At 41.2% G+C, this 287,640-nt stretch overlaps 1 protein-coding gene across 1 annotated transcript; it reads right to left on the reverse strand.

The window, feature by feature from the left end:
• Nucleotides 1–37,211: 37,211 nt before the first annotated feature.
• itgb8 (integrin, beta 8) lies at nt 37,212–137,406 on the reverse strand. Its single transcript, XM_060825306.1, has 15 exons — nt 137,118–137,406; nt 136,802–136,887; nt 134,968–135,136; nt 124,721–124,967; nt 124,469–124,634; nt 113,450–113,608; nt 97,115–97,210; nt 96,596–96,685; nt 70,235–70,369; nt 59,306–59,714; nt 43,620–43,842; nt 40,526–40,623; nt 38,816–38,935; nt 37,450–37,616; nt 37,212–37,322 (listed from the first exon to the last, which is right to left on the reverse strand). Exons 1-15 carry the CDS (start codon nt 137,239–137,241, stop codon nt 37,212–37,214), a joined length of 2,400 nt encoding a protein of 799 aa, XP_060681289.1. The 5' UTR covers nt 137,242–137,406.
• Between the last annotated feature and the right edge of the window lie 150,234 nt (nt 137,407–287,640).

Below are 287,640 nucleotides of genomic sequence, written 5' to 3' on the forward strand. Positions count from 1 at the left end.
ATTAATTAGGTTTAAGGGTGTATGTGTGCTTAGTAAGGAAAACCTTAAATTGTATGTGCTATTGTTAAAAATCTTAAAGTTGGCATTTCTTTGTCTCAAACACCATATTGAATCTTTAACAAAAAAAAGGAGTGAGCAAAGGTTGTAGCTGGGCCAGATTTTGCAATTGGAATTCACTGAAATATGGATATTTATTGCAGTAAGGAACAAAACTGTCTATAACCAACAACCACCCCGTTGTGTACAGTTGTCTGACCAAGGTGTAGTTTACTGAGGTGCATGGATCTGCTGAATACTCCAAGTGGGGTCTAACAATGATTTTGCATTACTGCATCACTGTTAGTTCAAAGTATTCTCATTTGTACCTTGGATTATTGGTTTCCCTGCTAGATGTGAGATTAAAGTCTTTTGGATGTTGTTGCTGTCTGGATATTACATTATTGCAGAAAGGAACAGAACTGTCTATAACCAACAACCAGCTCGTTGTGTATAGTTGTCTGATCAAGCTGTAGTTTACTGAAGTGTACACTAAAACCTGGACGTTATGAATAGTCACACAGAATAAACAAACCTGAGACACTGTTTGCAGAAGAACAACAGCCACGAAAAGAAATCATGGGTCCTTGTGTTTCTTTTATTTTTATACCCTTTATTGCACATTCCCTCTATGTCGTTCCACCTCCACCGCCACCATCATCCTCACCTTTAACCCTCCCTTTCACAGCTTTTGGAGACCCAGAATTAGGAATTATCATCATGGTGGGGTTAAAATGTTTTGTATAGATTTTGAAAAAAACATCTTGGCTTTTGTCCTCTGTGTGACTATTCATAAAGTCCAGGTTTAAGTGTACACTTCAGCAAACTACAGCTTGATCAGACAACTATACACAACGAGCTGGTTGTTGGTTATAGACAGTTCTGTTCCTTTCTGCAATAATGTAATATCCAGACAGCAACAAGATCCAAAAGACTTTAATCTCACATCTAGCAGGGAAACCAATAATCCAAGGTACAAATGAGAATACTTTGAACTCACAGTGATGCAGTAATGCAAAATCATTGTTAGATCCCACTTGGAGTATTCAGCAGATCCATGCCCCTCACTGTAGAAAGGATATATTGGCCTTGAAGGGAGTACATCATACGTTATAAAGAATAATACCTGGGTTTTGGTTGTTTAGTTGAGAGGAGAAATTACACAAATTAGAGCTATTTTCTCTGGAATTTAGCAGGTTAAAGTCTGATCTGATCAAAGTCTTCAAGATAGCAACAGGAAAAGATGGGGTATATGAACAATTTCCAGTTTGGAGCTGCTAGAACTGGAGAGCACAGTCTGAAAATTAGAGCCAGACCATTTAGATGGGACATCAGAAAACACTTCTACACACAGAGTGGTTGAGGTTTGGAATGCTCTTCCACAAATAGCAGAGGATGCAGGATTAGTTGTAAAGCTTTAAATCTGAGAAGGATTTTTTTTTTGTTTAGCAAAGGTATTAAGAGATATGGGCCAACGGCAGGCTACAGAGCAGCCATGATCTCATTAAATCGCAGAACTGACTCAAGGGTATGAGTGGCCTACCTCTGTAGTTTTTTTTGTGTACTCTATAGCTGTATTTCTTTTGGTTTCACCATCAAGTTTAAAAAAATGGTAAAAAGTCTACCAGAAAATTAGCATCATTCTATTCACCCTTAATAATGCATTATTTCTACTTCTGCAAATATAGCTTGACAACTGAAAAAAAAATGCACTTTGCAACTTAGTGATAAATAATTTCTTCTTATTTTAAGTGGGAACTAACCATAGTTATGAATGCTTAGCGTGGAACAAATAATAAAAAAGCAAAATACTGTGATCTGGGATAAGGTGGGGGGAGGGGAACTTAGGAAATGACACAAGCACTAAACATCCCCACTGTCCTGTGGCCGAACACTTCAACTCCCCCTCCCACTCCGCCAAGAACATAAAAGTCATGGGCCTCCTCTACCGCCACATCCTCGTCACCCGACACCAGGAGGAAGAACACCTCATCTTCTGCCTTGGGACCCTCCAACCACACAGGATCAATGTGGATTTCAACAGTTTCCTCATTTCCACTCCCCCCAACTTACTCCAGATCCAACTTCCAACTTGGCACCGCCCTCTTGAACTGTCCTACCTGTCCAACTTCCTTCCCACCTATCTGTTCACACTGCTGTCCGATCTATCACCTTCACCCACCCATCTTCATCTACCTATTGCATTCCTAGCTACCTTCCCCCCCCCCACAGCCCTCCCCCCTCCCATTTATCTCTCAGCCCCTTGGAGCACCCCTACATTCCTGATGGAAAGCTTATGCTTGAATCGTCGACTCTCCTGCTCCTCAGATGCTGCCTGACTAGCTGGGCTTTTCCAGTAACACACCGTTCGGCTCTGATTTTCAGCATCTGCATTTTCTCCTAGATGGACAGGTATGCAAATTGATTACCTTGGTCGTTTAGTTATATTGAATTGGTGTTAAAGAGAAGTGGAACTGAGATATTAAGCCAGGAAGCTTGTAGCGCTCACTGTCAGCTTGAATCAGGTGGCTATGTAAGCCATTCACCTTGATTGACTATTGACCCTTAGGTTTTGGATTAGTGGTGCTGGAAGAGCACAGCAGTTCAGGCAGCATCCAAGGAGCAGCGAAATTCCTGATGAAGGGCTTTTGCCTGAAACGCCGATTTCGCTGCTCATTGGATGCTGCCTGAACTGCTGTTCTCTTCCAGCACCACTAATCCAGAATGCATCCTCTTGCAAGGATGCCTGCCTTGTCAAAGTTTTCCTCCTCTCTCTACAAGAATCTCAGGGAGTCCCTCTCCCACTGCATCTCCCAGGTCATTTCCTCTGCCCTGAAGCTCTTCAACAATGTCGTGAAACAAACTCGCTACCACAGCCACATTTGCTTCCTCAATGCCTGCCTCTGTAACCAACTCATCCTACACAGATTCCTGACCACCTTTAAACCAGCAGATTTCGGACCCAAACAGAACAAACAGTACAGACTACAGATTCAAAAACACCAGCAACGGTTCTCCTTCAAGATCCTCCGCTCCACGTTCGCAGCAATGCGCTGGCACCTAACCTCTCTACAGTCAGCCCTGCCTCAGCTGAGGGCCATACTCTCTCAGAATTGCAAAGGAGCCACTCTGTACTACATCCTCAGGAGAATTCATACTCTCAACAAACAGTATTTCAGTTCCATCTCAAACATCAAAAACTGTAAGTATAACAAACTCTTATCTACCCACCTCCATAACCAGCGCTCCTCAAACATTCCAGAAGATTCCCCTGGCCTTGGAAATTACTGAGACGCCATTAGCCATGCAGCTGATGCAGCTGCCACCCCCACACTGATTGGTGATGTCACTTCCGCCCCCATTATGGCCAGTCCCACAACCACTTCCGCCCCTCACAATTCCTCATGCATCACACGTGACATCACTTCTGCCCCTCACATCATCACTGATGCCACATGCTCAGTGACTTCCGCCACCCCTACTGCCATGGTCACCAGCACTTCCGCCCCCACCAGGGCCATTCATCTGCATTCTGCGGACACGTCCCCCACAGACCTCACTGTCACTATCCCCACCCCCAGAACCCCGAGGGGAACACTACCCCTGCTCATGACTCCACCCCCCATTCCCCCCACCACCACACCCACTCCAGTTACAGGTTCCACCCCCACTCCCAGCTCAACACCCACACCAGATCCCAGCTCCCAGCACTGCCGAGTTTTCACCATCCCTCCAGACCTCCCCCTCACTGAGGGCGAACGATCAGTCTTCAGCAAAGGACTCACCTTCATCCCCTTCCGTCCACACATCAATGAATTTAATACACGCCGTGACGTCGAACAATTCTTCCGTCGCCTCCGCCTCCGATCTTACTTTCACAATCAGGATTCCCGCCCACCTTCCCAGGACCCCTTCGCCCACCTCCAACACACTGCATCCACCTGAACACGCCACATTGGCCCATTACCTGCCCTCGACCTCTTCATTTCCAACTGCCGCCGGGACATTAACCGACTCAACCTGTCTACCCCCCTCCCCCACTCCAACCTCTCACCCTCACAATGCGCAGCCCTCCACTCCCTCTGCTCCAAACCCAACCTCACCATCAAGCCAGCGGATAAAGGGCGCGCAGTGGTAGTCTGGCGCACTGATCTCTACACCGCTGAAGCCAAACGCCAACTCGAGGACACGTCTTCCTACTGTCCCCTCAACCATAACCCCACCCCCCCCATCACCGAACCATCATCTCCCAGACCATACAGAACCTCATCACCTCAGGAGATCTCCCATCCACAGCTTCCAACCTCATAATCCGGGAACCCCACACTGCCCGGTTCTACCTCTTTCCCAAGATCCACAAGCCGGACCACCCTGGCCGACCCATTGTCTCAGCATGCTCCTGCCTCACTGAACTCATCTCTACCTACCTCGACACTGTCCTATCCCTCCTAGTCCAGGAACTCCCCACATATGTTCGAGACACCACCCATGCCCTCCACCTCCTCCAAGACTTCCGTTTTCCCAGCCCCCACTCTACACCTCCATCCACCATGACCAGGGCCTCCAAGCCCTCCGTTTTTTCCTCTCCAGACATCCCCAACAGTATTCTTCCACCAACACTCATTCATTTGGCCGAACTGGTCTTCACCCTTAACAATTTCTACTTCGAATCCTCCCACTTCCTCCAGACCAGAGGGGTAGCCATGGGCACCTGTATGGGCCCCAGCTATGCCTTCTCTTTGTTGGCTATGTAGAACAGTTGATCTTCTGTAATTACACCGGCACCACTCCCCACCTCTTCCCCCGCTACATTGATGACTGCATTGGCGCCACCTCGTGCTCCCGCGAGGAGGTTGAGCAATTTATCAACTTCACCAACACATTCCACCCTGACCTTAAATTTACCTGGACCATCTCTGACACCTCCCTCCCCTTCCTGGACCTCTCCATCTCCATTATTGACAACCAACGTGACACTGATATTTTTTACAAACCCACCAACTCCCACAGCTACCTGGATTACACCTCTTCCCATCCTGCCTCTTGCAAAAATGCCATCCCGTATTCCCAATTCCTCCGCCTCCACTGTATCTGCTCCCAGGAGGACCAGTTCCACCACAAACACACCAGATGGCCTCCTTCTTTAGAGACCGCAATTTCCCTTCCCACATGTTTAAAGATGCCCTCTAATGCATCTCGTCCACATCCGGCACCTCCGCCCTCAGACCCCACCTCTCCAACCGTAACAAGGACAGAACGCCCCGGTGCTCACCTTCCACCCTACCAACCTTCTTTTAAACCAAATCATCCGCTGACATTTCCGTCACCTCCAACAAGACCCCACCACCAGGGATATATTTCACTCCCCACCCCTTTCCACCTTCCGCAAAGACTGTTCCCTCCATGACTATCTGGTCAGGTCCACGCCCCCGTACAACCCATCCTCCCATCCTGGCACCTTCCCCTGCCACCGCAGGAACTGCAAAACCTGCGCCCACACCTCCTCCCTCACCTCTGTCCAGCCCTAAAGGAGCCTTCCACATCCACCAAAGTTTTACCTGCACATCCACTAGTATCATTTATTGTATCTGTTGCTCCCGATGTGGTCTCCTCTACATTGGGGAGACTAAGCGCCTCCTAGCAGAGCGCTTTAGGGAACATCTCCGGGACACCCGCACCAATCAACCACACCGCCCCGTGGCCCAACATTTCAACTCCCCCTTCCACTCTGCCAAGGACATGGAGGACCTGGGCCTCCTTCACCGTCGCTCCCTCACCACCAGACACCTGGAGGAAGAACGCCTCATCTTCCGCCTCAGAACACTTCAACCCCAGGGTATCAGTGTGGACTTTAACAGTTTCCTCATTTCCCCTTCCCCCACCTCACCCTAGTTCCAAACTTCCAGCTCAGCACTGTCTCCATTACTTGTCCAGACTTGTCCTACCTGCCTATCTCCTTTTCCATCTATCCACTCCACCCTTTCCTCCCTGACCTATCACCTTCATCCCCTCCCCCACTCACCCATTGTACTCTGTGCTACTTTCTCCCACCCCCACCCTCCCCTAGCTTATCTCTCCACGCTTCAGGCTCACTGCCTTTATTCCTGATGAAGGGCTTTTGTCCGAAACGTCGATTTCGCTGCTCCTTGGATGCTGCCTGAACTGCTGTGCTCTTCCAGTACCACTAATCCAGAATCTGGTTTCCAGCATCTGCAGTCATTGTTTTTATCTTATTGACCCCTAGGATCAGCCCAATCATTAGGGGTAATTACAATTCCCAATACTGTATTTTGTAACAACCTTCCTGAAAGATAAGTGCAACTTAAATCATGCTAACTACATTGTTACATCAAACTACTGCTGAGCCACTGTACTTGGAAATAGTCTGGATAACCAGTAAAAAGAAGTTAAAAATCTCACAACACCAGGTTATAATCCAACATATATTTGGAAGTACTAGCTTTCGAAGCAGTAATGATAAAGGAGCAGTGCTCTAAAAGCTAATACTTCCAAATAAACCTATCGGAGTATAACCTGGTTTTGTGTGATTTTTAACTTTGTCCACCCCAGTCCAACATCGGTACCTCTTCATCTTCGTTAAAAGAAGCCACTCAAATCAAAGGGGTCTCTTACACACACTCCAGAGAATATCAGGACCAAGAAGCAAGAATTTTGGGAGCAGGAAGAACAGCCACAAATCCAGTTCGACCAAACATAATTGAGAGGTACACACTATCTAACACTCCCAAGTCATATTCTAAGCTAGTCTGTGGGCATAGACATTTAAGAACTGTTCAGGTTACTTGGGATATTAGAGAGAAAGACTAGTTTTGTAAAGTTGTATATAATATATTTAATATATTTTATATATAATGTATATATTAGAGATAACATTATGACTGCAATTGGGGAGTATATTTCTGGGAATAGCTTCAGGGAAGTTATTTGGGTGGAACCAAGCTTTAAGAAAGGGATGATCACCTGATTGGGATTGTATTATAGAACCCCTAATAGTCAGAGGAAAATTGAGAAAAGAAATTAAGGAGATCTCAGTTATCTGTAAGAATAATAAGGTGGTTATGGTAGGGGATTTTAACTTTCCAAACATAGACTGAGACTGCCATAGTGTTAAGGGTCTAGATGGAGAGGAATTTGTTATGTGTGTACAAGAAAATTTGCTAATTCATTGTGCGGATGGATATACCTACTAGAGAGGATGCAAAACTTGACCTAGTCTTGGGAAATAAGGCAGGGTAGGTGACTGAGGTGTCAGTGGAAGAGCATTTTGGGGCCAGTGACCATAATTCTCTTAGTTTTAAAATAGCAATGGAAAAGGATAGACCAGTTATAAAAGTTCTAAATTGGAGGAAGGCTAATTTTGATGGTATTACACAAGAACTTTCAAAAGTTGATTGGCAGCAGATGTTTGCAGGTAAACGGATGGCTGAAAAATGGGAAGCCTTAAAAAATGGGAATAACAAGAAGTCCAGGGACAGTATTTTTCTGTTAAGGTGAAGCACAAAGCTGGTAGGTGTAAGGAATGCTGGATGACCAGAGAAATTGAGGTTTTGGTTAAGAATAAGAATGTAGTATATGACAGGTAAAGACAGGAGAGAATGAGTGAATCCTTAGAGTATAAAGCAGTAAGAGTATACTCAAGAGGGAAATCAAGACGACAAAAAGAGAACATGAGATAGCTTTAGAAGATAGGGTTATGGCAAATCCAAAGGGATTTTATAAATACATTAAGGACAAAAGGACAACTAGGGACAGAATAGGGCCCCTTCAGAATCAGCATGTGTGGAACTGCAGGAGATGGGGAAGATATTAAACAAGTATTTTGCATCAGCGTTTACTGTGAAGAATGATATGGTGCATGGAGAATGTAGAGAAATAAACTTCGACATCTTGAAGAATGCCCATACTACAGAGGAGGAGGTGCCAGACGTCTTAAAAGATGCATAAAAGTGAATAAATCCCCAGGACCTGATCACGTGTACACAAGAACTCCGTGGGAAGCTAGGGAAGTGATTGCTGAGATATCTGATTTATCGATAGTCACAGGTGAGGTGCTGGAAGACTGGAGGTTGGCTAACTTGGTGCCATTATTTAAGAAAGGTAGTAAGGGCAAGCCAAGGAACTATAGACCAGTGAGCCTGATATCAGTGGTGGCCAAGTTGTTGGAGGGAAGCCTGAAAGACAGAATTTACATGTTTTTTGGAAAGTTACAATGAAAAGTGGATAATGTCGCCATGTTCCAGCGCCATCTTGCATTACAGAATAAATTGTATACATATTAAAATACTGAATAAATTAATATTAAATTGATACTGCCAAACCCAAAACAGCTTCAAAAATTGACCTTTCCTTTTCAGTAACCTTCATTGTCTCTGTTCCACCTGTCATCGCTGTCCAACATTGTCCTGAGGATCCTGGCATTGTGCTCCTTTCCTGCTGCCACCAGCGTTATTGGTTCTGGGTCCACCACCTCCGAACTGGAGACGGTCATGCTGTGGTGGTCTCGCACCTCCTCCGACACTGGACATTGACTGACTTGATGGTACAAGTGACAATATTAAATAAATTTAAATCTAAAATCTTTTCTTTCTTTCAGGCATACTATCCCCATTCCTTTGTCTGCCTAACTGCTTTTCTGTCTCTCTCGGCTCCATCTCTCCCCAAATGCTCACTACTCCTTCACCTCCCCCAACATCCCTGTCTTCAGCATAATCGTCCATACCCCACAAGGATGGCCTCCATACCTTCCGCTTCTTCCTCTCCAACAGACCCATCCACTCCCCCTCCACCAATACCATCCTCCGCCTCAATGAACTAGTCCTTACCCTCAATAACTTTTCCTTTAACTCCTCCCATTTCCACCAAATCAAGGGGGTGCCATGGCCACCTGGATGGACCCCAGCTGTACCCCAGCTATACCTGCCTCTTTGTTGGCTATATTGGACAGTCCCTCTTCATACCTACATAGGCACTGTACCCCAACTCTTCTGCCATTACTTCGATGACCGCATCAGTGCAGTGTCCTGCACCCAGGCTGAACCGGAGCAGTTCATTGATTTTGTCCACAACTTCCACCCTGCCCTCAAATTCACTAGGTCCATCTCTGACACCTACCTCCCCTTTCTTGACCTCTCTATTTCCATCTCTGGCGCTATTATCCAGATGGACATTTACCTCAAACCCACAGACTCCCATAACTATTTGGACAGCATCCAGGTCCAAAATACAATTGGTTGGTCGCACACCCACCATTATAAACACTCACTAGTTTGACCACTGATGTAGGATGCACCATTTACAAGATGTACTGCAGTAACTCATCAAGATTTCTCCTTTGGCACTTTTCATGCTCTTGATTCACTCACATGTAATAACAAGAGCAGCAGATCATGGGAACGACACTAGCCCCAAAATCCACACCAAACTACACTCCCTTGTGACCTAGAACTATTCCACTGTTTCTCCTTCTACAGGTAGTACCTGGCCTGCTGAGTATTTCCTAAATTTAATTTTTGAATATCAGTCTTGAAGAAGAAAAGGCAACCATTTGGTAAAAAAAGGGTTCCTTCATGAAATATGTGCAAATGATATGAACACATTGCCTCTGGAGGCTCAGCATCTCTTGTTAGGCAACAGCAGAGATTTGTAACAAGCAAAGCTGCTACTAAATGGACCTAATGATGATGCTTTATCAGTTGTCAGGTGTTTGGCTTCGACCGTTTTATATTTGGACCTTTCTAGTAATCTGCCAGTCACACTTGCAGGTTGTCCAAGCCGGCAGCCCAAAGATACCCAAGACAGGTGAGTAAAGCTTTGTCAGGGCCATCACTTGTGTCAGTTTTCAACAGACTCATAGAATCCCTACAGTGTGGAAACAGGTCATTCGGCCCAACAAGTCCATACCCACCCAGACCCATTCATTTTTTATTTCCCCTGACTAAAGCCCCCTACCTTACACATCCCTAAACACTATGGGTAATTTACAGGAGCCAATTCACCTAACCTGTGCATCTTTGGATTGTGGGAGGTAACCGGACCACCCAGAGGAAACTTACGCAAACACAGGAAGGATGTACAAACTCCAAACAGACAGGTGCCCGAGGCTGGAATTGAACTCCCATCCCCGGCACTGTGAGGCAGCAGTGCTAACCATTCAGCCACCATGCCACCCCATTTGTGGTGAGGCCAATCAGAAGCAGGCATTTGGATTTGGCTCTCTGGTTGACTTCCCACAGGGATAGGATGTCATTCACTGTAACCATGGCTCCTTCAGATCATCCAGGAACATTTGTGAATCACAAGGGCTCCTCTGGATGTGCAAATATTGATATCTATGGCGCGTCAAAATCAGGCTTTTTTATATCATGTTCATCAGCTCGTATTCCACCAATACTACTTCATTTTTGTCTTACACAAACCTTTTTGAACATGATACTTGTGAGCCAGCTCATTAAATGTCTTCTGAAAATTTGTACTTACATTATGCTCTTTGACCTACTCAGTAAATTACCTTTACATTTACCCCAATTTATATCTTTCACCTTATCAAATTGTGTTTTAGCATCACTCTTCCTTATTTATTTTGATTCCTCCGTCAAGCTTTCCAAAACAATGTTAAGAAGTATTACAAGTTTCATGCAGGAGTGGAGCAGAAATATTTTGAAAGGTTTTCAGAGGAATGTTCATCATTATATTTCAAACATAATCAGTAGCAAAAATTGCTTAGTCACGTTAGGTGGAACATTCTTTACTTGATGGCGGTCAGCTGGGAGGTGCACACAAAGTGTCGTAACTGAGGTGAGAGTGATGTAACCAGCCCAAACACCTTTCTACTTCCACCAGAAATAAGTTCTGGGTGAGAATACTCATGGTCGACAACTCCAGCCTTTGATCACTTGAGGCCATCAAGTTACCAATTAAAGACCAAGTAAAGGCCCCACTTCACTGCCACTCAGAATAACCCAGTTACAGATAAGCCTGTTAGCAACAGCTTTAAGGCATTGGCTTGAGCCTCTTGCTGGCTGTTGACTTATTTTTTGGTTTTTTATTGACTCATTTTCTTCTTGTTCACAATAAAGTTTGTGACTGCCACTTTGACAGCGGTTGTCATGGGGAAATGCTAAGCTACGTATTTTGTTCAGGTGCTGGGAGAGTAGGACGCCTACCAGCTGGGGATCGCATAGGGTGTCAGGTGGTAGGATGCCAGATAAGGTAGGGGTAAGAGGCCAGGTGCAAGGTGATAGGCTATATGATGTCATCTTTAGAGTAGATGGGGGTGGGCAGGAGGAATTGGGTCACCGAGTAGTGAGGTGGGTGGGTGTCGCCCCTGGGGGTTTGGGTCAGGTCTGGCAGTCGCATGGGTCATTACATCCAGTGGCAGTGGGGTCGAGGTGAGTAGATGCAGGAGGAGGGAGAGAGGTTCCTTTTGGATCTGGTGGATGAAGGCTTTGGCTGGGGGGAGGGGCATGGGGCTGGAATTTAGATTGGGTCAAGTGGATTGGAGGGGAGAAGTAGAGGTGATTGCATTCCAGGGGGTCATCAGGTCATGTTCTGGTAGGGAGAAAACTGGGGTTGAATTCTCAAGTGGAGGGCACGGTCTGAGGGGTACAGGAGAAGCGTAGATGGACGTGTGCGATATAAGACAGTGTTTGTTAAGTGGTTACTCAGGAGTTAATTTAAATTGCCCTGAGTGATTATTTTACTTAATTTCATTGGAAATTTCTGATTTAAATGGAGATGTTTGGAGAGTTCAAGGTCTAGAGAAATCACTCAGCAGAAAATTCAATTCCCTGGGCAATTCCTTCAGAGTGTACTCCGAAGGGGCCCTGAGCAAATCTCCAATCTACAATGGGATAATAATTGTCTGGCCAGTGGAAAATCTGCCCCAGTGTTTGTGGTTAAAGACCTTTCATCAGCTTGCGAGAGAGGGCAATCCAGGGGTAATTGTTGGGAGTGAAGCAGCGAAGTTTACTGGATTTAAGACAACCACTTCACCTCCTGGACTAAAACAGCACTCTGGTACTCACTTTACCCGCAGTAATACCCAGTCGAGAAAATGGAGGCATGTAGCCAACTCAAAAGCTGTTAGCAACTGAGCTGACTCTTCAAAGTGGATTGGCTCATTGAATCTCTGCAGTGTTGAAGCAGGCCATTCGGCCTATTGAGCCTATGCTGACTCTCCCACCCAGACCAACCACTCTACCCTATCCCTGTAACCCTGCATTTCCCATGGCTAACCCACCTAGCTTGCACATTCCTAGACACTATGGGGCAATTTAGCATGGCCAATCCACCTAATTTGTACTGGGACTGTGGCAGGAAACCAAATCTTTCAGTTGAAACGCATACAGACACTGAGAGAATGTGCAAATCCACACAGACTGTGTCCCTGGTGCTGTGAGACAGCAGTGGTAACCCACTGACCCACCAGGCCACCCTTGTCTAGTCCCAGCCTCACCTCTGCAAGCACGGCCAGTTTCAAGGCAAGTACAGGTTGGTTTTGAAATTATTTTCATGTTCACATCTTGCCTGACACAAATTCACACATTGTGGAGGCTTCAAGTTACTCCCTGTGTCTTTATTAATATAGTCGATGATCTCATTTTGAAAACAAAACAACTTTCTCAACATATTCTGCTATTTCCCAATTTTGCATAAATGCACATCCAGTTTTCTCTATCTGGATTGATGATAACAAGGGTGAAACACATATAATATGGGTTCCCTGATTGGGGCTGCTCCCCACTGTGCCCTGCACCCTGTGTCCACATCTCCCCTCCCACCTTCATCCAAGACCCCAAAGGATACCTTCCACATCCAGCAACCTTCCCATTCACCCTGACAGAAATATGCTTTCTCTGGATTCTTGCTATTTCATTTCTGAAGGCTTCCCATTTTCCAGCCGCCCCATTACCTGCGAACATCTGCCCCCAATCAGCTTTTGAAAGTTCTTGCCTAATATCGTCAAAATTGGCCTTTCTCCAATTTAGAACTTCACCTTTTAGATCTGGTCTATCCTTTTCCATCACTATTTTAAAACTAATAGAATTATGGTTGCTGGCCCCAAAGCGCTCCCCCATTGATACCTCAGTCACTTGCCTTGCCTTATTTTCCAAGAGTAGGTCAAGTTTTGCACCGTCTCTAGCAGGTACATCCACAAATTGAATCTGAAAATTTTCTTGTACACACATAACAAATTCCTCTCCGTCTAGACCCTTAACACTATGGCAGTCCCAGTCTATCTATGGAAAGTTAAAATCCCACTCCATAACCACCATATTATTCTTACTGGTAACTCCTTACAAATTTTTTTCTCAATTTGCCTCTGACTAATAGGGTGATAATCCCTTTCTTATTTCTCAGTTTAACCCAAATAACTTCCCTGGATGTATTTCCAGGAATATCCTCCCTCAATACATCTGTAATGCTATCCCTTATCAAAAATGCCACTCCCCCTCCTCTCTTGCCTCCCTTTCTGTCCTTCCTGTAGCATTTCTATACTGGAACATTAAGCTGCCAGTCCTGTCCATCCCTGAGCCACATTTCTGTAATTGCTATGATGTCCTAGTCTCATGTTCCTAACCATGCCCAGAGTTCATCTGCCTTCCCTATTGGGCCTCTTGCATTGAAATAAATGCAGTTTAAATTATCAGTCCTACCTTGTCCCTGCCTGCCCTCACTGTTTGATTCAATTCTTTTCTCAACTGTACCAGTCTCAGATTGATCTCTTTCCTCACTATCTCCCTAGTCCCACACCCCACCTTAATAGTTTAAATCCTCCTGTGCAGCTCCACCTAATCTCCATGGCAGTATATTAGCCAAACACCTCATCTGCTCTCGATGTGGCCTCCTCTACAATGGGAAGACAGGACACAAACTCACAGGATGTTTCAGGAAACATCTCTGGGACACATGCACCAAACAACCCCACCGCCCCATGTTTGACCACTTCAACCCCCCCTCCGCCTTGGGACCCTCCAACCATACGGCATCAACATCGATTTCACCAGCTTCCTCACCTCTCCTCCCTCCACCTCATCCCAGAGCCAACCCTCCAACTCGGCACCGCCCTCAAGACCTATCCTACCTGTCCATCTTCCTTTCCACCCTTCTGCTTCACTCACCCACCTGCATCTACCTATCGCCTTCCCAGCTACCTTTCCCCAGCCCCACCCTCTTATTTATCTCTCAGCCCTCTTCACCCAACCCTACATTCCTGATGAAGGACCAATGCCCGAAGAGTTGATTCTCCTGCTCCTCGGATGCTGCCTGACTGGCTTTGCTTTTCCAGCGCCACACTTTTTGACCCTGTGAATCTGGTCCAATCGGGAGTCCAGGAGTGTCAGAGATCCTGCTCACTCTGAGAGTTGCCTCTGAGGGAGCTGGATAAACATCAAAGACTCAAGAAGTGTCAATAAATGGTTGGTTGGTGCTGGGACACTGGCCTCTGTGGACCTTTGAACAATTGTATCATTTGTCTTGCCTCTTGCGTTCTTCCCACTGAAATGCATTTTTCTGAGTGAAGTTTCAAATGCCATGTCTCTACATTCCACCAGATCATGTATTCCTGAAGATTTCTTCCACGTTTTTTTACTGTTCCCTGTTTCACAACATTGGTGAGCATTGAATCCATGTCTTGTATGTCAAAGGGTAGGTCATGAATACCTACTGAAAATAAATTTGAGGGAGGGACAGAAGTAGAAAAACTGGATCAGAACTAGTTCTGCTACATGCTGTTAGCACTGATGTACAATTGAAAGTATTCTAGCCACTTCCCACAAAAACTGAAGCCACCACATCAGTTCCTATTCCTATGCAGCTAATTCTACTGATCATTTAAAAACCTCCGAAATAAGACCAGAACATCATGGTTATTTATTCAGCAAACTAGAGGGCCAATTCAAAATGCAGAGTGATTATGAGCAGCATCTCCCTGCTGTAAGAGGTATGGACAGTAGAGCAACCACAAGATGCAGGAAATGAGCTGGTTGTCCATTTCTGCAGTTTTGTGGCTCAATATTATTTTCCACAGCAAAGGCAGAACAGATTAGCATCTGTTTGGTGTTTATCCTGCCTGGGTCCAGTGGTCAAGTTGTTTAGTTGGTGCTGATGAGACAGTTTGTCTTTACTTGGCTTGGGAGGACTTAACCACTGAAAAAGCAGAGACCACAGGCTGACAAAGACAATAATCCATATTGTCATGATTTGGAGATGACGGTGTTGGACTGGGGTGTACAAAGTTAAAAATCACACAACACCAGGTTATAGTCCAACAGGTTTAATTGGAAGCACACTAGCTTTCGGAGTGACGCTCCTTCATCAGGTGATATCACCTGATGAAGGGGCGTCGCTCTGAAAACTAGTGCGCTTCCAATTAAACCTGTTGGACAATAACCTGGTGTTGTGTGATTTTAAACTAAATCCATATTGTCAGTTGTCTCCAAATTACAATGGAAGTAACCCAATTAGAGGGATTACTGCTTCTGATAGCTTTCCATGTTAAAGTTCCAAAAGTAAGAGTTCACCTCGAGACACAGGAGAAGTTCTAAATTTGACAGCTCCTAAAGACAGGAACAGGGATTGCAATGTACAATTAACCTGCAGCCATTGGCTGCAACAGGGTTAGTATTTGACTATGTGCTGCTTTTAGTTTTACATTTTTTCCAGTCTTCAGCCAATGCAAGCCATTTGACTTTACATCTGAATTGGGACCAATGTTATTAGCTACTAGCTCAAGCTAATGTTAGCTGTACTTCTGAAAGGGTTGGTGATTTCAGCCTGAGGAGGTCCTGGAAATATACATGAAGTGAATCCCAGCTTTGGAACAATGAAGAGTCGCACAACATGGCAGAGTGTGGGGCTCGATGCTTCAGAAGCAGCATTTTAGGCTTTGATGATGGGTTGTTACACAGGAAAAAGGATCCAAAAGTAGCAGGAAATCCTTCAGAGATTTGTCCAGAAGATATTGAGACCAAGTAAGCGTCAGGGTCAATGTCAGGAATTAAGTCCAAGGGACCTGATTGCAGTGTTACACAAACATCTGTACAAACTGAGAGTGGCCAAGATCGGTGAATGCACCTTCAAATATCATCGAGTCACAGAGATGTACAGCACGGAAACAGACCCTTCTGTTCACCTCATTCATGCCAACCAGCTATCCTAAATTAATCAAGTCCCATTTGCTAGCACTTGGCCCATATCCCTCTGAACCCTTCCTCTTCATGTATCCTTCTAGATCCATTGTACATATTGTAATTGTACCAATCTCCACCACTTCCTCTGGCAGCTCATTCCATACATGCACCACTCTCTGCGTGATAAAGTTACCCCTTAGGTCTCTTTTAAATATTTCCCCTCTCACCTTAACCCTGACTTGCCTTTCCAAAATGCAGTACCTCACATTTATCCATATTAAACTCCATCTGCCATTCCTCGGCCTATAGGCCCATTTGATCAAGGTCCTGTTGTACTCTGCAGTAATCTTCTTCACTGTTGATTGCACCAGCAATTTTGTTACGATCTGAAAACTTAATAACCATATTTCCTATGTTCACATCCAAATTATTTATATAAATGTTAAAAAGCAATGGACCCAGCACCGATCATTATGGCACACCACTGGTCACAGCCCTGCAGTCCAAAAAGCAACCCTTTTCCACCACCTTCTGTCTTCTACCTTTATGCCAATACTGTATCCAAATGGTTAGCTCTCCCAACAGTCCACGTGATCTAACCTTGCTCACCAGTCTACCATGTAAAAACAAGGACTGCAGATGCTGGAAACCAGAGTCTAGATTAGAGTGGTGCTGCCCATGCCATGTGCTAGTGAGGTGAGGAATAGGGAGAGAAAGGAGTTGAACACGTGGCTACAGGGATGGTGCAGGAGGGAGGGTTTTGGGCTTTTGGATAATTGGAGCTTTTTCTGGGGTAGGTGGGACCTCTACAACCAGGATGGTCTTCATCTAAACCAGAGGGGTACTAATATCCTAGGTGGGAAATTTGCTAAAGCTATTAAGTTGGATTTAAACAAATACAGCAGGGGGATGGGAACCAAAATTGTAGGACAGGTACAGAAGAGGATGAGAGTAGGGAGTTCCCAAATCAAGTATCTGACACTGGCAAGTGAGAACCTGGTTTGAAGTGTGTGTACTTCAACGTGGGGAGCATCCAAAATAAAGTGGGTGAACTGCCAGCGTGGGTTGGTACCTGGGACTTCGATGTTGTGGCCATTATTGAGACATGGATAGAGCAGGGACAGGAATGGCTGTTGTAGGTTCTGGGATTCAGATGTTTCAGTAAGAACAGAGAAGATGGTAAAAGAGGGGGAGGTGTGGCATTGTTGGTCAGGGACAATATTACAGTTGTAGAAAGGAAGTTTGGGGACTCATTAATTGACATAGTATGGGCTGAGGTTCAAAACAGAAAAGGAGAAGTCACCATGCTGGGAGTTTGCTATAGGCCTCCGAATAATCCCAGAGATATAGAGGAAAAGATAGCAAAGATGATTCTCGATAGGAGTGAGAGAGGCAGGGTAGTTGTCATGGGGAACTTCAACTATCCAAATATTGACTGGGATCACTATAATACGAGTACTATGGATGGGTCAGTTTTTGTCCAGTGTGTGCAGGAGGGCTTCCTGACACAGTATGTAGGCAGACCTACAAGGGATGAAGCTACTTTAGATTTAGTACTGGGCAATGAGCCTGGCCAGGTGTTAGATTTGGAAGTAGGTGAGCACTTTGGAGACAGCGATCACAATTCTGTAAGGTTTACTTTAGTGATGGAAAGGGATAGGTATACTCCACCGAGCAAGAGTTACAGTTGGGGGAAGGGAAATTACAATGCAATTAGGAAAGATTTAGGAAGCCTAGAATGGGGAAGGAAACTGCAGGGGATGAGCTCATTAAAAATGTGGAGCTTATTCAAGGAAAAACTCCTGTGTGTCCTAGATAAGTATGTACCTGTCAGGCAGGGACGAAGATATAGAACACGTGAGCCATGGTTTACGAAGGAAGTGGAATCCCTGGTCAAGAAGAAGGAGAAGGCTTATGTTAGGACAAAATGTGAAAACACAGTTAGGGCGCTTGAGGGTTACAAGGAAGTCAGGAAAGACCTAAAAAGAGAGCTCAGAAGAGCCAGGAGGATAGGATCAGGGTTAACCCTAAGGCTTTCCATAGGTATGTCAGGAATAAAAGAATGACGAGAGTCAAATTAGGGCCAATGAAGGATAATAGTGGGAAGTTGTGTGTGGAGCAGAGGAGATAGGAGAAGCACTAAATAAATATTTTTCGACAGTGTTCACCATAGAAAATGAAAATGTTGGCGAAGAAGATACAGAGATACTTGCATCTAGACTAGAAGAGATTGAGGTTCATAAGGCAGAGGTATTAGAAATACTGCAGAGGGGATCTATCCTAGGATCCTCTGGGAAGCAAAAGACGAGATCGCCAAGCCTTTGGCATTGATTTTCAAATCATCATTGTCTACAGGAATAGTGCCTGAGGACTGGAGGTTAGCAAATGTGGTTCCCTTGTTCAAAAAGGGTAGTAGAGACAACCCTGGTAATTATAGACCAGTGAGTCTCACTTCAGTTGTTGGTAAAGTGTTGGAAAAGGTTATAAGATATAGGATTTATAACCATCTAGAAAAGAATAATCTTATCAGGGACAGTCAGCACGGTTTTGTGAAGGGTAGGTCGTACCTAATGAATCTTATTGAGTTTTTGACAAAGTGACCAAACGGGTAGATGAGAGTAAACCGGTTGATGTGGTGTATATGGATTTCAGCAAGGCATCCCACAGTAGGCTATTATACAAAATGTGGAGGAATGGGATTGTGGGAGACAGCAGTTTGGATCAGTAATTGGCTTGCTGAAAGAAAACAGAGGGTGTAGTTGATGGAATATGTTCATCTTGGTGTCCAGTTACTAGCGGCGTACTGCAAGGGTCGGTGTTGGGTCCACTGCTGTTCGTCATTTTTATAAATGACCTGGATGAGGGCTTAGAAGGGTGGGTTAGTAAATTTGCAGATGACAGTAAGGTCGATGGAGTTGTGGACAGTGATGAAGGATGTAGTAGGCTGCAGAGAGACATAGATAGAATGCAGAGCTGGGCTGAGAGGTGGCAAATGGAGTTTAATGTGGACAAGTGTGAGGTGATACACTTTGGATGGAGTAATTGGAATGCAAAGTACTGGGCTAATGGTAAGATTCTTGGGAATGCAGATGAGCAGAGAGATCTTGGTGTCCATGTACACAGATCCCTGAAAGTTGCCACCCAGATTGACAGAGTTGTTAAGAAGGCATACAGTGTTTTGCCTTTATTAATAGAGGGATTGAGTTCCGGAACCAGGAGGTTATGCTGCAGCTGTACAAAGCTCTGTTACGGCCACACTTGGAGTATTGTGTATAGTTCTGGTCACCGCATTATAAGAAGGATGTGGAAGCTTTGGAAAGGGTGCAGAGGAGATTTACTAGGATGTTGCCTGGTATGGAAGGAATGTCTTACGAGGAAAGGCTGAGGGCCTTGACGCTGTTCTCATTAGAGAGAAGAAGGTTGAGAGGTGACTTAGTAGAGACATACAAGATAATCAGAGGGTTAGATAGGGTGGACAGGGAGTGCCTTTTTCCAAGTATGGGGACGGCAAACACAAGGGGACACAACTTTAATGTGAGGGGAGATAGGTATAAGACAGATGTCAGAGGTAGTTTCTTTACTCAGAGAGTAGTCAGTGTATGGAATGCTTTGCCTGCAACGGTAGTAGATTCGCCAAGTTTAAGTGCATTTAAGTCGTCATTGGACAGGCCTATGGACGTACATGGAATCGTGTAGATGGGATGGTCTTCAGATTAGTATGACAGGGCAGTGCAACATCGAGGGCCTGTACTGCGCTGTAATGTTCTATATTCTATGTTCTAAAAGCACAACAGGTCAGGCAGCATCTGAGGAACAGGAAAATTGACGTTTAGGTAAAAGCCCTTCATCAGGAATAGAGCCAGTCTACCGTGTGGAACCTTGTCATATACTATTAATTGTTCCAACAGCCTGACAAATTGCTCAAATTCCATCTACCTCAAGTAATCACTAACTTTATTTCATAAACATTACACATGTCTCACATTCACATACTTCACCGCACCTCACAGTGATACTGATGTGAACCTGACACATATACCTCACAGCTTGCACATATTGCAATTCATCAATCCTAACAGTTACATTCACCAAAAAATGTTATTAAGTGTCTGGCTTTTACCTCATTCTTTTAAGATAAGGTAACCTGGGGCAGCAGTGTTTTTAAGTCATCACCACACCTACTGCCATGCATGTGACACCAAACTATTAAGTAAAACAATCATTAAATGATTAAGTTAAAACACCACAGTCATTCTGAAATTTTCTGTTCTTTCTCACACAACAGCAGAAGCCCCTCCTTACCATCACAATCACAATTTTCAAAGAGCCCCAATATTCATAATGGGGGAAATATTCCAGCTGGACTGTTTCCGTCTCGCTTGTGGTGTTCATTTCATCTGCTAGGACCAGACACCAGAATGTCTTCCCATGAAGGAATCTCTATCACTATGTGACCAAGTTGTCAATCCCAGTGTTCAGACAACTATCATTGCTCTGGTGGGCTAAATTGGTTTCCACATTGATAGTGATGAGACTTATTAGCTGGCAGTACAAATTTGTAGTTTTTGAATTTTTTTTGTGTGCTTAGTGTAACATACATGTAAATCCTTATATTAGGATTTTACTGAAAACAGCATGTAAAAATATTGATCAACTGCATTTTCTTCGTTTCCAATTTGTTTCCTAATCATAGAATATGCTCCTATCAGACAGCCATGCCACTGGCGAGTGCAGTAGTAAATAATGCTGTGTAACTCAATTGTTTTGAACTTCATTTGCCACAGTGAGGCCTCATACCTGGATCACACACGTGCAGATAGACAAGGTACTTGTTACTTGGGACTGATTTTTTTTTCCCCCAATTGTCTCCTATCTTCCTCTTTTCCCTGATCTGAAGAGTTAATTACTTGCTCAGATACAGTTTTAAAAGTAGCAACAGTCTTCTAATACCTCGCCGACCAGTTCATTGGTAAATCTGTGAACATTAACTATGAATGCAATGTAGTTATTTGATTGCAGTTGCTTCACTGCTACCTGCATTCTCATCCTTTTTGAATACTCACATAGAATTTTAACAGGGTTCCCCAGACAGAAAAGAGCAGCAGTCAAATTAAATGAGAGGTTTCTCCATAACCCAGTGGTATGAAACTAGTTTCAACACCTTAGATTCTGTACCAACTAAGATTAATTCCTTCAACAAAGCTTGTGTTTGAATGCAGGGTCTTCACCACCACAAGAGATTATAAAATGCCGCATATTTCTCAATTTTTCATTTGATAATATATTCTTTCTTAATTGTTGTAGTTTCATTTATTTGTTAAAAGATGTTGAAACAAGACATTTCAGGATCTAATAAATCAGCACTAGAAGGATTCTCCTTCTCAAACTCTCCTCTTACCTCAGTTGGGCTACCCCTCAGGTTAAACCACCACCAGTCATCTCTCTCTAGTGAGAGAGCAGCCCTATGTAACAGCCCTGATAGAACTATCACAACTTGACCTTTAATATGAATAGAAATATTAGTAATATTAATATGTTACTAATTTGACCTCTCATTAATGTATTTTTTTAATGTCATTTTATGTTGGAATTTTCGATGTACTATCAACATGTAAGAGGGTCACCAGGCAGCACACTGACTATGCTTCACTAAAACAACGCTGGAATGAAGTCCACCAGAGCACAAGATGAGAAGATTAATGACATTATGGGTGGAATCTTATTGAGGCCAGAGTGATGTGGGTCATGGTGAGATCTGTTAGGACTGGGTGACAAGTGCAGCAAAGCCCTCCTGGCAATGAGGTCACCTCATTTCATTTTTTTATGCTTTTCACAAGCAATCTGGTGAGATTATCAATAATCCCCAATTTAACGGGGCTTAACTCTTGTTAGCTGCCCTGTTAATGGCACAACTTCCCTCATTAATATTCAGGCTCCCACCTTACCTCAGGAAACATCGACGAGGAAACCAGAGCTGGTACCTGGCAGATTCAGATCACTGCTTGCTCTGCAGCACCTTCATGTTGGTCACGTGGCAACAATATCCCAGGGCACAATCGTCAGGCATGAGCTGAACGCACTCCCCCTCCATGGACTCGCTTCTGTTATCTGAGAACCCCTCACAACTACTGCTTTGATGCACTGGCAGAGTGCACAGACACCACAACCTTGTTTTGCAGGACACACCAGCAATTAGCTTTAAAAGGCCACAGCAGGGAGGGCAGGAAGAGTCACCCAGCGTGCAATCTGCATCTCTGGGCTGTTCACTTGTTCTCTTAGTGCTCACTCGCTTAGCACCTACCTGCATGCCTACCTTCCTTATCTTGCTTGCCTTGCCTTGCTTTCCCATGCTGTGCCAAATAGTGCAGTCACAGAAACAGGCAATTTGCTTTGCTGGTCAGCAGTCCTCAGTCAATGGGGGTATATATCTTGCTACATGGCAGTACGCTATGTCAAGCCCTCAACTACTCCCTGTGCCAGCAGCATAAATGGCAAACACACTGCATGTGCAGCAAAAAGGCAGCCATGTCTCAAATCTCTGAGGGGAGTAGTCCCCATCGAAGCCCACAGGGGTTTTCTGACTTCAGTGAAATAAGGACATGATGGAAACTTTGATACTTCACTGTCGCTTGTTATTACAGTACAGCATGCTGGAAATCCCAGAAATTAATAATTAATTAATTAATAATGAAGGCGTAGAGACTTACCAAAATAACAGCAATAAAGCAAATACTGTCCCTAAAGAGTGACAAAGTAGCAGGACCAGATGATTCCCATTCCAAGGTTTTAAAAGAAATTGCTGAAAATGTTGCATGTACCTGAACCTAGAATCTTCTGTTGCTCCTGGGACATTGGTTTGGAGAGTTGTACATGACCATCTATTAATTGGAAAGTGAGACAGGGAAATCATAGAATCATAGAACAGTTGGCCTACCATCTTTTCTCAAGAAATAATCAAAGTCTATTGTTAATCTTCAGCTGATGAACAAGAACCACATTTTTAAAAAATATGAGCCATGCCTTACAAATCTATTCCAATTCCCCGAAGGCCCTAAACTAACGGACATAGTAAAATGTATTTTAATTATATGATGTTCTAGAAAGAATATGATTTCATCCCTCATGAAAGACTTGTTTAAATTTAAAGCAAATTGCTGCCCTGGTTAGGAAATTATTTGAGACAAAGATGGAAGTGGGGATAATGAGCAGGTCATTCAATTAGCGGGATGCTACTGATATTGTCCCACAAGGATTGGTGTTAGGGCCTCAAATATTTTCTATATTCATTAATGATTTAGATGGGGATTAAAAAGCCACATAACCAAAATTACTGATGATACAAAGATAGGTGGCATTTTAACTCATGTAGATGAAATGCAACATTACAAAGCAATATTGATTAAGTAAATGGGCAAAATGGATTTTAAAGTAGACAAATCTGTGCTCATTCACTTTAGATCTAAAAATATATTAAATAGGGTACTTTATAAAAGATGAGAAGCTTGAATAAGTGGTGTTCCAAACAGAATTGGAATCCAACAAACATGAACAGGTAATATAAAATAATTTTTACAATATAATGGTGATAGCAGTAGTAAAAAATGAGGTCTGCAGATGCTGGAGATCACAGCTGCAAATGTGTTGCTGGTCAAAGCACAGCAGGTTAGGCAGCATCTCAGGGATCCCAACCTCACCATCAAACCCGCAGACAAGGGAGGCGCGGTGGTAGTTTGGCGCACTGACCTGTACACCGCTGAAGCCAAACGCCAGCTCGCGGACGCCTCCTCTTATCGCCCCCTTGACCACGACCCCACCTCCCACCACCAAACCATCATCTCACAGACCATCCAGGACCTCATCACCTCAGGGGATCTCCCATCCACCGCCTCCAACCTCATAGTCCCACAACCCCGCACCGCCCGTTTCTACCTCCTGCCCAAAATCCACAAACCTGCCTGCCCCGGCCGACCCATTGTCTCAGCCTGCTCCTGCCCCACCGAACTCATCTCCCAATACCTCGACACGGTCCTGTCCCCTTTAGTCCAAGAACTCCCCACCTACGTTCGGGACACCACCCACGCCCTCCACCTCCTCCAGGATTTTCGCTTCCCCGGTCCCCAACGCCTTATTTTCACTATGGACATCCAGTCCCTGTACACCTCCATCCCCCATCACGAAGGACTCAAAGCCCTCCGCTTCTTCCTTTCCCGCCGCACTAACCAGTACCCTTCCACTGACACCCTCCTTCGACTGACTGAACTGGTCCTCACCCTGAATAACTTCTCTTTTCAATCCTCCCACTTCCTCCAAACTAAAGGAGTTGCCATGGGCACCCGCATGGGCCCCAGCTATGCCTGCCTCTTTGTAGGATATGTGGAACAGTCCATCTTCCGCAACTACACTGGCACCACCCCCCACCTTTTCCTCCGCTACATCGATGACTGTATCGGCGCTGCCTCGTGCTCCCACGAGGAGGTTGAACAGTTCATCAACTTTACTAACACCTTCCATCCCGACCTGAAATTCACCTGGACTGTCTCAGACTCCTCCCTCCCCTTCCTAGACCTTTCCATTTCTATCTCGGGCGACCGACTCAACACAGACATCTATTATAAACCGACTGACTCCCACAGCTACCTGGACTACACCTCCTCCCACCCTGCCCCCTGTAAAAACGCCATCCCATATTCCCAATTCCTTCGTCTCCGCCGCATCTGCTCCCAGGAGGACCAATTCCAACACCGCACAACCCAGATGGCCTCCTTCTTCAAGGACCGCAGATTCCCCCCAGACGTGATCGACGATGCCCTCCACCGCATCTCCTCCACTTCCCGCTCCTCCGCCCTTGAGCCCCGCTCCTCCAACCGCCACCAAGACAGAACCCCACTGGTTCTCACCTACCACCCCACCAACCTGCGCATACAACGTATTATCCGCCGCCATTTCCGCCACCTCCAAACGGACCCCACCACCAAGGATATATTTCCCTCCCCTCCCCTATCAGCGTTCCGCAAGGACCACTCCCTTCGTGACTCCCTTGTCAGATCCACACCCCCCACCAACCCAACCTCCACCCCCGGCACCTTCCCCTGCAACCGCAGGAAATGTAAAACTTGCGCCCACACCTCCACACTCACTTCCCTCCAAGGCCCCAAGGGATCCTTCCATATCCGCCACAAGTTCACCTGTACCTCCACACACATCATCTATTGCATCCGCTGCACCCGATGTGGCCTCCTCTATATTGGTGAGACAGGCCGCTTACTTGCGGAACGCTTCAGAGAACACCTCTGGGCCGCCCGAACCAACCAACCCAATCACCCCGTGGCTCAACACTTTAACTCCCCCTCCCACTCCACCGAGGACATGCAGGTCCTTGGACTCCTCCACCGGCAGAACACAACTACACGACGGCTGGAGGAGGAGCGCCTCATCTTCCGCCTGGGAACCCTCCAACCACAAGGTATGAATTCAGATTTCTCCAGCTTCCTCATTTCCCCTCCCCCCACCTTGTCTCAGTCGGTTCCCTCAACTCAGCACCGCCCTCCTAACCTGCAATCCTCTTCCTGACCTCTCCGCCCCCACCCCACTCCGGCCTATCACCCTCACCTTGACCTCCTTCCACCTATCCCACCTCCATCGCCCCTCCCCCTAGTCCCTCCTCCCTACCTTTTATCTCAGCCGGCTTGGCTCTCTCTCTCTTATTCCTGATGAAGGGCTTATGCTCGAAACGTCGAATTCTCTATTCCTGTGATAGCAGTAGGAGTAGGCCATTTGACCCATCAAGCCTGCTCCTCCATTCATTAAGATCATGGATGGTCTATCCATCACCTCAGCACCTCCTACCTGCATTATCCCCAAAACCCTTAATTCCCCTACCATGCAAAATCTTATCCAACCGTGTCTTAAATATATTTAATGAACCTGCCTTGACTGCTCCCTTGGGCAGAGAATTCCATAGATTCACTACACTCTGGGAAAAACCGTCTCTCATTTCTGTCCTAAATCTACTCCCCCTAATCTTGAGGCTACGTCCCCTAGTCCTAGTCTCACCCACCAGCAGAAATAACTTGCCTGCCTCTATTCTGTCTATCTCTTTTATAATTTTACATGTTTCTAGAAGATCCCCTCTCATTCTTCTCAGGGTAATGGAAGGCTGAATTTATATCTGCAGGACTAGATTCCATGAGAGTAGGAGTAATGCTTTAGCTAATGCAAAGCCCTGTTTAGACCACACCTGGGCTACTGTTAGCAGTACTGGGCACCACACATTTAGGTAGGAGAAACAGTAAGTTTCAATTTAAAGTTGACTCAGTTAACATTGTTTTACCTTAACGTTGTCAACAATATAATGACAATGTATTAATTCAATGTAGAAAGATTAAATTTAAAGTTGTTTTTTGTATGTCCTACCAGCTGTCAAAGCCTTTTCTTCATGCCTCAGCTACTTTAGTCAGAGCCCTGGCCTTCTACTTGTTTCAGCCCTGCCCTCGGTCCCTCTTCAGGTGCTGTTAAACAGCACTTTAACACACTGCGTCGCTGGAGTTAATCAGCAAAGATGGCAGCGGTGGGACTCGAACCCCCACCCCTGTCGACACTGGAGCCTTAATCCAGCGCCTCAGACCACTCGGCCACAAGGGCTTATGCCCAAAACGTCGAATCTCCTTTTCCTTGGATGCTGCCTCACCTGCTGAGCTTTTCCAGCAACACATTTTCAGCTCGGTCCCTCTTCACCCTGATGTAATCTAAAAGAGGATATTACCTGATACAGCAATGCTTATATTATCCTTTGCAATGCAAAACACTAAGTGCAGATATTCTGGTATTGATGAATCAAAAACATGTTTATTATTGCTGAATATCATGTTCAAACATTGCATTTTCAGATCCCATATGTCTGGGCTAGATTAGGGGGTTACAACAGAGTAACATTGAGCAATGTGTTTCCAGTAGTGCATTATGGTTCAAGTGATCTTGGTGTATGATGGAGAATGAGATATTCATACCTTCAGGTCACTTAATATTATAATAATGGTACCATGAACATGGGGAGCTTTGTGATGTAGTAATGTACTTACCTATGAACCAGTCAGCCTAAGTTCAAGCCCTGCCTAAACAAGAGGTGTGTAGTTACATGTCTGAAAAGTTTAACTGGAAAATACCTACAATGAGCACATATACTGACATAATGGTCGTGAGATACACAACATACTCACCTCCTAACCCTACCCCCCAACTCCTATTTCTGCCTTCCGTTGTTCCTTTTCTGAGCTGGTTCCTGTTGCAAACTTGGTCTGAATTACTGGGATCCATAAAGAGCCAGACATTAGTCAGTGTGGGTAATTCTTCCTGCACTGACTGACATCCACTACGAGCCAGAGCTTGGTTAATTAAAATTTCAGATGGCAATTACATTTATATCATATTCATTCTGTATTTTAAAATTTATTTTAATTTAAACGGTTATTTTCTTCCTGAATGAAGATATTTAGGAATGTAACATTTCCACTAATGTCTTAAAAGTTGTTTTCTGCTGGGAAGTGTCTTGAAGTAACTAATTTCTTCAATATTTCAAAATTAAAACCATTTCAGCAAGGAATATACAGTAATGTACATATATACCATAGTTCAAACCTGTTCCAAGCAATAATTGTCAGCCAGAATCTAACTCTGGCTTTAACGTTAATTCCTATCGAAAAGCATGCTTCACATAAAGTCACTTCATTTTGAGCCGTCAAAATTTTCAAGATTGAAGCACAAATTTAATTGAGGATTAAATGTATTTGGTATTGCAGGGAGCACGGTTCAGTTTTGCTAGAATGAGACCTAGACTCCAAAGATTAAAACACAGGAAAGGGTTACACAAGGTGGGGTTGGATCCCCTGGAATTTTAAATGTTAAGGAGTCATTTGATTATTGTTTCAAGATAATAATGGAACTGATGGAGTACATGGAGAGAAACTATTTCTGTTGATTGGTGAGTCTTGGGGCATGACCTAAAAACTGACTGGATATTTTATGAATTAATTTAGAAAACATACCTGCACACAAAGTGTGGTAGAGGTTTGGAACAACAACAGATACTAGGTCAATTGTTACTATTGAAACTGATACTAATTAGATTTTCGTTCACCGGAGAACTATCTTCTATGTACACCAGAAATTCTTCCTCAATGGTATTTAAATAATTTGATTTGTCTGATTTATATGCAGATTAAAGTTACCCACAATTGCAGATGTTTTCTTCACCACACGCAGCACTGATTTCCTGTTTAATAACAATTGGAACCTCTCCATTACAGTTTGGTGGTCTATACACCTTTCCCACTGTTTTTTGCCCCTTGGTATTTCTAAATTCTATTCAGACAAATCCAACATTGTCTGAGCTAATATCATTCCTCAATATGTCCTTTTTGACTCCACAATCTCTCCTTTTCTTCAGTCCTTCATAAATACTGAATAGCTTCAGGTGTTCGGTTCACAACCCTGCTCACCCTATAGCCATGTCACCATAATCCCAGCTATATCTATTTACATGATTCATTTCATTCACTTTATCTCAAATGCACCCAGAATTCAGAAATGAAAACTTAAGCCTTATCTTTTTAATGTTCGTTGTCCCTTTCCCACTATTTTTTTTACTGTGGCCTTGTTTGATTCTGGCCTCTAATTCCTCTGCCTGTCACTTGTCTTATTCCCCTTTCTGTTGTATTCTTGTCCTTCATTCCCTGTCCTCTGACTCCTGGCATAGGTTCCCACCCTGCTGCCAATTTAGTTTAAACCCTCCCCAACCATTCAAGCAAATACTTCCCCTTGGGCATCAGCCTTGATCCTGGCCAGGGACAACTCATCCAGTTTGTTCCCACCTCCCCGAAAACTATTTCCAATTGCTCAGCCATCTGAAACTCTTGCCCCCACACCAGCTCTTTGGCCACATTTTAATATGATATATCCTGCTATTTCTATGGACTAGCATGTGACATTTGTTAGTAATCCTGCAAACCCCATCTATAAGTCGTACTTTTTATCTTGCTTCCTAACTCTCCATATCCTGCTTTTAGGACTTTATCCCTTTTTAAACTTATATTGTGAGCACCAATGTGAATACCATGACCACTGGTTGCTCACTGTCTCCCCCCAAAGATGTCTTTTACCTGCTTCAAGATATCGTTAACCCTAGCATCAGAGAGGTGACATACCATCCTGGAGTATCTATGCCTATCTATTCCCCTTAGAACTGAATCTTTATGATTACTGTATTTCTACACTTTTTGCTCCTCTCCTTTGTAGCAGAGCCAAACGTGTTGCATGTTTTTTGAGGATATAGAACCGACTGTATCGGCGCTGCCTCGTGCTCCCACAAGGAGGTTGAACAGTTCATCCACTTTACCAATACCTTCCATCCCGACCTCAGATTTACCTGGAACATCTCAGACTCCTCCCTCCCCTTCCTAGACCTTTCCATTTCTATCTCGGGCGACCGAATCAACACGGACATCTACTATAAACCGACTGACTCCCACAGCTACCTAGACTACACCTCCTCCCACCCTGCCCGCTGTAAAAATGCCATCCCATATTCCCAATTCCTTCGTCTCCGCCGCATCTGCTCCCAGGAGGACCAGTTCCAATACCGTACAACCTAGATGGCCTCCTTCTTCAAAGACCGCAATTTCCCCCAGACGTGATCGCGATGCCCTCCACCTAATCTCCTCCACTTCCCGCTCCTCCGCCCTTGAGCTCCGCCCCTCCAATCGCCTCCAGGACAGAACCCCACTGGTCCTCACCTACCACCCCACCAACCTCCATATACATCGTATCATCCATCGTCATTTCCGCCACCTCCAAATGGACCCCACCACCAGAGATATATTTCCCTCCCCTCCCCATTCAGTGTTCCAAAAAGACCACTCCCTCCGTGACTCCCTCATCAGGTCCACACCCCCCACCAACCCAACCTCCACTCCCGGCACCTTCCCCTGCAACCGCAAGAAATGCAAAACTTGCGCCCACACCTCCCCCCCTTACTTCCCTCCAAGCCCCAAAGGATCCTTCCATATCCGCCACAAATTCACCTGCATCTCCACACACATCATTCACTGCATCCGCTGCACCCGATGTGGCCTCCTCTATATTGGGGAGACAGGCCGCCTACTTGTGGAACGTTTCAGAGAACACCTCTGGGACACCCGGACCAACCAACCCAACCGCCACGTGGCTCAACACTTCAACTCTCCCTACCACTCCACCAAGGACATGCATCGCCAGACCATAGCAACACAACGGCTGGAGGAAGAGCACCTCATCTTCCGCCTTGGAACCCTCCAACCACAAGGGATGAACTCAGATTTGTCCAGTTTCCTCATTTCCCCTCCCCCCACCTGGTCTCAGTCAAATCCCTCGAACTCAGCACCGCCTTCCTAACCTGCAATCTTCTTCCTGACCTCTCCGCCCCCACCCCCACTCCGGCCTATCACCCTCACCTTAACCTCCTTCCACCTATCGCATTTCCAATGCCCCTCCCCCAAGTCCCTCTTCCCTACCTTTTATCTTAGCCTGCTCGACACACTTTCCTCATTCCTGAAGAAGGGCTCATATCTGAAACATCGACTCTCCTGCTCCTTGGATGCTGCCTGACCTGCTGCACTTTTCCAGCAACACATTTTCAGCTTTAGACTTGACTATTGCAACATACACCTGGTTGACTTTCGACATTCCTGTCTGTGCATTGGAACTCATCCAAAACTCTGCTGACTTCATTTAAACCTGCAGATTGTCCAAATCACTCATCATGCCAGTACTTGCTAAGTGACATTGGCTCCCAGCCTTTGAAATCTGCCTGCTTGCTTTCAAATCTCTCCAATGATCTTACCCCTCCCTATGCCTATGATATAGTCCAGGCCTACATCCTCAGAAAAATGTGTTGCTCTTCATCTTCTTGCACATTCCCAATTCTAATTGCTTCACCATTCGGATGTATGCCTTCAATTACCTCAGCCTCAAGCCCTAGAGTTCCCTCCCTACACCTCTCTTCCTCTCTACCTCACCTTTCTTCTTTCAGATACTCCGCGACACTTCTTATTGACATCTGACCTAATACAGGTATATCCTTATTAGGTCTGGCTCTCCATGTCTTTTTATTTATTAACAACATAACAATTAAATATTTAAGTAACAGTATTGTGTAAACTTTATATCCATGCACACCATTCACACTTTTGGTGAGGTATCTACAAAACTGCTTGAAAAGAAAAACTGAGCCACACAATCTTAATTTTTTTATTCTAAAAGTAGGTTAAAACTGTGTCATATTATAACAATGCTACTCAAACAAATATAAAACCACAATGCTACAAAAATGTACATATTCAATGCTAGGTTCATTGTTTAAGCAACCAGACTGGTTTATTCAAAAGCCAATATATTGTAAGGATAGCCCAGCTCAGTAGCTACCCAGTAATAATTAATTAAAGAAATGCTTTATTAATCTAGTCTTCTCAGATTTGATATCTGACATGAATGTAGGCTGAATACATGCCACCCACACACAGACAGAAAAACTGTTAGGTGGCCTCACTAACGAAGGAGTTGTGTCCTTTGACAGTAGTCCAAGATTTATGGATTGTTGAACAGGCATCAGGTAGACCAACTATCTGTGGCTCAATTCATCCTGTCACTATTCCACTTAATGGGCAGCAAGAGAAAGACCTGCACTCATTGTTAGGCTGGTAGATTTAACCATGTGATGTTGTGGTCAACAAAATGTGGAGCTCCTCATTCCCAGGCACCCTGCATTCATCATAGCACAACCTCACATCCAACCCCCCCCCTCCCACCAATGGCTTCGCCCCCCCTCCCCCAACATCAACTCACTCTCTATCTCACTCAACCAGCCCTGGTTCACTTATTCTGCACATAGAATTGATTAGGGAATCTTGCAGGTTTTCTTTTAGATTAACTGTATGTGATGAGTCATTAGCAGCAACTGTGAAAGATATATCTATCTCCATGATGACAAACAGAAAGAATAAACCATTTAGTAAGATTTTGCTTAAACAACATCTTAAGATAAATGAACTATTAATATGTTTTATTAAACATTTGCAACGCATAACTTTTTACAAGATCAAAAGTAAACCTAAAAATATTATCTCTAATACAAAGAAATCCAATAAATTAACAGAATGACTCAAGATAAGACATTAAATGAGCATTTAAACTGCTATAACCATAACTCATAATAAATAAAAAATCTTTTTAATTGTTAGTGCAAGTTTGGATTCTTTTAGAAATTGGATTGACATCTAAAACTATTGGCCAATTTTTGTATTTAATGTGAAAATTTTTAACAGTTGTATTCAATTGCTAATTACATTGTTTTCTAAAGTGCACAGTGTTAACCAAATAACTTCATAGCAGAAAAATTACTGTAAAATAACTGAACATTAAATATTATTGTAAAACAAACTTCATCGATATTTATTCTCCAACTGTTGCCCTCAATCTATTTTCTGTTATTCCACATTTTGTGCCTTATTCAATTACATCAGTAGTATCAATGCATTTTTTAAAGGTATGAAAGATCATGATACAGGTAAGAAACAAGAAAACAGCATGTTGCTTTGCTAGGAAGAAACAGTCTTAATAAAGCAACTTGTAAACTGAAGAGATATCAATACATAATTTTGATGATATTAATGCTTTTCATTTCTTGTCAGGGAACATGAATTCTTGTTATTAATGCTAAGTGTTCCAGGCCCATTTGACTTAAGCTTTAGGGCTTTACTTTGTAAAATCACACTATTTCTCTCTCAACTGTCAGAAGGTACTGCATATAAGAGAACATATATCCAGATATTACTCTTTGCAGTAATAGTTAACAAACACTTAATGTATCATTTGACATTCATCTGGACAACATTCCAATAGCAAGAATAGTTTATTTTAAACAAGTGACTGCTTAAGCTAAAATGGCACAGGGAGAATAATAATGCAAGGGTTAAGTGCTTGGCTGTTGATTTGGGCAACCATTATTTTTATATTCAAACATAAAACATTGTCGAATATCAGTAATACATCACAGCATGTGCAATAAATGCTGGGAATGAACAACAACAGAATAATCCACTGCAGGAAGCATGTTGCCATATAATAATGAACACAAACATTTACTCAAAAACAGAGAATGCTGGACAAACTCAACATCTGTACAGAGTAAAAAGAAATTAACATCCTGTTAAGTCCTGCTGAGCTTCTCCAGCATATTCTGTTTTTTTCATATTTCCAGCATCCACAGATCCTTGATTTTATATTAGTATTGACTTTATCAATTCTTCAAAACTTCTCTTCATTTTTGATTCAGAAGAACATCTCCCTGTCTTGATGGATCATTCATTTAGATAAATTATACAGCTGAAGGTTGTGATAACATTATTTTAAGGCTAGACTGTCATCAGTGCATCATAGAATTACTCACAGTTCTACAGGAAAAGAAAAAATACATACATAAACATATACATATGTCGACAGAGAGATACTTGCGCATAAGGGAAGAGGTAAATGCTGCCAACTCATGTTTCCAAATTATTCTAATTAAATGCTTTTTAATAAGGTTCAAAATTGATCTAGCACACCCCCCTGTGATGAGAATTGCAAGTTTCTAAATATTTACTTAGATTACTTACAGTGTGGAAACAGGCCCTTCGGCCCAACAAGTCCACACCGAACCGCCGAAACACACCCACCCAGAACCATTCCCCTACATTTACCCCTGCACCTAACACTACGGACAATTTAGCGTGGCCAATTCACCTAACCTGCACATTTTTGGACTGTGGGAGGAAACCCACGCACACATAGGGAGAATGTGCAAACTCCATACAGTCAGTCGCCTGAGGCAGGAATTGAACCCGGGTCCCTGGTGCTGTTAGGAAGCAGTGCTAATCACTGTGCCACCATGCCACCCACTATTCCCTTAAAATTAAATCTGAGCATTCAGTAAAAGCAAAACAATAGCAGCTTGTAGGAAAGGAAAGTTGGGTGGGGTGCATATGCTGGCTGATTCATGACCAATTGTTAAAAGACACCACTGAAAGTTTAAATCTACTCTTTCTTTTAAAATAAACCGATGAGCACAGAATTGCAGAGCACTTTTAATGCTAGATTTAAAAAAAAATTAATTGGTGGTGCGCAAATGCAATTGCTTCCCATGTTCTTCTAGACAGAAGTTCAGAGTTTGTTAAGTGATGTTGATGGAATTGCAGTGTGTCTTTTCTATAAGAAACACTGCAGCCACAGTGTGCAGTTAGTGGAGGGACTGAATATTCAAAACAGTGATTGTAGTGTCAATCAATTGTGTTCCCTTGCTCTGGATGCTGTCAAAGTTTCTTAAATGTTATTGGAACTGTAATCCAAGCAAGCAGAGAGTATTCTATCACATGCTGATGATCCTTATCGAGAGTGGGCAGGTTTTGGGGTGTCAGAAAGTTACTTGCAGCAAGGTCTGCATATTCTGACCTGTTCTGCTTGCCAGTGTTTATTTGGTGATCCAGCTTTGTTTCTGATCAATAGTGATCCTCAAGGATTTAAAATTCAGCAATGGTAACATCGCTGAATCTCATGGGGGAAGATTGTTCAATTCTTTTTTGTTGGAGATGACCATTGTCTGGCACTTGTGTAGTATGAATAGATGTGTATAAATTAGAACAAGGACAGGAAGCATCAGTGAGGAACTATCTTACTTAAATGAGTAACAAGAATGGATTTGAAACTGCTGACAACAGCTTTCTTTGCATTCTATGCAGCTCTTATGTGGGAGAAAGCCTGAATTGCATTTTTTAAAGGGATTCCTACAAACAAAAGCATAAGCCTATAAATTAGACTTTAACATTACACGATCAATGTCAACATAAAAGCAGCAGAGGAGTTTTAAAAAATGCTAACTTCATAGAATAATATCATGTACTGAAATTCCTAGTTTATAGAAGTTGAAATACAACCATCTTTGATCATTTCATTGACTTCAACCAGCCAATGTTGGTGGTTTTTAAGGATAAAATTATACATTTTTCTGTGAAAATACATAGTATATTTTACAACTTAGATATTTCTAAAATTGGTGAATGGAAAGATATACAGAGGAACCTCTATTATTCAGCATTCAATTATCTGATTTTCAGATTATCTGAACATGACCACAAGGTCCCGATGTTTGGCTAAACTGTGTTATCTGGCATTCGACTATTCAAACATTCCATTATTCAAACAAAATACTTCCTGCCCGTGTCGTTCAGATAATCGAGGTTCCTCTGTAGATCATCGGCTGGATTTTTAATTGGGTCAACATGGCAGCCTTTAACCATGCTCACTGCAATGCTCCAACTAATTAAAGGCCAGGGGAGCGCTCCATCACTTTGGGGGTGGGGAATCATGTGTCATTTTGGGGCTTGCTTGTCTTACTTGATCTTTTGGCGACCACTACTTCTACACCTTAAGCCAATTACGATGGCTTGGTCCAGAAATGGACCAATCAATATGGGCTATCAATTCTACAAATTGTAAATTCCAGGGGTTCTGTAATGTTGGATTAATATGCCCTACCATTTCCAATAACTGGCTCAGTCACTTTCCAGCTGGCATCTGTCCTTGATATCCTCATTCAAAATGGCTCGGTGTTGGCATCACAGAAGTGACTTGGTGCTGAGGCTGGTGGCACCATCTGGTATCCCTACTTCTGATTTGATCCCTTTTAAAAATCCTGGGTTTACATTTAAAAGTGCAGAGATGAATATCCATAGATACTTTTCTACTTGTTTACTGTACCTTTGGCAAAAACCCAGGGAAATTCCAGAAAAAAAATATCAACAGCATCTGCACCATGATGTGGATGATTAAAGTGGCTAATTATACCAGCAGGAGTGGACCCCAGTTGAGAGTTTTGGTACTTGTATTTCAGAGATTCAGTACACACACTGAATTCCATTCATCAACATTTTATCAACTTCAAAATAAATAATCACAAAAATAGGAATCCAGAAGTATACACCTTACCAGTCTTAGATTTGTTCTTAACTTCAGTAAACAAAAGCTAAGCAGTCATTGGACCATCACAGTATTATCTTTCTTGGAGAAAATAATTTCACAGATTTCAGTACCTATGCAGTATTGTTGATGATTTTGAATTCGATTAAACTTAGTTCCCCAGTAGTGACAACTAAAATCAGAACAATAATGCAATTATTTCCAGTGGTTTGCTTACAAATATTATTATTGCACAGAGAGTCATCCATTGCTGGCCTATCTTACATCTATCTCTTCAGTTCCAAGATTGGTGGCTCTTGTAAGTACAAGACATAACGTACAAAATGCTCTGTTGAAATACTAAATATTAGCAGAACTCTCGGATAACTCTACAGAGTTCTGTTTTGGAAAACATTTTCAGTTAATTCATATTGAATTGCAATTAATTTGAGCCTGAAATGTTTTTAAACTGTTTGAGATTATTGCCGTAACAAAACAGTACTGTTGCTCAAGATGCTGTGTGCAATCTTGATCACTTCATGTTAACCTTGTACTGAGCTGCGTTCTTGCTAACATTTTGCACACACTTTTTGGAATTGTCATCAATTGGGAAACAGACAAGGAAACAGATCTATTTAATCTTCTCAATAAAATTCTCGGTACCACTGAATTATGTAGAAAGACTGGAGGAAGTTCATCTTTTCAGGCTCGGTAGAAAATGTTTGAGAGGGCTCCCTATGGATGTAGATAGTAGGAAATAGCACAAAAATATGAAAGCACAACTTGAAATTAGGTCATCCCAATAGGATACATGAATGTAAGACTGGCTTCAGAAACATTTGGGTAATATTAAAAAGAGTGGGAACTCCTGTCGTTTCTGGATGGGTGAGCTTGAATTGATTGAACATGCCCTTCTCATCATATCAGTCTTGGGAGCAGGTCATTTGGTCTGGAACCCATGACAGATGGGATCCTGTAATATTTTTCTGACATTTTTGTTACAAGTCAAGCTTCTGAAATTACTTGCATTTTGTTGATGTACACATGGAGCTCCTCTGGCTTGTCACGCCTGAATGCTGTAGTTTCTGAACTAACTATAGGTAATGAAGTTTTTCCCTTGAAAAAGAAAAGACATTTGTACCTTCAGTAGTTTTTCCCAGTATATTTCCCTCATGATGAATTAATAATCAAAATGGTTTTAAACTTTCTGACCATTTGCAAATCGATAACCTATTAGTTCTACCTTTTGAGGAGGAGATACTTTGCAATTGGTTCCAGGATGAGTTGTTTCATTTGAGTTCCAGTGCATCACTATTTGTCTGATTATCATCACAATGAATAATCCAGTAATAACTGTACCAACAGAGAAGACAAGAAACATTGCAACGATATTGTGGCTAGGGTAGTATTCTGCAAAATAACAATAAAAACAAAACATTAAAAACATTCTGTGATTAATATTTAAAATATCACTTTAATGCATGAATTAACATAACCTCCATTACTGTAATTAAATAAATACTCATCAAATCAGCACCATTTTGAAGCAGCCTCTTCTGCCATCTAAGTCATCCTGTTGTTGACCCTCCAACTGTGGTTTTCATCACTCCCACACTCACCTTTTTACCAAATGCTTTTCATCACTGAACCTCCCGTACACCAGTCCTGCTGCAGGTTGCTTGCTTCGCCTGAATTTGCTTATCTCAGGTCGAGATCCAGGTTTGATCCGAAGCTGGATATCTAGGCTTGTAAAAGAGAGGGTCCCAATCGTATGGGTGTGCTGAGCTGAGCCTAAAGGCCTCCTCATTGAAGCTTACACTACAGATACTTGAATCCTCCACTGTTTTTATTCTTTTACAGATGTAACAATGGTTGACATTAGGTCTGGCCTCTGAATTACTGTTCTAAACATGACCACAATGCCGCTATCTCACTTTATTTCACATTCTTATTATACAAGGAAGTTGGCAGGTGAAATCAGGGTTTAATCTGCATTGCAGCAACTCAGAGCAAGGGTTCAAACAATGGCATGTGATTTCTGAAGTCACCCAATAAGCATGCAAAAATGCTATCACTGCCACACATACTTGGTATTCTGACACATCAGCTGAGACTGCGGCTTGTGTCTGAAATGAGTTCCAAACAAATGTCTAGTTCTTAAATGCAATGACTGTATAACATTGTTAAAATCCTTTATGTTAGAAATTGCATAAAGAAATTCAGATTGATCCCCAAGTATAAAGAACAGTTAGCTTTTTGAAAAAAAAATACAGCTTGTAGACTAATATCTAGGCAAGGAAGTGTTAAAATGTCCCTTATTATCAAGATACAGGTGAGGTAAACCACAGGATTGTTTCAAAGCAGCCAAGAAAGCAGGAGCATATTAAAACTCATCACGAATTATTTGAGCATTGATATACAAAGCTTCCTTACTCAAAGAGTATGCAATATTTGAAATAATCTGTGAAGCAAGGCCACAAAAAAAAAGTGACAATGGCTTCATTATTTTTTAAAACTCATGTAATGGAAGGATAATCTTTGAGGAGCTAATAGAACTTTTCAGCCACAACGTTTCTTAATATTTTAATGTTATTATGTAAAATACTTACCTGGGTTTCTCAATATATAAAGATATTCTTTTTCAGTGTCAGTTGCTACCATCTTAAATTTATATAAGCAGTTGTTTTGTGCTTGAAAAATGCAATGTTGTGCTTTTTCTTCCTCCAATTCTGATAACAAAACACAAGTTAATGGCATGGTCAACAAAACTTTTCTCAGTGCTATTATGCCTTCAGAGAATTAAGTTAAACTGAAAATTAATTATATCGAAAACATAGCTCTCTCCTAATTACAACCTATATATAAATTCCACTGACATGTGTAAGTCTTGCAATAGGAACATGCACTCACATTTCCTGTGTATCTTATTTGCCTATGATTGACAGTAAAAATAAAGACACAATACAAGGTCAAATGCAGCATTATGAAAAGATGTAATGATTAATAAATGCTGTCTTTAGCAATTAACTTTGCTTTGAGTTTCTTGAGGAAAGGAGGTCTAAAAAGCTTTTGATGGATGGAAACTAACAGCATTTTACTTTTAGTTATGTTCAAAATGTCATCTAAAATTCCGATTCACAGCTCATGTTACAGCTATGCAAATATATTATCTATTTAAAGTAGGGTGGGACATAGAAATGAAGGGAGGGCTTTTGCCATAAGTAACTTAGAATCAGAGAAATGACTAAATATATTTGTTAGTATCAAACAAAATCAAATCAGTTTTGTGACAATTTCCTTGAGAACAACAGAACATACTGTCACTCATTTGCTATGGTTAAAGCAAAAATTTCAAGGAAATTCTAGGTCAATCAAAATATCTGAATAAAATCATCTTTGAATGTCAGACAGTAGCACTAATACACAAAATCAAACAGGTCTGTATTTTAATAGTCTCATTTACCTATATTATCTGTTGTGGCAATCAATGAAAATAATACAATTACATTTAAAAAAACAAACACTGATCACTGCTTTATTGTGAGAATTGCACTTTCACTTCACAAAGTTCAGTGTTAGGAATGTGCATCATTTCCTGAATAGAAAAAAAATCCTGGGAGCTATAAAAATGTACCAGTAATTGTCAGAACCTATTCAGACATTTTATCTATTTTAAAAGGAAAACATTCAATGTGACATATGAATGGTTGCGTGGCTTTTATGAATGTTATTTTCTTAAAAACAAAGAAATAATATATTTAAATATGTATCAGAATCCTCAACATGACCCATGGGGTAAACAGAATAATATTAGACCAGTAGAACAAAAGGGAGGAAAATAAATGGCAATTTGACAGGATGTCAGAGGGAGAGTATTGCACATACTTCACCACTGCTAAAAATAAGACTTTTATCTTTGTTGACAGCAAACATGCATAAAAAAAATTCTTCTAAAAGGAATGTTGTTTATACTATACAGGTTTATATATCTTGAATTGTCTGAATTGTTACGCCATAGTGATACTAATCACATTTTGTGAGAAGAAAATATTGCTCCTTTACAATGTCACATGCAAACAATGTTACTGTCGGGTCCAAATCTGCTTCTGGTGTAAACATTTTAGAGAGAGAACGCTGGCAGCCAGGGACATTAAGTATGATTAAATATGAAGCAGAGATCCCAAGCATGGTAATGCACTTGTAAAAAGACGTTGGAGCATTTTTTTTCCCATTCTAAACAACATTACATCAAGTACTAACTCTAAATGTGAAATATATAACACATAAAGTGAAACAGTGAAACTTTAAAAAAAAGGTACCTGAAAGCTGGTCCACCAACACCATTTGAGAACATGCTTTTGTGCAATTGGCAGGATACACTGCCCAATAGTTTAACACATGGCACTGCACACACTTCCTAGAAGGCATAAGTCAGATAAACTTTCACTAATATAGTTGTGGATATATACATTTCACTTCAGCACATTTGCAAATTCATGCCTGGGGAAATTTGTATATCATTTTGTTACTATAAGACCCTTAACCAATCTTCAACTAAAACTAAAGCTCACCATACATGCCAAATGCTTAAAGGGAATGGTGCAAAGATGTGTTTGTTTAATAATTTTTTTAACATTTTGAAATGGACATTTGGTCCTTATTTATAAGGGGAATTCCAGTTCAACTGCCGTGGACAACTCATTAAATGGGCTTGAGGCTGCTTGCATGTGTAAATGAGATGTCTATCATCTATTTTGTGACTCTTTGTAGAAAGTGGTTTGGATTGAAGCTATGATATTTGGGGCATCTTCAGTATTGTTGTGGCAGTTTAATTTAGAAATGAGGAAACACTTTTTTTCATGTAAAAGTAGTCAAAATCTGGAAATGGTCCCCCAAAAGGCTGTGGATGGTGGATCAATTGAAAATTGCAATATAGAACTTGATACTTTCTTTGCTAGTTTAGCGTAAGGATAAGAAGCTTATTTGCACCTCATTATTTAGACAACTCACAGCAGTAACACTGTACGTCCAACTTGCTTTTCGGCAATTGAGAAATGTGAGAACACAAAAATCTGGACAGTAAAACAGAGTGAGTACCTGCGCCAACCATCTAGCCTTTCTTCAATTGGAACTTTCTCCTCTGCAAAAAGTCCCCCTATGATTGATGGTTATGATTTGAAAAAGACCTGGATTGTTTGTTAAGTCTCTTACCTTTTAGAATGGCCATGTTGGTTTCAGTTCTTTCATATGTATGTCGCAAAACTTTTTAGAAGTTACAATCTTTTTCAATATATAATTTCAGTTACATCACACTGTAAACTTTTGCTATAAATTCTGTGCTATATACTCCACAACTGCATGATGAAGAAGCAGTACTCCAAAAGCTAGTGCTTCCAATTAAACCTGTTGGACTATAACCTGGTGTTGTGTGATTTTTAACTATGAACGATGGTAACACTCTTCCTGGACCCTTCATCCATTCAACTCAGCAACAACAAAGGAGGGAAAGCTAGGACTTGCACACCTGTACCTGGTTGGTTTGCACTGAGGATCAGCAGGCACCTTTTATATCTAGATAAGATTTCAAGTGCTCAGATAAACCCAGACATTTGTACTTTGGCTTGTGTTAGAATCACAGAGGGAGAGGTGATGATGTAGCAGTATTATCACAGGGTTGTTAACCCAGAGACCCTGGTAATGTTCTGAGGATACAGGTTTGAATCTACCAAGGCAGGTGGTGGAATTTGAATTCAATAAAAATTTGGAATTAAAAGTCTAATGAAGACCATGAATCCATTGCTGATTGTCAGAAAAAAAACCCTATCTAGTTCGCTAATGTCCTTTAGTAAAGGAAATCTGACATCCTTACCTGGTCTGGCCTACATGTGACACCAGACCCACAGCCAATGCCTTTGACTCTTAATTACTTCTAGACAATTAGGAATGAGCAATAAATGCTGGCCGAGCTAGTGATGCTCTCATCCTGTGAATTGATATAAAAATGTAGACACATACTGCTTATGTTGTGTCATAGGATCCTCTGTGTTGCCATCCTCATAATTATATAAGTAATTTTTATGGCAGTTATTGCACAGGGACTTGCAATAAAGGTAAACTTTAAAAACAAGTTTTAATGAAGACCATCTATGTTAATGTAAAAAGTAAGCTATAATTTTGATTCATTAGCAGCTTATTCTGCAAAAGGTTAAAGTAGTAATTTTCAGTTTTATAAATGCACTTTGTTTGAATTCTCTACATGCATTGATTATTCTAAAATATTTCCTTCAGTTCCACTGTTCAACACTACACACTTCATTGCTAAGCTTACTTTACCAAAATTATGTTTATTTCAACACAAAACTGTTGTATGTTTTAGAAAGGAAGTAGTTCTGTCGTCAAAGCAAACAAATAGGGCAACAAGATGGTGTAACCATCAAATGGTTTGTACAGTTGGATGGTATTTTACCATGAAGTGACTCCATAGGCAGTTTGAGCATTATTTATCATCATCATAAATTATTTGTTTTACTTAAACTTAACCACAGCCTTATTTTTTATCTACACACATATCACATGGTCAATAAGAGTTTGAGTTTCCATTATGTTGCATCTTTTTGTATACCTGTTCTGTTTTTGAACAGATTTTGTAAACCTCTATAAGGTCACCCCTCAGCCTCTAATGCTCCAGGGAAAGCAGCCCCAGTCTATTCAGTCTCTCCCTGTAACTCAAAACCTCCAGTCCTGGCAACATCCTTGTAAATCTTTTCTGTACCCTCTCAAGTTACCAACATCTTTCCAATAGAAAGGCAACCAGAATTGGATGCAGTATTCCAAAAATGGCCTCACCAATGATCTGTACAGCTGCAACATGATGTTTAACACTTACATTTAATGTTCTGACCAATGAAGGCAAGCGTGCCAAACACATGCACCCTATTTGCCAGCGATTCCACTTTCAAGGAACTATGCACCCAGAGGTCTCTTTGTTAGGCCACACTCCCCAGGGCCATACTGGATAGCGTGATTAGCCAAAGTCTTTTTTCTAAGGTGGGGAAGTCCAAAACTAGAGGGCATAGGTTTAAGGTGCGAGGTGAGAGATTTGTAAGGGACCTGAGAGGTAACTTTTTTCATGCAGAGGATGGTATACGTATAGAACAAGCTACCCGAGGAAGTGATAGAGGTGGGTACAATTATAACATTTAAAAATCAGCTGAATGGGTATATGAATAGGAAGGATTTAGAGTGATAAGGGCCAAATGCTGGCAAATGGGGCCAGTTCAGATTGGGATGTCTGGTTGGCATGGATACATTGCACCTAAGGGTCTGTTTCTATGCTGTATGAATCTATGATTCTATCTCAACAATGTGTAAAAACAGAAAAATTATGTGAACGTATGAATTGCAAAAACATACCAGCTGTTTTCACAGGAACTTTCACATGTTGGGCAAACCTCGCACAAATGACCAGAAGCTCTGGATTCAGTGCAATGACATCGACCACAGATACATGTCCCTCTTCCACTGCAGATTTGACCATGTCCTGTCCTGCAGGACATTAGGGAGGACGAACAGTTACAGCTTTCACCTTCCCAGCCGGCATAACATTGGCATTCACCTCTTTTACATTCTCCATTGCCTGAAACAAGAGACCATAAGACCACAAGACATGTTAGAGATCAGAACACTAATTAAATAGGCATGCAAGATTGCAGTTTCTTGGCTGAAGTCAAAAACTCCAATTCACCACAATTAACTTCTTCCATACATCATTTCACAAGACTTTTTCCTTTAATTTAATGAAAATGCCAAGTTTCAGAGGTTTCCCAGCTGTGTGAAAACTATGAAACCAAATTTTGCAAAACATCTACTTAGAAGCTTATTATTTTTTCTATCAGGCACTAATTTAAAAACTACTGTCATTTTATACTATCACCATGGATTTGTTTCAAATGTGATATTGTCAGATGACTTAGTTATAAAACATTAAGTCCTAGACTATGGAGTTGATCGACCACATTGGCAGAATTTAAATGCATCTCAGGTACAAATCAAAGATGGACATTGTATGTTGGGTCCAAAGACAATTTAGAGGCCTTTGAAAAGTAATAGCAACAGGTGACAAGAGATATTAGCAAGTACCAACTCCTGGTTACCCATCATCCCTGTACTCCCTGATATGCATTGTTTCCTAGTTAAGCATCATTTCCATTTTAACATTTTCATCCTCATTTTTAAATTCTTCTTTACGTCTGTCATCTCCCCCAGCATTAGCACCCTCTGAGATATCATTATTCAAAACTGAGAAATAAGTTACTGGCAAGAACACCTGATATTAAAATGTTTCCAGGTTTAGATGTTATATTTGTTGGAAATGATGCAATCACTAATAAAGTAACTCATGTTAGGCACTTAAGGGTAATCTGTGTGGCTTTACTATGGTGGCAGTACATTGTAATGATAAGAATAATGAGTGGATATTGAAATGATTCCTTCATATAAAAATTATTCATAACTGTATCCGGTTTATGTTCTCTGCATGGATTGATAATTGCGCAAGGAACATGTTTGTGGTGGGTGACACATTTTCTATACAAAAGGCAAATTTTTCCATGCAGTTCAGTTACGCACATACAAAAAAAAACAGGCTGTGATCTTAAATTTCCCAGAATGTACCTCGCCAGTGACAAGCCTTTACCTACTATCAGAATACAATGAAAATGACAGGAGCTAATGGTTGGTGAGAAACTGGGTTCCATGTCACTGATGTATGCTTAGAAACATTAAGTCAAAAGTAAGCCAACAGTCTTCCTGGAAGGAAATGCCAGGGCGGCATGGTGGCTCAGTGGTCAGCACTGCTGCCTCACAGCGCCAGGGACCTGGCTTCGATTCCAGCCTTGTGCGACTGTCTGCGTGGAGTTTGCATATTCTCCCTGTGTCTGCGTGAGTTTGCTCTGGTTTCCTCCCACAGTCCAAAGATGTGCAGGTCAGGTGAATTGGCCATGCTAAATTGCCCATAATGAGAGGTGCATTAGTAGGGGAATGGATCTGGGTGGGTTACTCTTCGGAGGGTTGGTGTGGACTGGTTGGGCTAAAGGGCCTGTTTCTAAACTGTAGGAATCTATTCTAATCTAAAACTTGCAAATGACACCTATTCGTTCAAGTTATCTTGTACATTTCAAAATGAAGTATGCCCAGCAAGTTCATTTTAAGCACTTTTACTCCCTCTAGGTTATGAACTACATATTATTAACACAAGATTTAACATTAATATTGAGACTAGCTGACAGACCAGCTGAGGTATTTAGCTTGGTGATGCAATTGAGTGTCAGAAACTTTCCTGCTGGTATGGAGGGTGGAAAACCAACTCAAAATTGTGAAGAACAGGAGGATGCCACAGGTGTAAAAGATAAGGGCAGCATGGCCTTCAATGCTTCTACCAAGGGTGTACAAGTAAGCAGGTCCACAATTCCTCCTGCATCAACTGTCAGACCTGGGTCAGCACAGCTCCAATTAATGACAATGTTATCAAGGGCCAAGCCTACACTGAGATAGCTTCATCACTGATGACACAGCCACTGTGCAAGTTTGCTCTCATCTATTACAATCTGATTTATCAACTTGAAGATACTGGTGCTAAGGTTCCTACCCTTGCATCTCCAAGTGGATGGAGGACCTGTTCTCTGTGGTTTCTCAATCAAAGGAAATGAGCAGGTAAAATGAAAAATATTTACACCAGTAGGGGAAAACAGAGTGAGTGAATAAAACATTCGTCAGGTCTAAGTACAAGCCTTAAAGATGTTGACAAAATAAATAACAATCTTGGTTTTTTAACTCTAGCAAAGCTAGCAAAGCTCAGCCAGTTTTTAATGACCTCTCAGTGGTCATTTACACCGAAATAAAAACATATATTCTTTAATATCTGAAAAGAACACCCTGCCTAACGGAATCAATAATTTTGTACTTGCATATTTAAAAGCCCCATTCTACTGTCTTTGCCATCATTAAAAATGAAAAAAAGCAGTATCTTCCCTGACCTCTGGCAATTATTAACGTTAAGGGCGTGAAACAAGGGAACAATATTGAAAAGGCTCTTTTCGGATAAAATCCTAGAAACAGCAGTTATTTATGGGAGTTGGTAGTCCATTTATTATCATGCTAAATCCATTGGTGGTGCTATGTGAATCCAGCTCAGTGTATTGTAGTCTATACTGGATGAATAAAGCAATATGATAAAGACCAGGCAAATGCCAAAATGCCTCATAAAATCACTCAACCAGCACTGAATGGAACTGTCATGTTAACATATAGTGGGCAAGATTCTCACCAATGATTGTTACATTAAGCAACAGGATTCCCATAAACCTTCTGGAATGTCGTTAACAACATCATTTACTGTAAGTTACACAATTTATGACACTGACTCAAATTTGGAACTAGCAGCTAAAAAAAAACAGAAGACACAATTATACTTGGGGATTGGAAATGCTGCTACAGGAAAGAATATTTTATATGTGAGCGAGTCTAATAACGGTGGGACTTGGGAGCCAAGGTGCAACTAAGTGTTTTAATATACCATATATCCACTATTGTGAGAATGGCTGGGTTTACTACATAAATTTTACAAGAAACTTAACTATCAATAAAACAACTAATTATCAGTGAATAATGGTACAAATGGCTGTATACCAATGGCAGATGTAAAGCTCCACACAGTTTTATATTTGCAGATGTTAGTTTTTGGGAATTGTTGCTTGGTTGGTTGGAGGGGTGGGTGGTGATTATCCTACTAATAAATTTGAGTCCCTTGAAAACAGCTAGAAATCTTGACTCTAGCAGAATTATAGATTGATGAAGGTTGCATTTTGAGGAGAATCTGAAATTACCAGATCTCTATTCCTCCATGTTGCCCAGCAAAGTTTACTTCAGAAGTGGCAGGTGATTCTGCTGCCTACCACCTTTCTGACATATTCCCAGGCTGTATTTTCAGAAATGACCCATGTTATCCCAGTCAAAGCTATATACCTACTGAAAAGTGGTGCACTTTAAGTTTGACCCACAACAGAGATGCCAAAAGGCAATCAATTTCAAAAGGATCAATTGCATAGGGAAGAGGGGTCCAAATCTTTAGTAGGTCTCTGGTCTTGGGCTCTTGCTCTCATTATTTTAGGATGTTGCTCCAAATTTTCAGAAAATATTAAGTGTTTCTGTATCCGTTTGGCTTTACAAATGGAAGGGCCTAAACTTTCATGACTTTGACTGCATTGGACAGAGGCAGGGGATTATTTAATAATGGAGGATGAGACTCAATTCTGGGATACTTGTACTCATTATGTGCCCTGGGATATGGCCCACAGCTATCGCACCCGGCCGAATCTATTGGGGGGGTTGGGAATTATAGACTCTCAACTATACTCGGAGTCAGACCTGCTTTGTTTGAAGACACTGTGGTAACTTAGGGAAGTGTTAAATCATGGGAGATCTTCAGCATCAAGTAGAGAAAGACAAGAAGTCATCTGGTTTTGGAATCTTATTTTGTATTTCAAGGTCCATCAAAAGGAAAACTTTTCAGTTTCAATAATTAGATACTGTATTGTAAGTGACTGATTATAGAGCGCTGTTCCGTAAAGATAAGTTGACTATTACAATGATCACCATTGTGTAAGTCTTCTCAAAATAGAAAAGGGCTGTAATGCATTATGCACTGAATAAACCATGGCTTGGCAATTCTAGTCATAGAGTCGTACAGCATGGAAACAGATCCTTCGGTCCAACCCGTCCATGCCGACCAGATACCCCAACCCAATCTAGTCCCACTTGCCAGCACCTGGCCCATATCCCTCCAAACCCTTCCTATTCATATCCAAATGCCTCTTAAATGTTGCAATTGTACCAGCCTCCACCACTAGTGTGATAAACTTAAGTGATTTAAATGCCCAAAGTCTTTTCAACTGCAAAGGAAACTTTCAAATGCTTTCAGAACTCCCACATGTTTCTGGACTGCTTTAATTGACAGGGCATCTGACAAAGCTGAGACAAAATAAAGTTATCTGACGTTTCAGTTTCAACAAGCTTCATTATTTATATTGCCCAAGGTTACTTTCTTATAGCCGAGTCCATTATAACTGCTTGGCTTTTCAAGAGTTTTAGTCCACTTATGTTAGTAGTGTGCTATCTTCACATTTTGATTCAGTTTTAAGAGGACCACCTGTATTTAATGTGTGGTAAGTAAAATCTTAACAGGACCTATACAATTAATGATAAGGTCCTAGAAAGTGTTTCTGAACAAAGAGACCTTGGAGTGCAGGTTCATAGCTACTTGAAAGTGGAGTCGCAGGTAGATAGGATAGTGAAGAAGGTATTTGACATGCTTTCCTTTATTGGTCAGAGTACTGAGCACAGAAGTTGGGAGGTCATGTTGCGACTGTACAGGACAGTGATTAGGCCACTGTTGGAACATTGCATGCAATTCTGGCCTCCTTCCTATCAGAAAGATGTTGTGAAACTTGAAAGGGTTCAGAAAAAATTTACAAGGATGTTGCCAGGGTTGGAGGATTTGAGCTATAGGGAGAGGCTGAACAGGCTGTGGCTATTTTCTCTGGAGCTTTGGAGGCTGAGGGGTGAAGTTATAGAGGTTACAAAATTATGAGGGACATGGATAGGATAAATAGACAAGGTCTTTTCCCTGGGGTGGGGAAGTCCAGAACTAGACAGCCTAGGTTTAGGGTGAGAGGGGAAAGATATAAAATAGACATAAGGGGCAGCTTTTTCATGCAGAGCGTGGTAAATGTATGGAATGAGCTGCCAGAGGAAGTAGTGTAGGCTAGTACAATTGCAAAATTTGAAAGGCATTTGGATGGGTATATGAATAGGAAGTGTTTGGAGGGATATGGGCTGGTGATGGCAGGTGGGACTAGATTGGGTTGGGATATCTGGTCGGCATGGATGGGTTGGACCGAAGGGTCTGTTTCCAAGCTGTACATCTTTATGACGCTAAGAGAGGATAGATATTTTAAATTAGTTTTATTAATGAAAGTTTATCACTCTAAAATGTGTTTGAATCAGTATTCTATGAAATTCTTAGACATTTATTGTTTTCATGTGCATTTTAAGAACATTGCTCCTGAGGCCTGTACATTGGGAGACTGGTTGAATGTTTATGGAGGATAAATGTGGCATTTGGAAGAAAATTGAAGGTACAGAAATGGCACAGAGGGGGCAAATGTGGTATGGAGATGTCACTGAACATGAGTGGCCATGGAAGAACAATGGGGAGTATGATGGATAATGGTATGTGGGGTGTGTTTTAGGGTGAGGATTTGAGGGCTGACATTCATCATTAAAACTGGGCCAATATCTTAGTAAGTAGAGGCATTCTAGTTTGCCTCTTGGCCATCCTCCTGTCCCTGGTCTGTTCCAAATACTTAAACATCTAATTGCAAGAATTTGGACAGGGTTATGGGAGCTCTCAGTGGTAATCAAATACCTCAGCTGCATTACCTCCTTTCTCCAAGGTTTTAAGCATTTTGTCTTATGTTTTAGCCAGAATATAATGTCTCCATTTTGCAGTTCAAAAACTGAAATGTTAACATGTCTAGATTGAAACCTTGTAAAACTTCATTTTTGGATGGTTTCCTTCAATCTGCTCCTTATGTTCTTGGATTCTGGATCTTGTGTACTCGAATTTCTCACTCACACTTGTGTTCTTACAGAGGTAGGTTTAAGGGCAGTGATTGTAGCAGCATGTTAATTTTAAGCTGCAAAGATGAAAATTACCATTTTATTTGTTAAAAGTGTATGTTGACAAGATTTTCTTCCCTTTATATTCTTTAGCACAGCTTGTAAAATGTAGGCATTAAACCCTGCTCATTATTAGTCAAATGTCAGCCATATAATTATTTACAAAACCAATTCTCTACCAAACTTTAGAAATCATGTGTTCCTGCCCTTAACAGACTTTACAACTTGTTCTAACCACCAGGGGAAGACACTTAATACATTATAGTACAAATGTAAACAGGAATTAATGTGACATTTTGGCATAGAAAAGACACATACAAATTATGAATTAGTATCTACCTTGTGGAACTCTGACTGGGAGTCAGGATGACCAGAGCTTTAGGTGTGTTTATTCATTAAAACCTTTCCTTTCCAAAGCTGCTTTTTTGAAGAAAATATTGGAAACTTTATGGTATAATGCAAAGTTTTAAACTGGCTACAATAATTTCATCCTTCTAAAACAAAAATTCAGCATTCAATGTGGGAACATAATGGTATAGTGTTCATGTCATTACACTAGGAGTCGAGGTCCAGGCTAATGTTCATCGGGACATAGAGTCAAGTTCCACAGTAACAGATGTTGAAATTTGAATGGTGAAATATCTAGATTTTAGAGCATGCCTCTTGATGACCATGTAACCAGTCATCAAAATTTATCTGGATCCCTCCAGTCTTTAGGAAAGCAAAATAAGACTCTTTCTGCCATTTTTTTATATAAAACGGTAGTACCACGATTGTTCTACACTGGCTCTTTACAAGGCATTTTGTAAAAGGCATGTAGCATTCTCTTGTCTAAGTCTACATTGTACTGCTCTCTCTTGCACACCATTTTGCATTAATTTCAAATCCTCCTTTACCTTTCATATCTCTGTATTACCTGAACAATATCAGGGCTCCAGCTCTACACTGCTTTATACAGAGTAATGTTCAAGAAAGCAGCCTTTTGGAGACTGAGGCAAGAGAATATATTACAAACAATTGACAAAATACCTTGTAAACAGCTTGTGCAGAGAAATTCTGGACTATACTTTTTAATGAAAATTCACAGCAAGAACTTTAATTTTTACAGATGTAGAATTTGGGACAGGCCACAATCCGATTTAGTCCATGTAAATTTTGGAAATTGCACTAAAAAAGTAGGTTTTGATAGTGTGGAAATAAAGGGAAATAAGATTGTGCATTTCCCTGTAATTCTATCTTAGTAACACTGAGGGTAGGGGACATCTGGGCTCCTGTGGTCCTAGTGGTTTTAATGACTGACTTGGTTATTGTAATTTATCATAATTTTCTGCTATGAGAGACAGTGGGCTAATTTTCACTCTTGCTATGGGCAAACAAAACACTAGTTTTGAATCAGCTGTCTCTCAAATATCAGCCTGAGTGATCTTAAGTTTGACTGACCCCAATGGCAGGGAAAGCCAAATGAAGTGTGAGACAAGTACTAATGAGGAATCATTTCCCACTTATGTCAAATGTGAAAATAACCATCACCATTTTGCCATGCCATTACACAACAACCAGGGAACGAATCTAAAGACTAATTTTGGTCTTGGAGAGCCATAGCTCACTTGCTGTTCACACATTTCCACACCTCATGTGAGTAAAGCACCACAGTTTTGAAAAAAAAATACAGAAAACTGCTCACTATGTTCAAAGAGAGATTTGAATCAATTTTGAGGACACATTCATAAGATAGGTACCCCTCTGCTTCATCTCAGAATTGCTCACAAAAGACCTCCAACACCATCTCAGTAACTCACCACTGAGCCTTTTTTTTTTAAAGACTGATTGACATATATCAGAACAAACAAGTCATTGAAATAGAGAGGGCAAGAAATTATCCTCTAAGAAAATTATAAATGTTAGCCCGGATTTTCATTAATTATTGGGCTGACTTGTGAGCTCTGTAAAAATTCAGGAATTCCTTCAGGGAACACTTGTGATGGTCCTGATTTTCAGCAATGTGCTTTAAGAATGTGAGTTGTTTCGTGTCATGAGTCTGCACCCTGCACTGACTCTCTTGCCAGTGTAGGCATGATCTTTTCTGCCACAGTTTTCAAATGGAGTCAGGTCAGCCTTTCAATGACATGTAGGTCATGCACCTCAGAACTGTGATGAATCACACTATACACGAGGAAATAGTTTGAAAAGCAAGTCCTAAAAGAGCCTCTCATGCCATCCCTGTGCCAAGCTACATCAAAACCCATATACTCAAGCCAGGCTATGTCCCATCCCCACCTTTATGGCCTACCATGTCCCCAGTGTCAGTTTATGCCACTCCATCCAGCCCTGATGGTCCATTAGGCTCCAATGTCAGGCAATGAGAGATTCTTACTCATTCATATACTTTACAATACACAGAAGCAATTAACCCACATTGAAATAGGATGGTAAAGAACTGCTTTAAAAAAATTCAGTGTTTTCCACTTCATTTAAAGCTAAATCTCCTTTTACTATAACCCAATACAAGGGCTAACTATACAGATACTTTAAAATTTCTATCGCAGAAGCTGCAAAACATTGAAATCTCTTAGCCTTGTGTGAATAAACATTGATATTTGCTGTCAATTGCACAGAATTCCAGAGGTCTCAAGCTTCTGCCCCATTAATTCCCTTTAGAATTGTACCTGTTTCATTAAGAACATCTCTTATTTTTCTCATCTTCAATAGATACAGACACAAGTTGTTCAACCATTCCTCATGGGACAACCACCACAGGATTTAGCCAAGGGAACTTTCTCTGAACTGCTTCTATTGCAATTACACTTTCTTATGTAAGGACTCAAGAACTGCATGCTTTGCTCTAAATGTGGTCCCACATTTATGGTACCATTAATCAAGAAGGGCACAAGGGGTAAACCAGGCTGGTTAGTCTGACTTTAATGGTAGGATACTATTGGAAGCAAATCTGAGGGCCAGAATTAGTCTGCTTTGGAGAGGCAGGGATTAATTGAGAACAGGTCGATAGCATAGTGAAGAAGGTCTTTGATATGCTTGCCTTCATTGGTTAATGCACTGGACATAGGGGTCAAGAGGTCATGTTGTGGCTGTACATTGGTTAGGCCACTTTTGGAATATTGCACGCTATTCTGGTACCTCTGCGATAGGAAGCATATTATAAAACTTGAAAGGGTTCAGAAAAGATTGAGAAGGATGTTGCCAGGGCTGGAGGGTTTGAGCTATAGGGAGAGACTGAATAGGCTGGAGTTATTTTCCCTGGAGCACCAGAGGCTCAGGATGACCTTGTAGAGGTTTATAAAATCATGAAGGGCGTGGACGGGGTAAATAGACAAGTTCTTTTCCCTGGAGTGGGGAAGTCCAAAACTGGAGAGCATAGGTTCAAGGTGAGGGGGGAAAATTTAAAAGGAATGTAAGGGGCAATGTTTTCATACAAAGGGTGTTGTGTGTACGGAATGAACTGCCAGAGGAAGAGGTAGAGGCTGGTGGTGTTACAATATTTAAATGGCATCTGGATGGGTATATGAATAAGAAGGGTTTACAGGAATAGGGGACAAATGTTGATAAGCAAAACTAGATTTATTTAGGATATCTGGTCGGCACGGCTGAGTTGCACCAAAGGGTCTGTTTCCGTGCTGTACTTCTGTCTAACAGTCAGCACAGTTTTGTTAAGGCAAGATCATGTCTGGTCAGCTTGACTAAATTTTCAAAAGGGTAACTAGGTGTGTGGATGAGGACAATATTTTTGATGTAGTCTACTTGTAATTCAGTAAAGCTTTCTCCCGCATGGAAGACTGACAACAAAGGTAAGAGCCAATGGGATCCAAGGAAATTCGGCAAATTGGATCCACAATTGGCTGAGTAGCAGGAAGCAGAGGATGATGGGTGAGGCATGTTTGTCCAATTGGAAGTCTGTGTCCAGCAGGATTCCACAGGACTCAGTGTTAGTGTCTTTGCTGTTTGTGATTTCTCTCAATTATTTAGACTTGAACATGGAAGGGTTGATCAGTAAGTTCACAAATTGAAAATTAATGGGGTGGTAAATAGTGATAAAGATAGCTGTAAATAACAGGAGATATAGATAGGTTGATCAGATGGGCTGGTCAGTAGCAAATGGAATTCAATCCAGGTAAGTGTGAGGCAATGCAGGACAAACAGGACATAATGAATGGTAGGATCCTGGGAAGTACCAAGAATGAGTGGATCTTGGTGTGAACGTTCAATGGGCCCTAAGGTATCAGGACAGGTGGATAAAGTAAGTAGAAGTCGTACGGTATACTTGCCTTTTTCATTCGAGGCAGAGAGTTTAGGAGCAGGGAGGTTACGCTAGAACTGCACGAAACTGTATTCTATACAGTTCTGGATCCACAATAAAAAAGGGATGTCATGGCACTCAAAAGGGTGTAGAGCAGATGTACCAGGATGCTGCTAGGACTGAAGAGTTTTAGTTATGAAGAGTGATCTGACAGGTTGGGATTGTTTTCTTTAGTGCAGAGGAGATTCAAAGGGGATATGATTGAGATGTATAAAATTATGACAGCCATAGGTAGGGTAAACAGGAAGAAAACATTTTTCCTTGATGAAGAGAGATCAATGATTGAGGCATAGATTTGAGGTAGGGGGCAGAAGTCTTAGAGGAAATGGAAGAAAATACTTCTTCACCTGGAAGGTAGTTGGAATCTTGGAGTCACTGCCTGTAAGGGAGTTCAGGTAGAAATCCTCATAAAATTTAAGAATGTATTGAGATGTGCACTTGCGATTCCAAGGCAGATAAGGCTAAGGAACAGGTGCTTAAAAGTGAAGTAAGAATAGTTAGGTGGTTGTTTTTCACTGACCTAGACATGATAGGCCGAAAGGCCTTTTTCTGAATTGTAGATGTTTATAACTCTGTGTGACTCCGACCAACATCATGTACAATCATAACAACATCCCTACTTTTTTTTTAATCCTATTTATTCCTTTGAAATAAATGCCATTGCCTTTCTAATCTCCTTTTTTTTCCTGCATTCTAACTTCGTGTGATTTAGCCACCAGGAAATCTAGTTCCCAATACATCACAAAAATTTCCAATCTTTCTCCATTTAAGTAATGTGGTACTTTTCTACTTTGCCTGCAAAAGTAATGAATTCATTCTTTTCCCACATTAGAGCCATCCTGCCATTATTTTTGCCCGCTCAGTTGAACTGTTTATGTCCTCTTCAAAATGTACTTTTCTAATCATCTTTGTGTCGTCAGGAAAAGTAACAACTATACACTCAACTCTTTCATCCAAATCATTTATGTAGATTGTAAGTAGATGAGTCGCAGCACTCTACTGGTTACAGCTTGTCAATGCGAAATAACCTACACAACCCCACTTTCTACTCCCATTGATTTTGTGGGAGTTCATTTCTTTTTTAGGTCACTGATCTTCATAGAAATTTTAGCAAATTAGGGGCTCAACCAGGATCTTAAAAGCCGAGACAGAACTTAAACAAACAAGATTTCACATTTACTTTTGTTGTATTCAGTAGAAGTTAATGTGGCTACCTTTCTGGAGAGAACACACTAATCTTCTGGTGCCTTGAAATAATTAACAAAGATTAATTCCAGTGTCATGAGTCACTGTTTTATTTGGGTCCTTATCTTTTGATAAGCTCACTTAAGAATTTTGCCAGCATTTGAAACAAAATTTTTATCTTAAGACATTCCACACTGGTTTTTGTAGATTGATTTCTACCTTTCCCACCAGTCCCCACTGTACAGCTACAATGCGTCTTGATTACATATACAATTGTATCTAATTGTTATCTTGCTTCACTTCCTTTTTTTTCCCTTTAACCAAATAATGAAGTAATGTAAGGAATTCTAGTTTGTCAATTATTGCAACTGTGGCATTCTTCTCCTTACTTGATGTTTTTGAAGTGAAGGGAATCATACTTAGATCAGTAATTTACTGTATCTGAATATAATAAACACCACAATTGGGAGCATATTATAATAATAGGTATACATGGACATTATAAATACAGGCATTGGAATTTACAATGGAAATACAAAAATACAAATTAATGAACAACTTTGAAATGGTCTTCTGGTCAGAAAGCAATATTCTAAAAATAAATGAGTAATATCACAGGCAAGCTATGACCTATTTATAACTGTTGTGGTTCTGTTCGCCGAGCTGGGAGTTTTTGTTGCAAACGTTTCGTCCCCTTTCTAGGTCACATCCTCAGTGCTTGGGAGCCTCCTGTGAAGCGCTTCTGTGCTGATTCCTCCGGCGTTTATAGTGGTTTGAATCTGCCGCTTCCGGTTGTCAGTTGCTGTCCGCTGCAGTGGCCGGTATATTGGGTCTAGGTCGATGTGTCTGTTGATAGAATTTGTGGATGAGTGCCATGCCTCTAGGAATTCCTTGGCTGTTCTCTGTTTGGCTTGCCCTATAATAGTGGTGTTGTCCCAATCGAATTCATGTTGTTTGTCATCTGAGTGTATGGCTACTAAGGATAGCTGGTCGTGTCATTTCATGGCTAGTTGGTGTTCATGGATGCGGGTTGTTAGCTGTCTTCCTGTTTGTCCTATGTAGTGTTTTGTGCAGTCCTTGCATGGAATTTTGTACACTACGTTGGTTTTGCTCATGCGGGGTATCGGGTCCTTTGTCCTGGTGAGTTGTTGTCTGAGCGTGGCTGTTGGTTTGTGTGCTGTTATGAGTCCTAGTGGTCGCAGCAGTCTGGCTATCAGTTCAGAAACACTCCTGATGTATGGTAGTGTGGCCAGTCCTTTGGGTTGTGGCATGTCCTCATTTTGTTGTCTTTCCCTTAGGCATCTGTTAATGAAGTTGCGCGGGTATCCAAAAACGGATAACAGATGCCTAAGGGAAAGACAACAAAATGAGGACATGCCACAACCCAAAGGACTGGCCACACTACCATACATCAGGAGTGTTTCTGAACTGACAGCCAGACTGCTGCGACCACTAGGACTCATAACAGCACACAAACCTACAGCCACTCTCAAACAACAACTCACCAGGACAAAGGACCCGATACCCTGCATGAGCAAAACCAACGTAGTGTACAAAATTCCATGCAAGGACTGCACAAAACACTACATAGGGCAAACAGGAAGACAGCTAACAACCCGCATCCATGAACACCAACTAGCCACGAAACGACACGACCAGCTATCCTTAGTAGCCATACACTCAGATGACAAACAACATGAATTCGATTGGGACAACACCACTATTATAGGGCAAGCCAAACAGAGAACAGCCAAGGAATTCCTAGAGGCATGGCACTCATCCACAAATTCTATCAACAAACACATCGAATTAGACCCAATATACCGGCCACTGCAGCGGACAGCAATTGACAATCGGAAGCGGCAGATTCAAACCACTATAAATGGCGGAGGAATCAGCACAGAAGCGCTTCACAGGAGGCTCCCAAGCACTGAGGATGTGACCTAGAAAGGGGACGAAACGTTTGCAACAAAAGCTCCCAGCTCGGCGAACAGAACCACAACAACAAGCACCCGAGCTACAAATCTTCTCACAAACTTTGAACCTATTTATAACTGTTGTCTACCAGCTGATTTCTCTGGTCCCCTAAACTACACTGGAATTTGCATACAATTTGTCTCCTTTCCTCACAGCATTATAAGCTTTCTGAAGTCCAACGTATAAGTCAAACGCAAAATAAAGCTGTAACTGGTGAAAATAATCGCAGCCTATGTTAATTATGCAGATGATTTTTTTTACACTCTGGTACTTACACACACACACCTCTATGTTAATATTTTGCCAAAACAAAATTTACCTGAATAAAATTTTGCAAATGTATCCTTTGCTTTTCTTTTACAAAAAAAGACACTGAAAATTAACCAAATATATTTGGCTGGAGGATTGTAACATCTGGATAGTTTCAATGCTACAAATGCATTCCAGGAAAATTGTGCATACTTCACAGGTTCAGGCTGCAGAACTTGGCTGAGGCAGAGCCACAGTTCAGGTCACATAATATCAAACCATTCTCTTTTTTTGAGAGAGGTTAAAGTCTTCATGTAAAAGCTTCCATGATCCAAAAAAGGGTCAAATTAAATTGACATATTAAAAGATATCATAGTAAAATAATTAAGTTGCGCAGTTATTCTAATTTCTTTTAAGAAAATCTAAGCAATTTCAATGACTTAATTTCTCTCCTCAATGTACTTTCAAGAAGCACACTAAGTGATTCAATTGATTTATTGACAAAGTTTGTCGCTGAAATTTGACATAAGGAGATTGTATGAAATATGAAGACACAGAAATTCACAATGAGAACATTTGACAGGGCAGTAACCAAATTATATGACAACAGGAAGCAAAATTAGTCATCAGGAATTACCTCAGATACCAGCTATTTTGTGTAATACTAGACATCAGCTCATGACTTAAGGAGAGATAAGAGCAAATGTCATCTTTATCTGAAATAGGCTAGAGGATGGAAGTTAATTATGCCAAGACATACAGATATACTTTAGTTCCCATCTAAAAATAGGAAGTGAAATATCTGTTCTCATTTAACTATGATTTTATATCGGTCTAAAATTTGCTGCAATGTCAAAAATACCAAAAATACTGTATACGTCAGATCATTGTACTTTCCAATTTTCCATTCGAAGAGTGATGCTGCAATTTCTTGAAGATTTGATGACAACATGCCTCAATGTGCACAGGGACAAAAGGCATGATCATTGAGTGGATCCTACTAGTATTTTTAATTTTCCTATTAATAGCATACTGAAATAATGAAATATTATCATGCATCATACTTTTTTTTAAAGAAATGGCAATTCACTAAAGATGGCAATCTAATCATTCAATTAATAAACTTTTAAAAATTAAAGATTTTTATTGAAGCATATGTTTGTGTCTGAGTTTAAGCATGGGAGAGTGAGCGCGAGAGGGAAAAAGAGAGCAAGAGTGAGAGCAAAAGTGAAAAAGAGTGTGAGAGAGAAAGCAAGAACGAAAAGAGAGGGACAGCACAAAAAGTGAGAGAATGAGAGTAAAGTAGGCACAGATGGAAAACTACTCTATTCCTTCTTTTTATCTTTTCATGAGTATTCAAAACACCGAAGTGCTCACATGGAAACTAGGAAAGACAATAAATCACAGTGGAGCAGTTATGTCCCATCTGTTCAGGACAGCACTAAATTCAATATTAGGGAAAAGAATCAAGCAAAGTCTGAAAGGTCTCCATAATCCTTTTAAGGGTCTGACATTTTAACGGCCAGTGCAACAAAATGCTTACCAGTAGTGTTGAATTTACTAGTAAGTAAAGAAAAGCATAACATACTAGCAGTTAAGTCTAGAGGAGTTAGTAATTTTGATGCGTCTTTTATCTTACCTGCGCAAAGACGCCCATGATGATAAGGACAAGAAAAGTCATCCAGCTCACAATATTTTCCAAACACTCGACCTAGATTGCTCTGGTAACATAAACATTTCCCACAGTTGCAAATCCCTCGATTACTGCACACAGGCTGATCTTTTTTCTGTCGACAATTTTCAATGAGGCATTGTTCTTTGCAGGAAGAATTAGTAACTTTGTCTTCACAGTGGCAAAGTCTACAGTCTGGGTCAAGCTCTTTATTGAAGCATTTACCAGCACTGTAACCTTTCTGTCCTTTGCACTGACAAGCACAAGTGCTACTTATGGAAATAACAGTCGTTTCATTATATCCAACAGGCTTTAAATTGATGTAGTTGTCTCCTTCAAAACAATCTGTCATTCCAACTGTTACATTAAATAAAACCTAAAGCAAAATAAAAGTGAAAGTTAGTAACCCATTGAAGAGAATTATTTTATAATAAATGCTTTTGCAAATTGTGTGAAAAGAATTTTTTTTTTGTTCTGTGCATGTAGCACAGTGTTTCACATGTCTGTTCAACTACATTATTTGGCTTGACATGTTTTTGGTGGGTGGGTAATATAGATGAAGTTGCATCCACCACTCCCAAACATACTCTCAGAATTTGGGGCGGGGGGGGGGAGGCGGAAAAGAGGTCTCTAAAATCAATAGCCTGCCCACTACAGATAAATAAATAATTAAAGTGTCAATTGAGCTTGTTAAAAGCTGAAATTATGCTGCCTGTGCCATAATCCATTTGCCGCGAGCAGCTAGATGGGAGTGGTTATTTTTGTTTAAACAGAAGTTATAAAATCATCAGAATGGAATCTCGTAATAGCTTTTCTTTGTGCTCTGGGGGAGCTTCTACTTTCTTTGCAAAATCCACTCCCTAAAATCCCTCCCTAACTGCCTAACAGCATTACGCACCCTCCCACTGATTTTCCCAACCTTCCCACCCAATACCGTGGACTGACTTTACGCCAGAATTCTGGTTTTCTTCAGAGAGAGAAACAGCGTCAATTCGCGTTCTGAAGTAGAGTCATACTGCACTCAAAACTTTACTTATTGTTTTTCTCTCTCTCCAGACACTGCCAGACCCACTAAGTTTTTCTGTGTTTCAGAATTCCGGCATCCACAGTATTTTGCTTTTGTTCTTTTTTATGTTTGGTCTTGCAGGCAGTACCAACATCCCCCACAACAGAGCCAGTGGTGTTACTGAGACTATTGGAACTGACAACCAATTGGGTTGGCACAATGCATGCCAGCTGGGGTTGGGGTGGCCATCTTTCTGGTTGGTTGTCTCACTGCAGGGAGAACAATCCGCCTCCAGCTAATATCCAGCCTTTTACATTCATAAAGTAACATTTAGCACCCATCGCCACATGACTAAAATAAATAATGGAGTCCGTGCAATTATCTGTAATTCAATCTTTGATTATTTCAAATTATTGGATGGTAAAAATGAACTAAAACATAATTAAAGTTAATTATAGCATTTAAAAAAAAAACGATGTGTTGGAGAGGCCTTGCTGTTACTTCATATAGGATTTATTTATGCCATCCAATTTTTAACAAAGAAATGAAATGAAATTACATATTGGCATTACACAGCACAGGAAGTTTAAATTTAGTCTAAATGGATGGTAAGTATTATGATGTTCCACATGAGCTACCATCCACACACTCTTCGCTGAATCTTTTGCTTTTGTAAAACCACCACTAAATCAACTATGTCACTGATTAAAAATAAACAAATTACACGTGCTGCCAAGCAGGGGGAATGCAACAGAAGGGAAAGAAGGAGAAAACTAAATTAAAATGGAACTGGAAGGAGAAATAATGCACCCCAATTCCTGAATTGCCCATCTCTCCCTAAAGGCTTCAAGGGTGTTGGTGAACACTATATGCTCCATAAGGATACCCAGGTGCAAAGTGTAGCCATGTAAGAGGGGCAAGAAGCCAGGTGCTGTGTGGGTGCAAGCGACTCCACAGAGAATTGGCATTGACAGAAAATCCTAATGTCAGCACTGCTGGACTCCCCACAGTCAAGGAAACAAAATGAACTGGTGGCCTCTCTGGAAGACAGTATCTCCCAGATGCATTTTAAGAGTTGATGCCTGTGAAATACCACAGAGTGCTTCCTGAAATAATCACTGGTAAAGGAAAGTTAAAGGCAGCTGGGGTACTGAGCTACTGGGATAAGAATGCCATTTGGTCCACGTGTCCTCATCCTGCAGACAGTGGCTCAGGACATCCTGAGGGGTCTTCTACACGGTCTCTCAGAGAAAATTACATCGAAGCCTGAAGATCCTGCTTCACACATGCTTTCTCCTTTAACATGATAACTGCTGCTGCTGCTGATCTTGTAACAGTCTTTGGCGGCAATTATTTTGGAGAAAAAGGAGGAAAAGAAAATAACAGCATGTATCTGTATTGTGATCCATTTGCTTTCAAGAAATCTGCGAAAACAGTAAGTGAAAGGACATAATGCTATCAAGGGTACATTTAACCCCTGCTACCTTTCCCCATGAAGCCGTAGTCAATCCCTCACAGACCTGGCCAGGTCACAGACCAGCATGCACTCGATGTGACCCTGTGGCTTCAGAGGACAGCTCCTTGCCATCAACAGCTCAGGCACTGCTCCTGCGCGAATATCTTCAAGCCTGACTGTACCTCATCCCCATTGACAATAATTATCCTAAACTCATTTGTGTTGCCCCAACAACTGATAATGGGCTTTGGTATGAAACAGCTTCCAGGATTGCCCCATGCTATCCATTCTAGACTTCTGCTAACCCTCATTCATCTTGGAAGGATATGGTAGCCATAATGTCATGGCCTGAAGTCTTAATAACAGTCTGCCATTGTTCAAGGAGATGAGGTTTTAAATAAATGTCACTTGTTCCATTGACTACTATAGACCTGAGAGATCACAAAATGTGATCAGATGACAATGCACTTTCACAACGTACTCAAATCTGATTCGGTCACAGTTGGATAGTACGAGTCAAAGTTGTTTTTATTCAACTTGTTTGACTATGTTATGCCATACCTCCATGGTCATTATATCCTGAGGTAGGACGTGAACCCAGATCTCCTAGCCCAGAACTAGAGACACTATCACAGTGCCAGACAATTCACTAAACAATGGCACCCAACATTAGGCTGGCCCTTTGACTTTGGCGTGAAGAATCTGATGTTCTTTGTTGTTTAAGTGCTGAAAACTGAATAACCTTTGGAGACTTGATTATGGATTTGAACCCAGGTTCTCAGAGCATTATCTGGATCTCTGGATTAACATTCCAGCAATAAAACCATTAAGCCATTGCTTCCCCCATGTGGTAGAACAGTGCATGATCTACAAGCACAGCAATTAACAATATAACACAACTAAATAATGGGAATGCTTAGTACGTGACCAGCACCATTATACCTGAGAAAATACTTAATGCAGGCCTGAAAGTTGCAACAATAACCAAATACAACATATCAAAATTCCAGAAAACAGTGGAGTTCTCAACGCAGCTTTGGCAATGTTGCACCAAATTGTTGTGTGTGACAAGATGTAGACAATTTTACATTGCTACCTCTTTAGCTGTTAAACATCTACTGACAATCAAGTTCACACATAATCAATTCAGTGTGCACTGGAAAATTTATATTGGGATTGTTTTCCATTATCTGTTTAAAGCTCAAAAGAAAGCCAAATACTGAGGATGTTGGCTATCTGAAATAAACTGGGGTGAGGGAAACTCAGCAGCACTGGTAGCATTTGTGGAGAGAGTAATAAAGGGTAAGTTTGAAATCTAACTCTATGCAGGAGCAGGATATTTAAACATTCCATGCTAATAACCACAACTATTCACAAACAATTGAATAAAAATCTTAGTTATTTTTTGTAATCACATCAATGGGCAGCACAGTGGCTCAGTTGTTAGCACTGCTGCCTCATAGTGCCAGGGACTGGGTTCAATTCCTGCCTTGGGCGACTGTCTGTGTGGAGTTTGCACATTCTCCCCATGTCTGTGTGGGTTTCCTCCCACAGTCCAAAATGTGTAGGCCAGGTGCATTGGCCATGTTAAATTGTCCCATTGCATTAGTAAGGGTAGGGGAATGGGTCTGGATGGGTTACTCTTCAGAGGGTCGATGTGGACATGTTGGTCCTAAGGACCTGTTTTCTTACTGTAGGTAGTCTAATCTAACTGCAGTCTGTGATTTAGAGGGTTGTACTAAATAATAGATGATGGCCAGAAAAAGAGCATCACCCCCGATGGAATGGTCAGGAGCCTGTAAATATTTTCATTTTTAGGTTTTCCTTGAATTGCATCCGTGAGAAGTATGTACATTTGCAGCAATCAGAAGGTAAAAGCCATTCTTTCTTGCTGAAGAACAATGTTCATAAAGAAGGCAATGATCCAACAAGTTCAAGAAAATAACACAGTGATCACTGAAGCAAACTAATCTACAACTCATTGGGAGGAAATGACAGATGTCCTCAGGGAACAGTGAGGCATAACAAATTGACAGCTGCAGCTATAGTCACCGTCTTATTCAACACACTGCCCAATGGAACTGTTCCAAATCTGGGTGAATATGTAGTGCAATGCAAGTACTGCTTTATGGCAGGACTGCAGGCTTCTCACACAGTCCAGGTAACTTAGGATCAGAGTCACTCAGGCAGTAAATACAGTTGTGCAGATCCCAGTTTGCATGTGCCTGATCAAATTGTGTCCATCGGAGTTCTTCTTCAGTCTCTTCTTAGAGTCGTACAGCATGGAAACAGACCCTTTGGGCTAACCAGTCAATCCTGAACATAATCCCAAACTAAACTAATCCCTCCTGCCTGCTCCTGGCCCATATCCCTCCAAACCTTTCCTATTCAGGTACTTATATAAATGCCTTTTAAACATTGTAATTGTACACACAATTCCAGTTCATTCCATATGCGAACCATCCTCTATGTAAAACAAATTGACCCTTGTGTCTTTTTTAAAATCTCTTCTTACCTTAAAAATACGCCCCCTAATCTTGAAATTCCCCATTCTTGGGAAAAGGCAATTACCATTAACTCTATCTACACCTCTCACTATTTTATAAACTTCTATAAAGTCGCCACTCAACCTCCTATGCTCCAGTGAAACATGTCCCAGCCTTTCTTTATAACTCACACCTTCCATACCGGCAAAACTCTTCTGAACCCTCTTGCGCTTGATAATATCCTCCGCCTTATCAGAACGAAAAGCAATTCCTTTAGGCTACAACATTAATAATTCCAAAGATTAAGACATCCAATTGGAAGAATAATAAGATTGGATTCAAGGCAAACCCCAAATAAATAGTTTGAAAGAAATGCATTGAGCCACAAAGTTGAAACAATGGCAATAACTTCAGGCTATAACTTTCTACTGGATTAGTGCTGTGTGATAATCAGCAATGCCTTTTCCTTTGCAGGTATAGGTAGAATACTTTGAGGTGGCCATAGGCATAATAGGAACAGAATTCAACATTGCATTCATGTTTGGTGATGATGTGCAATGTGTTTTCAGCAGTCAGTTCTGCAGAGGGCACTGTGGACTGCTCATATTCAGGATGGAAGCGATTCAGCTATCAAGAGAGTTCTCGACTGTCAGAGGGTCAGAGCTGGTTTTCCTGTCCTACTTACTTTTGCTTTCAAACTCACAAAATAACCAGGAAACAAGAGGGGGATCTAAACTTGGATCAAAAGGAGATGGGATTATATTCTCCTTTTAAACCTTCTCCCCCAAAACAATTACGTAGCCACTTTTAGCTGCAGAGCCAAGCATGTTTTCTCATTGTATCTCACCAAATCCACCACATGATTTGCCATTTAAACTCTCATAGCAAGAACCATATTGCTTTCCATTCCACCTTACCTTCCTTCACTCACTCTCATTACCCCCATCCTCCTCAAACAACACTGACCCTGTATGCTTTCCGTACTGCCTCCCGACTCCTTCAGAACATCTCAACAGCTTTCCCCCACATGCACTAGCCCTAACAGCCATGTCATTCACTCATGTCTTACTATTTAGCCCCTTTATGTCATTACAGAAACTGAGTGAAGCTTCTTAGGGGTTGGGGGGCTGGGGAGGAGGCAGTTGATGTTATCAGACATTTCTGCTTGTGTCTGCAGAGTTTACATCCGTAGGAGACCCCCGCAGTGACAATGAAGGGGAGCTGAAACTAAGACAATCAGTGCTGCAGGTTGGCCAGTGAGTAGTGACCTCGCAGACCCATGCTGCCAATGTTGCTCTCCTGTAAGCACCCATTGACTGACTGTAGATGCAGCCAAGTCCCTGACAAGCTAGCTCACTCACCCCACCCACTGTGAGCCCCTTTGCAGCTACTGTCTTCAGTACTTCATCCTCTCCACATGATTGGAATGACAGTAGGTGGTCCTCTGCCTCAGTGTTGACATGGCATCGAGACTGGCAACATCACACTCTCGGTGCCCAATGGCCAATCCGCATTTCCTCATTTCATCACTGAAGCCGTGTCCATGAGACTACAACTGCCGCCATGTCACACCCTTTCCCCAGAGCCCTCCTCTGTTCCTCCGGCCTTGCCTTGCCCCTTAACACAACCCCTCCCAGGTGATGTGACCGGCCAGTATTAGCCCAGCCAGGCTGTGACAATCCCCCACGGGCCTCATTGCAGACTACTCCCCTCACCCTGCTTGCTGCAGATGGCGTGTGTTCGGGCCAAACACTGCAGCCACGTGGTACAGGTGCTAAAGTGACGTCGCACGTCGAGGTAAGATAAAATGCAGATGCCCTCAATTGCCTGGTCATGCAGCTGTGCCAGTTGTCAATGCAAGGCAAGACACAGCAGGGCAAAGGGATGTGCGCTTGCTATGATCATATGGGTTGGTACTGGGTGAATGCATGCTTAGGGAGGAAGGGAGCAGTACTAAGGGGTAGCCTGGTCAAAGCTGTGTAGTATGTTCCTTCCCTTGTTTAGTATCATAGAATCCCTACAGTGTGGAAACAGGCCCTTCGGCCCAACAAGTCCACCGTGACCCTCTGAAATGTAACCCACCCAGATCCATTCCCCTACCCTATTACCCTACATTTACCCAGACTAATGCACCTCGCCCACATATTCCTGAACTCTATGGCCAATTCACCTAACCTGCACATCTTTGGATTGTGTGACGAAACCGGAGCACCTGGAGGAAATTCACATAGACATGAAGAGAATATACAAACGCAACACAGAGAGTCACCGGAGACTGAAATCGAACCCTGGTCCTGACCACTGAGCCACTGTGCCACCCCATACTTGTAGCCAATGCAGCTGTGCATTGCTGATGGACAGTGTGCCATGCTAGACCAGTCTGCTCTCGTAGGGCACACTTCCACAGCACTGGAGGATGCCAGGATGGGTGGCAATGTCCCCCCGAAAGTGGAACGAAAGTGTACATGCAGCTTGTGCTGGTGCATTGTGCCCTGCTCTGTTGCTAACATGAACCAGCAATGAGATGAAATCTCCAATATCCTGCTCTGGTTTCTATGTCGGGTTTTCCTGGTTTGGGTGGTGAGGCTGTTAAGATCACAACCTGTGATGGGGTGGGCTATTAATATGGCACTTGGCAAGTAATAATAATCAAATCTCGCCACACCACTTGAACAAGGCAAACAAGATGATCACAAAACTGAGATTGGCCTCGCTGAACATCTCTCCTGACTCTCGCATTTATCCCAGCCATAGGGCCACACCATTCAGAGCTCTGAGATTCTGCTCCATGTTTTCATACAATACTCTACCGGTGCAAGCAAAAAGCACCAAACTCTGAAGTCCACAGCAGTGATTATCATTGTGCAAAATCAAAACAAAAGGAAGATTAAACTTTTAGAAAGCATTGAAAAAATTAGAAGGGCCATTCATGGCCACTATTAGAATATTTCAACAACATCAGCTTCTCATACAGCAAACATCCCAAGGCAATCTGGCATCTTTTATTTGGTGACCCTGCTGCAATTAATCACATCTGGACATATTACAGCAGGAAGTAAAAGATTGGTCGAAGTGGTAGGTTTTAAAGAACACATGAAAGGAAGAAAGAAATACGAAGAGAATCAGATAAATTTAGGGTGTATTGGCTCTAGGCAGCTAATAATACTAGAGCAATCAAAATGCAGATTCACAACACAGGTTGGAAGAAGGACTTCAGGTATTTCAGAGGGTTTTATGGATGGAGGAGGCTGCAGAGAGTGCAAGGGATGAAGTCAGATATAGATACAAAAACAAAGAAGTGCATTTTAAAACAAAGTTAAGCTGGCAGCAATGTACCCCTCAGCAAGCAAGCACACTCTATATATTCAAGTCAGAAGTCAGGTTCAAATGACAAATTAAAATTCCAGTGACCTTAGCACATTACGTGGTTTACACTTTACTGAGGTAGTGTCTTTCAATACAATCATAAAACCCACCAACACACTAAAGCAGCAGCTAATGAACTTGAAAAACCCTATAAAGACAACAAACAAAACTAATGTCATTTACAAAATATCTTGCAAAAACTATAACAAATACTACATTGGACAACAGACAGAAAACTAGCCAGCAGGATACATGAATGTCAACTAGACATAAAAAGAAATGATCCACTCTCACAAGTATCCTTACATACAGATGAGGAAGGATACCACTTCGACTGGGACAACACATCCATCCTAGGACAAGCCAAACAGAGACACACATGAGAATCCCTAGAAGCACGGCATTCCAACCGGAACTCAATCAACAAACACATTGACTTAGATCCCATTTACCACCCCCTGAGAAAAATAACAGAAAATGACGTCACCATGGGAAAAGACGTCACCACAGGAAATGACACCACCAATCCAAGGAAACCTAATCACATAAATAGAAAGTGGGCCATACCACCATTGCATCATCCGGATGCTCACTAATGATGTTACCTAATATGGTGATGAAATGCCTGAAGACGAACCTTTCAGCTCAGCAAACAAACCTACAACATGAACCGCAACCTGAGCTACAAAGCTTCTCAAAACTTGCTAATGAAGTGTGTGCGTGTGTCAGCAAGCAGGAGAGCATGGGGAGCAAGAGAAAACCACCCAGACATGTTCCATGGGCCCTGGTGTAAGATTAAGCTAAAGAAAAGGTCCTCCCGCAAAATTTTACATTCTGGCCCAGTTATTGCCATAACATGAAATGCTGGAAAAATCTAAAACAGAGACCTACTGTACAGATAGTGGAAACAAAGCTGCAACAGACTCTTTCTGGCAATACCTGACGGAGAATATAATGACAAAAATTGAGGAAGAATTAAAATCAGATGGATGAATAAACATGGAAAACTGAAGCCAGCGAAGTAGTAAGACGCTTCCAAAAGCCCCACTAATTACCCTTAAAAGACACTAACTACCTTAACATTACTGATTAGATGTCACATTCTCACAAAAAATGACAACTACACTTTAGAATTGATTCATGAATTGTGAAATTGTGAAGTTGTGAAAGAGCTTTAAAGATGTTGATCCTTGATTTGTACATGAAAATATAATTTTGTAATCTTCCCTCAGAAAAGAGTTCATTGTTTGTGATCTTTCATTCACTAAAGTGGACTGGGAAAGATGAACACTAGCCACCAGCTCATGATTGTCTGAGTTGTAATTTCTACCAGTACCCACTCCACAGGGAATTGAAGTATTTCAAAATTATGTCTAATTTTTAATGCCACAAATTAACACTGGAACATCTTGGAACAAATTTAATTTGACTGATGTTCATAAGATGCTGAATGGCCTTAACAAGGTAGACAATGGGAAGAATTTTATTCTTGTGGGTGTGTCCAGACCTAGATGATATCATTTTCAAGTTAGGGGCTGCCCTTTTAAGATAAAACTGAGGGAATACTTTGTATTCTGAAGGTTGTGCAACTTTGGAACTCTTTGTCTCAGAAGCTGGTGGGGGAATAACATTCAGGCGGGGAAATATAATCTTGATGGGCAAGGGAATCAAAGGTGATCTCATTACAACTTTCAGGATTCTAAAGGGACTTGACAGGGAAAATGCTGAGAGGATGCTTCCCCACATGGGGGAATCTAGGAGCAGAGGACGCAGTCTCAGAATAAAGTGCTGCCCATTGAAGAATGAGATGAGAAAGAATTTCTTCTCTCAGCAGGTTGAGAGTCTTTAGAATGCCTTACCACAGAGAGCTGTGGGGACAGAGTCCTTGTGTATATTTAAGGCTGAGATAGATAGATTATTGATGAGTAAGGACATCAAGTATTACGGGGAAAGGATAGGAAAGTTGACATGAGGAATATTGGATCAAATATGATCTTACTGAATGGCGGTGAGGGTCTCGGGACCGAACGACCTACTCCTGTTCCTATTTATTTTGGGACTGACGGGAATGCAGAATTTGGAACACAAATAATTAGCCCAGGTCTTATTGAATAGCTGAGCAGATTTGGAGGGCTAAAGGTCCTGCTTCTATTCCTAATTCTTATGTTTGTAAGTGAATCCCTCACTCTATTCTACAAACAAATTAATACTTGTGCTAATAATGGGTGCATATAGAAGTGAGAAAATATTTAGCTCTTCCAGATGAAACCTTTTTTCGTAATTCAAGAACAGAAAAACCTATGACAGACAAGAAAAAAAATCCTATTGTTATGCAAACCAAAACCTACAATGAGCAGTATTAATAAATTTGCCTTAAACTTGCTAATAATTAAAGTTGCGCAATTTAAATTAGTTGCTGGAAATGAAAGATCAAGCTGTTAAGAAACATAATAGTACAATTAATATTAACCCACTCAATGACAAGACATGTCTGTGCAGTTATTATGGTGTGCATTGTGTAATCTGAGGGAGGGTAGACTAAAAAAAACCAGCAAAAGCATGTAGCACTGCATGGAGCTTACTGCATCATTCACTTTCACATTTCTGCACTTAATTTGGCCTTGATGTTTGGTGCCATCAGGACAGATTGCAGTGATGTTCACATAGACCCCATTGATTTGGTTGTCCACCTGCAGTTCTACTTCGGAAAGCAGTCTCTGTATGAAAACAAAACACACACAAAAAGAAAAATCAATTTCCCACGAACTGTGATGCAGTGGTTTTATAAACAGTAAAACAAGCTGAATGACTCAGCAAGGAAAAGCTTTGTGACATATATAAATCTTCCATCACATGCAACACTGTTTTACTTTCGAATGAGCCAGCACAAAATGACGAATGATCTACCAGTTTTGTATTAAATAGTCAGTTTTCTGGAATTATGTTTAAGTAGGAATCATCAATAATTCTTTGTATTTGAAAAATATATGGAATCAGTCTTCTGTTAAAGCTTTTTCAAAAACAGTTTGAATAATAACTCACCTCGTTATACCAGACCTGAAATGCTGTGAACAGTTTGGGGCCCTTTAGCTAAAAAGAGATAAACTGACATTGCAACCAGTCCAAGAGACGGTTTATTATGCTGATACCGGTGTAAAGGGACTGTCTTATAAGGAAAGGTTGAGTAGGTTGGACCTTTACTTATTAGAGTTTAGAAGAATGAGAGGCAATCTTATTGAAACATACAATATTCTTAGGGGGCTTGAGAGGAAGGGTGCAGAGAGGTTGCTTGCAATTTTAGAGAAAATTTGTTGTGGATCAAGTTGTAACTCACTGAGCTGGTAGATGTGTTCTCAGACAAATGTATAGGTGTTTTTCCTTGGTTTCTTGTAGTTCCTGGGTGCCGCAGTGCGTTGTGGCTCATTTAAATAATGACCTGATGCAGTGCAGTATGTGGTTGCTTGGGATGATTGCTCCTGTAGTTGAGCATCTGGTCAATTTGTGTGGATTTCCTGTAGATGCTGCTGTGCAGCTCTCCATTAGCTTTTTATTCTACTGTGACGTCTAGGAAGGGGAGTCTGTTGTTGTTCTCTTCCTCTTTGGTGAACTTTACACCGGTAAGGACATTGCTTATGTGTTTATGGGTTTCTTCTAATTTGACACATTTTGTGATGACAAAGGTGTCATCCACATAGCGGACCCAAAGTTTGGGCTGGATTGTGGGAAGGGCTGTTCGTTCTAATCTCTGCATAACTGCTTCTGCTAAGAGTCTTGATATTAGTGATCCCATAGGCATTCCATTGATTTGTTTGTAGGTCTTGTCGTTGAAGGTGAAGTGGGTTGTGAGGCACAAGTCTATAGTTTCAGGATGCTGTGCTTGCTGATGGAGTTGGCGCTGTTCGGTGTTTGTGTCCTTGGTTTGTCCAGCAGCGAGGCCAGTATTTCTTTGGCTCGGGTGATGTTTATCGATGTGAATAGGGCCGTCACATTGAAGGAAACCATGATCTCGTCGTCCTCTACCTTGGTGTCTTTGATGATAAGGAATTCCTGGGTGGAGTGGATGGAGTGTCTTGAGTCTTCTACTGGGTGTTTCAGTTTGCATTGCAGTTCCTTTGCTAGTCTGTATGTCAGTGAGACTATGGGTCTGGGGGGGAACCGTGTTTATGTACCTTTGGTAATCTGTAGAAATGGGGTTTATTGGATCCTTCAGGTTTTGTTCTTTGGAGGTCTGTCTTGTTAATTTCACCTGCCTTGTGTAGTTTCCTCAGCAATGCTGTAATACGGTTTTCTAGCTGTGTAGACAGGTCCATTGCCACCTGTTAGTTGGTGTCGGGGTGTCGGTATTTATGAGTAGTGTGTTTGCTTCTTCAATGTATTGGAGAGGTGCAGAGACCAGCATCTACAGGAAAGCCACGCACGCTGACCGGTTACTCAACTACAGGAGCAACCATCCCAACACACACAAATGGAGTTGCATTAGAACATTATTTAAATGAGCCACAACACACTGTGGCACCCAGAAACTACGAGAAGCTGAGGAAAAACATCTATACAATGTATTTAGGAACATCAAGTACCCAATAAGCACAGTCCGCCGATTCCGACACAACAGACCTCAGCAAGAAGACAACACATCCGGAAACTCTAGCCACCCTGCCATACTTTAATGGCATCTTGGAGATAATGACCAGACTAGTCTGGCCCCTAGGGATCTTGGTAGCCCACAATCCTACCACCACACTGAAATGGCTACTGATTAATTTAATTTAAAAGGATCCCGTATTTACAACCAGCAGAACACCATATACAAAACACCCTGCAAGGACTGCAACAAACATTATATTGGACCAGCAGGCAGGAAACTAGCACCAGAATACATGAGCACCAACTATCCACCAAAAGACATGACCAACTAGTATCCATACACACATAGATATTTCGATTAAGATATTACATCTATTCTGGGAGAAGCTAAACAAAGACACACACAAGAATTCCTAGAGGTCTGGCATTCAGACCAGGACTCCATTAACAAATGTATCAATTTGCACCCCATTTACCAACCTCTTAGAAAAAGAACCGGAAGTGACATTACCCATCACAACACACGGAGGCACATGGAGAAAGTGAGGACTGCAGATGCTGGAAATTAGAGTCGAGAGTGTGGTGCTGGAAAAGCACAGCAGGTCAGGCAGCATTCAAGACACATAAATAGCATGCAGAACAGAACACTAGCGCTTCTTCGGAGGCTCACTGATTATGTTACCTAGCATGTTGAGAAAATATCTGAGAACAAATCTACCAGCTCAGCGAGCAAACCTAGAATCAGAGAGATTGTTTCTTCTTGTGGGAAAGTCTAGGACCAAAGAGCATAACCTCCGAATAAAAGGGTTACCCATGTAAAACAGAATAGAGAAGGAATTTCTCCTCTCAGAGGGTCGTGAATTAGAGAAATTCTCTCCTGTAGAGGGCTGTAAAGGCTGGATCATTACGTTACATTCAAGGCTGAGACAGACGGTCCGAGGAGCAGGAAAATCGACGCTTCCATCAGGCTCCTGCCCGAAACCTTGATTCTCCTGCTCCTCGGATGCTGCCTGACCTGCTCTGCTTTTCCAGGAACACACTCTCAACACTGATCTCCAGCATCTGCAGACCTCACTGTCTCCTGAGACAGGCAGACAGTGAAGTGGAGCTGAGAATGATCAGAACAATCATGGTCTCATTGAATGGTGGACCAGACTCAATGGGCTGAATGGCCTACTTCTGCCCATCTGTCTCATTCAGTGCCCACTTAGGATTCAGGGATAAATTTTAGTTCTTCACCATAGATGGCACAGAACATCCGAGCAGATCAGAAATCAAGCAAAAACTCTCAGCATGTCTGGCCCATCCAGACACAAAAGCCCCAGGGGTCTCCCAACCAAACAGCCAGGACCAATGGGCTCCACTGTCAGGCAGGCTCCCTTCACAGCAGCTGCAGATCCAGTGATTATACTGACATACAGTGGGAGGGAGAGAATGAAGAAAATCAATGGAGGGCACTTGGGTGGCAGAACAATGTAAAGAATCTGCATTTGTAACAAGTACTGTTTTGCCCTTACATCTTGCTGAGGCCTCTATATTGTCCCAAATCTAATTGCACAAGCATGGGGCCTAACTTGCTCTTCATATAGGATGTACCATGTATTGATGTCTGGGTTCAGACCCTGCTGCGGCATACGGAAGCAAGATGAACAAAGTATACATTGCACAATGGCTCCTGCTGACACAACTGTCCCCTCTTCCAGGAACATACCTATTTTTTTCTCTGTAAGTTCGCTTCAATAGGCTGCTGGTATATGGTGCAAATGTGAGATGGATGCTGCAAACTAACAGGCAGTAAGCTTTCTGCTCCACACCCAACTGACTGAGGATTGCTGACCAGAAAGGCAAGCTGTCTGGTTGTGTGACTGCACTAATTGGCACAGCAAAGAAAGAAAAGGAAAGGCAATGTTTTGGTACTACAATGGTATGTGTTAAGTAGCCAAGCAGCAATACAGCAAGCACACTGCCCTGAGATGCAGCCTGGTCCAATCTGAGCTAGGTGCCTGTCCCTGTATGCCTGGTATCCTGGTAGCAGCATTTCAATACTAGTCGCTGGTGCACCCTACAATGCAAGTCTGTGCTTCCTCAGTGATCTCCAAGTGGACTGGAGAAGTACCATGATGGTTGTGAGGGTGTGCAAACTGATGGATACCAATATTGGTGGATGAGGGATGCACGAGGCTGGTGGCTGCAGTCATTGATGTGCTGAAGTCGCTGGTTACTCACTCTGATTTCATTGTTGAGGTTTCTTGAGGTCTAGCTTGTTTGGCGTGTGACAGTTAATAAAGCATTTAACATGTGGTAATCTGCAAAATTGGCATCTCGCCATTCAATACTGAGAAACTGGCTTCAGTGCTTGTGAAAATCATGAAAGATGGAGCAAGGATGCTCCCAATGTCAAGAAAGGCCTTTCTGGGCTTCTCATCTGATTCTGTCACAAATCCTGACCTCACCTACTTCTCTCAGACCCCTGTACGATTCTGCCTGATAACAATCTTCAATTGAGAACTGGATAAATACTTCAATAAGTAAAACATTCATCACTGCTCAGAATGAATTGAATTGCCCTTCCAGGCTGAAAGAATAGGGAATAACTAAAGAAGCACTTTACAAAGGAGCGGAGTAAGTGTTTTTTCTAAAATTCTACTGACTTTTCAACAGCTTGGATCAGGTTGTGGGGCCTCATTTGGCATTTTGCTAAAATAAATATTTCTCCAGTTTAACTAAATATCAGATTCATACTCATATAAAAGTATTCTTTCAAATATCAGATTCATACAAGTTTATCAAAATGTTCCTTTTCATCATCTCGGTTCTCAAAATGACATTGGCATGTAATGTCAATAAAAACTGTGTATACACACAAAAATTATAGATCAAAGTGATCATTTTCTGCCACAGTTTAATAAAATATTCTATTGGGATAGAAATTATTGCCAGTGTAGAGAGAATAAAAAAGAAATGCTGTTGCATTAGCTGCTGTGATAACATGACCTGTTCTATGCACACTTGAAGAAAGTGAGGACTACAGATGTTGGAGATCAGAGTCGAGAGTGTGGTGCTGGAAAAGCACAGCAGGTCAGGCAGCATCCGAGGAGCAGGAGAATCAATGTTTCAGCCATAAGTCCTACAATAGAGTCCAAGGACCATATATATCCTCAGGTCTCATCACATGGGGAGAATGAGCTGGCAGTTCAATCGTATTCTAAAAGGTTTGGAGCTGATGAGGGATACATTTTTGTCCAGAGACAGAAGACAATCAGGAGGGATGTGGTTGGGAAACTACAGCAGAAAAACTTGTGGGAGCACATTGAAAACAAGCTTTGATTATTTTGCAATAATGTGCATCAAACAAAAATCCTTCCTGATTTGAATACATGCAGTTCTGGAAGAGCTCTGATGAAGTGTCACTGGAATCGAAACGTTAATTCTGCAATCTTTCCACAGATGCTGCCTTACTTGCAGAGTTTCACTAGCAACTTCTGTTTGCATTTCAGAACTGGAACAGGTTGGCTCACTGGTAAAAGTGCCATCAGTGTCAATGTTTTACAGTTTGGGTGCAAATATGAATTTATACACTCATGTCTTGCCATTCAGAAAATGGTGTTTCTCTTGATCTCAAAATAAATATTAGGAATGCCACAGTTCTTTTAAAATTCTTGCATGCACTTCTACCAAATTAATCTTAGCATTGCTAAGGCTTAGTTGTTAACCCACTCAAAAGAACAGTATTAAGAGCTACAATATAATAATTTAGAGAATAGCTGTGGTTGTTGGACCACGGTTCCTCAGGGTAGTGTTCTAGGCTGAACCATCTTCAGTTACTTTATCAATAGCCTTCCCTCTATCATAAAATCAGAATGTGGACCTATGCCAATTCCGGCACAATGATCAGACATTGAAGCAGTCCATGTCTAAATGCAGCAAGTTTGGGTGAGAAGTGACAAGTAACATGCATGCAACAGAACTGCAAGGCAATGACCATTATGAACAAGAGAAAATCTAACACAGGTACTTGATATTCAATGGTATTACTGTCACTGAATCCCCCCACTATCAACATCCTGGGGGCGACTAGTGACCAAAAACTGAACTCACCACATAGGTGCTGTGGTTAGAAGAGCACGTCAGGTGCAAGGAAGCTTGCAGCGAGTGACTTATCTTTTGACTCCCCAAAGCCTGTCCACCATCTTCAAGGCACAAATCAGAAGGATTACTCCCCAGTTGCCTGGATGAGTGCAGATTCAACAACACTCAAGAAGCTTGACATCATCCAGGACAAAACAATCTGCTTGACTGGTACTGCATTCACCAACAATCACATCCACAACCGGCAATGCTCAGTCGCAGCAGTGTGTACCACATACAAGATGGAAGTTCACCAATGCTCCTTAAACAGAACCTTCCAAACCCACAACCACTACTACCTACAAAGATAGGAAGGAACACCACGACCTGCAAATTACCCTCTAAATCACTCATATCCTGACACAGAAAAATGTCACCATTCTTTCAGAATCATGGGATATAAATCCTGGAACTCGCTCTCAACCGGCCTTGTGGGTGAACCTACAGCATATGGGTTACAACAGGTCAAGAAGATAGCCCATTGCCACTTCTCATGGACAACTTGGGATGGGCAGTAAATGCTGGCCCAGCCACTGATACCCACATCCCATGAATAAATAAAAAGGATTTGTTACCAAAAGATAAGATTGTGCAAAATAGCAATACTTATTCTCCCCATTTCTTAGATTCTTTCAATTTAATATTTCTAGCTGAAATTTGTGCAATACTTTTCCCTGAAACAACTCCACATGGCTTAGTGAACAGGAAGCATACATGTTCGCAGTTACCCAATTAAAAAGAACCAATTGTATTAAAACCAATTGTTTTCCCAAAATCTCATTGAGTGCTTTGCAAACACTAAAATATGCTTCAGAAGAGATTGCTTGTCATTTATGAAAATTGGAAAACCATGTTCAAATGCACAAAAATCAATAATCAATCACTCTTCAAATAATTCTTAATGATTCACTGATTTTACATAGGGACCAAAAAGGTACAATTTTTATCCGGATCCACCTATCACCCAAAGTAGATTTTCGAAAGCTCAGTGATATAACATGGACGATGGGAAAAATTGTGGCTATAAATGCTGCTACTTTTTGAGGTATTTGCAGTGTTCGAGTTGTTTTCCTCAAATATTAAAAGCAGTAGATTAGATTAGATTACTTACAGTGTGGAAACAGGCCCTTCAGTCCAACAAGTCCACACCGACCTGTCGAAGCGCAACCCACCCAGACCCATTCCCCTACTTTCACCCAAAACTACAGGCGATTTAGCATGGCCAATTCACCTAACCTGCACATTTTTGGATTGTGGGAGGAAACCGGAGGAAACCCACGCAGACACGGGGAGAATGTGCAAACTCCACACAGTCAGTTGCCTGAGGCGGGAATGAACCCGGGTCTCTGGTGCTAACCACCGTGCCACCCACTTATAGTGGTTTTATAAGCTGTTGCATTGTTTTGGAACTTTGGGGGAAAAAATAAAGTTATCAAAATGGCACTTTAAAAAGGAAGAAGAGAGACAAAAGCAGTGACCAAATGGGAAGGAATCAAATGGAGAAATAAACCTACACTGCTGTCTGACCCAGCAGTAACCTGAACAACTGTGTTTGGTTGTGAATTCTTTTGAATCACATGGATCAACAGTTAGAGGCAATGAGGAATTTGCAGGAGCTAGGTGGTGTGATGGATGGCAGTTGCATGGAGGGAGATAAGTCAAAGGTACAGTTAGGTAGATGGGTTTCAGTCAAGAAAGGTAGGAGAGGGAGGCTAGTTGTGCAGAAGTCTCCTGTGGCCATCCACATCTCAAACAACGACACTGTTTTTGAAAATAAAAGGGGGTGATGGACTCTCAGGGGGATGTAGCACTGACAGCCAGGTTTGTGTACGGAGACTGTCTCTAACATGACGAGGGGTAAGCCAGGTTCCAAGTGATCGATTGTAATGGGGGACTCTCTAGTCAGAGGGACAGACAGGTGTTTCTGCAGCCAAGAGACATCAGAATGGTGCGTTACCCCCCGGACCAGGATCACAGATAGCTTGGAAAGGGTGCAGAATATTCTCAAAGAGGAGACAATCAGGCCCAAGGTCATTATACTCACTGTAACTAATGACGTGGGACGAGGAAAGGACGAGATTCTGAAGACAGAATCTAGGAAGTTAGACAGGAATTTAAAAAGTAAGTCCTTGGGGTAGCAATATATGGATTACTATCGACGCTATGAGCTAGAGAAGGTAGGAATAGGAGGATAGAGCGGATGAATGTGTGGCTGGGGAGCTGGTGCAGGAGAGAAGGACTCACATTTTTGGATAAATGGAATTTCTTCGGGGTAGAAGTGACCTGTATAAGGAGGATAGATTGCACCTGAAGTGGAAGTAGATTATTATATGAGCCAGGGCGATTTGAGAGCGCTGCTTGGAAGAATTTAAACTAGTAAGTAGGGGATGGGACTCAGGAACAAAGTGAGGAAAGAAATAGTCTGAGACTGGTAGAATGAGGAAAAGGGACAAGTCAGTCAGGACAAGCAGAACAAAGCAGAGGACGATGTAGGACTGATAAAGTGCATTTATTTCAATGCAACTGGTCTAACACTAAGGCAGACGAACTCAGTGCATGGTTAGAAACATGGGACTGAGATATCATAGCAATTACAGAGACATGGTTCAGGGATGAACAGGACTGGCAGTTTAATGTTCCAGGGTATAGATGCAATAGGAATAATAGAAATGGGGACAAGGAGGGGTGAATTTTGATAAGAGATAACATTACAGCAGTACTTAGGGAGGATATTCCTGGGAATACATCCAGGGAAATTATTTGGATGTAATTCTGAAATAGTAATAGGATGATCAACTTATTGGGATTTTACGATAGACCCCCAAACGGTCAGCAGGAAATTGAGGAAGAATTTTGTAAGGAGATCACAGTTATCTGGAAGAATAAATTGTAGCTTTCCAAACATATACTAGGACTGCCATAGTGTTAAGGGCTTGGATGGAGATTAATTTGTTATTTGTGTATTGAATTTTCTGATTCAATATGTGGATGTACCTACTATAGAAGGTGCAAAACATGACCTACTCCTGGAAAATAAGGCAGGGCAGCTGACTGAGGTGTCAGTGGGGGAACACTGGGGACAGTTAGGGCCAGTGACCACAATTCTATTAGTTTTAAAATCGTGATGGAAAAGGATAGACTAGATCTAAAAGTTGAAGTTCTAAATTAGAGCAAGGCCAATTTTGAAGTACAAAGCAAGAACTTTCAAAAGTTGATTGGAAGCAGATGTTTGCAGATGGCTGGAAAATGGGGAGCCTTAAAAGATGAGATAACGAGAGTCCAGAGACAGTATGTCCTTGTTAAGGTGAAGGGCAAGACTAATAGGTGTAGGGAATGCTGGATGACTAAAGAAATTGAGGTTTTGGTCAAGAAAAAGAAGGAATAGACAGGTATAGACAGCAGAGATTGACTGAGTATACTTAAGAGGGAAATCAGGAGAGCAAAAAGGGACAAGCGATAGCTTTGGCAAATAGAATTAAGGAGAATCCAAAAGGGATTACATTAAGTACATTAAGGGCAAAAGGGTAACTAGGGAGAGAAAGACCAGCAAAACAGCCTATATGTGAAACTGCAGGAGATGGGGGAGATACAAAGTGAGTATCTTGCATTAGTGTTTACTGTGGAGAAGGACATAGAGGGCAGAGAATGTGGGGAAATAAATAAACATCTTGAAAAATGCCCACATTACAAAGGAGGTGGTGCTGGACATCTTAAAACACATAAAGGTGGATAGATTCCCAGGGCCTGATCAAGTGTACCCTCAAACCCTGTGGGAAGCGATGGAAGTGATTGCAGGGCCCCTTGTTGAGATATTTGAATCATCAATAGCCATAGGTAAGGCACCAGAGGACTGGAGGTTGGAAAACGTGGTACTATTATTTAAGAAAGGTGGTAAGGACAAGTCAGGGAACTATAGACTAGTGTTCCTGAAATCAGTGATGGACCAGTTGTTGGAGGGAATCCTGAGAGACAGGATGTACATGTATTTGGAAAGGCAAGAATTGAATAGGATAGTCAACATGGCTTTGTGCGTGAGAAATTGTGTGCCACGAACTTGACTGACCTTTTTGAAGTCGTAACAAAGAGGATCGATGAGGGCAGAGTGGTAGACGTGATCTATTCGCACTTCCGTAAACCATTTGACAAAGTTCCCAGGATAGACTGGATAACAAAGTTAAATCACATGGAATACAGGGAGAACTAGTCATTTGGATACAGAACTGGTTCAAAGGTAGAAGACAGAGGGTGGTGGTGGAGGGTTGTTTTTCAGACTGGAGGCCTGTGATCAGTGGTGTGCCACAAGGATCGGTGCTGAGTCCACTGCTTTCTGTCAATTATATAAATGATTTGGATGTGAGCATAGGAGGTATAGTTCATAAGTTTGCAGATGACACCAAAATTGGAGGTGAAGTGGACTGCGAAGAAGGTTACTCAGATTACAATGTGATCTTTATCAAATGGGCCAATGGGCCAAGGAGTGGCAGTTGGAATTTAATTTAGATGAATGTGAGGCGCTGCATTTTGGAAAAGCAAATCTTAGCAGGACATATACACTTAATGGTAAGGTCCTGGGGAGTGCTGCTGAACAAAGAGACCTCCTGATGCAGGTTCATGAAAGTGGAGTTGCCAGTAGATAGAGTAGTGAAGAAGGCATTTTGTACACTTGCCTTTATTGGGCAGTGCATTGAGAATAGGAGTTGGGAGGTCATGGGGTGGCTGTACAGCACATCAGTTTGGCCACTTTTTGAATACGGCATGCAATTCTGGTTTTCCTCTTACAGAGAGAATGTTGTGAAACTTGAAAGGGTTCAGAAAAAATTTAAGGATGCTGCCAGGGTTGGAGGTTTTGAGCTATGGTGAGAGACTGAAAGGTTGGGGCTGTTTTCCCTGGAGCATCAGAGGCTGAGGGGTGACCGTGTGGATGTTTACAAAATCATGAGGGATATCGATAGGGTGAATAGCCAATGTCTTTTCCCTGGGGTGGAGGAGTCCAAAATTAGAGGACATAGGTTTAGGGTGAGAGGGGAAAGATTTAAAAGGGATCTTGGGAGCAACCTTTTCACGCAGAGGAAGGTGCATGTATGGATTGAGCTGGCAGAGGAAGTGGTGGAGGCTGGTGCAATTTATAACATTAAAAAGGCATCTGGTTAGGTTGAACAGGAAGAGTTGAGAGGGATATGGGCCAAATGCTGGCAAATGGGACTACATTAGGTTAGAATATCTGGTTGGCATGGACCAGTTGGATCGAAAAGTCTATTTCCGTGCTGTACAACTCTATGAATTATGCTAATATAATTACAATAGAGAATGTTAATAGAAGAACTGATGCATATGCTAAAAATAATGCAAAAAGATAACGAGAGAAGTTGAAAGATTATTATATTTATCTATCAGATGTAATGAACTATAAGGAACACTAGTGCAAAGAGAAACCATAAAATAGTTTGAAAATGCCAAATGAATAAATTAGCAAGATTCTGTTAAGCTGACAAGTTGGACAACCAGCGAAGATCCATCAAAATCAAACAGTGTTTGGGCACTTTATAGAATCCCAATAGTGTAGGAGCAGGTAATTTGGCCCATCAAGTTCACACTGACCCTCAGAAGAGCATCCCGTCATACCCATCCCCTACAACCCTGCGTATCCCATTGCTTATTCATCTAACCTACATATACCTGGACACTTTGGGCAATTCAGCATGGTTAATTCACCTAATCTGCACATCTTTGGACAATGGGGAGAAAAGCAGAGCACCTGGAGGAAACCCACGCAGACACGGGGAGAATGTGCAAACTTCACAGGGGCAATCACCCGAGGGTGGAAGCAAACCTGGGTCCCTGGTGCTGGGAGACAACAGTGCTAACCCCTGAGCCACCACGCTGCCCGAAGAAGGGAAGGATAGGAGTACCACGCACTGGCCGGGAATCAAACCCAGGCCTCCGGCATGGTAAGCAAAAAGTCTACCACTGAACCATTAATGGAATCGCTGCACACAAGTAGCACTTTATATATGATTTCCTGGCCGACTGCATCTCCACGAGGACATGTTCTAGGCAGAGCACCCATCCCACTCCTGGGTAATCTCCAGCTTAAGTGGTAATTTAAATCCATCTTGAAAATAGCGTTTCAACTCTCAACATTCGGTTAAAAACTGAGACTGCTGCCAAATAAGCCAAGCTGATATGGATGATTTCTATTTTTCTATTGAATTTCCTGCTTTTGCTGTTTTCTTTTCAATGGATGTTTTTGCCAATGTTTAGAAGATTTTCAGGACACCAGGTCGAGTGTAGATCCTACTGATAGATTAGACAAGAAACAGATTTCCAAAGTTTTAGAAGGCAATCGTTTAGTGCAGCTTTCCAGTAAACTTGCAAAAGAAATCTTCATGTACTGCCAATTGTTTCATTCCTGTGTAATTGGAAAGATCCCATCAGTATAAACACAAGCCATATTTGTTTACCTCATCTCTTCACTTGCTTCTATAAATTCAAAATCGTCCCTTAAATACATTCTGTTCTTGCTGTTCAATGTGCTTAATCAGCTAGATAACTAGCATTAGAGTGTTTTATTATGTACATGGTCAAATTTTGTAGATCTGAGGAGCGATAGACTTTTGAGGAGTTGAAATGTAGGTCTTTCCTCAGGGTACTCATGAGATAAAAGAAGACATTATTCACAAATTAGAAATCTATTGTTAACCCCACATACACTATTCTCAACCTTTTTTTTAACAACAAGGAGCAAGAGTACACCACTCAAGCCCTCAAGCCTGCTCTGCCATTGGATAAGATCGTGGTTAGTCTGACTGCAGTATCAATTCTACATTCCTGCTTACCTCTGATAACCTTTCACCCCTTTACTTTCCAAGAACCTATGTACTTCTGCTTTTAAAATGTTCAGACTCTCGTTTTGAAGCAGAGTTCAAAATATGCATGCACCTCAGAGAAAATACCTGATGAATGAGCCATGATTTTTAAACAATGATCCGGTTTTAATCAGTTTTAAATTCTCCCATAGGAGGAAAGATCCACATGGAATCATAGCATACAGAAGAGGTCTTCCACCTCATCGAGTCTGTACTGCCAAACACCTACACCAGTTCCACTGTCCAACACTAGGCCAAAGCTTTAAATGTTATTCAAAATTGGAGGTGTGGTGGACAGCGAAGGTGGTTAGCTCAGATTACAACAGGATTTTGATCAGATGAGCCAATTGGCTGAGAAGTGGCAGATGGAGTATAATTCAAATAAATGCGAGGTGCTGCATTTTGGGAAAGCAAATCTTAGCAGGATTTATACACTTAATGGTAAGGTTCTAGGGAGTGTTGCTGAACAAAGAAACCTTGGAGTGCAGGTTCATAGCTCCTTGAAAGTAGAGTTGCAGTTAGATGGAATGGTGAAGAAGGCATTTGGTATGCTTTCCTTTATTGGTCAGAGTATTGAGTACAGGAGTTGGGAGGTCTTCAGCAGAAACAAGCCCAGCCTATCCTAACCGTTCTCCTAAGACAACCTTCTCATTCCACTTATTAGTTTTGTAAGTCTTTCCTGAACTATTTCCAACACATTTTACCTAAATAAGGTGATCTAATACTGTGCATAGTACTCCGGATGTGGTTTCACCAGTGTCCCTTATAACTTAAGCATAGTCTCCCTACTTAGAATTCAATTCCCCTCACGATGAAGGATAACATTCTATTAGCTTCCCTACCTCCTTGTTTACCTGCATACTAACCTATTGTGATAAATGCACTAGGGAATTTGGATCCTTCTACATCTCAGAGCTTTTCAAATGGTCACCATTTAGATAATATACATCTTTGTTATTCTCTGCGCAAAAAAATACATTTTTGCATTTCCCACATTATGTTCCATTTAGAGTCATAGAGATATACAGTATGGAAACGGACCCTTTGGTCCAACTTGTCCAACCTAATCTATTTCCACCTGCCAGCACCTGGCTCATATCCTTCCAAACCTTTCCTATTCATATATTCATATAGATACCTTTTAAATGTTGCAACTGTACCAGCCTCCACCACTTTCTATGGCAGCTCATTCCATACATGCACCACCCTCTGCGCGAAAACATTGCCTCTTAGGTCTCTTTTATATCTTTCCCCTCTCACCCTATGCTTGCTAGTTCTGGACTCCTCCACCCTAGGGAAAAGACTTTGCCTATTTACCCTATCCATGCCCCTCATGATTTTATAAACTTCTATAAAGTCACCCCTCAGCCTCTGATGCTCCAGGGAAAACAGCCCCAGCCTATTCAACCTCTCCCTATAGCTCAAATCCTCCAACCTTCGCAACATCCTTGTAAATCTTTTCTGAACCCTTTCAAGTTTCACAATATCTTTCCAATAGGAAGTTGAGCAGAATTGCACGCAATATTCCAACAGTGACCTAACCAATGACCTGTACAGCCACAACATGACCTCCCAACTCCTGCACTCAATACTCTGACCAAGGAAAGCATACCAAACACCTTTTTCACTATCCTATCTACCTGTGACTCCACTTTCAAGGAGCTATGAACCTGCACTCCAATGTCTCTTTGTTCTGCAACACTCCCGAGGACCTTGCCTTTAAGTATATCAGTCCAGCTAAGATTTGCTTTTGCAAAATGCAGCACCTCATATTTATCTGAATTAAACTCCATATGCCACTTCTAAGCCCATTGGCCCATCTGATCAAGATCTCATTGTAATCTGAGGTAATCGTTGTCCAGTACACCTCCAATTTTGGTGTCATCTGCAAACTTACTAACTGTACCACTTATGCTCACATCCAAATCATTTATATAAATGATGAAAAATAGTGGATCCAGCACTGATTGCTGTGGCACTCTACTGGTCACAGGCCTCCAGTCTGAAAAACCGTCCATCACCACCCTCTGTCTTTACCTTTGAGCCAGTTCTCTATCCAAATGGCTAGTTCTCCTTGTATTCCATGATATCTAACCTTGCTAACGAGTCTTCCATGGGGAACCTTGTTGAATGCCTTATTAAAGTCCATGTAGATCCCACATCCTTTCCCAATCACAGTATATTTTATAGCCTCCTCTTTACACTTAATTTCTAACTTACCTTTATATCACCAGTATAAAAAGGTAATTATTTTCCATACTAATCTGTGGCGTAGCAATTCTGTGCCTTCTGGAAATCCAAGTACATCCACCAGATGTAAATATTGTCCAAAGTAAATATTAGCTCCTCAAGGAATCCAATAGATTGGCCATACACGACTTTCCTTTCATGAAACCATCTTGACTCAAATTTATTTAATTGCCTTGCTATAATTACTAATATATAGATATTTATTGCTTTCTGTCTCCCTCCCTTTTGAATAAAAAAGTTATTATTTGCTAACTCCAAACTAATAAGACGATCCAATAAATGAAGAAGCTTTGAAACATGAAAAGCAATACAGAAACTATCTCACCAGACAATTCTTTTAAGACCCTCGGATGAAGTCGATCAGAATCAAAGTACTTAACTCGTAGCTCCATCAATTTATTAATGATCACATCTCTCGTGATTGTAATGTTCTTGAGTTTGTCCTTCCCTTCTATTTCCTTATTTGTAGCTATTTCTGAGATATTACTTGCATCATCTACTGTGAAGGCCAATGCAAAAGTCCTGCCCATTCCATTTCCTCATTTTCTCATTGTTAATTCTCCAGTCTCACGTTTTATAAGATCAATGCTCACTTTGTTAACACTATTTCCTAAAAGTTTTAATAGAATCGCTTACCATCTGATTTTATTTTTCTGGCGAGCTTTCTTTCATACTGTCATAGAGATGTACAGCACGGAAATAGACCCTTTGGGCCAACCGTCCATGCCGATCAGATATCCAAACCCAATCTAGTCCCACCTGCCAGCACCTGGCCCATATCCCTCCAAACCCTTCCTATTCATATATCTATCCAAATGCCTCTTAAATGTTGCAATTGTACCAGCCTCCACCACATCCTCTGGCAGCTCATTCCATACCCATACCACCCTTTGCGTGAAAAAGTTGCCCCTTAGGTCTCTTTTATATCTTTCCCCTCTCACCCTAAACCTATGCCTTCTAGTTCTGGACTCCCCGACCCCAGGGAAAAGACTTTGTCTATTTATCCTATCCATGCCCCTTATAATTTTGTAAACCTCTATAAGGTCACCCCTCAGCTGGGAAAACAGTCCCAGCCTGTTCAGCCTCTCCAACCCTGGCAACATCCTTGTAAATCTTTTCTGAACCCTTTCAAGTTTCACAACATCTTTCCGATAGGAAGGAGACCAGAATTGCACGCAATATTCCAACAGTGGCCTAACCAATGTCCTGTACAGCCGCAACATGACCTCCCAACTCCTGTACTCAATACTCTGACCAGCAAAGGAAAGTATACCAAACGCCTTCTTCACCATCCTATTTACCTACGACTTCACTTTCAAGTAGCTATGAACCTGCACTTCAAGGTCTCCTTGTTCAGCAACACTCCCAAGGACCTTACCATTAAGTAAGGTCTTACTTTATCTGCTAAGATTTGCTTTCCTAAAATGCAACACCTCGCATTTATTTGAATTAAACACCATCTGCTACTTCTCAGCCCATTGGCCCATCTGGTCAAGATCCTGTTGTAATCTGAAGTAACCCCCTTCACTGTCCACTACACCTCCAATTCTGGTGTCATTTGCAAAATTACTGTCTGTACCTCTTATGCTCGCATCCGAATCATTTATGTAAATGACAAAAACTGGAGGACTCAGCACCGATCCTTGTGGCACTCCACTGGTCACAGGCCTCCAGTCTGAAAAACAACCCTCCACCACCACCCTCTGTCTTCTACCTTTAAGCTAGTTCTGTATCCAAATGGCTAGTTCTCACTGTATTCCATGAGATCTAACCTTGCTAATCAGTCTCCCATGGGGAATCTTGTCAAAAGCCTTACTGAAGTCCATTTAGATCACATCTACTGCTCTGCCCTCATCAATCCGCTTTGTTATGTCTTCAAAAAACTCAAGTTTGTGAGACATGATTTCCCACACACAAAGTCATGTTGACTATCCCTAATCAGTCCTTGCCTTTCCAAATACACGTACATCCTGTCCCTCAGGAATCTCTCCAACAACTTGCCCACCACGGAGGTCATTTATCTGTTTTTGTTTAGTGGTCATTCTTTGTGGGTTTTTTAATATCCTGCTTAATCTTCTGATCTACCAGTCTCCGCAATTATAGTTTTCTTCTTTAATTTGATATTTTTAACCTTTCTAGCTCCCCTTGGATGGTGGTCAATCACTTGGAATTTTTCTTATTCTTTCATATGTAACAATTTTGTGTATAGTGAAATATCCTTTAAATGTCTGCCACTGCACCTCTATTGACCCACTTTTTAACTAATTTACCAAGTGACCTTAGATTACTGTGCTTTCACTCCCTTATAACTGCCATACTCTTTAAAAAAAGTGTCATAACTACTTCTATTTCCCTCAAAATGAATGCAAGATTCAATCACTTTATGAAAACTGCTATGTAGGGGGCTTCATTATGAGATTGTTAATTAATTTTATCTTGGAGAATAGCATTGGGTTCAGGGTAGGCAGCACTCTCGTCAGCTCCAGATATTCTAAGAAGCTATCCCAAAGTATTCTATGAGCTCCTCATCACCTTTGTCCATCTGCATGTTCCAGTCAATGTATGAATTAAAATCTCCTATAGTTATTGTTGTATCTTTCTGGCAAGCTCCCATTGTTCATTCCTTATATGGTTAATTGGGGAGAACTAGTCACCACTCCAATTAGTCATTTTGTTCCTTTATCATTTCTCATCTCCACCCAAACCATTCAACATCCTGATTTCCTGGATTTATGGTAATCCCTCTTTATTATGCTCATATATATCATCATGAACGAGCACAGTCACCCCACTTATTTTTGTACCTTCCTAAAATCCTTGTATAATTCAAGATTCAGGTCCCAATTTATGTTATCCTGCAGCCACATGACTGGAATAGTGACTAGATCATTTTTATTCATTTGTATTCACATTTTTGGATCATCTGTTTCACACTGAACGCTATATGCATTCAGATACAGAAGCTTTAGTTATATTCTTTTCATAAATTCTTGTCTAAGCTGTTGGTTTACTTTTAAATTTATGCTATCTCTTCCTGTCAGTGCAGATCCAATATTCCCAAGTATTGGTGCCTGTACGGGGTTAAAAAAGGAAATTAAATAACTAACAGTACAAACAATTTTATCCATACTTTCATTTCTGATACTAACCAGATGCTTAATTTGTAATTCTTGAAATAAAAGTTCTTATTACAAAATAAAGTGCTACAGAAAACCCAAAATATTTTCAAGATTCTGGATTTCTGGCTTATTTTCTGTTCAGCAGTTCATGTTTAGTTATCCATTGCAAGTTCTGCCAGCACCATGTCAAATTTTATGAGGTCTTACTATCCCTTGCCAAAACTACTCATTGCACTGAACAGCAAAGATAATTCACAATATTTTTCTGCATTATCAATTATTTCCTAAATCTCCTTTTCACCATCAACAAGCACAAGGAATTCATAAGCTTCTTCACCAGCGGTGTGCTGTTTGCTGGCTTTAATCAGATTACAGCTCAACCAAAACCTCAGACTTTCCAATTTACAGAAAACTCCCACCTCTTGCTCGTGATTCCAGCCTCTTGTGCATCACCTTAATCCCACCAATGGGACCTTGCCTTCAGCTCACTGGGCCTCATTTACTAGAATTATTGTTCTAAGCCTGCTTGTATTTTCATTTTCCTTTACTCATTGGCCAGGGTTTGGCTGCTATTTAGGTAAAAAATGAGGTCTGCAGATGCTGGAGATCACAGCTGAAAATGTGTTGCTGGTTAAAGCACTGCAGGTTAGGCAGCATCCAAGGAATAGGAAATTCAACGTTTCGGGCATAAGCCCTTCATCAGGAATGATCATCATTCCTGATGAAGGGCTTATGCCCGAAACGTCGAATTTCCTATTCCTTGGATGCTGCCTAACCTGCTGTGCTTTAACCAGCAACACATTTTCAGCTTTGGCTGCTATTTACCTAATTTTCCTCTCTGACTTACCATCTATCTTTTCCATGTTTCTGAAGCACCTCTAAACACTATTGTACACATATGCTGCAAATTACTATTGTTAAGTAATTCAGCAACATTATTGAAAGAATACACAAGAAACCAGAGTGCTAAAAATAACAGCAAAATTTCAAAATCATTATCCTAACTGTACCAGAAATGTGCAGAATAATCTATTACGATGTGCAAACATTCCACTTACTAACTAACACATGTGGTTCATGACTACAGAGAAATTTTGGACATTGTGAAGCCAATTATATGAATTTGCAATTCTGGCATGGAGCGTCAGCTACAGGAAACAGTCATTAAGTAATTGAGTACGGTAAGTCCTTGTTTAAAATTTCCCCATTTAATACTGTTGCACTTTAATGTTTGTAAGTTAATGGGGCCCATTATCTTTATTTGAAAGATTCATTTTAATATTGCTTTCCACATTTTTTTATTGTTATTGAATGATCTCTCCTGTTCTCCAACTCACTAAATTGAGGCTGTTCTCTGTGCCTAGCCTTCTGACACTGTCCTTTCCTCATGCCTAATCCTCTGACTTGCAGCCTGAGATTGGAGCCTGAGGCATTGCTGTCCAAGGCATACACCATGGAGACTTATTTCATCAGGATCCAGAGTACTTGCTTGACCATAGACCACATGTTCTGGACCATGATATAGCTATTGCCTGACAGCAGCCTTGAGGCAGCCACTAGCAAGGGGCCACAATGTCCCTTCTTGCCGGTCACCACCATTTCCAGGATCTGGTCATAAACATGATAGAGCTGCTCCTCTTGATTGACTGCTGTGCCTTGGCCTTCCTCCTTTTCCACTTGGCCAATAAGTTGGTGACCCTGACTAAATCAGGCATCTGTCCCTGTCCCTGCCTTCTTCTCTGTGCAAGCCGCATTAGGAGTGTCGGGAGTGGAAGGATTTGCAGTTATCAGCATGAAGAACATACAATCAAGGTAGAGGAATATGCAACTCTGTCCTTCAAACCTGCTCCACCATTCAATCCGATCACAGCTGACCGAATTTTAACCTCAACTCTCTATTCCTGCATAAATCTTTTATTCTTCTGGTCATCAAAACTCTACCTCTGACTTACAAAATATGAAGATTCTGCATCCATAGCCTCTTGAGGAAGGAATTGCAAAGATGCAGCATAAAATGATTCCTCATCTCCACCTCAAATGGGCAACACCTTATTTTTAAACTATGATTCCCAGGGAGGTCAGGGAGGAGGATCAGCAGCAAGCAAGAGGTACAGTACTTCAAGTAAAAAATTACATTTTTCTTTAATATTTAACAAAATTGAAATGGTATTTCATTTACAAATGTAGGGATTTAACAATGTAATGAGTACCTCAATTTACAGGGTACAATATTTTGATTTTTTTTAAAAGGAAGACAGTACAGAATCAAATCAAAGTATAAGAAGCAAAGCTGAAAATGTGTTGCTGGAAAAGCGCAGCAGGTCAGGCAGCATCCAAGGAGCAGGAGAATCGATGTTTCGGGCACGAGCCCTTCTTCAGGATGCTGCCTGACCTGCTGCGCTTTTCCAGCAACACATTTTCAGCTCTGAGCTCCAGCATCTGCAGTCCTCACTTTCTCCCATAAGAAACAATGTATCACAGTTGCTTGAATTAAACTGACAATTTTCATGAATACAACCACAAGTTTAATACAGGACCTATTGAATGCACATTCCACCAAGAACTGATTATCAGCATTCCTAATAAGGTTTACTAGCAGAAATGCAATTCTGCAAAACTGAACTTTTTGATGTAATAACTAAAATGTAATTAGATTAATTTGATCACATTTTAGGGTACAAAATACAACTAACATAAGACAGTAGAGAACAAATGACTCAAAGCTAATGCCCAGAAATTCTTTATGCATCTCTGAACAGGCTTTAAGTCACTGATGGCTGCAATGATGAGGCTATTGCAGGTTTATTCTGGCTAAATAAACCATGTTTAGACAAATAGTCTTCTTCCTGTGGACATACTGATGAATTAGTGATTCCTGATGTAGAAAGTTGGAAATGTTGCACTGATTCTCTTCTAAGGCTAGGGCCGGGTAGATTAATGATTTTAATGAAGGCATTTGTTGTAGCCAAATAAAATTCACCTAAACATCAATAGCCCAACACTCTGCATTGCCCAGTTAATAATCAACAGTCTCCTGTGCATACTTGAGTCTAGTCCCAATTAATATTGGCCTCTGGCCAGTCCAGCTTCAGCATGCAACTCAGACTTGAGCCCATTTTGCTGCATCTGTTCAAATCAGCCCAGTTTTTCAGCTGTACTTAAAGTTACTAAACGTAATCAAGTTGTTACAAAGGCCTCAAACAGAAGTTGAGGATTAGTAAGCACACAATGTCGGAATTAGTCAGCATTAGGGAAATGTCAACAGAAAAGAGTACCAAGGCAACAAAAGGTAAGGGAGGAAAAGATTTGAGAGAAGCTCTCGAGAAACTCTCAACTAACAGTACTTTATTCTGCGGCTCAGGCACCCTTCCTCTCTGATCAACCAACTCTGACTGCTTTCCCCCAGCGTCTATCAATGATTTGGTCAAGTTACAGTTTGTCCACAAAATTCAGGACCACTACTCAATGAGTGAATTACATTTAGATTTTGGTTGTTGCTACAAACCCACCAAGCTTTATCCATTTTCTTTTTAAAATCACCAATCTGTCAATCTCACTCTGTCACACTCCCTGCTGGCATTAACGATCTTTACGTTGTCTTTTGTTTCGGTTGACAGGGTTTGGTTCGAGGAATGAGTTGTCACGTGCACAGGATGGAGGTTTAAAGGGGTCATGAGGCATAGGAATTCGAGAGTGAGCACATGATGAGGGCGAGATAGCATAACTGCATCTTCAAACAACTGGAATGAAAACCCAGAGAACTAAAGCTGGTCTTCCAACAAGACTCTGAACCCACATTCTTACACTCTTGCCAATCTGCTAATCTGACGCCATCCCAGGCTGGATATCTCCTGGATAGATCCATAGCTTCGTTTAGTTTTAATCAATGCCTACTTTGCCATGTCTACCTTGGCATTTGATTTCCCAAGACATTAAATAAATCATTCCTTTCTCCGAGTGCATTTGGCACCAGCTAATCTCAATAATATGTGCATCATTCAACATCTTTGAAACAAACAACATCAAAATTTTGCATTTCTGTCACATCCCAAAGTCCATTGCAGAGGGCTGAAAAGTACTGAATCTTATGGTCTGGAAGACTAGACTGAAGCACTTTAATAAAAGGGGCGGGCTGGCTAGGGTATATTAAAAGAGTTTTCAAAGATTGAGAGTGAAATGAAGAGATCGAAACATCAATGCAAACAAATTCTACGAGTTAAGGAAAGGGAGCTGAAGGCTGTTCCAGTACAGATGAAGTTCAGAAATAGTCTAATGACATGTACAGGATTGAAAATAAAGCTACAGAGGAAGGCCAAGGATATTTATGCACAAGTTGGGAAGGGTGAACTAATGTAGATCAGCAAAGATGGGTATAATGGCTCCTCAGGATTTTGTCCAGAACAAGATACAGACAACTAAGTGTTGGAATTTAGTGAGAGTTGAGGAATGAATGCAGATGAGCAAAAGCAACATTGTAGAAATAGGGAAAATTATAAATGTCTGGACATTTATTTCTGACATCAAAGTGGGCACTTGGCAATCAGGAGAATAACACAAAATCCCACTGATAACCTAAAGCATATCAAATACAACTCCCGGACAGATCTGTAAATGGGCAAGCAGCCACCTAGCTGAATGAACATTTGAACATTTCAGACATGAGTAGAATTCAATTCGACAGGCAGCATGGAGCCTAACAGGAATCCAGAGATTCCTTGCTGGTCTTGGTTAAGTAGGAATATACCAAAGAACACACAAAAATAATGCTATTATGTCCTGAATGTAACCTGGGATCAGTTCCTACTAATGGGTCACACTTAGATGGGTGCTCTTCATCACAGCGTAATTTTTTTTCCTAACTTATTTATATGTATTACCAAAATATGAGCGTCTGTAGAACTGTATGTAACTTTGTTGATAACTTCAAAGTACACAACAGACAGTAGGTAGGAATAACAGTGACTCTGATGAGATGTGACCATTAACATTCTCTGGGAATTTTACCATATACATTGACTTGGATGAAGGAGTTGAGAGCATTGTAGCTAAGTTTGCAGATAACATTATGAGGCAGAACAAGATGTGTGGGAGGAACTAGGAATTTACATGAGCTATAAGTGAGTTGGTAAAGTTGTAACATATGGCATTAGAGAGGCACAACAGCACAAGCCTCAAAAACACACTCTTCCTTCCTATAAATGTAACAAGCTTTTAAGAATGCTGCACACTGACTGCCCCTGCCAAACAGCTAGCTAGGAGGTCCTTGTGCTTGTGGAAAAAATGCAGTCAGCATATGTTGAATATGTAAATGACCCACCCCCGTGAAATCCAGAGAGTTTGGGATTGCACTCACCAGCAAAGCTGTAAGCAAAATTCTTCTCATGATCAGGGAACTGGTCTCAGATTTTGATATAGTCCGGTTTTTTACTCCTCTTCTCCTTCAGAATAAAAGGATGGCTACTCAGCTGCCAATGTTTCTAGCCACCATGACCTGACTATACACCAGAATTTATTACTGGTCAGAAATTCTGCCTGGTCAAAATTACAGCAATATAATTATGACAAGAACTCCAAGTATAAAGTAATCAAATTCAGGGCAAGTTTAACTCTAAAATGAAAAATGCCCATTTACCGAAGAAACAAAGAGAACTAGAGCCTGTGGATCTGCTGTACCCCAATCACAGTCACGTCTTTAGGTGATAAAGGGAAATAAATCAGTCTGTGCCAGTGGAGTACAGAAATCAGCAACAGTAAACCAGCAGCCCAGGTTAGGTTGTGCCTGATTTTAATTTCATTTGTGAGAATGGAAAATGGGGCTGTGAGTTAAATATCACCCAATTCCATGCTAGCTGGACAGACCAATTTCTCACTAAATAGAAATCCAGAAATAAATATGACTTACGAGAGAAACATTATTGGCTGAAATGTAAACAACACTCCCTTCCCTTCCTCTATCCTCACCAATGAGCTGCTTGTTAATTTGGTAAATATTTGAAGCCTGACCCTAACCTGTTGCAAACGCGTATGTATCTGGTTTAAATCCATCCGGGTTTGTGGCATTCGAGTGAGTCTGCCATTAATATATGTTAGTGGGACTCCATTTCTCCGATTTGAGCAATAATGTGAATTTACCATTGGCCAGCCGGGTCTCACATGTTTCAGGAAACTGGACACAGCAGTTAAGAGCTATTTTAAGCACAGTTTGGTGACCAAGAAGAGCAGGAGTGCCTCACCATGATTCCAAATCTACCAACAATCACCTTTGCCTTTATTAGCCGAAGCATGGCAGTGTAACTATGCTAGAACTGTGCAAAACACTGGTTCCGCCACAGATCGAGTATTGTGTGCAGCTCTGGAATCCACATTATAGGAGAGATTGAGAGCAGTGGAGAGGGTGGTGAAGAGAGTTACCAGAATGTTGCCTGTGCTGGAGGTTTTCAGTTAGGAAGAGAGATTGGACAAACTGGGGTTGTTTTCCTCAGGGCAGAGGAGATTTAGAGGTATCAAAACTGAAATGTATAAAATTATTAAGGACAGGAAGAAGCGTTTCCCTTGATGGAGGGATCAATGACTGGGGTGACAGATTTGAGGTAAGGAATAGAAGATTAAGAGGAGATGTGAGAAAAACTGTTTTCACCCAGAGGCTGATGGGAATCTGGAATTCACCATCTAGAAACTCTCATAACATTGAAGAAGCATTTAGATATATACTGACAATGCCAAGGCAATGCAAGACTATGAGTCAAGTGCTGGAAAATGTGATTAGAGTAGTTAGGTGGTTGCTTTTGACCAGTGCACTCAATGGACAGAAGGGCCCTTTTGTATGCTGCAGCTCTCTGTAACTCTATGACTGTACACCTACTATCTTTTTGCACTTTCCACTGATCCCCATTTCAATTTCCAATTTCCACCTTCCCAATCACCCATAACGCTTCCAACCTCTAAGGATCCCTGGCTACATAGCCACTCAATCTGGCCAGTCACTGGATCTAAGAAATGGACACTAATGAGCTACAATGTTTCTAGTTTTATCGAAACATGTCTGCCAAGCACAATTCAGCAATTTTCTCAGGTCCAACAATTCAGATTATGAATCAAAATACCTTACAAATTTATCCAGCCAATGGCAACATACTTTAGGAAATGCACCCAGGCTGGTAAAATGTATTTGCTTATCCTGAAAGTTGTTTCAGATAGTCATAAAAGTCAATGAGCTAATAATGCAACAGAAGAAGGTTGACTCCTTTGTACAATAACCAGTTTTGCCAACTTGAGGACGTACTTCAAAAAGGGCAAATAGATATCTTATATGTTCAGTGATAGTCTAAAATTAATTTAGATGGTGCAAAGAAAAAGCAGCAACAAATGCTGTTAATTCTCAATGCAATTTAAATTATAATCTGTCTTTTTATTGAGAATTCTATTATTCTTCAACTAATGAGAAATCAATTCACTCAAATTTTTATATCAGCATAGTAATAATTCTTAATTTTGATACAATGTTTATTTTCATCTGCTTGAAGTTAGCCAACACCAGGTACACCTGAACTTAGATACATGAAAACATTACCAATGTTCTTTTCCATTCAGGTTGTTTGTCACTGTGAGAGCATCAACATTGCAAAAATAGCATAGTTGTAGAGTCTAAACTAATCAGGATATTTGGAATTGTTTAGGGATACTAATGTTTGATTTTTACATCAAAATGGAAGTTTAAGAAATAATACAAACAAGTAGCCAATTAAAAGAAAACAAGTAATTTGCTGGAAGTGCTACCTTCACAGATTAAAAGTTTTTTTTCTCTGAAAGAAGTTACAGCGACCATCACATAAAATGATTCTTATGTATGAATCAGAAAACAGTAAATCACAAATGTTTCTTCAGCTACCCTAACTTCCATCTCCGGATGTGATATCTGAAGCATTTTATCATTGATTAAAATACTCAACTATTAACACAGAAATGCAATAAAAGGATAGCAAAGGTAGCACTATACCCGGTAGGCACTTTCCACTAGTTCAGAGAGATTAGATAATTCGGCATTTAGCTGCCTTGCAACTGCACCTGGCATCAATGGAAGAAGATCCTGTTAAATAAAGAAAAATTTTTTTACAAAAAGGCTTCTTAGAAAGACAATTATGATGAAAATAAATAACAATCTTGCAAAAGCTTTACAAACTATAAAGCTTCGAAGCACCAACTTTCTTTTGTTGCTATGCCTCACATTCAATCAATATAAGTGTTTGTTTAAGCCTGTGTAAACCACCATAGATACCTCAAAAGCAATTATAGTCACAAATTATCTGATTGTCAGAGCTTCACTGTCAATAATTTTGTCAAGTGGTGGAAATTATTTCCAATTAATGTTAGTGGAAAGCTCTAATATAATTCGATTCTAAACAACATTTTTACAGAAGTGATTAAATATAATTTTATCATGTGGACCCAAACTCACTTCTCCTTGGAAACCCAACACTGTACTGACTCAATTTGATTGTAACAACATAGGTCTTACCTTGTACCAGCTGATGCATGATCCCTGTACTGCAAAAATGACATGGATGCTGTTTTCCAGCAGCTTATCCACCAGCAAACCCACAGATGGATGTTCCTGTTACAAGCCAGGACACAAGGATACATACGTTACATGGCAAAGTAATGGATGTCATTCAGAACTATAGTGTATATATAAGAACAATAAAGTCTTGGAAAACTCAGTGAACAATAACATTGGGCTCAAGGGGTAGAGGAATAAAGGAGGAAGAGGGTTCTGATATGGATGACCAGTGATGGTCACACTGAATAGCAGAGCATGCTCAAAGGGCTGAACAACAAACTCCTGCTCCTACTTCCTATCTGTTCCATTTCACAAATAGACATTATTTAATTGATATGACTCTGGGAAGATTGAACACAACTGTGTGTGATCTTATTTTTGAGCTGCTGAAACTCAGACCTACATCACTGAAATCTAGAGATGAGTAAAATCCAGGGACCTACTGCCAGCTGGGTAAGTGCCCCCAACAAGCTGCTGCAGGAAAAAGACTGACAAAATAAAAGAAACTGCATGATTCCAGCCAACATCTTGAAACAGATAAATGCACACATGTATGTTAGTCCTGCTGTCGTAATACTGACATGGTATGATACAATACTTAAGTAATAGTTTAAGACTGATTCCCTGACTGGACACATCCAGGAAACAGCAATCTTAACAAAGTTAAGAAATTGCATCTACACAGTTCATTTTAACTCCAAGTATATTTTGGCCAGGTAAGTTCTGAGGTTTGAGGCCCTGAATCAGTTACCATTTTTCAAATAAATGTTGCCAGTAAGCATTGCTGACAACCCACAGGAAGAAAACAGCAGGATGTTCAGACAGAAGAGATATAAAGGCTGGCAAAAGGAAACAAAAACATATTACTCATCAAAGAATGTCAACAACAGCACAAAGCCTTTGGCACAATGTTAAAGTCAGATCAATGCAGCAAGTTTCCAAGTTTGATAGGAGTTCTGGTTATCTTTGGCAGCTAACAACTAGGATCTGTATGAAGTTATTTTAGAATTTAATTTAGCCTTAAGAAGGCTAGTAATTGGTAAGGACAGAAATTTTAAAAGTTCTCATGGCAAGGAAATGAGGTAGGGATCTCATGAGTGAGACTATGGCATGAGAGGTTGTGACTTTCATTGTAGCAGCCAGAGGAACATTGCTGCTTCTCCTGGTGCCATCAAGGAAAGTGCTATACTTAGTATAAGTTACCTTTTCTGCTCACAGCCCAGCTCTAGAACTGCTTCAGCCTGTAGGAAACCTGATTGTCTGGCAGTGGCTCAGTGGTTAGCACTACTACTTCACAGCACCAGGGACCTGGTTTGATTCTAGCATCGGGTGACTATCTGTGTGGAGTTTTCCACATTCTTCCTGTGTCTGTGTGGGTTTCCTCCCACAATCCAAAGATGTGCAGGTTATGTGAATTGGCCATGCTAAATTGCCCATAGTGTAGGTTAGGTGCATTAGGTAGTGGAATGGGTTACTCTTTGGAGGGTCAGTGTGGACTTGTTGGGCTGAAGTGTCTGTTTCCACGCTAAAGGGATTCTACTACTCAGGCCATAGTCAAATGCAAAGTCCTTTGGATGTAATAGCTCATTGAGTTTCACAGTTCTGCAAGTTCCTTGCCCTGAATAGCCCATGAAAGGTCAAAATATAAAGAAAAGAAACTCATTCTGTTTATAAATGCTCACCAACTCAGTGGTTGAAATCATTCCCTGTACTTTTTCATTAAATAATTTCAATGAACATGATAGCAGAGGTTCCAGAATTCCTAACTTGTATTCATTGCCTCACAAGTTATCTAATTAACAAATCAATCTTTATGAGCATGTCTGAAGCAGTAATAATATTTGATTTGGTGATGGTATAAGGAATATATTTTGCAAAATTTAATATCAGAAGGAAACAGACAGATTTATTCTTAGCTCAATCATCTGTCTTGTAAGGAAGAAACCTATGTTGCATTAAACCCATAACTTTAAAATCTGTGAACTTCCTTGGTAGCAATCTAACAAAGACACCACACGTGGTCCAGTCAAATGAACCAAAATTGATTACATTTGTTTCTACACTTTTTCACAACTCATAAGACATTTAGAAGCTCAGCTATCCCAACATCATCATAACACTATGACCCATTAAACCGCAAACACTAGAGGTTGTAGTTTAAGTTCTGGGACGAAGAACATCAGATGGACAATCTAAGGATAATGGAGGCTTAGAGAGCTTGGAAATTGTTGATCGATATAAACTCACATGTTAATTCAGTTTGAGAGAATATAAAAATACTAAATTGCTGTACAAACTAGAAATTTGACTTCAATGATTATTACATGTGCTCAAGAGCAAATCATTGCCAGGTGTTGTTTAAGTAAATTAACTTGCAACTTTATATGCTTGACTCCAATTTGTGAAGCCTTCATTTCTGGTCTATAGCCAAGAACTGCAGCCTCTAACGTTACAGATTATTTGACTGGTTGTGGGGTCTCGTGTATTTACAAGATTAAGGTTCTACAATCTGCACTGCAATTTATTTTTGTGTCTATTGTTTTATTTCTCTTTTACAATTTTCAACTTACTTTCCCTTAAGCCCTATTTCAAAAGCCAAAAGAGAGAAAATTTAAAAGAGAAGATTTAAAAAAACCCACAAGTGAAAGGAATGAAAGAAATAAGAAATAAAGGTCTGACTGATAATATTACATATGGCAGCTAAACCAGCAAGAAAAATTCGATTTTTTTTTCCAACAGTAAATAAAATCTTATCAGTGAAAGTTTAGAACAAAAAAAAGATGATAAAGAAAGATGCACCTTTACAAGGAGGATAGAATTACCAATAATGATTTATTTAACAGGTGGAAACATTTCAGAAATTAATCATAACATTGGAAGACAAAACGCAAGATCAGCTGTTCAGATATTGAAATGACTTTGCTTTTAAAAGACAATATTCAATTCTGATCACAAAAAGATCTTATTGCTACACCCTGGTTCATACCATCACACAGCTAGATGCTTGGAACTGTAACTATATTCCAAATGTAAGGTGGTCACCATGTCCATGACAGGAAACATCATTGCTATACCTTAGAGACTTAAAAAACAGACCATAGTGGCATAAAAACCTTTAAAATGTTTTTTTGTACTGTTATCTTGGTTTTATTCAGTTCTGGGTTATTATTTTTACAAACAAGTGTTGACTAATCCCAATAATAATTTAAAGCTGAGAAACATTTGAAACTGAATAGTTCTGCCGAGGTTACCAATAATTATTGAGCCACAACAGCGAGGAAGATTTGATCCTTGATGCCTACAAAACTACCAATGTAGCGACAGGAACTACAACTCACCTCTACATTCCTTGGTTAGGGAGGAACCAAAAGTTCCTAATCTCAATTTTGGGCTGGACAGCTGTTGTTTCAGCTTTGGACTGGATTCAATCATGATATCCCCATAGCTAAATCACCACTCACACTTATAAGTATTATCCCTTTGAACACAAAGACTTTACAGGACATAGAAGCCCCCTGGAATAACTGCAGCAAGAAATTAGCTAAGTCAGAATGGAAAAGATAATGGTCAAATTTTTCTACAAAGTCATATATTCTAAATACTTGTGTTAGCGAGGTGTTATAGTCAATGGAAAGACTAAATACTACAGGCCACTGTAGATAGCCAATTTAATTCTATGCTGAAGTTCAAGTCAAAAGCACATTCAGCTGATACTTATGAGAGAGATTAGTGAAGATTGTTATCACTAGATAGTTGTATAATCAAAAGGAAACAATATTACAATGGTTAGAAGTCATTGAAACAGTGTAGACTGTTGGGACCATGTGGAATCCCTTCAAGCAACAGACTCCATCGGAATTGAAACTCCCTGATAAAGTCCTTTAAATTTTGAGACTTTGGAAGGTTCCAACTCACTAAAGCCTAATACCTACCAAGGAAAAGTTTGAGGAATTGTGGTCAGCATGGGCGACTTGGACCAAAGTGCCTGTTTCTATGCTGTACAACTCTACAACCCTAAATAAAAGTTTCTCTAACCCCTGGGTAACAATCAAACAGACCCCCCTGATTTACTATTGAGCATCCTCACCACATACACCTCCAAATCATTCCCAGACTCCTGACACTGCCTGGCCTCAACTTCAACCTCCTCCCCTCCCCCACCTACCAGACTTGATTTCCCCATCCTCAAGATCCAACTGGTCCTGCAGGAATAGCTCCCCAGCTTACATTCCTCCCACAACACTGCCGGACTTGACAATGGTCTCCTTGTTTTCAAATATGCCAGACCTGGCATGCGCCTGCTAACACTCTCCACAGTACACCCCCAGTCCACACCAACCTATTCTAAGCACTCATCAAATGAGCCCACCTAGGTCATCTTTTATGTTCCCCTGCCATCCTAGCCCCTCACCACATTGTAGATGTATCTTTCCTCAGTTGCTGTCAAAGTATGGAAGCTCAAACTCCTGAAAAATACCAGCAAATGTTGGAAAAAATAAGGACTTCTTTTGGCATACAACAGCTTGATTGCATGTCTCTGTGATTTCCTCCAATGAATGCATTTTAGACAGACAGACTCAGAATCATGGCTAGGAAATTCATTGACAGGTAAGTGGGCAATTATGAGAAGGATTACCATCAGTCACTCTGTTTTGATGGTAATTGCAATATTTGGGTCATAATCGTGCTTTGCATATTCGGGTCTAGATAATACCATTACAACTTCTATGTAAAAGCTACTCAATAAACCATACATTTGCATACACTATATTTACTTCCTTGAAACAACAAATATAACTTAAGAATCCTGGAGAATGAAAATGGAATTTGAAATAGGAGAAATTACGATGAGCATAAGGAAATGATATTAAAGTTAACCCGATACTTTAAAACAAATCTTCCTGGTCTCATGAATCACTGAATTCCTACATCTTGGAAGTAGGCCATTCAGCCCATCCGGGTCCACACTAACTCTCCAAAAACCATCCCACCCAGATCCACTCCCCAACCCTCTCCCTGTAACCTTGCATTTCCCATGGCTAATCCTCTTAAATCACACATCCCTTGACACTAATGGACAATTTAGCACGGCCAATCCATGTAACCTATACATCTTTGGATTATGGAAGGGAACCAGGGCACCGGAGGAAACTTACACAGACACAGGGAGAATGTGCAAACTTCACACAGACAGTTACCCATGGATGGAATCAGATCCAGATCATTGGCGCTGTGAGGGAATAGTGCTAACCACTGAACCACCCTGCTGCCCCAGGTGTCTGAAAGGCAGGATCAGGGAAAACAAATTCATACCCATGGTATTAGATCAGTGGGATAGAGCCTCATGGGCCCTCTAGGCTTGCTGCCACCGAGAGATTTGTAAGGTTTGGCCTGGATTAGGGTGGGTTACAAACTGGGTGGATTGACTCCTCAATGCTGGGCAGAGATCCTCTGTCAATGATGAGCTGCCTCCCTAACACTGTCCTGTAGGGAGAATGCTCTATGGGACCAGGAATATGCTGCTTAAAAATACCTGGTTAACATTAATGTCATTTCCTTATGCCCATTATAATTTCTCCTGCCTTAGATTCCATGTCCATTTTACAGTACTCTTATACTGTGTTTGTCATTTCGAGAAAGAGCTTGATACAGTATATGCAAGAACGTAGCATATTCAACAGGTTTACAGAGAAATTGAAATACTCTCAGTATTGCAAAGTTACAGTGACCAGTCTTCTTGTGGATGGATTTCCCCTTCCCTCACTGCAAAGGCCACCATTGATTTCATTAAACCATGTAGTTCTTCAGAGGCACATAGTTTCTCAGCGTTACAATAACTCCAATGGTTTGACAACTATAGAACATTGGAATATATAATCGTACTATGCCATCAATTAAAAAAAAGACTATTAGAACATACTTAGCCTTTACTGTCCTTCCTGAGTTTAATATCTCAACCGAATTCTCAGCAAAATACTTCGATATGATTGTTTTCCATAGCAACTTTTAATCAATTCTCAAGTGAGCAACAACTGGACAATTTATGTCGTTCAAAGTGTCTCACAATCAATTAAGAACTTTTGAAGTACAGTCCCTGTTGTAATTTAGGGAAATGTAATGGACAGTTTTTGTACTGAAAGCTCCCACAAACAACTGCAGGTTAATCAGGTTTATAATCTGCTGTTGGATGAGAGACAAAATATCAGACAGAACACCAGCAGAAATACCCTGCGTTATTTAAAAGCAAAAGCCATAGGATCTTCCACTTTCACCTAAAAGGACAGATGGATCAACAGTTCCGCATTTCTTTTGATAACCTGTACCATTAATATCAAACACTTTCATATTGGAATATACTATCAAACCTGATTTTATGCTAAGTCCTCAGCTGCAATACAAGTTAAAAGGTAAGATTGTTGCCATTCAGTCAAGTCTGACATAATGCATGGCATTTTCTCCTGCTCAATATTGTATAATTGTCAGGAGGTTCAGAAAATACAAATGAAAATGAAAACATCTGATTTTTGACAAACATTTTTTACAAGTTTCCTCTCAAGTAGGAAATGGCGACTTCAGCATCTCACCATTGAGCGGTAACGACTTTACCTCCATGCATTTTCAACTCATTAAAACTTTGTTGAGGCTTGAGCACCACAGAGTGAGGGGCCATTCCTGGTGTATGCTGTCTGAAGTGGTGTGCAGCTGGATTTCAAATATGGCAGCAAGGTATCAAAATCAATCAGCAGATCCTGATAGTGGCAAAGACTTCCACTTCTCTGGATGTATCACTCCAAAGAAAGACACCAACAGCCTGGGTGCCATCTCTGTCATTAATTTGATTTTAACCTGTCAGTATGTTAAAGGACTTAGCAGTTGCTGAATTGCCTTTTATGTTTAAATGATGTACCTGTAAAATATTTTTCTCTTGTTTACTGTTGCTTGATAATTTAATTTTATATTCCTCTTTATATTCATAACGTTGTTTCTTTTCTCTTCTAATTTCATTGCATTGTGTCTTATCATGTATTCTGCTAGCTACAAACTTAATGGATTCTTCTTTCCTAATTTTCAACTTTTCCATTATTTGAACTCCATGCGTGAATAATGAGATAATATTGAGCTTGCTCTTTCCTTTAGGTTCAATGTATTTTTTATTGCATGCTATTGAACACCATTTTAAATTTTTAAAGAATGTAGTTTGATGCCCCATTTTTAAAGAATTTAAGTAAACATGCTACAATTCTTGTAGGAGAAAGTGAGGACTGCAGATGCTGGATATCAGGGCTGAAAAATGTGTTGCTGGAAAAGCGCAGCAGGTCAGACAGCTTCCAAGCAGCAGGAGAATCAACATTTTGGGCATAAGCCCTTCTTCAGGAATGACTGAAGAAGGGCTTATGCCCAAAACATCGATTCTCCTGCTCCTTGGATGCTGCCTGACCTGCTGCGCTTTCCCAGCAACACATTTTTCATGCTACAATTCTTGCTGTACAAACTATACAACTCAGTGTCACGGGTCACTGTGCCACTCCCAACAAAATAGCCAAGAAAAACAGCAACTGACAAAGTTCACTGAAGGCTGTATTTCCAGCTGTACAAATTGTTTAACAATGCTTACAAGATTCTTAATTACAATGTACAGTCATTCCGCCCTATCTGTGAGGGTTCTATTCCTGATAACCCCTGCAAATGATGAAATTCGTAAGTGCGGAGGTAGTTAAAAATAGGTTAAAAATATCACAGAAACATGGATGTGGATTTTTGTTGGTACTTATTTTTTGGTGTGGACGAGTGAATTTGCGATTTGTGGTTTCACAGATACAGAGGATGTACTGTAATCTACATTACTATCTTTCTGCGTTGCTCATTGTACAATTGATCATTTTGCATTTCCATTTTCGCACAAATTCTCACAGTAATTTTACCAACTCAAACTCAGCAAAGGGTTGCCTCCTCACCTATATCCCCGACAAGGAAGAATGCCGAGAGAGAAACTCTGCGAAGAATGTAAAAGGATATGTCTTTATCTGTGATTTCCCATGACACATTTTTTGGGCAGAATTTAATCCAGTCACCCAGGATGGTAAATGGAAAAGGGTGACAAAAAAGGAACTAAAAACTGGTCAGATTTCTACTGATAAGCATTTATTTTTCCACTTTTCAGCCGGATTGCAATCACCACATTGGCTGCATTTTCCTTTGAGAAATAGTGGTAACATATTATCTTGATCACTGTTTGAATAGCTTTGTAAATTGAATTATAGAACCAGCCAGGCCATCTATTGTGGTCATTGTGACAATGCACTACTGCACCCACCATCCCTTAATTAGCTGTGAATCATGGCATTTTTGTTTTGTCAGTGTATTACTGAGAAACAGTTCCTGGAACGCAGGTTGGATACAACACCCTACTATTAAAATGTTAGACTAGTTATTTGCCTTTTTAAGCATCTCTCTTGTTAAATTCAATCTGAAGTTTGGGTTTTATTCTCTTCCAAAGTTTGGTGAAGGGATGGGGGAGAAAGGGGGCAGTGGGAGGTAGTTAGGGCAAATACTACTGGAGTAACACAAACAGAATTGAAATGAAAACATTCAAATTTTGGTGTATAACAAAAAAAAACTCACAAAATTTAGAAACTGAAAGTCAATACTTTTAAAATTTACACATTAATAATAACTTAATTTTCAATTTCAATAAGTGGCTATTGTCTTCGTAAACTTGGCTACTCGGATACAGCACTTTGAGATTTCCTATTAAAGGGCAATAAACCCTCTTTGCCAAAATCTAGCTTAACAAGTATTTTAAAACTGTGATGTGCATAGCTGCTAGTGTACATTAACTTGATGGATGTCAATGCAGTGAAACAATTTTTTTTAATTGCATATTCTGGTTTCCAATTTCTGCACCATTCTAATCTGGAAAAATTCTTTGAAGTTTACAAATATTTCAAGATCCTTTTCAATGTACTACTAGTACTGAATACTTGTTGTTTTCCCAGTTGGTTCTTTGATCCATAATGATCACAAAAATGTTTGGAGATTCCTGCACAGGGTCATATTACTGAGATTAAGATACAATTATAAGAAAGCAGCTGGAATTTTTAGGAGGAGGAGAGATTTTGCCATAGCCATTTAAATCCTCTGTCAGTTTCCACCACTGGGGTCAGAGCTCAATCACTCCACTGCAATCCTTTGATGCCTCCAACCCCAAATCCCAGTTCAGTGGGCTTCATTAAATTTTACCGTGTGTGTGTGGGTGTGTGTGCACTGCTCCCCAACAGAGGAGCTGGAATAAATAATCCTGCACCTTGCCTGTGCACACTGGTTATCTGAATTCTTTTGAGGCCCTGCTTAACATTACTACACTGATTTATTTGTTAGTAACAAGACTCTCAAGGTATTTGCTTTGAAATTACTTGTAAAACATAAAATTGTAATCTATATTCTAACACATTCTATGCTCAGTGATCAGGTAATGAAAACATAAGATAGCGCATTACTTTGCTTCTGAGACACCCCTGTCTTATTCAACCACCTCACAATTCCTATCTTCACATTTTGGCAGCAAAACCAGGAGTATAGGAATTCCAGACACAAACAGGTACATCGAATAGATATTTGTGCCAGAGGAGCCTATAATATTGGCCTCATTATTGGGTTGCAGAAACTCTAACGAGAGGTAGTATTTACAATGTTTGACTGCTATACTACTGGTATTGGAATAGGCAATATACAATGTAATTCTAACAGCTACCTCAGAAAGGGAAATACAGACTAATATTAGTGTCAGTCGCATTTCAAGATCATACACAGAAAGTTAGGAACAGATGACTACTGAAGAGGAAGGAAAACCAAAGACAATATTTGAAAACTTTACACGCTGCCAGCAATGCACTATAAAGGACAGAGGCATCACGATATGCTCATGACCAATGATGTCATAGGAATTAACAACAATCAAAACAGGAGTTTAACCAGGATTGAGATTATTTCTACTTCTCACTCCTACATATAAGAACTAACAAGTAAGTAACGGAGTGGATTTTAACTTTGAAGCCATAAGGGAATCTAGATATAGCAGATTTATTGTTAGTTGTAGAACCCCTCTATTTTTGCTTTGGGAAGGAAGTCATACAGTATGGGTGACGGGTGGCTGATCTATTACTGACAGTTTTCTGCCATATTAAAAACTGAAATCTTTGCAATGTCATTTTTTTGAATAAAATTGTGTGCTATATCAAATAAAGTCATGCAGAGATGTTCTGAAATTCATATTTGAGCTATGATATAGTGAATGGAGGCCAGCTGATATGCTACTGTTATTCCAATTTTTTTTAAAATTACGATGATTATCCATGAATATTGAAGCAGTCAATAAATTACTTGCCAACAATTAACACACAAAATTTGCAATCCTTTTGAGTGAGCGGAATTAAATGATGAAAGACAGTGCATAAGTTTCTCCTGGATTCCAATTTGTTTTGGGAATTTCTAAAGTAAACGGTGTAGGACAACTCATGTATCAGATTAAACAATCACAAATAAACACTCAAGTGCTGAGTCATTCATCTGGAATTTCCCAGAAGGGTTTGGAATAATGGCACAAGAGTGGCATTTCCCTGTTGAATTCAGAGGTTAATAACATGCTTAGCTAATTTCTATCAGTAAACATTTCCCACATACAAATTTCCTCAATCATATTCATAGCTTCAAGATACTTTTTTTGTGAGTTTGGAGAAGATTTGTAGCTCAGATTGAGGTTCTGGATGTAGGTTTACTCGCTGAGCCAGAAAGTTCGTTTTCAGACGTTTTGTCACCATACTAGGTACCATCATCAGTGAGCATCCGGATGAAGCACGGGTGGTATGGTCCGCTTTCTGTTTATGTGTTTAGGTTTCCTTGGATTGGTGATGTCATTTCCTCTGTTGAGGTCAGGAAATGACATCATCATAGGAAATGACACCACCAACCCAAGGAAACCTAAACTCAAATAGAAAGCGGGCCATTCCAGCAGTACTTCATCCGGATGCTCACTGATGATGTTACCTGGTATGGTGATGAACCATCTGAAAATGAACCTTCTAGCTCAACGAACAAACCTATATCCATACTTTTGTTGCAACTACTGCTCAATAATGTAGCTCCCCATCACCGCAAAGAACAGCTCACATGTTTTCTCAAAATTTAAGCAAATAGAGTGAGAGGGAGGGTTATGCCCAAAATCTAATGTTTATATTGACTTGACACCAGTACAACCGGGTTTTCTAAAGTTTGAAGTTGATCGTCATGATTTACTTAAACTTTTCCTTGATGGAGGTTTGAAAACTTGTCAACTAAAAGTGCCAGAAACCTGAACTAGTATGGACTCCTTCATCCTTATTCCCAATTTGTTTCTAACTATTAACTAGCTGGAGTGGCCTTCCCAAAGGGCACAGGCCTGCTCTGCACAATTAGGCAAGACATGATGTGGAGGTGCCAGTGTTGGATTGCTGTGGACAAAGTCAGAAGTCGCACGACACCAGATTAAAGTCCAACAGGTTTATTTGAAATCACAAGCATTCAGAATGCTGCTCCTTCATCAGGTGACTTTACTAGTGTTGTGTGACTTCTAATTAGGCAACAGGAAGAGGAGAAGGACAAGCAAGAAAATTAGGGCTGGATTTCCACCATCGGGATAGAATGCTGGTGTCAACAAATTTTCCATCTTGGCAAACCCATTATTACATAATCAGGAATGTTATTCTCACTCTAAATGGCACCAGGTGCGGCTTGCCAGTCCTGGAAGCAGTTTCGGTGCAGAGATGCACAAGTATGGCAATGGACTGTTCTCTGAAACTTTGTCTAAGTTATATTAAAAGCTGTTTGGCGCCCAATCCTTCAGCAAACTCAAATTTCATTTCCAAGTATCATCTCCATCCTCCCTGTCCACTCACCCAGAATGCACTATTCAGCAAATGAGCCAAGTTATGGAGGTTCATAATATGTGTTTATTTGTGACCCTGGTTTTTGAAGTAGAGGAAAAAATATGAATTTTGGTTTCTACTTCTGTGAAGATCTCCCTTTCTTTTCACAAAGTAAAGGTCAGAAAGCCTTTCTGAACATCAATTTCAAAACATCACTTATTAGAAATCATGTGATTTCAGCTAAATGACTAATCAACATGGGAAGAAAATTGCGAAGGTGTTTGCAGACTTGAATTTTATCCATTAGAGAGAGGATTGAAAGGGGACAGGAAGACTTTCATGACGGAAAAAAAAGGCACAGAACAGCAGATCTGTTATTATGTCTCCAAACTGTCAGAACTGGGAGTCAACAGCTAGGAGACTGTTAAAAACAGCAACTCTGATGATATGGGAGTCAGTGGGAAGAAGGATGCACAAAACAGAAGATTATAAAAGTGTTAGAAGCGAAAACACCTTATAAGAGTGTGGAAGATATGTGATTATTGAATCCATGATTGAAAAAAGAAGTGAGTTGCATTAGCAACTTGATTAAAGTCTCAGGGAGTGACATTAACTGAAAAAAAAGCATCAAGTTAATGGACAGCAATTTGCTTAAGGAAATGAACACAGCCATACCAGTTGAACTAAAAGCTTCAGATGGAGACAGGAGTCACTTTTCACTGAAGTCTGAGCATCTGAGAGGGCATGGCTCAGGTTAAAAAAAAATGACTTCTTTTTCCTGACATTTGCAAACAGAACAAATGCACAAGAAAGTTACAGATAGGTGCAAACATCAATGAGTATTTACAATGAGGGATTTTTAATTAACCAAATATAGACTGGGATTGTCTATAAAAAAGCAGTGAGGGATGAGCATTCCTAGACTATGTTCAGGAGAATTCTGCAACAGTGTCTGCAGAGTCCAACATGAAAAGAGACACTGCTGGACCTGGGTCGTGTGAACGAGGCTGGCCAAGTAGAGCAAATGTGTAAGGGGAGCTTTTGGAGAATGGTGATCAGTCTAGCACAAGGTTTAAGGAAGACTTTGGAGAAGAATAATGGATAATCTAAAGTAAGAATAGTTAAGAGGGAGAGAGAATGGGACAAGAACCAGCTGAGACCAGAAAGACTGGAAGAAAAGGCAGTTGGGGATACTTGTGGCTGAATATTGGGCTGTACTTAATGAAGAAATGGCTTGTACACATTTGAGATATGTTACTGCAAAAGGAAAGGTTAGAGCACATAAACCCAGACCTTACAACACAAGGAAAGACACAGGGTTTACAATAAAAAAGAAAATATGTGTATTTATGACAGTTGTTAGGTAAAAAATACAACTGAGAACCTAGCTAAATACAGCAGGTTCAGAAATTGGATGAAAAAGAAACCAGAAGAAGCAAAGAGGATCCATGGTAAGAAAGACTGGTAGCTAATAAAAAAAATCCTAATTTTTCTGCAGGCATACCAGCAATAAAAGGGTGGTAAAAGGAAGAGTAGGGCAAGCCAGAACCACAGGGAATGGATTTATCAAGGTAATGGTCATGGCTGAAATATTAAATGAATTCTTAGCATGCGTCTTCACACAATGAAAGAGATATTACCCAGGTGATGGTAACAGTGAAGGAAACTCAGTCACTGGAAGGATTTGAAAAGATTATAAAGTATTGGATATACTCTCAGCCTTTAAGTTGTCAAGGCTCAGACGAAATGCCAGAGGACTGGAGAATTGCAAATTTTTACCCATTCATGGGCTGTGGGCAGCACTTATTGCCTTCGGGATGGTGGTGGTGAGTTGCTTTCTTGAACCACTTTGGAATAGGTAGATCCACCATACCATGAGGAAGGCAGTTCCAGGATTTTGACGCAAAATAAAATGAAATGCCCTTGTTCAAAAAGGGTTGTAAGGATAAACCCAACAATTACAGACCAGTCACTTTATCTTCAGTAGTGGGGAAATATCTAGAACCAAATCATTCAGGATCAACTTCATAATCACATGAGTTAAATGAGGGAGATCCGGCAGGGACTCCTTAAGGGAGAATACTGTTTAACTAACTTGACGTTGTTCTTGATAAATGCAACATGGGGAGTCAAGAAGATGTAAGAAAATTTGAAGCTTGTGGAATAAAGTGGACAGTAGTAACATATAAAGAAAATTGGCCAAGAGATAGAAAACAATGAGAAATTGTTAATGGTTATTTTTCAGTCTGGAGGGAGGTTTGTACTCGAGATTCCCAGAGGTCAGTTTTGAGACTGTAGTTTTTCTTGAAATCTATAAAAGTTGATCTTGCCATACAGGGAGCAATTTGAAAGTTTGCAGATGATACAAACATTAGAAGCTTTATAAAATGTGAGAAGGACAGTGTAAAACTATAAAAGGACATTAACAAATTGGTGGAGTGGGCAGATAGATGACAGATGAAGTTTAAATGCAGAAAAGTGTGAGACCGTACATTTTCATAGAATCATAGAATCCTTACAGTGTGGAAACAGGCCCTTCAGCCCAACAAGTCCACATTGACCCTCCAAAGAGTATCCCATCCAAACCCATTCCCCATTACTCGACATTTTCTCCTGACTAATACACCTAACCTACATATCCCTGAACACTTGGGCAATTTAGCATGGCCAATTCACCTAACTTGCACATCTTTGGACTGAGAGAGGAAACCGGAACATTTTGATAGAAAGAACATGGAAATACATTATAAAATAAGTGACACCACACCAAATGTTGTGTACAAAAAAGGAGACTTGGACAAATATATGCATAAGTCACTGAAGCTGACAGCATACATAGAGCAAGCAATTAAAATGGACAGTATCCTGGGTACTATTAATGGCAGCATAGTGTATCGGAGCATGGAGGTTATGCTAAAGTTGTAAATAACACTATTAGCTCTCAGCTGGAGTATTCAGTACAGTTCTGGGCACCATTTTTCAGGAAGGAGAGAATGGATGTGGATGCTTTGGACAGGGTACAGAAAAGGTTCACAGGATGTTGCCTGTTATGGGGGATTTAAGCTATGAAAAAAGGCTGGATAGACTGAGTTTGTTTTCACTGGAACTCAAGAGGTTGAGGGGCAACCTTATAGAAGTTCATAAGATTGTGAATGGCATAAACAGAATGAAAGGTATGAGACTTTTTCACAGGATGGTGGGGTTAAAATAGAGGTGGAAGGCAAGTTTTTCACACAAAGAGTGGTGAGTGCCAGGAACCCGTCACCAGAGGAGGTGGTGGAAGCTGACACAACAGCAGCATTCAAGAAGTACCTGAATGAATACATGAATAGGAAGGGAATGGAGGGATTCGGAGCCTGTAAATGAAGACAGTTTTAGCATGGAATAGCAAAATGTGGCGTTGTGAGCTTGGAGAGTAGAAGGGCCCTGTATTGCTCTTTGTTCTTTGGTCCTCGGGTTGGGAAATGGTTAACCTTAATTTCAAAGGGAATGGGTATAAAAATAGGAAGGTCTTGTTACAAATTATACAAATATTTGTCAGATCATGCCTGGAACAATTGGGTACTGATACTGGACATATCAGATACCAATCAGCAGGGTATCAAATGACAAATCCTGAAATGCTCTTTAAGAAAAGTTAAATCAAAAATCTCTCTTGGGAAACAGTAAGATTAGATTTACAGTGTGGAAACAGGCCCTTCGGCCCAACAAGTCCACACCGACCCGCCGAAGCGAAACCCACCCATACCCCTATATTTACCCCTTACCTAACACTACGGGCAATTTAGCATGGCCAATTCACCTGACCCGCACATCTTTGGACTGTGGGAGGAAACCGGAGCACCCGGAGGAAACCCACGCTGACACGGGGAGAACGTGCAAACTCCACACAGTCAGTCGCCTGAGGCGGGAACTGAACCCGGGTCTTCAGGCGCTGTGAGGCAGCAGTGCTAACCACTGTGCCACCGTGCCGCCCACAAAGTGTTGCACTTCCTACACACCTCTTCACACTTCTTCACCTGGTCCAAATCATTATGCAGATATTGACAGACAGAGTTCAAGAATATTGGGGGGATAAAAGTAATATAACCTCAATGAGGTCAAACCCAGTTTCTCCAATGTGAAAAGACTTTATGCCAATTCAGTTCACTGACCTCCTTTTCTTGAACTAGTGACATCGATTATGTGTTTTGAAAGCATAAATATCTTTTTAAAATCCCTTTATAGCAGACAAACGGACACCTTTGGACAGAAAATTATTACATTGTTGTACTGTTCCTAAAATATAGTGTCAGCCGGTGAAGGGCATCTTCTACATGCATTTATTAAAGGTACTACAATATATTTTCATTGTATTTAGCTAAAGTAATAAGAGGTACTCAAGTTACCTTACCATAATAGTTGAATGGGTGTACATATTGTCCTTTAGGTGGCAGTTCCCATCATTAGGCAGGACAATGCCACCCAATTTGCTGTCAAGCGCCAAGTGAGATAGCTGATCAGTTATCATTAGCAGCAAATGTTTTGCTTCCTTACGCCATCCTATTTGATTCTAAAGCAAAGAAAAGGCCAAATTGAATAAACCAGGAAGTACATAGAAACCATTTGTACTGCTAGACTGTAATGTCGCCTGACTTGTCAGAAAATCTCAGTCAAAAATGGAACTTGAATCTTGGGTCAAAAAGTGGTAATAAAGGGAAACAACATTACATAGTCCAAATTTTTTTATGCTTATTTCAAAGCCCCTGGATTAACATTTTTGAACTCAGCACTAGTATGAAGCATTCCTACAGCAGGGACAGCATAGTTTAGACACAGAATGAAGCTATCTCAAATTGGCCACAAAAATGAAGGGCAGGTTTTGCTATCATTGAATAACAACAATGGCAACATTGGCCTGGATGATGGAGATAAACCGACATTTCAAACATTTTCCCTTTCTGTGTCATTTTGTCTTTTTTCCTTAAAAAAGCTCATATATCGCTTATTAAGACTGGAGTCCTACAAATGAACTTGCAGAGTACTTCACATCAGTTTTCCAAAATAAAGCAATTAAAACTTTGCGGGAATTAGCTCACCCACTAAGTTGGAGGGAATTCAATAGTAGAACAGTTAAACTCTGACACAACATCTGTTCAATATGGATTCTAGTGCAATTGTTACATTAATTGTTTCAGTGTTTCAGCTGGTGGGGAAGGTCTGCTATAGAATACTTACACAGACTGAAACTAAACACCCGCTCCATGAATGATTAACACTTTCATCAGCTGACCAGATGAACTGCTGAGAAACTGAACTGTATGTTTCATTCTTCCTCGTGGGAATCAAACAAGTTTTCCAACCATGCAAGTAGGAAGTAGGCTAAAAATCACCCAAAAATAACTACACGAAATTTTCAATAAAGCAATGCAACAGCTAATGTAACTTGAAAATGTGAATTTCATTGTTTCAGATTTCAAATTTTAGGAATTGATTAGACACAAGAGTTCAGTTTTAATGATGTATCTATAATATTAACACTAATGTATATTTACACCATGCCTTAATCCCAATGCACTTTTCAGATGTAGTGTAAAACAAGCCAAACAAAGAAATATTGGAGTAAAATCTTGTTTAAAGACATATGTTTTAAGGAGTGGTGCAAAAAGGAAAATGATGTGGAAAAGTAAGGATGTTTAAGAAAGGAATTCCAGAGTTTAGGGCCTAGGCTGCTCAGGGTACAAACATTAACGATGAAGTGACTAAAAATTGGGGATGCTCAAAAAACAAAGACATGCATTTATAAAATTCCTTTCACAACCATCAGATGACTCAAGGCATTTTACAAGCATTGAAATATTTTTCAGCTGTAATTATTGCTATAATGTTGAAAGCAAGTTTTGCACAGCATGCTCCATCAGTGTGATAATGATCTGATAACCTTATTTTGTATGTGATGCTGTTTGAGGTGAAAGGGTTGTCAGGACATCTGGATACCTGCCTTGCTCCTTTCTGAAATAGAAGTCTACCTGACTGCACTGACGGGCTTTAGTTAAGCATTTCATCTGACTTACAGCACATCTGACATTTTAGGACAATACTGCACTGGAATGTCATTGTTGATTTTTGCATTTGGATGCTGCAGTGGGACTTAAACAAACAACCTTTGACTCACAGTGTGCTAACTCAGGCACAGTTGGAATTAGACAATTGCAAAAATCTCAAGGGGGGTGGTGCTGGAGGAGATGAGAGTGAAAGGGCAAGGTCGTGTCAAAGAGGGATTTAAGAAGCTTAACTTGGAGTTAGCATAGTTCAGCAAGCACAGGGATGAGAAGGAGACAGTATTGGAGGAATCGTTGAACAGTATTCAGTGTTGACATCTAACCAGTAATGCAGTTAATGACCTCAAGTTCATGCAGAGGCTAGCCAAAAGTGCAGTGGAGTAATCAAGTCAAGAGGTAGCAACAGGCATGAAGGAGGGGAGCAGCAGAACAGCAGAGCTGTGGCAGGACAGAGGTAGGCAGATACATTGGTGATACCGGATGGTCTTTTGACAGTGCAAATAGGTCGCTGCAAAGTCATCATAGGGTTGGAAATGGTATTGAGGTTTCAAACGGTCTGGACTAACTTCAGATATTTTGTCAGAAATAGAAAGGAAGTAAGAAAGGAATGAAGTTTATCGTGAAGACCACTGCTTTCACCCTATTAACGTGTAATACAAGGAAACTTTCATACATCCGGTATTGAATTTCAGATAAGCACTCTGGCAATTCACAGACAGTAGAGGGCATGTTACTGCTAATGATGAGGTGTATATGTGGAAACTAATGTGCTTTCAGATCTTCTTGACAAAAAGGCAGCACTTAGAGATGTGCAGCACTGAAACAGACCCTTCGGACCAACTCGTCCATGCCAACCAGATATCTGAACCTAATCTAGTTTCATATTCCAGCACTTGGCCCACATCCCTCTGAACCCTCCTTATTCATATACCCATCCAAATGCCTCTTAAATGCTGTAATTGTACCAGCCTCCATTACTTCCTCTAGCAGCTTATTCCATACAATCACCATCCTCTGCATGATAAAGTCGTCCCTTATGTCCTTTTTATATCTTTCCCCTCTCACCCTAAACTTATGCCCTCTAGTTCTGGACTCCCCCATCCCAGGGAAAAGACTTTGTCTATTTACCCTTTCCATGCACCTCATGATTCTATAAACCTCTAAGGTCACTCCTTAGCCTCCGACACTCCAGGCAAAACAGCCCCAGCCTATTCAGCCTCTCCCTATAGCTCAGACAAGATAAAGGGGGCCACAGATTAATTCCCAGGAGGGAACTGTCGGAATGGGAGGAGCAACTGATGGTTATTCTCTGGCTCCAACTTGATTGATGAGGTGAAAACTGTCATATTAAGCAGAACAATATTGGAAAAGGATTTTTGACTTTTATCACACTCACACAGGATGCTACTTGTGAATCTGATAAAGTCTGTTTCAGTACTGTGGCAAAGGCAGAACGCTGGTTAGAGAGACACAAATATAAATTTTCTTTAAAAAAAATCCTTCAAAACTCAAAAGCCGCCAAGAATGCCATTGCATAAATGATTTGTTTTGCTCAATTGAACAGTTTTCTATCATCAGAGCTAGATTTACAGTCTTGGTTATGATATGGACAGTTAGGCAGTTGATGAACCATTTAAAATACAGAAATCAAATATTGTCGTATGCATATTTTGATTGTTCAATTGGAATGAATTGACTGGTATCCAAAGTAGAACAAGTAGAAAATTTAAGAAACATCTTTAGTTTTTGTTATTTAAATAAGCAAAGCATGCTAACATTCACATTCCCATTTTTAGAAGTGGGAAACATTCACAACATATCTCAACCATGAGTCCAGGACAAAGTGTTGTCACACCACATTGATATTTCTGTGCTTCACAACAGCTATTCTTATGGTGCTTTGAAGAAGGAAAATGAATAATTTGTACATTACGTTAAAAGGTTCTTGAAAGGCTAAAGGTTTTATCATTTTAATGATATTAGTTTCACTAACAGGAGTGAGAAACTGACAAGCAAAAGCAGTTAGCATGCAACATTATCTGAAAAATATGCCCACAATGCACTCGACACTGCACGAGTGTTACAGAGGTGAAAGTTTTGCTGAAGGTTTTACACGAGTTGATTCACATAAACCCAAATGTAGAACCTCCAGCACTATAATTATTTAGGCTTTGAGGCACTTGGTGCAGCTTCTAAGAGGGAAACACACCTCTTTCAGAAGAAGGCTGCAAATCACAAGCTGAGCAAATTTTTCTATTCAATTGAAGATTTTTGATTAATAAATTGATATTTCTGCTGCAGGATGATATTCACATGTGAATCCATTTGCAAGCTGGCCACAAGCCTTTCCTCCATCAAATGAAGGATAACTTAAACTAATTGCTGCACCATGAGAAAGAGACCTGGGCCAACAGCTTCAAATGACTGCTGGTCAGTAACTAATACTGCATTCATGTAGTCACAGGTTCTTGGGTGTACTGTGATGACCATCTGAGAGACAGTATAATTTGTGAAAGTCTGCCTTTGAGATTTAGTTCGTGGGCTGGGACTGCTTTGAGTAAAGTGACTACACAGTGAATAATACCAGATACTCAAGGATAGATATGGGCACAACTCACACATGCTGAAAATTCTGTCATCATTAGTCCATTCAGTATCTGTCAGCATTCAGCATACCCAGCTTTCGACTTTAATTACAGCCATAACTTGTCCTTAATGACTCTACTTGCAAAAAGGATTTCTTCAAAAAAAAGTTACCCATTGCCCATAATATTTCCCATTTGCTCCCTGAAACTGAAAATATAAGAACTGTAGGATTTTCTTCAATTTCTATGAATAGGCCAGGGAATTGAATTGCATTAGGAGATTGGAAGAATCAACTGTTTGAAGTGGTACATTATCTTGATTGTACAAGTTTTGATGGATTCGTCCTTTGAAGAAAAATATATGTGACTGGGGAAATGGTGCAGGAGGGGAAGAAAACTCCCAGTTCCATGACAAGCAGAGCAGTTCTGGAAAACAAGTAATTTGCACAGAATGAATTCAATTCGTCTAAGCAAGATTGGGACTCATATTCTTACTGAAGACACACCTTTCTACGTGAAGTAAATACAATGTCAAGTAACAGAGAAATGGCTTAGACCAATGCAGGATCTGGAGCTAAATGTCCAGGGCTACATTACAAAAGAGGACAGGAATTAGGAAAAAGAGGATTGATAGTGTGAGAGATTGCATGACAGCACTGATGTTGTCAGCATTGTTGGTCATTCAAAACATCAACCGAGCTTCATGTTTTTTGTTTGTCCTCAGGTGAATCAGCAAGCTAATTTTGGAGCTATAGGGCTTTGAGCAGAATTGCCATGAGGAAGGGGGATTCTCAAGCCAGAGTTCTGCTTTCTCTCCTTCCACTTTTGCCACTTCTCTGCAGCTTCTGCAATCAGAATCTATGGTGAGACCTTTTGAATGCAGAAATACTTTCAAGGCAGTACCACAGAATACCATTTGCTGCAGGTTCCTCTGACACACAGGTATCAATTCACCCCCTTTTCAATTAGGTTTTCTGAGTGTATTTAAAACATTTTCTCTAGCCCCCTCCAGTTTGAGTACCACCTTCAAGTTGTGCTTCAAAAGTATGACATGCAAATACAGTAACAAGACCAGTGCAGTAAACAGTGACACTGGAGGAATTGACTTCTGGAGAATGCTGGAGTTTGATTTTCTTGTTTCTTACTCAACTGTGTTTCTTGTGGAAATTTGACTGGTGAAAATGATCCAATGCCTGCAGATCCCATTGGTAGGCTCACTGTCATAGAGAGCAGGCTGCAGCAACAATAACGACAACTACATTGTGGATTAAAGCTTTTGTCCTCAAATGGAGATCCCTACTGGGGAAAGCTAGTTTTGCAGTTTTTAGAAGGTTGCATTGGTGCAGCTGACTCTAAACAAAGAAAATCAGAGCAGGAGTAGGCCATTTAATCTTTCGACAGCTGAAAATGTGTTGCTGGTCAAAGCACAGCAGGCCAGGCAGCATCTCAGGAATAGGGAATTCGACGTTTCGAGCATAAGCCCTTCATCAGGAAGCCCTTCATTCCTGATGAAGGGCTTATGCTCGAAACGTCGAATTCCCTATTCCTGAGATGCTGCCTGGCCTGCTGTGCTTTGACCAGCAAAACATTTTCAGCTGTGATCTCCAGCATCTGCAGACCTCATTTTTTACTCGAACATTTAATCTTTCGAGCCTGTTATCTTCTTTGATGGTGCCCTGTTGAGTAAATTAACAACTGAGATGTGGGAAATGTTGAACAACTTCTACAATCTTCCCATTAATACAAAAATGAGAGATCTTGGTGCTTGTCCAGGATGAGCTGCTGAAGGATTTTGGTCATGCTGATGGTCCAAGTGAAAAACTAACACTTGTAATGTAAAAGAGTTGGAGAGGCTGAGAGTTGACTGAATATTGCCAGCAGTATTGGCCACATCAGCACCTCATGCAGATTGTGGATGAGCTGGACCATTACCCAAGTCTGGGCTCTCCTCTTCTTGAAGTTGAAAAACTTTCCATTGAGTCTAAAGTCAATGATGGTCCATTGTAGAAGTTCATCACAAAAGTGTTCCATGTCCAGGTTGAAGTAGATAGTGATGACAGTTGGAACAATCACACAACCTTGTTCAAAGTTGAGAGAATGAGAAGAATGTCTATATCCTAATATAATAAAAATAACTGGTGGTGAGAGAAGACCAAAGAAGTCCAATGCTATGCAGAGTTGCACACAATACACTTTATCTTCCAGGCCAACAGGATCACATATTGATTTAAAAAGAAACAATTTCTGCATCCTCCACTTCTGCCAATCTGAAGCACAAAGTACTGCGGTTCAACACTGTTCAATAATGACTGAAGCCTTCTCCATCAAGAATCAATAACATCGCAAGTAACTTCACAGAGGCCAGTGTCCCATTACCAAGTCACCCTTTATTTACATGGAGAGTGTCCTTAACACTGGTCCAGCTCCTTCAGAGCCAGCTGAGATATTTGTATCATCGATAGTCACAGATGAAGTGCTGGAAGACTGGAGGTTGGCAAACGTAGTGCCACTGTTTAAGAAGGGCAGTAAAGACAAGCCAGGGAACTATAGACCGGTGAGCCTGACCTCAGTGGTGGGCAAGTTGTTGGAGGGAATCCGGAGGGTCAGGATGTACATGTATTTGGAAAAGCAAGGGCTTTAAGAGGCATTTGGATGGGTATATGAATTGAAAGGGTTTGGAGAGATATGGGCCGGGTACTGGCAGGTGGGACTATATTGGGTTAGGATATCTGGTCGGCATGGACAGGTTGGACCGAAGGGTCTGTTTCCATGCTGTACATCTCTATGACTCTATGACTGATTAGGGATAGTCAACATGGCTTTGTGCATGGGAAATCATGTCTCACAAACTTGATTGAGTTTTTTGAAGAAGTAACAAAGAGGATTGATGAGGGAAGAGTGGTAGATGTGATCGATATGGACTTCAGTAAGGCGTTTGACAAGGTTCCTCATGGGACACTAATTAGCAAGGTTAGATTTCATGGAATACAGGGAGAACTAGCCATTTGGATACAGAACTGGCTCAAAGGTAGAAGACAGAGGGTGGAGGTGGAGGGTTCTTTTTCAGACTGGACGCCTGTGACCAGTGGAGTGCCACAAGGATCGGTCCTCTACTTTTTGTCACTTACATAAATGATTTGGATGCGAGCATAAGAGGTACAGTTAGTAAGTTTGCAGATGACACCAAAATTGGAAGTGTAGTGGACAGCGAAGAAGGTTAGCTCAGATTAAAACAGGATCTTGATCAGATGAGCCAATGGGCTGAGAAGTGGCAGATGGAGTTTAATTCAGATAAATGTGAGGTGGTGCAGTTTGGGAAAGCAAATTTTAGCTGGACTTATACACTTAATGGTAAGGTCCTAGGGAGTGTTGCTGAACAAAGAGACCTTGGAGTGCAGGTTCATAGCTCCTTGAAAGTGGAGTCGCAGGTAGATAAAGATAGTAAAGAAGGCGTTTGGTATGCTTTCCTTTATTGGTCAGAGTATTGAGTACAGGAATTGGGAGGTCATGTTGCGGCTGTGCAGGACATTGGTTAGGCCACTGTTGGAATATTGCATGCAATTCTGGTCTCCTTCCTATTGGAAAGATGTTGTGAAACTTGAATTGGTTCAGAAAAAATTTACAAGGATGTTGCCAGGGTTGGAGGATTTGAGCCACAGGGAGAGGCTGAACAGGCTGGGGCTGTTTTCCCTGGAGCGTCGGAGGCTGAGGGGTAACCTTATAGAGGTTTACAAAATTATGAGGGACATGGATAGGATAAATAGACAAAGTCTTTTCCCTGGGGTCGGGGAGCCCAGAACTAGAGGGCATAGGTTTTGGGTGAGAGCAGAAAGATATAAAAAGGGCAACTTTTTCACTCAGAGGGTGGTGCGTATATGGAATGAGCTGCCAGAGGATATGGTGGAGGCTGGTACAATTGCAACATTTAAGAGGCATTTGGATGGGTTTATGAATAGGAAGGGTTTGGAGGGATATGGGCCGGGTGCTGACAGGTGAGACTAGATTGGGTTGGGATATCTGGTCGGCATGGACAGGTTGGACCGAAGGGTCTGCTTCCATGCTGTACACCTCTATGACTCTCACGGTGAACAGGATGTCTGATATTCCTGTTCTTATCTGTCAGCCAGGGCTCCCTGATTGGACTAGATTGACAGTCACAATCAAGAAACTCATTTCCTATGAGGTCTACCTGGCTGACCTTATTGCAATCACTGCAGTATCAGACATACGTTCTGGATAATACTCCTGCAGACACCCCACAGTCCAACGATGCGCAGATTATTTGGATTGGCCATGTTAAGTTACCATTGTGCCCAGGGATGTGCAGGCTAGGTGGATTACCCAAGGGAAATGCCGGGTTACAGGGATAAGGCCAGGGAATGGGATGCTCTTCAGAGGGGCGGTGTTGGCCTGTTTCCACACTGTAGGGATTCTATGATTCTACCCATGAAGCCAATAACCGTGACATCTCAAACCTTTTTACAAAAGTACAGGAAGAACAGGAGGTACTATGTCCCAACTTCAGCAATTCTATTATTGTTCTACTTTTCTATAACCCTTCTTCAAATTGTATTAAAAGCAATTTTGGGGAATTTTAGAGACATTTTCACTCTGTCCACTGAGGGGAATATTCTCCTCAATTGCCTTCTCCTCAAGATTTGCTTCCAGAGACCCAGTGTGGTTTCTAGCCATTCAAGAAAAGAACATTGAAATGATCTCTATCACAAAGCAAATCCAAGAAAAAACATCTGGAACAACATGAAGAGCTTTACATTGCCTTTTTTTTTCTGTGAAAAGCCTTTGACCCCATCCACTGCACAGCATTTTGAAAGGCTTTGACTGTCCCAAAAAAAAACGATTTTCCTGTGACTGCTGCATGACCGTATGACCACATGACCTCAAAACATCCAGATGGACATCAATTAAATCTGTATGATTTCATCAATTCTGTTTACAAGAAATAAGAACGATACTGGGCTTGTGTCAAAGTTTGTTTTGGCACATCAAATAGTAGGGGAACTCTATTTGGAGAGGATCAGAAGCTAAACAAGATAGATGGAAAATGAAATATGGAGACAAATTAGGGAGAAGGCACAGAGTCATACATGGGTGAATATAATTACCCAAAGGCAAACTGAGCAAGTGTAATGTACATGGCAAGGAGGAGCTATTGCAATATGTCCAAGAATGTTAATTTAGGTACACATTCATTTAGACAAACAGGCAACATTGAATTTAGTTCTAGAAACGAAGGAAAGGGTAGAGGAACATTCAAGAAACAGCAATCTTGCATATATTTTATACAACATTTAATTATTTACAAACTGTAATCAATAGGTGGGCATTGACATATTAGTCGATTACGTTTCATCTGAGGTTAGTAGATTAAACTTCATCTGAGGTTTATCTAATCAGTGTCAAGAAATGTGATATCTTTTGGAAGGAAGATGTTCAATTGATACTGAAATTAATAGATGAGCAGAAAGACTTCGAGGAAACAGCAACGCTGCATTTAGATTTTAAAAATCAGCATGCACAGTGCAAAACAAAAAAGGTCATTCATTATGTATATAAACCATCAGTTAGATAATCCCTTTTTTGGAGAATTATATATAGAATAAAAAGACAATGGTGGAGGCAGAGTAGTTTTGGCTCCAGGGAGGAAATGTTTCATTCACAAAGACCAAAACAGGTGGATCACTTTCCATGGCAAAAGAAACTGTCATTCAAGTGTTCAAAATTCTCATTAGGTAAATAGAAAGTTAACTCATAGGTCAATAATCAGTAATGAGAGGAAATAATTCAAAGAATATCTCCAAAAGAACAAAGAGCCATTAGGAGAATGTTCTTTCACATTAGGTTTTAGCTACACTTCTGTAAACAGACTTCAATTCGTTTTTTTAAAGGTTGGTAAATATTGGAAACAAGGAAACATTTCAAAGACAGTGTGTAAAGGACAGGCAAAAAACAAGTGATTATAGGATTGGTCTTTCTATGAAGTGAGCAAATATACACTAGGCTGAAGGGTCTCTTTCTATGCTATCAGGAAAAATTTTTAGCATTTGGACCCAGGTGCAAAGTATCCCTAAACAACTCATGCCATTTTCTTTCTAATCTTCCCTTATGATTCAATGGCAACTTTCCAAAGAGAAAATTACAGTTGAAACTCTGTACTAAATCCAAGCTTCACGGGACTAGAAATTGCTATTTGTAATATTAGCATTCAAATAGTTACAGCAGATAATTCTTTTATCTTTGAATGGAGGTTCTAGTCTATTCACTTTTAAGAACACACTGTTCATACTGCAATATAGCAAAGAAAAATTGGCCAAGAAATCATAAAACATTCACTAGATTTTAATATTTCTGCCAGAAGGAAAATATCAGATTATACTTCGACCAAAGTACTGGAACAATGGAATTGGAGAGAATTTTAAAACAGGATCAAATAAAAGTAAATAGCACCATTGTTTGGTTACTTTAAGTCAAGACAATTATATAGTTCAATTCAAGACATTCAGCCACAAAGTCTCTTTAGCTCCATGTCCTTGGAACAATAAATTGTAATCTTGCATGTACTGAATGCTTCAAAGAAATTCATGGTTTAGGTGGTTTCCAGTGTGATAACGGGAAAGCCTATTAGGATGAAGGTCAGGATGAAGACATGAAATTCCATTTAGTGCATGTTATGAAATATAAACTGATCCTTCACATTCAGATAAACCTGAGTTTTAGTAAAAAAAACTTTAACATCAGTTGGTTGTCTCTGTACAATGAAACACTCACCTCACAAACTGCAACTTGAAGCATTGCATCCAAACCTCCCTCTGGTGTGTCCTCATTTCCAGATATTCTTTGTCTCTCTACAGCTTTTCTGAATTCAGATATATTATTTGTCAGAGATAATACATGCTTAAACCCATGTGCTGGTAGACAAGATGTTTCATAAATACTGCAATTAAAAGAAATAAAAACATAAATTGATATTTGATAATAAATAAAAATGTTATTACACACATTGACAGTCAGCACTATTACCTGCAAGGATTAATAAGTTTTTCTGGATGAATGTTAATAAATGGAGACACCGGCTTATCCACAAATGATCCAAACCCAAATCGGAAATCACTGGAATATTTAGCCATCTTTTGTGATAAAAAATGTCCCATTGAGTGTAATCTTTCCAGATTAGCCACCATTGATGCCGATGTGTCAACCAAATGGTAGAGGTCCACTGGGTACTTGTCTAGTTGCTGAACTCTCACTACAAAGTTCATCTCACTGCCTGTTTTTAAAAAAAAGAATAAAAAGTTATCTACAAGCAGAGGATATTTGTGACAGAAAATGGAGAAAGTTGCAAATACTAGAAAGCTGAAAACATGTTTAGTATCTGAGGAATTAAAAACAAGATACACTTTAAATCTATTTTCTTCCGTTCGGGGAAGTTATTTATAAGAACTGGTGATACAGGGATAAACAATAGGATTTTGCAGTCAGTCATATTTCTGCAGCTTTTAAACTGATATTTCAATTATGTGCACATTTGTATAGAAACTATCTTTAGCACAGAGAAAGATTTAGCTCTTCTAGTGATTTTACATGATGTTCCTCAGAGATAGTTGAGGTCTGGAGTATAGTTGTAATGTTTAGTAGTTGACCTAACCTATCCACAAAGGTCACTTGTCCCAATAATTTTGATGGAGAAGTGATCCAAACAGTAACTGTAGCTTCGAGTAAAAAATGAGGTCTGCAGATGCTGGAGATCACAGCTGCAAATGTGTTGCTGGTCAAAGCACAGCAGGCCAGGCAGCATCTCAGGAATAGAGAATTCGACGTTTCGAGCATAAGCCCTTCCATCAGTAACTGTAGCTTGTTGTCAACGTTTGAGATCAACTGAATTACAAATGTTACTTTCCTTTACAAAAAACATGGCTATATACATACGCCAGTGAATAATCTTGTACAATGAATATATCTTTCTCCTCTTTTTTCTGGTAGCCCTCCGAGATTGATACAATGAAACCATAAGCTGTATCATGGTTTCCTGACTGAAGCTCAAGGAAGGCTTTTATAACATTTACAGGTACAGAAGCAACCATGATACCCATGTGTTGACACTGTGATCTTTTGCTATAAATTCTGTCTCTTGTGATCCTGCTCCACAGCTACCTGATGAAGGAGCAGCGCTCCGAAAGCTAGTACTTCCAATATAAATGGACTACATCCTGGTGTTGTGTAATTTTTAAACTTTGTCCACCCCAGTCCAACGCCTGCATCTCCACATCATATTCTGTAATTGTTAAACAAAGACTCCTGATCAGCTGCTTTGACTGTACTATAAGACGGTGTGAAATGATTGTTACACCCCCTCTTGAGTTCTATAGTGCTGCTGAAAGGGACTTTAGCTGGCTCCAAGAATTTCTGAGAAGTTCAGCACTAGGCTTATCAATAATAAATATTGCACTCTAGTTTGAACATTTTAGTTGTTGTCTTGAACAGGACCAGCATAGACCCTGCACACTGATAGGGAGACACAAACAGGGTGCATTTCAGGCTCATAATGAACCCAGCCTACCATATTGCTTCTGTACAGTTGTGACACCAATGAAATTTCCCAGCCCATTTTTCTCAAAGCATTTCAATTAGCTTAGGTAAAGTTCAATACAAAATTTCAAGGAAGTAATAGCACATTTCAGTGCTCAGAATTCCTAAGAAAACTATGAACTGCACCACCGGATGTGATGCTAAAGCTGACTGAACTACTTGTATTAAGGCCTGTGCTACTGGCCACTTCTTCTGAATTACATGTGGTGTTGCAGCCGAAGATGGGCACGTGCAGAAGTGTCTACTGCATCTATAAAACTCGCAGTTTTATCCCCAGGACTCCAAGTTGAAGCAACACTAATTCTACCAATAATATCACACATACCTCTTGAAAACAAAAACACAGATGAGCGAGGTGAATTCTGTATTAAGATTGTTTAAAAAGCAACAAGTTACAGGTAAAGTGCTTTTGACTTACTTCTGCTCAGACAGTTTTGTAAAACCATAGTAGGTCAGTTCCTGGAAATAAATCAGGTAGAGCAGTACTGGAGCAAGGCAATATGTGGCAGTTATTGCAGTGCCACTTGATGTGAAATGTGACCAGGAGACAGAATGGAGGAGATAGGAAATGGAAGATCAACAACAAGGGAAGAGATGCAAGGCTCTCCACTGAAGGCCTCTCCAGCATGGGCATCCTGGGATGAACACTTCCAAATTTAAATCAAACATGAACAATGTCTCAGACATCTCAGCAATTAGCGAGTTTTACAAAATACCATGCAAGGACTGTAACAAACACTACATTGGACAAACAGCCAGAAAACTAGCCACCAGGATACATGAACACCAACTAGCCACAAGAAGACATGACCCTCTCTCACTAGTATCCTCACATATGGATGAGGAAGGACACCACTTCAATTGGGACAATACATGCATCTTAGGACAAGCCAAGCAAAGACACGCATGAGAATTCCTAGAAGCACAGCATTCCAACTGGAACTCTATCGACAAACACATCGAATTAGACCCCATCTACCACCCCCTGAAAAAAGGAACAGAAAGTGACTTCACCACAGGAAATGACATCATCAACCCAAAGAAACCCAAACATATAACTAAAAAACAGGAATTTTCAGCATTGCTTCGCATGAGATCCACTGAAGATGTTACCTAATAAGGTAACGAAATATCTGGAAATGAACCTTTCAGCTCAGTGAGTAAACTTACATCCACAACATCCCAGCCATGCCAAGGAGGTAATCATAGATCTATTCCATCCCATTCAGCCCAATCTGTAGCTTCATTGTATGATAGGAACAGTGAACCCATTGGTCATGAAGGTCACCAATGCCCTCAGGTATTTCTTCCCCCCCGCCCCCACCTCCCCAACAGTTTTGAATCTTTCCAGGCAGCAGCAGGAACACTGCAAGTATGTATCAAAGTTCATCACACAGTGGAGTTCATCAAAGCATCTGGGACATAGCAGACATAACATGAGCTGACTGAAAAAGCTCCACTTTCTTCACCCTCAGGAGACAAAATCGGGATGAAAGACCATATGATTCTGCAAGGTGTGCCAGATAGGGTCGCCAGGATTAAGCTTAGGTGCTGGGTCCGCCAGAACCTCATCAATGTTAGGGCACAACTATTCACACCTACAACACAAATGCCACCTCAGGAGGAGGAAGAACAGGAGGCAAGGAAGAGACAAGATGGCCCCCATTCAGCTATATGCATGAGGTACACAGAATAACAGCTTCACTTGAAACAAACTCCCTCATCCCAATATGGACACATCATTTCATGCTGAGATAGCCATTTTGGACTCCCGGGCGCCAAGAAGTCAAAATGCCACTCAACAACAGAAGTCAAAAACAGAAATATTCACAAATCAGCATCACCCAACACATTCATATACAATTAATAAATGAACTAAAATTCACGAATTGCACACAAATTCATTTGTTTCAATGCTACTTATTTCTGTTTATGCATAATATTAATGCATACCTGACCTATTTTGTCATGTGTCACACATAGATTTTGCTGGCCAAAAGTCTGTACTTAGATAACAACAACAAAAAAAACCACAACTGAACTATCATTAAGAAAGTGAATCAATCATTTCCTGATAGTTTCCTGCAACTTTGAGCAGAGTAACAAGTATTGTCATTCAAAAGAACCTCCCGTCAGAACAGAAGTTAGCTTCTAATGGATTTTTAAGTGCACCTTTTCTGATTACCCCTATAAGACAGTAGTTTATCAAAGACCTTAAACAATTAGTCTGTGCACATAGCTATATATCACAATAATACAAAAGATTTCAGATTACCAATGCAATAACTTTAACAGAAGCACAAAATAATGGAGCCATAATATCTACAGTCCCTTAAATGAGATCCATTTGAACCCATGCTGATTTAATTTACATGCATGTAACATAATTGTACTGAACTCCACACTTTAGCAGTTGAATAATTTCCATAATTCCATGTGATTTTCTGTTATCTTCTTTCCAAGTTGCAGGTCTGGATGTTTGTCTGAAATTGGATGCATTGAATCAGGGAGTTTTCCAGCTGAGAGAAAAAAAATGCCCAAATTGCAGGATCCTGATGCAGAGGACAGCTACTGGACTTGCACCTGTAGCCCTGTAAACATTTCAGAAATGACGAGGGTGCCTGCTGAGCTGGACCTTCTAATCGACATGCCTCGATCCTCAGTTCTGACGAAGGGTCATTGGACTGGAAATGTTAACAGAAGATATCATACCTATTGAGTTTCTTCATCACTTTCTATTTTAGTTTCAGATCTCCAGCACATTCAGTCCTTTATTTTGTTCTATCCCCTGGGTTTTGCCAATATTGACTTCATTCAACATTGCACGTTCGATCCCTCAGGTATTCTCACCCATGCCAATCTATTGACTCCCAACACCTTATTGCTCTGATAACAAAAATATTGAAACTCATGGCACTTCACTCGCCCTTAAAACTCCTATACCACCTCAGTGTCAACTCTTGCCAATCCATGCTCTTTCATTCATGTTGCTTACTTACCCTGTATTGCACCAAGGGCAGATCTCAGGACACAAAGCAAAGATGAAATAAAATTCTAAGTGTCTATTACAATCTTCAGTCCATTAAAAATAATTAATTACTAAAAGCCCATTCAACACATGAACTGGGAGATCCACTCACTATTGAAGTCCAGGTCTGAGGCAGACAGGTCAGGCAACTCTGACCTATACAGGAAATCCAGATACAACCTTCATAAGACCACCAGACACACCAAGAGGCAATACCAAACTAAGCTTGAGATCCAGACCAACCACATGAAAACCTATTGTTTGTGGTCAGGCTGACACAATATAATGGGCTACAAAGTGAAGTCAAACAGAATTGCCGACTACAGTACATTCCTACCCTATGAGCTCAATACATTCTATGTTGAAAATGCGTTGCTGGTTAAAGCACAGCAGGTCAGGCAGCATCCAAGGAATAGGAAATTCGACGTTTCGGGCATAAGCCCTTCATCAGGAATGAGGAGAGGGTGGCAGGCAGGTTAAGATAAAAGGTAGGGAGGAGGGACTTGGGAGAGGGGCGGTGGAGATGTGATAGGTGGAAGGAGGTCAAGGTGAGGGTGATAGGCCGGAGTGGGGTGGGGGCGGAGAGGTTAGGAAGAAGATTGCAGGTTAGGAGGGCGGTGCTGAGTTGAGGGAACCGACTGAGCCTGCGGTTGCAGGGGAAGGTGCCGGGAGTGGAGGTTGGGTTGATGGGGGGTGTGGACCTGACGAGGGAGTCACGAAGGGAGTGGTCTTTGCGGAACGCTGATAGGGGAGGGGAGGGAAATATATCCCTGGTGGTGGGGTCCGTTTGGAGGTGGCAGAAATGACGGCGGATGATACGCTGTATACGGAGGTTGGTGGGGTGGTAGGTGAGAACCAGTGGGGTTCTGTCTTGATGGCAGTTGGAGGGGCGGGGCTCAAGGGCGGAGGAGCAGGAAGTGGAGGAGATGCGGTGGAGGGCATCGTCGACCACGTTTGGGGGGAATCTGCGGTCCTTGAAGAAGGAGGCCATCTGGGCTTTGCGGTGTTGGAACTGGTCCTCCTGGGAGCAGATGCGGTGGAGACGAAGGAATTGGGAATATGGGATGGAGTTTTTACAGGGGGCAGGGTGGGAGGAGGTGTAGTCCAGATAGCTGTGGGAGTCAGTCGGTTTATAGTAGATGTCTGTGTTGAGTCGGTCGCCTGAGATAGAAATGGAAAGGTCTAGGAAGGGGAAGGAGGAGTCTGAGACAGTCCAGGTGAATTTGAGGTCGGGATGGAAGGTGTTAGTAAAGTTGATGAACTGTTCAACCTCCTCGTGGGAGCACGAGGCAGCGCCGATACAGTCATCGATGTAGCGGAGGAAAAGGTGGGGGGTGGTGCCAGTGTAGTTGCGGAAGATGGACTGTTCCACATATCCTACGAAGAGACAGGCATAGCTGGGGCCCACGCGGGTGCCCATGGCAACTCCTTTAGTTTGGAGGAAGTGGGAGGATTGAAAAGAGAAGTTATTCAGGGTGAGGACCAGTTCAGTCAGTCGAAGGAGCGTGTCAGTGGAAGGGTACTGGTTGGTGCGGCGGGAAAGGAAGAAGCGGAGGGCTTTGAGTCCTTTGTGATGGGGGATGGAGGTGTACAGGGACTGGATGTCCATCGTGAAAATAAGGCGTTGGGGACCGGGGAAGCGAAAATCCTGGAGGAGGTGGAGGGCGTGGGTGGTGTCCCAAACGTAGGTGGGGAGTTCTTGGACTAAAGGGGACAGAACTGTGTCAAGGTACGCGGAGATGAGTTCGGTGGGGCAGGAGCAGGCTGAGACAATTGGTCGGCCGGGGCATTCAGGTTTGTGGATTTTGGGCAGGAGGTAGAAACGGGCGGTGCGGGGTTGTGGGACTATGAGGTTGGAGGCGGTGGATGGGAGATCCCCTGAGGTGATGAGGTTATGGATGGTCTGGGAGATGATGGTTTGGTGGTGGGAGGTAGGGTCATGGTCGAGGAGGCGATAAGAGGAGGTGTCCGCGAGTTGGCGTTTGGCCTCAGCGGTATAAAGGTCGGTGCGCCAAACTACTACCGCACCTCCCTTGTCTGCCGGTTTGATGGTGAGGTTGGGATTGGAGCGGAGGGAGTGGAGGGCTGCACGTTCTGAGGGTGAGAGGTTGGAGTGGGTAAGAGGGGTGGACAGGTTGAGTCGGTTAATGTCGCGGCGGCAATACATTCTATGCCCACTTTGAACAGAGGTCCTTGAAACAATGTCACTTATCCCACAGCCTTGGATGCACATGTACCCGCTGTTACGGCCGAGCCTTCAGATTGGCCTTCTTGAGATTGAACCCAAAGAATGTGACTGGCCCAGGTGCAGTCACTGGCTGTGCACTCAGATCCTGTGTGGATCAGCTGGCAGAAGTACTCGCTGACACCTTTAACCTCTCCTTATTATGATTTGAAGTCTCCAACTTCAAAAAGACCACCATCATCCCAGTGCCAAAGAAAAACAATGCAGCGTGCCTCAATGACTACTGTCCAGTGGCTTGATCGACTTAATTACAAAGTGCTTCGAGAGGTTACTCATGGCTCACATCAACTCCCGTCTCCCATATTGCCTTGATCCTTTGCACCGAGCAGTACAACAAGTCCACAGCAGATGCCCTACAGTCATTACTGGCACATCTGGATAATAAGGATACCTACATCAGGCTCTTACTTATTGACGATAGGTCCACCTTCAACATTAGAATTCCAACAAATACATCTCTAAACTTCAAGAGCTAAATCTCGGCTCCCCACCTCTGTAACTGGATTCTTAACTTCCTGACCCATAGATTGCAATCAGTAAGAATAGGTGATAACACCCCCTCCATAGTCCTAAAAACTGGTGCCCCACAAGACTGTGTACACAATTTACTCCTTGTACTCTCATAACTGTGTGGGAAAATTCCACCCCAACTCCATTAGATTTGCTGACGACATCACCATTGTAGGTCGGATCTCAAACAACGATGATTCAGAATGTAGGAAAGAGATTGAATGCATATCGACAAGGTGTAAAGACAACAATCTTCCCATGAATGTCAACTAAATGAAGATCTGATCATTGACTTCAGGAAGGGCACATCCCTGACTGCATCAATGGTACTGAGGGGGAGATGATCAGGAGCTACAAGTTTCTGGGAGAAATCACCAAACGTCTGTCCTGGTCCTCTGATGTTAGCATAACAGTCAAGAGCGTACACAACATCTCTACTTCCTCAAAAGGCTAAGGCAATTCAGCATGTCCACAAGAACATTTACTAATTGTTATGGATGCACCACAGAAAGCATCCAATCCTGATCCATTACAGTTTCAAATGACTGATTCTCTTTGCCTTAAAACAAAACAGACTGTCTCCAAAAAGAAATGAGGGCATCTGGATTTCTGCAAAACTCTAGAACACCATTGGAGATTGGCAGCATCCCCTTGAAAATCTTAGTGTTTTTTTTAAACATAATTTGACATTTCTATCAGTATAACATTCTCTGATGCACCATTTTCTTTTTCATTTATTTAGCCTATGATGAAGTTGAATAATTAGCACTTTTTATTGTACTGCAGACCTAATTTGACAAAAATAACATGTTAACTGATAAGCATCAGTTGTCACAGCTTTCATTCGGGGGAACAGAGTGGCTGTAGGTGAAAAGTCACAGCATAGCATATAATGGTTCATTCTGAACCCCTGAAGGCTTTCAGTAGGGTGGCCCATGCAGCTTATCTGTAATATGCAAACAAGGGCAATACAGTGGTTATGTAACCCAAAACTACTTTAATGTTCTAATATTTTGAGTACACACATGCACCCTCTACTTACTCATATCAGCAGGTCCAACAAAGCAGATCACTGGGGCTGTTTAGGTAAAAGGGTTTGCTAATTTTAAACAAAACATTTACTTTAGGAAACAAAGATGCTGAAGATAGTGAAACAAAAACAGAAATTGCTGAGGACACTCAGCAGGTTTGGCAGCATCTGTGGAGAGAAAGCAAAGTTGATGTGTTGAGCCCAGAGATCCTTCTTCAGAACTGCCAGTACCACAAAATAGTTGTCATTTACGTTGATGACAGGGAGTGGAGAGGGTGGAGAGGTGGGTGGTACTGGAGCAGATAAATGGAGAAGGAATGCAAACAGAAAGAGAGAGACGAAAGTTAGGGAGACAAACGGAAGGTTGATCGTAAGTCAGGAAAGAAGAAAAGCTGATAATGGGGGCAATCAGTCGGTGAAAACGGGTTGGCCGTGCTAAAAGTGCCATGTCATGTCAGAGCCAGGAATGTGGAGGTGGGTAAAGGTCATAGAAGGAGGTGCTCAAACCCTAAAATTATTGAACAGGATATTAAGTCCTGAAGGCTACAGGGTCTCCAAGTGGAAGATGAGATGCTGTTCTTTCAGCTTGCACGGAGTGACAGAAATGTTGACCAAGGACACACAACGGTGTGTTGAAGTGGCAGGCATCCAAAAGCTCAGGGTCACTTGTACAAACAGAATAAAGGTCTGTGTTTTACTACATTTGTGAGCAGCAAATGTAGTGGACTAGACAGAGTGAAGTGCAGGTAAATCACTGCTTCATCTGCAAAATATGGCTGGACCCTTGCACAATGAGGAGGGAGGGTATGAACAGGCAAGTATTGCACATTCTGTCAATGCTTGGGAAGATGCCACGGGGGTTTGGTGAGGTGTTGGGGGTGGAGGAGTGGACCAAGGTATCCCAGTGGGAACAGTCCCTGCAAAAAGCTGTCAAGGGAGGCAAGGAGAATATGTCTAGTTGTAACATCCTGTTGGAGGTGACAGAAATGGCAGCGTGTGATTCTTCGCAAGTGGACGCATCAAATAAAAGTCGTTTTTCTTCTTGAGATAGAATTTCCATTTCTCCTGACCCTCAATCTTCTGTCTCATTTTCAACCCTCCATCCCAATCTAGAAGAAAATTTCTGATTTGGCTCTTCAAACAGTGCTGCTTAACAACTACAACAATTTGAGTATATACAGAGCCCTTCAAGATAGTAAAATGGTCCAGAAGTATAAGACATGTCCAAGCTGTATTCACAACCTGTTGGGCGTGTGCAAACGAGAACTGGATATTGAAAATGATTGATGGGAATCCAGCGGCAGACTGAGCTGACAATGTGATTATCCACTATACACTCAAATACAGGACTGTACTTATACAATCTTTCTATAGGTAAGACAAGGGATTGAAGGTTTTTTTTCTCTCTCTTTCTGTGAATATTATCCTATTAATTCAAAGTGATGCAAAACCTAATATTGGTTCTCTTGTGAACTGAAAATGCAATTGGTTTTTCTTTTTACAGTCATTAGGAGTAATTGATACAACTACATCAATGAATATCAGTAACAAGATAAAACATGATTGCTTCAGAAAATACAAGTGAATACAGAATGCCAAACTTGGTGTAAAGGCAAATAGAATTATTAGCTCATTCCAGCATTCAGAAAACTAGCTATAACATACAAAGTATTATTTTGTAACATTATGAAATACTCTTCACATTCTTTAGATTTACTCCTAGTCATTAAAATCTTTCAGCAAGAAAAGTGAAGCTAAAAACTAAGACAAGTGCAAACTATAGCAACATTGCCACAAGTGTAAAAATATGTTTAGTCATTTTTTAAAATGCTATCCACATTATGAGACAAAATGCTTAAGATTCAAACCTGGTCGTAGCTGTAAAGAGACTTTTCCAGGAGTTAGCTGAGAATTTTGTGATTCTTCTTCTTCTATTATTTTTTCGACTTCAATAAATTCAATGAAATCTGATTTGCAGCCCTTTTCAATAAGATTGGCAACCAAGTCACATCTATGCAGTGATTTATCAGAAAATTCCTGAAGTGCAAAATATTTTGACATTACAATGCAGAACAATTGAAAATCTAAAATTAATCTTAATTTACTGTGAGATTTTCATAACATGCCCCCCCTACTATTTTGTTTGTTTATTAACTGACCACTCATCATTAACTTTAATGAATACTATCTCAAAATGAAACCAACAATACTCATGCAACACATTTAACACAGAGTTGTAACGAATTTACAATACAAAAGGCCTTTTGGCTCATTGTGCCTCCATTAGTCATCAAACATCCATCTATTCTCCAATTTCCCAGCATTTGGCCTGAAGCTTTATATTTTCCAATCAACCTGTTCAATGATTTCATGACACACCTCTGGTGTAGGTGGGACTTGAACCCAGGTCTCCTGGCTCAGGGATAGGGACATTATGCTACTGTGTTTCAAGTGCTCATCTAAATTCTCCTTAAATGCCTTCAGGGTTCACACAAACATTACGTAGTAATACATCCCAAGGTATTTCACAGGAGTAATTATCAAACAAAATTTGACAACCAGCCATACAAGGAAATGTTGGTACATTTAACCAAAGCTTGATCCAAGAGGTAATGCATATTTTTAAAAAGATGAAGCGGTTTGGCAGGGTAATTCCACAGCTTAACAATTAGGCAACTGAGGTCACAGCTGCCAGCCATGAAGCAAAGAAAATTGAGGAAAGGAAAAAGCCAAGAACAGTGCAGAAGTTTCAGAGGGTGTATTGCCAAAGGAAGTTAAAAGATGCTGTATGGCCATTGGAGGAATTGATGACAAGGACAACAAGAGGTAGCTGGACTGATAGATAATGTTCCCGTTCCTTTGATGCTGCCTGACCTGCTGCGCTTTTCCAGCAACACACTTTTAAGCTCTAAAGTAAACATTGGGGGGACTGGTGAACATGACTTAGTGCAAGTTAAAATCAAGCAGCAGCACATTGGATGAGGTCAGGTTTTCAGAGGCTGCAAGGTGGGGCCAAGACAAAAATGTATTGAAATAGTTAAAAGTCTGAGAGATATCAAAGGTACAGCTGAAAGTGTCAGCATCACATAAAATGAGAAGATAGTGCATGTAACAAATGTAAAAGTTGGCAATTTAGAGGATGGACAGGAAGTATGAAAAAATGCTTAGCTCAGAATTACATAGCACTGAAGCTGTGATCTGTCTTGTTCTGCCTCAGATGGTGGCCTAATTAGTGTTTAGCAGACTGGGTTTGTGGAAATGACCAAAGATGATGCTTTGCTCTTCCCAATATCCAACTGGAAAGAACTCTGCCCCCTTAATACTCGAATCAGAGAAGTTGTATGACAAATCAGTGCTAATGCTGAGACCAACAAGGCCAGTAGTGAGGTGGTCTGTGTGTCATCAGTGCAGACGGGAAAGGCTAATGAAATCAATATGAAGTAATACAGAATGACCATTTACTATGGTCCCCAAATGTAGCAGATCTGTTTTATTGCATAAAATTACATCAATTTAAAACATGTATCTTATTTATTCATTAATTAATTACATCACAACGATCAACTCTTTGGTTTTGAGTCTTTTTTTCAATTATTTGGGTCACTATTCGTACACCCTTAATCTGTAATGATTTTCCAGAAAGTCTAGAATATGCATTGTACAAATCTTACATCAGGAACAAGACATCAACAATCAAATCACCTTTTGAAAACACCATCCACATTCAGGACCCAGGAGGAGGCAATCGCTGCAACGGTTCGTTTTTTCAGCAGTGCATTTGTTCCTGACTGGAATGTTAGAAAACGTAAGCGATTAAAACGTAAAGCGATCAGATTCCTCTTTGGGCGCGAACAATCAATCACAACCTTACATGTTTTGATAGCTGCACGGTTGGTTGAGGAGTGCATCCATTCAATCCGGACACGCTGTAACTATTTTAACCATTAATCCTTTTTATTTATGTTTTTTTTAAAAAAACTGCAAGAAATTACAAACGTCATGTCAAGCTGACACTCACCACCTGTCTTGCTGGCTGCAACTGCGATGGTCAAAATATGAACGACGCTTAAGAATACCTTGGCCGGGAAGTGCCTGGATTTTGGGAGCGAGCCGGTTGCGAGAATGAGGACGCGCTGCTGCATGGCGTGAAGAAGCGCCCGGGCGAAGCGACTGAGAGGGGCTTCGGGCTGCGGAGAGTCGCGCACTGACCGTAGGATGAAGCATCCCAGAGCACCAGGGGCTCCCAGCACAAGCTGCCCAGAGACGGACCTCTCCCTCTCCTCCTTCCTTCCTTCCCTCTCTCTCTCTCTCTCTGACTGTCTATTGTGTACTGAGCTTTGGAAATCCCTTTAATCACCCACTCATTCACCCAGAAGCCTATCGTAAATCGAGGGACGAAAGAAACTACTCCCCCAGCGGCTTAAAGAACTCTCTTTAGTCCCTCCTAGGAGTTTCTCTCTCGGAGAACAGAGAGGCAACTTTTCTCTCTCTCTCTGAATAGACAGATCAGTGAATTGGGGCAGAAAAAAATAAAGTTTTAACAGAAGGTTCAGAGACCGACCCCCGCTACGTCTGAAGCCGCAGCTTCTGCAAACATGTTCCCTCGGTTTTTCAGATTGTCTGAAGCTCAATTCATTGTTGCCACGGAAACGCTGAGCAGAGACTGTGCTCGACAAGGCAGTTTCTTTAAAGGTGCACAAGACTGTCCTCACTCCCCAGTCAATAGCATCGAATACCAAGCCGGTCTGTTCCATTTTACTTGGTCAACGTAGCCTCTTTAAAACAAACAACTCAAATAAGTGCTCTTAAAATTGTTGAGAAAAAGTTAATAGTTTACCTTTAAGCACAACCATTTCTTCCAGTGAGGAATGTCGAAAGCTGAATGTTTTATCAGCAGATTAAATTTTAGTTTTTACAAAATTCTGTGGATGCTGGAAACCTGAAATGCAAAATGCTGGAGAAACTCAGCAGATCTGTCAGCATCTGTGGAGAAAGAAGCAAAGACAGGATACGACTCTCTCGCAACTGAACTCAAATTGAACTGAGAAACTGAATTCTGAACAAGTCTTTCGACTCCAAACGTTAAGTCTGTTGTTCTCTCTCTCTCTATTGATGCTGCCAAAACTGCTGAGTTTCTCCAGTATTTCCTGTTTTTATTTAAGTAGAAAAACGATGTAAAATTGTGTCAAATTATATGTTTATTTGCAGAATCACTGGGATTGGTTCCCAAATTAATGTGTTCAGTATTATTTTTGGAAAATAAGTGACTCGAAAAACCATTAACATCAGTTGGCCCATCAAGCCAATCCATTATCATGGCCCATTCTCCTACAAGTCTAGAATTTCTCTGGAGCCACCGTAACAGTCGAATAAATCCATCAGTACCACCATGAACCAAAAAAAAGATGGAGACAAGTTCTCACAAGAAAACATTAATCAGTGTGTTTCCAGTCCAATGAGGATCAAACTGAATCCAATCCTGAGGAATGAACGAAAGGAAATGGAGGATATTGCTGCAGGAAATGCATTTAGGAAACAGTGATTCTAATAAAATAAGGTTTAGAGTAAGAGGAGATTCACATGTTGAAGAATCTAACTGTAGGAGATCTAATTTCAAGCGTTAAAGAAACTGATCGGCCCAGTTGTGTTGGAATCAGGTTCGTAGGTGAAAAGGGTAGAACAGAAAAATCATTTTACTGGACTTGGAGTCAAGGGGTCTGGTTCAATCCTATCACAGCAGCTAGTGAATTAAAATAAATTTAAATGAAACTAAACGCTAGTCCAAGAAATAGAGACATGAAATTACTAAATTGTTGTAAAAAAGCACTAAGTTCAATAATGTCCATTAGGGAAGGAAATATACTGTCCTTACCAAGTCTGGCCTACTTACAACTAAAGCCTCCAAGTGAATGACTGTTAACCGTGCTCTGAAATGGCCCAGAAAGCCATTCAGTTGGATTTAAGAAGACAGCTCATCACCTCGTTTTCAAGGAAAATTAGAATAGTCAATAAGTGCACATTTTGCCAGTGGCAACGTTATCACATTGATAAAAATAAAACAAAACAGTATATGGGCAATGGGAATTTTCAGTGTTTCAGTATGGAGAACAGATATTCCACAAGGAGAAACAAGAGGACACCCAAAGTTAACCATTCCATGAATGGCTTAACATACAAAGTGTTGTGGGGAAAAAGAGACATTTTCTTGAAGCTTTTCATCTTGCAATCATCATTCTCATTGTACAGTATGAAACATTGCTGCTCTTCATATCAGTATTCTTGTAAAAGTCCTGATGTATGCACAACAAAAAGCTTCAGCAAAATCTGCTTTGTCTGCAACATTTAAGTTCTGTAATACCAAATAGCTAAAAGATACAAAAATAAAATGAAAAAGGCATTAGATAAATGTGAATCTTAGAATACAGTAGGTAACCAAGCAGTGTGCAGAAAGTAAAGAGAAGAACTGGAATTGAAATAAGAAGTGTGAGGAGAATATATTATTGGATGGCATTGCATTAAAAATCCTCTAAATTTATAAATAGTCAAAAGTGATTTGGGACAGAGTAGGGACATGAACAGAGATCAACTCATGAAGTCAGAGGTCCTACTAAGATACTAAACGAGTGCTACATATCTGTCTTCTCTAAAGAAGATGGTACTGCCAACATCAAATAATTGAAGAAAGTAACAAATAAATTGGATAAATAAAAAGGAGTCATTTAAAATGTTGCCAGGGCTCAATGTAGAACAGTCATCCAATTCAATTAGAATACATCCCAAGTTGGTAAGAGAAGCGTGGAAATGACAAAGGGCCTAGCCATATTCCTATTCGAGTGGTGCCTGAGGACTGGAAGATTACATTTGTTACATCCCTGCTCAAAATTGGAAGAGGGATAAACCAAGAAACCTGGCTTGTCATCCTAAAGTCAGTGATGGGGAAACTTGGAGATGCTAATACCTTTGCTAAGTAATATTATTTGAAATATCATACAACCCAATGAAAATGATCAAAAGGCCATAATAGAATCTGCCTGACTTCTCCTTGAATTAAATTAATGATTTCAAAATATATCACAGCCAGAAAAATATCCCAAATATGCTGTACATGCACTATTAAATGTTTTTATTTGTGGAATGACAATTACTAAAAGAAATCCTTAAAATTCATTTTAATCTGATAAGCATTTGATAACTTAGTATAGGAAAACAAATCATTTTGCAGAACCTACTGTGATGATTTCCTATTTTCCACTACCAGCTCAGCTGAATCTATATTATTATTCTGACTCACTTGTCGATAGATAGGATAAAAGTCCTATCTTTCGAGCCAAATTAAACACTTTTGTTGAGGGCTGCACAAATTATTTGCCCTTAGTTACTTAAACAGTAGTTGGTTGATATGGTGCAAAGAAAATGCACACCCTGAAATTGATAGTAGCAGATGACTACAAAATAGGTTTCTTTTGAATGTGGACAATCCATAATTATGTTGACAAAAGGGGAGTAGAGCTTAATAAAAGTATTTACATTGTTACATCATTAACATTAAATAGGAGTGAGGACAGAATATTTTAAGGGTCTAATTCTTATCTTTCTGACCTCTTCTGAGGCTGTTTCTGAGTGCAAGTGTTAAATAGTGAAATAGAACATAGAAAAGTACAACATAGAACATAGAAAAGTACAGCTCAGAACAGGCCCTTTAGCCCATGATGTTGTGCTGAAATTTAATCCTAATGCAAAATATAGTAACTTAACCTATGCACCCCTCAGCTAAAACTGGTATTGGATAATATTGGCTTTTCAAGTGTTCTTGATTTTATTGATTGTACAGTGCCATCTGAAATTATCTGAAATCTACTTAATCTCTTTTGGTATATACTTTATTTTAAAATACTACTGTTCATCAAAAAGGCTCACCGAATCTGGTTTGTATTTATACAGACAAATAATAGTTTTTAGTTTGAGATTCCCAAATCTCCTAATCTAATAAAGATGCAACAATGTATAGATCACTCGCTAAAAGTTATTAAAATATTATGAACTAATAAGTAAATAATAAACTTATATCTGAAATAATTATTATAAATCCATCAGTGGTCTTTTCAAAATATGGAATTAATTCATTATCTCCAGTTGTTTCACATACAGATGAGTTGAATTTTCTCTGAGATCAAAACCAAATAAAACCTGAAACTAAAAACTGAAAGACTGTGGATGCTGTAAATCTGAAACAAAAACAGAAATTGCTAGAAAAACTCAGCATCTGTGAAGAGTTAATATTTTGTGTCCAGTTTAAAATCTGACATTTTCCTTATCATCAGTTCTGCGGAAGGGTAACCAGATATGAAACATTAACTCTGATTTCTCTTCACAGATGTTGTCAAACCTGCTGAGTTTTTCCAGCAAAACTTGAAGTGTGGTGGAAAAATGTATCTCCTAATTAATGTTGATTGTTGATTCAAACTTTTGATATACGTGCACACCATACGTCATGAGACCCGGGTTCAATTCCCGATTCTGGTGACTGACTGTGTGGAGTTTGCACGTTCTCCCCGTGTCTGCGTGGGTTTCCTCCGGGTGCTCCGGTTTCCTCCCACAGTCCAAAGATGTGTGGGTCAGGTGAATTGGCTGTGCTAAATTGCCCGTAGTGTTAGGTAAGGGGTAAATGTGGGTTGCGCTTCGGCGGGTTGGTGTGGACTTGTTGGGCCGAAGGGCCTGTTTCCACACTGTAAGTAATCTAATCTAAAAAAATCTAATCTAGTCACAATAGATCTTGAATTAATTCTGAGCTCAGTCAGTTTTGACAGAAATATATTGGATTACTAATTGTGTAATTAAAAGTAGGTTTTCATTTTAGTGTTATGCTGGTACATACTGCAGCATATTTACACATATATGAGCTATTTCTCATAACAATTAGTGGAGTTTTACAATTCACAATAATAAAATCATGTAGGTGAAAATACACAGAATAAGTAGCACCTGAAAAGTATGAAATCGTGCTGTAACCATGAATGTTTGTCATAAATCATGTGGGCAAAACTCAAGGTGTTCATAGATATTCGCAAGGTTTATCAATCCCTCAGAAAACAAACAGGAAATGACATCACCACAAACCCCAGGAACCCCATCCAGGAGAAACATAAATAGAAAGTAGGAGACAACAGCTTCGCTTCACTTGGAGGTCGCCACTGATGATGTTACCTAGCCAGGTAATGAAACGTCTGGATATCAAATCTACAGCTCAGTGAGCAAACCTACACCCTAAAGTTCATAGATATTGTTTGATATTTGAAAACAGTATCACAGTTAATGAAATCTGACTACTTTTTATCACTAATATTTTCAGATTTACAGGTTAATAAAGATAGATACATGCTTGATGGACAGGGAAATTAAGGTCTTGAAGAAGGGGCAGGAAAGTGAATGTGAGGACTGTCAGATTAGCCATGAACCTACTGAATGTCAGAGCAGACTCCAGGGATCAACTATTTCTGTTTCTTATGCTCTAATGTGTGGTAAAGGTATCGAGACACAAAGTAAAAACAGATCAATGTAACTGTGATATAGATGGGCCATGATGTAATCAAATGGTGGAACTGTCTGAATGGACTGAAAACTACATTTCTGTTCCAATGTTTCTTCTTCATAAAAACATAATTTTACAAATTTTCACTCTTGACATTCGACTTCATCTGCTGGAAGCACAATCAGAAATTCAGGCATAAGGTGAGGCCTCTTTCAGTCATGGCTGACCATGGGTTGCATCCTCGTTGTTCTAGCTTTCTGCTTCCCTGAAGCAAAGTTGCTTGTGACTGAAGAGACCAATGCTGGACTGACAATCCAGGTCACAGAGGTCACATCTGCTAGAGCCGCTGCACTCCTTCCTCCGTGCCTGCTTGTTTGCTGCAGTGCTCATCAGCTTCTTTTCCCCTGTCTTGAGGTGTTCGTTCAGGGTACTTCACTATCTCATGCAGTCAGCTGCAAGTCTTTCCCAGGACTCTGTAATGATATCAAGTGCCTTCATGCTCCTCATGCAGATGTCCTTATAGCACAGCTGGGGACGTCCAATGGGTCTCTTCCTGGGTGCAAGCTCTCCACGTCATGGACATGACCCAGCCAGTACTGTCCCTGCTGCCTGACCAGAATGCGATAGGACCACTGCATTGGACAATCTGTCTTGCCACAAAATACCCAGGATACGGCAGATATTCCTCAAGTGGAAGTCTTCTCTCTTGTCTGGCATATGAAGTCCACATTTCACTGCCATACAGCAGTGTGCTTATGATGCTGGCATTGTAGACTGACATTTTTGCCTTCACTGTCAGCTTAGGATTGGTCCATATTCAAGTCGTGAGGCAAGTATGAGTTGAGGCTGCTTTCCCCATCCTCTTGTTGATCTCTGTGTCCAAGGAGTGATTGTCAGTGATGGCAGAGCCAAGGCAAGTAATTTGATGGATGATATTGAGTTTGTGGTTGTTAATGGTGATGACCAGCAGTGCCTCTGTGTCCTGTCCCAGGACGCTCATCTTCTTCAGACTAATAGTCCAAAACCTTTGCAAGCGTGGGATAGGTGGTTTATCAGTAACTGGAGTTCCTGATGGGCGTGTGTTGCAACTGAAGCATTATCAGCAAACAACATGTCCCTGATGAGTGCTGGACGTACTTTGGGTTCTGAGGTGGGCCAGGGAGTGTGGGAGCGAGGACACAGCCTTTTTTGATGCTGCAGCAGATGTCGAAGGGCACAGAGGAGCTGCTGTTGAATTGCACAGTCCCCGTCATGTTACTGTGGAAGGATTCGATCATGCTCAGCTGTTTTGGTGGGCAGCCGATCTTCAGAAGAACCTTGAAAAGGCTGTTTCTGCTCACCAGGTCGAATGCCTTGGTGAGGTTGATGAAGGTGACATTCTCTGTTCTCTGCATTTCTTCTGCAGTTAGTGAAGGGAGAAGATCATGTCTACTATTGACCTTTTAGCTTGGAAGCTTTGACTCTGGCACGTTCTGCCAATTTCTGCAGGCGAGTCAAAATGACCTGAGCAAAGGCTTTGCCAATAGTATTGGCATAAAAGACATCATAATCTTCATAGAATCGTTTCTGCCCAAGTTTTTGTTATGATATGGGTACTTGGTGGCAAAGATTTAAATTGGGCATGTGAATTTGTAAAATATATCCTGCAATTACAAATTCTATTATTGCTACTAATGTTTAGAAAATTGCTTTGTGTCTACTGCCATACTCTTTACAAAGAAATATTAATCAATGTTGTAATTTCTTGCATTATTACCTGTGAATTATTGACTACAAATTACAGATCAATTTTATTGCATGCTCCATAATTTGACACAAGTTTGTATCATGGACCCATGGATGCATTTACAAAACAGAAAGAGATCTTTCAGCCATCATCTTCATGCTGATCAATGAAGCTCTGATTACACTACTCTCATTTTCCTATTTTTAGCCCATAGCTCTGGAGGCTATGACAATGCAAGTGAATATCTAAATGCTGCTTAAAAGTTACAAGAGTTTCTGACTCAACCACCCTTTCAGGCAGGGAGTTCCAGATGCCCACTATTCTCTAGCTCAAAAAAAATCTCCTCAGCTCTGCTCTTAGCCTTCTACCTCTTAACTTAAAACTTTTGCTCCATAGTTGATCTCTTTAATAATGAAAAATGTGCTTTCTGATCAACCTCATTTATTCCCTCGTAATCTTTCACAATTCTATCATGTCCCCTCTCAACCTTTGCTATAAAGAAAACAAGCCCAGTCTACCCAATCTTTCCCAATATCTCAGAACCTCTAAACTAGACAGCATCCTGATAAATTTCCTCTACCCCACTTCTAGTGTATTCACATCCTTCCTATAATGTGGTGACCAGAACTTCAGGTAGCTTGCCAATTGTACGCTAACCAGCATCTTGTACATTACCGTATAATTTATTTTCCCTTATATACCATGCCTCAGCTAATAAATGCAAGTATCTCATATGCTTCCTAACCACCTTTGCTTCCTGCTCTTCTAACTTCAGAGACCCTTTTCAGGGTCCTATTATTTATAGTATAATCCCTTCACTTGTTAGCTCTCTCCAAATGTATTACCTCGCACATTTCCAGATTGGATTCTATTGACTATCTGCCCAGTTGACCAGTCCACTTATATTCTGCTGCAGTTTATGGCTATCTTCTACACTGTTTATTACTCTACCAATCTTTGTGTTATCCATGTTAGTCTTCAATCCCGTCTGCTCTAACTTTCTTGACCAGTCTGCAATGTGAGACCTTTTCAAAAACCTTGCTACAATTCATGTACATTATAACAAATGCATTCTCTTCATTACTCTTGGCTAGCCATATATGAACAAGTAACAAGAATAAGCCACTTGGCCCTTAGATCTTCTGTCCTTCAATAAAATCATGGTTGCCCTGAGTTTAATCACAATGTTACATTCCTGCACACCCCCAATAATTTTTCATGCCCATGGTAATCAATAATCTATCTATCACTGCCTTAAAATAGTTAAAGATTTTGCATCCTCTGCCTTTTGAAGAGGGGAATTCCAAAGATTCACAATCATATGAAGAGAAAACAAAAGTGCTACTCAAAACGTTCAATCTAATTTTTCTACTACACCTTTCCTTTAACAAATCCATGCTGACTCTCCACAATTAATTCCCGTCTCTGCAAGTGCAGCCATATTTCACCCTTCAGAATTCTTACTTAATTATTTACCCACCACCAAGGTTAGACTGATTTGCCTCTAAATTCCAAACCAATCCTTTCTCCCATTTTTAATAATGGAACAGCATTAGCAGTCCTCTAGTTCTCTCACCAATGCAACACTTAACATACTGGCTAACGTAAAACCAAATTCTTGTCATGCTAATGGGATATATATTGGGTGCCGTTACTTTGTTTTCACTTAAGTAAGAATATGCTTGAAGTTACAGAGTGCCTGACTCTTCCTCAGGATGTCTAAAAGTATTTCACTGTACCAATTGAAGTATTTTACAAGACATATGTAATTATGCAATTTGGTCACATAAATAACTATTGATGCTCCTTTGTAATGTTGGTTTGTGAATTACTATTAGCCAAGAAACCAGGAAGAATTTTCTCAATTTTCTTCAAGTAGTAGAATTAGATCTCTTATGTCCAAAAAAAAGTGCAGATAATTTAATAACTAATCCAAAAGCTAATATTCTTAAATGTGCAACCCATTTGAGAGTTAAAGCTCCCAAACAATGAGAATTATGGAAGAACAAAGAAGAGAGGGGAGCAACTCAAATGCATGCAATAGCAACAAGGAAGCATAGAATACCACTTTACCATACACAACAGATATGGATGGAAAAACAATACATCTATGCATGATGAGTATTTTAAAAACTTTTTCACTGGATGTGGGCATCACTAGTTAGGCCCGCAGGGATTAAAAACACAAAAGAAATGGAAACTGGAAGAATTACAGGGGAAACCAAAGTCAAATGTCACAACTTCAATAATATTACAAATATTATGTAATTAATAACAATTTGAATACTCAAGGTATATGAATATGTAATTACAATTGTGGGAGATGGTACATCCTTGATAGTAAAGCTCTTTTGAAAATTCAGTAAAGGTGATTGTCTAAGTATAAGGGAAATCAGTTTCTGAGTTGGTCATCCAAGAGCAAAACTATCTGTTGGAGTGATTCTGACCTGGATGTTTCTAGCAGGTGAACCAGTTACAAGGAACTCTGTTTGGTTCAGCTTGTGAGCATTAATGCTTTTAAGACTATGCAATAAATAAATCAGTCCTTTTACCTAAAGTTGTGTGAAGACTATAGCTCCTGGAGCAACCTTGCAAGGAAGTCATGGAGCTGCCCTTCACTGAACATAAAGAGCACATTCTGGCAAAATTAAGTCATTCTACACCAGAACAATGGAAGACTCACATGAACAAGACAAACAACTTATCTAATACAACTATAGGTCAGAACTATTTATGATCTATTTATAGCAGTTTTTAATATCAATGTATAATAAATAATGCGTATTGAATTGAAGTCTAAGCCTGAAGACAATTCTTGACCTTGCCCTCTCCTCAACCAGTCTGTCTTGAACATCAAACCACACAATAAAAAAACAACAATAGAGCTATTGGCATGCCAGTGTGACTCACTTGGGGCATGTCTGCAATGATAACTGTGCCTTAAGTTATCCAAGTGAATTGGCAAAGTCACAGGGAAAAAAAACAGCTTCACCAAGGCTACAATATTTCATGGATGAATACAAAATAAAGGGACAAGAATCCTGTGGTTGTCAAACATCAAAATCTGGACCAAGCTGGATGCGTGTGGCTACTGGCATGATATGCGAACACAAGAAAACATTTTAAATTACCTCAGCTTCAGAAATTTTGCGATAAATGTCATAATTATACCAGACAAAATTGAAATAGCTGTTGGTATATCCTGATTTCCTGAATTTGGTAGAAAACTAATTAAAATTTTACCAAAGGGTGGAAAAACTTTGATATCCTACAATCACCAATTACTGTATCAATCATCAATCATGACATTTCATTGCCACTTCTTTGCACCTTCACAACTGGCATTCCTGAAATCCCTGCCAGCCCTACTTTCTACTGGTTCTGGAAAGTCACTCTCTTCCCAATTCACTTTCTAACTCCTCATTCTCTAGTCTTTGGCCCTCAATTGACCACACATTTCTACAGCGACTGACCTATTCAGGTATGTCTACACCCTGCCCTCCATTTGCAATGCCCTAGAACCCATTAAAATCAACACTCTCTCCCTTTCTAATGGTGGTTCAGTGGTTAACACTATTGTCTCACAGCACCAGGGATCCAGGTTTGATTCCAGCCTTGGGCAACTCAAAGATGTGTAGATTAGGTGGATTGGCCATGCTAAATTGTCCATAATGTGCAGGGATTTGCAGGCTAGGTCGGTTAGCCATGGGAAAAGTAGGGTTACAGATATAGGGTAGGGGGATGGGGCTGGATAGGTGTGGGCCCATTGGGCTGAATGGCCTTCTTCCACACTGATTATTTTATTCTAGCTGTCTGTGTGGAGTTTGCATGCTCTCTCCATTTCTGCTGTGTGCTCTTGTTTTCTTCCACAGTCCAAAGATGTGTAGGTTGATGGATTAGCCAAGGTAAGTGTGGGGTTAAAAGGATAGATTGGGGAACTGAGTCTGGTATGGACGTTATTCGAAGAGTTGGTGCAGACTTGACAGACCCAATGGCCTCTTGCTGCACAGTAGGGATTCGATGATTTCCAGCCTTTCTCTCAACATGGGTCCCATTGTCACCAAGGAGGAGAATATCTTCCCCCCAATCCCACCAACATCCCATTCACTCAGCTACCCCCCACACTCCCCCCCCGGCCACAGCCTCATTCCTGATGAAGGGATAATGCTAAAAATGCCAATTTTCCTGCTCCTCGGATGCTGCCTGACCTGCTGTGCTATTTCCAGCACCACACTCTCAACCCATTGTCACAAAGCCTAAGTTGAAAGATAGCCAGTCTCCAACAGATCTGGTAGGACCATGTAATGCAATGCCTTCTATCTTCTTTTTCTGAAACTGTATAGGGTCATCACAGAATTAAAAACTAACCCCTGGATTCTTTTCCTCAATTACAAAGAATTCCTAAAATCACTTTCCCCTGTCCCCTCCAGCCTCCCCTCTAAATTTAGGCGTGAGCACCGCATAAACTCCTATTCCATGGAATTTAAGGCTATTTGGTCATTTGACTCTGCCAATTCCCTTTCTTTCACTAAATCAGTGAAGGAAACTCTAATGTTTTACTTGCCCAAAATCTAAAGCCGCAATGTTCCCTAGTTTCTCCTTATCTCCCCATATTTTTGAGTCCACTGGGTGTCCTGCACCCTCAATATGATTGAAATGATTGCATTGCAGGCAGTTCGGAAAAGATTCATTTGACTAATTTCAGAGATGAAAGGCCTATCCTATGAGGAGATTGAGCAGCTTAGTCCCTTACTCTCTGGAGTTTGGAAGGATGAGAGCAGATCTAATTGAGATCTAGAAGACGGGCTTGATAAAGTAAGTGTAAAGCAGAAGTTTTACCTTGTGGGGAAATCTGGAATGAAAGAGTCTAAAGGATGACAAATTTAAAACAAAAATGAGGAGAAATTACTTTGCTCACATAGTTGTGAACCTGTGGAATTCACTGCCGCGGGATACAGTGGACATTGGGTCACTGAAGACATTTAAGGAAAAGGTAGACAATTTTTAAATTAGTAAAGGGCTAAAGGGTTATGGGGAATGGGCAGGAAAGTGGAGCTGAGTCTGAGATGAGATCATCCACAATCATTGTAAATTCTGGAGCCAGCTTGCGGGACTGAATTACCTACCATTGCTCCTAGTTCTTATGAAACTAAACTATTGTCCACACAACATCCTTCCTGATTTTATTCACACTGTTGATGATTCTCTTGTCTCAAGTCAGACTCTCTCGTTCAACTCTGCCATCATTACCCACCTATGGAAAAAAAAATCTCTGGTAAAGTGATACCTCCATCCTTGGAAATTATTGAAACAGTTCCAATATATCTTTCCTCTCCAAATCCCTTGTCTGTTTTGTTGACTCCCAAATCTGTGCTTATTTTCCCCAGAACTTCAAGTCTGAAGCCTCTGGTCAGGATTCTGCCTCTGTAACAGCATGGAAGTAAAGCACAAATGACAGTGTAAATAGCAGTGACAGAATTGAACTTCCCCTTAGCATTTTCAACCTTTCTGCAGCCTTTAAAGTGGTTGATACACAATCCTTCGCCAATGCCTCTCCAATGTCATCCAGCTGGGTGGGACTGTACTTGCCTGATTCCATTCTATATCCACACAAACGTAGCCGGAGAATCATTGTGGTGGAGTTTCTTCCTGTTCCCACACCATTCCCACTGGTGACCACCAAAGGATACCCTATCCTATTCTTCAACTTTAACATGATGTCCCTCAGCAGCAGCATCTAAGATAGCAACATCATGTACGCTGCTGACATCTAGTTTTACATAACTCCCTTGATTGCTTCACTGAATCTAAATTATAAAATTACTTGTCCAACATTTGGTAGTGGATGAGCATAAATTTCCACCCCTGAAATATCAAAAAGATTAAATTCAGTTATATGACACCATCCTTTCTGTAGCAACAGTCTGTGGCTAAATTAGAATATTTGCAATATTGGTGTCATATTTGATAATGTAATAAATTTCTGACTATATATTCACACCATCACCAAGACTGGCTATTTCTACATTACCCCATTCTAAACTGCCCCTGTTCATCTGCATGTGAAATCCTCATTGACACAATTTCCAGCTCTAGACTTGATCATTTCTTGCTGATTTCTCACATTCAAACATCCATAAGTTTGAGTTAATTAAAAACTTTGTTTCCACAACCAAACCCATATATAACTTTGTTCATATATCATTCCTGTAATTACTGATCTACACTCACTTCTGATAAATCAATGCCTTGATTTTAAAATTCTTATTTATTTTTTGAAATGATTCCATAGTCTGACATCTTCCTATCTTTGTAATTTCTCCAGACTTACAATCTTCAGACTAAGGGATAATAAAGCACTGCAGATGCTGGAGATCTGAAATAAAATGAAACCCAGCAGGTCTGGTAACATCTGTGGAAAAAAAATATGATGTTTCGAATCCGATGATTCTTCATCAGAATTGTTCCGATGGAGAGTCACCTGACTTGAAACGTTGACTCTGTTTTCTTCCCACAAATGCTGTCAGACTTGCTGAGTTTTGCTAGTAAATTCTTTTTTTTTGTTTTAATCCTCCTTTCTATCTGTACTTCTCTAATTCTGAGAACTTTCAACATTAATCACTGCACTATTGACAGTTATGTCTTGGATATTCAAACTCCTATCGACTGGAATTCCCTCCCTAAACTTCTGACCCCTTTTACGTTGCTTTCCTCCTTCAAGACATTTCTTAGAACCAAGTCATGGACCAAGCTTTTGGTCATTTTCCAATATTTCATTGATTGCTCAATGTCATGTTGTTTTATACTGAAGCACTTTGGGATGTCTTATTTGACTGTCGATATGATATAAATTTAAGTTGCTATTTAGTTGTTTGAACAAGAGAATGAAATTTGACGCAGAATGTGAATTTGGAGTTTCAAAGTTCAATAAGTCAGCTGGAGATTATGTTTCCAGCATGAGGTCTCCAGGTTGTTGAAAAAGGTAAAGGTTCATCAAACATAGATGAAATAAACAAGAGAAAGGTCTTGAATAGTTTCTTGTCTTGAGCTTTTTAGGCAAGTTCCAGGCTGAATTGTAGGAATCTACAAACTGCTGAGAAAGCTACTTGCAAAGTAGAGGCTGTGGCAAAGAAGTGATGAGCATAGTCAGAGTTTCAACAGCCCCAGCACCTGGTGATGATTATCACTGATGCTTTTTATTCAGGAATGGGCGCCACCTTACCATAGGCTGTATATGGGGGTGGGGCTGGAGTGAACAACTTTTGGCATGCACTTCCCAGTGATTTGCACTAGTTTAATTCACATACACCAAATCTACATATATAGTTATAAAATTGGTTTGAAATACAATCAGTATGTGTTTCCATGAACTTGTGGTGATTCAAAACCACAAGATAATTATTTTTTTAAAATGCATGAAACCCCAGCAAAACTACAGTGTACTTAACTTAAATTGCAAAACTATATAACAGTAAAGGTCGAGCTGAGTCAAAACCATGCAACTAGTATCAGTGAATCGATGACCAAATGGCTGCTTATGGTATTTAGGCTTCTGGTGTTGCAAACAAGACGAAATGAAATTGTAACAGAAATTGAAAATTGTACTCACTGCAAAAGGCAATATCTGAACTTAATCTCGGGGGATCCAACTGCAGGATTAGCCATACCCATTCCTTTCAGTGCAGAAAGCGTATATGATTGTAGCGTGCAGAGATTATGAAAATGCTGTTGAAGCCCAAGCAAGGTTACAAAATGATGTGAGTTTAGCACTAGTTAAAGTTAAGTCCAGGAACCCCGCACTGCTCAGTTTTACCTTCTTCCCAAAATTCACAAACCTGATTGCCCCGGTTGACTCATCATCTCAGCCTTCTCCTGCCCCACCAAATTTATCTGTGCATACCTTGACACTGGCCTGTCCCCCTTCGTTCAGAATCTTCCCATATATGTTGGGGACACCATCCACATCCTCCACCTCCTTCATGACTTTAGGTTCCCCAGTGCCCGATGCCTCATCTTCACAATGGACATTCAGTCCCTGTACACATCCATCCACAATGACGAGGCCTCCAAGCCCTCCCTTTCTTCCTCTTCAACCCAATCAGTACCCTTCCACTGACACACTCATTCATTTGGCTGAACTGGTTCTCACCCTCAACAATTTATCCTTCGAATCCTTTCACTTCCTCCAGACCAAAGGGTTGGCCACCTGCATGGGCCCTAGCTTTGCCTCACTCTTTGTCAGGTATGTGGAAGAGCCCATCTTCTGCTGCTACACTGACACCATTCTCCACCTTTCCTTCTGCTACATTGATGACTGTATCAACACCACCTCGTGCTCTCATGAGAGGTTGAACAGTTCATCAACTTCATGAACACCTTCCACCCAACATCAAGTTCACCTGAAACATCTCAGACACCTCCCTTCCCTTTCTGGACCTCTCTATCTCCATTTCCGGCGACTGACTCAACACGGACATCTTCTTCAAACCTAACGACTTCCACGGCTACCTGGACTACATCTCCTCCCACCATGCCTCCTATAAAAACACTATCCCTTATTTCCAACTCCTCCACTGCATCTGTTCCCCAGAGGACCAATTCCACTTTAGAACATCCCAGATGGCCTCCTTCTCCAAAGTCCGCAATTGTCCATCCCAAGTAGTCAACGATGCCCTCCAACGTAACTCCTCCACTTCCCTTACATCCACCCTTGAATCCCACCCCTCCAATTGCAATAAAGACAGAACCCGTGTCCCCAACACTCAACAGTCCTCACCTTCCACCCCTCCAAATTTTGGATACATCACATCATCCTCCTCCATTTCCGCCACCTACAATATACCACCAAAGATATATTTCCCTCCCCACTCCTGTCTGGGTTCCAGAGAGACCATTCCCTCTGTGACTCTCTTTTAGGTCCAAGGCCCTCACTGTCTGTGTGGAGTTTGCACATTCTCCCCATGTCTGCGTGCGTTCCCTCTGGGTGCTCCGGTTTCCTCCCACAGTCCAAAAATGTGCAGGTTAGGTGAATTGGCCATGCTAAATTGCCCGTAGTGTTCGATGAAGGGGTAAATGTAGGGGAATGGGTCTGGGTGGGTTGCTCTTTGCAGGGTCGGTGTGAACTTGTTGGGCTGAAGGGCCTGTTTCCACATTGTAAGTAATCAAAACTAATCATCGAATTGAATCGAATTAACCCACCAGTCCCTCCCGGCATCTTCCCCTGCCAGTGCATGAAGTGCAAAACCTGCACCCACACCTCCCCCCTCACCTCTGTCAAGGCCCCAAAGGATCCTTCCACATCCCACAGAGATTTACCTGTACTTCCACACACGTCATCTACCATGTCCATTGTTTTCGATGTGGTTTCCTCTACACTGGGGAGACAGGATGGGAGCTTGGGGAACGTTTCAGAGAACATATCTGGGACACACACACTAACCAACCCGACCACCTTATGGCTAAACACTTTAACACTGCCTCCCAGTCATGCAGGTCCTGGGCCTCTTACACCATTTAACACTAGCCACCCAATACCCAGTGAAAGAAATGCCTCATCATCAGCCTTGGGACCCCCAACCACATGGCATCAATGGGGATTTCACCAGTTTCCCCATTTCCTCTTCCACCACCTTATCTCAGATCAACCTTCCAACTCAGCACCACCCTCTTGAACATCCTACCTCTCCATCTTCCTTCCCACCAATCCATTCCACCTTCCTCTCTGACCTATCACCTTCACCCCCACCTTCATCTACCTATCGCATTCCCAGCTACCCTTCCCCACCCCACCTCTATCTCATTTATCTCTCAGCCACCTTGGCCCATAAGCCTCATTCCTAATGAAAAGCTTATGCTCAAAACATCGACTCTTCTGCTCCTCGAATGCTGCCTGACCAATTGTGCTGTTCCAGCACCACACTCTGACTCCGATCTCCAGCAGTCCTCACTTTCTCCTACAAGTTAAAGCTAACCTGCATGAATTATAGTGAGTCTGTGCCAGTAGAGGTGCCAGTGTTGGACTGGGGTGGATAAAATCCGAAGTCAGATGACACCAGGTATAGTCCAACAGGTTTATTTGAAATCATAAGCTTTTGGAGCGTAGCCCCTTCATCAGTTAAAGTGAGAGAGAAGCACACAGAACACAGAATTTATAGGCAGACAGATCAAAAGATCTTACAAATAGAATGAGTGGAGTGTTGAATAGTAAGTCTCTACAAGTAATCAAAAGTGTTAGACATTGTGAGTAAAGTGTCAACAGCTGAATAACAAGTGAAGGGATGAGCTATAATCTGGTTAAATGAGGCAGAGAGATAAATATAAAAATTTAAAAATAAGGTGATGCTCTGACATCCAGCCTCCGATCTTCTGGTAAGCGTCCTCCAAGGCATCCTTCGAGATACACAGTAATACAAAATCACCAAACAGAAACTAATAGCCAAGTTCCATACCCGTAATCTTGTGACACTACCACACTGTCCTGTATCTGTAAAAGTTTCCTTATTGTCCTGTTTTGATATCACCACTTCGGTAAATCATTATGATCTCTCTACCTTAATTAGATTATACGGTTTTGGATTATTTATTACTTTGAATAGATCCTCAGCGTGTGACTCTTATACCTATCATGCTATTCCAGTCATTTGGTTTGTCTCCAGCACCTCCTTATTTAGTATATAAATATTTTAGCATTAAAACATGCCTTAATTTACTGTGAAACTGATCGGTGGACACAAGTGAAGTTGGTAAATCATTTAGACAGTTTTGATCTAAGTCATTTATGTTTTCAAAAATTGTACTACTCAGATGATGGACAAGGCACTTTCATTAAAAATGTTATTTTTGTGATAAATCTATGTTTACCTATATTAATAAACTACAATTCATTACAAGTTTTAAATATAGCAGGGATTCTTTAAAATAAAAATTTATGCTCTACAATGCTGTCCAATGGCATTGCTTTAGGGATTTTTCTTTTGCTTACAATTATATAATTGAATCCCAAAATCAATTTGGAAAACCAGCAGAGTTTAATCACAATTTGCATCCGGATTGAAGATTCAGTCCAATTTAGAAACTCCTTGTTAAACTCTGAAGGTGACCTTGAGTTAAATAGTGCTGAAACTGACAAAGATGAAGTAATTATTAAAGAGGGGATAATTTCAACTGTTCCAAAATTCTTGTGCCTGCCAGAAATACTTCAGTTGATAAAAATACATCAAAGACACTAGGGAAATCAAAAATGTAAAGTCGTTAGTAACCAATGCCCTGTTCAGGCTTTGTATGGCAGTGCAAATCACTGATGTGGTTAGCTAGTGTATCTTACACAGAAAGCAAGAGTTTTCAAAGCCAATGGTCACATGATAATCCTACCAGTTGCTAGATAAAATGTGGTTGATGTTAACTTGTTCTGCTGAACAGCAGCAGTGCAAGGGACAAGATAAAATCAGGTAAGTTGATTCATCAATTGACTGACCTGCAGTTACATATTTTTCTTTGTTCACGGGATATGGATATGGCTGGCGATTTATTGCCCATCCCTAAATAGCAGGGACAAATTGATACAGAGCTACCTCCTTGAATTGTGGCAAGTCCATTACTATAGGGATACCCACTGTGCATTCAGAAAGGGAGTTTGAGAATTTTAACCCAGTGACTGGTGAGGAAACAAAACAGGCTATTTCCAAGTCAGGATAGTACGTGATATGGAGAGGAGCCTCGGTGAGTTACTGCAGTGCTTTCATTTTCACTCAATACCATTTTGTCTTTAAGACCCCGATAAACATTTTTTAAAAAACAGCCATTTGAATTCCATTTCAACTAAGCCCATGGTTCCTTTCTTATAAGTGTTTAAAATTCCAAGTTTTTTTAACAAATTCTCTTTCATCTTAGTGAACATTCAACCAGTATTCTAAACATGCCCAGTTGAGTATATTACAGATACATAACCAAATCACCACAGGCTCATCACATAACACACCTCTACCATGCCTTATGAATTTCATAGGTTTTTGATGGTGCATGTACTGGAGAAATTATGCTAAAATGTTCTCCTTGTGGATTTTTAACACCATATTTTTGGTAAATCATTTGGTTTTTGGCCAAATAAATTTTCAAAGTAGCTTTTATGTTATCTACTCTCAATGATTAACAAACTAAAGAAGTTTTATCTGTCACTGGGCAAATTAAAAGATGGTAGTAACTTTAAAATAATGCATTGTGATTCTTCCTATTGCTTAGCAGTTTGTGTAAACTTTAATTTGTTTTATTAAAAAACGACTTATTCAAATGTATTGCCTATCTTAATTATGATTATCAGTCGATTGAAAATGATCTAACTAGATCAGTGGATGTGGTGTATTTGAATTTTCAGAAGGCATTTAATAAGATCCCAAACCTAGCAGGTTTGGAAATACAATTAGAACACATGGGAATGGGGATTAAGAACGGATTAACAGACTGATGACAGAGAGTAGGAATAAACAGATCATTCTCATGATGGCAAGCTATTGATAGTGGGGTACAACAAGGGGAAGTGCATTCAACATGGATTGCTCACAATCTCATAAATGATTTGGATATCGGGGATCAATTGTATTATTTTCAAATTTGCTGATGACACCAAAATGGGTAAGGAATTGGTAGAAATGAAGAGTTGGTAGAACTGGATAGAAATGACCATTAAAATGTGCTAAGCAGCAAAGCTTAATTATAACACCAATTTGTTTTTGCTTTTTTTTGGTTAAGAAGCAGAGCTAGAGAGAGAAAGGAAACAGCCCCAATTCAGGATCACTATGTAGTAGGTTGGCAACTGGAGCAGAGATATGAGTTAGTTTAACTAACGCTGATTTTCAATTGCCTCTAGTGAGGCACACTCCTAGCTGGCCTCAACAGAATTCACAAGTATATGGGGTGGAAAATGAGTTGACCTTTATCCTGGTGCTTACTTTATCTTAGAACCAGCTTTTCATCTCTCCATTCCACTTTTCTCTCACACACCAACCTCTCTCTTTCTCACCTAGTTGTCCTCATCTCTTAGCCCTCTCACTTTCCCTGTCTTACTCTGCCACCCATTGCCAGGCCCAGCCTATAGACCACCAACACCTCACCGGGCCTTAGGCTGCTCTCTGCTCGTCCAATCACAGATTGGTTCTGTCCTGCACTTCCTACTTGTAAGCTCATCATTAAGTCCTTGGAACATCAGTATGAGAGGAAGGGCCTCAGATAGGGACGCGGCTCCTTGCAAAATCTTTCCCTGATATTTAGTTGTATTTGAAACTCCACCTTCACAGTGAATATATATATATATAAAAAAAGGTTTCCTGAGCTTTCTGGTCTATGATCTACCTTCTGTAAGAAGGTTATATAATTATTAGTTACGGAAATCCTATGAATGATCTGCAAATTTGTCTACCACTAAAACAGATGCTGGCCATATGAAATCCTCTGGCAGTCAGTATGGGCTGTAGGTAAAGCACCATAATGTTCCATCTGCCTAATGTGAATAATATGAAATCATTGAATTTGGTAAGAAAAAAGAAGAAAGCTATAATATTTTTTAAATGGTAAAAGATTGGAAGTGCAGTAGCCAAAAGGATCTGGGTGTCCTTGTCCATTAGTCACTAAAACCTCACATGCAGGTGCATCAGACAATTAGAAGGCAAACAGTATGTTGTCATTCAGTTAAGTACAGAAGTAAAGATGTCTTGCTGCTGTTGTGTAGAACCTTGTAGAGATTTCACCGGGGGTGTTGTGACTAAGTTGCTGAAAGTGACTACAGTCTCAAGACTTGTGTTGCTAAATGGTGGGTTATCATTTTATCATGACACTGAACCACCTTTTGCTACAGGTCAATGTTAATTCAATTCAGTGACTTTCTGGGAGTGATGGGATTCCCACACCCAATCACATACACTTTGTGAAACAAAATAGACCATTTGGTAGAAAGAAAAGCAGGAAATCAAGCAAAGCCTGTTGTAGATTTTCAGGGAAATTTGATGTTTGCTCTGCTGTAAAGTGGATAATTTATCCTGTGATTATGGGTTTATATTTAATTAGAATGTGATGCCTCATGCTTGTGCTGGAAGGAGCTAGTGTAACAGCACTTTATATCAGTCACCACATTGTATCATGCCTTTCAATCTGCTGCATCCTGAGCTGTCTTACCACAGGATATTCCAGTAGTCATACACACAGCTGTGGTAAGACAGAATTTTTGATTTGCTTTCTCACTGGGTTTAGTGTCATCACTCCATCTCCTTAAATCTTTGAAGTCTAAATTTGATGGGAAATTCATAACATTTAATTTTTTCTGAAGATTGGTAACTGGGTCTGAAATCTGCTTAAAAATGTGGATAGATTGCCTTTATGGTTTGGATTCTCAGCATTCCAAACCAAAGCTTGTAAACTAATGACAAACGGACAGATTTTGCAGCTCCCCCATCCCACCCCCTGTCTAGATGGCATATTTGAAGCTGCAAGTGTCTCCCTGCCCACCTACAATCTGATTCCTATATTATAGTTGGTGGATAAGACACTGGATGGCTGTAGGGTTTCTTGAGTGGTTAATTAATGGACATTTCAGGATCTCAATCTGCCCCCACCCCCACTATTAAATTACATGTACAGGGAAGGATGGTGAGGAGACCAATAGCCCAACATTTTGACTGCACAAGTTCCTGTTATATCAGGATGGTACCCCTGTGCTCATTAGAGGCAAGCCATCCAAGATCATAGAACACCAACGTTTAACTTTCCCCGCTATCATTTTCCCTGAAATGGTATCCGATCTGATACTCTGTGTTCTTGGTGACTGGCTGTGCTTACTGCTCAATTGTGGTGCTGCCTGGACCACTGACCGATCAAATTACTGGCTGCTCTCCAGGCAGGGCCTCATCTCTGAGGAGTTGGGAGTGGAAATTGCTGTGGGAGTAACCAGCTTTTCCAAGTTCGCATAAGTGAGGACCGCAGATGCTGGAGGTTAGAGTCAAGAATGTGGTGCTGGAAAAGCACAGCAGGTCGGGCAGCATCTGAGGAACAGGAAGATCGACGTTTCAGGCAAAAGCTATTCATCAGGAATGAGGCTGGGAGCCTCTGGGGTGGAGAGATAAATGGGAGAAGGGAAGTTAGCTGAAGTACGATAGGTGGATGGAGGTGGGGGGGTAATGCTGATAGGTTGGAGGGGAGGCTGGAGCGGATAGGTGGGAAGGAAGATGGACAGATAGGACAGGTCATGAGGGCAGTGCTGAGCTGGAAGGTTGGAACTGGGATAAGATGGGTGGAGGGGAAATGAGGAAATTGGTGAAATTTTGAACCGTTTCTGGAGGTTTTGAATTTGTAATCTGTACTGGTTGTCCTGTTTAGACCCAAACTGTTTTGGTCTGAATGTAGTCCGGAGTCCATGCGGGATCATTTGGTTCCGTTGGTAGCTTTTCCAAGTTGGCAGCCTTATAACTGACTTTTCTGTTGGGGGAGGGATATGCACTAAATTCACCTCAAGGTTATAATCAACAATTTAAAATGCGTGCAGCCCTTACAGGATAATGTCTTTTTGCTTGAAAGGAAGACTTACAAAAAAACTCCAAAAAGCACCAGAAAAAAGTGTCAACAACAAAAATATTCTTCGAAAGTGAATATTCCCCAGGCTATTATCTGTATCATCAGCACAGGTGTTTCCCTTTTCAAATTTTTGAATTTGCAATTGCAGTAAAACATTTTCTTTCTCACATTCTTTTGAATGTTGAGTTACATCAGCCTGAGATAAAGCCAGCTTGCAACTCACAGCGAGCATAATAAATAGGAAGGTTGCAAACTCAAGAGTAACATCAGAAAAGATGGAAGAAAATTTTCAGAGAGAGCATTGTTAGGTCGCACAATGTTTCGCCACAGATGCTGATCAAGAGAGAAACTATTGTGCAGAAACTGGAGTTATGTCGATCACCTCTGAGGCATACTCTTCACTAATGCACGGTCCTCATGCGAACTATGCACAAAAATGTGTGTAATTTCAGTACAAAGAATCATCGAGATTTCAGTTATAACAGGAATAAATGGAACACCTTGTGATATTTCTGGTAGGCTTTAGCTTTTTTTTCTTTCAGTTCCTATTTAAAATATCTACTTCAAGGAAGGAATGATCTGTTTTCTATTCTTTCATGGATGTGAACTGTGTTCATGGACCATCCTTAATTGCTCAGAGGTAGTTAAAAGTCAACTACATTATTGTGGATTTGGAGTCATATGTAGGCCATACCAGGCAAAGATGGTAGTTTCCTTCTCTAAAAGACATTAGTGAACCAGATGTTTTCTTTTCCCCAAAAGTGCTTTCACACTCATCATTATACTCTTAATTTCAAAGTCTGCCATAGCAGGTTTAAAATCCAGGTCCACATAACATTACCTCCATCTCCAGATTAATAGTCTAGTGATAATACTACTAGACTATTGCTTCCCCTTCTTTACTGTCCTGGATGGTACTCTCATTCAAAAGGGAACACGCTGTCTTGCTGGATTTCCCACAGTTTCATGGACCAACAATGCTAGAGCCATTCTTTCCATAGCTATGTCTGCTACGCCAACTCATAAAGCAGCTGCTGCCAAATGATAATCTGGTCCCTATTGCTTTCGTGCTCCTACCACATTATAAATACAGATCTGCTACCAGATCAAAATTATTTGAAAGTGTTGACCCTAATTGATGGCGTAAGGCCAGCAGCTTGTTGTGATTAGATGCAGGGAATTCAAAGTACAACATCATGCACCTTTGTAACAGTAGTCAAACAGGATTTGAGAAGTGATCAGAGTAAATAGAATGCTACACAGCACTTGTGCAATAGACAAATGATCATTGTTTGTTCTGAACCTTTGTTGATTCCAAATTATTCTTCATTGGCACATACTACAAACATATCTAAGTAATGCAGACATGTAACAAATAGTGGAGAAGCCTGTTATCATGGAACTGATTCAAAACTTGTTCTTTCTGCTGGTGTTCAATTTTAAAATGATTTAGAAATTAGCGACATGTGATGGGGAGCCCAAGGACCTTCTCTCTATAATGGGAGTGTTTAATATTGAAACTGGAGATTTCACATTTTTAATTGACTGTCACTAATAACTCTGACCTTAATAAGTATAAAATTGGATGATCCAATGTCTATCCCAAAATCTCTTCATTTCAATACATCCTAAACTGTGCTTCTTCACTTGGCATTGGGATATTTCAATTAGTAGTGCGGACACGTAGTGAACTGCAGCTCATTGGTGTTATTGTCTTTTGTTGTCACTTCTTGGCTACTCTCACTTTTTGTAAAGTCAAAGCTTTTCAACAAAGGTTTATTGTTTTCGGATTCCTTGTTTATTGACAAATTGGACCCAATAGCATCTTTCTCTGTAAGTATTTTCAGCAGAATTTCTGATTTGTGCCACAAACATGCACAAGTTGAAGGACCTTCTCTAGTTCATAGATTTTTTTTCATTTAAGGGTAAATTGGATGGTCTGAACAGCACTGCCGACCATGATCATATTTTCTTGATTCCATTTTCCTTTCCAGTTGCTGTTTCTAGGTGAACTTGCCAATGTACATGTTTGGTGTCCTACATTGTCTTGATCTAAGTTTCAAACTCACAATGGCATATTATCAAGACCACCTCTTTTAGTCTTTCGAATCTCTTCAGTCTCTGTCCTTAACTCACCCATTTCCCTATTCCTCACAACACCAGTTATGCTGAATTCCAGGATAGCTTTGTCATGTCTGACTTCAATTTTACAACAACTACTTTGTCATCCTCAAAGGTCTCACCTTGTACAAACCTCAATAGATCCATAATTCTATTTTTAGGCTATGAATGCATTCACAGGAGTCTGCCAATGTACTTTTAACAAATGATCATAAAGGTTTATTACACAAAAGAAAAACATAACTGTATCAATATTTAAGAACTACTGGAATGACTGCATTGCAAACATCAGAAAGGTAGAATTATCCCTTACATCATAGCAATGCCCTTGTAGCTGTGGAACTCAGTGAAAGGTCATCTCTATCAGCATGCTAATGTTCCTTGTTCATCTGGTATGGCTGCAATAATTTTTGTTTGTGGCAAATTTCTGTTTATTCTATTGACACATCTTTCTTTAATTAATATTTCTCCCCAAGGCCCTTAAAGCTGCTAACCAAGCATACTTATTCCTTAACATATGTTTCTTAAATTCATGTTTTAACAGATTTGTAGGATGTCTTGCTTTCCCTCACCACTGTAATGTTCTGCTTTATGAGACTTCTCAGGATTTCCTCTCAGCCCTGATGGCTTGCAGCTTGCTAACAACAGCACAGCTGCTGTTACACCTCTTCCCTTAATTGAACTTATTTTAACCTCTTCTCTCTTTTCCTCACTGCTAACCATAACATTCAAATCAGCAAACAGCTTATCAATTAACTGCCCAGATAAATTGCAGTTCATTCAGCTAATAAATGACTTCTTATAAACGTTGTTTTGAAGTCACTGTTTAAAATAACTTTCTGACCTTAGAAAAAGTCAGACCTTCACAATACAGAAAGCTAAAATTGGGTTTTTTCCCTCTCCATGTTAGAATCCACATTTTCAAACAATAATAATACACAGTGAAATTGCATAACATTGCAGCTGGGTTCCACCATGTTTTACAACTACCACCAGTGATATGCTCAGCTCATGCTGTCTGTTCACCTGAGGCTAGATGAATGTACAATACACTTCTATTTGATCCTACCATTACTGGACAGCCTTTGATCATAGTCCCCTCTGAAATTCCCACTCTCCATATTCAGATACTGGAAATCTGTCCATTTAATTATACTTGAATGTGCATTCTGTAACACATCTTTCTACATACAACTGCATTTAAAAATTCAGCGGGCATAATGTTCCCAGACTCTGAATGATGTGGGCCATTATGGGAACGTTGGGAAAATCAGGTGAGATACCCACCAAAGACTTTCTCAACATTGAGTCCAAACTGTATTGATTTTTAATTGTGTTGGATGCCAAGGCAAGATTCACACTAGTAAGCAATTAGAGGCTTACTTGCATGTATTATTGCTCATTATTACCTTTATTACCATTTAATCCCACCTCATTGATGTGGAGTTTTCAATTCTCCTACTCACATGGGATAGAAACTAGGCACTGAGCATTCCCAACCTAAAAGTCAAAGCTGTCGCCTGTGACTCGAGGTTGCCACTTGCTTCTCTGCAGCTCCTTCTTAGATATCCACCACCTGCATCTCAGGGCACAGTTCATGGACAATGACTGCACAAGCATCACATTCATGGACCTTGCCATCTGACATTCACCGTGTCATCATGACACATCTCTGATCCACTTACAGTGCACTGCTGCATTTCACAGCTCCACCTTAGAGCATACCAAAACCTTTCATTGCAATTCTATTATCAGGCCAATTTATGCATAAGGGCTGACACCTAGTTGACGGTTTGAAGGAGGGTATTACTCAGGGATCATGTGATACCAGTCTAGGGAGATATAGGAATAGAGTAGGGGAACTGTACAAATGACAAGCAAGGGCCTGGTGACTTATCATTCCAGACTATTCAGCTAAGTGGTTCAAAGCGGTGGGTCAAAGTCAGTCTAGGGGTCCCTCCATTAAAAGGGAAAGGAGGGTTATCAGGGGCCACTGCTGTGTGACGGAAGTAGATTGGAGGCAGAGTCCTGGGATGCAGAGAGGATTATAGTTGTGAAGGAGAGCAACTCAAAATGTAATGGGGGAGATGGTAGAACATTGAATGGAAAGGAGTAATGCAAGACCCTGGCTTTGATGAGGGGCCAGTGCGTTCCTATATCACCTGTTCACATCATACACCTGGGATTGGTGGTTTAATGGGGGCTCAATAAAGATTGAGATGGACAGATTGGATGGGGTCTTGGGGAAGGTTAAACCCAAAAGGGTTGACAAGAAGAGCAACTAGGAAGAGAATGTTCATATTTGGGGGTTCAACAATATTAAGAGGTTGAGCCTGAAACTCACTGTATGAGTGGTGACCTCTGTTTCTTTCTATCATGCTGCAAATAATAAATGCAGAATGCAGCTGAAAAATGGCTCAGATCACACTCAGAGTGGGCAGGGTAAGAATTTCATTCTGTGAGGGAGGGAGATTAAAACTCATGCAATCTGACACCATTCAAAAGGCAAAATGATTATTGTAGACACCCATGCACTGAAGCTGAAGCAGAACTATGAACACAATATGTTACATGAACCTTTGACATTAATTCATTATGTGGAGTCCAAATTCTTACCCCACACTTGTTGACCATATCATACAATATTACAATCAATCACATGACCAGCTGTAAAGCACAACAATGTTTTACCACCTGGAAAAATTGACCTTAGTTGCCAAAATGGCAATGACCTGCTGTTTGCTCCTAACCTGCACAAGGTGCAGGAGTTCCTAACTTCACAACTTGGACCATCAAACATCATGTAGCACAACAGATGGTTACTCTCTGTATCTTCAGTGTTAGTGGTTGCTATTAGATAGATGTTCACACACAAGTGATGGTGAAAATTGAACAAATATTCACAAACGTGATAACGTTTTATAGTGACACGCCACCTCTCTATCATCTTTGTGCCCTCAGAAGATCTTCCCATTTATTTCCCTCTCACCAGATATTATGCAGGATCTGCAGCTGGGCTGGAAGGTGGAGCCCTTTGATGTAGGGATGGTTGGGTCTAAAGGGCTCAGACATGCTGAGTGTGTTCAGACCAGAGGCAGGCGCATCCATCTCAGTTTGAACCCATGGGGTAGCAGGAGGCAGATAGGGTGTAGGTGGAAGGCCCAACCACCTCTGGAGTGTCCTGAGAGAAGACTTCTGTGTCTGGTTTCTCTTGGCTGATTGTTTACTGGTACTGCCCTCTCTCCATGTGAGAAATGTGTATCTGCAGTGAGCTCATGATCTGTCATCTTCCTATATCCTTTCTATTTGTGCTGAACAGCAATAGCCAGAGTGATAGAATGTAGGTCTGTACATATATCCAGCAGAATGTTGAATCTGGCTCCCCATGGCAACTGCCAATCCGTCCATGGATGCAGTGAGATTCTCACGTGCCCAAGGTAGTAGGATCCCAACAGCATTGCTGCAGTATGCAACCTTTGCACAATGTGTCCACTGCCCCTGACAAACCTGCCTGCTGCTCCTGTGTTTATATATGCCAATGAAATCACAAATTGTTGACACCATGGGGTCCTGTCCTGCCTGGGGCTGGGCAAGTCCCTGGCTTCTGGGCACCTTCCTATTACCACACTGTGGGTTGTTTCTGTCTTGACCAGCTGCAGAATTATGATGGTGACGTGGATCACAGCAGGGGCTGGTGGTTCTAATCTGGGTTCCGGGTTCAGGTGCATAATTCTTTGAAACTTGCATCATAGGTATACAAGGTGATAAATAAGGTGTTTAACGTGTTTGACTTCATTGCTCAGACCATTGAGTTTAGGAGTTGGGCCGTCATGTTGAGGTTGTAGAGGATGTTGTTGAGGCCACTTTTGGAGTACCTCTTCCAGTTCTTATCACCCTGCTGTAGGAAGGATATTATTAATTTGAGAGGGTTCAGGAAAGATCTACCAGGATGTTGCTAGGAGAGGTTGGATAGTCTGGAACTTTTTTCACTGGAGTATAGGAGATTGAGGGGTGACCTTATTGAGGTTTATAAAATCATGAGGGGCATAGACAAGGTAAATAGCAAAGGTGTTTTCCCTAAGTTTGGGATGTTCAAAACTAGGGGGCATATTTATTAAGGTGAGAGGAAAAAGATTTAAAAGGGACCTGAGGAACAACTTTTTCACACAAGGGTGGCTCGTATGCAGAATGAACTGCCAGAGGAAATGATAAATGTAGGCACAGTTACAACATTTAAAAGACTTGTGGATAGGTACATGAATAGGAAAAGTTTAGAGAGATATGGGCCAAAAGCAGGCAGGTGGGACTAGTTTACTTTGGGAAATGTGATCGGCATCCAAGCGTTGAACCGAAGGATCTGTTTCCATACTATATGACTCCATGGGTCAATCTGAGTTGTTGGTGGGTGTGGGAGGCAGTTTTGCTGGTGCATCCTCTGTGGTATCCATGCTGTCACCCACAAAAGTGCAGGAGGGGATATCTTGTGACATTGTCATCTTTCCATGGAACCGAGGAGGGGGAGAGCATAGTCTCAAAATAAGAGGGAGCAGATTGAGGACTGAGTTGAGGAGCAATTTCTTCACCCAAAGGGTTGTGAAATTCCCTGCCCAGTGAAGCAGTTGAGGCTGCCTTGTGGAATGTTTCTAAGGCAAAGATAGTTACATTTTTGAACAGTGAAGGAATTAAGGATTATGGTGAGTGGCTGGGTAAATAGAGCTGAGTCCACGAAAATAACAGCCATGATTTTATTGAATGGCAGAGCGGGCTTGACAGGTCAGATGGCTTATTCATGCCCCTATTTCTTATGTTCATGTGAATGCCACTCATAGCTGCAGGAGACAGAAAGGAAAAAGTCATGACCAAGAGGTAGATGTTGTAACATGTTCAGAATACATTGAGAGTGAGGTCATGGAGAATAACATAGCAATGGACAACGTGTGTTGTTTCATTCACAGAAAGTGGATGTTTCAGCATCTCCACAGGACCTAGAACCAATCCTCACCTGGGAGAGTTAGCATCCTTTTCTCATAAGGGGGTCAGGAGCCAAATGTCAGGTACCCCCACCACTCATCCTGGTTCTTCAACTCCATTATCTCCTGTAATGAGAATCTCTGGAAGATTGAGTGAGGTGAACTTTGCAGAGAAATTAGTGCTGATAAAGTGGAAGAAAGATGGTGAGGTGTCCCAAGTGAATGCATAGACAGTAAAGTAGCACACAAGATTCCTAATATGGGAGGTTGTGATGGGTGACAGCAGGTGAGAGAAGATGCTGCATTTAATAGTGAATGATAGAGCATCAACCTGGTGGGAGGTTGATGCAGTCGCAGAGGAAGAGTGATGTGAGGCAGCAGAGAGAAGGTGGTGACGTTTACTCTTGTGGAGAGGAAAAGATCGTTGACCTTCTTGTGGTACTACTGGGCATTCAGCTGGTCAGTTGAATCTGTAATGACATGACTGGTAACTTCATGCCAGGCTGGCATGATTGGGTGCCATAGCCTTCTCTGCCAGTCCTGGTGAAAGAGGACACCCTTCCTCTGCACCACCTAGTCTACCAAGATCTCTCGATTCCTGTCTGCAATGCGTGGTGCCATTTTTCCTCAATAGCCATGTCTGGAACAAGTTATTTGAACAGCACAGAAGAGCTACAGGCTAACAGCACTTTACTGAGTTCACAATGGCCATTCAAATGTGGCCCAGGCCTGGGACCCAGGACCCTGGCCTAGCCTGGCAAGTACTTCTGCCCACAGCAAGTGAAAGAAACTGCCTAGCAACAAACAAGTGGGGCACCAGAGGGCATGGCACCTCATTAATGAGTCGAATTTCAAACTAAACTCTACTCAGTCTCATGGTGAGAAATTTCCCTGAAACTCAACAAAAATGATTATGATCAGAACCAACCCTGTTTTATTGAGTAAATTATGGTTGAGAAACTTTTCAGTTAAAATTAACTTTGTCTATACCTGAAACACATGGAAAACTGATTGAAGAAACAAAAGGCTTTGGGTGCTTATCAAGTTACTCAGCCGACTGTAATGGTAGCAGAGATTTATATGCATTATGAAGGCTTGAAAACAATTAACAAAGGAAATCAAGGCAGCTAAAGTTGTACCTCCCGAGAAATGTTTAAAATTGCCACTGATATTACCAGATATTGATAAAACAGAAGTCCAAATATAAATCGTCATTGCATCCACAAAGTTGAAAACCTAAGAATGTCCCCTGGATGTGAAACCAAGCAATTATAAGGGCTTAAAGCTTCCAGGCACAATGTTTTTTTCACTTGTATCGAAACAATATAAAAGCATTTGGTATTATTGGAAACATAAATTGGTAATGTATAGCTTTGGGAACTGAGAGGAGGGCAGCCTGAAAAATACTGTCCTGAAAGATTTTGGATTTTCACATAATAAACTGTGTTAGTTCACAAACTTTTGTAAACTATAATTGTTGTTTAATGTAAGAGAAACAAAAAAAATGGCATTAGGATTTTCCACAAATCAACAATAGTTTGTTGTATGTAGTTCATGCAGGAAGTCCACCTCTGAACTTAGATCACAGATACTTTTGCCTTGCAATTCTGTTTCAGATACATGCTTGCTTGATCAAACTACAACTTAATTCTACCATCTTCCCTCCCCATACGCTCTCAGTTGACACAGTACACACCTTCCCTCTTGTGCTCAATTATAGCTTTGCTCTTATTCCCCCGCAAAATATCACAACAAGTTAATATTTATTTCCATCCATTCTCTTCTTTCGTTGCTACCCATTCTAACTTTTCATTGCTATCAATTTCTCTTGTGTACATTTTCAATAACATAACTTATACATTGCCCACACCGTTGTACTTTGATCTGAATCCAGGTGCTGATGCGTCAGATTAGATTCCCCTCCCCCTCCTCCTTCTCCACCTTTTGCCCACAGCTCTGAATACTTTCGAGCCTTCTCCTTTGAGAATTCATACATTCATACAGACAAGTTGACTATTGTGTAATTCTGATTGCAAGTGACTCAGACAGAGAGAATGAACCTGGTGCAATGTAAAAAGATCCAGCTTTTGATCGGAATGTGTTTGAGAGGAGAAGGTCCTGCTCTATTGCTGAATTTTATTAGCAAAGGCCCATACATGCATTAGGTCTCAAAATATTCATGGCTGGCACATCTGCAATGTTATTTTATGAGTTACCAAATAGTTGACACCTATCTTCATAAGTGTGTCTTCCTATGTTAAGTGTTTGTGTTTCCTGCAACGTAGTCACACACTTCATTAATGACTAGGCACCAAGTCAGTCAGTGGTTCCCATTAGTTCAGTGAGGCAACAAATATCCCATTTACCTTTTGCCACAGATAACAGCAGGTCGGGCACTTTTTCGAACATAAACATGTAGCTTTTGAACAAAAAGCAAAAGCCTGAATAAACCAGTTCACTTTAATTAACAGAATGAAGTTTTCTTGTCTCTGAGACACACCAGCTGCGCAATAGTTCTTGACTTAACTTTAAGTGATTTTTACAGTGGAAACGCAGTTTGTGGTTATGAAATACAAAGCAGCCTAAGTTGTATCTTTGTTTTACTCAGGTTTCACCTTCTGGCTACAACTGCTGTGAAACCAGCTTCGATTTACTGATTAAACTACATATTAATAAGCTCTTTAGCCAAATTAAAGATATCAACTTGACACTGGGAAGCTGAAATTATAACATTGCTCTGCCAGTTGGCAGTGTTCTAAATCAGATAGCATCATGAATCAGATAGCAGCATGAATCAGATAGCATCATGAAACCAGTACCTGCAATATAATGATACCAGCTATGAACCGGTTCCTCCAGTTGGAAGTGCAAATTAGCAGTAACCTTGATTACATTTTTATAATTAAATCATAATAGGGATGGAACTAATTCTCAGAGCTTCCTTATAAGAACGTCATAATGCATAACTTGACACTGAAGTCTTCATCCAAATCCTGTATTGCTGCACATGCTTATTCATCATGGATTACTAAATTCCATTTATATGCAATTCATGTTGGCAAAGAGGCAGAACTAACAAAAGACTGACTCTCCTCTTGGGTAGTGCTCTCTCTTTCTGGAGCTGGGTCTCTCTCAGGATACAAGCATATTTCATAACTGGATATGGATTACAAGCATGGGTTAGAGTTAATGCTTCTGCCATATACTTTATAGCTGAAGATGGCAGATAGCATGTCAAAAATCTCAACCAATAACACAGTCTCATTTTCAGAAATGAGCATAGAAAAGCTTTCATATATGCCTGGAAAAGGTACTTCAAGTCAGACTTTGGGAAACTTGAGTCAAAACATCTTCTGACTTGAATGACCTCTCTCTATAGAAATTAACCCCTGACACATGATTGATTGACTTGAGCCCTGCTGCCTCTGGAATCAGTTCAGAAGCAGAAATGGGGCAGACCGTCACTGACATAGGAATGGCCCGCCCCAGGTCTCTGGGAATTCAGAACAGTTTTATAAAAGGCTTAGGCCCCTTAATCCTCTGCCCCATACCTCCTACTCACTGCCCAGGGCTTGTCTATTTCATCCAAATTCACCTCTGTGTAACCAGTCCATGCCACCTTGCACCCATTTATCCAGTATGTGCTATGCACAAACTTAGGGAGCCATATGGAGATGATAAAAAAAACTACATCAATCTCAGAGACATCTCACGCACACATAACTGCAAAGTAAAAACTCTAAAATCTCTTCATGAAAGGCATTAAAAGTAAATTCCCTTAAGTAGTTAATCTGCTTTGAAAACCTGAAGTGAATACATCAAAGATGGATAATCCTTTATACCTCCTTATACCTGCCTCGTTTGGAAATTGCACCGTCTTGGATCGTAAGACCCTACAACAGAAAGTGAGGACAGCTGAGAAGATCATCGGGGTCTCTCTTCCTTCCAATGCAGACATTTACACCACACACTGCATCCGAAAGGCTGAGAGCATTGTGGAAGGCCCCACACACCCCTCACTCAAACTCTTCTTCCTCCTGTCATCTGGCAGAAGATACTGGAGCACTCAGTCTCACGGCCAGACAGTGCAACAGTTTCTTCCCAAAGCCATTAGGCTCCTTAACACTGTATGATTGGACTCTATTCCATGTGAAACTCTTTGCACAACTTTGAATTGCTGCTAGAACAATGTTTATTAATTATCATTCTTTCATTACACTGTAATTTGTACACCATTGTGTTGACGTGTCAAGAATTGCTGTGCTGTCTTGCGTCTTTTGTACTTTATGCCACCCTATGTATGATTGTGTAGTTTTGGTGCTGTCCATGTAGCACCTTGGTCCTCGAGGAATGTTATCTCATTTTAACTGTATCAGTTGTATATGGTAGAAATGACAAATAAAGCTACTCTTGACTGTCTTGACTCTTGACTCTTAAAAACTGTCAATCAAATAGTGAACTCAGCCCTCCTTACAAAGGTGAGAGCTTTAGAAACTGTTGAAATTCAGCTTTGGAAAATAGCGTCAATAGATTGTATTGAGACTGCACAAACTAATGATAATGGCTGCTTTTTCTGAACTACACCAGGTGGCCTGTCAATTACTATATTTCCAAAGTGCCTGTTTATTTTGTTATCCTATCAGAGGCATTTTTGGTTTTATTCATGTTTAAAGAACAGGGAAACTCAAACAATGTCAGCTCATGGCACATTACAGAAATTATTCACCCTCCAACAATTTATGACTGGAGCAATTTATGTCCAAATGCAGTGCGACCTTAACAATATCCAAGTTTGTGCTGTCAAGTTGAAAGTGACATTTATGCCACATAAATGCAAATTGATTTGAATGGGTATCAGTGAACAACTTAATTTCCTTTTTTGAAAATGGCATAATGATTATGGAAAGATTAAAGTAGGTTTAATATAGATGGTGATGCCTAAAAATCTGTGGATGTTTTTATTGAGGGAGTCTGCATGCAAATTGAATCTACGGTTTGGTAGCTTGCTCAGCAAGGGCCTCAGGTGTGTGCATGACTCACATGTTGCACAGTTAGCCTACTCCTCTCAAAGACAGTCTTAAACTGAAGCCACACTCACATTGCAAGGACAGTCAAGAAAGTGCTGGAAGCTACAGGAAAACAACTGCAATGAGAGGTCACAGAGAGAGGACGCTCAGTTTTTCTGTTGTGGCACTGAAGGCCTGGGTGATGGAAGTTGAAAGGAGAGTCAAAAGGCTCTCAAGGCATACCGTGTGGAGGGCAAAGAAGCAAGTAAGTCAATTCCTGAATAGTTAGCAGTAGCATTACAAGAAGTCGATTGGGGGTGCAAATGGATGGTCGTGGCTATTGAATAATCATCAAAGGATCTCATGCTCACACAGCACCAGTCTTTACCATTGCTCAGACCACAACATCCCTGATCCTCATGGGTCAGCAACCAGAACTCATGTCTAACATTCAGACACTTTCCCTCAGTATCACACTCATCTCTTGTTTCTTCCATATATCTGCAACTATTCTGCTAAGGAAGACATATTACCTAAACACAGTATAATCACTGGGATTCTTCCACCACTCTTTGAAGAGCAAATGGCTCATACCTATAGGACCTAAACAGAGAGGTGATAAGGGACAGTCACGCGGCAGTATCTCCTGTGCCCCTAAAAGTGATAGTACTCTGTGTCACTGGACTGACATGTGCATGAGGCCATGCATTTGTTATCACCAAAAACATTCTAAAAGATCTACGTTCCTGCCTCTCTGCCCCTCCTTAATCTCACATCATCTCACACCACATGCTATCTGGCAGGAAGTATACGTTGAGGGCTTGACCACAAACTTCCTGTTTTCCCCTTACCCACACTTCTCCATTTTGGCCCTCAGATAACAAAAATATTGTACATGTCCAACCAGTGCAGTCTTGTCATGAGGGGTGAGAGCTATACCAGGTCTTAAATGAATTGTCAATTGAAACCATCAACTCAGATACCTGCACTGCACACCTTACAGGGCAATACCAGAATCAGGAACAAGTGAATTGCCAGGCATGAGAGAGTTGCAGCCAAGCTGGGGGGGTGTGGTGATGGTGGTGAGGGGGGGGGGCGGGGTTGGTGGTGGGGTGTAGTGGGGACTGCAGGAACGAATAGTTGATGTTCCAGCTTACCTGACGGTGAGTTCACTGAAGGCTTCTGCTGCAGTGGCCCCAAAATGGATCTCTGATGGAGAGTGCTGATGGGTGTCTAAAATTTCATATCTATTACACAGCTCCAATGTGTCCAGGGTTTCCTGGAACTGCTGTCTCCTTTCCGTTTAGCATATGGTCACCCACCCACCCGCCAACTCTACATTCCTCCTTGCCTGACTGCAAAATGTGGAGTGACCACTCTCTGGTATGACAGCCCGAGAAACCTCTCTCCATCTTGTATGGTGCATAGTGAGGAGAGCTGCTGCTCCAAATCAGCCACATATTGTTCAAGTACTGCTACCCTTCAGCCCTTCATGCAGATTGTGACTGTGCTGGATATTTTGTAGATCCAAAGCCTCCCACATTTCACATGCCACACACAAGCTTTCCCAGAATCCCTGCCATCTTTACTGGTCACAATAATGTATACTGCTGGGTCTGTGCTGTTTGTAAGCCACGAACAAATTTTCTAACAGTGCCCTCCAACGCCTTTTTTTTGGTTGAAGGAGGAGGAAGGGAAGAGAATACTACAGTAGTGTAATGTTGGGTGCTTCACCCTTCCTTGACACTGGGTCTTCAGTGATCCCCTTCTTAGTTGCGGTGAGTGAACTGACTTCTCCCAGAATCCTCCTCAGTAACCTCTAACTACGGCCCTCACATGGACCGTCAGACGGAGAAACACATTCACATGTTGCCAAAGGGAAATATGTCGATAAAAAATGAGAGTTCGAAGAGACACTGTAAAAACCATGACATAAACGAGATCCTTCAGTAGTTTTTAGATCTTTTAGATTGACCAGAACCAACCTCTTCCTCTCCCTAGGTTTGAAAACTCTGATTGAATCCTGGAATATCCGTGCCTCAGGTGGAAATCCTGGTTATTTCTGGATTAGCTGGAATGCTGAAGTATTAACATTCCATCAGCTTTGACAAAATCAATACTGGAGGCCATCTGAAGGCATGTGAGATATTTGTATCAAAGGCTTTTAGAGCCAGAATGCTGATGATATTTCTGAAGATTGTCAGGGCATAGAGGAACATCATAACTTTCCATTGCAGACCTAACCAGTTGTTGTTTGATCTTTGCAAGTTCCAGATGGGATCTTTAGATTTGAATAAAACGTCCATTTTGAAGCTTTGTTTCTCTATTTTAACCAAAGACATGCTGTGACTTGTTAAACTTCATGATTTAAAACATTTTCAAACTTTTGCACCACGTTAACATTCAGTCCTTGCTGTGTGTACAGAGTGTACAGTACACTGGGTATTTTGGAGTATGACCAGTGCATAGCTGAAATGCCTTTGCTAAGCTGTGTATTAAGCTCACTGCTGCTTGCTGATCTTTTCTGAGCTTATGAGATATTTCGGTGCAGCAGATTGTAGCCAAGGTCATAACGTTGTAACAAATTTTAGTTTTAGAAACTTGTTTACAATTGAAATAAATAACAAGGAACATATAATCATCGGAAAGGGTTCATTACAGCTTTTGCACTAAGAATACTTATGAAACTGTCGACCCTTGGCATATTTGTGAAGGAAAATAGATGGCCTCATCCAAGTTGTACAGTTACACAGAGAAGCTAGTGCACAAGCTGACAGGTTTTTTTTTAATAGAATAGAAATTTATTATTCCATGTACTTTTACATGAAAGCTACAGTGAAAAGGTTTATAAGTCGCCTCACCACGGCACCTATATCAATGATTTAAAAAAGAGTAAAATTAAGATGAAGTTCATCACAGTTCAGATAACAGTTCTTGGGCTTGGGGAAGGGTGATTAACGAATGATGGAGTACTCTGAAGACAGGATGAGATGGCCACACTGGGCCACTAGAATACTGGGCAGGGGTCCTCCGCCGAAGAAGATTGCCATGCTGGGCCGAGACCACCACTTCTGGGTGAGGCCATCTGCTGGGCTGCTGGAATGCCTGGACGGCGAAGACGAAGAAGACCTCCACAATGGGAGACCACCGCACAACAGTGACTGCAACTTGCAACGAATTCCTTAGTGTTTTGGGACATTCTAAACACATTAAAAAGTTCAAGAAATGCCAGCTCTTACTGTATATGTTAGGAAACTTATTGTAAAGCTCCATAATCTAACTCACTAATCATTCACAACCAGAAATACCCCACCCACTGAGTAGAAATTTGGTCATCAACACCCACAAATTGAGCAGAAATAAAGGCATTAACTTCATCTGAACAGATAATAGGACACAATCTTCTCTTCCCACTCACCAGCAATTAAGCCAAGTTCACTCATTTCACAGAAATTTGGCCAAATCATTGCTCTTCACTGATGACAAATCTAATCTTTGTCCTCACTCACTGAAAATAAAGATTACTTTGAGGCCCTCAGTCAAAATAACAATCAGCGTTTGCTCCATGTAGCCCTATCTCATGAACGTTACTGCACAGAGGACCAACCTTTTCCTGGGGGACCCATTAAATCAAACCTGCAGAAATGTACTCCCTTTGAGCCACTACAAGCTTATTTATGTCCCCAGTGTGCAGTAAGATAGCACCATCTAATTCTCCAACTGTCAGAAACAACTCTCCTTTCTTCTGCCTCCTCTTTCAGAAGCAGTCCAACTTATATCTAGATCTAAAGTTCTACAGTCTGTAGTCTCCAATAATTCACAGGAAGACCTTTCCATTCCCTATGGATTTGGGATTACTCCTTCATCAATTACAGGCACTCCTCCCATTGGTAAGAAAGTTGACCCAGAAGCATCCAACATTTCTCTCTTCAGTACTACACTTTCTTTTCCGTTTCTATCTTGTAGATCTTTCTCTTCTCTTCTCCCCCTTCCCATTCACCTCCTTTCCCTGCCATAAAATTAGAGTCTGCCTCTTTTTCTTTGACTGTCATCTTATGTCAACCTAGCTTCTCATCTAAACACACACACACACATACACACACACACACACACACACCGATTTACCTTGCTTCTTCCCCTTGAGACTCCCTTCCTATTTCGGCCTGTTGAACTCTCTACTCTCCTGTCCTCCCACACCTGGATCACAATACTTCCTTTTCTGATCTGATTCCTGCATTTGGTCAGATGATTCAGAATGTCAGAGGAGATCTATGGAAAGCAAGCTTGTACAAGAGAACAAGACAGATGGAAAACAGGAGAGAAGAGAGACAGTTTAATCTTGTGCTTTAAACCAAAACCTGCACATTGAAGGACAGATTTGTACATACAGTATATCGTCCCTGAGTTTGCTTGCTCCTTATCACTAAGTAAGGCTCTTCCACTGCTTGTTTACTGAAAAGCCCCTTTTTCACATTTGTAAATGGTAGGTTACCCAACACAGTTCTCTAGTGTGGTGTCTAAGATACTTCTCTTCACATACTTATTCTAAACTGGGGTCTTCTCCCGTACTGATATCGGAGTCATGTTATCAGTTATATCATCATGATTTACATGGATCTCATTATTCGACTTCTCCCCTAAAGTTTCTCTATTTTGTCCACATTATTCCAGAAGTTCACTTTCACTTACTTATGTAGTCTATTATTATATTATTATCATATTATTGATAACAGTATTGCATTTCCTGCTGTTATTACTATCTCGAGAGTGTGGTGCTGGAAAAGTACAGCAGGTCAGGCAGCATCCGATGAGTAGGAGAATCAACATTTCGGGCATAAGCCCTTCATCAGGAATTCATCATCATTCCTGATGAAGAGCTTATGCCGGAAATGTCGATCCTCCTGCTCCTCAGATGCTGCCTGACCTGCTGTACTTTTCCAGCACCACATTCTCAACTCTGAACTCCAGCATCTGCAGTCCTCACTTTCTCCTCCCTGTTAGCACCATTGTCCTCACTCCCACTCTGACTGGACATCTCAATCTGATTCACTTGAGTTCAATACTAGGATGATGGTGTTGTACTGTGTCTAGAATATTTCTGTCACTCTGTACATGTACAGGTATGGTTTTGGATATTCTGTGATAGTCACACTCAGTCACACGTCTTGGCTTCCTGTCCCTTCTGGATGTCCCTTCAGACTTTCAGACAATTTCCATTGATCTGTTTTTCCTGATGGCTGTGATTTATGTCTTCATGTCCTTTAAGCAGACTTTCTGAGCTGACTTTATGGTTGGCAGAGCTTTTTGCCTGTGCAGAGAGTTGTACCACCTCTGCTGCTTTTTTTCTGTGATTTTTCTCAAGTTAATTTACCATTTTTGTGGTCTTGAGGGGTTTTGTTTTGCCTGAGGTGTTTTGTAAAACTGGTACAACTATTTTTAACCTTCTCCTCATCTCCATTAATAGTTTCACAGATGCATTAATAGTGGATCTGCCTTTACTTGTACCCTGCCTGGAATGTAGACTATTCTATCATCATATTTCTTCAGCTCAAGCTTGGATCTACATCCACATGGAAGCATTTTTCTGATATTTCTTTCAATCCCAATAATATTACTAAAGTTTTGTGGTTTATTCCCAACTGAATTTCTGTCCCATAAAGTAGTCTGCAAATCTTTCACATCACCGTGTAACTGGCAAAGATTCCTTTGTCATGGTTATGTATGTCTGTTCAATTTCTGTCAAAGCTCTCAATAAGATTAGATTACTTACAGTGTGGAAACAGGCTCTTCGGCCCAACCAGTCCACACCGACCCGCCGAAGCGCAACCCACCCATTCCCCTACATTTACCCCTTATCTTACACTATGGGCAATTTAGCATGGCCAATTCACCTGACCTGCACATCTTTGGACTGTGGGAGGAAACCGGAGTACCCGGAGGAAACCCACGCAGACACGGGGAGAATGTGCAAACTCCACACAGTCAGTCGCCTGAGTCGGGAATTGAACCCGGGTCTCTGGTGCTGTGAGGCAGCAGTGCTAACCACTGTGCCACCGTGCCGCCTATGAAGTAATGGACTTTTTTGTATACTGCCACTTCACACTTGAATAAGGACTACACTTAGTCCTGTGGATGATACATCCACAATTACAAATATGAATACGATTGTAGCAAATTAAAGATCAGCAAAAATTAAATTATTTTTAATCTTCTCAAAGGCCTGCAGTCTGTTCCTGGCTCTAGTGTCTTTGCTGGCCCTTTAACAAAATCTCCTGAATGAGTTGATGAAGATTGGTTCAGTTATGGGATAAATGTTCTCATCTGATTTATCAAGTTTAAGAAACATTGAAACATCTGGAATTGGCTCTTGCCTTACCGTAATGCATTGTTTTGGAATAATGTGTCCTGGAAATGTACATCATTCTTGTGAGCAGGTATTTCCCATTTATTGTAAGGCCTGCATTCAGTAGCATCTTTATCATGTCCCTGATCTTGGGTGGCATGGTTTAACTCTGCTGCCTTGGTGTACCTGCCCATGGGTGACTGTCTGTGTGGAGTTTACACATTCTCCCTGTGACTGGATGGGTTTCCACTAAGTGCTCCAGTAGTTGAGGTGAATTTGTCATGCTAAATGCCCAATATTGTGCAGGGTTACAGGATTGGAGTGGGTCGAGGTGAGATGCTCTTTGGAGAGCTGGTGTGGACATGATGGGTAGAATGGCCTGCTTCTACACTGTAGGGATTCTAGTTATGACCTTTTTCATTTTACCATTCCATAGGATATCTCAAATAGTTATGTGTTTCCTTCCTAGGGTTTCTAGACGTTGCCCTTTGGAAAATCTCAAGAAGATTCCAGATTGTGGAGAATTGAAGCAACATCACCTGAACGTTACAATAAATGTAGCCAGCAGACTTGACTTGTGGTCAACAGACATCTGTTTGAAACCACTGCTGGCATCCAATTTTGCGAGATACATTTTTGTTGCCAGTTTTTCCAAACTATCATTTAACAGACGAATTAGGATGAATACCCCTTCCAATTGCTGTGTTTAAGTAAGGTCCACAAACCATCTCAATTTTCTTTTTGTCATAGGAAATGTTACTAGTCTGAAGCACCATTATATGATTTCTATCACTGGTGGTTTGACCCCAATTTCAGTCATGCTGCCAAACTGAGATACCATATCTTCACTTCAAAGGATGTCTAATTTCCTGGGAGTGTAAAAGAAGATAGGTTTGGCATCTTCTTGCAAAATAATGCCTGCTTCAATCAACCTGAACCTTTGAATAGCTTCAGAGTTCTTGCCAAAATTTTCTCACATCTTCATTATATCGTATCCTTCACTGTAAGCTACCAAGATGAATACATGCATGTTTTTTAACAATCATTTAAACTAAGTCCACAGTACATGTCATGTTTTACTGGCATTTCTTTCTCTGTGACTGGCCATCAACTCTGAACTGGAATTCGTCAAACAGATGTAGTCACTGTGAACTACAACACAATCCCCAAGCTCCCATGTCATGTCAATACAATTCAATGATGGGCCCTGCATTTCTATTTTATTTACTTAGTTTTTAATTTGATTCTTAAAATTTCCTACAGGTCTCACAGTTTGTAACCTGGAACCTCAAATATTTCCCCCACTATAGTTCAATGATTAGCACTGCCACCTCACAGCACCAGGGACCCAGGTTCAATTTCAGCCTCACATCATTGTGTGGAGTTTGAACATTCTCTCTCTGTCTGTGTGGGTTTCATCTGGGTGCTCTGGTTTCCTCCCACAATCCAAAGATGTGCAGGTTAGGTGAATTTGCCACGCTAAATTACCCAAAGTGCCCAGGAAGATGTGGGTTAGCCATCAGAAATACAGAGTTGGGGAGTGAGTTTGGGTGGGGTGCTGTTCGGAGAATTGATGTAGACTTGTTGGGGTGAATGGGTTGTTCCTACACCTTAGGGATAGTATTTAGGGCTGCACAGTGGCTTAGTGGTTAGCACTGCTGCCTCACAGCACCAGGGTCCCAGGTTCGATTCCAGTCTCAGGCAACTGTCTGTATGGAGTTTGCACATCGTCCCCATGCCTGCGTGGGTTTCCTCCCACAGTCCAAGGATGTGCAGGTCAGATGAATTGGCCATGCTAAATTGCCCATAGTGTTAGGTGCATTAGTCAAAGTATTTTGGAGTTTTATGTTTGCAGGTCTGACTGTCATAGCTTTCAACCACGGCTAGCTGTCTGCCAGTATAGAAACAGCTGCTGCACTGTATCGCTTACAAATTCTGATTCATGCCCTTATATATTCAAGTTGATGGTCCAAAATTTGGTTTGACTTTCATTGGTCTCACACAGCAATGCTGTCTTTACTTTTTTTCTACATCTTTAACTTTGAAAAGGTTTTTGTTATGGGATAATTTTTACTATCTGCATTTTGCAGGACTTTGTTTTTGAGATAATGGCGATGCATAAACTTATAATATTTCTTCAAGTGTCCAAACTGGCTACATTATAGCACCAAGATCTCCTGTGCTGGTTCTTCATTGTGTTTGCGATTCTGTTTAGATCCATATCTTCTGTAACTTTATATGGCTGATGACAGTGTTTCGCACTCTTATGTTGTTTTAATGGGCTTTTGGGTGGGTGATACACGATCTTGGGTCTAGCAGCCTGACCATGTCAGAGGAATGCCTGATGTCAGAGCACTGACCGAATTTAAGCTCTGATTTCCACTGTGTCGTGAATTAGATTAGATTCCCTACAGAGTGGAAACTGTCCCTTCAGCCCAACCTGCCCACACCGACCCTCCGAAGAGTAACCCACCCAGACCTATTTCCCCTTTGACTAATGCACCTAACACTATGGGCAATTTAGCATGGCCAATTCATTTGACCTGCACATCCTTGGACTGTGGGAGGAAACCAGACCACCTGGAGGAAACCCACGCAGGCATGGGGACGATGTGCAAACTCCATACAGACAGTTGCCTGAGACTGGAATCGAACCTGGGACCCTGGTGCTGTGAGGCAGCAGTGCTAACCACTAAGCCACTGTGCAGCCCTAAAGTCCACACCCATCCTCCAAAAAGTAACCCTCCCAGATCCATTCCCCTACCCTATATTTACCCCTGACTAATGTGCCTAACACCATAGACGATTTATCATGGCCAACTCACCTTATCTGCACATCTTTGGATTGAGAGAGGAAACCGGAGCACCTGGAGGAAACCCACGCAGACACGGAAGAATGTGCAAACTCCACACAGACAGTTGCTCGAGGCCGGGCAAGGTGTTAGTAAAGTTGATGAACTGCAAAGCCCTCCGCTTCTTCCTTTCCCGCTGCACCAACCAGTACCCTTCCACTGACACCCTCCTTCGACTGACTGAACTGGTCCTCACCCTGAATAACTTCTCTTTTCAATCCTCCCACTTCCTCCAAACTAAAGGAGTTGCCATGGGCACCCGCATGGGCCCCAGCTATGCCTGCCTCTTTGTAGGTAATGTGGAACAGTCCATCTTTCGCAACTACACTGGCACCACCCCCCACCTTTTCCTCCGCTACATCGATGACTGTATCGGCGCTGCCTCGTGCTCCCACGAGGAGGTTGAACAGTTCATCAACTTTACTAACACCTTCCATCCCGACCTGAAATTCACCTGGACTGTCTCAGACTCCTCCCTCCCCTTCCTAGACCTTTCCATCTCTATCTCGGGCGACCGACTCAACACAGACATCTATTATAAACCGACTGACTCCCACAGCTACCTGGACTACACCTCCTCCCACCCTGCCCCCTGTAAAAACGCCATCCCATATTCCCAATTCCTTCGTCTCCGCCGCATCTGCTCCCAGGAGGACCAGTTCCAACACCGCACAGCCCAGATGGCCTCCTTCTTCAAGGACCGCAGATTCCCCCCAGACGTGATCGACGATGCCCTCCACCGCATCTCCTCCACTTCCCGCTCCTCTGCCCTTGAGCCCCGCTCCTCCAACTGCCACCAAGACAGAACCCCACTGGTTCTCACCTACCACCCCACCAACCTCCGCATACAACGTATCATCCGCCGTCATTTCCGCCACCTCCAAACGGACCCCACCACCAAGGATATATTTCCCTCCCCTCCCCTATCAGAATTCCGCAAGGACCACTCCCTTCGTGACTCCCTCGTCAGATCCACACCCCCCACCAACCCAACCTCCACCCCCGGCACCTTCCCCTGCAACCGCAGGAAATGTAAAACTTGCACCCACACCTCCACACTCACTTCCCTCCAAGGCCCCAAGGGATCCTTCCATATCCGCCACAAGTTCACCTGTACCTCCACACACATCATCTATTGCATCCGCTGCACCCGATGTGGCCTCCTCTATATTGGTGAGACAGGCCGCTTACTTGCGGAACGCTTCAGAGAACACCTCAGGGATGCCCGGACCAACCAACCCAACCACCCCGTGGCTCAACACTTTAACTCTCCCTCCCAGTCCACCGAGGACATGCAGGTCCTTGGACTCCTCCACCGGCAGAACATAACAACACGACGGCTGGAGGAGGAGCGCCTCATCTTCCGCCTGGGAACCCTCCAACCACAAGGTATGAATTCAGATTTCTCCAGTTTCCTCATTTCCCCTCCCCCCACCTTGTCTCAGTCAGTTCCCTCAACTCAGCACCGCCCTCCTAACCTGCAATCTTCTTCCTGACCTCTCCGCCCCCACCCCACTCCGGCCTATCACCCTCACCTTGACCTCCTTCCACCTATCCCACCTCCATCGCCCCTTCCCCAAGTCCCTCCTCCCTACCTTTTATCTTAGCCTGCTTGGCTACTCTCTCTCATTCCTGATGAAGGGCTTATGCTCAAAACGTCGAATTCTCTATTCCTGAGATGCTGCCTGGCCTGCTGTGCTTTGACCAGCTACACATTTTCAGCTGTGATCTCCAGCATCTGCAGACCTCATTTTTTACTTAACAATTTTTCATCCCTCACAACATAGAGTCATAGAGATAGACAGCACGAAAACAGACCCTTCAGTCCAACTCGTCCATGTCACCCAGATATTCTAACCTAACCTAGTCCCATTTGCAAGCACTTGCCCCATATCCCTCTAAACCCTTCCTATTCATATATCCATCCAGATGCCTTTTAAATTTTGTAATTGTGCCAGCTTCCTCCTCTGGCAGCTCATTCCATACACGCACCACCCTCTGCGTGAAAAAGTTGCCCCTTTCATATCTCTCCCTTCTCACCCTGAACCACTCTGGACTCCCCCACCCCATGGAAAAGACTTCGTCTATTTATCCTATTCATGCCCCTCATGATTTTATAAACCTCTATAAGGTCACCCCTCAGCCTCCGATGCTCCAGGGAAAACAGCCCCAGCCTGTTCAGCCTCTCCCTATAGCTCAAATCCTCGAAACCTGACAACATGCTTGTGAATCGTTTCTGAACCCTTTCATGTTTCACAACATGCTTCCAATAGGAAGGAGACCAGAATTGCATGCAGTATTCCAAAAGTGGCCGAACCAATGTCCTGCATAGCCACAATATGACATCCCAACTCTTATACTAACAGCTATTATACAATCTCTCACCTTCATCTGCCAAGCTTCCATATCTTTAACATCCTGCTAGTTGAGAAAGTCTGCTTCTGTCAATTTTTCAAAATGCTGAGATAATTGATAGACTCACATCCATTCTATCACTTAATTTTATGGCGGTGGAAATATGCACAAAATAAGTATGTTGTATCCTGTAGTTCCTTCTTTCACGCTTTGTCTTACCATCTCAACTATTGTACCTACAGCATCTAACATACATTGACTTGAAAGCACTGCACCTTTTGTAAGATAACATTACTTACAGTGTGGAAATAGGCCCTTCAACTCAACAAGTCCACACTGACCCTCCGAAGAGCAACCCACCCAGATCCATTCCCCTACATTTAGCCTTTCACCTAACACTACGGACAATTTAGCATGGCCAATTCACCTAACCTACCCATTTTTTTGGACTGTGGGAGGAAACTGGAGCAAACCCACACAGACACGGGGATAACATTCAAATTCCACACAGACAGTTTCCTGAGGCAGGAATTGAACCCGGATCTCTGGCGCTGTGAGGCTGCAGTGCTAACCACTGTGCCACTGTGCCACCCATCAAGTCTGAATCTATTCTAGAATTCTGAAACTGCTGCATTCGGAGCTCCATTCGGACCTCATTGTCAATCTTTGACATTATCAAATGATTGAGATATTGGCAAGGTCAGTACTGGAGCTGCCATCCTAATGGGTTATCAAGTCTGACTGAGCTGGGGAGTATGTGTGATTTTCCTTCTCAGTGTGTTTTGATTCTGCAATTTTACAGTCTAGATTATCAGTGACTCATGGCTAGGCTTTTAGGTCTTCCAAGTTTATTTTGGAGCTGCGTAATTTGTTGTCTTCTGGGTTTTTTTTTGCTGCCTCTGAAATTTTTTTCTCAATGACTTCTGAGACTTGACCTGTCTTCAGACTCTTCCCACATTTTACCAGCTGCCTCTTTGAAATTTTCTGAGGACCTTTGGAGTCTTGGGAGTCTTCTCTTTTCAGGAGTGACCCTTGGATTCATTTTTGTTTCCTGGTACTGAAGATTTATTTTGTTTCCCCAGATGCAACCTTGCTGTATCTTGTCCCGTAAGCCAATGCTGCTTCCTGCACATTGAGGTACCAGTCTAGAGCATCTTGACGCTATGGGTGGCTGCACATACACTGTCCTTGAGTTTGCTTGCTCCTTGCCACGAAGTATTCTTTTATTTACATCTGTACTTAGTAAGTTATCATATGCAGCTCTGTAGTGTAGACCTCTCTCTTCACCTGCTCATTCTATATCTCTCTTACTGATGCAAGTATCATCGGTTACATGACCATATTTTACATGAGTCTCATTGGTATGAATTATGAAACTGTAAGCCAGTTGTATTAGTTTTGTTGCTGCTAAATGACAAAGGGTTAATCTTCATTTATAATTTCCAGCACACCCACCATCTTAAACCCTACAGCCTAGCTATCAGTCAGTTAGAGCACTTTTGATATACATCTGCACTTCTAGTTTCAAGACATTTCTATGGGCCCAGCATATTGCAGGGACAGATCTAATCCTTAACTAGAAGAGCTATCAGTGTTATAAGCCTGTGGAGCAAATGAGCAACAATATTGTTAAGTAGTTACAAAACCTTTGCATTGATATTCAAAAATAGCAGCCAAAACGTTTCTGTGCCAGCATATTCATTCACATGTACACTTTTTAAGCCCTTCACCAGCACACTCCCAACTACCTGCTGGTATTGAGAGTCTTCCAAACTTAGAAATAAGAAATGACTTCATAGAGTTTTTAATGTGGAATGAAATTGCTAAATCTTTCGAGAAACATGAAATAAATGAAGGCCTGTCAGCAGGAAGTTTAAAAAAAATGGTGTTGGACAACTTCCTGGGATAAGTCAAAAATCACACAACACCAGGTTATAGTCCAACAGGTTTAATTGGAAGCACTAGCATTCCGAGCGCTGCTCCTTCATCAGATGGTCGTGGAGTATAAGATTGTAAGACACAGAATTTATAGCAAAAGTTTGCAGTGTGATGTAACTGAAATTATTTGTTGAAAAAGACCTAGATTGTTTGTTAAGTCTCTCATCTGTTAGAATGAGCATGTTGGTTTTAGTTCTTTCATATGTAAATCGCAAAACTTTTTCAAAAGTTACATTCTCAAGTGAACTTTAATAACTGGTGTCTGTCAGCCCAGATAATGTATTGAAGGTGTGAGTTCCCCTGTGTGATACTGTCTGTGCCATAATGTTTGGACTGATTCTAATCTACAAAATGAATTTACAGAATCTTACATGGATTCATGCAGTTTTTGAGTGAAATAAACTCTGTATGTACAAATTCACCCCATAAACTTAGGTGTGTATGTGTATAGGAGTGTGTGTGTGTGTTGTGAGTGTGTGTGAGAGAGTGGGTGCATATGTGTGAGTGTGAGTATAAATGGGCACAAGTCTGTGAGAGGGTACGTGTGTATGTAGGAGTGTGTGTGTGTGTAGGAGAGTGTATCTGTGTGTGTGTGTATAGTGCATTGGGGTCACCTGTAGTGTGACATATAAACCCAAGGTCCTGGTTGAGGCCATTCCAATGAGTACCGAACTTGGCTATCATCCTCTGCTCAGCCAACTCTCATTGCTGCCTATCCCAAAGTCTGCCTTGGAGAATGGTCACCTGAAAGTCCGAAGTTGAATGTCCCAGACTGCTGAAGTGTTCCCCAATTGTGAGACTGAGCAAAGGCTACGGTAACAGATGAATGGGCACCGCACAACAATCACCAGACAGGAGTGTTTCCTCCCAGTCGGAGAACATTTCAGCAGTCCGGGATTTGCAATTTACATATGAAAGAACTGAAACCATGGTCATTCTAACAGATGAGAGACTTAACAAACAATCCAGGTCTTTTTTAATATATAATTTCAGTTACATTACACTGTAAACTTTTGCTATAAATTCTGTGTCTTACAACCTTATACTCCACAACCACCTGATGAAGGAGCAGTGCTCTGAAAGCTGGTGCTTCCAATTAAACCTGTTGGACTATAACCTGGCGTTGTGTCATTTTTAACTTTGTACACCCCAGTCCAACACCGGCATCTCCAAATCACTCCTGGAATAAAATTGACATAGATAAAAGGAGACAAAGTAGATGTGGTTTATCAGAATTTTTATAAAACATTCAAAGTCCCTTCAAAGTGGAAAATCCTTCTGTCAGAAACAAGGGCAAAGTTTTCCCAGGGCCAGAATGGCAGGAGCATTGGCGAGCAAGTTGGAAAACTATGTGAGATGGTCTGAAAGGCATTTCTCAACATTGAGAGCAAAAAGTGTTAAACAGTGAGATGAGATTCTTGCAGCGAGAGGCCTATTTACATATATTCAAATCAACACTATGGCATCATCTCACCTCATTGATGTGCAGTTTGTCATTCTCTCACCCATCACGTAGAAACAAGGTGGTGACAATTCCTGAAATAGAGTTCAGTGTCATTACCATGACCAGTCACCAACATCTCAGGACACAGTCCATGGGCAGTGACAACATATATCTTCCTACCTAGCAGGACCTGAAGTTCTCCATTGGCAAAGTGGGGTGCCTATTACCCTCTGTGGTAAATTCAGGGCAAATAAAACACTGTGCGGGACAGCTTCAGACTGCCAGCACATGACTGGGTGCATAGCTGGGCTATAAAAGTAGTGCCAGTTCCAGGAGTCCAGTGAGGTCCTGGTAGTGATGAGTACTTCTGCCTGTGACAAGTTGGAGAATTTAAGAAGTGGAGTGCCATAGGGGTATGGTACACAGGTAAGAAGGCAAATTTGGGAGGATAGCATGAGAAAACTCACTAGGGCTCACAGATGGAAACCCTTCACAAAACTCGTCAACAATGACACTTAGCTGATTTCTGCTAAGACTCAGACCAATGAGATATTAATCAAGAGGAATATAATCACATTAATAGTTGAGGATGTAAAGCAAATGATAGGGTAAAGGGATTTTTGTTTATATGTTTATGAGAATTGACTGAAATTGGTAAGTCCAGCAGTTATTGCATTTTGCTAATCCGTGGAACTTTCTTCACCAATCAGTTGTTTAATTGTCCACATTCACAGTATGTTGATCTAAGCCATTGGTTGTGGGATCACTTAACTCAACCGGATGCAAGTTACTTTCACTCTCTGGCATGCCCGAAGTCCTGGATTGTAGTTTACCACACCAGCATCCAATCTTTAAGTACACATGGTGCTCCCCTTGACATGCTTCCTTGTACTGACCTCTTCATTGATGCAGAGCTGATTTCTGAATTGATAGCAATGACAGCATGGGATTAAATGCAATGTGCGAGATTGTGGCGGAATACAATTCCATTGCAGTTAACACCTCACGCACACCATGGATGCGTAGTCTTGACTTGTGATATTTATCATAGCAGTTGAACATCAAAACACAATGGAGCTTGTTCTCAACATGAAGATGGGACTTGGTTTTTACACAATACACATGTGACCAGTGGATTGGTGACAATATGTTCAAGGTAAATTCTCCCCTATTATCGGATTTCTCACTTACTACTGCTGGTTTGGTCTGGCAGACATTCAGATCATTGACTATCGGAGTTGGGACGTCATGTTATAGTTGTACAGGATGTTGGTGAGGCTTCTTCTGGAGTACTGTGTACAGTTCTTGTCACCTGACTGTAGTAAGGATATTATTAAATTGGAGAAGGTGCAGAAAAGATTTACAAGGATGTTACCGGGTTTAGAGGATTTGTGTTATAAGGAGGGGCTGGATAAGCTGGGACCTTTTTCACTGGAGACTAGGGGTTTGAGGGGTAACCTTATAAAGTTTTACAAAATCATTAGGGACCTAGACAAGGTGAACAGCAACGGTCTTCTCCCTAGGGTTGGGGAGTTCAAGTTGAGCAGAGAAGGATTTAAAAGGAACCTTAAGGGCAACTTTTTCACCTAGAGGGTGGTTTGCTTGTGAAATAAACTGCCAGAGGAAGTGGTAGATGCAGATACAGTTACAACATTTGAAAGGCATTTGGACAGTTACATGAATAGGAAAGGTTTAGCTGAACATGGGCCAAACGCAGGCAAATGGGACTGGTTTTGTTTGGGAAACTCGGCTGACTTGGACGAGTTGGACCGAAGGGTTTGATTCCACGCAGTATGACTCTCTGACTCTACAACCTGACCACCTTGCTCAGGAGTGGTCCAACTCAGCCATCCTGGGTGATGGACATTGAGGTTTCCCAGCTCTTTGTCCTCACAATGAGGAGCACTGGCTCATCTGTTGAGCGATTTGAAATCATGTTTCTGGCCTCTGGTTTACCAGACTGTATGTACTTTTATGTACTCCTTTTAACTGGAAGGATGTGGTGAGATGAACTGCTGTTTCTGCTTCTTTTAAACTATAAGCATAACTTACTTAGATTTATGAATTGAGAAAGCAAGACTGAAATTTGCTGATATCACCAAATTGAGGGTTATCTGTCAAAGTGTGATGACCACTATGAAAAACGGCAAGATGAGACAAGACATAGATATGTGTCAGGAGCAGCACAAAGGGAAAAGAAGTGTGAAATGATACCTTTTGAAAGTAAAAGCGCGTAGGAAAATGAAAGAACTGAGTATGCTGCTTTTAAATGGTGCCTATGAAAAGTGGGGTTCCAATGTGTGATCATGTGATTTGTGTCTTCCTCTATGCTAGGCGACTCCCAAGTAAATCGAGATATTTTAAACCTAACTCACCTGAAGGAAATCTGTCAGAATCGCATCGAGTGTCTCTTTGAACATCCCCCAATCTTATTTTGCGTTTACTTCATCAGCATTTTGATCCAATCCTGTCAGCTTCCTATAGGTTAAATCTGTGTTTGCAGAACTTTCAAATCCCTGTCGGGCCCAGGAAAGGTTAACAAGTGGTTCTTTTCACAGGAACATGAAAACTTTTTGTCAGCATTAGCAAATTTTCTCTTCATAACTTCAATCACTCTTTGTTAGCTTACAGTTTAACACAATTATAATCAGAGATAGAGTTCCTTTAATAAAAATGCAGCTGATTAGTAATATTGAATCATTTAGCATGCTCCTTGCACTATCCTGTTCCTGCATACCCATATAAGGCTGTGAAGTAATCAGTTGTGACCTGGTTAAAAAAAACTCTGCTACCTTCCCACTGGATTCTGACCATGGTGACTCATACTGAAATATTATAATTCCTTCAAGTGTACTTCCCATATATTAACTTCAACAATGAAGGCTTTATTATTGCTGCACTTCTTTACACACAGCAATGACAAAATGTATTCATTGTCCTAAAGACTTTGACATAAAATCCTACTGTGCTGCAAAACTAAGCAGTCTTTGTTGGCTGTTCTGAATACCAACCCTTGACTGACCCTTCAGTCACTAGCCATTCCATTTCACTGAATTCAGTATGAGTCATTACTATCCCAACCAAAAGGAAATTGCTCAGTTCCTTTCAAAACAAAGCTATGTAACAATCTTTGCAATTATATAACGCAGTGACGTGAAAGAAACATTCAGGTCTGATATGACATACTGTGCAGGTGAAAATACCCATCATTATTAAGTAAAGGCAAATCAACAATAATGTAACTTGGATTGATATAGCATCTTTAATTATAATAAAATTCCACGATGTTTAAAGGAGTGTTACAACCCCTTTGAAAGCACTTTCTGGACATGCAATCTCCATCATCTAGACAGCCAAGGGCAGCACCCCTCCAAGCCACGCCACCACCCTGATTTGGAACTATATTATCGTTCCTTCACTGTCATTGGATAAAAACTCTGAAACTCACATCCTAGCATCACTATGACAGATTCAGCTCTCTGGGCCTTAACATAGAGTCATAGAATCAAAGAGGTGTACAGCGTGGAAACAGACCCTTCGGTCCAACTGGTCCATGCTGACCAGATATCCCAACCCAATCTAGTCCCACCTGCCACCACCCAGCCCCTATCCCTCCAAACCCTTCCTATTCATATACCCATCCAAATGCCTCTTAAATGTTGCAATTGTACCAGCCTCCACCACATCCTCTGGCAGCTCATTCCATACACATACCACCCTCTGCGTGAAAACATCGCCCCTTAGGTCTCTTATATATCTTTCTCCTTTCACCCTAAACCTATGCCCTCTAATTCTGGACTCCCTGAACCCAGGGAAAAGACTTTGTCTATTTAGCCTATCCATGCCCTTCATAATTTTGTAAACCTCTATAAGGTCACCCCTCAGCCTCCGACGCTCCAGGGAAAACAGTCCCAGCCTGTTCAGCCTCTCCATGTAGCTCAGATCCTCCAACCCTGGCAACATCCTTGTAAATCTTTTCTGAACCCTTTCAAGTTTCACAACATCTTTCCAATAGGAAGGAGACCAGAATTGCACACAATATTTCAATAGTGGCCTAACCAATGTCCTGTACAGCCGCAACATGACCTCCTAACTCCTGTACTCAATACTCTGACCAATAAAGGAAAGCATACCAAATGCCTCCTTCACTATCCTATCTACCTGTGACTCCACTTTCGAGGAGCTATGAACCTGCACTCCAAGGTCTCTTTGTTCAGCAACACTCCCTCAGACCTTACCATTCAGTGTATAAGTCCTGCTAAGATTTGCTTTCCCAAAATGCACCACCTCACATTTATCTGAATTAAACTCCATCTGCCACTTCTCAGCCCATTTTCCCATCTGGTCCAGATCCTGTTGTAATCTGAGGTAACCCTCTTCGCTGTCCACTACACCTCCAATTTTGATGTCATCTGCAAACTTACTAACTGTACCTCTTATGTTCGCATCCAAATCATTTATGTAAATAACAAAAAGTAGAGGGCCCAGCACCGATCCTTGTGGCACTCCACTGGTCACAGGCCTCCAATCTGAAAAACAACCCCTACCACCACCCTCTGTCTTCTACCATTGAGCCAGATCTGTATCCAAATGGCTAGTTCTCCCTGTAATCCATGAGATCTAACCTTGCTAATCAGTTTCCCATGGGGAACCTTGTCGAACCCCTTACTGAAGTCCATATAGATCACACCTACTGCTCTGCCCTCATCAATCTTCTTTGTTACTTCTTTAAAAAACTCAATCAAGTTTGTGAGACATGATTTCCCACGCACAAAGCCATGTTGACTATCCTGAATCAGTCCTTGCCTTTCCAAATACATGTACATCCTGTCTCTCAGGATTCCCTCCAACAACTTGCCCACCACCGAGGACAGGCTCACTGGTCTATAGTTTCCTGGCTTGTCTTTACTGCCCTTCTTAAACAGTGGCACCACGTTTGCCATCCTCCAGTCTTCCAGCACCTCACCTGTGACTATTGATGATACAAATATCTCAGTTTAAGAAAGAAGCCCATCACCATCTCCTCAAGGGCAATTAGCAATAGACAATAAATTCTGGCCTTGCCAACAATCCCCATCTTGTGAATGAATAAAAAGGAAGTCAGGCAATTCCATAATGTTGGTGATCTACAGTCTTACTAATGGCCCAGATGGGTGCTCATCTCAGGGTCAGTTATCATACTAGTGTCTGATTCAGCCTGACAAAGTTGCCAGACAGAGTCAGTGCATGATCTGCAAAATATCTGAGCTGGTTTTCTAGAACCATATGACACTGCAATTTTCTTGCTTGTAAGACAAATGTTACAAGTTAAAAACACTTGAAATTCTTTGTTCTCTCCACATACCAAAAGCAAGGAGCAAAAGCCAATACAGCCCTCAGGGGAGGCATTCAGGATGTTCGATGTTTTAACAACACATTGCATCATTCTTTCTTGTAAGCTTCCCCTTTCCCACAGTCCGTACAGCGCCCCCATGCAATCGCTGTTCATTTCCTTTCTCACTTTTTCTGCATTTTTGATACAATTCTGATCAGCATTACATATCGAAAATACATTTGCATGTCATCCTGCTGCTGGGGCCATCTAGTTTTTTCTGTATTGTTCCGATTTCAATATAAGTGTTACTGAAGGCTGCAAAGACAGTCAATTGTGAGACTCACTCATTCAAAACTCAATTGTCTGCAGTATCCCGTCCTATTTACAGATTAAGCTTATGTGCACAAAACAGTCTTAAATGTTACCAAAGAAGCTAGTGGAAACAAAATACCCCAGATATTGAAGATGATCATCTTCATTTTGAAGAATGAACAAGAAGAACACAAAAGAGAGACGGAGAGTCTAAAATATCATGCTTAGTCCATAGTTAATTCTAGGTATTAGTCAAATACCTCAAATCAAGGAATATTATCTCAGGAAGCTGATTTTACAAAATCTCATGAAGAGAGGTCCACCTGTTTCTGCGCATATCAGGAATTGCCACTTCTGTTACACATAATTTTCCAGATATTATTTTAATGTTTCCTATCTTTTCAAATCACACATAGCTATGTCTTAGTGACATCAAATCACATGGAACTGAGACTGAGCCTGTAAAGCTTCAGCAGCATGTCAGCTCTATGTCTTGAAAATAATTCGGTTTAGTGAAGTCAGTTAATGATCACTTACAAGAGTGCAGAAATCTCACCTTTACCTCCTGCTCTCTCACACATTTGATCAAGGTTACATTTTGCATGTTTTGGCTCATAACATGAAACTCTGAACTGTTTTTAACAGGAGTACAGAACAGAGAACCAGATGCAAAGGTGAGTGTGTCTATTTTGCAGCATTGATATTTCGAAATCAGAAATGCTGTAAATTGGATGATTAAACCACCAAGATTACAAATACAATAGCTTAACCTTGAGGTTGTGTTGTCTCATTTACTTATACTTATCACACACACTCATAAATTTTACTGAAAGGGGGACATGTTTACAAAACTTTTCATCTTGCACTTGTCAGGATAACTGTAACATGGCCAAATTTCAAATTTATAACAACAACTTATCCTATCCGAGAAAAGTTGTCAATTGTCTGACAATTTGATAATGCTGTGAGTTATTGCTGTGAGAAGGCAACACAGAATTTTAGGCTTCTGGGAAATTCTGAGCACTGAATATCTTTGTCAGTTCTATTAAGTATAAATATGCTGCATCTGAACTTAGCTGAATACATTATTTTTCTTGTGTGGTGGAAGGTAGATTAAAAATGGAGGACGGTTGGGTTTGGTCTTTACCCTATTATCTGCCTATTAGGAACAACCAAATATTATTTTCATTAATCAGCCAATTACTGGAGTTATGGCTTGTGTACCTCAAATTGTCCTGGTTATTTTGAGCACAATGGCTCCCCTAATCAGACCTTAATCTGTCACAAATTGAGAATAGTCTCAAATGGGTCAAAAGGCAACTTTAGGACCTGAAACGTTCTCGGTATGCTTCAAATTACTTTGGAAAGTTTACGTATCCCAAATATTTGAACAATAGTTTAAGCAAACCATTTTAAACTACGACTAAGAGTGGTCATGTGTCTGGTATTTTCCTTTAATAAGATGTATTCAGCCCAAAATATATAGAGTCAAATCCCTACAGTGTGGAAACAGACTATTTGGCCCAACAGGTCCACACCAACTCTTTAAGAAGCATCCCACCCAGATTCATCCCCCACCCCATGGCTAACCTCCACAACCCTGGACACTATGGGCAATTTAGCATTGCCAATCCACATACTCACCTTTGTGGACTGGAAGAGGAAACCTGTGCAGACCTGTGCAAACCTGTGAGATAGCAGTGCTAACCATTGAACCATCATGCAGCCTGTCTATCACACAGTTGAACAATGTCATGTAATTTCAGTGTCGAACTTACGGCACTGGAAAAGTGTAGCAGGCCAGGCAGCATCCAAGGAGCTGTGTTGTTATATACAACACTGCACTACATACACTAATATTAATTATACAAAACAACTTTATCATTTTTGGTCATTGTCAGCTCTCTTCTCTCAATTAAGTGGCTCATTTCCCATTCCTTCTTTGTCACCTTTCTCTAACCTGATCATTCCACATCACTCTGATTATTTCTTCTCCGATAGTGATAATTTCCCTTGCAATCCCTTCACCACACCTTCGAGGATTTAACTGACGACCACTGCCATTGATGGTGCAGGCAAAATTCGAGAAAGCCAATTATTAATCCTGCAGCAACACCATTGGTTGGCAGACCTGTATGACGCAGGTAAAATCGCCGTCTTGGCCAAAATGTGGCCCAAGATAGGTTCACCAGTTTTGAAGATAGTGGTGTCGGTTTATGGTTCAGCTGTGAAAAGACCAAGGCAGCAATGCCTGAATAGCAACCAGACCCCGAAGACATTCCACTCCCACCCTCATCACAACTGGGCAACAGATCATTGAGGATATCAACCACTTCAGCTCAGAAGTAACATCTACAAGGAGGATGATGTAGAACCCACTACCCACACAAGAAAGAGCAACAATCTTCATTGACTCAACATGATTTAGGCATTCAGCACAAGCATGGCCATGACTCATTGACTCTACATATTGGTAACAGCTGTAATCTTTGCCAGTGAGACATGGACAAGAACAGCAAAGATATCATGTAAGTTTGACATTTTTCATCAACTCTGCTAACATAAGGTCCTGGGCATCAATTGGAGATACGGCATTAACAGTGAGGAAGTGTGATGCAGTACAGGTCAGAGATGTCTATGGTACATTGTGATGGAGACATGTCCTGACGCTGGCAGGACATTTCCAGGATTATACTCCCCTTGTGAGGCTTAACATCACTAGGTAGAAAACGGTGGGGTAGGGGAGGGTATGGAGGATAACAGTAGGCAAAGAAGATCCAGCAAAATACTTTTAAAGAGGACCACCAAGAGCATGACACCATTTGGATTGAGGCAAAAGAGATGGTGATGGGCCAGGGCTAATGATGGAGTCTTGCTGCCCATTGTCCTGCTCTGGACAATATAGGTCAAAGTCCAAATTAGCAATGGCTATATTGGAGTCAATCTTTCACAGTTCTATAAGCTTTTATTGACAGCATTACACATCCTAAAGCCACTGCTTTAGTCTGTGCCTATTTATTCTCTTTTTAGTGAAACCATCAAAATCATGAGCCTGCACTAATCCAAATGGAACCAAGTTATACTAAATTGGGCCAAATTAAGCAGGTAATAGCCCCTGACAATGCACTCTGAATAAAATCTCAAAGGAGGCCTATTACTTTAAATTAGATGTGGCTTTGGGAGGAGATTATGCATTTTGTGCCTGTTTAGGTATTTTTAATCAATTTATTCAAAGATGTTATAACAGACCTCCAGGGCAGGTGGAACTTGAACCTGGTCCTTCTAGCCCAGAGGAGTGGTCACTGTGCCTAATTATTTGATTAATTTACCTTTTGAAAAGCCCTCCATTAATTGCACCATTAATGAAAAGCAAATTACAATCAGTGACCACCAGGTGTAGTGTAACAATAACACAAACCAAAAAGGCAGGGAAAACAAGGGAGGGACTAAATCAAATAGCTTTGGTGGGGGAAATAATGCACCCCATCCCCATACTGCCCCTCCCTCACCCCCGACACTGTGCCTCATTGTTTATTTATTTTTTCCTTTTATATATCCAGAATTGCGCTTGCACAACTAAATGGCATTTTTATTACCACCAAATCACCAATGGTATTCTTCACCAATTATTCCATTGTCTCAAAATGGAAGTCAAATCAGGTACTTGGCAACTTCAGCTCACCACTGGCTGTGAAGAGTCGCCACGTTGCTCAGCACCTAAGCTGGTACGCTATCAGTCGCAATTATCCCTCAGCCGAGGGCATTGCCATCTAACATTTGTCATCACTTCCAATCCACTTACAGCTGGGAAGCTCAAACTATCAGTACAGGGTGCACCAATGGCTAACCATTAAAAGGCCTCTGTACAGACACACTGCACACAGGAACAAACACGCAGCTCACACACTGAACCAGGCTGCATCTCAGGGCTGCTCGCTTCTTCTCCTGCAAGGTTCAGTAATCTCTCCTTGTAGGGGCAGAAGAGCTGACTGTCAGGCACTCTTCCTCCTATCTGGCCCTTTCTATTCCATGGCTGTCTTTTCCTGTAATGTGCGAAGGGGAGGGACTGAGTGAGATGGAAGTGCATGGCACAGCTGTTCGTACCAGTGCAAATGAAGTAAAAGTGGCAAGGTGCCCTGAGGAGTCAGGCAGCAGCTGAGGCCGTGCAGGGGTAATGCTGTGGGAGGGCAGGGGGCTGACAGGAAGGTGAAGGAAAATAATGCATATGGTAGAGCATGAGCCTTGGTGGGAGGTGGATGCAGGATATAGAGTGAGTGTGAGGTAGCTGAGGGAAGAATGTGGCACATACCGTGGCAGAATGAAGAAAAGACATTAACCTTCACATAGAAATGCTGGCTGTTTCTCTACACTATAGAGACTGCAGGTAGTAATCTCACACCGTGTTGGCAGGGTCTGGTGCCAAGGCCTCCTCTGCCCAACATGCGGGAAGAGAGCTGCTTACTTTTGTGCCACCCTTTAACTACTACCTCCAATTGGAGAAATGCTGCACCATTTTCCACACTAACATGTTTCTGTTCTGTTCATTAATGAGCAGGGAACCTTCAGCATGCCAGCGCTCATCCAAGAGCACAGCTACCTTTTAAAGATGCCCTGGGCGCCAGGACACCTCTGTTTCAGCAGATATACAGTGAGTGGTGACATGTTGGGGAAAATGGTAGGTTTAAAGATGGGGATAGAATCAGATGTAATGATACTATGGAGGAGGTTAGCTAATTAATGAGGCAGGTTTAATCAGATATTACAACAATCTCACTAGATCTCATGGCAAGAATCCCTCCAAATGAATCAGCATAATTCACATTTAGTCAAACAAAATGTAAGGTTCAGCCCTCTGTTTCTTCCACAAACACTGTCTGACCTGCTAAGCATTTCCAGCATTTTCTGCTTTTATTTAAGATTTCTGGCAAGTGCAGAATTTTGCCTTTGATTGAACAAAACATTTTAAGTGATACTCCAGTACTGGGTACTGGGGTACATGTCAAAAGTAATTTGCTGGATTCAAAGCACTTTGGGATGGCTGATGGCCATGTAAAATAAAATCTTTTTTCTCATTTACTTTTGTTCTCCCTCTTGTGCTAACTTCCCCATAAATGCATCGATGTTATTTACCTCAACTTCTCTTCATGTTAGTTAGTTTCGCATTCTAACCATGCCTTGATCTCTATTTATGGCTTTGAGATTTGGAATCCCCATAAGTTGACAAATTTCTCTATGAATTCGTTTTTACTATTTCAAATCATTGCACAATCCAAATCGGTGCCTAATAGGTTATCGTTCCGTTCATTTTATTTCCAGTAAAGATATATTACTCAATTGTTCAGTTAAGTCTCTTGATTTCCATGTCAGAAAACATAGAGTCATTGAATCATACAGCATGGAAACAGGATCTTCGGTCCAACCAGTCCACGCTGAACATAATCCAAACTAAACTCATCCCACCTGCCTGCTCCTAGCCTATATGCCTCCAAACCTTTCCAATTCATGTAATTATCCAAATGTCTTTTAAACATTATACCCACATTCACCACTTCCTCAGGAAGTTCATTTCACACGCAAACCACTGTTTGTGTAAAATGGGCTGAATTCTATGATATTTTGTGTGGAGTATCATTTTTGGTAAGTTCTATGAAGTTTTGCATTGACTCTATACGTTGTAACCCATTTGTGTCTCTTTTAAGGTTGCCTGTAATCACTTCTGCTTCACAGAAATATTAGTCTGTCATTTACAAGGATCAATGACATAGTCAACATTACCTGTGACCAACGTTTATAGCCCACAGACTTGTACACCTTGTGTATTTCACATCCATGATGATGTGTTTGCAAATGATGTGAACCCACACTCTGCAGGTGCATGACTGAGACAATTTCACTCAAAAGGTCTCTCATTGCACAGTTGTGGAGTTTGTGGTTTTGGTCATCAGAATGGACACTGATACCGTCTGCAGCCATTTTCCACTCTTACTTGTTTTTCAGTATTTGACAGATGATAGGAGTTACAGTCAGCATGTGCTTCAGGATTCCTCACTGCATCTCTCTTTTAGATTAGATTAGATTAGATTACTTACAGGTTGGAAACAGACCCTTCGGCCCAACAAGTCCACATCGACCCGCCAAAGTGCAACCCACCCATACCCCTACATTTACCCCTTCACCTAACACTACGGGCAATTTAGCATGGCCAGTTCACCTGAACTGCACATTTTTGGACTGTGGGAGGAAACCAGAGCACCCGGAGGAAACCCACGCAGACAGGGGGAGAATATACAAACTCCACACAGTCAGTCGTCTGAGGCGGGAATTGAACCCGGGTCTCTGGCGCTGTGAGGCAGCACTGCTAACCACTGTGCCACCATGCCGCCCACACCTTGTGGGAACACGCTGTGACCCTTTCTACGTGCTATCCCTGGACGGCCCATCTTGACCTTACATGGTCCTACCCACCATCTTGAACAGTCTTCCTTACTCTCTCAGCCCTGTTATTCTAGGTTGGTGATGTCCACCATCGTGCAGCACAGTTTGCACTACACCCCCACCACTGGCAAGGCCACAGTGATAGTATCTGCCCGTCACGTCTCCCCACTTCATACAGCATCCCCTGTCCACCTACACTCTATTGACTTCCCATTCCCTTATATACCATGGTTAACTCTTCACCGTCCTTGTCCCTTCCACATCCCAGACTTGTGCCTACAATTCCCAGTGTTGATCCCCTTCGCTTTCCTACTCCTACAGTGCTCCTGATGGTCCCAACAATGCTCATTCCACTGATGCCCAGAACTGACTCTGGCCCATCCTCAGGCTGTGTTGAGACAGACACGCAAATGTGATTAGCAAGCAAAGCCTGACTGCACCCAAACCCCTTGACTGTTCATGGATGTTATTCCCGACAGACATCATCAAAATCCCTTGACTGACAGTAGCCTCTCTTGAATAACTGAGGACTATTCCTCTTCAACAACAAGTGTTGGCCATTAGGTTGAAAAAATGCAGAGTGTTTGCTGCACAATCAACTGGCCCATGCTTTAGGCGTAATATTGAGGTAGCATGGTATCATACAACAACATGACAACTCTTTGATTGATGATTGCTGACAAGCATAACAAACTGCCTGGCTTTGCAGTTGTGCTAAACAGCAAAGAAAGCTTTTTATGCTCTGGCTGAGGAACCAAGTCACAAGGGGACAAGGGAAGGCAGGAACATTCCAGATATACAGGTAGGTACAAAGTAAAGGTGCACTAAGAGAGCAGGGAAGCAGCCCTGGAATACACCTTGGGGTGCACCGTTACATTTCCGAAGTAGAGAGTGAATTGATTGGAAATGTGCCATGATGGTGCAGAGAAGTTAGCAAGTGTTGGGTGCCAGCATTCGTAGATGTGGTATGTTTGCAGTCACAGTTCATGGAGCATCCCATGAGTTATTATTGCTGGGTGCAGAAGATAGCAGACCAGAAGAGTGAGTGATGAGCTGGTGTCACCAGGTAGACATTTGGTTTTGTGTTGGGAATTCTCAGTGTTCAGTTTCTATTTGGTGCCTACGAATAGAAAGCTACATAGTAATAAGGTGATATTCAGTGTTAATGAGGGTGAGTATGAGGACTAATCTCTGTTAATAGGTATCTCACTAGCGAGAAATTAAGTATGCCTGAAACTCTCTTGGAAAATTGAACTTGTTGCTCACACTGTCCAGAAAGGCCTAACTTGAATGCCCATGTGGTTTTCTCCAAATCTCTCTCTGTGGTCCACATCATTCAGGGGCATTTAAGATTGTTTCAAGATATGCTTTATGATGATTTCAGCTGCTGAAAGCCTACAGGAAGAAACCAACGTCTTAACAAGCAACCTAACATCTTCAGACAGAATCCATCTTCTAGTCAACCTGTTTTCTCACAGACTTACAACTCCAACAGAGCACAGGCCCAGTGTTAGTGAATCGCATTGATGCCCATGACAGTGACACTGACCCAGCATCAGTGTCACCAAAGGAGGGAAATTCCAGTCTGGGGAAGCACTGGATATCCAAGCAGTGGAGGAAAGAACTAGACTCTGGTCTTTGAAAACCTGTATGTTTTTGTTTACAGATAAAATTGCCATAGTCCTCCCAGACCATAGAACTATTCTTTTACTGGACAGAGCTAACTGGTGGACATTTCACCTGAAGGTCACCATGCCTCAGGCGAGGGAGAGTTTGATAAGGACAGTTCTCCATGGTAGTCTCAGCCTATGCAGGAATTGAACCCACATTTTTGGCATCGCTCTGCAGACAGGCATACATGTGCCTGTTTGCTACTTTATATAAGCAGCTTCTACTAAATTCATAATCAAAATAACCAATGACCAAATAAATGTCCTATTTGAAAGGGCACTATTACCCTCCTGCAATAACAAAAAGATAAACTTAGAAAAGAAACTTATCAATTTAATTAAACATGCTTGGCACTATTATAAATATAGGTGCACAACTGAATCCCCAGTTAATACCTGCCATCTGATTACATTTAAATACTAGAGCTGGAGCTTTTTCTATAAAGAGTGGAAAATACAGATTTTTATGTCATCCTTTCATTAACCTAAGTCTGCACCTAGTGTTGAGGATAACAATGTAAGTGAATGTGTACCAAAGAGTTACTTGTTGTCTTTAAGGCAGAACGGTAGAAGACAAACAGGTTAAATGAAGGGTAAGGCAGATCGATACAAAGTATTTGAAATTATTTTCTTATTTACATTTTTGTTGCATTTAATTACATTATTATAAGAAAAATAAACTCCCTTCAGTAACTACTGCCAGTGCTTCTTATAATATCATTTTGTGAACTAAAAGCTAAATAGAAAAAAACAGTCAAAATTAACTTGTGCCAGAAATTAGATTCTTCTTCATCTGGTCTTTGTAAAGCCAAGAAATTGTAGGTTGGGCCACTGTTTTTTTTTGTAATGACCTATCTTTAAAAATGAGGTAACGCAATATGATAAAAGCCTGTTGTCAACTTTGCATGAATCCTAGTTATTTAAGCATGCATTCCATCATCACTGCATAGTTCTCTATTTAACATTATCTTTCTTAGAAGGCTGCCAGACAGTGATTGCCAGGAGTTTCATGTTACATTATGGAGGGGACTTTCTCTGGATCATGCACCTTTTTATAGCATGTGAATTGCTTTGCTCCCATGGATAGTATTACTATAAGGGTAAAGGTTAACTTCTGTCAAACTAGAAAAATCTTGTTTAAAATACCACGGTATTACCATTATTTTTGTATAATAACCTCATTACTAAGTCTGTAAATGATAGAAATGCCATTCATCCCTGGAGCACAAGATAATTTAATGCTGTTATAAAATCTTACATTTGGTCCAATGCTATGGAGGAGTGTGAACATGAGGAGTTCTTCTTCTATATTTTTAGCTGTTCAAAAATAGTCTCTCCAGTGATCAAGACAGAAGAAATTAATGAAACCCTTGGCCTGGCACCAATAAATTGTGTTTCTTTTCTAAAACAAAAAACAGGAAGGTCGACAATAGCAATTGAAAACAAAAAAAATCCCCAATATTTTTCCATCTCTTTTTCTGGGAATGCTGAGTGTATGATTTTAGGGTAAAGATTACAGTTTCAGTAAGCCATACCTCACTGAAAAATGAGTATCTCTGTGCTGAGCTTCAGCAGGCTAGTCAGTCATACAAGAGAATAAAACCAAACTCAATGCATTCTTTGTCTAATACAGAGACACACCGGCTGTGATGTAAGGCTGAATTTGTATTGAAAATAATGGGCAGGTTTTAAGGTGGGGACTGAAATAACTTTACAAGGCCGGTATCCAGTCACCAAGTTACCCTTTATTTACATGTGTGTAGTACATGACACTGACCAGGTGAGCTCAGTGCTGGCTCCTACAGTGAGCAGAACCCCTGCCACCTATAATTATATCTGTCAGTTAGGGCTCTCTGATTGGACCAGATTAACAGCCCCAATCAGGTAACTCATATTCTATGAGATCCACCTGGCTGAGCTCATTCCAATTACTGCAGAGAAAATGGATCAAACTCTCAGAAATATGATTCCCAAGCCAAATCCACCACACTCTGCCCATTTTTGGCTTTAACTATAGCTGAAAAATAAATAGGAAACCAACCTGATTAAAGGCACTAGGGTGCAAATTTGAATATGATCATGAAGCTGCAAACTACTGTGTCTTTTTACTTTTGAACTTTTACTACTGTTGGCTGGCTTTCTGAAGTTTGGGATATCCAGAAGCGTCCACTAGCAAAGGCCATTGTGGAAAGAGGAGGTATGTGATTTGACACCCATTCCCTGGATCCAGGTTCCCATCTGAGAGCTTTCATGATCAGAGCCTCTCTCAACAACTTAACCTGCAAGGCCTCACTGTGCTTGTCACCCAATAAAGACCTGATTCCCTCGCCAAACTACAAGCGAGCAAGGGAGAGTATCTCGCCCTATCACAGGCCTCAACACTGATGATCAGTTATCACCCAATCTGCCAGTCCAAGCCTACTCCCTGGAAGATTCAGTTGTGAAGCTGGTGCATCATTTTCATCTTCTTGTTGCACAGAGAAGGAAGTCGGGGTGGGGGATGGTATGGTTGGTGCTTGAATGAAAAACAAGGGTATGGCTTTTATCATCTACCTCCTCACATTCGCCCACTTGTGTGTCTGTGAATACTCAGTTTAGCAGATTTGAAGGCATCTCCCAAAACTCTGTAAGCAGGTTGCCATGGTTTCCCAATTGGAAAACAGTCACTAAGGAAGTTGGTGTGTTAAAGCCCTTTAACAGCCATTAATTAGTCACTTACAGATTTAATCATTGATGAGTTGAGAAAATTCCCAATATACCTTCTCATCCAACAATTTGTTACTGATTAAGGAGGTTTGGAAGGGGTGATTATTTTTTTCTCCACAGCCAACTCAACTAATTCGTTCCCCATCTTGTCACCTCTCTCACCACCCCCAGGAAGTGAAAAATCAAACCAATATACAAATTCATAACTATGGAGAAACACAAACCCATTCAAACAATGGCACTCCCAGTCATTCACAAAGGACATATACACCAACGTGCCCAGACTCACCCACAAAGCACATATGCACTGACATGCGCAGAGACACCTACAAAGGACATATGCACTGACATGCCCAAAACCACTCACAAAGATACATCCAGCCATAGGCACACGTACACACATTGACAGATTCATGTACAGAGTCACGTACACAAGGACATATAAAAACAAATACATGCACACATTCTGAAAGTGGGTGATAATTTGAACAAGAGCCCTGCTTAACATAGGATTCCCATAAGTGGGATCAACATAAATTATTTTTAGTTTTCAGTCTGAACTGTTCGGCATGCTGACTGGAGCCTGAAACATTTCCTATGTGTGGGAGGGAAAACGACTCATGTAATATCCAAAGCTCTGTAGCAGGTGCTTGAACGGTAGTTCATTGAGATCACAATGTGTGGATTTGATGAAAGAAGAATTAAGTCAGGTTTTAAAATTGAGAAATCAAGGACATAAGTCTTGAAAACTCAAGGAAAGTCAAAAATAAGATGATGCAAAATTTTAGCAACAAGTCAGTCAGCATTCTCCTTTCCACATGGCGCTGTTCTGCATGCACTTGAATAAAGACTGATCTTTTCTCTTTGGTTTCATCTACCCAAGGCTTAGTTCTTCAAAAACACTTCATTCAGTTCCAAACACGCAACAAGCTGAGCCAAATTTTGATTTAGCCATGAAACTGTAGGAGGAAGTAATCTTCATGGTTCAAAACAGGTTCAGATTCCATCAGTTTTGCCAAACCAAGAAGTGAATCTGATCTTTTTCACTCATCAGATTTCCTACCAGTTTGTCTAAACAGCCTGTTAGTCAAATAAAATGAGCTAAAGCAGAAGTATATTCCTAGATTCATTGGCAAGAGTGGAGAATTTCGTAATTGGTGCACATTTTATGTTATTGACATTGGCAAATATTTTATTACTGTGATTCTATTTTGGAAAATATATTATAAATGTGATTCTATTTTGGAAATTTGAACCGTGCTGATGTGTTGTCAAGAAAAAGATCACTTAATATGATAAGCAAAACATATGGGGCAATGTTTTGGTGACCAAAAGAAGCAAGAACTGTTACATCAGCCATTCTTACAGTCAGAGATTTTGCTGAGGCGGTGAGGAAGTGTTTAGAAATGGTAATTCGGCCCAAATTTAACAACCTTTTGTTAAAGTGTAGAGATTAATTAAGGTAAACCAGCATGGATTTGTTGATGGCAGGTTTAACTAACTTGCAGGTTCTTTTTGAGGTAAAGATGTGAAGGTATAAGAGAAAGTACAAAACAATTTATGAAAAAAGGCTCTAGTGATGAAGAACTTCAATTATGGATGTAGATAGGCAAAGATGAGAAGAGAAAATTGACAATAAAAAAAATTTTTTTTCAAAGTTATTAGTTGGCTGACCAGAATGGGTAGGGAAACTTTATTTCCGTTAGTGGAATAGTTGAGAACCAGGGGGACCATGTTTAAGGTAGTTGGCAAAAGAAGGAATGGGGACATGAGGAAAAGATTTTTCACAAAGCAAGGGGTTAGTTTTGGGAATGTGGTGGAGGTAGGTTCAATCCAACTATTCCAGGGGCAAACTTATTGTTACCTGGAAAACAAGGAAGTCCAGGTCTATGTGGAGAAGCTGGGAGTGTGGCACCAGTTAAATTGCTCCTACAAAGTCCTGGTGCAGAGATGATGGGACAAGTAGTTTTCTGCACAATAACATGTTCTTTGATTCTGTGATAGTATAAAAATTAACAGGCTGCTTAAAACAATAAAATTCAAAAAGCATATAAGTAGAGAAACAGTAGTAAAAACAGAAATAGACTGATTCAAAGTGAAAATAAGATTTGTGCTTGGTGGAAGCATGCCTTGTTGAAGTGCTAAATAATTACTACTTTACACCTGTCATGAAAATGAGAAAAGATCCTGAAATTATAGTGAAAAAGGAAGAAACTGAGACAGTGAATGGTCTAAAACTTGATAAAGTCAAGGAATTATAAATGCTGGGTATACTTAAAGTTGACAAGCTACCAAGACTCACTGAGATGTATTTGAGGTAGCAGAAGAGAATAATGATGGAAGGGTAGGCAATAGTCTTCTAATGCTACTGAGATAAAGAGGTGGTGCCAGAAAACTGGAGAACTGCAATTATTAGAATGAATCCAGAGGTACTTGTTGCACAGTGATAGTGTCCATATCTTTCAACCAGGAAATCTGGGTTTAAGTCCACCTGCTCCAGAAGTATAAAACAACATCTCAGGATGGTTAGATAAGAAAATATGTGTAAAAGTAAGCCCAGCAAACACAAGGAATTCAGTTTAACCTTGGGAGAAAACTTACAGAAATTCCAGGACAATATGAACTGACTGTCAGCTAGGGCATGGATATGAATTTGGCAGAGTGACAAAAATCATTGTGCAATGGTGACCATTGTTTTACAGAAGGGAGGGAATGTGAGTTTTTCTCCAAGGACAGTCTGAATCACACCTGCTTTTCTTCATCTATATTCATGACCTTGACTTGGGGGTACAGTTTTGAAATGTGTTAAATGCACATATCTTGGAAATATTGAACTGCAAGGCGCAAAATGACTGACATTAAACAGATGTAGATTGGCTGGTGGCATTGCCGGAGAGGTGACAGATTTATTAAAAAGGAGTGTGAAGTGATTCATTTTGGAAGGAAGAATGAGAGGCCAAAGAGGCAATGTCAAACAAGGAACACAATTCTATATATTTCTAAACAAACAGTGGGATCCTGGGGGAGTAAGTAAATTTGAGTTGGAACAGTTCCACGCAGCAAGTAGTTAGGGCCTGGATTACATCAGTTGGAAGTGTGGTGGAGATAAATTCACTTGATGCATTCAGCAGGACAATGGATGATTTTTTTTCAATAGACAGAGAATGTGGAGCTATGGGAAAAGGCAGGGGTTAAAAAGGTCAGAGAGGCAGAGGCAAATGGCCTCCCTCTGCACCATAACAATTCTATGATTCATTAAAGGTGGCAGGTTGAAGAAGTGATTACCAGGACATAAATCTGCATATCATTGTCCCAGCCATTGGTCCTGAGGACTGAAGGCATGGTGACAGGATGGTTGGGAACCTTCCTGATTCAGATGTCCCCTCTTCACAAGGTGACAGGGCAATGCTGGGGGCACCTGCCAGAAGTTCCTTTGTACTTCCCATTCAGGAGACTGCAGAGGTGGGTGGGCCCTTTACCTCCACTCTACCAGCACCCTCTGACCCTCAGAGATTGAAGCTAAGGAATGTCAACTTGCTCCTGGCACATCTGGACACAAACACTATTGGAGATGAAAGTCAATGGGTTTAACAGCTGAACAAACTCCCTCCACCCCCAGCTGCAGAACCAGAGATTGCACTAACATGTGGTGGGAAGGAGATGAAGAAAATTATAAAGTGATGGCACTTTGGTGGCACAAGTGAAAATAGTTTGAACAACACTCTTAGTTTATGCATAAATGTTCCTGATTTCAACTTTCATGTGATTGTGAGTTTGTCTGTACAGGCTCAAAATGCATTTTTGCACCATCAAGGAACTATTCATGGCCACAAATGAGACTTAATAGATGGAGTTCTGTGCTGAAAGTTTACTACACCATCTGGAAGCAGTAGTACACATTCATTGTCCAATGGTGGCACCTCTGACCCTCCTTGTTCAACATCCCAAATAGCTCCCTCTGTGCACAAAGGTGCAACTATCAAAGAGCTGACCACCAGTGACTGTGGTAGGGAGGTGTAACTCATAGGAAGGGTCAATACAGTGCGATGGTCTGGTAATTGGGCAGCCTCCAAACATGTGTGCTTCACACTACATGGACCTGTAGCCAGTGTTCTTCCTTTTTTAAAGGCCCATGATTGATGGTTGCTGAACCAGCTCTCCCTCACAGTTGAGTCACTTACCTCGCAAGCATAACCCACACCATTTTCTTCCCCAATACATGGTTTCAATTTGCATCATGAACAACCCTGAGCAAGAAATGCTCAGACCTCAGAATAGTGCTGAAATATTTACCTGACCGCATTTGCCCTTTCCCCGAAATTGTCTGCAATAGTTATTGGACTGGTCATGACTCAATTCTTTTTTTTTTTGCAGGGAACAGGTGCCCTGACTGTAAACACCCCAACTGGATGCCTCTCCTCTACGCTTGGATCCCCTTACTGGTGTGCGCTTCCATGAACTTCATTGAAGACCATTCTTGCAGGAATTGGATATGTGTCTAGCCCCCTTGCTGCACATGCAGGGTGTTTGTCACATAAGCTGCTGGTACATGGAGCAGATGTGAGATTGACATAGCATTGCCACACAGCAAGACCTGTGCTCTGTCCATTGAGCACTGCTGACCAGTGTTTTGTGACTGCGCCAACTGGCCAGCAAGGCAGACATGATGGAAGCATGCATGAGGCAGGTGCAGACTGAGTGAGGGTCTAAGAGAGCAAACAAGCACCTCTGAGTTATGCCGAGCCCAATCTGTGAGCTAGGTGCCTGTTGCTGTGTGCAATGTATCTCTGCCACAACATGTTGCTGCTAGCTGCTGGTACACCCTGAAATGAAACTTTGTGTTTCTAGACTGTACTGTCAGTTCATCGGTGAACTGACAGGATGGCCCTGATGAGTTGTTAGATAGATTCACAGAGCCATAAACTTGTACAGCATGGAAACAGACCCTCTGGTTCAACTCATCCATGCTGACCACATATCCTAAACTAATCTAGTCCCATTTGCCAGCACTTGGCCAATATCCCTCTAAACCCTTTCTATTCATATACCCATCCAGATGCCTTTTAAATGCTGGAATTGTACCAGCCTCCACCACATCCTCTAGCAACTCATTCCACATACACACCACCCTCTGTGAAAATGTTGCCCCTTAGGTCCATTTTACATCTTTTCCCTCTCACCTTGAACCGATGTTCCCTCGTTTTGGACACCCCCAACCCAGGGAAAAGACCCTGTCTATTTATCCTATCCATGCTCCTCTCAGCCTCTGATGCTCCAGTGAAAATAGCCCCAGCCTATTCAGCCTCTCCCTATAGCTCAAACCCTCCATTCCTGGCAACATCCTTGTAAATCTTTTCTGAGCCCTTTCAAGTTTCACACGTCTTCCCTATAATAGGGAGATCAGAATTGAACACAGGGCTCCAAAAATGGCCTAGCCAATGATCTATGCAACTGCAATATGACTTCCCAATTCTTATACTTAGTTCACTGACCAGTAAAGGCATACGTACCAAGTGCCTTCTTCACTATCCTGCCTACCTGCAACTCCACTTTCAAGGAACTATGAACGTGCACTCTCTGATTGGCAGCACTCCCCAGGACCTTATCATTAAATGTATAAGTATTTGTCCGATTTGCCTTTCCAAAATGCAGCACCTAGCATTTATCTAAATTAAACTCCATCTGCCACTCCTCAGCCCATTGGCCCATTTGATTAAAGTCCCATTGTTCTCTGAGGTAACCTTCTTGACTGTCCACTACACCTCCAATTTTGATGTCGGCTACAAACTTCCTAACATATGTTCACATCTAAACCATCTACATAAATGATGAAAAGTAGTGGACCCAGCACGATCCTTGTGGCACACGACTAGTCACAGGCCTCTGATCTGAAAAGCAATCCTCCACCATCACCCTCTGTCTTCTACCTTTGAGCCAGTTCTGTATTCAAATGGTTAGTTTGCCTTGTAATCCATGTGATCCAACTTGTTAACCATGCAGAACCTTGTCAAAAGCCAAACTGAAATCTATATAGATCACATCCACCACTCTGCCCCATCAATCCTCTTCATCACTTCCTCAGAAAACACAGTCAAGTTCATGAGACATGATTTCCCATGCAAAAAGCCATGTCAACTATCCCTAATCAGTCCTTACCTTTCCAAAAGTTTGTAAATCCTGTCCCTGAGAATCCCCTCCAGCAAATGCCCACCACTGATATCAGCCTCACCAGTCTATCACTCCCTCGTCGTGTCCTTACCACCATTCTTAAACAGTGGCACCATGTTAGCCGACCTCCAGTCTTCTAATACCTCACCTGTGGCCATCAATGATGCACATATCTCAGCAAGGGGCCCAGCAATCACTTCCCTAGCTTCCCATAAAGGCCTAAGTTACACCTGAACAGGTCTCAGGGATTTATCAACCTTTATGCTTTTTAACAAATCCAGCACCTCCTCCTGCATAATATGGACATTTTTCAAGATATCACTATTTATTCCCCCAAGGTTTTGAGCATTCATGTCCTCCTCCACACTGAACACTGATGCAAAATACTCATTTATTGTCTCACCCATCTCCTGCAGTTCCACACATAGATGGCCTTGCTGATCTTTAAGGGGCCCTTTTCTCTCCCTAGTTACTCTTTTGTCCTTAAGGTGTTTGTAGAATTCCTTTTGATTATCCTTAATCCTATTTGCCAAAGCTATCTCCTGCCAGATGCCAATATCTGTGACAATGAATATGAGGGGCCTGTGTCCATGGATCCAATCGTGGGTGATAGTTTGGTTGGAAGGGAGTTGTGCCATTAATAAGGCATTTAATAAGTGCTACTTCCTGTGAATTGGTATCTCGCCACAGTTTAGTATGAATCTTGTCACCTCACTTACATAAATCATAAAAGATGTCAAAAGTTCTTCTTAAAGTCAAGATGGGTCTTGTTGCACTGATCAGCTGATTTTACCACACATTTTCCCACAGTCCACATCATTTAGATCCTTATAACATTCCACTTGATATATTAACTCACAATTCTTACTCCAGAATTCTCTGCCTCTTCTGGCATTCTGTGTGCTCTGGTTTTACTTTCTACTTATTTCTCCTAGTTTCCATATCCTGTTGAACAAATTCAAATTCTCCCTAATAGGACGAGCAAACTGCTCTGGGAATAACTCAGTCCTGGATCTGTTCAGATGCGAACTGTCTCCCGTGTACTGTAACCATTTCTCCTAGAGCTAGTCTCAGTATTCCAGGAACCTCTGGCTCTCCTCTTTGCACTATCTTTCCTGCCTCACATTCATCCATCTTTTTTCCTGTTTCTGTACGTGCAGAGATTATTATTTGGAAGCTCCTGCTTGCTAGTTTTCTACTGAGCTCCATAAACTCTGACTGCAGCATTTCCCTTTCTACCAATGTTGTCAGTAGCAATGTGGACCACAACCTCTTAACCTCTTACTGTTCACCTTTTTGCAGAAGAATGTCCCGCAGCTGTTCTGTGACATCCTTGACTCAGACCCAAAAAGACAACATGCTGCCTCTCTTTCACTGCCTCCCACACACTCTTCTTTCCCACACAATCTCTCTCTCACTGCCTCCTACACACTCTCTCATTACCTCACTGCTCTGTCTCTTCCTCATTTGCAGCTGACAGGTTAAGAGGAGGAAGGCCTCTGGTTGGAGGAACGTTGCCATGCAGAATCCTCCACACAGTATGTTTCTCTGCACTCGGAATCTGATGGTGGGTTGTTTACGACCAGAAAGAGGTAACGTTCTGGCCTGTGGGCCAGCTTTTGGACAAGCCTGGTCAACAGCTCATTGTTCAACATTTGACAAAGGGTTTTTCAGGTTTCTGGATGAATCTCACCTTCAAAAGTCTTCAGTCTTTCCTTAAAAAAATTCAGTGTCATAGGAGCAGAATAAGTCATTTGGCCCATCAAGTTGCTCTGCCATTCAATGAGATCATGGCTGATCTGATAGACTTTAACCCCGTTTTCCTTCTTTTCACCATAACCCTTGATTCCCCTTACTGATTAAAAAGCCGTCCAACTCAGCCTTGAATGTACTTAATGATCCAACATCAACAACCTTCTGTCGTAAAAAACATCCCACAGCTTCACTTCCCTCTGAGAGAGGAAATCACTCCTCATTTCGAAGGTGATTATGGGCTCCAGTCCAGACCCTCCCACAAGGGGAAATGACCTCTCCACATCTACCCTGTCAAGACCCTTAAGAATCCTATATATTTCAGTAAGATCTCCTCTCATCCTGTAACCACATTTTAGGGAAGCTGTTCATTTATTCAACTCTACTCTAAGTGATGGTATGTGTAGCACAATGATAACACAAACTTAGGTATTCCAGAGGGTTATTGAAGGGAGAATCTTTGTTTTGATATATTTGAACCTTTGTGAAATGTTGCCCAGGTTTTGATTTTGTGCTCTAGGTTATGTGGGAAAGTTCCTTTGACAGCACTGTCCAATGCTTGGTCTGCACCATTTAGAAGAATAAGGGCAGCAGATGTATAGAAAGACCTTCAAAATGCCTCTCCAAATCATGCACCATCCTGACCTTACAGAATCACAGATTTGGAACTGAAGTGCCTTTTCTTTGCTGCTACTGAGGCAAACTCTTGGAATTCCCATCCTAATAGAACTGTGGGTGAACCGACAACGTATGGATTGCAGCGGTTCAAGAAGGCAGTTCACCGCTACCTTCTCAAGAACAATTTCAGACAGGCAATTAGTCAAGTTCTGATGTCTGTGTCCTGTGAATGAAAGAGTTAATAAAACATTGTCATTAAAGTGAGTACCAGAAAAAGTTATTTATTAATCTATTGTAGTTAGTAGATTTGATTTATGATGCATAAAAGAAAATCAAAAAAATTGATTTTTTTATTTGGTTTACTTGCTTTTAGGATTGTGGATTCAGCAGAAAGAACGGAGAAACCTCAGAGCGAGCTCAACATGAAGCCCAAGTTATTATAGCTCCTGCACCATACCTGAAATCAGGAAGAGTAATGCCAAGATGGGAAGGAATTGGGAATTCAGGGATAGTGGGGAGCATCCTAAACAATTCCCAGCACAGAATTAGTGCTGAGCAGGAGATTTGAAACCCAGTGTCAAATTGCTCATTTAATTTGATCTGAAAATTGTTCATGCATCATCTTCCCCAGTTTTACTCCCTTTCACCTTGATTTTGTTTTTTGGTTAAAGTTATTTTGGAGTCAGTGAATGCATTTAATTACTAACTTATTTAGTGAGCACACATGTCAAACTATTATATGCATAAGGTATCAGGGTCCATTCACAATGTCCATGAGTTTTTTTAGGTACTCTTTGTAAGTACTTCATATCAATTTGAGAAACTAAACAGGTAAATAAACTGGAAATGGAAATATAGTGTCTTATTGCAAAAACAATTTTCAATTTTCTTCCCATCCTATTTACAGTATTGTAAGCAATGTTGGTGGAATGTCACAGGAAGAAAGTGGTAGTAACTGTGTTGGTCCAGGTATAACTGTGAAAGCAATGATGAGGCAACACTGCTCACTGGTACGCACAATGACACAGCAAGTTCCAGCTGGAGAAGACACTCAACAGCATCATTGATTTGTTACGGTGCAGAAGAAGGCAATGTGTCCCATCTTGTCTGCAGCAGTGCTATTACCTACTGCCATTTCCCCCTTTTCCTGCACACTATTTATATCCAAAAAATCATCCAATGCCCTCTTGAGTTCTTCATTTGAACTTGCCTCCTCCACATTTTCAGAGAATGCAATCCATATCCTACCCACTCGCTGGGTGATAATTTTTCGCTCATATTGTCCTCGTTTTATTTGTGCACCACATTAAATCTATGCCTTCGTGTTTTTTTCCCTTTTATGAACAGGAACGGCTTCTCCCAATCTACTGTATCCAGCCTGCTCACAGTCTTACAAACCTCTATCAGGTCTTCTTTTATCCTTCTTCTTGTTAAGAAGAACGGTCCTAGTTTCTTGAATCCATCCTTATAACTGAAGCTTCTCATTCTTGGAACCACCCTTGCAAATTGCTCTGTACTCTCTCCAACGCATTCACACCCTTCCTATCAACTGCCTAGTTGTGCAGTGAAAGGTGTCAGTCCAAACATTGCTGTTTGGAATGCACTGTTCCTCCATACATTTGTGACAATGACATTTGTCAAAGTAACTTCCTATTCAAATTAAATAAATGCAGTCATTTTTTTTATTGCTAGGTACAGGCTGGGAAAAGAGCCGATTGGACAGTGGTAACATTCCCACCATAAGCTCCAGATTTGAGATATACGCCAGATTGTGTTAGCCAAAAGGTGAGTTTGTAATGTGGCCAAAGAAGCAAGCCCTGTCATTCCTTCCAGTACAGCTGATGACAGGCTCGAAGAGCTGGAGAGTTTCCATATCAACTATTTTGCACAGAACATAGAACATTACAGTGCAGTAGAGGCCCTCAATGTTGTGCCGACCTGTAAAAACCAATCTGAAGCTCATCAATCCTACACTATTCCATTTCCATCCATATGCTTCTCCAAGGATCATTTAAATGGAAATAAGTTTGGTGAATCTACGACAGTTGCAGGCAGGGAATTCCACGCCCTTACGACTCTGAGTAAAGAAACTACCTCTGGCATCTGTTCTATATCTGTCACCCCTCAATTTAAAGCTATGTCCCCTCGTGCTAGCCATCACCATCCAAGGGAAAAGACTCTCACTGTTCACCCTATGTAACCCTCTGATTATCTGAGATGCCTTAATTAAGTCACATCTCAACATTCTTCTTGCTAATGAAAACAGCCTCATGTCCCTCAGCCTTTCCTCATAAGACCTTCCCTCCATACCAGGGAACATCTTCATAAATCGTCTCTGATCCTTTTCCAAAGGTTCCACATCCTTCCTGTGTGGTGACCAGACCTGTACGCAATACTCCAAGTGTGGCCACAGTAGAGGTTTGTACAGCTGCAGTATGACCTTGTGGCTCCGAAACCCAATCCCTCTACCGATAAAACTTACACACAGTACGCCATTTTAAACAACCCTACAACCAGGGAGGCAACTCTCAGGGATCTATGTACATGGAAAACAAAATATCTCTGCTCATCTACACTACCAAGAATTTTACCATTAGCCCCGTACACTTTATTCCTGTTGCTCCTTCCAAAGTGAATCACCTCACACTTTTCCACATTAAACTCCATTTGCCACCTCTCAGCACTGCCCTGCCGTTTATTGATGTCCCCAGGTAACCTGTAAAACTGTTCGGAACTGTCCACAGCTCCACTGATTTTTGTGTCATCCGCAAATTTACTCACCCATCCTTCTACGCCCTCTGTAGAAAGTACACAAATAGGAGCAGAAGTAGACCTGGGCGGCACGGTGGCACAGTGGTTAGCACTGCTGCCTCACAGCACCTGAGACCCGGGTTCAATTCCCGACTCAGGTGACTGACTGTGTGGAGTTTGCACGTTCTCCCCGTGTCAGCGTGGGTTTCCTCCGGGTGCTCCGGTTTCCTCCCACAGTCCAAAGATGTGCAGGTCAGGTGAATTGGCCATGCTAAATTGCCCATAGTGTTAGGTAAGGGGTAAATGTAGGGGTATGGGTGGGTTTCGCTTCGGCGGGTCGGTGTGGACTTGTTGGGCCAAAGGGCCTGTTTCCACACTGTAAGTCTAATCTAATCTAATCTAAGACCAACAAGTCCTTCAAACCTGCTCTGCCATTCAATAAGGTGAATTTGCGTTTTGAATCTTCCATTCCCATATAACCCTGTGATGACTCCACTTCCATCACCTTCTGAAGCAAAAATTCCAAAGTTACACAACGCTCAGAGAGAAAAAAAATCCCCACATTCCTGTCCTGAAAGGGAGATGCCTTATTTTAAAATAGTGGGCCTTTGTTCTGGAGGGACCCACAAGAGGAAACTCCATCCACCATCTCAAGACCATTCGGGATCGTACAATTTCTATCAAGTCACCCCTCATACTTTTAAGCCTTAGTTCAAACTAAGCCCAGCTAAATCAATCTATCCCCATAAGACAACACTCTCATTCCATGTATTAATTGAATAAACTCTCTGAATTACCATTTGCAGCATTCCTTAGATAAGGAAACCAGAATTGCACTCAACATTTGATGTGGTCTCACCAATGTCCTGTATAAATGAAGCTTAAATCCTTACTTTTCTGTTCATTACCTCTCACAAACTTCCTTGCAACAAACTAGTTTTCCTGATTATGTACTTAGCTGTATGCTTAAATTTTGTGACTGCATCAGAACACCTTTATGGGTGCCACCGTGGCACAGTGGTTAGCACTGCTGCCCCACAGTGCCAGAGACCTAGGTTCAATTCCTGCTTCAGGCAACTGACTGTGTGGAGTTTGCACATCCTCCCTGTGACTGTGTGGGTTTTCTCCGGGTGCTCCGATTTCCTCCCACAGTCCAAAAATGTGCAGGTTAGGTGAATTGGCCATGCTAAATTGCCCATGTGTTATGTGAAGGGGTAAATGTAGGGGAATGGGTGGGTTGCGCTTCAGCAGGTCAGTGTGGACTTGTTGGATCGAAGGGCCTGTTTCCACACTGAAAGTAATCTAATCTAATCTAAGCTAAATCTCTTTGCACCTCAGAATTCTTCAGTTGTTCTTGAATTATTTATTCATTAATGAGATATGACTGTTGTTGGTTAGACCAGCCTTTCTTGTCCACTCCTCGTTGCCCTTGAGATGGTGTTGGTGAGCTGCCTCCTTTAACTGTGGCAGTTGATTTGGTGTTAATGGATCCATAATGGTGTAACTTAAGTAATTTAAGTTTTTTTTAAACAAATAAATATTATGTCCTTTAAATAATTTAATTAATACTATACGTCTTAAATATTTACTTGTCAAAGTGAATAGCTTCACATTTTTCCATATTGGATTTTAACCTTTCACTCAACGTATCTAAATTTTTCTGGAATTTCCTTATGTTGTCTTCCCAAGTTCTTTGCTACCTATCTTGATGTCAACTGTGAATTTATCTAGCATTCCCTGGTTTCACTCTTCTGAGTAATTGCACTCTAGATATTGGTCCTCAGGAGGGTAGGAGGTGGGGAACCTTGGCCACTGTCCAGGTGTTCCGCTCTCACATGGAGGCAGGGTGGTACCAGAAGGCACCTAGCTGGAGGACAAGTCACACACAGCTCCCTTGGCAGTGAATACTTAGTGATTGCAGAGATTTCTGAGCCTTCCAGCTTTCAACTTGCTTCCCTCCCCCGACCCCCATCCAATCGTTGAAAGTTCATGCTGGGAAGCATCACCTTACCTCAGACAAGAAGACACTTGGCAGGATTGATACATCCAGACAAAATGGCATTGGGAATCACTTGACAAAATCATCAGCCCCAGTGGGGTCTCCGTCCACCCCACCAGCACAAAAGACAAGCTCAGTCAGGTGCAGCAGGAGGGAGAGAAGAAAGAAATATTTTCTGGGGGTGGGGCCCACAGCCGAAACTTGTGGACACAGTTTGACTTTGTGAGAAAGCTTGTTTTTCACCCTTCTTGTGGTGAGCTGTGTTGCTGTATAGAGCCTGATTGCTTTGTTGTAACCTGCAGCATCCTCTGACACCTTAAATCTCCCCACCTTCAAAACCTGCCACAGGTCAGCTGTCTGCATGCACCAGAGTGTCTATCGCAGCTGTTGCCCAGTGATGATGGTGCTGGTGGAGTGCCACACACAATGAGGGTGAATGCTGCACCATGGCCAGGGAATGCATAACCTGTCAACCAATGTCATCAGCATTTCAGTTATGCGGTGCCAGAGTTCTTCCCCTGTGAATGCCCAGTGACTGATTGTAGATGGGGCCCCCCATCATTGCAAAGACATCCTGGCTCACATAACTCTCCCATCATGAATGTATTTCTGGTGGTTTTCCTGGACAATGCGCCATATCCATTTGCACCAGGATGGAAATGACAGCAAGTGGACCTCCACTACTGCCCTACAGCCTCAGGTTTAATACATTGTTGAGATTTGCAACACTATTCGTTCCCCCTGGGTGCCATTTTCATGAACACCACAGGCTTCATACTTCCCCAGTTCATAACCCAAATCAGGTAAAAGTGTCAAAATCTGCCTCACTTCTCTGCCCATCCGACTCCTATTCCCCTTCCTCCTTAACATCTGTGGTCGGTTGTGATGAACTGACTGTGACCCACACCCTTGCGACCCACCTCATCAGCCCTGGCTGATACCTGCACGCACCCCTGACTGGTAGCTACAAATGCCCACTCTATGGCAAGTCTTGTCCCCAGCATGGCCCCTACAGAGACAAAGGGCTGACCATGATCTGGTCCCTAATGCACAAATGCACAGACCTGCTGAGCAAAGCTACCCCACCGGATGCCTGTCCAATGCCTGCGTCCAGTTTGGTTTGGGACCTCCTTGACCAACTGTTGTAAACTCCCCTGACAGACAGGCGTCCACATGGATTGGGTGCAGACCACTCCCTGAAGTCTTTCAGACATATCCCACTGCTTACTGCAGATGCCCTGAGTTTGGTGCAATCGCTGGTAGCTTGACTGAGAAGCAAGAAGATGTAGATGCCCTTGACTAAGCACTGCTACACAGCACAGCTACCTGCCTGGTGTGTGTCAGTGCCAATTATCAGTGCAAGGTTTAGCCTGGCAAGGTTGCATACTGTGGGCATAGTGGTATGTACTAGGGAGTATGCATTAACAGAGCAGTCTGACCAAACTGTAGATTATGTGCTTCATCGGTTGTTTCATCTGGGTGCTAACTGTACTCACTGCAATCATGTACTTGTGGTTTCTGCTTCACAAGTGCAGGATTGGAGGGCACATGCAGTGCATCACATAGATGTCAGGATGGTGGCAATGGTTCTCAGAAGGTCGGGTTCCAGTGCCCAAGGTGAGAAAAGTATATTTAGCTGGTGATCATGGGTCATGCCCTGCCCTTCTGTTTGGATGTGGGCAACACGGAGAATGTTTGGAGCAGGTGGTGAGCTGAACCTCAGGGTCCTGCTTTGATTTCCATGTTAATGTTTCCAAATAACTAGCTTTTATGTCACTTTTGAATAACATTGAAACCCATGGCGCGTTGAGCTGTTAACACACTATTTAACAAACAATAAAGATGCCATTGGGAACTCACCACTTGCCAGCAAGGATTTTGCCATGCCACTAGAGCAAAAGGGGGAGATATTGTGGTGACATCATCTTAATGTCAAGATGATCATCTCACCTATTTCACCATGTCTTGCCATAGCTCACATTGCTCAGTTATACGATTCTGCGTACCGTCTCAGATACATGATGGTCTCTTGTCAGACATCAGGCTCAGTTTAAGATTAAGTCCACATTATTGTTTAGTTACATTGATGTAGCATAGGACAATAACTTGAAAATACTGGTTAGTTAGCTCTGCCCAGGAACAGTCCTCCGAATGAATTGAGCCTATAGCCATCAGCAAAGGGTGTCCATGCAGATGTTTAAGCAACTCTTCAGTTTGTTAGTGACTGAGTGTATGAACATATTACACTGTCTAAAGTATCATCCCACATACAAGGCATTAAATCAAGGCCTTATCTCTGCCCAAAAACATCTCAGAAAAAATCTTCTTGTAGAGCTGCTCTCCTACTGTCCTGATTTATATTTGTTTCTCAAACAACAACACCAAAAATAGTCACACATTGCCTTGCAAGGTATTACTTACACAAACACTAGCAGGTACATTATTTCAAAAGTAATTAATTGAGTGCAATTTACTTTGTGATATTGACAAAAAAAACCTAATAAGACATTATAAACCATTATCCAAATTAACTTATTTCTAAAGTATGTTTATAATGGACTATTTTTAGGATAAATTTTCCAAATATGTGCCAGCAACAAAGCTCCTTGATTTCAGAAAATCACAAATACATTCTCAACAATTTTCCAATTTGGCTTGAGAGCATAGTTTTGGGTTGTTGGCACATACTCAGAAAGTTCAAGTTATCAAGTATTTTATATAAAATTGCAAACAAGTTCAAAGAGGCAACCAATTCAAAGGTCCACCATTCACAAACTATTTTAGCTGCACTCTCACATTATCCAACTGCAAAGGAATCTCACAGCTGGAATACAACTTCCTAATTCTCCCCCAGATCATTCATTGTCTCCACTTGACTTGTGCAGAAAATAGACTGTACGTTCTTAAAAATTAGAGATTTAATCAAGCTTCTTAATTTTACTCCTACAGACCATGCAATTATTTTCCACTACATCTCCATTACAACTTCAAGTGTTCATGCGTTTCCATTTGTGACTCATCTAGGTGCACTACTCACATTTTCTCATGACTGCAAAGTTTAAACACACTTTGTGGCTCAGCTACATTTAAACAGTGGGTGCTGTGGTTCAATGACAGTCATACGTAGCCAATGCATTGGTGTTATGACATCAGAGTCCTTCCGCCCAAATGATAATTTGATGACTTATATAGATAGTGGTATTGCTAAAGTTATACAATGTTTTGTTCAGCACCTGTAAAACTTCAAAAATTTATTCTCCCCCTCGATCTAATTTATGTCAGACCTATTAAAATCTGAACACTGGTAACTTCCAAAAGACAAATTGAGTACACAATAACAGTAGAATTTTAAGATAAATGACAATAAAGCAACACAAATTAGATCAATAAAATAGTAAATGTATACGCAGTGAATGGATCAATTGCCAAATGTGGAAAAGGAAAACTAAATCAATATTGATGTTAATCATTCATCATTATTCTCATGTCTGTGTGATGATATTAACCACAAAACTAATTAAATACTAGGATTGCTTAACTAATTGATGACTCCTCTAAAAATACACCACTGTTTCCTTTAGGATGAGTTGGAGCTAGTGTGTCAATTTGAGCACCTAGGTGCCTTGACTTGACTCATCTTAAGTTTCTGTTTTCATTTTCGATTTCCATCAACTGTACTATTTTGCTTTTGATATTCTGGCTAACAATTTTTTCTTTCAATTCTATTATGAAATATGTGTCACTGGAATTTGTTGCGTTTCCATAATTGTCCGTGCGAGTTGGTGTCAAACTGCTTTCTTGAATGACGAAAGTCCATGAGGTGGTAGGTACCCTACAGACCTATTAAAGTGGGAGCTCCTGGATTTAAAAACAGTGAAAGTGATAGAATGAAGATAAAATTATAAGGTGGGATGGTATGTGGCTTGAAGGTGAACTTTCAGATGGTGGTGTTCCCATGCTTGTACTGCATTTGTCTTCCTGTCTGTTTGAGATTGCATGTTTGAAAGGTGCTATTAAGGAAGTCTCAGCGAATTATTGCTGTGTACCTTGTGCACGGCACACACTGTTGCCACTGGTTACGAGTGGTGGCAGGAGAAAATTTTTAAGGTGGTGGATGGAGTGCCAAGCATACAGGCTGTTTTAGAGTTTTATTTAGGGAGAAGAGGTTTTTTTTTCTTTTTTTTAGGTATAAGTTTTTAAACTTTTTTTTCTTTATTCCTTTCTTTTTTGCTTACTTTTCTTTCTTATTATCCCCACACTACCGCCTAACGGCTTATTTTTTCCCCAGCACCCATGTTGTGTGTGTATGCAGGTGTGAGACACAGTGAAAGACACAAGGTGCATGAATCTTTATTCAATTTCCACCACCAGGAAGAAAGGAAAACACCCGAGTGGCCAGTGACAAGCAGTGCCCTTCACATCAAAGGGAGAAGAGGGTTTATTTGGGAAGCCAGTAGTAATCAAAGGAGGAGCAAACTAAAGAGCACTTTGATTGGGGTGATTAATCGGAGGAAGTGATCAGGAAATCCGATCTATGAAGGTAATGTGGTGAACTGGATCCACAATAGGAATTGCAGCCTCATTGTCATATTGAAAATTCCAGCCCACCTCCTGGTTGATAGTCTGCCCACTTTTCAGTCACAATAAAAGCCAGAATTGGTCAAGTTGGAGGTGGGTTTGGTCAGGAAACAGATTTTATAGACTTTTAAGTCCCCAGCTCCCCACAATATGGCCAAAGCCCAGTGGTTCTTTAGGTTAAAATTACTCAACCCTCACCTCCAGACCCCCCATTTCACAGAAACCTGTTCCATAACGTAAGGAGCTCCTCTCTCCAAAATCAAACAGATTAAAATATTCATGATTAAAATGTCATTATTCTTGCTAATCTCTGTTGTATTTTGGAACCTTTTACATATGTCAGTTGCAATATTACTCATGCGTTGATGTAATAAGAAGCTAAATTAACACATTTAAATTTGTTGCCTGCTGTTGTATCCAGCTATTGCCAGGAAGTGCACTAAAAGTAAACAGTAAAACAATATGGTGTTACGCTTCTTCTTAGTTAAACATTTATTTTAATGTGTATAATTGAGACAAGGGCATAATTCTGTTGGATCACCACAAGTTAATGTTTAACAAAAGGAGGAAAGGTTGGAAAGACTCTGCTGTTCAGGTAGAATTCATGGACAGAAAAACAGTGTTAATTGTGCAGGAAGATGAGATGTTTGCCTCGAGCAAGGGTCTCACTGGCAACAAAAGTTCCTGGAAGCGGATTTCTGCTGGTGCTTGATTCCCTGGGAGTAGTTGAAGATTTCATCCAGGACCTGTCTGCATGAGAATCCTGAGCTGCTTTCCCAGTACTTAGTTTGACCCTGATTTTGGTGCCAAGACTGCAGCTCTTTGAATTAAAAAGGGTGTCAAAGCACCCCAGCAAGCCTGAGACTGCTTAAACATTTCCCAAGCTGTGAACCCCTGTGGGCACTGTTCACCCTCCCCCTCACTCCATCCCAACATTGCTCACCCCCTCCAACTCTGCTCTCCGCCCCACCCATCAACACAACTCACTGCTTCCAGCCATTGTTCCTGCCCACCCCAGTGCTGCTCCTCTCCCCTGTCCCAACACTGGTCAACACTCCCACACCTCCTCCCCTGACACAGCTCATCCCAATGGGAGGGAAGGGAGGGCAACAGGTTGTGTTTATCAGTGCATGGGAGTTGCTGAGCTATGTCAGGAGCACAGCGAGGGTGTGAGCAGAATCGGGAGGGCTTTGAGCAGAGTTTTGTGTGTCGAGGTTGGTGGGAAGAACTTAATTTTTTTTTAAAAGTTAGCAAGTACATTTTAAATGCAGTGAAATTTATGGAACCAAAGACAGAGCTCAATGGGTGTGTCTCCAGGAGATAAGGCATCACGGTAATTTTGGCTCACCATAGGCCTCCAAATCACTTCACAGATGGATACATACTGTGGCCAAAACAGGAGGTCTTACACTTCTGGCTTAAAAATGATAAGGTCAACATTCCAAACACAGTCAGCAGCATGTGTTCCCATTGTCGGAAATGTAATGGAATTTAAGCAAGTGATGGGTTTGTGGAAAGCGAAAGAAGGCTTGGGAAAGGAATAAAAGGGATCATGTGAAGGGCAAGAGAGATTCAAAATGAAATGATTCCATCTTGGAAAGCCTCAGAAACGGTAGTGTAACAGATAAATAAATAATGTTTCTCTAGCAGAGGTGTGACTAGCATTTCAAGGCTTATGAGCCTAGAGAATTCTCTACCCAAGGGGCCTGTAATGCTGTATCACTGACTACATCTATGGCTGAGACAGACAGAATGTTGGTGTCCTGGGGATTGAAAGAATTGATTGATAGGGAGTGAAATGGAAGTCAAAAATTAACCAAGATAGTATTGAATTGTGGAGCAGGCTGGATTATTTGTTGTTTTTTTTTAAAATGTTCTTAAGTACTGTTTTTCTGAGATTGCCTGGCTGACCTCTGTAGAATCTATCAGCATTACAATGGTGATTCACCATGCCTGAAATTTGAAATAATATGCTTTGGCACAGATCATCTGAAGGTTCAGTCAGTAATGTTACATATGTATGAACTATTCTTTATTCAATGATCTCAACATAGAGAGCATTTTCCATGGATCAGTGGTTGTTTGACATGGCAATGCTTTCTGGAAACCATTTGGTCACTTCTACAAAATATCCATAATCAAATATGGCTCGTGATGGACAATCATGATGCATTTTTTTCACTCGATCATATATTCAGTCTCTTCTGATGATGAGCAGATAAACATCTAAAATCTCTGTCAGGATGCATTTTGCTTCCTCAAAGCCTTTCAAGTTCCTCTAAAAAGCCTGCTTTTGATTGCTGCATCCAATATCACAACAAGCCCAGGACACAAAGATAGCTTTCTGCTTGGTTAGAGCTCAAAATTTCTGTTTAAATTTGCTGACTAGGACGTTAGAGAAAAGCTGGTGAAGGTACCCAATCTGTACAGACAGAAAGAAAAAAAGATACTGCTGTTCACTCATAGAGTCATACAGCATGGAAACAGACACTTCGGTGGGTTCAACTCATCCATGCTGACCAGATGTCCCAATCTGAGCTGGTCCCATTGCCAGCATTTGGCCCATATCACTCTAAACATTCCCTATTCATTTACTCAACCTGATGCATTTTAAATGTTATACCTACCCTCTTTCATCAATTCTTCTGGCAGCTCGTTCTATGCATGCACCATCCCTCTGCGTGAAAAAGTTACTCTTCAGGTCCTTTTTAAATCTTTCCCTTCTTACCTTACGCTGATGCCCTCTTTGGACACCCCCACCCTAGGAAAATCATACTGAAGAAAACAGATTTAGGAAAAAAATGAAGGCAGACAGAAATGGCACAGGAATTAAATTTTCATGTGTGATATTGTGATGGCTAAATCTTTGCTGACGAAGTTGCAGTAGATGACAGCAAAACGCAGCTTCAAAAAAACTCAATGTCCTCCAGTCCAATGATCATATTTTTAATGCATTAGTACAAAACAAAGACCTTTCTGACCTTCATCAAGGAGATATTGCAGAGTATCTAAATGCAGGCTGGCCAAAACTTACAATAATTTCTTGGCGAGTGGGAAAAGCTTCCCTCACCTGTATTACCTGACATACGGATGATATGTATAGTACAAGATGGAGGATTATCCGACCAGACAAATTCATTTTTTCCTACCTTCTGGAACACACTCTCCATCTATGTCATTATAATAACAAAGCCACCTGATACTGTACAATTTTGAACTCAAGGAAATTAAATCTTGCTCACCAACATCCAAAAGGCAGTTAACTGTGAACCACTTGTTGATTGGTGGACGCGGATGATTTTCAATTAATTTTGAAAAGTTTGCAGTCAGTTTATTGCAAGTTTCAAAAGTTGGCTTTACATCAAGATGTAATTACACTGCAGCCAATGAAATGACCAAGACCAAGACACCAAGTGATCAAATACATAAATAGGATTGCTACCTATAATTATACATCATCAGTATCAACAACAATATTAAGTCACTTGAATCGCATTGTAAAACTCTGTAACTTCTGAAAACCAATTCCCATAGTGATGTTATCAGAATTCACTGTTTATGTGAAAGCAATTTTTTGGATTAAAAAAATAAAGAAGAAAGGTTGGAGTAAATTATCGCAGATGCTGGAATCTGTATTGAAAACAAAAAATGCTGGAAATCACAGCAGGTCATTCAGCATCCATGGAGAGAGCTAACATTTCGAGTCTTCATCAGAGCTGACATGAAGTGAGGAAGGGGCAGCGTTTATGAAATAGTGGTGTGGTGTGGTGGAGTGCTTGGGGAGAAAGTGTGTTGATAGTGCGTATTAAGTGATCAGAATATGAGAATGGCAGAACGAATGGTGTGTCCCACTGCCAGACTGAAAAGATGATTCCACTGGAGTTGGGGAGAGGGGAGAGAGGACATGGTGACAGAGAATGCCACAGGTAAAGCTAAAAGAAAGGGAAGGTGTGGGAGTGAGTTCACAATCTGAAGGTGTTTAACTCAATATTAATCAGAACATTGTAAGTGAGAGAATGCATAACACATTGCAGATAAGCATTACCTCCTTCCAGCCATATTGCTGGAATACTTTTTAGATTAGATTTTAGATTAGACTTACAGTGTGGAAACAGGCCCTTCGGCCCGACAAGTCCACACCGACCCGCTGAAGCGCAACCCACCCATACCCATACATTTTACCCCTTACCTAACACTACGGGCAATTTAGCTTGGCCAATTCTCCTGACCCGCACATCTTTGTGACTGTGGGAGGAAACCGGAGCACCCGGAGGAAACCCACGCAGACACGGGGAGAACGTGCAAACTCCACACAGTCAGTCGCCTGAGTCGGGAATTGAACCCGGGTCTACAGGCGCTGTGAGGCAGCAGTGCTAACCACTGTGCCACCGTGCCGCCCATACTTTCTGTGGACAATGTCCTGGTACACCAAGCAGAACAATTATTCGCATATCCATCAAAGAGTTTGTGTGTTTTAGCCATCTATCAATTGACAAAGAGTCCATTCGCAGTCTCTATCAATATAAGCAATGTTTTGCCCCACACTGCCTCATCAAGACCATTTAATAATTAACCAGTTAAGACATTAATACAGGGTTCCTAAAGCATACACAAATTTCTGTTCCCACATACAGCACACTGTCATATATTTAGATGGTGAAGTCTACTTCCTATTATAACACCTCTTTAAGGAATGTTGACCTGTCATTATCTTCTCTTCTTCCAGCTCCCAGTGACAGTCCTGCTAAATTTAAATAACTACTGTAATTGGATGGTCATGAGAAACCACTGATGTCAACTTGTACACAAATTAATGGGTGCAAAGCTCACTGTGGTATAATCCTGGCACCTCAGCAAGGGGACTGGAAATGCTATGCTCACTGTATGGCAAATATAAAAATGCAATAGCCTTAAATCAGAACTGTTTAAAGACACGTGGGTAACTGGAGAGTGAATTAGAGTTTCTGCGTCAGAATTGCATGACCTTTATTCTCCAGCTGGGCTACCTTGGTGTCGCTTCACTCATTTTTGATGGTAGTGGAAAGCCAGTGTAAAATAGAAATATTTTCAAAGGTCACTTTTAAATTGAGGGGAAGATTTTTAGGATTCACACTGTATAGAGCAATATACAGTGTTAGGGGTATGAATACTGTCTACTCATATTACTAAAGGCCTGTTCGATTTCTTCTGTTTCCTACAAAGTCTTCATTACAAGTATGACTGATGGATCCGCCACACCAGGGGCTATTATCACTGTTGCTGCAATGTAACAAAGGAATAGAGAAATGGAAGAGGAACAGATGCACCAGCAAACTCAGGACCAAGTTCAGTAGCTAAACAGCCTCTCAGGAAGAGGTCACACCTGAAATCCCCCCAGGATGCGCAGAAGGTGCAGGAGAGCCAGAGCCTTTCACTCTTGATACCAGTTCCTCAACCAGAGTGAGGCATCATGTCAGCCAGGCTGAGCATGTTCCAGGATACTGGCACAGAACGGGTGACCTGAACAACAGATCAACTAGGGAAAGAGTAGAACCTAGAGGCCATTTATGTGTGGACACAGAAATGTGGGCACAGTCCTTAATAAATTCTTTGTGTCAATCTTTACAATGGAAAAGCTGACGGAGGTACAGATATCAGTGTGCAGAACTGAAATATCAAAAGAAATTAACATAAAGAGGGAGGAGGTATAAACAGGGTTAGCAGTTGTAAAAGTGGATATATCCACTGAACGAAATGGGATGTATCCCAGACTATTGAAGGAGGTAAACACAGAGATGATAGGGACCCTGGCAGTAATAATCATTTCCTCTGTAGCAATAGGTGAGATGCCAGAGGATTTGAGGACTGCTAACATTGTCCCATTAAATTACTGGTTAGTCAATCCAACTTCAGGGTGAGAAAGTTATCAGAAATAAGTCTAGGTGACAGAATATATTTGCACTTGGAGAGACAGTGATCAATCAGAAATAATCAACATACAAATGCTAAGGTCATGTTTGATGAATTGAATCAAGGTTTTTGAGAAATTAACCAGGAATATTTATGAAGGCTAAGCATTTGTGGTGGTTTACATGAACTTACCAAAGCTTTTCATGAGATTCCTAATAGCTGATTAAGAAAATAAGCTGTCTGCAGGATATAAGGTAAAGTGACATGTTATATCTAAACTTGACTGACAGGCAGGAAGATGAGGGTGATGGTGCAGGGAGGTTTTGTGAATGGAAGTCTGTTGCTAATATGGTTTTGCAATATTTGTGCTGATTATGTTGTACATTAATGATTTGGTCTTAAATCTAGAAGTGTTCACACCAAGATGTTCACAAATTACTTGAAAATTAGTATGATGTTTTGTCATTTATATTAGTGATTTGGAATGAGTATAAGAGGTATCGTTAGTAAGTTTGCTGATGACACCAAAACTGGAGGTTTAGTGGACAGCAAAGAAGGTTACCTCAGATTACAACAGAATCTTGACCAATGGGCCAATGGGCTGAGAAGTGGCAGATGGAGTTTAATTTAGATAAATGTGAGATGCTGCATTTTGGGTAAACAAATCTTAGCAGGACTTATACACTTATTGGTAAGATACAAGGGAGTGTTGCTGAACAGAGACCTTGGAGTGCAGGTTCATAGCTCATTGAAAATGGAGTCGCAGGTAGATCAGATAGTGAAGAAGGCGTTTGGAATGCTTTCCTTTATTGGTCAGAGTATTGATTGCAGGAGTTGGGAGGTCATGTTGCGGCTGTACAGGACATTAGTTAGGCCACTGTTGGAATATTGCATGCAATTCTGGTCTTCTTCCTATCAGAAGGACATTGTGAAATTTGAAAAGATTCAGAAAGAAATTACAAGGATGCTGCTAGGGTTGGAGGATTTGAGCTACAGGGAGCAGCTGAACAGGCTGAGGCTGTTATCAGAGGCTGTGGGGTGACCTTATAGAGGTTTATAAAATCATGGGGTGCATGGATAGGATAAATAGACAAAGTCTTTTCCCTGGGGTGGAGGATTCCAGAACTAGAGGGCATAGGTTTAGGGTGAGAGGGGAATGATATAGAAGAGACCTAAGGGACAATGTTTTCACTCAGAGGGTGGTATGTGTGTGGAATGAGCTGCCTGAGGAAGTGTTGGAGGCTGGAACAATTGCAACATTTAAAAGGCATTTGGATGGGTATATGAAAAGGAAGGGTTTAGAAGGATACGGGCCGGATGTTGGTAGGCAGGACTAGATTGAGTTTGGATATCTCGTCGGCATGGACGAGTTGAACCGAAGGGTCTGTTTCCATGCTGTTCATCTCTATGACTCTATGGTATATATTGATGAGTCATTTATTTCAAGAGGAAATCAATAGATTGGTTAGGTGAACAGAGCAGTCACAAATGGAATCAACTTGGAAAAGTGTGAGGTAATAATCTTGGGAATGGTTAGTGAGACTAGGGATTACACTATAAATGGAAGAATTCCAGAAAACATTGACGATCAGAGGGAGCATTTCTGTAAATCCCTGAAGGTACTAGGAGAGGTAGGGTAAGCTAGTTAAAAAGGCATGTGGGATTGTTGCCTTTATTAGCTGATGCATTAAAGTACAAGGGCAGGAGGGTTATGCTGCAATTGTATAAAATGGTGGTTAGGCCACAACTGGACTACGGTGTGCAGTTCTGGTCACCATGTTAGAGGAAGGATATGATTACACAAGAAAGGTTGCAAAGAAGGTTCACCAGGATATTGCCTAGGCTAGGTGATCTTAACTGTGAGGAAAGATTGAATAGACTGGGATTATTTTTCTTGGAGCAGCAAAGGTTGAGATGGGATCTGCTAGAGGGATTGAGGGACATTGAGGTTTGATAGCCAGGCACTTTTGGCTTTAGTACAGGGGTCAATAACCAGGGTGAATAGATTAAAGGTAAGAGGAGGAAAGCTCAGAGGAGAGTTGAGGAGAATGTTTTTCATCCACAAGATAATGGGAGTCTGGAATACACTGCCTAAAAGGCCATTTGGGTCAGAAACTCTTGTAACAATTAAGCAGGTTTTAGAACTTCACTTGCATTTCCATAGCCTCCAGGACTAAGTGTTGGAAAATGGGATTAGCATAGTCAGATATTTGTTCACTGGCATGGACACAATGGGACAAATGTTCTCTTTCAGTGTTGTAAAAGTCTACGAAGGAGTGGGTGGCCATCATTTTGCAAAGGTTGCACGAAACCTTTATGTGTGTGTGTGTGTGTGTGATCAATTGTCCACCCACAAATGTAACCATCCTGCTACCGCATCTATTTGAGTCTCATCCTGCCTCTTCATCTCATTTCAAAGCAAAAACATAAGTGCTGCAGCCTGGGCAGTAAGATTTGCCAATATTGCTGACTTCTCTCAGGTATAGGTTACAATAAACTGTACACATTTTGTGATAGAGGGGCCCATACCATAAAACAACTGTGTTCATCAATAGAAACAAATTTCCACTCCACCAATGTACAAATCATCTGTGATCATTGGTACCACATTTTGGAAGTCTGCGCCAAGTACCCAGGGAGCAGCCATGATACTATATTCTTGAGAATTCTTACACTGCTGCATTTAAGTGGCCAGATGCTTTACTAGGATGGTTACTGGGGGATAAGGAATATCCTTTGTAACCATGGCTAATGACCCCATTACACAACAACTTGACTAAGGCTAAGTATAGATAAAATGTAGCCAATTCTTCTCCCAGGACCATAATGGAGCAGGTGATTGACTTCCTGAAGATGAGGTTCTGATGCTTGAATCAGCTTGTGGAGCCTTGTTGTCCGCTATAGATAGCGTGCATTTATCATCAGACTTTTAATCCAGTCATTGAGGTAACATTCTGGGGACCCAGGTCCAAATCCTGCCACGGCAGATGGTGGAATTTTATTGCAATAAAAATCTGGAATTAGAAGTTTAATGATGACCATGAATCCGTTGTCAATTGTTGGAAAAACCCAACAGGTTCACGAACATCCTTTAAGGAGGTAAACTGCCATCTTGGTCTGGCTTACATGTGACCCCAGATGCACAGTAATGTGATTAACTCTTAACACCCCTCTGGGTAATTAGGGATGGGCAATAAATGTTGGCCTAGCAAGTGAGGCCCTCATCTTGTGAATGAATAAAAGAAACATTACAGGCTAGGCACAATCAGAACAGGCAAAGAGAAGATATAATTGAAGCTGAAGAGCTAAGAGAGCAGTATCAGTCTTCCTTGGAGAAAGGCAAGAACACTAAACCAAAAGAACATTACCATCTGAATAAAAAAAAACACAGCAGCATTCCATGCTACAAACTAGAAAGAATTGAATTGATACCAATTTCCAGTAGCTGAAAGCTGAGTGCAGTCATCACTCAGTGACTGTAAAATGGCTGGTGCTCAAACATGTCAGCAGTTTGTTTCGGTTTCAAGAAGCAAATGCGGCTTCAGTTTGTTTTCAGTCAGCTTTTGTGAATAAATCAGATGCTTTCAGGTATTCAAAAGCTCTCCTGTATGTAATGCTTTAGCTTTGAACAATGATAAGATGCTGGGGAAAAGTGGGCACTGGGGAAAGAGTAGCAGTGACTTAGAAGGTGGGATGTGACTAAGGACAGGTAAGATGTGTGACTTGGTAATCAAACAGTGATAACTGTAGGAATCTGCAGTTGCATATGCAATGAAGTGTCAGCCATGCCATCTGTGTGCCCTGAGAAGTGTTGGTTTGTGGTTGCTGTTCCACCATATGAATACTGAAGGATGTCTCCAGATGCCAACGTTTAACGGGATGTTTGTTTTCCAGTTTTGTTTATAAATTACCATGTTTCAGAGCCAGGCAATTGAAGATGGTGATGGGTAGCAGTATCAGGCATAGCAGCAGTAAGGAGAATGCCTGTCGACTGCACGTAAAAGAATTGATAAGTGGGATGTCAAAGAGCTGTGAGAGAAGGAGGGTTGCCTCATTGATTTTGCTGAGTATGTCCTAGGAGGTATATGACTCTTCACATCTACAAGCTAGGTCATAAGGTATCCCTGCAACTGCCAACATCGCACTTGATGTTGTGGCAGCGTCTTGAACATGTACTTTTTCTGACTGTAGAAAGGTCATTTGAAGGAAGAAGTGAGGTATTTTAGAGATTCGAGTTGCCTTAACAGAGTGTCTAGCATTGGTATCTTCCTCATATTCTTTTGTATGCGGAGACAATTGTCTTGAGCTGGCCTTCTGGTCAGCTCCTCTTCTACTACACAGACTCACTTCTATTCAATCACAAGGGAAACAGCTGGTTATCTGCATAGGAACAATGTGCAGGGTGTCCTGGCAGAGCAGGAAAATGGGATGAGGTGAGGTACTCATTGGGAGAGCTGGCACAGAAATGATAAGCAGAATGTCTTCCTTCTGCACTATAACGATTCTGGGATTTTATGTTCTTGATTTGATGCTCCAGCTTCATTTCTGAACGTTGCATTCTGGTGAGCTGTCTGCTAGCTGGACGTCTGGCTACACATCTAGCATTTTCTCAGTGCCACCTGGGAAAGCATCGGTGGAACAGTCCATTTCAATAATATCATTAACAAAATCCTTGTCAAATAATTTTTTGGACCTGTTATAATGTACAGAGTATCCGAGTGTTAAAAGAAAGATTGTGGAGGTGCAAAAAGCAGCAACAATGTAATTTGTTTTCCAGTTTTGTTGATAAATTACCTTGTTTCAGAGCCAGGCAATTGAAGATGGCGATAACACTGGATTTACCAGTCTTACTCACATTTCAAGTTTTAATAATCTACACAAATGAAAATACTAGCTTCCAGAGTGGCTCTTTTGTAAAGGGTTAGCTGCTCAGCATGCCTAAAGGAAGGTTTGTTAATGAGGATGCCATGATCACATTCTGATGGTGAGTCTCTGAAGACAGAAGCAATAGCTTGGACCTCATACTCAGTTAGGATGTATGGAGTTTGGATAATGAATTTCTTTGAGAAGGATTTGAGTCACATCTCTACCTCTGCCATTGTGTAGTGCACACCAAACATGAAGGTACAACATGACAAGAGACTTTCCAGTACATTGCATAATATTTTACAATGTTGTTAAGCTATATTCAGGTGTTTTTGAACTTGAAAGTAGAGCTTGTCTGTGCATAAACCTTGGTTCTCTGCTTCCTGCAGTCAGCTGGGTGACAAGGTTAGTATGTGTTTCCTTTACATTTTGTGATTTTATTTCACAATGTTTTTTTAAGTGAATTCAGAAATCATGTTGCATAAATGAGTAAGTGGTTTATTATCAAATTTCTTTATTTTCTATATTATATATAGGGGCAAATGGTGGCTCAGTGGTTAGCACTGTTGCCTCACAATGCCAGGGACTTAGGTTTGATTCCAGCCTTGGGCGACTGTCTGGGTGGATTTTTCATATTGTTTCTGTGTTTGTGTGGGTTTTCTTCTCCAATCCAAATATGTGCAGGTTAGGTGGATTGGCCATGCTAAATTACCCGTAGTGTTCAGGGATGTGTAGGTTAGGTGCATTAGTCAGGGGGAAATGTTGAGTAATAAGGGAATGAGTCTTGGTGTGATACTCTTCAGAGGGCCGGTGTGGACATGCTGGGCTGAAGGGCCTGTTATCACACTGTAGGAATTCTAAATCTATACAAGGCAGTAATAAATCTAAAATAAAATTGTTCATTTTTCCATTTAAATAGGCAATGAAAAATGATGTAAATATTCACTCACATAAAATGTAACAGCAGTAATTCTAGGTTGAGGTTACAATTTAGGTTTATGAGGAGAAATTCACCATTTTATGAGAATTAGCTGATCTGTGCCATTGATTATACTGGAATATAGATGAAAGTTATGTGGGTTCAGTCGATCCCATCAAGTTTACTATTCAGAGACTGCCTGTGGGAAAATGGTCTAGGTGGATCCAAGATCCAAGATTCAATGGCAGGCTAACTCCTGCTGTTGTTCTTAGTTTTTTTCTCAAGTAACGATTCATGAACTCAAATATCAATGTCAACAACTCCTCCACATTGTTTTAAAGAAACAAAATTATAGGATTTATTTTCTCTTCTTCAATGACTGTTTATGATTAGTTGACATGTTATGAAAGTTACAAATGGATTGTGGTGTTTTTATATTCTGGTGGGTGCTTTCAAAACTGATGAACCTCTTAGGCTGAGTCAGAAGATATTGTGCTATATAACAAAAGTGTCTGCATCCTTTGCAGTCAAAGATAACCATGAGATCACTTAGAAATCATTGAAATAAATTTCAGATGCAATGTGCTCAAAGATGACTAGTTATTGTGATTTGACCATGAAAAGATCTGTTGTGTTTTGGACAGAGAAAAATCTCTGGAGTTGTGAAATTCATTTTATCTGTCAGTGTGACTTCCATTTATAAGAATCCCCAGTCCAACACCGGCATCTCCAAATCATGTCGTTTATAAGAGGTGATGTCTTTGCTGATAACACTGTAACATACGATGTTGTGATCCCATGTGTGTCTCAGGAACAATGTTGAAACTCTCAGTAAGAACTGATTCTTGAAGAGTTCATTTCTGTCCTCAATGTGAACATTTTAATTAGCTCATTTTTTGCCAATTGCTCATTAAACATTATTGCGATGTATCTTTCCCAACTCATCTGTGCTGTTTTCAGTACAGTGTGGTTACTGAGCATGCCAGTCAAAGACAGAACATCAATGGTAGGAACTTGGTACTTCCATCTGGTTTTGAGTCATCTCTGCAATCAGGTCTTCAAAAGTGGAATCCATGGGATTTGGAGGAAAATTCTCCTCTGGTTTGGTTTGTTTGCCTTTATTGGTCAGTGCACTAAATATAGGAGTCGGGATGTCATATTGCAGCTGCATACGACTTTGGTTAGGCCACTTTTTGAATACAGTGCACAATTCTGGTCTCCCTGCTATTGGATAGATAAAGGGTTCGGAAAATATTTACAAGAATGTTGCCAGCATTGAGTTATAGGGAGAAGCTGAATAAACCGGGGCCATTTTCCCTTGAGTGTCAGCAACTGAGGGGTGACTTTATAGAAGTTTCTGAACTCACAGATAAGATGAAAGGACAAGGTATTTTCCCAAAGATAGGGGAGTCCAGAACTAGATGGCATAGGTTTGAGGTGAGAGGGAAAAGATTTAAAAGGGACTCAAGGGACAACATTCTTTTCAGAGGTTGGTGCGTGTTTATGGAATGAGCTGCCAGTGGAAGTGGTTGAGGCTGGTACAATTATAGCATTTAAAAGGCATCTGGGTGGGCATGTGAAAAGGCAGGGTTAAGAGCAATATGGGCCAAATGCTGGCAAATGAGACTAATTAAGTTAAGCTATCTGGTCAGCATGGACGTGTTGGACTTAAGGGTCTGTTTCTGTGCTGTACATCTCTCTAACTCTATGGTCATGTTCCTAACACATTGGTAGTTAGTGGTGATTGTTGGAGCTCAATCATCTCAGCTCCAGGGCATCTCTGCAGAAGTCCCTGAGGGTAGTGTCCTAGGTCTAACTATCTTCAGCTGCTTCGTTAATGTCCATCCCTCCATTCTAAGGATGTTTGCTGATAATTGAACAATTTGAAGCAGCATTTACTACTCCTCAGTTAATTCAGTAGTCTGTATATATAGACAGCAAGACCTCAACATCATTCAAGTTTGGGCTTAGAAATGGCAAGTAATATTAGTGCCACACAAGTACCAGGCAATGACCTTCTGTAACTAGAGAGAATCTTACAATTTCCCCTTGACATTCAATAGCATTACCATTAATGGTATTACCCAATCCCTCCTCATCAACTGAACTGGACCAGACATTTAAATACTGTGAGTAGAAACAGACCATTCAGCCAATCAAGTCTGCTCTGCCTCAATAAGGCTATGATTGATTTGATCATTTTCAATTCTATTTTCCTGTCTTTTCTCTATAATTCTTAATTGTCTGCCTCAACTTTGAATATAGCAAAATGACACAGCCTCAACAACTCTCTGTGTTAAAGAATTACACAGATTCACCACTTTCTAAGAGACAAAATTCCTCCATGTCTCTATCATAAACTCCTTATCTTGAAATCATGCCCTCTGATCTTAGCCACAAGGAGAAACAATCTTTCTGCAAGTCAAGTCCTCTAAGAATCATGCATTTTTCAAATAGGTCACCTTTTATTTTCTATATTTCCATTAATCCTTTAGTAATCTCTTTGATCTGCCTATTCAACAGTGCAGACATCCTCTCCTAATGCAATGTTAATCAATTGCAGAAAGCAGTCAAGCATTAATAATGCAATAATGATAATGTTTGGAATTATGTCAACAAACAGCCATTGAACCTGCTAGAAAACAATTATTACCAATTCACAGACATAGGAATGCAATTGTTTTGCGATTTTTAGAAGTCAGGCTATTCGAAGACCTTGAAAGGTTGACAGTTCCATATGCCATTGATTTCCTGCATGAACCTTTATGCCTACTTTAAAATTTTATGACATACTCTGCAGTATATGGTCCTTGTTCCAGCATTTATACCTACTTTAACATTTTGTAACATACACTGCAGTATATTATGGTCCTTGCTTCAGCATTAAGTTCAGATGACACTGCTGAATTTGGGCTTCTCACATGTGTCATTGAGACATAAGAGTCACAGAGCTGTACAGCACAGACACAGACCCTTCGGTCTAACTTGTCCATGACGACCAGATAGCCTAAATTAATCTAGCCCCATTTGCTAGCACTTGGCCTATATCCCTCCAAACCCTTCCTATTCATATACCCATCCAGATGCCTTTTAAATGTTGCAATTGTTCCAGACTCCACCACTTCCTCTGGCAGCTCTATCCATACACGTACCACCCTCTGCATGAAAAAGTTGCTCCTCAGGTCTCTTTTAAATCTTTCCCCTCTCACCCTAAACCTATGCCCTCTAGTTCTGGACTCCCCCACCTCAGGGAAAAGACTTTATCTATTTAATCTATCCATGCCCTTCATGATTTTATAAATCTCTATAAGGTCACCTCTCAGCCTTCGGTACTCCATGGAAAAAGTCCCCAGCCTATTCAGCCTATCCCTTTAGCCCAAATCCTCCAACCCTGGCAACATTTTTGTAAATATTTTCACAACCAATGTCATGTACAGCTGCAACATGACCTCCCAATGCCTGTACTCAATACTCTGACCAAGAACTGACCTGTTTGCACTTCTTTCTTGCAATATGATCAATTTGATGCCAGCCCTAAGAGCACAGTGATTACAAGTTGTTTTGTACCAGTTTGATAGATAGAATACAGTGCTCACAATGAGAAGTCCATGCTCTACACATCTTCAGCAGAAGAAGGCCTTTACTAATTTACTTGTCAAATGTTTCTCCTGCTAATTTTCCTCTCTACACCTGTTACTCTCAGTAAGTCCTTACCAAATCTCATGCCCTGTGCCAACTGTGGCATTGAAATCATGGAAGATGATTGGTCAGTTAGGGTGACATTGTGGCTCAGTGGTTAGCACTGCTGCCTCACAATGCCAGAAACTTGGGTTTACTTCCACCCTCAGGTGATTGTCTGTGTAGAGTTTGCACATTCTCCCTGTATCAGCTTGGGTTTCTGCTGTCTGCTCCAGTTTACTCCCACTGTTTAAAGATGTGCACGTTAGGTAGATTGGTCACACAAAATTGCCCTATAACATCCAGGGATCTACAAACTAGGGGGTTTAGTCATGGAAATTCACGATTGCACGGTTAAGGTGGGGGAGTGCTCTTCATTGAGGTGTAGCCTGGGTGTAGGCTCAATGGGCTGAATGACCTCTGCACTGTAGGGATTCTTTAATGATTCTGTGATCTTGCCAAGAGGCAATCAAATATTCTCGCTTTTGATAAAACTAGTCTTTCAACCTTTCAGGATTTAGGTTAGCAAACATTTGCAGCTGCTGACAGCATGTTTAGGGTAAGTTGCAATATCATACGTCAATCATTTGTGCATCTTTGTGGAGGAGAGTAGCAAGTAAGAAATAGTGTTGGGAGGAGCAAAACCTTCTCTTGTTTCATATTGCTCTTTATTGTTTTCGCCAGTCTAAAAGATGGTTGCAAATTCTGAAAGAAAGACTAGCTGCCCTATTTGGAGACAGTCACAAATATCACTTTCTTGAAGTTGGAAGTCATTCTTTTTCCTCTCAAATCCATTGGATAAATAAATGGAGTCTATATACGGCAAAGATCTCCAAGCTTTGAAGACCTCAGCAGGAATGCCATAAAGACCACAGGATTTTTAATTTCTTTGATTGCTTCTTGCATTTCTTCCATCAAGAGCAGTTCATCCACAGATTCTACTACTTTGTAATAAGGGAATAGCTTAATTAGGGAACCACATTCGAATAACTGTTTTTTCCAGCAATGACTAATGACATTATAAACTGTATGAAGAGAAACATCATCCCGTGAATGAAGGCGATGTTACACATTTGATCACGGTCTATAAATGACCCTGGTGCCTTCATACAAGCTTTGTACATCATAACAATATTGTTATATTGTTGGATCTGTCAGATTTTCCCACTGTGTCTTGTTTGACTTCTGTATTTGGACATTAGACTTGGAAGTCTGTCTTCTTGATTTGCAGCCTTGCATTGCTCCACCAGACAATGAAACCTGCTTGGTTTTCTTTCCAGGAAGTCACATATTATAAAATCAGTTTGTCTGATCAATCTTGGTGCTGATGACTGGGCATATCGTTTGGGCATAGAATTCTAGAACAGTTAACTAAACCCGATTTTGCTGATTGGGAACGGAGTTGTATGTGTGAATGTTTTCCAAATTTGTCCTGAGCTGTCCATGGAAATCTTCTCTTCAATGTGGCTTTTTTAGGTTAAGACATTATGCTTTTTCCCCTTGGAATTTCGGGCTTTGTGATATCTTGGAGCTTATTAGGGGCACATCAGCAATTGAACATGTCATAACCTCTTCGCAAAGCATCAGTGGCCCATGTGAAGTGAAAGATAAACATCACTTGGACCTGTGAGTCAAATAATAATATATTCCCTGAGGTGCCAATGTTTTGATCTGGAATATCTAGCCATAGCGTCATACAGCATGGGAACACACCTTTTAGTCCTTGGTCCAACCAGTCCATGCCGAATATAATCCCAAACTAAACTAGAATTCATGTATCCATCCCAATGTCTTTTAAATGTTGTAATTATATCCACATCCACTACTTCCTTAAGAAGCTCATTCCACACTTGAACCACACACTGCGTAAAAAAATTACCTCATGTCTTTTTTAAATCTCTCTCCTCTCAAATCTTGAAATTCCCTACCTGAGGGAATAGACAACTGCCATCAACTTTAATTATACCCCTCATTATTTTATAAACTTCTATCAGGACACCTCTCAATCTTCACTGCTCCAGTGAAAGAAGTCCCAGCCTATCCAGCCTTTCATTTTAATTCAAACTTTCCAAACCTGGCAACATTCTGGGAAATCTCTTCTGAACCCTCTATAGCTTGATAATATGTTTCCTAAAACTGAGTGATCAGAATTGGACACAGTATTCTAGAAGAGGCCTCACCAATGTCCTGTATAACTTCAACATAACGTCCCAACTCCAGTACTCAAAAGACTGAGCAATGAAGGTGAGTGTGCTAATTGCCTCTTTAACCACCCTGTTATATGTGACAGAAACTTCAAAGAACCATGTACCTAAACCTCTAGGTCTCTCTGTTTTATAATACTACTCTATACTCTCTAGTTCTAGACTCCTCCTCCCCAGGGAAAGGACTTTGTCTATTTACCCTATCCATGCCCTTCATGATTTTATAAACCTCTATAAGGTTACCTCTCAGCCTTCGGTGCTCCAGGGAAAATGGCCCCATCCTATTCAGCCTCTCCCTATGATTCAAATCCTCCAACTCTGGCAACATTTTTGTAAATATTTTCTATTATTCTAGGGTCCTACCATTAATTGCATAAGTCCTATCCTTGTTTGTCGTCCCAAAATTTATCCAGATTGAAATCCATCTGCCACCAATTTCTGCATGTGATTTTGTTTTTCTACTTTTGGTAGAAGAAGCTGTTATGTTTGAAAGAGGCCATGCTGAGCACATTTTGTCAGCAGGAGGGCGCCATGTGCATTGGCTTTATTATGCCATTGTTTTTAAACTAATGGTTCCACTACAGACTTCAGAATCCTGGAAAACCCAGTCATTAAAGTTCCTGAGAAGGATCATTCTTTTTCCTCTTTGGGATGTCAATGAGTGCGTCACCAAGTACAGAATAGAACATTTACTAAACATTTTCTACTGGGTCAGGGGCAAGAAGTAGTGGTGCAGTGGTAATGTCACTGGGCTAACAGTCCAGAGGCCTAAGTTAATACTGTGGGAACATGGGTACAATTCCTCTAGGCAATAGGAGCTGCCAATTTAAAACAAAGATGAGGAAGAGTTTCTTCTCTCAGAGGTAGTGAATCTCTGGAATTCTCCACTGCAGAGGACCGTTGATGCTAGAGCACTCAGTGTATTTAACATTTTTAATCAGTAAGGGAATCCCAGGTTATGGGAAAAAGGCAGGAAAGTGGAGGGCTTTCAATTCATCATGATCTCATTGAGTGGGCGAGCAGACTCAATGGGCTGAATGGCATACTTCTTTTTCCATTTTATGGTCTTAGGATCTTAATGAATAATGACTGGAATTTAAAGCCACACACAGTAATACATACCTTGAATTAATTGTTAGTTGTCATTAAAAAAAATCTAGTACCATAATGCCCTGTAGAGGGTGATTTCCACCTTTACACATTCTGGCCTACATCTGACGACAGATCAACAACAATATGGTTGTTGCTAGATGATCTTGCAAGCCACTCAGTTAAATCAAACTGCCACAGAGATTAAAAGGAATGAAATCAGTTGGAAGATGCACCTTAACCCTAAATCAATGGTAAACGCTGCCTTGTCACCTCTGCAAAGTCCTCCTTACTGACTTCTGGGCATCTTTGCCAAAAATGTAAGAGTTGACCCACAGGCCAGTCAAGGAACAGCTTGATAGTCATACTCATGGATTCATACCTCACAGACCAGCATTACCCAGATACCAACATAACCAATTCTGGTTACTTCCTGTGCCACCAGCAAGGCAGATCAACTAAGGGCATCAGAATTGCATTATACAGTGGGACAGATGATATCCTGGGAGTCCTGAACATTGACTTTTGACTCCATGAAGCCTAGGGAAGGAAACACCCGCTGGTTCCTTCTTGCAGTATCACCACACTCCCAGGCCTTAACATTGAATCTGGCCCTATCGTAATATCTAGACATTGGCTTTGTTAACAGATAAAAAACATATGTTTTGCTTTCCGTGATTAATTTTTTTTACTATAAATTGAAACTAAACAAACTTACAAACGCTCAGTAGATGGCATATAATAAGAGGGCAGATTACTACAGGTGGAGGCAATTTAAAAGATAAAGAGAAAATGCCATATATAACCAGGAGACCAGGCAGCAGCTGTGGGGAGAGAGAAACAGAATGAATGTTTCAGATCCACAATCTGCACTAGCTTTAACGAAAGTTCACTGACCTGTCATGCTCTCTGCACAGATGCTACAGACTTGGTAAGCATTTCCACTACTTCCTGTTTCTATCTACTATAAATGGACGAGGTGTTTGTCTGTGGTGTGTCATGTGTTTGTGCCTGTATGAGAATAAGAGGCTTTTATTTTGTGGAGCCCTCCTGTAGCTTTCTGATGTGGAGTTTGATACACCAAAATGATCATGATGGCCTCCTGACCTGATTAACCTAATTAAAATTCAGCTACCATAATCCTCCAAATAAAGGGAAGCAAAACCGTTTTGGTACAGCAGTATGGGGCTTTACTGGGGCTTCCGACAAACCAAACTGATCACCATGAATTCCGTCATTGATTAGACCAATGGAAAACGAGAATTTGTGATGGTTTCTTAGCTATTACTATACTACACTTGGAACAGCATCTAATGCAGGAATGTTTAGGGGAACAAAAATCAAACATATTCAAAATTAATGATACGCAGAAAGCTGGGAAAGGAGTGCATCATTTGCTTCTCCCAGTTGAGGGCTCCTTTCAATCAACATCTGAATAAAGTGGAGCATACTTGAGGTCTTCTTCCAGTCGGCCAAGGTAGGAACATTAAGAAGGTAGGAACATCTGTGACAACAATCTGGGACTGTACAGCCTTGCTGCTACTGCTGAATTAACCTAATCTTCCTGTCACAGGAGTGGATATGACAGCATCTTTAACTGCCCTGTTCTTCACTGTGGCCATCATGACAGCAACTTTCATTGGATCATCCCTGGATACTGACCCCAGTAGATGATGATCCACCAAGCTACCCCTGACACCAGTTTGACCAATGGTGCTACTGGTCTCAGTTCAATGTAAATGTCTATTGCATTATGGCCCAATTAGTTGAGCAAAAATAATCCCTCTTGTCAGTACTGCAAGAAACTACCAGTCATCTTTCCAGGCTTTCATTCCCATTCTATAAGAAACCCGGCAGAAGCTGCTTGAGATTTGGTTTGGCATAACTTCAAAAAGTCTCCACATACTCTTTCCCTGGCTCTCTCCTCATGCATACCTAATCTCTCAAAGCTTTATCATCGCTCTCACATAAAGGGACAGGTGCAAAATAGGAAGCCTTCACAAATAAGATAGCAAGAGTGCAGAGACAGTATATTCCTGTTAGGGTGAAAGGAAAGGCTGGTAGGTGTGAGGAATGCTAGATGACTAAAGAAATTGAGAGTTCGGTTAAGAGAAAAAGGAAGCATATGTCAGGTATAAACAATATACATCCAGTGAATCCTTAGAACAATATAAAGGCAGTAGGAGTATACTTAAGAGGGAAATCAGGAGGGCAAAAAAGGGACAGGAGATAGCTTTGGCCATTAGAGTTAAGAAGAATCCAAAGGGTTTTTACAAATACATTAAGGACAATAGGGTAACTAGGGAGAGAATAGGGCCCCTCAAAGATCAGCAAGGCGGCCTTTGTGTGGAGCTGCAGGAGATGGGGGAAGATACTAAATGAGCATTTTGCATCAGTGTTTACTGTTGAAAAGAACACGGAAGATATAGAATGTCGGGAAATAGATGGTGACGTCTTGAAAACTGTTCATTTTACAGAGGTGGAAGTGTTGCATGTCTTGAAATGCATAAAAGTGGATAAATCCCTAGGACCTGATCAGGTGTAACCGAGAACTCTGTGGGAAGCTAGGGACGTGATTGCTGGGCCTCATTGTATCATCAATAGGCACAGGTGAGGTGCTGGAAGACTGGAGGTTGGCAAACATGGTGCCACTATTTGAGGAAGGTGGTAAGGACAAGCCAGAGAACTATCGACCAGTGAGCCTGACATCAGTGCTGGGCAAGTTGTTGGAGGGAATCCTGAGGGACAAGATTTACATGTATTTGGAAAGGCAAGGACTTATTAGGGATAGTCAATATGGCTTTGTGTGTGGGAAATCATGTCTCACAAACTTGATTGAGTTTTTTGAAGAAGTAACAAAATGGATTAATGAGGACAGAGTGATAGACGCAATCTATATGGACTTCAGTAAGGCTTTCAACAAGGTTCCCCATGGGAGGCTGATTAGCAAGGTTAGATCACATGGAATACAGGTAGAACTAGCTGTTTGGATATAGAACTGGCTCAAAGGTAGAAGACAGAGGGTGGTGGTGGAGGGTTGTTTTTCAGATTGGAGGCCTGTGACCAGAGGAGTGCCACAAGGATCGGTGCTGGGTCCACTATTTTTCGTCATTGATATTAATGATTTGGATGTGAGCTTAAGGGGTATAGTTTGTAAGTTTTCAGATGACACCAAAATTGTAGGTGTAGTGGATAGCGAAGTTTACCTCGGATTACAATGGGACCTTGATCAGATGGGCCAATGTGCTGAGAAGTGGCAAATTGAGTTTAATTTAGATAAATGCAAGGTACTGCATTTTGGGAAAGCAAATCTTAGCAGGACTTATACACTTAATGGTTAGGTCCTCGGGAGTGTAACTGAACAAAGAGACCTTGGAGTGCAGGTTCATAGCTCCTTGAGAGTAGAATCGCAGGTAGATAGGATAGTGAAGAAGGCATTTGGTATGCTTTCCTTTATTGGTCAGAGTATTGAGTACAGGAGTTGAGAGGTCATGTTTCGGCTGTACGGGACATTGGTTCGGCCACTGTTGGAATATTGTGCGCAATTCTAGTCTCCTTCCTATCAGAAAGATATTGTAAAACTTGAAAGGGTTCAGAAAAGATTTACAAGGATGTTGCCAGGGTTGGAGGATTTGAGCTATAGGGAGAGGTTGAATAGGCTGGGGCTGTTTTCCCTGGACCGTCAGAGGCTGAAGGTTGACCTTATAGAGGTTTATCAAATCATGAGGAGCATGGATAGGGTAAACAGACAAAGTATTTTTCCTGGGGTGGGGGAGTCCAGAACTAGAGGGCATAGGTTTAGGGTGAGAGGGGAAAGATATAAAAGAGACCTAAGGGGCAAAGTTTGCACAGAAAGGGTGGTGTGTATGTGGAATGGGCTGCCAGAGGAAGTGGTGGAGGTTAGTACAATTGCAACATTGAAAAGGCATCTGGATGGGTATATGAATAGGAAGGGTTTGGAGGGATATGGACCAGATGCTGGCAGGTGGGACTAGATTGGGTTGAGATATCTGTTCGGCATGGATGGGTTGGACCGAAAGGTCTGTTTCCGTGCTCTACATCTCTATGACTCTTACACTCTCCTACTTCATTTTCTGTCCTCACACAGTGCATTTTCTCATAGATGCCCTCTAATAATCTCCATCTCTTGGTTCTAAAATGCTCTCACTCCCACACTCACCTTCCCTCACTCTCGTGTTCCCTTTCATTTCTACCCTCTTTCTCTCTCATTCTCCTACTCTCTTTTCCTCTTTCCCACATTCTCTCTGTTTCTCTTTCTCTCACTCACTCACACTCTCTTTAACACTCTTACATATACACACACGCACTCACTCTCTCAATCAATCTCTACTTCTTTCACTCACTGTCTCCCACAAGCACGCTCTCTATCCGTCTCCCTCTCACATAAAACTTCTTTCACAGTGTACCTCTCACACCCTCACCTTCTCTCACACTTTCCCTCACTTTTATAGTTCCTTTCATTTTATTTCTAACGTGTATGCTCCCGCTCTTTTACACATACTCTCTTATATTGTCTCTCATTCTCTCTTGCTCACTGTACATCCTCTGACACAGTGTCCCTCTTCACACTCTCTCACTATCTTTTAATCTCCCTCTCTCCATCTTGGGGTTCCCCTGATACACACTCAACCTTTCTGTCTCATACTTTTCCCTCATTCCCTTCAAGCCCTCTCTCATGGACCCTCAGTTTCTCTCACACTCACTCTTGTACTCGCTCTCCATCTCGTTTGTGTTCTTTCTGCCTCAGGTTTCTCTCATGCACTCTTGTAGACTTCCTCTCACACAATCTCTGCTCTCTCTCTCTCCCAATCTCTCATATAAGATGGAAGAGCAGGAGTAGCCATTTGAGCCCCTCAAACCTGCTCCACCATTCAATATAATACCCCACATTCCTTGATATCTTTAGCCACAAGGGCTATCTCTGTCTCCTTCTTCAAAGCACTGATTGTTTTGGCCTCACCCACTTTCTGTGATAGTGAATTCCACAGGGTCACCACTCTCTGGGTAAAGAAATTTCTCCTATCTCATTCCTAAAGGGTTTCCACCTTATCCTTAAACAATGACCCCTGGTTCTCAACTCCCCCATCATTGGGAACAGCCTTCCTGCATTTATCCTGTCCAGGCCTGTTGAATTTTATACATTTCTATGAGAGCCCCCCCCTCGTTCTTCTGAACTTCAGTAATATAATCCTAACTGACTTAATCTCTCCTCATACGTCAGTCCTGCCAGCCCCTCAATCAATTCAGTAAACCTTTGCTGCACTCCCTCCAAAGCAAGAACATCCTTCCTCAAAAAAGGTGGAAGCTGCAATATTCCAGGTGTGATCACACTAATACCCTCGACAATAACAGCAAGTCAGCCCTATTTTGGTACTTGACTCCTCTCATTATAAATGCTGACTTATAGTTAGCCTTCTTCACTGCCTGCTGCATCATTTTCTCTTTTTCCCACATATACGTCCTTGGTGTCACTTTTCCTCAAATTCTTTTTCCCTCAAATTCCTTCTCCCTCCTTCACCTTCACATCCTCCAATCCTTTCTCTCTCTCCCTTCTCTGAATTCTGTTTTTCACACTGTTTTGCTGACACACTCACTCATGCATTCTCTCACAATTCTGTTGCTCTTACTAAGTCTCTTATGTTGACCCACTCTCCCTCCCTCTTATTCACAGTCTCACACAAAAACCCACACTCCCCCACACTCCCCCTCTCAAACTCTCTCAAGGCCTCCATCTCCCACTCCTCTCTTTCACACGATCTCTCTCTCTCTTTCTTACATTACTACTCACTCCCATTACCACACTTATTTTCTTACTCTCTGTCTCATACGGTATCTCACACAGACTCTCTCTCAGACATTTTCTGTAACTCACACATTTGCCTTTCCCACAAGTCTGATACTCTCTGAGTTTCCGCTCTCAGATACTCTTTCTCTCTTAGTCTCATGCACATAATTACTGTCACTCTTGGTGTTTCACCCTTGCCACACTCTGTCCTTCATTCTCACAATTTCTTTTTTCCCTCTCTCACTCACTTCCAACGTCCTTCTCTCATTCACTGTCTCTCACATTCACTGTCTCATAAGCACTCTCTCATATGTACTCTCTCACAAACGCGGGGCTGATTTTTATCCAGTAATCAGCTAAATGACAATTTTAGTGAGTTGCAGGGAGGGCTTCTCTCTGTGAGAATCCTCACACTTTTCTCCAAACTTCTCTCATTACCTACGTACCAGGTTTCAAAGGCAATTTGAAATTCAGTCTAGTTTCCCTCTCAACAGAGGCAGAGGTATCACAGTTATCACTGCCAGGATCTCCTGGGGTTACAAGGGGACCAGTGCCAACTTTAATGTCAAGCCAAGCCCCATGTCTAAGCTGCCAGTCAGGAGTTGTCGTTCACAATGCATGTTGTGGGAGGGGAACCAAAAGAAACACTTCTCAGGGCATTCAGCTGACATGGCTGACACTTCACTGCACATACAAGAGTACTGTATGAAGGTATTGTGATTTGGAAACTATGGTCACCCATTCTGTGCCTCATTCATCTTAGAACCCTCTCTGAGTGGAGAGCTAGTCTACAGCTGAGAGATACTACGCATCATGCTGCGCTGTTTCCTCCATCGAAGTCAGGGTGGTTGTAACCGTCAATGAGACAATCTTCACAATGTAATTCATGTCCTCTGATGTACTATCATCTCCTTGCCTCATATCATCTTTCCCCCTGCATCCCAGAATTTCATATTGCCAACTTCCCTACTGCAGCAATGGGCCCAGATAACACCAATCAACCCACCCGGCTCCCCTCCCCACCTCTGCCCTTTAATGTAGATTGAGCAGACACTAGGATTGACCATCACCCACTCTCTGATGGCTTGAATGGATGGCATGGACTTATGTGTGATCAGACCACAAAGTGATCTCTGCGCAGCTTCCCAACTGACTTACTGTGACTCCTCAGACTGGTTGCCCTGGACTGACCAGAGCCATTCACTTGTGTACAGTAACTCTCTCTGTCCCAAGCAGCCAACTAACCGCGTCCAAGCCCCCGGACAGATATTGCTGATTCCATTGACTTATTCTTGCCCGACTCCCCCCACAATTACCCTCCACCCCACCCCACCTCCCCCCATAAAAGCTAGAAGGCTGAGTCCCTGACCTGACTGAGGACTACTCTCTAGAGACTTTTGGTTAAGTGTTTTTTGTGTTTGTTGCTAGCACATGTTGTAGTTATGGACTAAACATAGCACAGTGCTCTGCAACAACATCCTCACATGCTGTCTTTCTCAGAACCTCTCCCACACACTTGCTCATATTTATGACGACTGACTGGGGTATGCAGTCAATCAAACCTCACTATTCCTGGAGTCACACAAATGTGAAAAGGTTTAGTCAAACTATCCAAAGGCTGCCCTCTTTCCCACCCACCCCCTCCCTCACATACAGCTTATTTGTCTCATACTCACTCTCACTTCCATCTCTCTCACATTCTCTCCCTTTGTCATACTCTTACCTAGTCTTCATAGCTCACGTTCTCTCAGACTTTCTCTCACACACTCTCTTTAACAGACACTTGTTCTCGCTGTCTGAAACACTCTCCCCTCTCTGTTATGCACACGGTCTCTAACACTTCCTTTCACACCCTGCCTTCCTCTCATGCACTCTTCCCCCATATCACACATCCATTCTCTGTCTCTTAATCTCTCTTGCCTTCTTTCATAGTTTCTTTATCTCTATTGCACACTCTTTTTCTCATACACAGGTTCTCTCACACACTTTCTCTTCCTCTCTCATACACTTTTCACACACTGTCCATCTCTTTTACACTTTCCTTTCACTGAGTTTCTTCCTCCCTCACTCTTTTGCATCTGCTTCTCACTCTCTCCCTTTCCCAGACTCTACTCTTCTCTGACCTGCTTCCCACTCCTCTGTTACACTCTCCCTCCCTCCCAATGTTACATTTGTCTTTGTGACCTTCCTTGGTTACCTTATATGAACAGCTGACCGTTCTTAAGGAGTTTTTAACAGTCAAGAGGATGACTTTCCAAAAGGTCCTCAACTGCAGAACTGGTACAGAAAGACTCACTGGCTGAGATGGTGGGAGAAGTAGTATGATAATGTCAGTCACTGTTGCATAATGTGTTTTGGAAACTTGATCACAACCCTTGAATGGTGCGCTTAGTTTCCAGGTTAAACAAATCATGCATACCAGGGTCCACCTACCAATGTGCATTGAGAAGGAGGATTGGTGAGGCAGACAAGGCTTTGAACCTTCAAATTTCTCATCAAAAATATAAGTGTCATTGTGTTAATGCAGAGGTGTACTGCTATAACTCCCCATCTGAATAGATGAAAGATTCATGAAACTTCATCTACAGCATATGGCAGCATCATAAACACTTTGTGTTTCTTTCCTTCATGGGCTGCGGGCATCACTGACGAGCCCAGCATTGACTTTTCATCCCTAATTTTGCTTTAGAAAAGCCTTCTTCTGCAATTTTTCTAACAATTCTGTGATTCTGCGAGAAAGTGATGGTGATTTGCCTTCTTGAACTGTCAGTCCTTGTAGTGTAGGTATATTCTGTTGTTAGGAAGGGAGCAACACTGAAGTTATGGAAATGCAGCTCCAAGTGTATAATTTGGGAAGGTGATTGTTTTGTGCTTATGCTCCCCTTTAACAGTCGATGGTAAAGGTCTCAAGTTTAGAAGGTGCTGTCAACTGAGCCATTGCAAGTTGCTGTAATGCATATTTTATTCGTCCTGGTAAAGTGGACAATTTCACATTTTTCCCATATTATAATCAATTTGCCATATCTTTGCTCACTCACCTACATCCTACGTCTGCTGCACTGCTTACTTTCCCACATATCTTTGTGCCATCAGCAAATTTGGCAACCATAATCTCCTTCCCTTTATCCAAGTCATTTACAAAAATTGTAAACTGTGACATCCCAGCACCAATCATTGTGGCATATCACTCATTATATCTAACAAATCTGAAAACAATCTGTGTCTACTCCCTGATTTTTGTTATTCATGTCAATATGTTATCCCTACACCTTGAGCTTTCATTTTCTGCAAGAACCTTTTGATTTGGCACTTCATCAGATGCTTCTGAAAACCGTACTGTAATCCATCCACAAGTTGCCCTTTATCTAGTGAACACGTTGCTTCTTCAAAAAGCTTGAACCTATTGGTCAAAATGGTTTCCCTTTCACATTTCACCTTGATTTTCACTAATTCAAACAAATGAATGAAATAAAAGTATCATGAAGACCAAATAATTGAATTCATACTTTCCACTCTAGGTCAAAATTAGTCAGCTTTGTCTTGAATACTAATATATAAAAGGATCCCTCAACTGTGCCTGATCACTTCTGGACTCAACTGCTTCAATGCATTGGGATCTTTTCGAGGGTAGAAGTGACGTGTGCAAGGAGGATGGATGGCATCAGACTTGGAAGGAGACAAATATACTGGCAGGGAGATTTACTAGAGCTGCTTAGGGGATTTAAACTAGCAAGGTGGTGGGGGTGGGGGTGGTGGGGGTGTGGGTAGTGGGATCTGGAGATAGTGAGGAAAGAGGTCAACCTGACACTAGTACAGTTGAGAAATGAAGTGAGTTGAACAGTCAGGGCAGGCAGGGGCAAAACAGAGAACAAGGTAGGACTGATAAATTAAACTGCATTTATTTCAATGCAAGAGGCATAACAGGAAAGTCAGATGAACTTAGGGCATGTTTAGAAACATGGGACTGGGATAGCATAGCAATTACAGAAACGTGGCTCAGGAATGAACAGGGTTGGCAGCTTAATGATCCAGTATAGACATGCTACACGAAGGACAGAAAGGGAGGCAAGAGAGGAGGGGGAGTGGTGTTTTTGACAAGGGATAGCATTACAGCTGTTCTGAGGGGAGATATTCCCAAAAATACATCCAGGGATATTATTTGGATGGAACTGAGAAATAAGGAAGAGATGATTACCTTATTAAGATTATATTATAGAACCCCTAATAGTCAGAGGGAAACTGAGAAACAAGTTTGTAAGGAGATCTCAATAATCTGTAATAGGGTGGTTATGGCAGGGATTTTAACTTTCCAACCATAGACTGGGACTACCATAGTGGTAAGGGTTTAGATGGAGAGGAATTTGTTAAGTGTGAACAAGAGAACTTTCTGATTCGATATGTGGATGTATGTACTAGAGAAGGTGCAAAACCTGCCCTACTCTTGGGAAATAAGGCAGGGCTGGTGACTAAGGTGTCAGTTGGGGAGCACTTTGGGGCCAGTGACCATAATTCTATTAATTTTAAAATAGTGATGGAAAAGGATAGACCAGATCTAAAAGTTGAAGTTCTAAATTGGAGAAAGGCTAATTTTGATGGTATTAGGCAAGAATTTTCAAAAGCTGTTTGGGGGCTGATATTTACAGGTAAAAGGATGGCTGGAAAATGGGAAGCCTTCAGGAATGAGATAACAGTCCAAAGAAAGTATATTCCTGTTAGGGGGAAAGGAAAGGCTGGTAGATATAGGGAATGCTGGATGACTAAAGAAATTGAGGGTTTGATTGAAAAAAGAAAGAAGCATATGTCAGGTATAGACAGGATAGATCAAGTGAATCCTCAGAAGAGTGTAAAGGCAGTAGGAGTATACTTAAGAGGGAAATCACGAAGGTAAAAAGGGGACATGAGGTAGCTTTGGCAAATAGGCTTAAGGAAAAGCCAAAGGACAATAGCGTAACTAGGGAGAAAATAGGGCCCCTCAAAGATCAGCAAGGCGGCCTTTGTGTAGAGTTGCAGGAGATGGGGGAGATACTGAATGATTATTTTGCATCAGTGTTTAATGTTGAAAGAAGCATGGAAGATGTAGGATGTAGGGAAATAGATGATGACATTGTGAAAACTGTCCACATTACAGAGGAGGAAGTGTTGCATGTCTTGAAATGCATAAAAGTGGATAAATCCCCAGGACGTGATCAGGTATACCTCAGAAGCTCGAGAAGTGATTGCTGCTCCCCTGTATCATTGATAGTCACAGGTGAGGTGCTGGAAGACTGGAGGTTGGCTAACGTGGCACCACTATTTAAGAAAGGTGGTAAGGAGAAGCCAGGGAACTATAGACCAGTGAACCCGACGTCAGTGGTGGGCAAGTTGTTGGACGGAATCCTGAGGGACAAGATTACATGTATTTGGAAAGGCAAGGACTGATTAGGGATAGTCAACATGGCGTTGTGTGTGGGAAATCATGTCTCACAAAGTTAATTGAGTTTTTTGAAGAAGCAACAAAGAGGATTGATGAAGGCAGAGCGGTAGACATGATCTATATGGACTTCAGTAAGGCATGCGACAAGGTACCCACAGGAGACTAATTAGCAAGATTAGATCTAATGGAATACAGGGAGAACTAACCACTAGGATACAGAACTAGCTCAAAGGAAGAAGACAGATGGTGGTGGTGGAGGGTTGTTTTTCAGACTGGAGGCCTGTGACCAGTGGAGTGCCACAAGGATTGGTGCTGGGTCCACTACTTGTCGTCATTTATATAAATGATTTGGAGGTGAGCATAAGAGGTAGAGTTAGTAAGTTTGCAAATGACACAAAAATTGGAGGTGTAGTGGACAGCAAAGAGATTGCAAAGAGATCTTGAACAAATGGGCCAATGGGCTGAGGAATGGCAGATGGAGTTTAATTTGGCTAAATGTGAGGTGCTGCATTTTGGGAAAGCAAATCTTAGCAGGACTTATACACTTAATGCTAAGGTCCTTAGGAGTGTTGCTGAACAAAGAGACCTTGGGGTGCAGGTTCATAGCTCCTTGAAAGTAGTGTTGCAGGTGGATAGGATAGTGAAGAAGGCATTTGGTATGCTTTCCTTTATTGGTCAGAGTATTGAGTACAGGAGTTGGGAGGTCATGTTGCAGCTGTACAGGACATTGGTTAAGCCACTGTTGGAATATTGCGTGCAATTCTGGTCTCCTTCCTATCGGAAAGATGTTGTGAAACTTGAAAGGGTTCAGAAAAGGTTTACAAGGATGTTGTCAGGGTTGGAGGATTTGAACTATAGGGAGTGTTGAATAGGCTAGGGCTGTTTTTCCTGGAGCATCGTAGGCTGAGAGGTGACCTTATAGATGTTTATAAAATCATGAGGGGCATGGATAGGATAAATAGACAAAGTCTTTTCCCTGGGGTGGGGGAGTCCAGAACTAGAGGGCATAGGTTTAAGGGTGAGAGGGGAAAGATATAAAAGAGATCTAAGGGGCTTTTTTTTCACGCAGAGAGTGGTACGTGTATGGAACGAGCTGCCAGAGGAAGTGGTAGAGACTAATACAATTGCAACATTTAAAAGGCATCTGGATGGGTATATGAATAGGAAGGGTTTGGAGGGATATGGGTTGGTGCTGGCAGGTGGGACTAGATTGGGTTGGATGAGTTGGACCAAATGGTCCATTTCCATTGCTGTACAACTCCACAACTCTAATGCTTTCCTTCCTGGTATTTTATTCTTTACTATCTGAAATGTTTGTATAGTGTATCTATCATCTTCCAAACTAAGACCTGCAAAAGTATTCCCATTTATTTGAGCTACACTGACCGTTCCATCATGATTTAATGTCAAAGTTTTCATTCTTGTCTACCATGACCTTCCAGTGGTCTTCCACAGGGATCTGTGCTGGAAGGATTGCCAGAGAATATAGCAGGATATAAATAGGCTGGAGACTTGGATGGAGAAATGGCAGATGAAGTTTAATACGGACAAATGCAAGAGGATAAATTTTGGAAGGTCTAATGCAGACGATAGTAAACAGTAAATGGCAGAACCTTTAGAAGCAACAGTTCTAAATTATTTTTACAGACAACAATCTTCCAATCAACTATATTTATAGATAATTTCCAGTCAAAAGACTACACATTTACTTACCTTATCTATCCAACAATGTTCATACAATTGACACTCCAGGTTAGTGCATTTGGCTGTATCAGCCAATCCCTTTCAAACTAGTACACAGTCATGTCATGACACGTTCACATATTCTTACGGTAAGTATGTCTTCTAACTTTAAGTACATTTGGGGCGACACGGTGGGTCAGTGGTTACCACTGCTGCCTCACAGCGCCAGGGACCCGCGTTCAATTCCCACCTCGGGCAACCGTCTGTGTGGAGTTTGCACATTCTCGCCATGTCTATCTGGTGCTCCAGTTTCCTCCCACAGTATAAAGATGTGCAGGTTAGGTGAATTGCTAAATTGCCCATTGCGTTAGGTGCATTAGTCAGGGGTGAATGTAGGAAAATGAGTCTGGGTGGTTTGCTCTTCAGAGGGCCGATGTGGACTTGATGGACCAAAGGGCCTGTTTCTACACTGTAGAGAATTTAATCTAAACACACCCTCACACCCTTCTGTCAGCCTTCCATTGATTTCTGTCTACCTTTCTATTATCCCATCATTAGTGGAAGAAAGTTTGTGCATTTTGGTTATAATCACTGCTTCTCTGCATTCTCAAGATCCATCTTTTGACCAAACACCCATCTATCTCTTATAATGTTTTCCTTCCTGGTTTAGCATCAGTTCTTTTCTATGCCTATTTGTGAAATGCTTTTAAGTATTTCTGCATGTTGAAAGATTAATGGAAAATGCAAGTTTTTGTTACCATCATAATTGGTAGTTAAGAGCATGTTATAATTAACAGTATAATAAAGAAGTTGTGGTGGGAAAACTAACATTGCGTCACTGTACAAACTATTGTATAATATTGTGACTTTAATGCTATGTCATCCAAGCTCATGAACAGCAGATTTCTGTAAAACAACAGGCAGAGATGTGAGATATTTAAAGGATTTGTAAAGCATGTGTTTCCAATCACAAACATGTTTCAGTTCCCATAAAAGATTCCTTGTTACTTAGTAACTTACAATCCATTTTTGAAGTGATTTCTTTTACTTCTTATTGTTCATTAAAATTATTTGGCAATTATATAAACCTAAGTGATTTTCCTTTAGTTCAGTAAGTTGTAATTTAACATACTTATGTTGTGTGACCATACTTTTCAATAATTCCTATTGGTAGTAGTTCATGATAAAAATCAGTGATGCATACCTTTTCCAAGAAAACTCCAGTTCGTTCATTATCCCTAAAGGCAAAACAACTAAAGCAACCACACGTTAAGTTTTATCTCAACTGTTGCATATGGTTATGTTTAAATTGTTTGTCATGCTTTATATTTGCTGACAACAGCATTTAAAAGAGTACAAACTGAAATAAATAGCCATGAATGCTAAACATTTTGGTCACCCTCTTTAGGAGAAAATAAATGTGCAGTTGATATCTTACCTTGTGAGGGCTGACTGTTTCAGATTGAATCATGGGTAAAAACAAACTATTTCTTGCGCAATCTAAAACAAGATTGCACTAGTTTTTTTTAAATCACAGCTGTTCAGTTTTAGCATGAAGACGAACTGTTGCTGCAAAATAGAAAATTAAACTTTTAGTTTCTTTTTAATACTTGAAGAAGAATTGAGTGTCGACTTGCCTCAAGCAAAACATCAAACACCAATTTTCTGCTTTCTTTGTTGATGGCAGGGGGCGGGGGGTTTAATAATATCGCTCGGCACTAATGAATCTGAGAAATGTCATGGATACTGGGATGACACCAATTTATTAATGTCACACACTCAAATAGAAAGTAATGAGGCTCCACAAATGTCACATTTGTACTCCAGCACAGTCATTATGAAATTGACCCCAAATTTCCTTTACATGGTAGAGAGTACAAAAGTGACTTCTCTCGAATATAGTGACATCAGTTGATTTTACAAGTCTCTGCATATTAAGTGCTTGGGCTGTAGGAAGATATGCTCGATTTGTCTGTGATACTTTCTTCAGCTTCTTAATTTCAAAATGAAGTACTGGAAAATATGTTTATTTCTTAGAAACTAAATGTCGGGCAGTTTTGGCAACTCAATTTTAGCGATAAAGGTTAAACAATGTTCTGCCAAGTCACTGATGATTCTCAGCAGATATAATACAGAACCAGCTGATGTTTTGAGGTTTAGTTTTCCAGATTCAAACAGTTCCAAACCAATTAAATTCCATTCCAAAAACAGCATGCATTTATGTAGCACTTCTGATGTGGAGAAACAAAATATAACCCAAGGCACTGAAAGGAGCAAATTTTGAGTTTTGATAAGCCAGGGATAACCAATGGTGTTAAGAAAACAGATGATGTATAAAGAAATTTTGCAAAAATTATATTTCAGAAATATTAAGTAGGTCAGGGAGCAACTGCAGTGAGAGAAACAAAGTTAGCATTTCAGGTCGATGCCCGTTCATCAGAACAGAAGGAAGATACAAATGTAAGAGTTTTCAACCAGTAGAGAGGAGGAGGGAGTAGGAAGATTAAATGGTTAGGTCTGAGATGGGACAAAGGGCAGAAGTTATTAACCAATAACATATTTAATGATGCAAAAGTCAAAGAGAGGGGTAATGAAAATAGTAAAGGTACAAGGCTGTATCCAGATGACAGATGCTGAAAATGTGTTGCTGGTTAAAGCACAGCAGGTTAGGCAGCACCAAGGAACAGGAAATTTGACATTTCGGGCCAGAGCCCTTCATCAGGAATGAGGAGAGTGTGCCAGGCAGGCTAAGATAAAAGGTAGGGAGGAGGGACTTGGGGGAGGGGCGATGGAGATGTGATAGGTGGAAGGAGGTCAAGGTGAGGGTGATAGGCTGGAGTGGGGTGGGGGCGGAGAGGTCAGGAAGAAGATTGCAGGTTAGGAGGGCGGTGCTGAGTTGAGGGAAACGACTGAGACAAGGTGGGGGGAGGGGCAATGAGGAAACTGGAGAAATCTGAGTTCATTCCTTGTGGTTGGAGGGTTCCCAGGTGGAAGATGAGGCACTCTTCCTCCAACCGTCGTGTTGTTATGTTCTGCCGATGGAGGAGTCCAAGGACCTGCATGTCCTCGGTGGAGTGGGAGGGAGAGTTAAAGTGTTGAGCCACGGGGTGGTTGGGTTGGTTGGTCCGGGCATCCCAGAGGTGTTCCCTGAAGCGTTTCGCAAGTAGGCGGCCCGTCTCCCCAATATAGAGGAGGCCACATCGGGTGCAGCGGATGCAACAGACGATGTGTGTGGAGGTGCAGGTGAATTTGTGGCGGATATGGAAGGATCCCTTGGGGCCTTGGAGAGAAGTAAGGGAGGAGGTGTGGGCGCAAGTTTTACATTTCCTGCGGTTGCAGGGGACGGTGCCGGGAGTGGAAGTTGGGTTGGTGGGGGGGTGTGGACCTGACGAGGGAGTCACGAAGGGAGTGGTATTTGCGGAACGCTGATAGGGAAGGGGAGGGAAATATATCCCTGGTGGTGGGGTCCGTTTGGAGGTAGCGGAAATGACGGCGGATGATACGCTGTCATTTCCGCCACCTCCAAACGGACCCCACCACCAGGGATATATTTCCCTCCCCTCCCCTATCAGTGTTCCGCAAAGACCACTCCCTTCGTGACTCCCTCGTCAGGTCCACACCCCCCACCAACCCAACCTCCACTCCCGGCACCTTCCCCTGCAACCGCAGGAAATGTAAAACTTGTGCCCACACCTCCTCCCTTACTTCTCTCCAAAGCCCCAAGGGATCCTTTCATATCCGCCACAAATTCACCTGCACCTCCACACACATCGTCTATTGCATCCGCTGCAACCGATGTGGCCTCCTCTATATTGGGGAGACGGGCCGCCTACTTGCGAAACGCTTCAGGGAACACCTCTGGGATGCCCGGACCAACCAACCCAACCACCCCGTGGCTCAACACTTTAACTCTCCCTCCCACTCCACCGAGGACATGCAGGTCCTTGGACTCCTCCATCGGCAGAACATAACAACACGACGGTTGGAGGAAGAGTGCCTCATCTTCCACCTGGGAACCCTCCAACCACAAGGAATGAACTCAGATTTCTCCAGTTTCCTCATTGCCCCTCCCTCCACCTTGTCTCAGTCGTTTCCCTCAACTCAGCACCGCCCTCCTAACCTGCAATCTTCTTCCTGATCTCTCCGCCCCCACCCCACTCCAGCCTATCACCCTCACCTTGACCTCCTTCCACCTATCACATCTCCATCGCCCCTCCCCCAAGTCCCTCCTCCCTACCTTTTATCTTAGCCTGCCTGGCACACTCTCCTCATTCCTGATGAAGGGCTCTGGCCCGAAATGTCGAATTTCCTGTTCCTTGGATGCTGCCTAATCTGCTGTGCTTTAACCAGCAACACATTTTCAGCTCTGATCTCCAGCATCTGCAGACCTCACTTTTTACTCCAGATGACAGATGAACAAGAATGAAACATGAAAGGAATGAAGCATAGAGAAAAAGGTCCAAAAAAAACGGAGATCATGTTAGAGCCAGAGATTACAGTTTAACTTCATTGAACTTAATATTGAGTACAGAGATGAAAAATGAGGTGCTGTTCTTTGAACTTACATTGAGATCATTAGAAGACAAGCCATGGGCAGAAATGTCAGAATGGAAGCAAACTGATGAATTAAAATGACAAAGCAATGATACGGGGAAGCGATGGTGAGGTCACTTTATCATGAGACTATTAATCCTGAAACCCAGTAAATGTTCTAGGAATCAGGTTTGAATTTGGATTCAAATTTTAAAAACCTGGAATCAATAATCTCCTAACGACCATTGTTGGAAAAACCCTTCTGGTTCACCAATTCCCTTCAGGGTAAGAAATCTATCGTCCTCACTTGGTCTGACCTACATGCGACTCCACACCCACGGCAATGTGGTTGACTCTCAGTTGCCCACTGAATTGGCTGAAGAAACTACTCAATTGAATCAATTATTACAAAGTGACAAAGAAATGAAATTGGGTACACCTCATAAACACTGGAAAATACAAAGGCAAAAACAGCCCTGTCGACCCTGCAAAGCCCTCATTATCGATATCTGGGGTTAGAGCCAAAATTGAGAGATCTGTCTCACAAACCAGTCAAGTAACAGCCTGACATAGTTATACTCACGGAATCATCACCTCCTCACAATGTAGCATGTACCCTCCTCTCTTTGCTGATGAATCAGTACTCTTCTATGTTGAGCAACATTTGCAGGAAGCACTGAGGGTGGCAAGGGTACAAAATATTCTCTAGCTGGGGGATTTCATGTCCACCACTAACAGTGGCTCAGCAGCAGTACCACTGTTTGAGTTGGTCGGGTCCTAAAAGACATGGCCGTTAGACTGGGTCTGCGGCAGGTGGTGAGGGAACCAACAAGAGGGAAAACATTCTCGTCCTTATTCTCACCAATCTGCTAGCTGCAAATGCACCTGTCCATGACAGTATTTGTAACAGTGACCACCACACAGTCCTTGTGGAAACAAAGTCCTGTCTTCACATGTAGAATACCCTCATTTGTATTAAGTGGCACTATTACCGGGGCGGCATGGTGGCTCAGTGGTTAGCACTGGTGCCTCACAGCACCAGGGTCCCAGGTTTGATTCCAGCCTCAGGTGACTGTCTGTGTGGAGTTTGCACATTATCCCCATGTCTGCTTGGGTTTCCTCCCACAGTAAAAAGTGAGGTCTGCAGATGCTGGAGATCAGAGCTGAAAATGTGTTGCTGGTTAAAGCGCAGCAGGTCAGGCAGCATCCAAGGAACAGGAAATTCGACGTTTCGGGCATAAGCCCTTCATCAGGAATGAGGAAAGTGTGCTCCCTACCTTTTATCTTAGCCTGCCAGACACACTTTCCTCATTCTTGATGAAGGGCTTATGCCCGAAACGTCGAATTTCCTGTTCCTTGGGTGCTGCTTGACCTGCTGCGCTTTAACCAGCAACACATTTTCAGCTTTCCTCCCACAGTCCAAAGATGTGCAGGTCAGGTGAATTGGCCATGCTAAATTGCCCATAGTGTTAGCTGCTTTAATCAGAGAGAAATGGGTCTGGGTGGGTTACTCTTCGGAGGGTCGGTGTGGACTTGTTGGGCCGAAGGGCCTGTTTCCATGCTGTAAGGAATCTAATCTAAGCTAGATGGGACAGACTTCAAACAGATCTAGCATCTGAAGTCTGAGCATCCATGAGGCACTGTGGGCCATCAACAGCAGCAGAACTGTACTCCAGCACAATATGTAACTTCATAACCTACCATATGCTCCGCTCCGTCATCACGATTAAGGAAATCAACTCTGGTTTAATGCAGATGTCAAGTGGGCATGCCAAAAGCAGCTCAGAGAAAGTGAGGACTGCAGATTTTGCTGATTAGAGTCAGAATGTGGTGCTGGAAAAGCACAGCCAGTCAGGCAGCACCCAAGGAGCTGGAGTGTCGATGTTTCGAGCATAAGCTGATGTAGGACTTATGTTCAAAACATCTGATGCCAAAAGCAGCACCAGGCATATCTGATGGATGTGTATAAGATTATGAGGAACAGGGTCATGGTGAATAGAAAACAGCTGTTCTCTTTGGTTGAAGAGTTAATAAGAAGGGGGCATAATTTATAGGTGAAAGGCAAGAGTTTTAGAAAGGATCTGAAGAAAATATTTTTCACCCAGATAGTCGGGGTCTGGATGAGCACCTGAAATGTCTTATCATTCAAGGCTAAGGGTCTTTTGCTGGAAGGGGAGACGAGTGTAGATTTAGCATAATTTTGATGATACAGACCCGATGGACCAAAAGGGCCTCTTCTGAGCAGTATGATTGCATCATCTCAGGGTATACTCCACAGGCAGCAACTGCCTGCACCCCCTATATAGAGAGGTTAGCATTTGAAAGGGGATAAAAGAAACAGTAAAGGCTTTCAGATAATCGCAAATACATGTCTACATTAGATTAGATTCTCTACAGTATGAAAACAGGCCCAACAGCCCCAACAAGTCCACACCGACCCTCTGAAGAATTACCCACCCAGACCCATTCCCCAGCCTTATATTTACCCCTGACCTAACACTATGGGCAATTTAGCAAGGCCAATTCATCTGACCTGCTCATCTTTGGATTATGGGAGGAAAGAGGAGCACCCGAAGGAAACCCACTCAGACACAAGGAGAATATGCAAATTCCACATAGTCGTCCAAGGCGGGAATCAAACCCAGGTCTCCAGCGCTGTGAGACAGCAGTGCTAACCACCGAGCCACCATGCCACCCTAAATGTACTTAAAGTTAGAAGACATACTTACCGTTAGAAGATGACTAGATAATATAACCATGTGTACTAGTTTGAATAGGATTGGATGATACAGTCATATGCCCTAACCTGGAATGTCAACAGTATGAACGTTGTTGAATAGAGAGAGAGTGAGTAAATGTGCAGTCTTTTGACTGGAAGTTATCGATAGAAATAGTTGATTGGAAGACTGTTATCTGTAAAATAATTTAGAACTATTGCTTTGATAGCAAAGATTTTAGTTGTATGTCACCTTCGATAATTACTTCACCCAAGCATGTATAGATATATGTTTAAATAAAGAAACTGGAGTCTTACTAGTCTGAAGAGGGAATAAAGGGTTAAAACCACTTGCATTGAACATGCATCAGCCTCACAACATCATCATGGCATGTTTCAGGCAAAATGAAATACAATTCACCCCTTCAATGCTGTGGTTTGGAGCATACTGACACTTTTCATTGTAATGTTACTGACAGACTACAGAACAGGTACTCATCTCATGCATTAGTTCAAGATACATCTCAGAGCTTTTGGCTTCCTTTCTTAGTATATACTCACTCTACTTCAACTCTCACACCCCTTCCTTGCGTGGTTTTTATGCACATTACCACATTGTTCAGAATGTACAGGCTCACTGTACTTCTGTCTTGCTTTGCCTCTTATATGAGTCAGCAACAGGGTCAAACATGTTTCTTCAATATCGTGCCTACACGATGTGCCAGCAACTTAATGGCACACACACTATTTCAACCAAATTATTTAAAGTGTCTCAAATTTTAAGGGAAATTATCCTCAGTCAAGTCAAAGCAGATTGACATCATACAGGGTAATGCCACACTAAGTCAAGGGCATCAACTGATATCAGTCCAGAGGTTTGGGCATGGCCAGTCAGGTGCTAGGAGTTGTCAGGAACAGGGTTCCATACAATTAGGGAGTATGTCATGTCAATCTTGAAAGTCCAGAGCAATCAAACTGGGAATTAGTAGTAAGTCAGGTAGGATTTGCACAGAGATCAGTCATGGGTCAGGTCATTGATCAACCAGGGCTCTCCTTCCAAGACAGATGGGGGGGGGAGGGGTGGCACCGTCAGTCCTGAACAATGACAAGAATGTTGGGAATTTGAGAAAGTGTACCACTTGATTAGACAGTGTTCAAACAGGGTGTAGTGCTAAGGATGGTTAACCTGTAGCTTGATTCTGGTAGCTGCAGTTACAATATCAGTCAGTTATACAGCTGATGATGTAAAGTGGTACTACATTTAAAATGTGAGATTCTATTTGCAATGAAGTCTCACCGTGTCATCTATGCGCTCTCAGAGGCTTTTCTTTCTTGATTCTCTCCTGCTACGTGTACTATAATGTCTATATGTGGTGGGCAGCAATGACCCTGCTGCACAGCTGGGCTTTAAATATGGCACCGTTGGTGAAAATCCTGACAGGCTCTGGCAGTGGTGTGTATCTTTGCTGCTGAGAAACACTAGATCATGCAACAGCAGTGCCATGGAAGCATGATGAATACATAATAAGGAGAACACCAGAAAATGGTGAGAAAAAACTTGCTACAGCTCATGCAGAGAAATTTTCCATAAAACTGCTTGAAATTGACACTTTGATAAAATTCAGCTTATTAACTTCCACATATGTACCTTGATTTGCAGAGCATTTCCAGCATTTTCTATTTTTATTTTATATTTCCAGCGATCTTAATATTTTGCCTTTGTAGCAATGAAAAAGAAATATGATGCCCTTTATATCTTTACAATATTCTGACGCAGGTCACACCTAAAGAACAACACTTTAAAAGATATAAGGAATGTGATGAAGGCAATATTGTAAAATATGTAAAATGGCAGCCACAAGTTCATTATTCCTCTAAAGTACTTCAGGGTTTTCTTTTTCTCTCCATGTTGCATACAGTGTGGTTCCCAAAAATATCAATTAGCTAAATGCTCAATCAAGATGCCAAAAGGAGCACCTTGAGTCTTTTTGAACAGTGTCATGGGATCTTTTGTGTTGACGATAGAAGACAGATCGGTCTCAGATGGAAGATTGCATTCTGACAAAATGGTACATCTTTGTTATTGTACTGTAGCATTGGCCTGTAATAAGGGGAGAACTAACAAAGTAACTTGTAAACAGCAGGTGAAAAATGATTGAATACCTTTGCTTGAATGATGGTGTGGACGTAGGTGGAAACACAGAAAGTCCACAGTCAGAGGACTGAAGGCTGGAGGAGCTTGCACAGCTACATAGGGTGAGTCTGTGGAGGAATTTGAATACGATGCATATTATAAATAATTAAAATTGGATGGTGGAAACTAGTTTAAGTGAGCAAGGAAGAATGTGCTTGGGTGAGCTAACAGCCAGGAGAAGGACAGTTACGGTTTAGATTAACTAGAGATAATGGAGACCAGGACAGCAGTGTAGAGGATAATGGAGGAATTATGGGAGAATTCCTATACTACATTATCCCTTCTCCAAGTCATTCAGTATCTTTAAGACAGAAATACATATTTTGTTTTAATTAGGAGGTCAAGGGTTATGAGGAAAAGGCAGGAGGATAGGGGTGAGAAACATAACAGCCATGATTGAATGGCGGAGCAGACTCGATGGGCCGAAAGATCTAATTCTGCTCCTATATCTTATGGTCAAATGTCATGAATAATTGAAGTACAAACAGAAAATTCTGGAAAAACCCAGCACTTATGGGGAGACAATACTGTCAGACCTCCTGCATTTCTTCAGCACTTTGTGTTTTTATTTCCTGCATCCACAGTAAATTTTGTTTTTATTTTTTGAATATTGTAAACTTGGACGGTCAGAGAACACCTCTAAGCAACTTGCCCAAATTCCTCTTATTGATTTAAAATGAATGAAATAAAAAGCCATTAGACTGACCCAATGAGATCCAACAATGCAATTCCAAGAAACTCTCCCATAGTGAGGGAAAAGGTGATAAAGCTTGGGTAATCACAAGCAGATGCAGACAAGTGGTCTTGGTTGTGCAACTTCGATTGTGTAAGAAGGAAATCCCAGCTGAGCAAAGAGAGAGTGAGGCCCACTCAGCAGGAGTTCCAAACTTTCGTGTTAGGTCCTTTGCAGCAATGTTGATTTTCTTGGCCCAGAGCAGGACTTGTTTTAGGAAGCAAACTTACTTTGCATTCAGGCATCCATCTCTGCTCCTCTGGTTAGGTGTCAGATTAGGTCTTCATCAATGGGGCCTAAGCTGCATATTTGAAGAAGACACTGCGAGCTTGGCTTTGGACTTCACCAAAGGAGGTGAGTTAAAAGTTGAACCAATCATATTTTGTTTATCTGCAGCCGATAGGGAAATAAATAAACTGGTTCCTTGCACAGATCACTAACATGTAAATAAATAAGCTTTGGCATGAATCACAGAGGAGATGAGACTTCCATCCTACACCAGCGAAACCAGCTGTTTGGCTTTATATGGGGCTGGACCTTACAGCGGGGGTGGGGGGGTTGGTGGACTGCTAACCACCATTTCATTTCCAACCCAGAAAGGAAAGGCAACTGAAAACTGACTCACTCCCTCCAAACCCCACTCCTTGTGACTTTCCAATAACGGTACCACACTGCAGGCCAGTTACGTTGGTTAATTGGTTAATACTTCACCCCCTCACTCCCAGCAGTGCTAGAGCTCAGTAGTGGACACTATCGATCATGCAGGGAAAGGCTCAGGAAGATGAAGGCTTCCCTGAGAAGGTAACACCTAAGGATTTTTGGCTAGGAGGCTGTGTAAAGCAGTTTGTGCAGGAGAAATAGGGTAACTGTCTCAGTGGGGTGCTCCTGAGAGCACAGAGGGCACCCTCCCTTGCTTACTTCCCACCACTTTTTTTGTAGATCTTTAAAACCAAGTTGTGGATTGGTGTTGGTTAGCCACACAACTACGTTTACATGCACTCCCTACCGTAAACAGGCCAGGAGGGACTTTTTTTGTTTTAGTGACATTTATTAAGCATATTGCTTGCCCCTGATACATATTTTGAAAGGGTTCAGAAGAGATTTACAAGGATGTTGCTGGGATTGCAGGGTTTGAACTCTAGGGAGAGGCTGAATGGGCTGGGGTTTTGAAGGCTGATGGGTAACCTTATAGATGTGTATAAAATCATGAGGGACATGGATAGGGTGAATACCTGTGGTCTTTTTCCCAGGGTAGGGGAGTCCAAAACTAAAGGGTATACGTTTATGGTGAGAGGGGATGTGATTTAAAAGGGATGTGAGGAGCAGAGGGTGGTGTATGGAACAAGATATCAAAGGAGATTGTGGAGGCGGTTACAATTACAAAATTCAAAAAAGCAACAGGATGAGTACATGAATAGGAATGATTTAGAGGGATATGGGCTAAATGCTGGCAAATGGAACTAGATCAGTTGGACTGAAGAGTCTGCTTCTGTACTGTATAACTTATGACTCTATGACTGTATGATATCTCTATAATGGTGATGGAAATCAGCTGGGTGTGAAGAAAATGACTTTTAAATAGCCAGACAAATGATTTCATATAACCCTGCAATCATTATCAATTACAATACTATTACAATAATTTATGATATAGGTCAGAACTCCAATACTGCATTTTAGACACCCATACTTTGCATTAGTGACATTGCCAGAACACCTTGCATTCAGGAATATAAACCTATCTCATGAATTGGTACTTGATATATGTCAGGGTTCTTCACTTGCTTTCAGAAGACTCTCTCACTTTGTACTTACATGGACACTGCCAGCATTTCTGCCCTGCTTTACCTTTTTGCATATTGCTACTTCGTTCAGAATTTACATGCTCACAGTCCTGTCATTGCTTTTTTTTAGCGCAGGAAGAAAGTCAGGCAGCTTTTCATGGGTGCCAGCACTCAATAGTGAAGTAAGTGAACATACTGCAGTATAGTACTGTGCTACATTAATGTCAAATGACAGTATATGCTATTAGCTCATGTAGCAAACAATCTACATGTGCTTCAATCATACAGCAATGTCTGAAAGTCTGAGGGGAATAATCCTTAGTTGAATCAAAGTTGAAAGCGTGGCACTGGAAAAGCACAGCAGATCAGGTAGCATCTGAACAGCAGGAGAGTTGACATGTTGGGCATCAGCCCTTCATCAGAAATGTGGAGGGAGAAGGGGGCTGAGCGATAAATAGGGGGAGTGGGGGTGGGGCAGGGGGAAGGTCAGTGGGATGGTGATAGGTGGATGCAGGTGGGGGGTAATTGCAATAGGTCAGTGGGAAGGGTGGAGTGGATAAGTGGGAAGTACAATAGGTAGGTATGATAGGTCAAGAGAGCAGTGTCAAGTTGGAGGGTTGGCTCGAGGATCAGGTGGGGTCAGGAATATTGAGGCCATGTGATTGAAGGGTTCTGAGGCAGTCAAAGAACAAGGAACAAAGAAAATTTACAGCCCAGGAACAGGCCCTTCGGCCCTCCAAGCCTGAGCCCATTCAAATCTACTGTCTAAACCTGTTGCCCAATTCCTAAGCATCTGTATCCCTTTGCTCCCCATCTACTCATGCATCTGTCCAGATGCACCTTAAACAAATCTACCATGCCTGCCTCTACTACCTCTGTTGGCAACACATTCCAGGCACCTCCCACCCTCTGTGTAAAGTACTTGGTGCGTGTATCCCCTTTAAACTTTTCACCTCTCACCTTGAAAGCGTGACCTCTCGTTATTGAATCCTTCAACCTGGGAAAAAGCTTATCTCTATCTACACTATCTATACCCTTCATGATTTTGTAGACCTCAATTAGGTCCCCCCTCAATCTCCTTTTTTCTAATAAAAATAAACCTAACCTACTCAATCTCTCTTCATAGCTAGCACCTTCTTCCATACCAGGCACCATCCTCGTAAACCTTCTCTGCACCGTCTTCAAAGTATCCACATCCTTTTGGTAATGTGATGACCAGAACTGTACACAGTATTCTAAATACAGCCAAACCAAAGTCTTATACAATTTTAACATGACCTGCCAGTTCTTATACTCATTACCATCTGATGAAGGCAAGCATGCCATATGCCTTCTTGACCACTCTATCCACCTGTGCAGCAACCTTCAGGGTACAATGGACCTGAACTCCCAGATCTCTCTGCTCATCAACTTTTCCCAAGGCTCTTTCATTTACTGTATAATTTGCTCTGGAATTGGACTTTCCAAAATGCATCACCTCACATTTGTATGCCACTTCTCCGCCCAACTCTCCAGTCTATCTATATTCTCCTGTATTCTCTGACAGTCCCCTGCACTTTCTGCTACTCCCCCAATCTTCATGTGATCTGCAAACTTGTTGATCATACCAACAATGCTCTCTTCCACATCATTAATGTATATCACAAACAACAGTGGCCCCAACACAGATCCCTGTGGAACACCACTGGTCACCTTTCTCCATTTCGAGAAACTCCCTTCAACTACTACTCTCTGTCTCCAGTTGCTCAACCAGTTCTTTATCCACCTAAGTAGAATACCCTGTACACCATGTGACTTCACTTTCTTTATTAGTTTACCATGGGGAACCTTATCAAATCCGTACTAAAGTCCACGTATGGTAGGTCAGGTAGCTTTGATTTAGTAGTGGGAGGGAGAGTTGAAGTGATCAGCCACAAGGCGCTGGGGATGTTTGGTGCGTATCCCAGAGAAGTTCCCTGAACCGTTCCATGAGTTGGCATCCTGTCTCCCCAATGTAGACGTGACCACATTGAGAGCAACAGACGCAGTAGGTAAGGTGGGTGAGTGCAGCAAAACCTCTGCTGGATATGAAATGATCCTTTGGGGCATTGAACGGAGGTGGGGAGGGGTGGGGGTGGGGGGGAGGTGTGGGCACAGGTTTTACGCCTCTTGTGGCGGCAAAGGAAGGTGCCAGGAGTGGAGGTTGGGTTGGTGAGGGGCAAGGACCCAATGAGGGAGTCACGGAGCGAATGGTGTCTGCGGAACACAGATAAGGGTGGGGAAGGAAATATATCTTTGGTGGTGGTGGTGGAAGTGGCGGAGAATAATGCACTGTATCCAGAGATTTGTGAGGTGGAAGGTGAGGTCCAGAGGGTCTCTGTCCCTGTTGCATTTGGAGGGATGGGATTTGAGGGCAGAACAGTGGTCAGTCCACTGCACCCAGTACATGTACCATCTGATCTTAGTTCAGGGGAGTTGGTGACAGTCAGTTAGGTACTTGTACATAGAGATGTTATTATCACCACGGTACCACAACATAGAGACACTGTAGAGAAACTGAGACTTCAGCAAGCCCAGGACTAACAGGAAATTCCAACAGCTGCTGAACAACCTCCTCATGGAGAAGTTGCAGTGGAAAGCCCTCAGGTTATGGAAGAGGTTCAGGAAGCTGAGAGTGTACCATTTCTTTTAGATGCATGAAGTGGTGTGTCGTCACAGAGTAGGCACGTCCTGGGAGACTGCAACACAAGTATGTTGTCAGCTGGAGCAGCACTTTTGATGTGAAGGAAGGGGTGGCCATCTTAATTTAAGTGTCCAACAAAGAGACAGCAGTACTTAATACTTATGTGTCTGGCTGTCTCCAAGGATCTTCTGGGAGCCTGTTGAAATCTCCCAATCCTCAACTCTCAAATTTAACTGGGCAGTGACTAATACAACTTATGTCAAATTGCACCAATTCATCAATGGGAGACTCAATTACTAGGGGTCACGAGTTCAAGATGAGTGGAGAAAAGTATAAGGGAGATATGCATGGAAAATTCTTTATGCAGAGAGTGGTGGGTGCCTGCAATGGGTTGCCAGCGGAGGTGGTAGAGAGGTGGGCATGATAGTGTAATTTAAGATGTATCCAGACACATACATGAATGTGTAGGAAACAGAGGGACACAGACCCTGAGAAAGTAGGCAACAGGTGTAGGTAGAGGATCTGGATCAGCGCAGGCTAGGAGGGCCCAAGGGCCAGTTTCTGTGCTTTAATTTTCTTTGCTCTTTATTTGCCTGTGCTCAGATCAGTGGTACAAACCTGAGTAGTAGACTTTGCCAGCAATATCAGCTTCCCCCAGATACTGAACACTGTAGACTGTATATCCACGAGCTCAAGAAATTTCTCCTCATACTGGGTGAGAAATTAAATGTTCATTTTCCTGCCATGTTCCTTTGGCATCTCAGCCACCTTGTTGGCCATTTTCTCCTGCAATCAGACAAAAGGTGAGATTGAGGAAGATGAAAGTGCAGGCACTGTTGTTAGTGATGGTGTAGACATAACAAAGATGGTGATATTTTTCCGAGTGAGAGAGTTGGAAGCACCATTGGCTTAGTAGTTTAGGAGGATGAGGTCAATGCAATAGTCATATTGACCCTTGCTCAGAGGTGGATGCAGTACCAAAGAGAGTAAGCATGAGGTAACAGACAGAACTTGGTCGCACTTATCATTAATCTTCTTGTGATGCTGCAGAGCCTTCATTCAGACTGTGGACAGCATTCAACTTTAATGTGTACTGCAGTCATTCTTAGAATTATCTGATTTTTGTCTCCAACATTATATGACTGACTCAACTTCTTGACTTCTACATCAATACAAGCTTAATTTCTCACTCTTACTGTTTAGTTTTTAAACTAGTTTTGCAGTTTACTTGAACATTAGTCTTAGCATAATTCAGACTTAGGCCATCTCAATGATACATATTCCACCTTCTCAAGTATTGATACCTGTGACCCATGAACTAGAACCCACTTTTCCCTCACAGGCCTTTGAGCCATTTATTCATTTCAGTGATCTGATGGCCCATCTGCCAACTGGCACATAGTTCAGATAATTATTCTGAATTATAACTTTTGAGATTCTGCTCTTCAGTTTGGTGCCTAGCTTCTTATAGTGTCAAAACAGAACCTCTTACCTGATCCTGCCTATTACTACCTTCATGGACCATGACAACGAGATCTTTTCACTTCCATTCCAAGTTCTTGTCTAGCCCTGAGCAGATGGACCAAACCCTAACACGAGGCAACCAACTCATGCTGTTGGCTGCACAGGACAGTGTCTTTCACCCTCACTATACGTCCTCTACAACCACTAAATTGCTTTTTGTTTGCTCTACTTGAATGGTTTCTTGTACTGTGATGCTATGTGAGTTAGCTCATCCATTCTGAGGCCCTCACTCACTCTCATCCAAACATGCAAAAATAACTCAAATCTCTTCATTTTCCATTGTTTTGCAGCTAAACTGGAAGATCCCCATTTTCTTGCAACTAAAATTGAGGATTCCTGTCATTGCATGACTTGACTGTAGGAATGTAATTGTTCAAAACTTTAACAAATGCTTTCCATTTCAATAACAGTTTTACTGAAAAGGTTCTTGCTCCTCACAGAAGCTCTTATGCACAACATTTTGTACACATGATGTACATTTCTGGAAAACTCGGGCATTAATTTCACGGATTCACACCTTTACAGTGTTTATGTTGGGCTAGTGCCATTCTTGAAGTAAAACTTCATGTAAGTAGCACAGTTGTCAAACACCCAATTGTATGTAGTTTATGGCCAACATTTTTCATATATTTTAGTTCATTATCAGGTAACCTTGGTGTCAATTGATATAGGTTTTGTTTTGCTGCCTGCAATACTACTAGCAGAATGGGTTTTCCAATTGAAATTTCTCTTTGATGTGTTTGAAAAAAAGGAGAATGTCAGACACTTCCAACTGTATATAACTTGCCTGGGACTCCCACTGTGTTCTCTGTTGCTCCCTAATGCCATGAGCTGCAAAACTTTGGGCCTCCCACATTGTAACTTCAATACAACTATTGTTGAATGAAAGCAATGATACTAAATTTTAATTGAACAAACAATGCGTATCTGACTCCTGATGGCTTTGGTAATATTTGTTTCCAAATTCATGAGGGTCAACAGTGTTTTATTTCAGGCTGTAAACTGGTCTCATTATTCAGCATTGGATTAGATTATCTGGATCTGAACTTAAATGTAAAATTCAAATATATTTCTGCACAGTGCCAAGTGTCAAATATGCTATTTGTTCTCAAATAAATGGCACTTAACTAATAATGAAATGCTTTGACTATGCTATATGAAGAATTATCAATAATTCCACAATATCAATCATTATCAATTGTTGACTGAAGTTGGAGATTGTAATTCTGGAATGCAGGTTTTGAAATCTTAGGCTGTGCCTTGCAATTTCCATAGAATTCAAGTCCAAAGTAACAAGTTCATTTTCAGTTCACTATCTTTTCTCATGTATTGAAATAAATATGCATGAACTTGCTAATATTAAATTGTCTCCATTTCATAAAAAAAGTTAAAATTCCCCAAGCTGTTTAAAAAAAAGATGTGCATTTCAATGGCAAAAGTCACCATTGTCCCAGAGGATCATAAGCTGCTCTCTCAACTGAGAGAAATGACCGACAGTGAATGTAAACTAATGGCCACCATGCCTCAGGCGAGGGGTGAGGTTGAGAAGGTGGAGCCTTTATGGTAATCTTAGATGGGGTGGGAATTGACCATGCATGATCTGCATCACAAACCAGCCATCCTAGTCAACGAATCCTCACTGTAGTGTTTTCTATGATGATTGGGCATTTCAAAGTCCTTTCTAGTCAATAAAGAAACTGCTGTGCTCACTATTTAGTCCTTAAGCTCTGGTATTATAATGGTGAATTTGTGCTATTCCTCATTCAAAATATCTTTCCTGAGGTTTTGCAACCAAAACTGAACACATTCATTCAGATGGGATTTGTTCAAATAACATGACTGTCTCACTCTTCATCCTTGTGGTAACTCTGATTCCTAAGCTTTAAATAATGTCAGCAGTTAAGTTCATGGTGTTCCCTGCACCCCCCTCCCCCACCCCCCATGTCATTGTCAGAACAATGTTTGAGAACCAAGTCTGTTGTGCCAGTGATAAATATAAATTAGATAATCTTATAACTGCACACCAGCATTGATGGAACACACAGTGATGGATTCAATTGCATGGAATTGGAAACTCCCCAAATATATTTTATGCTATGTTTAATCTTCAGAATATTAGAAGTCATGAACTGGGAGCATAAAATTGGAATTCCGTACCAACTTTTGTCCATGCTTTGCTCTTGAAAATCAGTCATAAATTCGTGATGAGAAGCATTTTGTTCCCAAGAAAATATTTATATGGCCTTAAGGCTATTGAGAACACCAAGGATAGTCCCTCTTTTAATGAGCAATAACTATCTAATAGTGTTAAATTGCTATCCAATGTTACATGTATCAAATAATCAATTAGCACATAGATTTTTAATCGAACTGTTTAGAAATGTTATGACACACGTCTGGAGCAAATAGGACTTGAAGCTAATCCTCCTGGCTCAGAGGTAGGGACACTACCACAGTGCAACAAGAACCCTCTTCCAGGAGCACAGATAGATAATGTACTCTCTTTTCAAACAACTGCCAAAGCAGAGTTCACAATTCTGAGACAACATTCATTTTCATTCTAACCCAACTTCAGTGTTAAAAAATATTGGCTAGCTAAACATTAGACAAAAATAGGAACACTATGTTATAATGATCAAGCTTACCAGATTATATATCACAAAGTTGTATCTTTAAAGGAGATAGGGGAGATGTCAAGTGAAGTTAATAACAATTCTCTTTGTAAGATGGCGCTGTAGGGCAGAAAATAAACACAGCAAAATCATCTATACTTTTTTTTCTAAATAAGGGAACAGAGTGGAAAGAAATGTGCTCTTTGTAGTAAACATCATTTAATGAATTATTTGCATCCAAGAGCTGGATTTGTTTTTCATCTAAATTGGAGGAGGATCAAGTTAGGGAACATCTGCCTGCTTCCCACCCTGACTGCTGCATCTATACTTAATATTTCAGGTTTGAAGATCATAAATCGTGCAGGGAAGATTTCCCAAGTGTAATGAGTGAACCTGTTGCCATTAATAATAACTTATATTTAAATAGCACCTTTGGAATACTAAGCATCACAAAGCACATCAGAGGAGCATTATAAAATGAAGCATGGCACCGGGCCATAGAAAGGAATTATTAGATCAGATGTGTTAAGTAGGATTTGTTTTAAGAAGTGTTTTAAAGGAAGCAAATGAAGTGGAGAGGTGTAGAGAGAAAATTCCAGAACCTGAGGCCTAGTTAATGAAGGCACTACCACTAATGGTGCAGCAATTACAATTGGGAATGCTCAAGAGGCCAACATTAGAGGTGCACAGAAATCTCACAGGGTGTGGGCCCCTGGAGAAGATTATAGACAGAGGGAGAAGCAAAACTACATGGAGGAAACAAGGATGAGAATTTTGAAATCAATTGACTGGGAGTCAATGTAAGTCAACAATACAAGACTGAAGGGGAAAGGACTTTTGCAAGTTAATAAAATGCAAGCCTGTCAAGCAGCAAGATGTGCATTAAAATAGTTCAGTTTAGGAGAGACAAAGATGTGAATGAGGGTTTCAGCAGTGGATGAACTGAGACAGGAATAAAATTGAGTGATGTTAACAGAAGTGGAAACAGCATCTTCATGATAGGAGGAATATGAAATTGGAAGCTCATCTTGGGTTCAAATGGGGCACTATAGTTGTGAACAGACAGACGTAGGCTATTGCTAAAGAGAGGGATGGAATTTGCATCCCTCTAGGGAACACAATAAGAAAACAAGCTTTGCTTTTGAAGTGCCACAAATTATACCGGGGATTTCAACTTTCCCAACATAATTGGAACTGGCATAGTGTTAAGGGTTTAGAGGAGTTCTAGGCTTTGAAATGTATTCAGGGGTGTCTTTTGTCTCAATATGTAGAAGGTCCAACAAGGTATGGTGCAGCAGTGGATCTAGTTCTATGGGAGGAAATGAACAAGTGATCGATGTGGCAAAGGGGGAGCTTTGTAACAATTGGAACCATGACATGGTATGGTTTAAATTTGGTTTGGACTCAGAAAAAGGTGGCCTGCAGAAAATGGCTTTGGATTGAGGTAAGTTATATTAAAATAAAGCAGGATCTGGCCACGGTTGACTGGGAACAGATCCTTGCAATTAAGTCTACAGCAGTGCAGACGGGGAGCATACAAAAAGAAGTTGAGGAAAGTACATACCCCACATGTACACTTTAAAGGGATATGTAGGAACAATAGCTTCAGAGAACCCTGGATGTCTAGGAACATTTAGGACTGGATGAACAAGTAGAGAAGGGCATTTAGCAAGTCCAAATGAAACAATTCAGTTGTGGCTCTAGTGGAATACAGAAAGTGCAAGGGGGAAATTAAGAAAATTGATTAGAAGAGCAAAAAGGGGACATGAACAAAGACTTGCAAACATGATTAGGGAGAGTCAAAGATATTTTATATATACATTAAAGGGAAGAGGTTAACCCAGGAAAGAGTTGGGCCCATTGGGAATCAAGAGATCAACTTGTGTGTGAAGCTACAGGATAATGGAAGAGTGTTAGAAGAATACTTTGGTCTTTACTCTGGAAAAGGAGAATGTAGGTATGGAATTCAGGAAAAGGGACTGCAAGGAACTTGCACAGCTGGACCTTGCTAATAGGGTAGTGTTGAAAGAGAGAAGGCAAAATCGGATGTAATGGTGTTACAGTTAAATAAAGGTAATTATGAGGGCATGAGAGAGGAACTGATGAAAATAGACTGGAAGCAGAGCCTAGCAGGGAAGACAGTAGAGCAAAAATGGCAGGAGTTTGTGGGTATAATTGAGGACACTGTACAGAGGTTCATCCCCAAGAAAAGGAAGATTATCCGGAGAGGGATTAGACAGCCATGGCTGACAAAGAAAGTCAGGAACTGTATTAAAGAGAAAGAGAGATCCTATAAAGTGGCCAAGAGCACTGGGAAATCAGAACATTGGGAAGGCTACAAAAACAAACAGAGGATAACAAAGAAAGAAATAAGGAAGGAGAGGATCAAAAATGAAAGTAGGCTAGCTAGTAAAATTAGAAATGATAGTAAAAGTTTCTTTCAATACATAAGAAACAAACGACAGGCAAAAGTAGATATTGGGCCACTTCAAACTGATGCTGGAAGCCTAGTAATGGGAGATAAGGAAATAGCTGGAGAACTTAACAAGTACTTTGCATCAGTCTTCACAGTAGAAGACATGAGTAATATCCCAACAATTAAATGGAGTCAGGGGGCTGAGTTGAGTATGGTTGCCATTACAAAAGAGAAAGTGCTAGAAAAGCTAAAAGGTCTTAAAATTGATAAATCTCCTGGCCCGGATGGACTACATCCTAGAGTTCTGAGAGAGGTGGCCGAGGAAATAGCGGAGGCGTTGGTTGGGATCTTTCAAAAGTCACTGGAGTCAGGGAAAGTCCCGGATGATTGGAGAGGATCAGCTGTTCACGTTATATATTAATGATCTGGATGAATGGACTGGGGGCATTCTAGCGAAGTTTGCCAATGATACAAAATTAGGCAGACAGGCAGGTAGTACTGAGGAAGTGGGGAGGCTGCAGAAGGATCTAGACAGTTTGGGAGAGTGGTCCAGGAAATGGCTGATGGAACTCAATGTGAGCAAATGCGAGGTCTTGCACTTTGGAAAACAGAATACAAGCATGGACTACTTTTGAAACGGTGAGAAAATTCACAAAGCCAAAGTACAAAAGGATCTGGGAGTGATAGTCAAGCATTCTCTAAAGGTAAACATGCAGGTTGAGTCCGTGATTAAGAAAGCAAATGCAATGTTGTCATTTATCTCAAGAGGGTTGGAATATAAAAACACCATTGTGCTACTGAGTCTTTATAAAGCTCTGGTTAGGCCTCATTTGGAGTACTGTGTCCAGTTTTGGTCCCCACACCTCAGGAAGGACATACTGGCACTGGAGTGTGTCCAGCGGAGATTCACATGGATGATCCCTGGAATGGTAGGTCTAACATACGAGGAATGGCTGAGGATCCTGGAATTGTATTCATTGGAGTTTAGAAGATTAAGGGGCGATCTAATAGAAACTTACAAGATAATACATGGCTTGGAAAGGGTGGATGCTAGGAAATTGTTTCCGTTAGGCGAGGAGACTAGGACCCATGGACACAGCCTAAGAATTAGAGGGGGTAAATTCAGAACAGAAATGCGGAGACATTTCTTCAGCCAGAGAGTGGTGGGCTTGTGGAATTCATTGCTGCAGAGTGCAGTGGAGGCCGGAATGCTAAATGTCTTCAAGGCAGAGATTGATAAATTCTCGATGTCACAAGGAATTAAGGGCTATGGAGAGAATGCGGGTAAGTGGAGTTGAAATGCCCATCAGCCGTGATTGAATGGCAGAGTGGACTCGATGGGCCGAATGGCCTTACTTCCACTCCTATGTCTTATGATCTTAAGCCAAATCATAAATGCTTCCAAGGTATCACAATACTCAAACAATCGATTAAACAATTATTATACTATATTTATACCACACATAACCCTGATGATTTCATTATAAACATTAATAAATTATATCAATTCAATAATTGACAGGAAATACCAAGCAATAAACATACTGCTGATCATGAATCTTGAGACAGCATGTCAATATATGGCAGGTTGTATGCATTGGTGCATACATGTAGAATTTTGCATGTTGGATATATATATTCGGAGTTGGATCATGAAAATGACCAATTCCACATGATTTTTTTAGGTATTCATTCTAAATTCTGTGCTCTATTTCTGATTTTTCTTCCTGCTGAATGGCATATTTCCCAAATCTATCCTATTGTGTCCTCTTCTCCCAAGCACAGAAGAACAAAGTCAAATCACAACGCTCACAAACAAGATTGCACCAACTTTGAGAAGGCGACAAGCACCTTAAAAAACAATTCACCTCTGGATTACTGCTTCTAGTACTGAAGACCATGAGGCTCTCTTGTCTCACTGAACTTCTAGACAATTATTTTGTTCAGAGGATAGATAGAGGCTAGTGGCATTGCAGGACGAGGGTCAGTATAGTAATGCTTCTCCCCTAACTTTCTATATATCCCAGTAAAGGATCAAAAGGATGAATATTTATGATAAGATAGGATCCATCAATGAATAATAAGGTACAAAGATATTTGGTATTAAAAAGATGACTGATGTAAGTAAATGTTCTCTTTTTCCATAGAAAATTGCAATCATATTATCTTGAAGCAATTACACAAATTTTATGAAGCTTCCTGTTCACACAAAATTTTGCATATTTTATTGACATAAACAAAATATTTGACTCAATGAATGCAATGGTGAGTTCTTGATGTTGCTCTAGACATTCTTCTTGGATTTGTCTGGCAACAAGAACCATGTTAGAGGCCAGTCTGGAAGATTTAAATCTACACTATGCCCTGAGTATTCACTTCTGATTACAGAGCACTGAGTCGTAAAAATTCAAAAACTGACTTGTGAGAAAATGCCTCAAATCTTCGTATTTTCATTTGAGGAGAACATTGGTTATAACAGGTGTCAGGCCTGCCACCTCATGGAAACAATATGGAGGCAACCCTTGTGTCTTTTAAAAGGCTAGCCTCAGTGCTCTGGGACTTCATTCTAGCTGTATTTTGAAAAGGGAGCCCTCCAGGTAGCACTGAAGATGATTCATATTGGATAGGAAATGTTAAGTATATTGCTCTTTCCATGGATGCTGCCAGCCAGACTTGCTGAGTTCCTCCATGATTTTCTCTGTGCTTGTTTCAGATTTCCAGAATCCTCCATGTTTTCCTTTTATTTGGAGCTGTGAGAATTGGCACAGAGAGTGTAATGCTGATAAATGGAAGACATGCTGTGGCATGCAGGGCTGCCATATCTTAGTCTGGTGCATCTTCTCTGAATGGTCCCTCCATATTTACATCCCGTCGCATTTTCGTGCACAATACACAAAACACAGTATCACATGTACCCTGACTACTGCAATATAATCTCCCAACCTAAATGCTAAACAATAACATCTATTAGCTCCCCTGCTTTCTTGCTGTACCTGTATAATCTTCTGTGATGCATGCGCACATTCATCCAGATCCCTCCATATCTCAGAGCTCTCACCATTTAGATAATATGCTTCTTTTGTCATTCTACCTGCCAAAATAAATAATTTCATTTTTTCCCACAATACATTCCATTTGCCACATCTTTGCTTGCTCACTTAACCCATCTAAATCTTGTTGTAGACACCTTATGTTCTCTTCACAACTTACTTTGCTACCTATCTTTATACCTGAAGAATGACAAGAGACAATATATAGCAAAGGGTACAGTAGTGGGAAGATATGGTTAAGAGGTGCATAATTCACTGACGATGGCAGGACAAATTGAGAGATAGGAGTTAATAAAGCATACTGCACGCTGAGTTTTATTCTTGGGACCAAAGAGTATAAAACCCAGAACGTTAGATGAAACATATTCAGAAACTAGTTTGTCCAACTGGAGTATTACACTTAATTCAAGGTGTCACATTTTGATTGTGTGCTGCCATCCATATCTTCTTTCAGTGTACGTCCTTGGGGGACTTAATTGTCTGGTGTGTGTAAGGGGAGCCTCCTCTTTTCTAAGACGACAACTCTTCTAGAGTAGTGGTTCCCAATCTTTCCTGTATCAGCACCCAGGCTGCAAAAACTGTTGGGACGACCTAGCTTTAGGTCTTTCACCAAAAAAGATCCTACTTTGATCTCTGCACAAATCCACACAACATCGTTATAGTGAGTAGTGCTACTGAACACAGTCAAGTCGTAACCTTTTCAGACCCTTCAGATTCATTTTCAGCACACCTTAGAAAAGATAATACACAATACAGAAAAGATTCTTGAGAATGGATTGGGGTGGGGGACTCCAGCTATGTAAATAGATTGGAGAAGCTGGGATGCTTTATTTTCTTGGAGAAGCTTGAGATTTGATTGAGATATTCAAAATTATGAGAAGTCTGGACAGATTCAAAAAGGAAACATTGATTCCATTGGTGGTAGAATCAAGGACAAGCTGACACAAACTTAAAAGTCAATTGACAAAAGAAGCAATAGCAACATAAGTAAAAACATTCACACACTGAGTGGTTAGTATGTGGAACGCGCTGCCTGAAAACATAATGGCGGAAGGTCCAATTGAAGCATTCAGGAGGAAATTGAATTGTTATCTAAAAGGACAATGGCCACACCAACAGGAAAAAGGTGGGGAGTAGCATGAAGAAAGTTTTGTCGAGAGTATTGGTGCAGATTGACAAGCTGAATGACCATCTTCTGTGATGTAGCAATGCTGCTTCTGCGAAAATGGTTAAACTAAATAAAGACTCCAAAATATTTTCTTTTACACCAATTTCACATTTCATTTCATTTGCTGATAAATGGATTTCCTGTTTATTGCTCATATTCTTCACTTGGCAAAATAAGCATAACCTTATTTGGATTTTATAATACTTCTCATGGCAACATGTCTTACTGAAGAGAGAGACATCAATAGATCATGTGGAGTCTGAGTCGAGCTACATCTCTGCAGATGTCCTACAGATCTAGTGGTTGTGTCCAACAACCTCAGAACTCAGATATGGAGATTTAATTAATTTATAAGTTTAACTTTCTGATGTTGAAGGCACATCTTGATTCAATAGAACGAGTCCACAAATTACTGTAAAATTGACTGGAGTAAATCCCAAGAACATGCACAAACTTTCCCCAAGTACATTTTTTATGATGTGAAAGTGATAAAAGTTCTAGTTTTTTTGAAGCTTAAAATCTTTGAAAAAAAGACCCTGCCAGAAACTGATGAAGTTCAGTATTTTCATGTTTTATAGCTCAGCTCTACAGACATTTTTGGTTACTTACGCCTTCACTCTTATAATTCCAGTTTTTTGATGTCTAACTGCATTTGTGTAGATTTTAAATCTACTAATTGGAGATAGACTCAGCATTGAAGATCAACTATCAATAATTCTGATTAATTTAAGTCTGATTAATTGGGGTGCATAATGGATAGTTGATCCTCAATACTGAATTTATCTCCTGCGATACAAATTCAAATTTGCTTCCTCCCACCCCATTATACTTTCTTATTTCAAACAGATTGTTTAAAAAGTCTGCTATTTTTGCTTTGTATTCAATACTGTAATTTTATAAAGAAAAAAAACTAATTTGCCTCCACATTTGTAACATAACATCACCACCCCTTGAGCAGTCACTTCCTGATTATAACATTACTGTTTAATTTTGTTAAATGAAGATTTATGTACTTCTTTTTCTCAATTACCAAATAGCAACAAAAAGACTTCTTAAACTGATAAACTAGAAGTTTTAAAAATAATGTCAATGACAAATTTAATACATGCAGTTATTTGATACTGTATGAAAATTGTTCTTCTACTAACATGAAGATAATATTCCACTTAAAAATATTCTAATCCTTCTTAATTCAAGTTCTAACTACATCACAATACAGTAAAAAAAAGTGAACTGAAATTCCTCAGCTATTTTGGATATTTATCTATTCAAGATCAACACCTTGTTAGGTTAATGTTGGATTAAATTTTGAACTTCCAATCTGATACAGTTTTAACAAATATCAAGTAGTTTTAGCATCCCTGGCTAGGCCAACATTATTACCCATCCCTATTTGCCCTAGAGAATTTGTTGAGAGTTACCTTCTCTGTAAACTGTGGCAGTCCTTGGAGTGTATAGACACCAACAGCACAGTTAGGAAGTGAGTTCCAGGATTTTGACCCAGCAACAGCGAAGCCTTAACGCTAACCCTAACCCAGATAATACAGTTCCATTTCAGGATGGTGTGTGGCTTGGAACGAAACTTGCAGGTGATGGCTTTTCCCGTGTCCTTCTAGAAAGGCCAGATTGTAGGTATTGACAGGAGACTTGGTAAGTTAATGCTGTGAATCTCATGAATGGTACACATTGCTGCTACTGTGTGTCTATTGTAGGAAGTAAATGTTGAAGATGGTTGATTGGCACCCAACCAAACAGGCTACTTTGCTTTGGATGATATCAAGCTTCAACTATTGTTTTATTTGCACTCTTGCAAACAAGTGGACAGCATTCCATCATACTCCTGATATATGCCTTCTAGATGGTGAATATTTTTGGGAGATAAAAAGTAAGTTGGAGCTGAAAGATTAGGTTTCAACCTGCTCTTTAGATAGCCAGATGTTTCAAGGTGTGGCAGTTTCTTTCAGATTGCCAGTCCTACCTTTAATTTTTCCCAAAAGAGAGTTTGTCGATGTTTAGATGTAGGAAGGGATTCCTTTCCCAAATTATTTGACTCACTAGCAGCACATCATGGCAATCATTGCCTATTATTCATTGGAATTGGAAGACCAACAAGACTTAAGAAAGGTTCAGGATGATTCTGGGTGTATGACAACTGTTCAGCCATGCTGGTCACAACCAAACTCACTTCTTTACAGTCGAAGGTTTATGCTAAATTTTATGAACCACACTGAGGGATATTAAATAATGCAATTGCTGCAGGTATCAGATTTTGAATAACAAGTATATGTGTAATATGTTCTCTGAGTCTCAGTATGGCACAACCGTTATTAAATGTTCTTTTGTGACTAATAACAAAACAGATTACTTCTTCTTGGATTTCATTGAACAAAGCACCTCCAGATTCCCTTATTCACGGTTATTAAACTTCCAAAGTAACTCAAGGTTTAGTTGGTAGATGGAAGTCAACCCTTAACATGGCATCAGAGTAACTATTCTGCAAGCTCAAATTAAATGTTCAGAGTGTTGTGTCTTCCCTCATCAAATTCCTTGGGTATATGAGTTCCTTCAATCCTGGCTGTAGAAAGCAAGAATCACTGCTTTGATGCAAAGATCTTGTTGAGCTCTATGCCTTACGTATCTTTTCTACTTTTCCCAGGGTTCACCCCTTTCTCTTCAGTGGCTACCCCAATTAAATGATTTTCTGATTGCCCTACTCAGACAGCAAAATGCAACAAAACATGCCTTCATGGTCAGAAAACTTAATTTGAATGAGTATTAATTTTCCTCCCCTCATCTAAAAGGTATTAAGGAAAAATGTACAAAGTTAAAAATCACACAACACCAGGTTATAGTTCAACAGGTTTAATTAGAAGCACTAGCTTATGGAGGGCTGCTCCTTCATTAGGTAGTTGTGGAGTACCCTGGTCCAAAAGCAGAATCTCCAAATCATGGAAAAATGTGAACTACCGAATGCTGAATTTTACAGAATATGTGGACTGCTTTCTGATGGGTTTTGTCATCTCTTAAATGATTTTAAGTCACTGTTTAACCAATTCAGTGCTAGCAGTTAGGTGACCAATGTCTCTGTTGGGGGAGGTCAGTTTCAGTTTAGTATTTGAAAAGCTTTATTCTTCCTGGACTTGATATCAACAACCTATGTTTTAAACAGTGTCTTTTTTTCCCCCCAAAACTGGATATTCTCTGGTGAAAACCTTAGATTACAATAATAACCCTTCAAAGGGACTTGTTTCACAAACTTGGAATCTTTTGAGGATGCAGCCCACACCTATGATAAGACAGAACCAGTTAATTTAAAGTTCAGAAAGCCTTTGATAAGGTCTAATAGCAACATTAGTGAACAAACTTAGAGCATTTGGGATTAGGGGAAATGGCACGGATTGAAAACTGGTTAACAGACAGAAACAGAGTAGCAATTAATTGGTCATGTTAAAATTGGCAGATTGGTGGGGACTGCAACTACTTGGGATCCAGCAAATCGAAACTATAATGATCACCTCAGTTGGTGGATAAACATAATAATTCCAAATCTGCAAAAGAGACAAAATGGAGTGTAGGTAAGAGCTGTGAGCAGAATGCTGAGAGGCTTTAAGAAGATTTTGAGAGACTAAGTGAGTGGGCAAAAATTTGGGAGGTGGACAATCATGTAGAGGAGTATAAGATTATTAACTTTGGTAGGAACAAAATGAATATTTCTAAAATGGTGAGAGGGTGGGAAATGTTGAACTTCAAAGGGATTTGGGTGCCTCTGTTCATGAATCACTGAAAGTGTCATGACAATGATTATAGCCTAACACGCTGAATTCTTAAATACAACAGGTTTATTATATGTTTCAGAAAAATTCCTGTGTGGATTATATCCAGCCTTGAGAGTGAGCATGGAATGCTGGACTTGGGAGGACATCAGAGAATTAAAGAAAAAGCTTCAAAGCAAGAGATACAATGCAAAAACTGGTCCATCTCTTGTGTGTTTCATCCCCAGACAAAAAACAGGGTTAAAAAGAGCAGTACTGGTGAAAGATACGTCAGTGCTTCCTCCGCCAGGAATACACAAGGAGTTAAAAGTCAATTATGCCCCTCCAATGTGTGTGCACTAGTTGGAGTTCTAGTTCAATTGGGTCACACCTGTGATGTGAAGGTTACAGTTGAAGATCAGCTACTAGACACTGCTAAGCTTACTACTAAAAAGGAAATGTCTTTCACTTCTCTCTCAGATTACTGTAAGTACTACTATACAAAAGTGTTTTTTCCTCTTTTCAATTTATAAAGGTATAATTTGTGATTAATTGAGTTATATTATTCAACTGTACTTAAAAGAATCTTTGAATTTATGACATGCAGATATAGCTTGGGTTATTCCACATTATCTTCATTTTTTTAACAGAATCATAGAAATTACAGTACAGCAGGAGGACATTTGACCCATTGTGTATGTACCAACTCTCAACAGAGCTGCCCAGGTACTCCCATGCCTCTGCCTATCTCTGTGGCCCTCTGAATTCATCACTTCTAAATATATGCAGTATCCAGTTCCCTTTTGATAACTCCTGAGGAATCCACCTCCACCACTCTCCCAGGTAGCATATTCCAAATCCTAACAAAAATCCCCAATATCCCCCAATATTGGACAAAACTCAGGACCTTTCAAAGCTTTCAAAAAGTAAATGAAGGCTGGAATGAGCCTGTGGGAAATACACAGTCAGCTGGGCCTGGGAATGAAGGATGCTGTCTGGGACTATTGTTCAGCCTGGAATCCCAATGAACACCTCCTCTCTAAAAGAACAATCAACTGAAACCAACAGATGCTAGCCCAAGACAGCTTTTAAACCTCAGGCTTAAGAGGTCAAATAGGATTAACAATAGCAGTGTTTAGAACTAAAGGTTATTATAACTAGTTTCCGAATAAAATTGAGACTGTTTCCATTGGTACCAGCTTGTGTTCATAGTGATTTGACCAGTTCAGTATTGTGGGACACCTAGACAAATTCATTCATAACATTCTGGGTGGAGATGCCTAACTTGTTTTAAGGGGGCACTACCTCTTTCTTGAAACAACAATGTTTTGGTCTCAACCACTTTTCTATGGTAGTGAATTCCACAGGCTTACCACTCCCTGGTGGAGAAATTTCTCTTCAGTCCTAAAAGGTGTACCTCTTACCTTTAAACTATGACCAATGGTTTTAGACTCACCCCACCATTGGTAACAGTCTTTCCTACATTTACCCTCCATGAGATCACCCTCTTCCTTCTAAATTCTAGTGATTAAATCTCTCCCTCCTGTGTCAGTCCTGCCATTGCACGAATCAATTTGGTAAACCTTTGCTGTACTCCATCTCTAGCAAGAACATATTTCCTCAATTAAGGAGTCTAAAACTGCATACAATATTCCAGGTAGACCTCAACAACTCCTTGTGTAATTGCAGCGAGACATCTTTTTTCCTGAAATTGTATCGTCTCATTATGATGGCCAATACAGAGTTTAAGAAGGTTTATAGGGTCATTGAGTTTATAACTAGACACATAAGAGTATGAAAGCAAGGAAATGATGTTGCACCTCTACAAATAATTAGTCAGACCACATTTGGAGTGTTCTGTTCAGTTTTGGTATCTTACTTGAAGAAGGATGTTAAAGCTCTGGAGAGAGTGTAAAGGAGATTTAATAGAATGCTACCAGGAATGAGGAGTTTTAGATATTAGGAAACAGTCAAGAAATTGGTCTCATTCTCCTTGGAGCAGCGAAGATTAAGAAGATTAAGATACCTTTTTGATATATTTAAAATTATAAACATTTTTGATTGGGTAAAGTAGGACATTCTGTTTGTACTAGTTGGTATGTCAGTAACAGGGGTCAAAATTACAAGATTGTCAGCAAGAGAGCTCTGAATGAGACAGACAAAAACTTATTTACTGTAGCATTCTGGTTTGCAATCAATTATTTTCTGATTTTTTTTTAAAGTGGTTCTAATCACTGGACCTATTTAGGGAATTTTAAATGAAGAAGGAAATAGACAGGTGTTTCAGAGCAAAAGAATGAATAATCAGCATTTATTTAAAATACAAACGGCAAGTAAAATTCAAGAAAAATAGGTAAATGCAATAAATAAGGAAATTGACACAATTAATTATACAGAGAACAGTAATACGATTAAATACAGTATTAGCTAGATTAATACTACAGAATTTTATCCTACAAACACACAGAAAACAAGAGTTGTATTTACAGAGTCTTTAATCAGAATTCATGCTCTGGGGTCCCAATGCACTGTCACCATCCACCATTCCTTCCCTGCTAGCTAGGTCGGAACTTTAGGGTCTCAGGAGTTTAAGCTCACAACTGAGAAGCATGGTTTTGAAGTGTGCCCGGTTGCTGAGGTTCTTGTCATTGATTCTCCAGATTCAGGCCTGTGTCTGGTAGTTCTTGTTTGAGAAGCTGTGATTGGCTTCCCCCTCTCAGATGTCTTTTGTTCCAAGCTTGGTTGGCTTCCCTGTTCTTGGTTCTCAGTTTGGCCTCTGTGGTTCTTGGTTCCAAAGCCACTTGTTGTGGGTAAAAGCCTGTGGGAAAGCTGTCATGCAAAAGCTTTTTGTTGCAAAAGGCTCTCAGCTCAGGTGAGATCCGGGCTGGTAGTTATACTGACTGTGTTGTAGATATGGGCATGTTCACTGAGCTGGAAAGTTGATTTGCAGACGTTTTGTCTCGTGTCTAGGTGACAGCTTTGGAAGCTCCCATGAAACGCTATTGTGCTGTGTCTTCTGACTGTGTGCCCTGTTATCTCTCTTCAAATCTGTAATTTTCTTTAAACTCTTGACATTCTGTTCTAAAGTTAATTGGCTTTCCGATGGTTAGAGTATATATGAATGGATTTTGATTGAGGTTGAATGTCCAGTATCTCTGTTGGCCCTATACTCTCGCTGCAATTATACAAGGAGTTGTTGAGGCCTACCTGGAATATTGTACGCAGTTTTAGTCTCCTTAATTGAGGAAAGATGTTCTTGCTAGAGATGGAGTACAGCAAAGGTTTACCAAATTGATTCCTGCAATGGCAGGACTGACACATGAGGGAGAGATTTAATCACTAGAATTTAGAAGGAAGAGAGTGATCTCATGGAGGGTAAATGCAGGAAAGACTGTTACCAATAGTGGGGGGAGTCTAAAACCTTGGTCATAGTTTAAAGGTAAGAGGTACAGCTTTTAGGACTGAAGATAAATTTCTTCACCAGGGAGTGGTAAGCCTGTGGAATTCACTACCATAGAAAAGTGGTTGAGACCAAAACATTATTGTTTCAAGAAAGAGGTAGTGCCCCCTTAAAACAAGTTAGGCATCTCCACCCAGAATGTTATGAATGAATTTGTCTAGGTGTCCCACAATACTGAATTGGTCAAATCACTATGAATTCAAGCTGGTACCAATGGAAACAGTCTCAATTTTATTCGGAAACTAGTTATAATAACCTTTAGCTCTAAACACTGCTATTGTTAATCCTATTTGGCCTCTTAAGCTTACAATACTTCCCAAATCTCTTGGAGATTTGCACAGTTGCTCTCTCTGACTCTGTCTCTGTGGATCTGTACAGCTTTCTCTCTTTCCCTCTCTTACACACTCTCTCTCTCTCTCAGGGTCAGCTGGTCTTTCCTTTTGCCATATTGGTCTCCTCAGAAGACCTTCAGAAGGTCCAAAAGATCAGTCTGTAGCTGAACCCTAGTTTTATACGTTTTTGATAATTTTCTGGAACTTCCCATAGTTCTGGCCAATCAAGGAGATTTGTTTAATAGTTTGAAACATTGACAATGATTTGGACAGCTTGCTATTACTTCATTGTTTGTGCAGCAGGACCTGGTTCCTTTCTGCCTGGGCCGTCCTTTGTACGGTGGATATGTTGTTGGGGGTATGTCTGTCCAGGATAAATGTTGCCTTTTACATTGTGCTAATGTCATTAGCATCTGGCTGCTGTGTTTGCACTGCACCTGGTGTCTAGGTTTTGTGACTTCAAAATTTGACTTGGCCAATGTACCCAACATCCTTGTTGTTTGGCCAAGTTACCAATCTGTTTTTTAGAAGCCACGTGGCTGCTACAAGGGGTCAAGGGCTAGTGAGGCGGGACAAGATGAGGGCACTGCACTCAATGATGAGGCATGAAAGATGGAATAGCCTACCCCTACTCCATCTTCCATGTTTCTTGAGGGATGTAGTGGCATTTGAGGCAATTCAGAGGTTCACTAGATTGACTCCAGAGATGAATAGTTTGTCTTGTGAGGACAGATTAGGTTAGGCCCATACATGCTCGAGTTTAGAAGAATGAGAGGAGATCTAAATGAGGTGCGTAAGATACAGAAGGGAATTGACAAATGAGACGTAAAGAGAATGTTTCCTCATGTGGCAATCTAGAATGAGAGGACATTGTTGTAGGAAAGGGGGAACAGATTCAAAACATAGATGAGAAGAAATTACTTCTCTCAAAAGGTCATGAATGTGTTGAATTCAATACCTCTGACAGCAGTGGATGCAGCATCATTGAGTTAATTTTTGGAGCAGATGGAAACATTTTTACTTAGTAACATGTTGAAGGATTATGGAAAGCAGGGAGAAAAGTGCAGTTGCAACTGAGATGACATTATCCATGGTTGTAGCAAACAGCAGAGTAGGCTTAAGGGGCTGAATTGCCTACTCCTGCTCTTATTTCCCATGCTCTTAATATTAACTGGGTCTTAATAGCAGTCAAAAGCCACAGTCAGCAGGAAACTAGACAACTTCTTTTGGTAAATGAAAGCAAAACATTGTGAATGCTGGAAATCTGAATTGAAAATTGTGAGTACTAGAGAAACTCAGCAGGTTCTACCAACATTGTCGAGAACAAAACAGGGTTAATACTGAGTCTGAGTAGAGCAATTCCTCCTTCCTTATTTGACTGGAAACATACTGATGTGGACATTCTTCAAAACACATGATAGAAACTCATGCTTGTCTCTACCCTTACATTATTAGCATCTCAATCAATGTTATACAATACAATACAGCGCAGGAACAGGCCATTCAGCCCACCAAGCTTGTGTTGATTCTGAGTCCTTATTTAAGCTACTGATTGCTTATAGGTGGTTTCTATCCCACTGTATGTCTCCCATTCATGTATCTATCAAGATAAGACTTAAAACATTGTAACGTGCTTGCTTCCACTTCCACTGGCAGTGCATTCCAGGCATCCATCACCCTCTGAGAGAAAAAGTTTCCTTGCACCTCTCCCCTACACTTTTTCCCTCACCTTGAACCTGTGCCTTCTTGTGATGGATCTTTCACCCAGGACAAAGCTTCTGACCATCTACTCTATCCATGCCTCTCATAAATTTTGTAGACCTCTATCAGGTCACCCTTCAGCTTCTGACTTTTCAGTGAAAACAATCTAAGTTTATTTTTGATTTGATTTGATGTATTATTGTCCCTTGTACGGA

Source organism: Hemiscyllium ocellatum, chromosome 5 (genome assembly GCF_020745735.1).
Source record: "Hemiscyllium ocellatum isolate sHemOce1 chromosome 5, sHemOce1.pat.X.cur, whole genome shotgun sequence".
NCBI classification, from domain to species: Eukaryota; Metazoa; Chordata; class Chondrichthyes; order Orectolobiformes; family Hemiscylliidae; genus Hemiscyllium; species Hemiscyllium ocellatum.

Coding starts and splice junctions, on each gene's coding strand:
- itgb8 (XM_060825306.1), bottom strand. CDS start 137,241: ATGCAGCAGCGCGTCCTCATTCTCGCAACCGGCTCGCTCCCAAAATCC. Junction 97,211..113,449: donor ACACCCATTCAACTATTATG/GTAAGGTAACTT, acceptor GGCTTGTAACAG/GAACATCCATCTGTGGGTTT. Junction 37,617..38,815: donor TTATATATTGAGAAACCCAG/GTAAGTATTTTA, acceptor GTTATTTTGCAG/AATACTACCCTAGCCACAAT.